Here is a 252,166-nt window from a genome sequence, read left to right on the forward strand (position 1 = left end):
GTTGGGCAAAGAGATAGGGGAAAAGAGCTATGTATGGGGTGGAGGTGAAAGAGACTAAGATTGGATGAGGAGCCTGGCGAGGGACACAGGGATGCAGCAAGGAGAATAGGATTGGGATGAAGAGCTAGGGGTAGGGAAGAGACAGGTCTGTGGCAAGGCAGAAAGGATGTGAAACAGGCAAGAGAGTCTGTGCCCACTAGAAGACACTCCCCTCCACAGCTGGGAATGGAACCCAGGATTCCTCAGTCTCACCATTCCTTTGCTGGCAGCAAATAGCTATGAAACCCATAGCACAGTATGTCTTATATCCCTTTGGTCCTGGTCCACATAGAGGATAACATCCTACTACTGCTAACAGTTACTTCATTACTTCAAGTGGTAGAGGTCTGTGTGATGGTTGAAAGGTTTCAGCCCTGCTTATGACCCATGCAGGATTTTTTTTTTAAGTTTCCTTTAAAAAAACCCAGAAAACTATGATAAAAGAGCATTAAGGTTGCAAAATCAAGTCCTCAAAAGTTAGTAAATACCAGAATTAAGTTTGCTTGTGTATCCTTAATTTGGCCCCCTTGTGCATATGCATTATTATACAATCTTTATGTGATCACATACTGTTTTTCCCATAGAACCCCTGCCTCATTTAGTGCACCAGAATTTTCCCACCTCTCGGATGAAGGCTCTAACCACTTGACTATAGAGTCATTCTCAATGCCTCTGGCCCAATTAATATTGAATTATTTATACAAAGTGGAATGGCTTCAACAACAGAACATAAGAGAAACCTCCATCAGAATTACCCCATGGTCTAGTCACCTCATCTGAGAGGTGGGAAAACCCTGTTTAACTCCTTTTGCCTTATGAGGCAGAAGGGAAAATTAAATTATGGTCTCCCACCTCCTAGTTAAGTATCCTAACCACTGGGCTAAAGGTAATCAGGAAGGCTGGCTCCTCTTTTGGCTGTCTTGTGTAGAGCCAGATATGCTCTGAGCATCCTACCAGATCAAGCCCTGCAGGTGACATAGGTGCTGCCCTGCCCATCTTCACCTGGTTTGAGTATCATGCTGGGTGTTAGGTGTGAGATAGACATCTGCACACCTGCCTGAGGCAGCAGCACTCATGCTTAGAGGAAGAAACTTAGGCACCTACTGGACCTTTTACAGCAAAAACATAGGGACCAAGTGTGGGTTTTGTGGATTGCAGTGGTGCCTAAAACTGGGACTTAGCCACCTAAGTCTGGGCTTTAGGTGCCTAAGTGCCTTTGTGGATCCAGGACTAAGTTCTTGGCCTCAGTGACATTCTGTGCTAATGAGTTCCACAATCTAATTACACATTATGTGAAAAGCAGAGCCGTCCCGTCCATAGGACAGACCAGGGCAACTGTCTTGGGTCCCGTGCTTTGGGGAGCCCTGCCCTTCAGGAGGATGCTGGGGGGGCAGGGTGGCCCGAGGGACTAATAGGGGGCCTGGCGCCGGCAGCAGGGATCAGGCCCGCGCCCCGCACTTACTGGCTCAGGCATTTATTTCTTTTTCTTGCCTGCAGCCCCCCGAGGCTCGGACTCAGTCTCTGTGGCAGCAGCAGCGAGCGACCCGGCCCCAGCCCGTTCCGCTGGCTCCCGCCGTCGCCAGCTACTGCAGAGTCTTAGCACCCCCCAACCACTAGTGGCAGGGCAGGCTGACCCTGCTCTTTTGCCTCAGATGGTCCCTTCTCTTTTCTGGCAGGACCCTCCACCAGCACAGGGGGCCCCCTCACCCCTAGCACAGGTGAGTGCCAGCCAGTAGTCTCCCTTGCCCAGCACTGGTGTCACCCCAGTACTCCACACCTCCCGCTCCCACTGCTGTTTCTCCCCTCTCCCAGCACTGGGTGGGGTCCTCCAATGCCATCTCCAGGCCAGGGACAGCCCTTATCACCCCCCTGCCTCAGGGTCCTCCTTGCCTTTCAGCTCTCCAGTCTTGGGGTTCCCCCTCCCTGCAGTACCAGGACCTGGGGTCCCACAACTCTGCTCTCTCTACCACCCACCAGGACTGGGGTCCTCCATCCATCTGCTTTTCCGTCTCCCCTTCCCCTCCCCCTCCCAGCCCCCTGAGAAAACAGATCTTAGAGCTCCTCCTCCATGCTGGAAGGTCCTGGGGTTCCCCAGCACCAGGGCAAATATGGGCCCTCCAAGAGCCACCCAGTTCCTGGGAAATGGGCTCTCGGTGTTGCAAATGTGTAATTACATTTAAAAATAATCCACGGAAGGTAGCAAGACCATATACACCTGGGAAGTGAGTTTGCTGCAAGGAAGTCCAGGAAGGTGGATTTCAGAAAGTAAGCGATGTGACACTGATTGTGAACTGTGATTTAAAAAAAAAAATTATATGAACTTAATTAAAATTATAAAAAATACAATATAATAATATTATAATTATACAGCCGGGCGCTATCAATATTTAACCTGTGGCCAGCAGTTGCCCTTGAAGTTCACTGTAACCAGATTTCACAGGACTTTTTAACTTTTCAGTGGTAGAGGATTATAGTTTCTATCCCTGGTAGTTCAGGAGATCCAGACCTTAAACAATCTCTGGTCCCTTGGACTATTTAGAAACATAGGTCATTTCCCAGAAAGACCAGAATATTTCGAGTAAGCATCCTTGGCTACGCTGCGCTGGGGTGAGCAAAGGACCATTTTGAGTTAGTTAGCTAGTTTATTTTTAAAGCAGCATTTCTACTTGGAAATTAAGTTGTTATAAAGGATAGGGTTTTAGCTACCATTGGCCAGGTCTGCACTAGAAATGTTTGCTGGTATAGCAATTTCAATTAGGAATGTGATTTTTTTTTTTCCTCAACATTTCTATGCTGGAAAAAGTCCTAGAGTAGACAGAGTTACACTGGCAAAAAAGTACTTTTGTTTGCTCAATGAACCAGTATAAGCTACACTGTCAAAAACACTTTTTTGTTATTGAAACTGTATCTGCATTAAGGGGGGTTTTGCCATATTACTACACCAGCAAAATATAGACTAGGCCTCACTTATCCTTTTTCAGTTTTTGGTAAACAGATTTGATAGATGGGTACCATGCTTATGTGGTTTGATAGCTATATGGTGAAGAAATCTGTACTAGGTTTCCCTGTGCTCTGAGATGAGCAAAGTGCTGAGCAGGACCATTTTGAATTAGTTTTAAACTTTATCATGTGGTTCTTCAATTTATCGCACACCATTTACCAACTCCTCCTGTTCCACTCTGCTTGATAATCCTAGGCTACTTCCAGCTTTCCAAATCTAGTCTAAGCAGCTTGTCATCTTGTTTTTTAAAAAGCAACCTTTCACAGAAATGTCTCCTTTCCTCAGCTGTGGAATTTCTCCACAAAAATTACCTAAGGCATAGGACAGGCACTATTCAGTGCAGTAGTAGTGACAGACTAGAAGTCTGATCTTCTAGGGCTTGGCAGAGATAGGAATGGTAACTTCATATAATAATTACACACACACAAGATTCACAGCTTCCCCCAACACATGCATCTAGGAAATTCCCAAGATACTAGACCTTAAATAATAACATTGTTATGCATATCTATTTTTGGACATTTTAAAGAAGTCTCTTATCCCTGTAGAGCCAAACTCAAGGTAATTTAGACATTAGTCTTAAAGGCAAACGTTACATAAAAGTACCCCAACACCATTTTTAAACTCTTTGAAACATTCATTCCTGTTACATCTGCGGCACACAGAGAATGCACAAGTGTGTGCTTTGATCGACAGGCTTTACTAGAAGAACATAGGTGTTACTCATGCTTAATGCAACTACCCTACATGTCCCCTTAACATTCGCCAGCCCCCATCCTGTACCACCTATTCCCTGCCAACCCCCGGGAAGAGAAGAGAACAGGTGCAGAGTTACGACTGTGTCAGGAGTGGTCACTGCACGTGCAGTAGGCAAAGCTGACAGCTGTGAGGGGCTGTGGGGTCAGGCGAGCTAGGTACAACGAGCGGCTGCCGGTGTGCAGAGGGCAGAGCTCAGGTTGCCAGTTGTGGTTGGACGTATTCCTGGAATTTCACCACATGACACAATCTTTAATTAAAGCTTCATCTTTCATTCCGGGAGACGCCAGGACAACCCCAGGCAGAGCCGGGGCTGCGTTGGCGTGTCCTGTCCAGGAGCCGGGCTGGCGGTGCCCAGTGCACCAGGCCCTGCTGTGCCCTGGGCTGCCGTGTGTGAGGTCATCCCCGCCCGCCGACGGGCCGCTCGGTGCCACGTTGAGCCGCGCGGGCGGAGCCGGAGCCAGCCCCCAGGCTGCTGCTCCCCCTTCCGCCGCCTCGTCAGGTCACGGCGGGGTATGGGGCCGGCTCCTCCCCCACGCAGGAAGGGCCGGGCTCCTGGCTTCCCCTCGGGCATGAATGGGCTCAGCACCGCCCGGTCCGCTGCGTCTTCCCTTCGGCCCTAGCCCGGCCTGGCCCTCCCCCAATGGGGATGCGCGTTACAGGCCGCCCGTCGCTGGAGACTGGTACCGCGCAGAGAACTGGCTGGCCGCCTCATCCCTCTTAGCCAATCACATGACAAGTTACAGCACCCTGCCCGGATAGCCAATCACAGCCTCAGCCGCTCAGCGCCCAAGGCTTCAGTTTAAAGCCCTGTAGAGGGACTGAGCGGCTTCTGATTGGCTTTAGGAGAAAGCTCTTTCCATTGGATCGGCTCTCGGGGCTGCTAGGGCGGCGGCAACGTCTTTTGATTGGATCTCTGATTATCTTCGGGTAGGTTCGGCTATTTCCGTAACGGCCTCGCGATTGGCTCCGATGTATTCCGGATGTTTCCGTTCCCGCTCGGTGATTGGCCCCACGCTGGTGAGGTTATTACCGTAACCACCGCTGGATTGGCCCCGATGTGCTTCGGGTGTTGCCGTGCGGGGGCCTCGGGCGGTTTGACTGGGTATTCACGGAGGCTGCTTAGGGCCGTTGCGCAGCGTAGGGCGGCGACGGGGATAGGCGGCTGCGCGGCTTTGGCGCACAGCACACACAGAGCGCAGCGGCGGCGGCAGCAGGAGCCCGGCACGGAGCGGCGGCGGCAGCAGCAGCAGCAGCGGGGACAAAGGGACTGATCGGCGCGGCCGCGGGGGCTCCCGGCAGGAGGCAGCAGCTGCCGGCGCCGGAAGCGGCGCGGGGGGGAGCGGCAGGAGGGTCCGGCGGGTCCCATGTGCCCTGGGCGCCCAGGGGAGCAGCCGCCGCCGCCAGGGCTCTGAAGCCGGCTGAGGAGGAGCCGGGGCCGGGAGCCGCCACCATGGCCTGTGCCGCCGCCTCCGCCCGCCGCCCGCATTGCAGCCGCTTCAGCGTTAGCCGCCGCCCGCTGCCCCTGCGGGCGCTATGAGGAGCCGCGCCGGAGCCGTCGCCTCATCCCCGCACTGAGGAGCCGGAGCGAGCGAGGACGCCCGACCGCTTCACTCCCCCACTCCGCCCGCTGAGGATCCCACCGCCCGCGCCGGATCCTCTTCCAAGTTCTCGGTGCTACGAGCAGACCCGGAGATCCTTGCGCCGGAGAAAATAGTCCCCATCGCTGCTGCCTCCCTAAGAGGAGAGGGGGGGAGAAGGAGAAAACCCCGGCGAGGAAAGAAGAGGAGCTCGGCTGTAGCTTGCGCCCCATGTGACTGGCTCTCAGGGTGGGGGCAGCAAGGCTTAGCAACCCCCACTGTTTCCCAGGCCGCAGCAGGAGCAGCATCGGGGGGGCTCGTGTGCTGGGTGGAGGCAGCTGTTGGACCCAGTGGTGCTGCTGGGAAGGATGTTTTTATAAACGAGGAGTGAAGAAGCCCTGAGAAGAGAGATCCAGAGGGGGAGAGGGTTTCCCCTGGGGGGGAGGGGGGCTGGAATTTAATGTTGCATTTTGTATCCCTCTCCACCTGAGAGAGAGGCACGCACACCAACCACCAGGAAGAGAAGAAGGCGAAAGGAAGAAAGGAGGAGAGGTGATCAGAGGGAGAGAGAGAGAGACCATGTCAGGGCGGCCCAGAACCACCTCCTTTGCAGAGAGCTGCAAACCAGTGCAGCAGCCTTCAGCATTTGGCAGCATGAAAGTTAGCAGTGAGTATTGATTTCGCACCCACACCCCGTGCAGATTAAACATCGGGTTTTTAAAAGAGAATTTGCACTGTTGTTTGTCAGTAAACGTAATTGTGTGAGGGATTCTGGGCTGGTCAGTGGAAGAAGATCTAGACTGTCTCTAGCACTGGATGAAACTGCTCCCTTTCCCTCCCCCTCATTAACCTTGAATAGGCACACACCATGGTTTCCATTTGGGCCTGTTCAACAAAAAATATTTGTTTGGTGTGCCTTTCTGCCCCTTATCTATAACAATATTGTTGTTAGTTTGACTAGCTATTTAAAGGGAATATTTCTGTTGCAATTTGGTTTTAAAGAGCTATGTGCTGCATTTCTGTCTATGGAGCAATGGAGGGAAGGAAATGAATTACGTGCACATGTGATCATTTCACATATTTGTACAGTTATATGCTTCTAAACATTTTCTGTTGTGTGATACATTGAAAAGTGGAATGTTTGCTATAAGTATGCACCCACAACTGGGGTGTGAACACTTTTTTTTGTGCAAGCTTAGCAGGAGGCTTAGAAAAGTCTATTTCCATAATATCTTGTGTTTCCGGCTCTGTTAAATGTGCTGTGAAAAAAAAATTCTTGAATATGATGTATGTGAACACATTGAACTGTTAGTGAAAAAGAACATCCTGTATTTCTATCTTTCAGAAATTGATTTTTTTTTTTTTTTAAGGATGAGGCCTATGGCCCCATTCTTAACAGTAGTATTACATGTATATTGTAAATTGGGTAAGTGGTTTACTATGTGCTCATCCTTGATCTCCCAGTTTATGGCATTGGGATTTTGAGGAGAATTAGAAATATATATTTAATCCTATTAATAAAAAAAATAGTGTTGGAGGAAAAAGACCCTATTGTGTGTTTCTAAAGATCAGTTACATATTTATAATCTGGAATTTGTTGATTCTTGGTTTAAATATATTCATATGCAAAGGTAACATGATCTTGCTCATCTATGTGAATAATTTTCATTCAAAGGCACTTCAGGTCCACTCTTGTAGAAATCTGGATGGCTTTATAAAAGGACCGTGAAGGTCTGATATATATCACTATTATTTAAACCGATCACTTTGAGACTTGCATTTTGATACTTACACCTGGCAAAGCTGTGTTTGTATCATATTGCTTATTTGTACATGTGGAGTTTTAGTTCACTCCAAAGCTTTAGGTAATTGTGAGCTTTCAAACATTTGTCAGAAATTGTAGCATTTTCTAGTCTAAGATGCCTTCCACTGTGGTTGGAGCTTTGAAGAAAATACTGGGTTTATGGTCTGAAGTCTACCCTCACATGTCTATGTGATCAGAGTACCTGCAGTACTTATGAACATTTTGAGTAGTTAGCCCATATTAGCAACATGAGACTGTACAGTTGATTAGATATAGCAATAACACATTTCACTCTCCATTTATATGGAGAATATTGGGTGACTCCATTTTATTCTCATTCATTCTCCTTATATGAGAGTAGCAGAGGAAGCAGGAGGTGTTAATCAATATTTCTGCATGTGACTATGTGTAAAATTGACCCAGATCTAGAGCTGTCATGATCAGAAACTAAAATGGTCTTACCTAAGCTTTTCCTCTTAATTTTTGAAGGTTTGATTTGGGGGTCTCTTCCTATTTGAGGTCAAAATCTAGGAAGATGCATGCTCATAAATTGGTGTAGGCTAGCAAATACGATTAAATACCAAATGTATAACACAATGGAGAAGCAGAGGCCTTAACATAAAGCGCCCACAATGGTGATACCCCTCTTTCCCTCTCCCTCCCCCCCCATTGTGATCATGTCCTCCATGTCCTGTTGGTGTCTTTAAAAGGATATATAATCAGAGCACCAGAAGCAGAGGCAAGGACTGTGTGGAGTAGGAGACAATGTCTGTTCTGGAGGACAGCAAGACTGCTGTATGCCGAAAAGGGTAACTTCTAATGGGCATCAGAATTTTGGTGGCCTCTTTGGGTATGATGAAGCAAGATTCAAATAATCAGAGTCCAGGTCTTGGAAAAGTAGGCTTTACTTTTTTAAGTGATGTTTCTAGCCATTTTGGTTGTGAAAAAAAATTCCTGTATATGACCAGGTGTATATTGATGCAGTGCTGTTTCTGAAGTCTGCAGGCAGCTCTGGTGCCTCTGCCATTAATCAGAGCTTCCTAAACTGTAGCAGAGTGAAAACTGGACCTATTTTGGGTCTGTTTCACTGCTTCTATTCATAATTCTGTGAGTAGTAATGAAACTGAATGCCCAAGTAAATCTTGCTGTGTTGCTGCTGTGGAAAGCCAGGAGGAGCAGCAGCAGTCGGGCACTGTAACTAGTCTGTAGGAAGAGAGGACTCCAAAAGTGGAGGCCGTGGGAGGGCAGAGTAGCAGGGACTCTACATACCATCACAGCATCCAGGAGGATCAGAGGTGGGAACATAGTGAATGCTCCTTTAGTTCAATAGCAGGGAGTATATGTGCTTTCCCCCTAAATTTATCAGATGCTCACTCACTACAGACTGATTTGAAAGGATGAGTCTTGAAGTTGGATCCAGGGACTGGCATAAGATTCCCAGCACCTCTGTTTTCCCAGCCCCAGTAAAGGAAACTTGTCATTTGTGCTTCATCCTGGACAAAACATGCTGCCCACTTCTCTGGGATAACCGTTGTAGGGATTGTGGTGTCCCAGTATTCTTTCACCAGAGGTAGAAATAGTAGATGTTGCCTTGTCAGGGTTAAGAGCATCTTCCAAGATCCACTAGATGTTTTTTTGTTTTGGTTTTGAGAGCACTTATGCTTCCCTCAATTGTATATTTTTAAATTTAGTTAAGGTCAAGTGCCTTCCTCTGTGTTTACAGTTCTGTAATATTGGGTTTGCAAACTTCTTCTGTGCAAAAAAATTTTTGTGTGTGTTCTTTAAAAAGACATACTGGTTGGGCCTGTACTAGTTCCTAGGAATGAATTGAGGGCAATATAAAAAAAATATTAGATGTATTTGTCATTTTGAAAGGTCTAGCTGTGATCTTAATCACATTTAAAAGATAAATGTTAGTTGGATTTGTAAGTTTATATTTAAACATTCAACTAATAACTTCTGGGTTGCTGTTTAAATTTGATGCTTGCCAGTAAAATCTGCTGAAATTGAGGTATGGAGCTTACCATGGCTTAGTGCTGCACCTAGTTGTTTTATACTTGGAAATGATGTACAACTGGAAACAAACGGGAGAAATTGTCCTGAAAATGAAGTGTGGTCTTGCAACACACAACAATAAAATGCACCTCTTCATAAAAATACAAGTCTTAAATGGGAAAACTCACAACTTGCAAACTTAAACAGTAAACTTTAATGACTGTGAAACTGACTGCTGTTGATTATGAAAGGCAGTGTTTTAAAGAACATGTAGGACTTGCTACACTTAAAAATACTTTTAATACTGCTGTCTTCAAACTGTTACTTTGTCTCTGCCCGCAGCCCTTCATAACAGGCTAATTCTCAAGGGGTGCAATAAACTTTTCACTGCATGTGTAAATGTCATATACATGTAATAGAATTACTTGTAATTTTTCATAAAAACAATTTTAGTGAGTGCTGTACAGCTACTCACCTTAGGTTAAATGCCCAAATCTAGCTATTTTCTTGCATAATGTGTGTAAGTTCATGGCCTCTTGAATTTTCATAATTTAGACTATGTAGGAATTAATTCTGTGATTTGCTGAAAGAATTTTGCCCCAACAGCAAACTTGCCTTTGTTCACGTTCATTGTTTCAACTACTTACTTAAACGTAGTGCGTTTTTTCATATGGAAGGATCCAAAAGTGCACAAGAAGCTCTAATATGTGTGACTGCATTTCAGCACTGGAGTAATATGTAGTCACGTACAAAGTGGAATATAGCAGGAGCTTGACAGTTGCACAGCCTATTAGTTTAGGATAGTAATGATATCAAAATAAATCTGTACAAAAGGTTTTTGGGTAGGAGGCAACAACTTGGTAAAAAGCTTAAGATAAATGACACCCCTTTTTTCCTCCTTACCCCCCCCCCCCCCAATAAAAAAAGCTATACTAGCTGAAAAGAAATGATCTTCTCTCTCCAGAGGCTGCTGAGAGTTGTGTGGGTTTTAGCAACCCTATCCCTTGACCAGATTTTTGGCTACTTCTGGGAGGGGGAGTTTCCTCTACACAAAAATTGGAAAAAATTACTTGACTCCATACTAGGGTGAAAAATGCCTTTGTATTGTCATGCCCCAAATCCACACTCCTGCAGTTTCAAAAAGGGAATATAACAGCTGTGTGGTGTATCTATATCCCCAATCAATTTCGTATTTATACTTAAAAAAAAAAAATGTTACTAGGGCTAGTTGAATAGAACAGAAATTTATCTTTTAGTTAATAAAAAAAAAGATTTATCAGTCTTCATGAATGCCAGTGAAAATTGCACATTCGTACCTTGAGTGCACGCAAACAGAAACTGGACAGTTTGGGGATCTCCAGGGTCTTTCGCAAAGCCAGTTTGCCACAAGAAATGCGTTACCTAGGGAGGTGGTGGAGTCTCCTTCCTTGGAGGTTTTTAAGGCCCGGCTTGACAAAGCCCTGGCTGGGATGATTTAGTTGGGAATTGGTCCTGCTTTGACCAGGGGGTTGGACTAGATGACCTCTTGAGGTCCCTTCCAACCCTGATATTCTATGATTCTAACTCCTGAACACAATTCAACCAATCCTTTTTACTTCATCTCCTGCCCCTGATACACCTTCTTTCCCTTTCCAGCTTCACTGGTTTGGTTGGTTGGGGTTGTTTTCTTCCTTGTGATATATATCATGGTGTATCTTTTCCTGAGGTGTCTTTTTTGTTGTTGTTGTTCTTTTCTCTGCCTTAGCTTCCTTGATGTATGTTCACACTTTTCCCCTGTCTCATTGCATCTTTTCCTCCCACCCACCCAAGCAATATACCCTCTTGATACTGTATTTTCCCATCATCCCATCAATCTTGTCCTCTTTCTCTTCCACCCACCATTAGATCACCTCACATACCAGTGTGTGAACCCACACATTGAACTTAGAAACTTTACCTGTCTACATTCTGCCTGGTTCTAGTTAGTGATTCTGTTTCCTTGCCTTTAATTAGGAGGTCACAGGATGTGCTACAATATCATTCCTGCACCCGTGGTGGTGGTTATGGGTTCTGCAGAACTGGAGATTTCTTTTTTCAAACTAACATCTGTAGTCCATATTGATGAAGAAAGCCTTTGAAAATGTAAACTGATACAGGACTTAGGAATGCAAAATATTAAACTGTTAACTGGTAAGCATTAGTCTTACTGCTAACCTACCCTAACCGTTAACCCCCAGCCCTGGGCTGGCTGGAGCAGTCCTGTCCCCTGTACCTTTAACCGGTGTAATTTTTACCTGTTAACGTGACAGGCATACAACCCCAGTTATAGGTGAGAGAATCATCCTTGCCACATCTTTTGGTTATTTCCCCAGCCTACCAGCATCACCTCAGTGTTGTCAGGATTAAATATCAATCTCTCATCCATATGCCAGTCACCCTCAGAAATGGTGCCATGTGTTCAGCAGCACTGTTTGGGTAGCGTATGATAGAGTTGTGTTGTCATCATGGTCCCACACACATTGAACAGGAGAGATTAAATGGATCCCTGCACAACTTCACATGTTAGGGCTTGTCTACACTGGCAATTTACAGTGTTGCAGCTTTCTCGCTCAGGGGTGTGAAAAAACAACACCCCCCTGAGTGCAGCAAGTTTCAGTGCTGGAAAGCACTAGTGTAGACAGTGCACCAGTGCTGGGAGCCGCGCCCCTCGTGGAGGTGGTATTTTAGAGCTCTGGGAGACCTCTCCCAGTGCTTTGTCACGACTACACAAGCCACGTTAAAGCGCTGCCATGGCTTTAGCGTTGCCAGTATAGACTAGCCCTTTGGTTTTTTCCCTACACCACCTTCTGAGAATACTTTAGTCAAGAAAGAACAGAGCCACTCTAGAATAGCACTTTTAATCAGTGATTATCAAAGAATTTTGACAGGTCTAACAATATTAGCATGGGCACTTAGGCTATGTCTACACTAGCACGTTTGTTGGTTGGGATGTGGAAAAAAGCCTGTTGGGGTGGTTTAATTATGCCAGCGACAGAGTTCTCTCCCGTTGGCATAGAGCAGCTACACAGGAGACTAACAGTGGCACAGATTGTGTGATGAAGTAGTCCCAACATCTGTAGTATCATAGTGCGCATCTTAAGCCTAAACTTGACTGAGGACCTAGCATGGCAGATCTTAAATCACCCAAGGCCAGTGGCCCAGCAGACTCAATCTGTATCAGTTTCGGAAAGAGTTTTTGCACTGGTAGCATGGAGTTTGCTTTACTGAAGGAACTCTACTATGGAATTCAGGAGCATTTGGGTATTTACAGTAAAAAGCTAACTCTGGGCCCTAATGTCACAGAAACAAGTACTTTGTTTCCAAGACAGGTGATTTGCTCACTCAGTTCTGTGTGTGAGTCTACACATTCTCACAGATATTTATAGGGCAGATTGTAATTATGAGCAAGTTGTAGCACTTCTGTTTTGCCAGCTATAGTAACCATAGTAATCCTATTGAATGTAACAAAGTTGTGTATTTCTTGCCAGTATTACTGTAAAGTGTGACTTGAACTTAAATACATAAATATTGTGGGCTAATTCTTCAATTAAATAATCATCAGGGAGAGGGGACAAGGGGAACAATGTTGCTATTTAACTTTTTGGATCAGGTAACTTCTGTTGACTTTGGTTTTGCATTTGGAAACAGATCTTAGGCTTAAGAGTTCAGAGAATTAAGTGGTGTATGTAAATAGATGCTCTGGTTGTCTCCAGTCATCTGGCCAAATTTGGAGAGAGCCTTCTGCCAGAAGCTCTGGACTAGCAGAAGTGCTATCTGGGCAAGAACAAGTGTTGGATTTTATGTCTGCTATCTGGATTAGGACAACAGAGGAAGTTAGGGTAGGCTGAGTGGTATTAGGCACATCACTATTAAGCTGTTGGCCCAAAATGAGGGGGAATGGTCTTAATAAATATCAACTAGGTAAGTAATGTCTTGAAAAGGGCATGGGCTCAGGGAGAAGTGCGCTGCTGAGCATGCATGAAGCTGAGCCTCTGCTTGGAGATGTCAGTTCTTTGATCCGATGTCTGGTGACTTAGGAGAGGAGAGTTTGAGTGTGGGCTTTGAAGTTATAACCAGAAAGGAAGCAACAGTTTAATTTTCCAGTCAAGATGGAGTAGGCTCTTTTAGAGCTGCAACTGCTACTACTACAGGATTTGTTTGTTCTGATTTTTAGTGGGAGTGTAATGCTTACAAGTTGTAGGCCTTGGCCCTATAGTTCAAAGGCAGTATCTTAGGCCAGAAAAGCAAGCAATAATTTAATTTTCCAACCAGGCCAAGTGTTGTGTGGTAAAATAAACAGTAATCTGATTATTTGCTGCTGCAAAGCATACTTTGATTTGTTTTTAGGAGGGAGATGACTTCTCGCCAATACTTAACTGCTGTTGCTAGAGCCAGTCCATTTAATTTCCTTGACTTACACACTATTATAAACACACTTATATACAGTCTATATATACATACACACGGACTCCATGGGTTTAACTAGAACAAAACATTAACAAATGTCTGAAACATATCAAACCATTCTGTGTGGTGCGGTTATTTTTTGAGTGAGTGTGAGTTGGTTTGAATCCATCAGCCCAAATCACTAGAGAGAGTTTGCTTGTGGACTAAGTAAACATGAATCACTTAGCACAGCTGTGAATGTTAGTCAAGGGAAAACTTAGCCATAAACACACTTTCTAAAATTTATGGACAAATATATAGCCATATCAGAGAATTTTTTTTTTTTTTTTTGTGGTAACTTGCTGAAAGCATAAGAAGCTTTCTGATAAGGGCATCCCTTGGAAAGTGAGCGTAAAACGTTTAGTATGGTTTCATTATGTGTACATTGCTGATCACCTGAAATTTGTGGATGCAGAAAGTCATTTTGTTCATAAGAAACTTCTATAAGTATATTGTTCTGTAAAGTGTAACACACACGAAGCAATGTTTGTTACCATATAGAACACCACATCTGCCATTGCCAAGTATAATTTCAGTTTTAGCGACTTCACAATGTCAAAAATCGCATTAATCTTGGATTAAACAGATAAACACTCATGGAGCGAGAGCGTTCGGAAGCAATTACGAAGTGTTGTAGGGAAGCGTCTTAAAAAGGCATATAGAAAGCTAGGTTTATTATTGTACTTGCTGATGGATTCACTGGGGTGTGTGTAGCTGAGCAAGAGTCTGTGTGTACATCAAGTCTGTGCAGTGTGGGGAAGCTTGTACTCTTTACTGAGGTAGTAGACTTGGAATCTAGGACAGCTGATGGTATCACAGTAGAATTAAAAACAGCTTTGGGAATTGTGAGGATCAAGACAGAAAAATGAAAACATTGTTCACTATATTGAATTCAACGTTTAGCTTGTGATTCTGGATCTCAAAAATTATCAAAAGCATGCATTTATTTTGAGATGCATTCAAATATTGCTACTTAAGTGACCAGGAAGTGGCAATTGGAATCTGTTTGAGGCATCTGCCATGTTTGCTGGGTTGGTTGTCAGACCACAGTGATAAAGGCAATGACCAAAAATTATCATTTTGCTGTTGCTCATCTAGACGATATTGCAGAAACCAACTAGGGTTGATGTAGCCCAAATAGAAAAATTCCTTAAGGAAATCAAGACAGGGAATTTTGTGGGCCCGTTATATTTCATAATGGACACAAACGCCAGTATGACTAAAGCTTACTTTCAAGGCAAGAATCTCCTTTGAGGCTCTGGGAAGGCTCAGAATTGCTATGCTGGAACTTATAGCAATAAAAGACAGTCCTAGCCGTTGCTCTTCAGGATGGCAGACTCTGCCAGAGCAACAGCAGGAAAGGTATGTGTGCAAATTTTAAATCTGTGATGATTAATACCCCCCACAAGTCGCCTTTCAAGATCCATAGTTCCCGCACATGCCTATCACAACATATAGTATGCCTCATCCAGTGCACAAAATGTCCCAGTAACAACTTTGTGGGTCAAGCAAAACACTTACTATGCTATGGAATGAACATGCACAGAAAAATAAGACACAAGCACTATATCACCTGTGGGCGAATATTTTTCACAAAGTGCGCCAGATCTCTCAGTTCTTGTCCTCAAAAGAAATCCTCATAACCAAAAGATGAGCCTGGGAGTTTAAGTTCATAGCTTTGTTAAACACTAAAAATCATGGACTTCATGATTCATAAAGATGCTGGATTAATGGCTTATTACAACAATCTACAACCCTACCCTCCTTTGCTCTGTGACTGCAGAGATGTTAACTACCCACATCATCTTGAATAGTCTCTTACAACATGTTAATTCCTTATGCTAAACAAGCTGTTCAACCTTGTCTTTAGCTATGACACTCTGAGTACCTTTCCCAGTTCTGAAGAACTCCGCAAGCTAGAAAGCATCTCTTTTTCACAGACAGAAGTTGGTCCAATAAAAAGTATTATCTCACACAATTGAAGTTATAAGCAGTTTAAAAAAAGATTTAGTGTATATGTGGGCTTAAAAAAATTGTAAATTTTATAACTGTCTGCAAGCACTTTGGAATGAAATAATAATTGTATATCTGCTGGAAGACAGAGTTTAAATCCTGTGGATTTTCCAAGATTTATTTGCATGACTTCATAGTGCAGTGGGTGCTGGTCTAACTTTTTAAAAATAAAATGCAAACCCTACATTAATTGAATGATACATTTACCAGTTCAAACGCCAAGAGTCAGGAAAGGAAAAAGCTAAAGTTAACAATATTAATTTCCCCATTTTAGCCATATGATATGAGGTATAATGACCAAACTTGTAAGTTAGACTCTTGTAAGTGGTTTTTTTTTTTTTTTTTTGGTACATCTTATGTGTATTGTTGTAGAATTATTTCAATCAAAGCTGTAGCTCTTTTCTTTCCTGACTTTTGGGTGTGGTAATTTGTATCCTTCATTGTGCATTAATATAGGCTTTTCCGAATTCATTTTCAAGCAAGCCCATGGAATCCTTCCCTGGAGGAGCTTAGAAGCTAGTTTTGCAGTTTGCAGAATTAAAACACTGGTGTATAACACCACTTTCCTGCCTGATTCTGGCCATGAAAATTATTGTGATGGAGCGTGATGTATTTTTTGTGGTGGAGGTGGTGGTGGTTTGTCTTCCTCAAAGTTCTTCTGTGGGTCTGTGCTTCCCAATTTGTTCTCACACCTAAGGATAACTGTCTGTCTAGCAGCAGCCACATTGGCATAAAAATGCTTTACACATGGAACCAGCTGCAAATAGACTCTGAGGCGGTCATGTGATTATACTCGGTTTTCTTCTGCAGTCCTTCCAAATGCTGTTGCTGACCCTGTTGAGAACAAAAGAAAAGCAGGTGGAGATAGAGCAAAAGGACAGGATGAAGAGAAAAGGGAGACTGAGGACAAAGGAGATGGAAGAGACAAAGATGGGGGGAGGAAACGACAAAAAGACAGATATAATGACAGTGGCCTTAATGCTAGCAACCCAGAATCTTTTTCTGAGAAATAGATCAAATTTTAAGTGAGCATCCGAAATGTGTATTTTAATAGTACACTAGACTATCACATAGAAATCTCGTGAAAGTCTTTGAGAGGGGGAGGGGAAGTGACTTTCAAAAACACCTGCTTGTGCTGTTAGTGTTCAGACACCATTTACTCTCAGTCTAATGTCCTGAGGCTGTGAATTAATGTGGGTGTATGTCACAGAGTTAATGTTGCTTAATTCTGCTGCAAGATTAAATGTTGGTGTGTGCAGTAAGGCTGGAATGGGGTTAACTCTAGAAATTATCCCTTTTTTGCCCTTGCAAATTTCCCAGTCTGAAGAACCCTCCCCACCTGGGGAGAGCGGGGGGATGGAATATGGTAAAAATCCCATTGCTTCACATTTCATTTAATATAAATTTTTACTTCACTATTCACTTTGTAAGCATATTTGTTCTCATGCATAACAAGGCACGTGTATTGTCCAAAATGGAAATCTTGCAGTTCTACAAGTAGTGTCCCTGTAGGTGCTCCACTTCAGGTGTGTATGTGCCTCTTTGAACCCTTGATCAGAGATTTTCAGTTAGCAGTGTCTGTTTGGTCCACGCATGCGCTCTATATGATCTCGTGCCACACTCTGAGTGCATATAGGGCTGCACGGGCAAACTGCCTTTCAGTTCCTTCTCTAGTGCCTCGGCCTGAGACTCAGCTCTAGTGTATCTGCCTTGTGCGTGTATCAGTGTGTTTTGTAGTTGTTGTTTAGTTAGTGTTAATTGTTGTGAGTGTAGAATTAGCTATGTAGGTGTGAGAGATTCCGTTTTTACTTTCCCTTTTCCCCCCTCTCTTTTTCTAGGGAGTTTATTTGGTCTGGTTAGGCATGCCTGGCTTGCCAGCTTTCAAACGCCACCTCTCTTGTCGGGAGGCTATCCCAATCAGCGACAGCCGCTCTAAGTGCATTCATTGTTTGGGACAGTCCTACGTCTCCCCATAGTGAAATTTTCGCCTGGCTCTAAAATCCTGCGCTTGGAAGACTCAGGAGGCCAAACTGAAGCTGCTGCTGATGGAGTGCTCCTTTCAACCTGCTTCCAAGTCATCTCATGAGACATGTCCCCTCCCTCCAGACAGATCCAGTGCCCCTTCGCCTAATGTCTTGCCTAAGAAGAACTCGGGGAAGGCTCCAAAGAAGAGGAGTGCACTTTCCCACCACAAGGACCGGCTCCCAAGAAGTCCTGATATCCTGCTAAGTCTGTGGTATCAGAGGCCTCGACCTCTCAACTCGGTACCATGGAGGCAAAAGACTGTTCATCCGGTACTGGTGGAGCAGGGAAATCCTAGAGTGCTTTGGAGAAATATGGTTCTGGCAGGGCCCCAGTATTGTCCATCTCCAGGTCGGCACTGTCTGTTTTAGACTTAATGGTGTCTTTCCACTCAGCTCCATCAGTACTTTAAAATTGAAGCACACACTTTCAGCCCTGTCACCTACATGCTCCAAACCAGTGGTACTACCCAAGTCGATCGCTGTGTCGGTACCGACTCACTTGGTACTGGAGGAATTCTGTTACTCCAGGGACTTGTCAGCATTAGATGAGCTGGAGTTCCCATTGCTTGTGGGTACTAAATACCCCTCAGTAATGAGACCCCGGTCTCTGGATTACCAGTGCTTATCGGTACCACCAGATTCTCTGCTTTTTTTCTACTGGAGGCCCCACTGGAGGACATTGAGGAGGATAAAGCAGACATTGTCAGTCTCCTCCTTATCAGTGCAGGGTTCCCCTCCGCTTCATTACAGGAACCCAAACTTGGGCAAGGCCCATTGCCCACATTGGGGAGGGTGGGATCAGTGCTGGGTACCATCCCCTCTACTGTCTATGGGTCTCCCCACTGGTCATAGTGAGATCCTTGGGTGGTGTATGAGCAGCAATTTGCCAGGTCTCCGGTCCATTTTACCAAGGAAGGGTCACACAGTCTCCTCCACCAAAACCTCAACATGAGGAGCCCCTTTGAGGAGCTGGAGCCTAAGGCAGACAGACCTCTGTTTCATCTAAGAGGCAGTCATGCCCCCACCACTGTCAATGGCTGACTATTTTAATCAATTTCGTATACTTCCTGAGGAGGTTAAAAACGCACATCACAAGCTCCTGGACATTTTGCAATCAATGACACCCACCCGGCTTGTGCTACCCATTAATGAAATGCTCCTGGATCCAGAAAAGACTGTCTGGCAAACTCTTGTCATCATCCCGCTAACTTGTAAATGGGTGGATAAGAAATATTGTGTTACCCCCAGGGACTCATAATTTCCCCTCTCCCCCCACCCCTGCACCTCATTCCTTGGTGGTGAATGCTGTAAATGAGTGGCGTAAACATCAATATTGCAGGTCTACTCCTTGTGACAAGGACTAGATAAGGCTAGATCTGTTTGGACAGAAGATCTAGTCATCTACAACCCTCCAATTTTGGATCACAGACTTTCAGGCAATCATGGCCAAGTATGTCTGCACGAATTACAAGTTTGCATCCTTTACTGAAAATCTTCCATGGGAGCATAGAGAACACTCCAGGCCATCATTAAAAGGAGGGTCAGTTATTAGCCAGAACCTCACTCTAAGTGTCCTCGGATGCTGCGGACATTGTCACTAGATCCATCTCCACAGCAGTTGTGGTGCAAAGGGTGTCGTCTCTACTTGTCAAGATTCCTGAAGTTGGTTTAGAGCAGGGGTCTCAAACTCAAATGACCATGAGGGCCTCATGAGGACTAGTACATTGGCCCGAAGGCCACATTACTGACACCCCCCCCACCCCCACTCCACCCCTTCCATGAGGTCCTGCCTCTTCCCACCCCTTCCCTGCCCCCATTCCAACCCCTTCCCCGAAATCCCCACCCCAACTCTGCCCCCTCCCTGCCCCCAGGGGGGGCCGGGAGGGGTGTAGGGTGTGGTGGGGGCTAAGGGTAGGGAGTTGAGGTGTGGAGTGCAGGAGGGATGAGGGGTACAGCAAGGGGTCAAGGTGCAGGGTGCAGCATGGGGCTCAGGGCAGTGGGTTGGGATGCAGGAGGGGTGCGGGGTGTGGCAGGGGGCTCAGGGCAGGGAGTTTGGCTGCAGGAGCAGTTCGGGGGGCAGGATCTGGCCCAGCACGTACCGGGGGCAGGGCAGGCTCCCTGCCTGTCTGCCCTGCCCCTGCAAGTGGCTGGAACATGGGGAAGGGGAGGCAGAGGGGCTGTGCGTTTCTGTTGCTTGAGGCACCACCTCCAGCAGCTCCCATTGGCGCGGTTCCCTGTTTCCGGCCAATTGGAGCTGCTGGGGGCGCTGCCTAAAGTAACAGCCACACACAGCCCCTCTGCCCCCCCCTTCCCCACGTTCCAGCCTCTTCCCGGAGCTTCGCAGGGCAGGCAGGGAGCCTGCCCTGCTCCGGGTGCATGTCTGGCCGCTTTGGTAAACACTGGGGGAGGGCAGGGGGGGGGATGCAAGGGGCTCGCGGTCCGCAGAAAATCACCCCGCGGGCCGCATGTTTGAGACCCCTGGTTTAGAGTACAGTTGAGGATGTCCTGTTTTGATAATCAGAAGCTCTTCTCAGGAACTAAGAATGAGTTCCTGCACATGCTGAAGGACTTCATGGTCATGTTGAGGTCTCTGGGTATATACAGCTCTACAAATGAGGAGATGAAGCAGGTCTCAAACTTTCCAGAAATTGTGCCTGGGTCATGGTTTTCACAGAACCACTGAATCTGATAGAAAAAGACAGAGATTCCAGAGGAAAAGAGCTCTCCACCCTCTTTCAACTAGCTCCCAGTCACCATCGGAACAGTAATTTTGACAGTTGGTCAAGGGCTTGACTCCTCCTCCCTTGCCTCTAGTTTGTACGCTGCAACCTTTTGCCCACCTCCCTTCTTTTGGAGATTCTTTCCCATTTCCAACAGGCCTGGTGATGTATTGCAACATACAAGTAAGCTATGGATATAACACCAGGCTATACTATCCACTTCACATCCCCCTCTTCCCCCTTTAGGGACCCCTTTCAAATACTACAGTGAATCAAGAAGTACACTCCCTCCTTTGTTTAAGAGCAACAGACTAGGTCCCATCTCCTTCCCCAGAGGGACAGGGTTTTATGTAAAGTATTTTCTCATGCTAAAGAAGGATAGATGGTGGAGAGGTGTCTTGGATCTAAGACAACTGAACAAATTTGTAAATTCCCAGAAGTTCCAGATGGTGACTCTGACAGCTATAGTCCCTTCTCTAGAGGCAGAAGACTGACTTTTGGTTCTCAACGTACAGGATGAGTATTTTCCGATAGTGATGCATCCTGCACACAGGAAACACTGCCCTTCATTGTGGGCCAAGATCACTTTCAATACCGAGTACTTCCTTCGCCCTCTCTTTGGCCCCAAGGGTGTCCTTCGAGATTTTAGAGCTAGTGGCTGCTTACCTTCGTCAAAAAGCAATTTTAGTGTTCCCATATCTTGATGACTGGTTACTCAAGGGCTGATCTTATGAAGCAGTTCTAATTTCCATCCAGTCAGCTTGCTCTCTTCCAGCTAAACATGAAGTCCGAGTTAGCCCCTGTACAGAGAATATAGTTCATAGGGGCATATCTGGATTTGTTAGCAATCAGGGCCTTCCTTCCCACAGACCGATTCTTAACTTTGTTGAATCGGTTGGGACAGTGGAAACCCCCATTCTACAGTAAGGAACCGTTTGCAGCTCCTGGGTCATATGGCAGCTTGTATCTTTGTGACATGCAAGATTATGCCTCCACTGCTTTCAGGGCTAGTTCAGGAGGACCTATTCCTCAACCAGAAGAGCGTGGATAAACATGTTATGGTTTCCCTCAAGGTGAAGAACTCCCTGAATTGGTGGAAAGATCAATGGAGTGTCTGCGTGGGCATCCCTTTCCTCCGCCCAGCTCCAACAGTAACTATGACAAAAGATGCATCACTGTTTGGGTGAGGAGCACACCTTAATACACTCACAACTCAGGGCAGATGGTCCATCTCAGGAAACTGGTCTCCATATCAACTTGTTGGAACTTAGGGCAGTCAGGAATGCCTGCCTTCAGTTTCTACTCCTCATCAAGGGCAAATTAATCAGAATCATGATGGACAATGTGGCTTGCATGTTCTATATCAACAAGTAGGGAGGAGCAAGATTCCCCCATGCTGTATGCCAGTGCCATGAAGTTATAGAACTGGCATATAGCTCAGCAGATTCAGATCTCCAGTGATTTACTTTTATGAGTTTAGAATGTCACAACCAATATGCTCATCAGGTGCTTCCCCCAGTACTACAAATGGGAGTTGCATGCTCAAATCCTTCATAGGATGTTCATAATTTTCAAGCACAAGGTCCTCTCTATGGCTGCACCCAAGGTTCTTATCTAAGGTGCTGTTGGATTTCCATCTTTACTGGTAGATGAATAGACTGTTGTTTTTCCCCTAGAGCACATAAATCTCAGTGGGAGACTTTCCTTCATACTTTAGATGTACAGTGGGTGTTGGGCTTTTATCTGGATAGGACTGAGCAATTTCAGAAATCACGTGGACTTCATCACTATTGCATATAGATCACTGGTGCCTGCAATTTCTTTGCAGAGACTGTCGAGATGGATCTGAGTGGATTGCTGCTTGCTGTGATGCAGCTGATGCCTTGCTTCCCCCAAAGGATTTTGTCACACTACACAAAATTGCAAGCAACTTCCACCGCGTTACTTAAAAACTTTCCAGTGTCTGAGAGATGCAGAGCTGCTACACAGGCTTCAGTGAATACATTTTCTAAACGCTGTGCCTTGGTCCGTGCTATCAGATCAGATGTGGCACTTCATTCTGCTCTACTGTATTCAGTCTTCACCTTGATTCCGAAGTTCCCTCCTCACTGTGAGGATACCGCTTGGGAGTCACCTTAAGTGGCGCACTCATAGGGACTATTTGAAGAAGAAAAGGTTACTCAGCTCATGTGGTAAATGTGGTTCTTCAAGGTATGCCCACTAATGGTACTCCACTACATGCCCTCCTTCCCCTCTGCTTCAGATTGTTCTTGTTGGGCATTTGGATAGAGAAGGAACTTTCAGGTGGTTCACCTGCGCAGCCCTGTATACCCTAGGAGCTTGCCACCAGATTTTGTAGAGCACATGTGCAGGCTGAACAGACACTGCTAACAGAAAATCTCTAATCAAGGACTCCGGAGGTGCATGAACACCTAAAGTGTTTCCCCATCGGGGGACACATCTCGAAGAGCCACAGTTAGTGCACGAGGTGAGTAGTAACCTTTTCCGCTGTAAGTAAAGCACAAGAAAGTTAAGTTCTCAGTCTGCCAAGGTTGTGGTGGTAAATCAAAAGAAACAAGCCAGTTTTTCTTTTTTTTTTTTCCTTTTTTAGTTTATCACTGACCTATTTTACATGACCACAACTTATTTGGAAGATTTTTGATACTTGAAACATTAGGTTCCAGTATCAATCTGTGACTGAAAAGCTAACAGTTCTTAAAAAACATAAAAGGGAAGTGATTTGAGGTTTTTGTTAGAAAACAATAAAAATCATGGAATTGTCTAGAAACTAGAGGTGAAGGGGAATGTGTGAAATCTTACATTAGATGCTGATGAGAGGGGCAGTGAATGGAGTTATGAACTGTTAGGGTTTGATTTGGTACAGTGTAGAAAGGTGGGTTGGTGGCCTTTGATGTGATATGAAGCAAAGGTGCCTAGTTCATGTAACTTTTTTCACTCTTCACAGTGTTGAATTCAGTAGGTGACGCTTCTCATTCTGTCTGTAGCAAACGTGAAACCTGCTGATACGGAAAACATGTGATGAACCTCTAGTGATTACTAACAGTCACTTCAGTCCAGTCAGTTGTTTCTCATCACTTCCTTCAACTTTATGATCATCATAGATTTGTCCAAATCATAAAGTTGAAGGAAGTGATGAGAAACAACTGACTGGACTGAAGTGATTGTTAGTAATCATTAGAGGTTCATCACATGTTTTTTGTATCAGCAGGTTTCACATTTGCTACAGATAGAATGAGAAGCATCACCTCTTCTAGAGTTTCCACAGACTATCTGGTTGGTTGTAAAAAAATGAGGGGGACATGGTCCGTCAGTTCTCAGATGCTATGAGAAATGGAGCAGGATGATGATTTTGTTAAGCAATGCTGACTTTAGCATTTGAGTGTTGTTACTAAGGGCTTGTCTACACTGGCAATTTATATCGACATCGCTACGTCTCACGGGTGTGAAAAATCCACACTTCTGAGAGAGAGAGCCATGCAAGTCTAGTCCCCCAGCGTAGAGAGTACTAGGTTGAGGGAAGAATTCTTCTCTTTAACTAGCTATGGTCTCTTTGGGAGGTGGATTACCTACACTTATCAGAGAACCCCTCCTGTTGGCATAGGTAGTGTCTACATTGAAGCGTTGCAGCTGTACCGCTGTAAGTATAGAGAGATCCCATGGGTATGTTTCCACTACGGACATTATAGTGGCGTAGATGCAACTACACCACTGTAGTGTAGATATTACAGTGATGAAAGAGGTTTTTTGATTGCTGTAGTAAATCTATCCCCTTGAGAAGTAGTAGCTAGTTTGATGGAAGAATTCATCTGTCAGCCTAGCAGTGTCTACACCAGAGCTTAAGTCGACTTAACTACCTCTTTCAGGGGGGTGAATTTTTCACATCTCTGAGCAATCTAAGTAGGTCAGCCTACATTTTAGGTGTAGACCAGGCCTGAGAGTCTGGAGTGTCTGTTTGTAGAATGCAGTGAAGTAGGCTGGTAGAATTGCAAATTCATTTTCACATCTGACTTCTGCTGCCTCATGTAATGTTAACAAAAATCTCTCCCTTTGTACCATGGGAAAGGAAACACTGAGGGGTGAGCATCCCAAGGTGCCCTTTGAACTTATGCCAGCAGAGAAGGAAGTAGTGTGGTGGAGTCCACACAACTGATTCTTTTAAAAGGACATCAGCCATGAAACTGCCAACAAATTGACTTGTCAGGACAGAATTGAAAGGGCTTGCTTAAAGGGAAACCATAAACTTAGGCATCTTCCTTTGTTCTTGAACTTATTTACCTAGAACTCTTTTAAGAGGGGAAAACCCAAGATTACTATATCTAAAATATTAGAGCAGGGGTTCTCAAACTTCATTGCACTGCAACCTCCTTCTGACAACAAATAATACTACGCGACCCCAAGAGGGGGAACCAAAGCCTGAGCCCACCCGAGCTCCGCTGTCCTGGGTAGGGGAGTCAAAGCCAGAGCCTGAGCTCCACTGCCCCGGGTGAGGGGAGGGAGAGGCAAAGCTGAAACCCAAGGACTTCAGACCCAAGCAGAGGGCTTGTAATCTGAGCCCCGCCGCACAGGGTCGAAGCCCTCAGACTTTGGCTTTGGCCCTGAACAGTGAGGCTTGGGTTTCAGCCGTGGGCCCCAGCAAGTCTACCTGGCGACCCCATTAAAATATGGTTATGACCCACTTTGGGGTCCCGACCCACAGTTTGAGAACCGCTGTATTAGAGCAATTATTTCTCTCTGTTTATTTTGTAGGTTTGCGAGCACTTTGTGTTTAGCTAGACCAACACAAACACAGGAAATTACTTGCATAGGAACTGGAGAGATGGAAGTAGGACAGTCAGTCTGATTGTAAAATCACAAAAATTGGGAGAAGGATTAGGGGTGGGTATAATCTGAGAAGAGAGATGGTGAATTTGAAAACCAGTAAGTTTTCAAAGATTTAGTGTTTATATCCCTTGATTATACTAGATTAGAGAACATCAATGTGCTTTTTGTTTTGAATTTAGAGCAAATTAAGGTATCACTTTAATTCCTTGCAAATAACCACTCGGGCTCTTGACCATTTTGTACTTTTGAATTTCTACCATCAGGACTTCTTTTTCTGGTTAAAAGAACGAGGAATACTTGCGGCACCCTAGAGACTAACAAATTTATTTGAGCATAAGCTTTCATGGGCTAAAACCTACTTCTTTGGATGCAAGCAGTGGAAAATACATAGGAAGATATATATACACAGAGGACATGAAAAAATGGGTGTTGCCATACTAACTATAATGAGAGTAACCAATTAAGGTGGGCTATTAGCTGGAGGAAAAAAAAACTTTTGTAGTGATAATCAGGATGGCCCATTTTGAACAGTTGACAAGAAGGTGCGAGTAACAATAGAGGGGAAAAAAATAGCATGGGGAAATAAATTTTACTTTGTGTAATGACCCATCCACTCCCAGTCTTTATTCAAGCCTAATTTAATGGTGTGCAGTTTGCATATTAATTTCAATTCTGCAGTTTCTCATTGGAGCTTGTTTTTGAAGTTTTTTGTTGGAGTATTGCGACTTTGAGGTCTGTAATTGAGTGACCAGGGAGATTGGAGTGTTCTCCGACGGATTTTTTGAATGTTATAATTCTTGACGTCTGAGTTTGTGTCCATTTATTCTTTTGCGTAGAGACTGTCCGGTTTAGCCAATGTACTTGGCAGAGGGGCATTGCTGGCACATGATGGCATATATCAGATTGGTAGATGTGCAGGTGAACGAACCTCTGATAGTGTGGCTGATGTGATTAGGTCCCATGATGGTGTCCTCTGAATAGATATGTGGACAGATTGGCAACTGGCTTTGTTGCAAGGATAGGTTCCTGGGTTAGTGTTTTTATTGTGTGGAGTTGCTGGTAAGTATTTGCTTCAGGTTGGGGGGCTGTCTGTAAGCAAGGACTGGCCTGTCTCCCAAGATCTGTGAGAGTGAGGGATCGTCCTTCAGGATAGGTTGTAGATCCTTGACGATGCGCTGGAGAGGTTTTAGTTGGGGGCTGAAGGTAACGGCTAGTGGTGTTCTGTTACTACAGGACAGGCCCAACAAAGAAAGGTGACTTCTGGGTACTCTTCTGGCTCTGTCAATCTGTTTCTTCACTTCCCCAGGTGGGTACTGTAGTTTTAAGAAAGCTTGATAGAGATCTTGTAGGTGTTTATCTCTGTCTGAGGAGTTGGAGCAAATGTGATTGTATCTTAGAGCTTGGCTGTAGACAATGGATCGTGTGGTGTGGTCTGGATGAAAGCTGGAGGCTGTAGGTAAGTATAGCGGTCAGTAGGTTTCCAGTATAGGATGATGTTTATGTGACCATTGCTTATTAGCATTGTAGTGTCCAGGAAGTGGATCTCTTATGTGGACTGGTCCAGGCTGAGGTTGATGGTGGGATGGAAATTGTTGAAATCATTGTGGAATTCCTCAAGGGCTTCTTTTCCATGGGTCCAGATGATGAAGATGTCATCAATGTAGCGCAAGTAGAGTAGGGGCGCTAGGGGACGAGAGCTGAGGAAATGTTGTTCTAAGTCATCCATAAAAACGTTGGCATACTGTGGGGCCATGCAGGTACCCATAACAGTGCCGCTGACTTGAAAGGTATACATTATCCCCAAATATGAAATAGTTGTGGGTGAGGACAAAGTCACAAAGTTCAGTCACCAGGTTTGCCGTGACATTATCGAGGATACTGTTCCTGATAGCTTGTAGTCCATTTTTGTGTGTCATGTTGGTGTAGAGGGCTTCTACATCCATAGTTCTGGTCAGAAGCTCTGAAAGATGTCTGTTAGGATTAAATTCTTCTCTTAGATGTGCATTGCTTCCAGTGAATAGTCTCCTTGTGGTGAAGTGGTCCTTTGCTGGAGTTCAGTGGGGGTGGAGTCAAAGAGCTGTAAAACTTTCCCTATTTTTGAACTAGTCAGTGAAGCCCTGGAGTTTATTTTAGGGCTTGTTTATACAGGGAGTTATTCCAGAATAGCTATTCCTGATTAACTCCATGTTTGGGTGATCTTATTCCAGAATAATAGTGCCTTATTCCATATGATCTTAACTGAATCAAACTAACTTGGAATAAGGCACTCATTCTAGAATAAGAGCATCCACTCATGGAGGAAATCAGGAATAGTTAATCCACTTTGAATTTACACCATACCTTATTCCAGATAATTTTCATGTATAGGCAAGCCTTTAGACAGAGACCTTCTCCAGTTATGATAGACTTAGTAAACCTGGTTTAAGCAAAGGCATGTTTCAGCTTTGAAAGGTTTGCTCCTACCCTGAAATAATCCCTTTAGCCTTGGCTTCTAACCCAGACAGAGATCTTCTCTGGCCTAGAAAATTTTTATCCACCTAGGGAAGCTTGGTTTAGGTAGAGATCTGCACCAGTGATGAAAGATTCTGTTTAATGTAGAAGCTTAGCCTGAATGAAAGTTTGTTATAACTCTGGTGATTTATACTTTAGGTGGGAGCCATATGAAGAAGTTGTTATGGGAATCGCTGTAATGTATGTTAGTTTCTTTGGGACCAAAAATAAAAAAATTGAGTGTTTTCTGCCTTTCACCTGCACAGAATCTGAGTCTGACTCACAGTTCACTTACGTCACATTATTATTATTCTTTTGTATTAGTAGTATTACACTTGGGAGCTCCAGACAGAGATCCTTTTGTGCTAGATGAACAGATAACAAAAACAGTCCCTGCCCCAAAGAGCTTGCTATCTTAAGTAGTTTAATCAAACTAGTTTGCTGCCCCTATATGAGCAGTATTTGGCTGTTGATATGGTACTTTCCCTCAGACCTGAATTCTCTGGAGCAGACTTAGTACTGCAACTCTGTCACCTTGCCCAGGGTCTAAAAAGGAAAAATAAAGTAGTAAATCTAGCTAAAGCTGTGCAGCTTTTGGCTTTCTCTTCAGTTTGTTTGCCGCATGCATGGAAGACTTTGGCTACTATCATTTATTCAGTTTCTATCTGATAAATGGGTAGATGTCTGAAGCTTTACTATGAAAGTACAGAGTTTGGTTTTGGTCCTTTGTGAAAACTAAGGGCTGAGCAGCACTAAGGGGTCAGCTTAGACTCTAAAATAGAACCTCCTATAGGTGCCAGAGAAGATTGGTTGTTTATATCTTTCTGCTTCTGTGGAGTACCTTTTCATCAGAAATGCTGTTTTGAAGGTGGGAGGCTGTATATCTGACCCAGACAACTGATATGTATCCTTCATATTCTGTTAACTTTTACGATATCCCAGAAGCCTCGTATAACTTATCTAAATCTTGTAACTTTGCAACATTTGTGCTATTGACACACACCATATTTCACCTCTTTTTAGCCAAATAAGAGTTCTTCGTGGGCAACAGAAGCATAATTCTACAGAAAATGAGTCCTGAGATTGGATTTGTCCTCAACTGAAATAGCTCGGTTTAGAGTTCTTGGTGCAGGAAACAGACATAAGTGTTAGTAGAACAGAGTCTTGCATTGCTCCAAATCTCTCTTGTTCCATTTAAGAATGAGCTACTGAGGTTTTTCAGATTTTGTAAAAAGAAGAACAGGAGGACTTGTGGCACCTTAGAGACTAACAAATTTATTAGAGCATAAGCTTTCGTGGACTACAGCCCACTTCTTCCGAAGAAGTGGGCTGTAGTCCACGAAAGCTTATGCTCTAATAAATTTGTTAGTCTCTAAGGTGCCACAAGTCCTCCTGTTCTTCTTTTTGCGGATACAGACTAACACGGCTGCTACTCTGAAACCTTTCAGATTTTGTGTTTCTGCAGCCTTTTTGCAGTAGTGACCTTCTTCACTACCCCACCGTTCAAGGGGGAAAATCCAGGCACCAAGTTTTTGTACCAGAAAAATATTTTTTTCAAAGCCCATAAAGCCTTAATATTTGAACATTTTTTGTTTTGAAATCGTGCTTAGTGTGTTCTACTGCTAGAGCTGATATGATGTACTGATATAAGCCCTGTTTTCATAGCTTGTTTGAATCTGGTAAGGATGGGTGGAGTCTTTGTGGTGGCTTCCTCTACTTAATTCAAAGACTGTAAAGGATTATATTGGGCAAATAATCTCTTCCCCCTCCCCCCGAAGTCTTCCCACAAATTCACCATGTATCTGGAGCTATCATAAAGACTGAGAATTTGAGCTACTGTTAGTATAACTTCTTCTAGGTTGTTCATTGGACTTCAGTTCTGTAGTTGCCTTGCTTTCCCCACACCTATCCAAGATATGGTATGAAAACCAGTGGTATTAAGTTCCACACAGACAAATGGATATGATGCTGGTTGGTAGATGATGATGAATTGCGGTGAGAGAAATTATGGGGCTCTGTCTGCCTTCTTGTCAAAATGGCTTGCTGTTCCAAGGTCTTAGATTCTCCACTTGCCGTAGTGACCCAAAGTGCCTTTTTTCATCTTCGGCTGATGAAGAGATTACAGCCATTTTTGTCTGATAGAGGAGGATTTTTACAAGTGACTCATAGGTTGTGCTGAGACTGTCTTTAATGTCTGCTCATTTTAGCTAGTATAGAACATGGCTGCCTACCTTTTAGGTGGAGTAGACTGGCAAATATATGCTCCCAGTTGGTTTTAGTTGTAATTGCATGGTGTTTGAAGCAAGAATAATTTGGAATGTGCCTATCCTGGAGCACACTTATACTAATTTTGGAGTATTTTCCCTGTGTTCTTTTTGTGATGGATAGATTTGGTTGGGAAACTTCTTTTGTGATTCATTGAGGTTAAATTTTTCTGTGCTGCTAGCAGCAGGACAGTTCTCAGAGTATCTTTGACCCCAGAGTATGTCAGCTTTGAGGGAGTGCTTTAGGATTTAAACTAGCTTTTTTCTGACTTGAGGCATTCAAATGGGTGGAATTTTTTGATGGATATGGAGAGCAAAAGGCAATATTTAGTTTTACCTATACATTCATATACTTTTAATTTCTATGTTCTAAAGTGTGAAGGAGATATGATACAATTTATATTAAATATGCTGTTTTCAGTACCCTACTTTGCAGCCCCATAGGCTTCATTGTAGACTAGCTTGATGTACTAGAAATTTAAGATTAACCAAAACATAATTAATGTTTGAATTGCATGAAACCACAACTCTGTTGATGGAGAGCTTGTAATGGATGGGATGGGTTGCTGAGAAAAGTTCAGTGGTTAATTTTTGTAATGCCACATTTTCACTTCCTGGCTCTTTGAGCTCTGGTCAAGTGAAAAATTCTCTGTTATACCTTATTCAAATTAAATTCAGATAATTGCTTTGTTGTGGGACTAACACGGCTGCTACTCTGAAACTTTATTTTAAAGCAAGAAAATTCAGTTAGGATTGTGACCTTGTATTTAAGCTTACTTTTCCACTTCAGATCTAGTTTGAAGAACACTATTGTGCACCATAACTGAATAGTGCTAGCGTGGCAAGGCATCTTTTGCCTTGCTGGGCACAGTGTTTCCCGCTCTGGTGCTGAGGAGGGGAGGAAAGGACTGGAGTAAATCAGACCCACTCTGGAGAGTTATTCCTCATTTGGATTTGTCTTCTTCCATAGTTACAAGACGTACTTTTCAGCTAAACAAAAAGTAACAAGGTCATAACAAAAAAAGAGAATAGCTTTTCCTGCTCTTTCTCTGCGGTATTGGCTCATTATGGTGGCCTCTGGGTGCCAGTCCTTCCCCAAACAGTCTGTTAGTTTGGTTGCTTGCCCTATAGGGAGGGGAGCAAGTCTTCCACTCAGGAGAAGCCTTTTTCCTTGCTGCCACTAGCCCTGCTGCAGCTTACCTTTCATCGCTGCTCCTCCTCTCACCTGAAAAGGGGGTTTTAGAGGTCACAGGCAACCCTTAATTGGGCTCAAGTGTCCCTAGTTGAACTGAGGTAACCTCTTTTCAGTTCATGGGAAAAGGGCCTTTACTATTTTCGGTCTGATTATGCCTGCTTTGTCACAGTAGGTGAATAAGGATGGCAGTAGCCTTAATATCCTTGTTTTACTGATGTTTGAATGTATTTTTATGTATTGTTCATTTTAAGACCTTTAATAAATTGCTTCCAAAATTCTTTACAATTGTATCAATCAAGGTTAAATTTTATTTTTCTGGTAGGAATAATTTTCTAGAACTTGACAACTTTGTTTATTAATCTTCAGCTCTGTATCAAACTCTGAAGTGGCTTTTAATTAACATGCAGTTTATTAACACATGCACTGTACCTGAACACAAAAAGTATGTCTATACTAAAACAATTTCCAAAATTAGACCAAAATATAATCTGGTTTATATGTTGCCTCAATAACTGGGTGCAGTTTAATGTCAGAATAATCTTTTTGTCAAATAATCAGTGTGGCAGATTGAAATACCCCAGAACCAACAGCACTTCCAAAGTAGCTCCTTTTAATTCATATGTTCTACAACGGGTTGATGCAGACTGTATACAAACTTTTTGAAAGAATGTGGGATAATTAGTTGGAAGCGGTAAACTTACATCTTCCAGTGGAAGTTTAGTTCACACTTCAGCTTCCACACAAAATATCCTTGACCAAAACCATTAGTCTCCTTCAAGAAGACAAGCCAGATAAACCAGCACATTAAATATAAGAACCAGAGTATTCCCCTCTCCCTTCAAACTCTCACGTTTTTTCTTTAAGAACTGTATGTCTGTTTCTGCTTTTGAATGTTAGAACTATTTTTGCTAAACATTAGTATGTGGAGGTCAAGGAGCTCTCCCTTTTCCTCTTTGTCCTATCATCTCCTTCATGTTTTCATATAAAACAGGATTTATCTTTACAAAAGAGAGAGGAAACTACATGTCTGGCCAAACACTCCACCTATTTCCACTGACCTGTCTTATGTCTTTGACCCACTAGCAGGGAAAAAATGTTTTCTTCAAAGTTTATTTTTATTTCATGCATCATGGAACAAAAGGTCAATTTTAGATCAGCTAAAATCAGGACTGACTGTTAAAGCTCTGAGTAGTGTTTGGTTTGAAGTTGGTTTCCAATGTTTCATTTAAATGAGGAGACTCAGCAGCATGGGTGCTTTAAACCAGAACAAAACCTTTTTCAGAGGAATTAAACCTAATTAATTTAAGCAGTAAAATGTGATCAGCACATACTTTGTGCCACATTTCCAGACATGTGCAAGAAAGACTGGATCAACTTTCATTCAGAGAAATGATTGTTCTTTCTATCCTCTTTATCCTTTTCTTCATTTTATTTTATTAAAATCTACTGCTGGATTTGTATGCCTGTGTCTGCCTATTTTGATTTTTCTCTAATTGCTAATTGTTTAAGCACTTGTTTTCTAGTTTTCAGCATTTTTTCATGATCCTGTAAGTCCATGTGTGGCAACATCTTGCAGCATTTCCCCTATGAATATTTTTTGATAATCTCTTGATTCCATATTATCGCCTTGTTGGTAGCATTTTCTGTAGCACTGCTTCTATGTTAAAGCATTTTATTACTGGATTGCCTTTTTGTCAGTGTAGTATCCAGTTAGTAAAGTGAAGTAATCTTTGTTGCTGGGGATTCTAGTTGTGTGTTTGTGCTGATCTGGGTAACCACATCAGTTGTTGCTGGGATGATAGAGGCAATTGTATATAGAGGTTTGTTAAACCAAAAGTAGTAGTACAGACAGCAGACACCTTAAAACCTTTGTTGGAGGAGGTATGTGTTTTTGGTGTCACAGTAATACCTATTTTTTTCTTTCCGCTTGGTGGGTCTGTAGTACTCCAGAATCCATGCTCTTCCTTGTCTCAAGAAATTTGTATGTGTGACAGATAGTTGAGTGGAGTATTCTGCACCTGGTTGGCATTTTACCATTCTTAATGGTGTATCAGGATACATCTGTCTGTCTGAATATTTGAATGTGTGACTCCTTAGTTGAATAGGCGACTTCATTAATTTTATATACATGGGTAACCAATTCAGTCACTTACTGGTGTGGCTTTCTCACAAATAAGAATAGCCCTTTATCTTGTTTTCAGTCACTTGGTTAACTTTAAAGTTGAGAGATAGTGCTCTTATAGGAGTCTTCACATCAAAATTTAGAGATAGTGCTCTAGTATGAGTCGTCTCATCATCCCATGTCTCCTTCTCAAAACTCAGGAAAGTATTATCTTTCTTCTTAGGAGCAGATGTTACTCTTCAAATGACTTGGGGAATAAAACAGGCTTGAATTTATAAGCTCTGGTCTCAGCACTTCATGTATTTAATTAAAGAAATCTAGTCCTTCTGGTTGTTGAGGAACCATCCAGATGTGAACTGGTGGTGTGCTAGTTTTACTGAGCCTGCAAACAGGCATCCTGAAACTAAGTTCTCAGAAGCATAAACTGCAACATGCATGTTGACTGGGTGACACTCTGCCTTTTAGTGATGCCATTGAATAACCCATACAGCTGTGATTGGTATGTAACCGTGTTTATAGCCCCAGATTAGATGAAACTGAAAAAAACCCCTCTCTCTTCAAAAGTCAGTTTTTCTTTGGGTGTCACTACTGGATGTAATTAAGGTTGCTTTAACTGTTCATTTCTTCACCATAATGTGTTTTTAGATTTTTTAAAATGTAATGTTAACTCTTACGTTATGTCTACACTGGCAATTGAACGACAAAACTTTTATCTTTCAGAGGTGTTTAAAAAACCAAACAAAACCCTGAAAGACAAAAGTTTTGCCAGCGACAAGTGCCAGTGTGAACCAACTTTGTTGGTAGGAGTGTTTTCCTGCCGACAAAGCAAACGCCTCATGTTGGGAGTGGAAGTTTTTTGTCGGCAGGAGAGCTGACAAACAGTGGCTACACTGTGCGACTTTTAGTGGCACAGCTGTAGCAAGACAGCCCTGTCGCTAAAAGCTGTGTAGTGTAGACACAGCCTTATTTTCCTGGGTTTGAAATGGTTTTTTACCCTGGAGTTACTGATTTGTACTCAACCTCAACTCTGGTTCAACATAGCTTTTATATGGCAATTGCATTGTAGAAAAATATTGTATAAGAACATTAATACTCATAAGATAGTACTAGTTAATATTTATACTCAATTAGAAATATGAACCTAAAACCTTTAACTTCAGGTGACTTTTTATTATTATTATTAATTTAATTTAAATTTTTTTTAAAAAGTCAGATTTGCCAGTATGCTGTGGCTGCGTTATCTTTTTTTTGAACAGTGCTAAGTAGCCAGAGCATATATTGTCCAGTTTCTTACAGCTCCTGGCCTCTACATTCCCCTGCATATAACCAAATACTAGTTTTCTCTCCGTCCTGCCTCCCATGTTTTTCTATCTACACACTCCAAATTATCTATTGTTGGCTGTTAATACTCAAACTTTTCTCCTTCAGTAGAGTCTGAAGAATTCTTCTACAAAGAATTCCATGAAGAACAATATGGCTGCCATCTTTTGCTCTCAATAAGAGTGAGGTTAAGGCTGAGCTTAAGCAAAGATGCCCTCTTTCAAAGTGGCTGCTGCTTCCCATTATCCCTAAAGGTAGTGAAGCCAAGCTGCTCTCAGCTGCTCCCTTTATTATCGGAAGCTACTATCTTACCTGAAGCAAGCATTATGGCTTCTCTTCCACTGGGGTCAGTGTTGGGGAGTTGATGGCATCTTGAAAGGGAAGAGGTCTTTGTGAACCTTTCTGAAGAAGAACACTATTTGTCAGCCCCTGTTGAAGAATAAACTTTGTTTTGAAAAATAATAGCAAAAAACCACCATTCTGAAAATTTCTTCAACTCTAGCCAATGCATGAGTTTTCAGAATGTTTTAACCTTATCAGATGTTTGGACAATCTTATTACCTTACGATTGTTTGGGACACTGGGTACTAAATTGGGACACTGGGTACTAAATTCTTAAAAGACCAGTTTTTTTAAAAATCACAGATGAATTAAGATCTACTTATAATTTCTCAGAAAATTAATTCTATGTTCAAAGTACAGTAATTTTTGGGAAGGTGTTATTTTTCATATACAACAAAGTGGTGAATCCCTACTTTAAGTACAAAACTCAAGCTTAACTAAGGAACAAAAAGTGGTGCTTTCATAATCACTTTAAATATCCATCTGTAGCATTTTCAGCTAGTGTACATAAAAGCGATGCATTCTAATTTATTTCTGGAATAAGGTTATTTTACCAGTGATGCAGTAGAATTTAATAAGTGGAGTATTAAAATACAAGCAACATTTTGTGTTGATTTCTTTATGAAAATATCTTGGGGCAACTCATTTTTTCCCCCTAGCTGCTGCTTGTTTGTGTGGTGGCAACTATAAAGACACTCTAATTCTGAATAGCTACAGAGCTTCAGTTTTCTTCACTAATAGGTAGGTTGGCATATGGTGATTCAAATATAATGACTGACAAACATCTGAGTGCAGGTCAAGATGTTATCTTGTTGCTTAGTTCCAGAAAAATTTTGCCTAGCTGTGCTTATTCATTTAGTTGACAGTTTCTATAAAACGTGTCATGGATGGTCTGTTGTGACAAGTGCCCTACAATGTAGTGACTTGTTATTGTATTGCAGTGGTTTAGATAATGATTTCGATAATGGCAGAGGGAGTACACTTATAAGTTTGTGACCGATACCAAGCTGGGAGGGGTTGCAAGTGCTTTGGAGGATAGGATTAAAATTCAAAATGAGCTGGACCAAACTGGAGAAATGTTCTGAAGTACATAGGGTGAAATTCAATAAGGACAAATGCAAAGTCCTCTGCTTAGGAAGGAACAATCAGTGCATACATACAAAATGGGAAATGACTGCCTAGGAGGGAGTACTACGGAAAGGAATCTGGGGGTCACAGTGGATCACAAGCTAAATATGAGTCAGCAGTGTAACGCTGTTGCAAAAAAAGCAAACCTCATTCTGGGCTGTATTAGCAGGAGTATTGTAAGCAAGACACGAGAAGTAATTCTTCCGCTCTACTCTGCGCTGATTAGGCCTCAGCTGGAGTATTGTGTCCAGTTCTGGGTGCCATATTTCAGGAAAGATGTGGACAAATTGGAGAAAGTCCAGGGAAGAGCAACAAAAATGATTAAAGGGCTAGAAAACATGATCTATCAGGGAAGATTGAAAAAATTGGGTTTGTTTAATCTGGAGAAGAGAAGATAGAGAGGGGACATACGTTTTCAAGTACATAAAAGGTTGTTACAAGGAGGAGGGAGAAAAATCGTTCTTCTTAACCTCTGAGGATAAGATGAGAAGCAATGGGTTTAAATTGCAGCAAGGGTGGTTTAGGTTGGACATTAGGAAAAACTTCCTAACTGTCAGAGTGGTTAAGCACTGGAATAAATTGCCTAGGGAGGTTGTGGAATCTCCATCATTGGAGATTTTTAAGAGCAGGTTGGACAAACACCTGTCAGGGATGGTCTAGATAATACTTAGTCCTGCCTTGAGTGCAGAGGACTGGACTAGATGAACTCTCGAGGTCCCTTCCTGTTCTATGATTCTATGCAAACTCTGTGAAGAGATTTTGTTTTGTCAAGTCTGGAACTGCTGTACAATGTATGTCAAGATTCAACAGTGTACGTGGAGAATTACCTTGTGCTTGCTACCAGTGGAGCCAAACTAAGTCGTTTCTCTGGTGAAACCACATTACTGTCTACCACTGAAGTAGCACTTATCTTGTGAGATTAAATGCAGAGTTTAATTATTTATAAAAATTGGAATCCATTTGTTTAAAGTGTTCCAGACTTTCTCTGAACTATGGAAATAACTTGAGTGTTTATCTTAAATCTTTTTTAAAAATAATTCTAATCATTTAATTTTTCTGGTTGAAGTCCATTTTTATTATATTGTACAGTAATTATCTATACCTGCAGCTCAGTCCAGCTAGATTAGAGGTAGGGAAATGCTGTCTGGACTTGGGAATGCTGTTTACTCTAAGCTAGCCATTCTCAAACCCCGGACCTCTTGTGGCAGGATACCTACTCCTCTTTTTCTCCGGATGGTAAATCACTTTTTTTTTTATTTAAAAAAAGACCAAGAATGTTCAGTGTCTTCCTAATATAATATTTCTCTATAAAGGGTGGTAACTGCCTCATGCTATCACAAATAGCTCTTCTACTCTTAATAGGAATACGTCTGGAGTGCCCTAAAATAGAGCATTTTTTTAATTTATTTGGATACTTGTTAAGCTTCTAGAACACTGAAAACTGGGAACATGTTTGGTGATGGTTGTGCAGCTGGGGTCCCAATCCATTACTGGAGCTTCTAAGCACTATGATAATGCAGATAATAAAATGTGCTCATATAGGTCTAGTTAAGATAATGTACCATTTTCTATTGTGGACCATGATTTGTGTGTGTACCTGTAAACTTTCATTCATTCTACTCCTATTTCTGTAGGGTATAAGGTACATTCTGAGAATTTTGGGACCCTTCTTAGGCAGCTTCTGAATCTTTCCAAAGTTGTTTGCATATTTAGCTGTGACTGAGGACCTTTCCCAGACCCGAAGAAGAGCTCTGTGTGGCTCAAAGGCTTGTCTCTTTCGCCAAAAGAAGTTGGTCCAATAAAAGATACTACTGTGATACTACGCCTCATATTTTTCATAGCGATATTGTTATGATATTATGGCATAACTATGATGTACTTTATGCAAGATAGGTCATGTGAGATATCATTGAAAAGGCTATGATTTACTGAATATGATTATCCTTTTTGTATGCATGTAGCATTTTGGTATCTGAAGTTAGGAATATTATCTATGCATCTATTACAAATGGGTTTACACCTTGGGAAAGCCCACTAGACAGAATGCAATTGATCTAGATGGCTGGCTGGGAAGGGCTATTAGGGAGAACAATAGGTTTTAGAAGATGTTAATCTCTCTCCGGGGAGCCTTCCTGAAGACATTACAAACAGCCTCTGACTCATGGCTGCTTTGGCCCTACAGAGGCATGTGACCAAGTCACCTGGTACCAGACTCCATCATGGAATACTAGCGTTTTTCTATTGAACAGTATGGGAACTAGAAGTTAGAGAAAAAGGGTTCCTGCCATATGCAAAAGCTATTTAAGACAGGTGAGTGACATCATCATGTTTCATTCTTCACTGACTCTCCACCCAAGAAGACTGCTGGAAACACCTGAGAAACAGACTGAACTGGGGGAGAAGGGCTGAATCCAGGCTAATGAGATTTCTAGCCCGTGAAAGGAATACCTGTCCTAGAGTTTCATGCTGCAAGCAAGTGCAGCTTGCCTTCAAGAATCTCTGCAAACTGCCTAAAACAACATTCAGGGTGAGAATTCGCTATTCATATCCAATTTCTTTAATATATTAAAGCTTTAGATTGTGTTTTTGTTTTATTTGCTAGGTAATCTGCTTTGATCTGTTTGCTATCCCTTATAGTCACTTAAAATCTATCTTTTGTAGTTAATAAACTTGTTTTGTCTAAAACCAGCATGTGGAAATCATAACTTGGGGCAGAAAGCTGTGTATATTCCCCTCCACATGGAGGGAGGAGGCAAATTTCATGAGCTTACGCTGTACAGATCTCTGTGCGGCACAAGACTGTATAATTTTGGGTTTACCCTCCAGATACTGTGCGTGCCTGTGAAGCTGGTTAGTGACCTAGCTGTATAGCCTTCCAATGCGGGGGCTGGTCAGAAAGCCTGACTGCATGTTATTAGAGCTGGGTGTGTCCCTACCTGTGTGCTGGTGAAAGTGAGAGACTGGGAGTATGTCTGCAGCTTGTCACAGCATTGCAGAGTTTGTGGGAGCCCAGGCTGGTGGGTGGGAGGCGCAGTGGTACCCCAGTTCCAGGTGGCATCCAGAGGGGGGGAACCCATCACAATTACCTCACCCACTTTGCTTCCCTAAGAATACAGTAGAAGTTTCCTCACTTACAATGTATGGCGCTGACGAGGATGATAGGTATGTAGCCTTTCTAGAAAGCAAATTCTGGATGCGGTGTGTGTTCTACAGCTAATAATAGTCTGTGAGGTGAAACCAATACCAGTCTGCTTTAAGTGTCTGAAAGCGATGTGACACATGTAATAGGCAGTTTTGCTCCCAATGTGTTTGCATTTTAGGCATACGGTTATCAAATGACTGAAGTAATTGTAACCACATTGGTTTGGGGAAGGGGAGGGAAAGGAGGTCATTGTTCTAATAGCAGGTCATGTACTACAATAGCCAGCTTCATCTATATTTTAGACAGCCACAGAATATAAGGCCAAGTTATTGCTGTTGCAAAACCTGAATCCTTTAACTGCTTTACTATATGTCCAGAAACTGAATGAAAGGAGGATGAGACTTTCAGTCAAATCCTAGTTGAAGTCCTCTACATGTCAGTATGTGTTGGTGTCTTTCTGACTGGTGTAAGAAAGCTATTGGTCATTTAGGACCATATTTTCTCAAAACTTTAAAGTTCTGAAGTAGTCTCCAGACCATTCAGGTCTCGTTAACTGTCTTGGAAGCTCAGCTAGGGTATTTGCTCTTGCTTGCTATAGCACTTACAGGAAAGCTGCATTTCCTTCAGTGTTAGTTTTTGATTTAATGTTCTGTTAAAAGGTGAATGTGGGTATGGAGAAGTAAAGGCAGCTTGAACATCTGATAACTTTTATGTCTGTAATAAAACCAAATCAGTAGACCCAAGTAATGTGGTGGTGTTTTTTTTGCTCAGTTGAGCAGCTCAGGGTGTATCCTAGGTGGGACATGAGGTCCTACCTAATACATAGCAAGAATACTTGCCAAGGGTACAGCTTATCCAACCTAAGCTTGACTTTTTTCCAGAGTAGATAATCTTTTGGGGAGAGCTTTACGTTGTACCTTACTGCCTTCACACAGCAGTTTATGGTCTTAATTCACACACTAGAGTAAACAGGACAGCTGTCTTACCTGTTGCTTAGAATAAGTGTATGATGTGGTTAGGGTTGATGAGGCAAGAGAGCCCACTTTCAGTGCCCAGGCCTGCCTTCTGCAAAATGAAAGCTAGTACAGAGTACAAGTTATTGGGAAGTGTCTTAATGTAATTTCCCTAAAACATTAGCACCTCTTTTCTCCTCTGCCTTCAAAACCTCACTACAGCATGGGAATTGGCTGTTTCATGGTAGTGAATTGACATTCATCTGTAGTCAAGTCTCTGCAACTGCCTTGAATCAGCCCCAGCCAGTGAGTGTCTGAGCTCATAACCTCTGTGCAGCTCTTGAGCAAGTGCCACTGCAGTGGCTCGTTTATAGTTCAGTCTTTTCTGTCGAATTGCACATCCTCCCACAGAACATCTACCAGGGAGAGTAGCAGTATAAGCAGACAGAAATAGAAACTGTATTGCTGCCAGGATGGATTGATTTTAATCAAAGCAATTTAAATCACTGATTTTAGTTATGATTTAAATCAGCAAGTGGGAAATCTTGATTTACATCATGGATTGTTATGTTGTATTATACATTTTTACTTTTCAGTTATTTTGGTGAACAAAAGTTGTTTCTCACTGGTTGGTAGCCATTTAAAACATGTTGATATCAAAAGTTGGCTTAGCACTTCAGTAAATTTTGATTCCAGATGCTTAGCCAGTGGCTTCCACCAGTTCAGTGGCTTGAGTGTCTTTAAAATTTGGAAGTGAACATGTCTGCTTAATGTTATTTTTGTATACAGCTTAAATTATTTTAATAGATTTACTGTAGTAAGTTAAGGCCTTAACATAGATGGCTAAACCTATTTTTTTTTAAATTAAACTTAATTAAAACAAAGCTGATTTTAAATAAAATTCTTTTTTTTAACTCCCTTTTAATTGATTTTTATTCCCCCTCATTGCTGCCTTGTCTAGCTTTAGAGCAGTATTTCAAATGCTGGTTAAATGTTTACCCATTTAAAACAGAACTCTTCAGTTCAAATTTATTTTAAATGCCAAGATTAGAAATTTTTTTTATCTTGTCATGTAACTGATCTAATTGATGAAGGATAACTGGATTGTTTAATTTGGGAATCTTTTGTTTAACAGATTGCCTTATTTAGAGTGTCTTCCTGTCTGCTAGTCTATTCATGTACTGCAAAGATATGAAATGACTAATGCCCCAACTCATGAGTGGGCTGTTTTTTGTTTTGCCTCTCAAGTAATCCTGCCAGCAGAGTCTGGTGGTGGTAGTAGTTAGGTGAGTGACTTAACCATTAAAACGGTGGCAGGCTGCCACAATAGGAAATGATGATCTCATACATTCTGCTGAGGGTTGGATGACTGTCAGTTGAGGACTGCTTTTGAATCGTCTTTGTGGGAGGTCGAGTAAGGATTCATCATGTACCTGGTTAATGTTAAGTTCCATTTACCTTCAGTTGTTACCTTCTTGCTACTAGATATAAAAAAACAAAGTGAATATTATTTATTAACCACATCTTGCATGTGGTATAAATAAGTACCAGTGTTTATAAATGATTTGCCTAGCACGTTTGGCCCCACCATCAAGCACTGTGCCCACTAATCTCTCTATCTCTCAGGATTTATTCTGACATCCCAAAATGCTGAGCAGCTTTCTGTCACCATTTTTATTAAAAAATCGTGAATAAAAAAAAACACCTGCCTTTAAAAAAATCTTTAAATCAAACTAAGTTCTCAAGCAGCATTTTTTTACCTTGCTTATGTGCAAATTTCGATCATTGATGGAAATATTTTTTCTTTGGTATGTACAGCAAAATCGACATTTACTGATAAAAATTGAATCCTTGCAAACCTGCTTATAGCCATAGATGTTCACTTGCACTTTACAGTAGTAAACATACATAAAAGACACACTTTTGAAGAGCTTATTGTTTAAATCTCCATAATAGACAAACAATACAATCCGTATAACTTGTGTATGGTGATGCCGATTTGGATCTAAGCAGAACTTTTGGAGCAGCATGCTTTTTTTAAAGAGGGATTTGAAATAGAAGGAAAGTGTTGTCAAGTGTGGATTAAAAAGCTTTTCCAGACTTAGTAGGAGGTGTAGGGAGACCAAGGGAGCAGCTAGAGCGGAAATGAAGTCCAATGTAGAGAGATGACTTCTATGTCATACATTGCTTTCAACTTGTCTGTTCAGCCAGAAGTTACGTTCTCTGACTTCAGTTTGCAGCTGTCTTTATTTCATAGGTTTTTGCTATGACATTCGTGATCATAATAGGAGTGTCTCACATTAATTGATTTTTGAAGTTATCCTCATAACACCTCTGTATGGTACAGAAGCATTATCCCCAGTAGAGTTGGATGTCTCAGTCCGCTTCCTTAGCCCCAAGGTCATTCTTCCTCACTATCTATAGGTGGGACAGAACAAAGAGTCAGACTACTTTATTATGCTGTTCTGTAGTAAATATGTTCGGAGGCCTTGTTTAGTGAAAAGCTCTTCCGAGCACTTAATTTAGTTCCTTCTGCTGAGAAAAAGGAACCCCAACAATATTTTGAGAGGAAGGGACAGTCCAATGGCTAGGGCCCTACTCTGGGACTTGGGAGAACCACTTTCAATTCTCTGTACCACCACAGACTTCCTGTGTGACCTTGACAAATCATATAGTTCTGGTCCACACGTGAAAGTTTTACAGGTATAATTATTTCGGTTAGGAGTGTGACTCTTCTTTGGTTTAAAAAAAAAAAAAGTTCTACTGTTTATAAGTGCTAGTGTAGGTGAAGTTACGCTGGTATAATGGTGACTGGTATAGCTCCTTCCATTCCTTATTGGGAATAGCTCTACTGATATGAAATACCTTTACATCGTTAGAATTGCCTTCATACAAGGAGGGTTTTTCTGCGTTAACTGTACATCTGCAAAATGTGGTTAAATAGCACTTCTCTACCTCAGAGGGGTGTTATGAGGATAAATATGTTAAAGGCTGTGAGGCATGGAGATGCTAATTTAATGGTGGAGGCATAAAAATACTTAAGATGTTTGGGGCTATTTTCCAGCTTAGTTCAGTTTCTTTAAATTTTGTGCACCAATCTGCACTCTTGTGGGAAACAAGTCTTTCTTTTTTTTCTAAAAGCAGATTTCTCCCCCTGGCTCCTGCTTGGCTTTGCTTAGCAGGAGAGAGTCTTTGCAGAAGCACTTTGGAAAGGGCTGGGGACTTGTGTAGTCTAGTGGTACATTCCCAACCTTTATATGTGGTTGGGCAGTGGCGGTGTTAAAGTGCTCCTTCTTCAGGAAAGGAATTTTGCATTAGGAATGGGAGGCAGCACCTAACACAGATTCCTTTTGCACCATGGTTTCTCCCAGATCTTACCATCCCAAAGGGATATGCCAGGGTTTGTCCTCATGCAGCCAGTGACTTAGCTGCCTCAGGCTTTGCTGTACAGTGCATTGGGGACATGCTGAAAGGGGTATTTGTACATGGCACTAGTCTGCTTTTCTTTCAAGATCTTCACTTAGATGGCAAAGCATTTGTGATTATCTTGGGGATGTCAGCAGAGCCATTTTTGAACCCACACTGACAGTCTGCTCTTTACCATAATGTTGTTGTTCCATAAATCCTGCAAACAAGGTCAGGTAAGGAGAGGAAAACTCCCTCTCAGTGGGGCCCCATGCAGACAACCTGCTTCTGCATTCCCACAGGGTCATTTACAGTCAGATTCCATGTTCTCTCTTTCCTCTGTCACTAACTAGCTGTAATCCAATCAGCAGAGTGAAGGAACTTCCTGTGGATTTCTGTGTGTTTTGGGCGTGGGGGAGGAAGGGCTGCGTTACTTCAAAGATTGCTTTAAAGCCAAATGGTCCTTCTATAGTTCTTCCTATTGAAGTGTCTAAACAGGAGTCACTCCTCTTTCTGTGTTGTCAACTCTTGTGAATTTGTAGTCACATGAGTTTTGCTGGCGCTGGACCCAGTCTCATGGTGATATGGGGTTTTGCAAATATCAGCCCTGCCTGGTGCGGGTAACCCCTCTGACTGCCTTCTCCACTGTCCTAAGTCTTGGGGAACAGCTGCTGCAGGAAGCAGTTGACACAGTTCTCACAGGCGGGGAAGATGGAGCAAAAAGAGCCCAGCACTTCAGTGCAGCTGTGCTCCCGCCTTCCCTCTCCTGAACTGTGAGCAATAGGACAACACCCTTCTCTCCCCTCCATCTCCCCATATAACAGCAGGCCAGGGAAGGTGGAGAGCTAGTGAAGTGCTTCTAGAGCTGCCCCTCCTAGCCTGGAAGGGTCCTGCTGCAGGCTCTACCCTCAGACCTGGGAGAGGGGGACAAACAGCCTCAGGAGCTGCAGAAGGAGCAGAAGTGTGGGGGTGGGTGGGAATTGATTGCTGGCCCAGAAATGGGCAGATGTGAGGGTGAGACTTCCTGAAGCAGGGGACAAAAATCATCTTATTGGAGCCATTGGGACTGCTACTTGACACACATGCTCTCAAGGGGTGAGCAGGGGGAATTGAAATATCAAGATGGATGAAAACCACAATATAATCTTGTTAAAACCATTTCAGTTTTTGGAGGGGGTGGGGAAGTATGGGGGTCTGACTCGTGATTTTTGAATCTTTGGGGTTGTCAGTACTGCTACTTAGAAGACTTATTCTTGTCCTTCATTTCTGCCATATTAACAGCCAACCTTTCTCAATAATTATGAAGATGATGATGTTCAGCGGCAGAAATTTAGATGCTTTGTGGAATTTCTAGTTTTGCCATGCAAAAATGTTGAGTAAAGGCCCTCAGAAGTCCATGAGATCTTAGCAATTTAAAACAAATCTATCTGTTTGAGTCTCTTTGAGGCAATGCCTTGTTCAAAATTAAACTTAAAATGTGTGTACGGAATTGCAAGCCTCTGCTATTTACTGCTTGGAGGGGGGATACCTCCTAAGTTGTCTTAAACCTGTGGTGAGGAACTTGCCAGTCTTTTTCAATATTCTGCCTTGTTCCCTGCCCCACCCAGTCTCTTGCCCTACATTGTCCTTTCATGGTCTCCCACCCACCTCCTACAATAACTTGCCCCCATATTTACCTTTGTTAGCCCCTTTCTTGCTAAAATGCTAAAGCTGGCTGTATGGGCTACACTTCCCTTTCCCCTTGAAATCATTCGATCTTCATCATATTCCTTGCTCCCTGTAATTTTGTATCACTCCTCAGTCATCTTCCTGCTCCTAATGTTACCCTGCCTCTCCCACAGTCTTCCTCCTGCATACCATATTACCAGATCTCTCTACAGTTGCCTGTCTGGTTCCCTAACCATATAGTTTGGGAGCTGCTATCTTCTCTCAAGGTTGGCTACCATTTTTGTTGTTTCTATCTCTATTTGGGCAAAGCCTGACTTCCATATGTAAAAGCTGTGGGATACGGGGAGCTATCTCTAGTTAGGTCATAGTGCTACTTCACCCCCATTTAAAGTAATAGAAGATTGGGCCATTTGAATAAGAGCAAAATTCACCAATTTAATATAAGAAAATAGGAGATTGCTAGAAACAAAACACCTAAGATTATGAGGCTTGTGATAAAATCACAGATTTGGCATATGTTGCCTTTTTTCTTCTATGCTAGTTAAATTCTGAATTTATAGGTCAAGATTTTCAAAAATAGGTTCCTAAATCCATATTTAGATTCCTAAATGAGAGGCCTGCTTTTTCCTCAAATGCTGATCACACATTTGAATTCAATAGGAGGTGTTGGACTGGCAGTTTTTGAAAAATCAGGCCACTGATTAACAGACAAGGTTGAAAATCTTGGACCTAAAGGTTACTTATATGTTTGCACACATGCCCAGCACAGAATGGCCTTAATTTTGATCAGGGCCTTAAGGTGCTACACTGATATAAATAATAATTATCCCATGTATCAACATCTCCTTTAAGCATTTGTTTAGTTTAGTGAGCTCTTACTGGCCTGGTTGGAGACCAAAGGCGTTCACATGTTCATATCCTGGATGACTGGCAGACATCCTTCCTTGAGTGGCAACTTCCTTCCTTGGATAGAAAACTGCAGCCAGCTTTTTCAGATGTAGATCTCTAGACAGTCCTTCTGAATTCCAGATGTGGCTTAATCTCTTGGAGTGGGGAGTCTAGATGGTAATTCATTTTGTTCTTATAACAGAGGCTCACCGTAAGAGGCACTGGAAACATTTATCAAAACACCTTTGCGCTATTCTACCTACACACCCTATCTTTAAAACAAAATACAAAACAAACAAACAAAAAACTGCCCTGGCAGGTAAAGGTTTGTAGTCATGACTCAAAAGCAGCAGGATTTTTAACTGGATTGTACTTCTGAGGCACTATTTTTAGATTGACTTCTGTTTCTTTTGTTTTAAAAAGCATCCTTTCCAAGCTGCAGGGGGCAAAATTCTTGTCTCACTTATCTGTGAAGCTCTCTTAGCATAATGGTAAATGTACATTGAATACCCTGGGAGTTTCAATGCCAGGGTTAGTGAGTGCTGAAGATACATTGACTGCCGTGGTATCTGAGCCCTGGTCTACACAACAAATTTATGTTGATTATAACTACAGCAAATCCATGCCCTTGAGCAACATAGTTACACTGACTGAACTTGTAGCGTACACAGCCATGTGGGGAGGTGAAGGACGTACGCTGATGGAAGAAGCTCTCCTGTTGGCATGGGTAGCATGTTCACTAAGCTGTGCTGCTGCAGTGCTGTAAGCGTAGACAAGCCCTGAATATCATTATCTGATAAGCTGCTGGTGGTTTTCCAATACTACTTTTGAGAAGGGCGCAGAATGAGTTAAACAAGCTCAAACTAGCCATGGCAGGTGGGAAATGTATTGAAGTTTACGTGGAAGAAGAGTTGCTGTGTCCCTTTGAACTTATAGGTTCATCTGATTAGGGTAGAAACTTCTTCCTGAACAGACAGGGAGTTTCCATTCAGTGATCTTATAGATCAGCAGCATGATTATCTTTATACTGTCTCTCTAAATGCTAGCTTGGATGCTGGTTTTGGATGATAGTGAATAGTGCTGCTTTTACAACTTAGCTGCAGGATTGCCTGTCTGTTTTCCTCACTTTCCACTTGATGGAGCTTTTCTGTAAGTCATAGTTCAGTTTGGGTCAGTAGTTTTCAACCTTGAGATCACAAAAGTTTTGTGACTCATCCTGATGTTATGAAAATCATGAAATTTTCTATATAATGTGACGAGGTCAGGCCAGACCGATACAGGAGAGTGATGAGGAAGGCAAGTATATTAGCTCCAGGATAAGCAGATCCCTTTTCCCTTGGTAACTGAGCATGGGTTGCTTCAGTTTAATTACGACACCTGGGGCCAATCTAGGGGCCTGCCAGAACTTAAGAGCCTCCCTTCCAGCCAGATAGGGGCACTTGATAGGAGCTGTGGGAGGAAGGCAAGCTACTGGAGAGCTGGGTGGTGCAGATGCTGGCAAGCATCTGGAGGGAAACCCCACCGGTACAGAGGCGGGCAAACAGCCCTTCCGGGCCCCAGAAATCTGAAGGAAGAGACCCCTCCAGATGGGAGAGACTGAACCGGGTGTCTGGTCTGTTGCCACCTCGCCCGGAGGGGCTAACAGAGACTAAGAGGCTCCCCTCGTCTTCTCCCCTCCCACTCCCCCACCTCCACCCACTCTGTCAAGGCGGCTGGGGGGGAACCCTGCTCAGGCGAGGTGTGGACACCAAGCCCAGGGGCGTGAGGAAATTGAGGGAGAGAGGAATATCCTGGCCTGCTGCTAAGCGGAAGCGCGGAACCCACTGAGGCGGAGAAGGAGCTCTGTCACAATAATCTAAGCTATTATTTTTTAAAAAATAAATAAAATTGGATTGTAGCCTTCTGGGTTGCAGAGACAACGTTCCAAATGTAAACATTCAGTAATAATATTTGACTGTATGGAACTGAGAAATATGCACTTAATTGATAAATAGATTATACGGTTCGAAGGGACCATTATGTTAATCTGGTCTGTCTTTCTGCATAGCACAAGCCACAGAATGTCCTGAATTAATTTGTTTGAACTAGAGCAGATCTTTTAGAAAAAAGTCTAGTCTTGATTTTAAACTGCCATGATGGAGAATCCACCACAACCCTTGGTAAATTGTTCCAGTAGTTAATTACCCTCACTTTTTCTAAAATGTTTTGCCTTATTTCTAGTGTGAATTTTTGTAGTTTCAACTTCCAGCCATTGGATCTTGTTAGCTCTTTGCTAGATTGAAGAGCCCATTATCAAAATTTTGTTCCTCATGTATTTATAAACTGTGAACAAATCACCCCTTAATTGTCTCTTTGGTAAAATAAATAGATTGAGCTTTTGAGTATCACTGTAAGACCTGTTTTTTCAATCTTTTAATCATTCTTGTGGCACTTCTCTGAATCCTCTCAAATTTATCTGCATCCTTCATGACTTTAAATCATTATGTAGAACTTAATTCTGGTAGTTTCACATTTTTAAAAATGTCAAATTTATAATGCTCTTTAGTGTTTTTTGGCACAGTAAACTCACAAAAATTGTTAAGGAATTTTGTTGTAACAGTGCAAAAGATTTTTGAGACATGGCTTCATGGGGAAAGGTGGCAATCGTCAGACCCAGGAGTCACAGCCCTCTTCCCTCCCCCCCTCCTCCCCCAAGTGATTGGTAGTCAGAGCTAATTCTGAATTAGGCAATGACAATTCTTGGGGTATTTTTGTTTTGCATTTCATGGCATCAGTTTAGATCTTCATTCCCAGAGGATGAATTAGAAATCTCTTCGGGATTAGCTTCTTAATTTAAAAAAATAAACAAACAAAAAAAGGCAGCAAGTTACTTTTCAGTCTGAGTGCTAATAAGATGCTAGTATTTCCTATAACATGGTGAGCTATGGAAGAATCATTTGAAAGAGACAGACTTCGGAAGCCAATAGAGGGATCCAAAATCTATGTAAGAATCAGTTCTTCTGCTTGCCATTATCTGAATAAACAACCTGTCTGTTCCAAATTGCCACATCTTTATATGTCTGTCTAAGTAAGAGGTGACAATTCTTATTTTTAGAGGCAAGTAATAAAATTGGTTTTTTGAGCCTGAAGAGTGGATGGAAAGTGGATGTTACTTTTCATAAAGATGTTAACACTGATTTCACAGCAGTTTCCTCCTTTTGATAATTACAGGGAGTTGCTTTTCATTTCTCTCTCCCCATCTTTCATGGGGAAAGGCTCATTTAGTGGTAGCTCTTTGCCAGTGGACCATGTGGGCTTTTTATTTCCTTTTTAGCAATGCTGGGGGTGCTCTTTGGCTGTGGCTACACTGGCGCTGTACAGCGCTGCAACTTGCTGCGCTCAGGGGTGTGAAAACGCCCCCCCCCCCCCGGGAGCGCAGCGAGTACAGCGCTGTAAAGCGCCAGTGTAATCAGCGCCTGCAGCGCTGCACGCTATTCCCCTCGGAGAGGTGGAGTACATACAGCGCTGCGAGAGAGCTCTCGCAGCGCTGGCGGTGCGATTACACTCGCGCCTCACAGTGCTGCCGCGGCAGCGCTGGGAAGTCCCGAGTGTAGCCAAGGCCGTAGGTAGGTTGCACTAGAGAGAAAACTCCTGTCTTGTATGCCTCTGTGAGGAGACAGGTGGCATGTGTCAACTATGGCTCAGCCTTCTCCGTCAGCTGACTCACCTGATAAGCAGTTTGTAGCCCAGTAGCAGCTACTTGGAGTGTGACAACCAGCTTTCCATGCCGAAGTCAGTTTTTGTTCTCGCCAAGGAGACTGCCTGAAAGGCTCTCAAGGAAGTTGAGGTAATGTGTCCTCGGACCCATTCAGAGATGAAGCCACTATCCTGTTAATTGATACTATAGTCAACTGTAGAGGATGACTCGTAACTTATTATGCCACCTAGCTAGCTCTTATCAGTAGATCTCAAAGTGCTTCTAGGCACTCCTATGAGATAGAGAAGTATTATCTAATTTCTACAGAAGGGGATCCAAGGCACAGACTTCATGCAGTAAATTGTGGGAATCCAACCAACCAGAGGCTTGTATGCCAAAATGCGTATGCCAAAAAATCATGAGCCAGGCACTCCCTCCTCCTCCCCTCCAAATCATGACGTTAGCTTAATATTTGAGAAGCCTTTTAAATTTTTTAAATTTGAGGGTATTTATTTGCCTCTTGGTATTTGAACCTTTTGGGTATATCTGGCCAGGTTTTCCATCTTTTTTTTCCCTTCGCTATCAAAGTTAGAAACTTCGGGGGCGGGGGATTTGTTTTGTTTTAAATGAAAGCCGAGCTTCTCATGTAATCCCATAGCTCCAGAATCTAGGAGTTTAAGACAAGCATCAGAGTAAGTCATAATACTGCATATTTGGCTGGTAGACTCAGCTTTACTAAAGTGCACAGTTCTTGTTTTTATTAGTCACATTAGATAAGTGACATTGAAAGACCATTATTTGTAGTGTGTTTTCCAATCCCTCTAACTCCCCTGTCAGCTGAAGTACAATGCTTAAACCATTTCTAATTTATTTTTTCAATTTTTCTTTTAGACCCTTGCTTATTGTACTATTGACCTCTGTTTGGAAACTTTATCTAGTCCTCAATTTCCCTCCCTTGCATATGAAACTTAGCTGGCTGAAGACTTGGTAGGGATTCCTGCTTAGTTTCAAAAGCTCTCCCTTTGTCCTCCACTACTTAAATTGAAGGACTGGGTTGGGAGGAGCATACTGCAGATAGTGCTGCTGATGCACCTTTAATGTCTTTCAATTCAGTTAGATACCGTTGACACCAATTTATTAAATAATTAATGAAGAAAGATATTGCTAATATATTTTAAACATTGAAAGGACATCTTGCTATTTAAGTTAAACCTATGCTGCTTCCCTTTGTTTTCCTCATTTTAACAATTCAAAAGAAATGAAATTAGGTAATTCACTGTGTTGGCCACCTCATACAGGGAACAAGTTGAGGAATTGAAATTTAAAGCGATTACTAAACAAGGTTAAAGAGTTTGATAAGTTAGTTTTGGTTTAAGTCACAGTTCTTCAAGGATTAATGTACTTGTTCTACCACAGGTTCTGGGACGTCCTCGGCCCGGACCTAGCCACCGTCTGGACCGAGTCCTTGCAGAGCAGGGTCCTCCCTCTCTCGTGCAGGCGAGCCGTGCTCGCCTTATTGCCGAAGAAGGGGGACCTCTGCGACTTACGGAATTGGCGTCCCGTCTCGCTCCTCAGCACGGACTACAAAATCGTAGCGAAGGCCATCTCGCTGCAGCTGTGGTCCGTGCTGGAGGACGTGATCCACCCAGACCAGACCTACACAGTCCCGGGTCGAACCATCTTTGATAACATGTATCTGGTCCGGGATCTCTTGGAGCTTGGGTGTAGGGATGGTCTGTCGTTCGCCCTCCTGTCCCTGGATCAGGAGAAGGCGTTCAACAGGGTGGACCACGGGTATCTTCTGGGCACTCTGCGAGCGTTAGGTTTCGGATCCCAGTTTGTGGGTTTTCTCCAGGTACCGTGTGCTTCCGCAGTGTGTCTGGTCAGGCTCAACTGGACCCTGACCGAGCCGGTCAGCTTCGGGCGGGGAGTACGGCGGGGTGCCCCCCTCAGGCCAGCTGTACGCTCTGGCGATCGAGCCCTTTCTCTGTCTCCTCTTCAGGAGGTTGACAGAGTTGGTGCTTCGGGAGCTGGAGCTGCGGCTGGTCCTGTCGGCGTACGCTGACGATGTGCTCCTCGAGGTCCAGGACCCGGGCGACTTGGTGTGGGTGGAGGCTTGCCAGACTGTGTACTCGGCGGCCTCCTCCGCCCAGGTCAGCTGGGTCAAGAGCTCTGGCCTGGTGGTCGGGGACGGGTGGCAGGCGAGCTCCCTCTCACCTGCGCTTCAGGCCATCCGGCGGAGCGCGGATCCGCTGGTCTATCTTGGCGTTTACCTCTCTGCCCACATCCGTCTCCGCCGGAGAACTGGCATGGTTTACAGGGCAGGGTGACAGAGTGGGTCCGGAAATGGACAGGACTACTCTGGTGCCTCTCCCTTCGAGGGAGGGCACTGGTACTCAATCAACTAGTCCTGTCTGTGCTCTGGTACCGGCTCAACACCCTGGTCCTGGCCCCGGGCTTCCTGGCCAACTTCCGGACGGCGATTCTGGAGTTCTTTTGGCTAGGACTTCACTGGGTCTCTGCAGGGGTCCTCCACCTGCCCCTGGAGGAGGGAGGGCAGGGCCTGAAGTGCCTACGCACTCAGGTCCATGTCTTCTGCCTCTAGGCCCTGCAGAGGCTCCTTTATGGTGCAGGTAGTCCAGTGAGGAGAGTACTGGCACACGCCTTCCTACGCTGCTTCTGAGGGCTCCAATACGACCGACAGCTCCTTTATCTCGATCCGAGAGGTCTTCCGCAAGACCTCTCTGGGCTGCCGGTCTTCTACCAGGACCTCCTCCGGACCTGGAAACTGTTGTCAGCGACCAGGTCCGTGGTGGCCACTGAGGGGGCAGATCTCCTCGCGGAACCCCTGCTAGGCAATCCCCAGCTCCGTGTGCAGGTGGCGGAGTCCCCCTCGGTGCGCCAGAGGTTGGTCCTGGCAGAAGTTACCAGAGTCGGAGACCTCCTGGATTATGACCGGGGAGACTGGCTGGATCCCCTGACGCTCGTTCCGCATATGGGGTTCTCTAGGCCTTGTACTCCCGGCGCGTACTTCAGGAGGTGAGGGCCGCTTTGCCGCCTGCTACTCGGGCCTACCTCGACCGGGTCCTGCACAAGGGCACCCCAGGCCCTCCGGACCTTTTCATCGGGCCCCTGCCCCGTGGACCCAACCGGCCCCCCTGCTCCTTCTCCATGAGCCAGCTGCACGACTTGCAGCCGGTCTGCTTTCAGACCGTGCCACGGAAACATCTATACACGCTCGTGCTCCACACCCTTCACTTCCTCACCCTCGTGTCCCACCCTGACACAAAGTGGCGAGACCACCTACCACCTCTAGAGGGTGAGGAGCCCCGGTGGGCCAGCCTATATTCCACCCTGGTCCCGAGGCCCGCTGGAGATATCAGCTGGTGGCTCCTTCATACGGCTGTGAGCACGGGCGTGTTTTTGGCACGGTTTACCCGTCCTAGACACCTGCCCCTTCTGCGGCGTGAGGGAGACTCTGGCGCATGTTTACTTGGAGTACGCCAGGCTGCAGCCCCTATACCGGCTCCTCACCAATATTATGTTGCGTTTCTGGCTGCACTTTTCCCCGCACCTCCTTCTCTATGCGCTCCTTATCCGTGGCCCCATAAAGTCGCGGGATCTCCTGGTCAACCTCCTCCTGGCCCTGGCTAAAATGGCCATCTGTAAAACCAGGGAGAGGAGGTTGGCTGATGGAAACTCCTGTGACTGTGGGGCCTGTTTCTGATCCTCTGTCCGTTCACGTATCCGGGCAGAGTTCCTCTGGGCGGCGTCCACTGGCTCCCTTGACACCTTTGAAGAGCAGTGGGCGCTGTCCGGGGTTCTCTGCTCGGTGTCCCCGTCAGGCTCCCTTCCTTTGACCGCACTCCTGTCTCTCCTATTTCATTAGTTGTCCCCCAAAATCATTTGGTTTCCAGGTCCTGTAGATCCTCCCCTTAGGCTGGGGAGGTGTCCTTCAGCAGCCCGCCCACTTCCCAGAACCCAATAGGTACCCTACTTCACATAAAACCCCCAAAGTTAATTTTGCTTTCTTTCAACAACTTTGAGAGAAAATGGGTGTAAAAGTCTCATTTGGGAATTGTGACTAAAATTGTCTGTTTTGGGCATCCCAGTTAACACCAACGCATCCAGTGACAGTCACTTATAGCTTTTTAAAAAAAATTTTTTTAAGTAACCAAACTTGATGTATAAAATACAGCAGTGAAATGCAAACCTCAGGAGGAAAAATATAAATTTCTACATTAACTTTTAAATGAGTGTAATTCTGAAATGTACAGTTAGTGAATTTGGAATAAAACTCTCAGTAACTGCATCACAGAAAAACATCTTTACCTGGGGAAATAATCCTATGCAAACTGATTTCCAGAATTGAGCTGGCTATTGGATGGTAGCATGGAACCCTGTCTGCAATTCAGAAGAGTTCTTGTTCCAATCACAGTCCAGATTATCTGGCTAGAAAGAGATTGGAGAAACTGTGAAGGCAGTGTACTCTTGCTATGTTGGGGATCTGGGTAAGAAGGAAACACCCCCATGGCTGCTTTCGAGTAAGTCCTTCAGGCTGACCCAATGTCTTCTACAGAAGGGGGAAATAAGAAATACTGAACCCCTGTCCTTTGAGTGATATAAAAATAAGCAGCATAGATAGGCTTAAATGTCTTTTAAATGGGGGAGAGGACAAATCAGGGGTCTTCTGTGCCCATGATAGCCTGTTCACTTACGTGTTACACCTAAAAATTACTCCAAAATTCAGAAAATATAAATTTGTTTAATATTATAATATAAAAAGTAGAGATTTTTACTACCCCCTCCCCCCCCAATTTCTGCAGTCAATAATATGGGTGTGGAGATCTGTCATAATCAGTGTTTCTGATAATTTAATTCTACTTTCCTCTGGCCAGGTTTAGTCCTCTGGTAACTTTCTCAAGGTCTGTCAAAACTGTAGTGAGATTTTAAAAATTCACTTTTACTCTCCATTACTTATTCAGTTTAGTTTCTCTCATCTTTATCAATAAAAATTGGTGAGGCCAGTTACACCTTCACATTTTCATGACTGCAGACGCTGCAGTGGAGGTGATGTTTAAAAGCAGTTGTTTCCAATGAAATTTAAAATAATAGAAACATTTGTTGAAGGGTATTGGCAGTGTCTCTCCATTTTCAGTGCTCTGAAGATGTAAATCACTATATGTAATATGTATTATTTTACACAAACCAATTGCTTATAACTTTGTAATTTTAATGTTTTCCTACTTTCATAGGGACTAGTCCTTGCTGAAGATTCATATTCTCTCTCTCTCTCTCTCTCTCTCACACACACACACACACACACACACACACACACACACACACACACACACACACACACACACACACACTTTTAGAGGTCAGCGTGGACTTTTCTAAAATGGGAAAAGTATGTATCTTACCACCCTTCTTAAATAAGGTATATTTCCTCTTCAAACTTAAGCCATCCTATCTCACTTCATTCTTCTATAGCAGTTGCTTGGTTTATAGGTCCTCCCAGCCAGCAGATGGAGACAGTACACCAAGTCCTGTGGCATACCTCCTTAAGCCTCTCAAATTGTTTCCATCTCTAGCAGGTGGATGGCCTGTTTCCCTAGCAGTGAAGCTACCTAGAAGGAGTAAAGGGAAGTAGGCCTAGAGGCCTAGAAAACTCCTTGCAACACCACTGTGTGCAGCTACATTGACGGTCCATGTGAGGCACTGACTTCTTTAAGGGTGCTTGTTCATACTTGTGCTGTGCTACCCTGTGTCTCAACGCCTGGCATGGCTGACCCTGGCAAGAGTGCCAGGTGCCAGTTTGGGGTCAGGAACTGCAAGTGTTGCCAGGCCCCAAATCAGCCTAGCATTGCTGGATTCTTTTGCCTCAACTGCAGTTGTGGCTCAAATACTGAGGAATTGGTTAGCAAAGAGGAGTTTCCCCTAACGAAGTGCATATCTGAAGGTAAGAGGACATTGTTTGAGAAGCCTAGGCCAGCTCAGCTCCAACTCTGGCACAGATCTGCCAGCCTGGGCACCTGCAGCTTGAACTTTTTTTTTTTTTTTTTTTTTTGGTGCGCACACACTCACCATCCCAAAGGCATCCCCTGTTCCCACACTGAGTGTTAAGGAGGAAAGAGCAGATGCAGGCACAGCCCTGTCTTTGAGGAATCTGACCCTCTACAGGGCCAGTCTAGTGGGGCACAGCTCTGTCCAGCTATGGAGGGTCAGATGTGGAATAGAGCAGCTGCGGCTCCCTTTTCCCTCCCACCCCCTCTTGCCTTAGAGGCCCTCTCTCAAACAGCGCCAGCCCAGTGCTTTAAGTATGCAAAATACCCTGCCTGTTTCTTTCCCCACACTCCCAGTGGCAGAAGCAGGAAAGCAACAAAGTATCCACTAAGAGAGCTGCTCTGTTTCAGAGCAATTTACTGCAGCAATGGGAGGAACTGTGCCAGGCTCAGCTTGGGCAGTTGGATGCTCCATCCTAGAGAAGCAGCTCAGGAGAGCAGGGCATGTTGCTATTCAAATAGTAGATGCTCCAGTGAGAACCCTCAGCATCTCCCTGCCCCTAGCAGTATTGGTCTGCTTGGGCCTAATTTTCTGACCCAACTCAACCTTTCTCTTCCCCCTCCCCCCCCGAATCAGTGCCATCACTGCCACCTCCTGTGGAACTCCCTCTGCCCGTGGGGTTGATGTGGCAGTGGCTGCATTTGCTGGTGGCTCCATGCCCTGCGCCTGCCGTCTGCTGCCCCTCTGCACATTGTGTGTTGTGGAGTGAGTAGTTCTGGGACTCATCAGCATGCTTACCTTAGAGTGCACTCAGAGCAGCGAGGTGGCAGCAGCTGGCAGGAGCATGGCATGCAGCCACCCTCATGTCTACCCCACGGGGTGGGGAGGCATGCCCGAGAGGGTTTGGTTGTTTTCCCACCCAATCTGGACTCAGCATTTGTACTTGGATCCGATTGGTTTGCAGGGCTCTACCTGTCAGGGTGGCTCAGATGGGGAGAAGGAGCCATTCAAGCAGTAGTGAGACTCCTACAGTTGGTAGCCCTAATCTCACCTTCCAACCCGTCATGAAGAGCATTTCAAGGGAAACCATCACAAACCTGATCGGACCAGAGAGCACAGTGAAATTCAGGATCAGGAGGACCTATGAGGGAGATGCAGTAAGCTCCATCTGTCCCTCCTCAAGTCCTCCCTCATCCACCAAGGAGGAGGAGAGGGAACAGAAGATATGTTGCCAGAATTTCAATTAACAGCAGGATACCAAGGGAGGAAAAATAAATGGGCCACTCATTACCACTACAAAAGTTTTTTCCTCCCTTGTTATCCTGTCGTTAATTGAATTGTCTCGTTAGATTGACCTCACACTTGGTAAGACAACTCCCATCTTTTCATGTATTTATACCTGCTTCTGTATTTTCCACTCCATGCATCTGATGAAGTGGGTTCTAGCCCATGAAAGCTTATGCCCAAATGAATTTGTTAGTCTCTAAGATGCCATAAGGACTCGTTTTATTTTTTATTTTTTTTTTAAGTAGAATCCTTGTGTGCTGACATTGGAGAAGTGTCTTTACTGTAGATCTCTAAGACAGCCAGAGGGGGCATCAGGCCATACCTAACCTAAATGCTAGAGATAATGTATTTATTTCCACAGATGTGACCTTTGGCAGAGAGGTGTTTGGCTGTTGGATGCTAATCTTTCCCATGCTCAAGCACAATAACTGCTTAACTAGGTCCTAAATGTCTGGACTGGCACAGAGTATCAAGTAGGGGCAATTTTTTTTTTTATTTTTTTTTAGATACTGCTGTATTAGTCAAGACTTCCAATGTTTAGCTTAGCATCTACTTGTCCTATTCTTTTCTACATCAGAGTTTATTGAAAGGTTCTGGTTGATGTTCTAATTATCACTAAAGTTGTATGGTCTAGCTTCTGTGGAACTGCTTTTATAATGTCAAGTGGGAGTCTGTGAGATCCCTGTGTCTTTTATATTAGGGGGTATGTTAAGATATAAGTCAGGTATCAAAAATATTGAAAGAAAACTGACAGGCTGAAACCAAGCATGACCAAAAGCAAAGGTTCTGAAAACTCTGAAGGTGAAAACTGGGTTATAATGAAGGTAGTCATGCAGCCTTCGTAGCCCACATCCAGTACTGCAGCATGAAGCATATTGGACCTAAATTATGCACAAGGCCATGTGTAATGCAGTGCAAATGGATGCATAATTTGCCTTTCTGTCGAATTTGTGCTGCCTAAAGCAACAAAAAAATATTTTTTTTTCTGGTTGTGAACTTCACTATAGTATCTGGATTATATTTACATAAATTCTAAAGTAAAAACAGTTCTCTGGATAATGAGGAACAGAGCTCTTTACCCCTTCCATCTTTCCGTAGCCCACCTCCCTGTCCTGTATTAAAGCCACTAAGGAGAAGAGACCTAGCTATGTGGTACATGTCCTGCTGTTCTCTTTACAAAATACATTCAAGCATTGGCTGCTGTGGCTGCAGTCCTCATGCCTCATGGTTGGATATAATGCCATTATAGAGTGGGCAAACATATGCGGGATGGGTGTTGCCTTGTTGCCATTGGGCTTGTTAACAGAATATGGTGCTGCGCTAGCATTGCTCACATTTCTGGAATGACTCTCAACTGAGTCACTGATTGAATACTAGCAATAAGTATAAATGGCAGTAGCAAATTGCATATCTGCTTGAACTGGCCTTTTTTTTTTTTTTTTTTAATCCTTTGAAATTGTCCATGTTATTACTCAAGTAAAAGTAATGGACAGCAGGACATGTACCTTTGCAAATTGAAATGTATTCATGCCATTCTTTATTTGGCACTACAACTGTGTTCTGGTGCTCTAGCAAAGTTTTCAGGCTGGAACTGATGTGATGGCTGCATGTTTCTGGGGCCCAACCTCCTTGCTGGCATTTGCTACAAATGACTCATTAGATAAGGGTGGTTCAATATACATGTGCTTAAAGGAAAAATGTGATTCAGCACGTAATTTCACCTTGTCAGATGAAAAATTGGCTTGGAATGTGGTGCAGTGCCAAATTGTTCTTTAAAATGGGATGTGTGTATTCCCACTTGTGGATTGTGTCCACTTGAGAGCCTTCTGGAAAGCAGTACTTGTTGGCGCTATATGAGCACCCTCTCCTGGTACCAGGTGTTCTGAGTTTAGGCTTTAAAAGAGCTAAGTGCCTCCAGCTACCATAGTTTCATCTGTATCCTGGCTAGAGGCAGGTGTAGGGACCACCTCTCCATGCCCAGAACAATTTCACACATGGCCTTTATCTAAAACTCTAACTCTTCTTGTTAAATAGAATTACTGACTAGTTGTAAATAACTTTGCCATTGTGTACTTTTGTTTAGTCTGGATCCAAGGTCCTTTGATGTTCTATGTCATGCCAAACAGGCCTCTAAGGTTCTGGACTGGAAAGGTGGATTTAAGTTTTGTGTGTGCTCTTCCATGTTTCTGAAGGCAGATATATGTTCCCAGGGTTTGTTCTATCTTATTAAAGCCCATTCCTGAGTCTCTGGCTAATGTTTAGGGCCCTTGCACTGAATCTGTGCGGGCAAGAAGGCTGTTACCTCACAGGAGGCTTTACAAACCCAGTTCCTGAGAAGGGACAAGCAGGTCTCCTTTGACTTCAAAGTCAGGCAAGTTAGTCAACACTGCAAAAGTCTATGCCAAGAGGATTCGGCTCCATTGCTGTAGTGCCTGTATTTTCAACAGGCAGAGAAGCCTCATCAGTTCCTGGATGTGATTTGTCAGGTAACAGTGAGAGGTCCAGACTAGTTTGAGGCTTATTATAGTGTGGTGGCAAATTGTTCTTAAGCTTGATCTTCATCCCTTCTCCAGTAGCTGATGGGCTAAATTTCATGGGGACATGAACCCCACAGGAGAAAGCAGGCTGTGTGCCTTTTTTTTTTTTTTTTAAAAGGACTCTGCAGCCTTCTTGGGGATTTCTTATTTGAGTACCTAGGTATTGCTCATCACTAAGGCTAAGATTTTGTAATGGTTATTTTTAGTAAAAAATCATGGACAGGTCATGGGCAATAAACAAAAAATCATGGAAACCACTACCTGTTTGTCAAGTATCAGGGGGTAGCCGTGTTAGTCTGTATCTACAAAAACAACAAGGAGTCTGGTGGCACCTTAAAGACTAAGATTTATTTGGGCATAAGCTTTCGTGAGTAAAAACCTCACTTCTTCGGATGCATAGAGTGAAAGTTACAGATGCAGGCATTATATACTGACACATGGAGAGCAGGGAGTTACTTCGCAAGTGGAGAACCAGTGTTGACAGGGCCAATTCAATCAGGGTGGATGTAGTCCACTCCCAAGTCACACCTGTTTGTGACTTTTGCTGCTGTGACTCCATGGTTTCCCCTGCTACCATGGTGGCTTGGAGCTGCGGGGGGGAGGGGGAGAGCCTTCACCCACAGTGACTGGGAGCTGCAGAGTGACCATATTTCCCAAAGACAAAACGGGATACTCCCAGCCGCTCGCCCGAGGCGTGTGTGTCCTCCCCACCCCACGAGTCTGTCGCGTATCACTGGAACCCTCCTGGGGCCCAACTGGCTGCCAGCTCCAGTCCCACAGCCTCTGGGGCTGAAGCAGAAAATGTCAGTGAGATCTCTAGAAGTCAGGGATTCTGTTACCTCCATGACATATATGTAGCCTTACTCATCACCCTTAGGGTGGTTAAATATATTGAGGAGCATAATCTGCAAATATGGAAGCCTTTGGAACAGGGAATTAGGGGTGTTCCGTAGTCTTGAGTTCTATTTATCCCTCTGTCAATGGGCAGAGTGGAAAAACACATAGGCAAACATTGGATGCTAATTTTTATGTAACATGTCAAATCAGGCTTGATGGTTTGTACCTATAGATTGACCTGGTGATGACAGTCTTGCTAAGTCTGACAGTGTGTGACTGGCAGCTGCCTGGCATAGGAGAGCTAGATTCATAGATTCCAAGGCCAGAGTGGACCATTGTGATCAACTAGTCTGACCTCTGGTATAACACAGGCCATAGAACTTCTGCAAATTTATTCCTAGAGAAGATCTTTTAGAAAAACATCTAATCTTGATTTTAAAAATGGTCAGTGATGGAGAATGTCTGTCCATAATATCTGCAGGTGTTAGTTATGTTGCTTAATGCACTATTGTAAAGTGCTAGGATATTACAGTGATGAGTGCAATATAAGGATCCATAAAGAAAAAAACACTGTCACACAAGTGGAATGGTTTTGAATGGTGGGCTGCCTGGCTAATCTCTGCCACTTCCATTTGGTTACAGATTTTATTTCTGTGAAGGATTTTTCAGTTCCACTCTGCAGGTAAAATTGCATTGCTCTGGATTGATCTGGTTACCTCTGTGGTGATAGTTCAGTGTGTCAAGAGAATGCAGATATAAAGTATTCGTCATTCTTCTTTTCCTCCTGTGAAACAGAAAGGAGGAAAATCTAACTCTTTCACCCAAAAATCTCTACGATGAGTTGCCTTACCTCTAATTTAATTCAGACTTTTAAAATATACATTAGCTACTGTGTCAGGTTGCCATTTAAAATAGTCTGTGTTTCTAAAAAATGTTAAATTAGCATACTGAAAATTATGAAACTAATAAATCTGCATTATAGGTGGTGTTTCTTGTTAGCTAGGACAGTATAAATGACTAGTTGCTTTCTTCTTTGTTGTCACTTTCAGTTTTTCATGCACTGGTACAGTACTCCAACTTTGGGATCTTCAGAGAAATGTTTGTGTGGTGGTGTGAGAATGAGTTTTCTTAAATTTTAAAGTTTCATGCAAGGTAGTCTTTCACTAATCCTGGTGGTGTACCTTTATTAGCTAGTTTTTAGAAGCAGAATGTGTTGTCCTGATTCCATTAGGCACGGTGGCATTGATATGATTAATATTATTTCATTATGATACCATTCTAGTACTGTATTTAAAGGTCTAGGTTTCCATTATTAAGTATGGTTTAGTGCCTAGATATTTTAGTGATGATGGTGCATTCTTAAATTCTTGGAAGTATTAAAAAAAAAAACCCTCTATAAACTCACTATTTATTGGATTCATCTTTGTTTACTGATTTAGAGGTTTGTGAGGACAACTGCTCCCTGTTGATCTTTTAAATCAGGAGTTACTTGGGGAAGGGCAGGAGAATAATTTTCCAGTATCAGCAAGTGAAATAAGATTAAAAATAGATGGGGCCAATCATTGGGAATCATTAAACTGAAAGACCTGTCCCCTCATTACAGCAACATCACTATTTCTTTATTCCTTGCTTCATTGGAAAGTTTGGTTTTGGGGGTGGGAGGGTGTAGCTGTGCAGACTCACCTCTGCGGCGCCTCCTGCTGGTTGTCCTCAGGAATTAGCTGTGCCAGCCTTGGAGCGACCTCTGCAGGCCGGTGATCCGCCTTGCCACTGGCCCTGTGTCCCACCCAGGACCCCAGTGCCCTTTTCTCTGGGTGCTGCCCCCTGGCAGTACCCCCACAGTTCTGGGTCTTCCCCTCCCAGGGGAACCCCCACCCACTATCCCCACTTCGCCTCAGTCTTGGCTACTGCCCAGTCTCCATCTAGCCCCCATTTACTGGGGCAGACTGTAGTATCAGCCACCCATCACAGGCAAAGGGGTTCGGACCTGCTGCCTCTGCCCCCTGCAACCCAGTACCTAATAGGTTCTTTTCCCAAAAAGGATTCTTGCTGCCTTCTACCCATGGCAGTTGCGCATATCCACCCAGAATGCCAAGATCTGGTGAAGAATTTATCACTGATACAGTAGACAAACCATGAACCTGAAGTGATCCTCCATAGCCAACCATACAGGAATTCCTTCGCAATGCCATAGAAAAAAGGATGTGTGTTGGCTCCATACTTGTGTTCCCTTTTCAGTGGGGAGATAATGCTTCTGCTGTGTATGCTTATGTTTGTATTATAATTGCATAGCAGCCTAGAATATTTGGAAATGTCTTCTGCAGTTGAACGGTGTTAATTTATTGGCCCTAATAAATTGGAAGAAATCTTGCTCAATTGGATATTGTAGCACTTATCAGAGCAAGCTGATTAGTAACGTTTTCAAAAGCATCTAAGGACATGTCTACTCAAGAAAATTATACATGTGTAAGTTAAGGTGTGAATTTAATACAGTTACACTAGTACAACTCCCCATGTTATCCCTGTGTAGTTACACCAATTTTACTGTAGTGGTATATCTGGTCTATATGAGAGATTTTTGAAAACACCTAAGTGCCTTAGGGCTTATGTCCCCTTATGTCATTCAAAAATGACTTTAGGAGCTCAGAGTTATGACTTTCAATGACATTGACTCCTAAATAATTTAGATAATTTTGAAAACTTTGCCCAATGACTTTACAATTGTGGGTCACTAATATTATTAAAAAGGAATCCAGGCATGATAATTGTAACAGTAATGAAAGGCTGGTGAATCCAGCTTCTAAAATGCTATCTCATCTGAAAGAATAGGTCCTTTTGCTAAGACCTGGTCAACACCTGAAACTTAGGTTGACCTAACTACATCGCTCAGGGCTGTGAAAAATTTGATGTTCTGTGCAATGTAGTTAGGTCAAATGTAGATGAAGCTAGGTCAATGGAAGAATTCTTCTGTAGACCTAGCAACTGCCTCTCGGAGAGGTGGATTTACTACAGCGATGGAAAACTCCCTTCCATCTACACTACAGTGATGTAGTTACAGCTGTAGTACTTGTAGTATAGATCTCTAGTAAATCTCATCGTTTCCATGGGCTTTGGCTGCTCTGCTGGATTACGGGCAGCCCAACCAGATTAGTCTATATTTCCTGCTGAATTGTCACCTTCCTTTTTTCCCTTCTGCTGCAAGCTGGACCCTAGTTCTGCATCCCTGATCCCCTGTTGCTTGGCTCTTTGGGAACATTACAAGGAGCATGTGCTGTAATCCTGTAACTGCTCCCTTGTCAGGAAAGTTGGAGAGCAACAAATCCCAGCAGGAGACAGAAAACAAAATGTCAGGCACTGGTTGGAGCAAAATGGTGAATTCCACAGCAAAAATCTAGACTCGTGTGGCATTTTTCCAAAATGCCAATGGAATATGGGTCCTGACTGAGATAAGTGGGGCAGCTCATGCCTCTTCAGAGCTATTACTTGAGGCACTTTGCAGGCTTGGGCAGATCTCATTGTGTTGTGCTCAGTTCACATTTTTAGGGTTATCAATGGCGAAATGCAACTATGAGAGCTATAAATGTTAACTTTTTTAACATATAAGATGAGGTTCTGGAGGTTAATTCTGCAGCAAGAGATTAATTCTGAGGTATGTTCCGCAAATTCAGAATAAACAGGCTTGTCTATAAGACTGTCTACTACTTTGTTAGTACACCTCTACCCCGATATAACGCGACCCGATATAACACAAATTTGAATCTAACACGGTAAAGCAGTCCTCTGGGGGGGGAGGGGGGGCTGCACACTCCGGCGGATCAAAGCAAGTTCGATATAATGCAGTTTCACCTATAACGCAGTAAGATTTTTTTGGCTCCCAAGGACAGCGTTCTATCGGGGTAGAGGTGTATAGTGCTTGTCACAGTAGAGCCCCATGGTTGGTCTTTAGGTGGTTGGTCCTTAGGCACCACCATAATAAGCATGATGATGAAAATCTTCTCAAAGTGGTAAAATAGAGATTGGTTTTAAGGTCATGGTATTGTATCTTAATCTATGCAAGTTTCAGTAGTTACTCTACGTAACTTGCTGCTACTTCAGAATCTTGAGTCTTCCATGGTAGAAGACCATTATTTGGTACGGAAAGGTGGTGAAAATATGTTAGTGCAGTGATGGTCTCGGGCCTCACAGGAGTATGTAGGAGGAGCACACTTACATTTAACAAACTTCAAGAACGATGACATTATAAATTTTTAACTGCTAAGAAACAAATAGAGCCAGGATGCATTCTGAAGTGAACAAAGGGCTACGTAATTGAGCAGTTTATAAGAAACCATTTAGTGCAGTAAATAAGCTTACAGATGACACCAAGTGCTTAGATAGCACAACGATAGGGGCCTTAGAAATTCCAAAGAGGTGTGTGTGCTCTTTAGCAGTATGTTAGTCATTTAAATGTATTGCATGGAATTTGTTGTCTGGCAGTCATCCTAATTAAAGTGAATGTGCTAGTTCTTGGAAGCCTGAGTGGATTTTACTGTATTTGCATTGCTAGAAGTCACCATTACAGAGATACATTGAGGGTTACCATTGCGTGGCATGAACATAATGTTATCTGGGTAAATGAATCACTGAGTAAATAGGGTCCATTGATAAATCAGGGTTCCATTTTCAATATTCCCCACAAATTGTATATGTGTATTCTCTACAAAGTTTGTAGTGTTGGATGCTGATAGTGCTACATAGACGGAGCTGGTGTTTGTATGTTTGTTGTACGTGTCTATATTTTCTGAAGTAGAACTGCAACTACATTCTCAGGTGAATGTTTGTTTAGTCAGTAAAATACTTTCTCTTTTTATGGTTACTTCTTGAAGTAATAGTTTTTTTTGTTTTTTGTTTTTTTTTAATCTTAGCTGCAGGTCAGCAAAGCTTTTTGCCTGGGAATTAGTTATGCTGGTCTATGTTTGCAGTGATACTACAGATATCTAGGATATGCATTAACTTCTGTTATGAGATGCCTTCTCCAAGAGAGTCCTCAAAATGTGCTGTTCGTGGTTGCAAAGAGGTTGGTGCAACTGCTAAGCAGAAGTTTCAGAAAAAGATAGGCATTTGCTTGTTGCTCAATAATACAGCCTGCTGAGGAAGTCAGTCTTTCCTGCTAAGTGACAGATGGATAAACTAGCTAGGCAAAACTTCTGCCCACACTTTCCATTCTATGGCATTCATTTTCTGAGAGATGGTTCAGAGTAAACTTTTTGATGCTGGGAAGGATGGAGAAAACTGACTGAACTGTATCGTGGGTGTTCTGTTGTGGTGTTTTTCTCTGGATCATTGCTTCTTAACGGTGTAAAATGAGGCAATCTGTATGGTAAAAAGGCAGACAATATTGTGAGGTTAAGCCTTATTGTGACTGGGGAGTGGATATTTAAATAATTTATTATGAGAGTGTTGCTATACCTACACACACAACTCCACCACCTCTCCCCGTCTTTCCCAAGCAATATTGCACTAACAATATAGTACTAAACTTGCAAAGAGTAAATTATATGACTGACGAGGCTAACTGAATTCCAGCACTGAATGGAATGACTAGAACAGAGATTATTATAGAATCCCTGGACCTACTTCTGGATGGTCTTTTGATGGATATTTTCAGCTGCTCAATTTATAGGACAGAAGAAAAGTGCCGCATGTTGATTTTAATGAGTATGGTAGATAAGAGGCAAGTATCTACTCACTCGCAGTTTTGCTCATTATTATGTGGCAACCCATGTACTTACTGTTACTTCCTATGGCATGTAGTGATTGAGAAAAGACAAACACCATAAAAATCAGTTGAGCTGCTTTCTTATTAAAGTCATAAAGAGTTTCTGACTCCTTGATCCACTTCCCCTTATACAGTGTGATACTATAGCTGATTTTAAGAATATAATTGTGGTGTTTATTTCTACATTAAATTTATTTTAGGCAGCCCCCAGGTTTTCAGTTTTCTATGCATTGTAGATTTATGTATTGAAAATGCATAACACTACTCTTTAGAAGTTGTCAAGTTGCTAGAGATGTTGAGGGCTTAGATCAGAGGTGGGCTCGTCCTGCCTGGCCCTGGAGCTCCCAGCTGGGGAAGCTAGTCCCCGGCCCCTCCCCCGCAGCCTCAGCTTGCCGTGCTGTCAGTGCTCTGGGTGGCAGGGCTGCAAGCTCCTGCCGGGCAGCGTGGCTGCGAGAGCCGCCGGGTGTAGTGTATTAAATTGCTCCCCCTAGGAATGTGCTACTTACGGAGCACCAGGACAGGCAGTTGTAAGTAGTACACTGTAAGTTGCACATTCCTACGGGGAGCAATTTAATACACTACACCTGGGTAGGGAAGGCTGTGCCTCCCCAAACTGCCTGGCCCCTGCCCCCTATCTGCCCCCTTCCAGCAGCTCCCATTGGCCTGCAGCAGCGAACAACGGCCACTGGGAGCCGCAATCGGCCGAACCTGCGGAAACAGCAGGTAAACAAACAGGCCCGGCCCGCCAGGGGCTTTCCCCGCACAAGCGGCGGAACAAGTTTGGGAACCACTGTACTATGAATACATGAAGAGTAGTGAAATTGGTTGGTTAGGAGCTGAACAGCTGAAGGAACATAGGGCAAATAGTTCTGGATTTCTTCCAGAGTCATTCAGTAGAGTTTATGGGAGAGCAGTCTGACAAACAACAAATAAATCTTTCATAGTTTCTCATCTGGAGAAACATTTGCAAAAAATATAAGTGTGATGTTGCACTCTATATGATTTTATGAAAATATGCTAATGTAACTGGAATATGCTTCATGCAAAAGGTCTCTTGTTCAGGTATAATTACAAATCTTATAATCTGAGTGTGATCATCCTATTTGTATAAATGTATCACTCTTATATCTGAAACTAGAAATATGAAATATAACTCTGGGGGCCTATTGTAATTATGCAAAGTGTGGGCCATTAATGGTGGTTTGGAATCTTGATGACTCCCATTAACCAGGACAATTGTTTGTAGAATGGCTCTGTTTTACATGCAAGTCTTCCTGTATACGTGTGTGCTGGCAAGTGGGTAATGAAGTCTTACAGTGACATGTGATCATGTCACCTGAACTGGAATCCATCTTTAACCTAGTGCTTTTCCATTGAGAAGGTTGTGGTGGGGGGAATCCAGAGGGACAAAGGATTCCCGCCTTATGCAAAAGATATATGAATGGGTGGAACAGAACAAAGGGAGAGCCATCATGAGGAATCCCCTAGCTACCATGTGGACAAGGGGGATCCAGTGGACATAGTCTACTTAGATTTCCAGAAAGCCTTTGACAAGGTCCCTCACCAAAAGGCTCTTATGTAAATTAAGCTGTCATGGGATAAAAGGGAAGGTCCTTTCATGGATTGAGAACTGGTTAATAGACAGGGAAGAAAGGGTAGGAATTAATGGTAAATTCTCAAACTGGATAAGGGTAACTAGTGGCGTTCCCCAAGGGTCAGTCCTCGGACCAATCCTATTCAACTTATTCATAAATGATCTGGAGAAAGGGGTAAACAGTGAGGTGGCAAAGTTTGCAGACGATACTAAACTGCTCAAGATAGTTAAGACCAAAGCAGACTGTGACGAACTTCAAAAAGATCTCACAAAACTAAGTGATTGGGCAACAAAATGGCAAATGAAATGTAATGTGAATAAATGTAAAGTAATGCATATTGGAAAAAATAACCCCAACTATACATACAATATGATGGGGGCTAATTTAGCTACAACAAATCAGGAAAAAGATCTTGGAGTCATCGTGGATAGTTCTCTGAAGATGTCCACACAGTGTGCAGAGGTGGTCAAAAAAGCAAACAGGATGTTAGGAATCATTAAAAAGGGGCTAGAGAATAAGACAGAGAATATATTATTGCCCTTATATAAATTGATGGTACACCCACATCTCGAATACTGCGTACAGATGTGGTCTCCTCATCTCAAAAAAGATATACTGGCACTAGAAAAGGTTGAGAAAAGGGCAACTAAAATGATTAGGGGTTTGGAATGGGTCCCATATGAGGAGAGATTAAAGAGGCTAGGACTCTTCAGCTTGGAAAAGAGGAGACTAAGGGGGGATATGATAGAGTGATGTGGAGGAAGTGGATAAGGAAAAGTTATTTACTTATTCCCATAATACAAGAACTAGGGGTCACTAAATGAAATTAATAGGCAGCAGGTTTAAAACAAATACAAGGAAGTTCTTCTTCACGCAGTGCACAGTCAACTTGTGGAACTCCTTACCTGAGGAGGTTGTGAAGGCTAGGACTATAACAGCGTTTAAAAGAGAACTGGATAAATTCATGGTGGTTAAGTCCATTAATGGCTATTAGCCAGGATGGGTAAGGAATGGTGTCCCTAGCCTCTGTTTGTCAGAGGATGGAGATGGATGGCACGAGAGAGATCACTTGATCATTGCCTATTAGGTCCACTCCTTCTGGGGCACCTGGCATTGGCCACTGTTGGTAGACAGGATACTGGGCTAGATGGGCGTTTGGTCTGACCCGGTACAGCCGTTCCTATGTCTTATGTCTTACCACCTGAGCTGGAACAAGAGCTGTATCGGGGAAAGGTTTGTGCCCAGACTAGGAAGGTGTCCAGTCTGAGAAAAGAAATTTATTGAAACATCTCTAAGGGTGAGATTTTACCTGTATTCAGTTGTATTACTGTATTAGGTTTAGATTTGCATGTTTTATTTTATTCTGCTGGGTAATTCACTTTGTTCTGTCTGTTACTACTTGGAACCACTTAAATCCTACTTTCTGTATTTAATAAAATCACTTTTTACTTATTAATTAACCCAGAGTATGTATTAATACCTGGGGGAGGGGGGAGCAAAGCTTTATAAAGGGTAAAACGGATTTATTTGGGATTAGACCCCATTGGGAGTTGGGCATCTGAGTGTTAAAGACAAGAACACTTCTGTCAGCTGCTTTCAGTTAAGTCTGCAGCTTTGGGGCAAGTAATTCAGACCCTGGGTCTGTGTTGGAGCAGACGGGCATGTCTGGCTCAGCAAGACAGGGTGCTGGGATCCCGAGTTGGCAGGGAAAGCAGGGGCAGAAGTAGTCTTGGCACATCAGTTGGCGGTTCCCAGAGGGGTTTCTGTGATCCAACCCGTCACAATAAGTTTCTTAGAAGCTTGTCTTTTGTTCCTAAAACTCAGAAATGTTTCACTGGGAGTAACTGTCGATATTTGGCTATCTCAATTTACATGGGTTGTGTAACCGAGCAGGCACTCAAATACATTAGCTTTTATGTATGTATGAAGTTGGGGTAATATTCAGCTTGAAAGGGTCTTGATGGAGAACTTTGGTAGAGATTAAATGGTAAAATAAGTCTCAAGTTGTCATCAGGACACACTGCAAAATGGATTTATGGATTAAAATAGCATTTAATAGAGCTATAGCTTGTTAGTATAGTGTGCTCTCTTTTTCCAGGAGGAGATACCTGAAGAAGATACCTGCAGTCAGAACCTTGAAAGCAGGGGACATTAATGTTAGTGACTGAAACGTAGGGAGCAAGGAGTAAAGATCAGAGCAGTTGGCAGTTAGGACTTCTAGATTCTATTTCCAGTTCTGTATTTGACTCTTGGAATAACCTCTGCATCAGTAGACTTTGTGTGATACTTCACAAATACTAAACCTTACAACATCACTGAAAAGTCCTTTGAGGGCTTAAGGTGAAAAGTGCAGAAGAAGTGAAAAGTAGTATAAACATAGAGCGGCACCAGTTTCCCATCCATGCACATGTTCTGGATATTAAAAAGTCTATTTGCTTAGCTGGAGTTCGATTTTATGATTGAGGGAGTTGTGCAGTCTCACATAGCTACAATAAAGATGGGCCATTCTGCCATTAGCACTTCAGTCTACTAGAAACCAGCCTCTTTCACATTGTTGTGGACTCTTTCCCTGGGCGTGAGAAGTGCTTTGAAGATTGCTTGGTATTTGGAGGTTTGGTCCTTTCTTTAGATTTTTTTTTTCAGAAGAAATAATTTAAGTATTTTAGTTCTTATAGGCATTTTGCATTCAAAGGCCTCAAGATGTATTGTGTGCTTCTAGGACAAATGCTTTCCAGGGACCAATGAGTAGAACACTGAGGCCATGTCTACATGTACAAGTGCTGCTGTAAGAGTGCTCATGTAGCCATGTTATGCAGTCAGGAGAGAGCTCTACTGCCGATATAGCTACTGCCACTCTTTGAGGTGGTTTTATTATGTCGGTGGGAGAATGTCTCTCGTCAACATAGCGCTGTGCTTACGAGCGCTTATGTTGGCAAAATTTGTCGGTCAGAGTTGTTTTTTTCCACACTCCTGACTGACAAAAGCTTTGCTGACCTAAGTGCCTAAGAGAAGTATAGAATAAAGTACTTAATTTCTCATTAAGTCTAAGTTTGGTATAATGCTTGTGGCTTTCACTACTACAAGTCACAACTCGCACATAGTGGTCGCCTTCTGAGAAGAATTAGTACTTTTAAAAGCCATTCCCTACTTAGTAGCTTCCCATCTATGCTGGGTTTAAAACCAATATTTGCCAGATATTTTAGGTAAAGGCTGATTAGCTGTCAAGTGCAAACAGTCAAATCTTGCTGCTTAGGCCCTAACTAAGACTAGGACACACATACCACTATTGTATGGTTCTGCATGTACTGTTCAACTAAATATGTATGTATTTAGCTATGGAAAGTATATGATGACTACAGTGGCTAATGCATTGTGGACTCTTGGTGCTATCAGAGTATAAATAAATAATGTGTGTATATATTGAGTTTGTAAATATGTATTATGGTCAGAGTCAAGGTTGTGAACTGTGTAAGGTGAATTTTTAAAGGTAGGCAACACTGATGAACTGGAAGTGTAGTGGAATGTTTATAATTACTTGTACTGGTCATGTCCATACTTACTAATCCTTAGTGCTTGTAACTGTAAAGTTCTTACTATGCATTTGTAGATTAACCAGTGGAGCTACTTTAACTAGGGATTTACAAAGTTTTTGTGGAGGAAATTCCTAGGTTTTTATAAAAAGAAATACAAGGAAAAAGGAGTCTAGGCTGCCTTGGATCTCCTTAAAATATAAGCTGGTAGAGGCACAATAGCTCTTAGCTGAGCTAGCTAACTACTTTAGTGCTTACATTTTTAAGCACTCAAGGATACAATTATGAGTTAGTTTTCTTGTAGTCCAAGGAGAATTTCAAGGAGCTGAATAAGTTCTAGTACCTATCAGCTCTGTGGGGGGTTAGCCAGGTAGCCAAGGACCTGTGGGTAATACTCTTTAAATCCAGCTTTTTTTGCCCAGGTACCTGGTGAAGGAGTGCCCCAGGAGAGTTTCTGCTGGCAGAGCGAGCTCCAGCTCTGAGAAGAGGCATTTGGACAGGTCTCCTGGCAGCTTTCTTTAAATCCTGCTCACTTTGCTTTCAACCTCTAAAATTTAAGTGCTTCAGAGTTTAACTGGCTTGTCTATAAACCAGTTCCCTTCTACTCCAAAATTTTAATAGCAAAGTTTGAAAAATTTACCAGATAACCTGAGGACTTCAGCCTACTAGCCAGGGGTGAAAAGTACTTGTGCCCCCCTTCCACCTGCTGCTTTTTCTTTTTCCTTTTCATATAATAGAGTATGGGACATCTCCTAGGGCTTGGGTACATGGGTTTTTTTTAAACCAGATTAAGTGCACTATGACACAATTCATTATAGCTCACTGACTCTGCATTTATTATGAATTCTGGAGTCCTCTTTCAAAGTGAACTAAATTTGATAAAAATTGAGTTAGTTTGGTGTATTGTTTGTATTCACACAGTACTGCTGTGCCCTACTTTAGCAGTCCTCCACTTGCTATCCCACACAGCTATGCAGGCAACCGTTTCTGACATGTTTGTTTACCTGTGTCACATTGACTGGATCCCTCCTCCCCCATTTAAAAACTGGCATGGTGCCAAAATTGGCCTATTTGCTCCTGGATTTGAGTATATCAGCATTGCTGCAATAGTACTCCAGAAGCCTTACAACATGCCTCCAGCAGCCTCTTGGAGCCATGCTGGAATCCTGGATCTCATTACCACTGGGGAAGAAGCATCGGTGCAGGAAGCTCTTGTGGCCAGCTAATGGAATAAAGCTTTTTGTGGACACTGCTAAGTAGAGGTCCATGAGGGCTCACAACTGGATAATAAAGCAAATAGCTGAGGAGAATGTACTGTACATTAAAACCAAGGATGCCAGGAAAAGGTACAGCAGTGGAAATGTGATTTGTGTGTTTTTTGAGGACCTACACAGGATTTTGATCAGTTACACCACTACTGAACCCTACAAGGTTGTGGACCCTGCTGCCCACTCTGCTGCCCTCCTCGATACCTCAAGGATGAGCACCAGGAGTCCTCAGACGATGAACAGTTATGAGCTGTCCCTGGAAAGCCAGGATCTCTTTGGGGCTCAGGACCCTGATGGCCAAGTAGGCAGTGAGCCTGATTCCCTGCCAGAAACCTAGGCCAGTATAGGATGCAACCGCAGCATGTAAATATCTATGTTTAAAACGTATTCTGCTATACTGCCATGCTAGCTTCAGTTCCTGGTGCCCGATGGCCACAGATATTTTTGTTGGATGTGTGCTAGAAGCCATCAAGTCTCCAATCCCCACCTCCTTGGGCCCACACTTTGTCTCCAGTACATGTTTTCAAAATGGCACCTGCTCCAGCTGGACAGTCAGCTTATGTCTTGTTCTAAAGCCCCAGCTATCAACTGTGTTCAAGCTCATACCACAGAAGGCACGTCCCCATCTACTACCTATCCTTTTCATTTCCTGCATCTGTCCTGCCCAATGAATGCCCTCTCCAAACCCCATTAATGGCAGCCGGCAGTATGCAGTCTGCACCCTGCACTCCCTCCCACGGCAGATTCGAATAATGAAAACGTGCAAAATTGACAACAGTTTGTGCCAGTGGTTACAGGAAAAGAAGTTTTGGTTAGTATTCTCACTTTACATGAGGTAGACATGGACATTGCATGTCCATCAAGGTATTAAGACCACAGCTCCTGGCTGAGGTATAATGCCCTGTAACACGCATTCTTCCAGGAAAAGTGTTTTAGCTTAGGGATAACAAAGGTCTTAATCGCTTTTTCGCAAGCTTACATAGAGAAGGCAAATGTGCTGATTGTCTGAAGAAGAACACTATTTTTCTTTGCACTTTCACCAATCTTCAGGGGAGATAACGAAGAATTGTTCAATGTGGTCTGGGATTATGTGGGATAGCTTTATGCTCATTTCCCTGGTATAGTTCATGATGCCCTTCCACTCCTGCTTGGTGAATCATTTCAGGGTATTTTGCTGGTCTGTCCTTTGCTTTATTGAATAAGGCTATTCTCTGCCTCCAGTCACCTGTATCAGTGTAACACTGAGAATCAGGACAGCCTAAAGGGGATTGAGGAGGGGATTACTATCTAGTTCACCTCTGAATGCCTCCCACTTACCTCTCTGAGACCATGCAAGCACTTATAAGGCACAGCAAAACTGCAAAGCCAAACCAGGAAGGTAATTCCCAGCATCCAAGGCACAATGGCAAACCAAACAGCATATACTTCACAGATAAAAAATTCCAATACAGTCGTCCTCATGTGTACACCACTTTCCAACTTTGAGATTCCCCCAAGACTGGGAAGAAAAGTCAGAAAGGTATATACAAAATGCCTTCATAGCCCCTCTGGAATATGAACAATAACCGCTTGAGTTTTTCCTTACTCTCACAGCCACGGCCCCGCCAGCAGCTGAACCCTCAAAGACAGGGCCTTTACCAACAGCTGAGTGGATGACCAATCTGAAGGGGGAAGGAATAGAGAATTTGGGATGAAATGTTGACAGACCTCATTGCAGAGTCCCCCAAAACAGCAGAAAGATCGAGGCTGTACTTGAGAATGGAGAGGGGAAAAGAAATGGAGCTGTCCAGAGAGATCGTTGGGATGGCCAAAGACAGCATCATAGTGGCTAAGGACAGCAGGCAATGCAGTGCTGTAAACTGGGGCCTAGCTGTATTCTGCAGCTTTGGGACAATACAGAACATCTGCTTCCTGTAGCCATGCTTTCAGAGGCCATTCCCTTTACAGACTCTCAGGCCAGTGAAACAGCCTAGCTCTCTTGAGTCATTGAATGCCCCTGATAACTTTGAGTCTAGCCCCTTCACACCAGACGGCCAAAGAACAAGAAGTAGTAGAAGCAAGACGTATACACCTCTACCCCGATAAAACGCTATCCTCGGGAGCCAAAAAATCTTACCGCGTTATAGGTGAAACCGCATTATATCGAACTTGCTTTGATCCACTGGAGTGCGCAGCCCTGTCCCCCCGCCCCCCAAGCACTGCTTTACCGCGTTAAATCCGAATTCGTGTTATATTGGGTCGGGTTATATCGGGGTAGAGGTGTACTTGTCTGTGACTTGAATTCCTCGTCCCCTTGTTATGGTCTATCCTGCACTGTATCAATTTGAATTTCTGTTTCATGATTGTTGTAATTAAAGGTTTATTTCTGGTTGCTATGTAATTGAATTTTTAACAGTTTTTGATTAAATCTTCATAAAGAGGAGTCAGTGCAGTTTATACAGAAAATCCATAAATTTTAAATAATTTGTAAGGATTTACAAAAACCTATGCACAAGTAGAACTTGCCACAATGTTCTACTTCCTCTACCCATAGGTGAAAAATGCCAATATCATTCTGGGGTGTACTAACAGGAGTGTCTTATGTAGGACCTGGGTAGTAACTGTCCAGCTCCACTTGGCACTGGAGAGGCCTCCGGTGGAGTACTGTGTCCAACTCTGGGTGCCACACTTAAGATGGGAACTAACTGGAGAGAGGCCAGAGAAAAGCAACAAAAGTGATAAATGGTTTAGAAAACCTGACCTATGAGGAAAGGTTAAAAAAACAGGGTATGTTTAGTCTTGAGAAAAGATGACTGAGGAGGGACCTGATTAACAACATTCAAATATATTAAGGACTTCTTATAAAGAGGATGGTGATCAGTTGTTCTCCAGGTGCACTGAAGATAGGACAAGAAATAAGGGGCTTAATATGCAGCAAGGGAGATTTAGTAACATTAAGGAAAACTTTGCAGCTGTAAGGGTAGTTAAGCTCTGGACCAGGCTTCCAAGGGAAGCTGAATTTTCTGAAAGATCCTAGCATCATGGACCCTTCTAGGGGATCCTGATTTAGGTTTAGAAACCTGCTGCAGCAATCAACCAGCTCTTTGAGCATGGTGGAGAAATACCCCCTTCTGTTTATAAATTCTGAGCCCTGCCTATAAGAGAACTAAAACACTTAAATTATTTCTTTTGAAAATCTAAAGAAAGGACCAAAACTCCAGATACCAAGTAATCTTCAAAGCATCTCTCACACCCAGGCAAAGAGTCCACAATAATGTGAAAGAGGCTGGTTTCTAGTACACTGAAGTGCTGGTGGCAGTATGGCCCATCTTTATCATAACTATACGAGACTGCACAACTCCCTCAATGATAAAATTGAACTCCGGCTAAGCAAATAGCCTTTTTAATATCCAGAACATGTGGGAGGAGGGGGAAATAGACACATATATCCCATTAGTTGCCCCAATACAATTTGGGAATCCCATGTGTGCACAGCCGTCAATATTTTGAGCATTACCAAACTTTATAACCCAGTGCAACAGTACCAGAACCATAGTAGCATCACACACCTATATGACATAAGAACTGCCATGCTGGGTCAGACCAAAGGTCCATCTAGCTCAGTATCTTGTCTTCCGACAGTGGCCAAAGCCAGATGCCCCAGATGGAATGAACAGAACAGGTAATCATCAAGTGATCTATCCCCTGTTGCCCATTCCTAGCTTCTTGGAAACAGAGGCTAGGAACACCATCCCTGCCCATCCTGATTAATAGCCATTGGTGGACCTATCCTCCATGAATTTATCTAATTCTTTTTTGAACCCTGTTATAGTCTCGGCCTTCATAGCATCCTCTGGCAAGGAGTTCCACAAGTTGACTGCATTGTGTGAAAAAATACTTCCTTTTTGTTTGTTTTTAAACCTGCTGCGTATTAATTTCATTTGGTGGCCACTAGCTCTTGTGTTATAAAGAGTAAATAACACTTTCTTGTTTACTTTCTCCACACCAGCCATGATTTTATAGATCTCTATCATATCCCCCCTTAGTCATCTTTTTTCCAAGCTGAAAAGTCCCAGTTTTATTATTCTATCCTCATATGGTAGTTGTTCCATTCTCCTAATCATTTTTGTTGCCCTTTTCTGAACCTTTTCCAATTCCAATATCTTTTTTGAGATGGGGCGACCACATCTGCACGCAGTATTCAAGATGTGGGCGTACCATGGATTTATATAGAAGCAATGTGATATTTTCGGTCTTCTTATCTATCCCTTCCTTAATGATTCCCAACATTTTGTTGGCTTTTTTTGACTGCCGCTGCACATTGAGTGGATGTTTTCAGAAAACTATCCACAATGACTCCAATATCTCTTTCTTGAGTGGTCACAGCTAATTTAGACCCCATCATTTTGTATGTATAGTTGTGATGGCCTCAAATGACTTGGCTTATTGCAGACTACTAAAATTCAGGGGTGGCCAGCCTCAGGCTGGCACTGGCAACCCCCTTCTTCACGAGCATGGGGCACCACACATTGGTATGCTGCCACCTCAAGTCCAGGGTTAGTTCAGCACATATCTCTCAGAAGGTTGCAGTTGCCAGCACAGTGGTCCATTGTTGGACCATTGGAGCATTGTTGGTCCATACTGCTTATAGCAATTCAAATGAGGCACTAGCGCAACTAGAAAGGAAGTATGGGTTGGAGATGGTGGAAACATGGGATTTTTAAGAAAAAATCTGAACCCACCTGGCGTCTGCTATGCATCCCACAATACCCAGTGGAAAAAAAATCTCTGAATGCAAACTGCTGAGCAGTGAAGCAAAGGACCATAGGATATCCCCAGAGAATGCCATGCATTTAGTATGTCTCAAGCCACCGCTGTGCAATTCGGATGCGAATTGAAAGAGCACAGCCATCCCAGGTGCACGCTATTAGTGCAGCTTGTATATTGCACGTTAAATAAGGCACATCAAAGCAATCTGATTGATACCCCCATGTAGACAAGTCCTTATTCTCCATCATCTGTTTCCTCTCTTCTCACTCCCTGCACCCTTTTATCTATTTTCTTTTTCCGAATGTATTCTAACTTCTAGTTCCTCCCCTACTTCTTGTAAGCTCCTTAGGGTAGGGGCCTGTCTTCCAAGTATCTCTAGTGAAGTGCCTACCACATTTGTGTTAGTGGGTTCTTTTTTTAAAAATAAACCCTGACATCCACCCATCCTTCATGAATTTGAAAAATGTACCATACATCTAATAGTTGCAAGGTTAAACTAAATCAGTAGTTCCACTTTCCAGGAGTGATGCCCAAGTGAGAAATCAAGGTGCTCCCCAACTCCCCTTCAGCTCTTGGGAAAAGGAGAAAACTGGAATTCATACCAGGGTGCTGTCCAATGTTCCCTCTAATTTTTTCCATCTATCTACAAAACGAATTTTGTTATGTGCACCAATATCGAGGTAATGTGTGGATGTATATCACCAGTAGAAACCAAAAACCTGGTTATAATATATATTTTTAAAAAGTTACCATAGGAATAATTATTCCAGCCAGGACAGGTTAGGCATTTTAGTAATCATCACTCAAAGAATTAAATTTAAGCATAAGAGATAAATAAAAATTATGAAATGCATAGACCAGTCAAAAAACTAAAATAACAAACTTTGAAACAATAAAATTACAGAGAATATATGTGCATTGCAGGAAGTACCAAGAAGTAACAACAGCAACAACACAAGTGTGTGTGTGTGTGTGTGTGTGTGTGTGTGTGTGTGTGTGTGTGTTTAGAGAGGTGTGTGTGTGCGTGTGCGTGCTGGCTGCTGGGGAAGTCTGAGACTGTGCGCTGTCTCGTTAAGGCACTCACTCACTGCTGGAAGGCTTGTTCAGACTGCATCTGATCTCCTGCTCCTGAGCCCTGTCCTCCTTTCCTGGTTCTGCGGAGATGGGGAACGTGGGCGGGGAGGGGGACACCCTGACATCAGTCATCCCCCTCCCCCCACCCCCCAAACTCTGCACAGCAAGTAGGAGTGTCTGGAAACCGTTTGCCAAGGCTCCAAGGCAGAGGGCAGGAGCAACGTGGCCGCAAAGCAGCGGCGGGAGGGGCACCTGAACGCACACTGTTGGATGTGCGCGGCTCTGCTAATGAAGTGCGTGCCACTTGATTAACTGCTGGGAGCTGTGTGACCATGCAGCTTAGAGGGAACACAAGTGCTGTCTGAAGACTTTGCTTGGTGGTTCCATCTCTTCTAGCCTTTGGCTAGTAGGTGAGCTAATCATTTTGAAACCTCATGTGTGTTCCTGCCCCCTTCTGACTGCTGAAAGGGAGAAATAACATTCATTCTCAAGACAGTGACATTGACCTGATTCTGTATGTTTGACTGCTGCTGGTCACAGGATTCTCAGTAGTAGCAGTGAAAAAGGAAAGCTAGATTCTGCAGAAATTGGTGGTATTTGCCTGGAAGAGATCGTTACTTCCACAGGTGAATGGACTTTTCAAACTCACATTTTAAAAAGGTCATGCTTACTGCTTGGGTCCTTGAGCTACTAGATTGTCCCTCCCTCTTAGCTCTCACTACCTTATAAAGAAGGGGAGTTAGGTATCCTGCAGATTTAGGAGCTTTTGTAAGGTAGCAAGAACTGAAGGGGATAACCAGGTAGCTCAGGGACCCTGGAGAATTAGCAGCTTTCCAGAACACAGGGAGCTAAGGGTAGGGATAGAGGCTTATTCACCACTTCAATGTCTTCTGGGACTTTAAAGAAACTGACTCATAACTGAGACCGTTACGTGTTTATGCATTTGATTTTAGAGCTGAACGTTTAAAGAGCGTAAAACAATGTGTAAACTTTTACACACAGCTTTGCTGACAGTAATCCAATAACTGTGAACACTGAGTAACTTTACTATTTAAAAAACATTTTTCTAATACATATGTTATGCATGAGTATGTACATTTGTAGATTTTAGAAATGGTGCAGTTTCTGAGGGAAGGGAATCAAAGAATCATAACACATCTTGTGGATTTGAAAAATGAATCACTTTAAACATTTATCCTAAACTTTTGAAACTCCATAAAATTATTTTTCTTAAACTAAAATGACTACAAAATGTATAGGGCTAGCTTGTTATTATTAAAAGTGTGGGGGTGAGAGGGAGCATTTTGTCAAATAAGGCTTTGTTTGCATTGGGAATTTATCTCGGTTATGCTCATTAGTAGCTAGCCACCAGTGTAAGTGAAGCAGTGCAAATGCCTAGTGTAGGTAGGTGAAGTTGTTATAAACTTTAGTTTGTATAGATGCAGCTTAATCTGGTTTCAAATGGAGTTAGGCAGCAATGGTGCAGTCTGTCTATGGTAGTGGGGTTACACTGGTGCAGCTAAACTGGTGTCTGGGTGCTGAGGGCTGAACTCCCCAGTATAGACAAGGTTTTAGGCTCTTAATGGATTGTTGATTGCAGTCTTAACTGAGGAGTTGTGACAAGCACTTCCAAAGTTGTTGTTGTTTGTAGCTAGATATATATGTTTGAAGGAAAGAGTTCTTGCTCTACTGGTTAAATTGGCAATTTGGTTGCGATAGTTACAGTAAAATATTGGGAAGTGGATTGATGTTTGTTTTAGCAATATAAATAACAAACTGTATTGCATGGAAGAAGTTAGATGTACCAGTGTACCAATTTCTATCTCACTAAATATGTGCCAAACAGTATATTACATTTTTCTTTGCATGGTTTCCTTTCCCTTCCCTGTCATGTTAAGATAGAGTAACTTTACTAAGTTTTGAACTATCTTCAGTGATAGTCTGTCTGATACTCTCACTCACGCACGTTTCTTAACTCAATGTTCTCTGCTTTTCCAGGAGATAAAGATGGCAGCAAAGTGACTACAGTGGTGGCAACTCCTGGACAGGGTCCGGATCGACCACAAGAAGTTAGCTATACAGACACCAAAGTGATTGGAAACGGATCTTTTGGTGTTGTGTATCAAGCCAAACTCTGTGATTCAGGAGAGCTTGTGGCCATTAAGAAAGTTCTTCAGGACAAAAGATTTAAGGTGAGATTTATATGAAACCTAGATTGTTCTTTAAAAATATTCTTGTATTTCTGCTCTTTCTGATTGCAGGTTCTTTGGTGACTTGCTTTTCATTTATCAGAGGGGTAGCCAGGTTAGTCTGGATCTGTAAAAAGCAACAGAGAGTCCTGTGGCACCTTTAAGACTAACAGATGTATCGGAGCATAAGCTTTCGTGGGTGAATGCCCACTTCATCAGACATGCATCCGACGAAGTGGGCATTCACCCACGAAAGCTTATGCTCCAGTACATCTGTTAGTCTTAAAGGTGCTACAGGACTCTCTGTTGCTTTTTGCTTTTCATTGGTATACATAGACATAATATTGTAACTTGAATTGCTATCATTATAATTTATTTTGGTTTGTGCGTAGGAAGAAGTTTGAAGTCCTAATTTGAAGGTGTTAGTGACATTTCTTGTATCAAAGTATTTGTGGTCCCAGGTTGGGTTCCAGTAGCAAACAATTAACCAGGGGAAATAGGGAAAAGTTCTTCATTAAAAGTATTTTTTGACATGAGGAAACTGTCCTGATCATTAGTAAATAAGCAAGTGGGAGAGGATGGGGATGGCAAAGGCCATTGAGCTTTGTTCTAGATAGCTATATTTACAAAGCTAGGCTGTGTGGAGGGCCCTTCTCAAGCAGTGAGAGAGGCCCTGCACCAAGTGAGGAGGCAGTAGACAGAATGAGCACAGGGGAGTTGGGACTCAGTGAGAGTTAGGCGTTAAGGGAAGTTAGATATCTAAATTTAATTACTTAGTCTATCTAAACCTCAGTATTAATAATAAGAAAACACACACAGTTAATCCATCTCTACTCAGTTTAAATGCACCCTAACTATGGAGGGAGAAGGCAAGCAGTGGATTAATCAGGATAGGTGCCACTCAGTGTTTTGTTCCAAGTATTGCAGCTGTTTTGGTCCCACGATATCAGAGGGATAAGGTGGGTGAGGTAATATCTTTTATTTAACCAAGAGACAAGCTTTCAAGCTACAGAGCTCTTTTCAGGTGGTCTTATATTGCACAGAGTACTTGCTTTGTGGTCAAGTGGTGTATATCTGCACTAATGCAAGCAGCTCGTGGCCCTCAGAGCCCAGGTACAGCATCTTGAGGCCAGTGTTGCTGGACATTAGGAGCATCTAGAGATGGTATGTAGGGACAGGATAACTGTGAATATTGTTGGCATGGTCCAGATACAAGACTTCCAAGACCAAATAAGCAAAAGGTGCAAGTTAAAGAGAAATGGTCAATTTGAAAATCAAATTTTCATCTTAAAGTTGGACACCTATTTGTAACAAGTAGTAACACCTCAGATTTATTTCCCCCAACCCAGTCTGTCTGTCTTGGTTTTTTTTCCAATTTGCTTAGTTTGTGCATTTGGCAGCACTTTGTGTATAGTCATTTTCATTGTTGGTGGTTGTACTTCTGGTTTCCTGTCATAGCATGATGACATCACTCTCATGGACTGCTTTGCCAGGGCTCACGTACATGCTCTTTCTCAGGCCTTGCAACGCGGTTGTTACCAGTAATGGCATCAGCAAACCTGAATGGCACTGAGTAGGCAGAGACAGGCAAGCACACAAAAAAGGGGGACAGAAGGATATATCTATATAAGGAATCTTGCACTCATTTAAAGCATTTTGTTTTAACTCTTCTGAGTGAGAAACCAGAAATGTAACTTCTTGCATTGTTCTTCTGTCTACCAGAGTGCCATTCCTGAGCCTTTTACACATCTGGTAATGTCTGACTTGGGAAGGCGTGCAGCGTATTGTGAAGGCAATGAAGAGAGAATTCTATGGATAGGGATTAGGTAAATGGTAGAGCTAGTATGTTTTGAGAGAGAGGTATTACAATCCTCTTTTTGTGTGTTTTCAAGGGAGGCCAGTTAACTAATACCACTGCTAATGTTATAATTGTAAAATGCAAGGTAGTACATCGGACCAAATTCTTTGCTGCGTTACAGCTTGTGCATTTCCATGGACTTTACTGGAGTTTCACTGGGCTTAAAAATCAGAATTTGGGCCAGAGTGCTAGTTTCTGTGGGTCAAACTCTTAAGATATTAGCAGTTGTAACAGTTAAGTGATCTCATCTTTTCTTTATAAATCAGCATGGGTAGTTGTGTGATGCACTTAAATATGGGCAGTTGTTACTTCTTCAATAACAGTGATGCAGTGCAGTAATGTTCCTCAGTTTATAGCTTCTAACTTTTCAACTTCCTTTAAGCAATTAAGAGAAAATAAATTGCAACTCTGAAATTAACATCTGTATTACATGGGTTTTCCCTATTCATTCAGGAAAGGCTCCTGATTTCAGCAGGATTGCTCACTTGAAGTGAGCACAGTATTATGATCCTCCTCTTTATTGGCTCCTAGCTAATTGGTTAGGCAAGATGTGTAGCAGCAGTATATATGTCCAGTTTGCAAAGACCTAATATTTCCTGGCTAGGTAGAAGTAGTGGTAGGTTTATACAAAGATTTTAAGAATAAGCAACAATCATTTAGATTGTAGGTTCCCTAGGATGGGACCCAAGTCTTTCCTTTATGTTGTACAGCACCAAGCACACTGTCAGCTGAACAAGGTATGCAATTTTGCTAGACTTATTGGATATACACACCAGTTCGATATATAAAGCTGAAGGCTAAATCACACTGGCCACCCAAGAAGTTAGGGCGTCAAGCACCACTGCTGCTCTTGAGGTGCCATGGCTTTTATTTTGGGGAAAGTGTGTGTGTACACATGCACATGTATATCCATGTCTGTAAGTTCCATATCTGATTCCAGAACTGAACTTGATCATCCTTCTGATCAAAGAATGTGGCTAAGGGGTATGGTTAGGTTCAGTGTCCTTTAAAACCTGTCAGCCTTGCTTCTGAGTCAGCTGGAAGGCATAAAAGCAGCATTGGGGTGTCTCCTTCCCTCTGCTAATTGAGCTGTTGCATCCCCAGCATTGCTGACTTAGGAAGAAGGGATCAAGCTGAAGTCCTTAGCCTTGTGTCTGCTAGATTTCCTTGTAAATCTGCCACCATTTCACTATTACTGATATGGCTCTGCGGGTGGTGGTAACTCAGGAAGTACTAGTGTAGACAGGACTCAGGTGGCTATGGGAGTTATCACAGTATGATATAGATTTGCTCTGAGCAGAACTGGAGAAGACAATTTTTAAAAGTAAGTGCTGTGCCTGTATTGGGGCTCCCAGTGGTGGAGGTGCACCGGTGATAATGCAGTATGTGGAAGATTTTTCTAAAATGTCTGTCGTAGACACAGTCTTCAGCTGTTTGCCTTCTGTGCGTAGCACGCCTAGCCTGTCAGGTTCAACCTTCAAAAATATCTTGGTAGATACCTGTAATTTGATAAATCCTTTATTGCTTCTGTCTTTCTCATACGACAATCTTCAGAAGTCTGAGATCTGGGGCGTGCCTGCTGAAGTTTGGGACTTCAGCCCCATGGGAGGCACCTGCCGGGGCTTGGGGCTTCAGCCCTGCATGGAGTGGGGTTTTGGGGCTTCAGCCCTGTGGGGCACGCCAGCCAGGCAAGGCAGCAGCAAACAGCTGGGAACTGCAGGGAGGGGCCGCTGCTTTAGCTCCGCTGGGAGCTAACACCTGGGAATGGCAAGGAGGGGCTGCTGAGAGTAAGGGGGGGGGGGGGAGGGGCATGACTCAAGCTGCTGGGGTGGGGGGAACCTTTAAATTGTATCGCTCCACTCTCTCAGCAAGCACCAGTAGCCTTTGGCAGAAGCCTCTAGCCTAGGATGACCAGATCACCACCACACTAAAATATTGGGACACATTGGCCACGCCCACAGTCCACCCCTGCTCCTCCCGGGCTCCGCCCCCACTCTGCCCCCGGTCCCGCTCCCTCCCCACTCGGCCCCCCGACCGCGCCCTTCCTCATCCGCTGGCTTGCTGCGTCCCTTCTCAGTCCCCCACCCACCGCTCGCCTCCCCACCTGCCACTCACCCCTACGGCGCTGACTTCCCCTCTCCCGGGTGAGTGCTTGCCCACCCCCCACCTCTTTCCGCCCTTGCCCTGCCCTCATTCCACCCCCTTCCCCCAAGTCTCTGCCCCTGCCCTGCCTCTTCTCCGCCTCCTCCTGTGAGCGTGCCGTGTACCCCTTCCCTCCTGGAAAGCGTGGTTTGGTGACGGGAAGCGCTGGAGCGGGGGAGGAGCAGGGACGTTGCGCGCTGGGGGAAGGGGAAAAAAGGAGGCGAGATGGGGGGAGTTTGGGTGCAATTTTTCCCCGTGGGTGCTCCGGAGCACCCACAGGGTCAGCGCCTCCCTCCCGCTTGCTTCCTTACTTGAATATCGGGACAAATGGCATCCCGCGGGACAAAGGGCTAAATATCAGGACCGTCCCGATTTTATTGGGACATCTGGTCATCCTACTCTAGCCCCACCATCCCACTACAGGGCAGAAGTCCTGAGTATTTCCCCCCCCCGCCACACACAGTCTGATAGGTGGAGAATGGGGGCGGGGGGAGGGGAATCTGTGGGCTGCACTTAAACTGTAAAAGAGCTGCATATGGCTCTCGAGCCACGGTTTGGCCACCCTGGCATAGTTTAACAAGTGTAATACCGAGGGCACTCCTACTAAATTGAACCTATCATCTTTTTTCTGGGTAATATGTGCTATTCTCCAAATCTGTGCCTGCTGAACTGAGAACTGCTGTATTTGATAGATTTGTGTGTATGTAAGAGAGAGAAAGATGGGATCTGTGGAATCTTTGAGGGCTGATTGTTGGACATTCCTCAACGCTTTCTTGGAAAAAGAATACTCTTCTGAAGGGCAGATTAGACAGTCTTGCCTTGGACAATTGCTTTAGCCACTCTTGGCTGAGTTGGAAGCTGCAGTGGAACAAAAAGTTGCAGAACATATACATATATGAACCCTCAAAAGTTTGCATATTGGTAGCAGATGTTGCCTGTGTGGAGGAAAGACCATGGTGGCTGGAACAACTTTTCAAAAGAGTGCATTCCTATTATTGCCAAAGAGCAGTAAACAGTTTCCAAACTCCATCACTGTCTCTAAAAATTAGTTTAATATGATGGCCTGTGCTCAGATCAGAAGCTTGACATGGCAGGTTTTAAACTGGACAGTGGACTAGTAAATGTACAAAATAGAACATTCTTGCTACTGGCTTGACAGAGAAAGAGCTAGATGTAACCCTCAGGAGTCTTATTCCAATTTGTGTGTCTTAAAACATCAATCCATGGAGGTAGTTTGTTGAGGCTTTGCTTCTCAACCACAGTTAGCTTGGAACTCTGTTGTGCTTAAATACCTGTGTTCTTAGGGCACATCTACACTGGCAAAGTTACAGTGCCGCTCAGAGCGCTGAAGGGAAACCGCTGTTGTGTGTTCACACTGTCAGCTGCCTGCGCAATAGTGTGTTCACACTTGCGGAACTTGCAGCGGTATTCGGAACAGTGCACTCTGGGCAGGTATCCTACAGAGTACGTCTTTCTCTTCTGCCGCTAAGACTTGTGGGAAGGCGGAGGGGGTCGCGGGGCATCTTGGGTCCTGTCCCAATGACCCGTGATGCATTGCGTCACATCCCAGAAATCCCTGTGCTTCCCTTCCCATTTGGCGCCATCTTTCAATGGTTTGTGTACTGTGCGCCCTGCCTCTTCGGGCTGCAGGAATGGATCCCGAACTGTTGACCAGTATGCTGCTCGCTCTGACCAACACATCACGAGTGGCAGTGGAGTTATTCCTTAAACTACAAAGGCAAGAGGAGTGCGACATTGATCTCTCCATGTGTAGTAAGCTACGACATGAGCTTGTTTGTGGCATTCACGGAGGTGCTGACCACATTGGAACTCCACTTTTGGGCTCGGGAAACAAGCACTGACTGGTGGGATCATATAGTCATCCCTGTCAGGGATGACGAGAAGTGGCTGCAGAACTTTCGGATGAGGAAAGCCACATTCAGGGGACTGTGTGATGAGCTCTCCCCAGCCCTGCAGCAAAAAGAACACGAGAATGAGAGCTGCCCTATCATTGGAGAAGCACGTGGCGATTGCACTGTGAAAGCTGGCTACTTCAGACTGCTATCGATCGGTCCCACCAGTTCGGAGTGGGAAAGTTGACCACTGGACTTGTGTTGATGAAAGTGTGCATGGCCATTTTTCGCATCCTGCTCCAAAAGACCGTGATTTTTGGCAACCTGCATGACATTGTGGCTGGCTTTGCATAAATGGGCTTCCCTAACTGTGGAAGGGTGATAGATGGCATGCACATTCCAATTCTGGCACCAGACCATCTAGCCACCAAGTACATTAATCGCAAGGGGTATTTCTCAATGGTTCTCCAGGCGCTTGTGGATCACCGTGGGCGTTTCATGAACATTAACGCAGGCTGGTCCGGAAAAGTGCATGACACATGCATCTTTCGGAACACTGGCCTGTTCAGGAAGCTGCAAACAGGGACTTTCTTCCTGGACCAGAAGATCACCGTAGGGGAAGTAGAAATGCCCATTGTGATCCTGAGAGACCCTGCCTACCCCTTAATGCCGTGGCTTATGAAGCCATACACAGGGCAACTTGACAGCAGCAAGGAGCGGTTCAACAACAGGCTGAGCAAGTGCAGAATGACTGCTGAGTGTGCATTTGGTTGTTTAAAAGCCCGCTGGCGCTGCCTCTTTGGGAAGCTGGACCTGGCCGATGACAATATTCCTATGCTTATAACCATGTGCTGTACGCTTCATAATATTTGTGAAGGGAAGGGTGAAAGCTTCACTCAGGACTGGACTGCAGAGGCTCAGTGTCTGGAGGCGGAGTTTGAACAGCCAGAGACCAGGGCTATCAGAGGGGCACAACCTGGGGCCATAAGGATGCCTTGAGGCAGCAATTTGAAACTGAAAGCCACTAATATTTGTTGCTATGCTCGGGAGTGCAGTGCTTGTAATGTTAGGAGGGATTGGTGCACATGATGCAATAAGTGGGTTTAACATAATTTGTTTGTTGCTTTGCAGTACTCTTTTTGTTTTCAGTTAATAGAATAAAGATTGCTTTCAAACCAACACAATTCTTTTATTAAAAGACAACCGGAGGAGAGAGTTAAACCAAAAAAAACCCATCAGCAGGGAGGGGGATGAGGAAGGGAAGGTCCTAGAAGTAGTCATCCCAGGATGGCAAAATATTTGTGTATGTCCAAGAATCATATCCAACCTTCTCCTTTGGAGTATGATGAAAGGGGTACTGTACTTCAGCAGGGCCAAACTGCAGAAGGATGGGCATTGAGTGCAGTGGGTAGCAGGAGTCCACAGGACTGTGCGGGGGGGGGAGGAAGAGGCGTGGAATGTCGCGGATATAGACTGCAGCCAGGAGGTTGATGAGTGTGTTGGCAGTGTCTGGGGGGCTCATGGGAAAGAGTTTTGTGGCAGCAGCTGCAGGGGAGGGTGGGTGCTGCTCCATGGCTTCATTCGGGCATGCCGCGTTCTCCTTTCGGTCCCTCTTCTCACTGTCCCGCCTCTTCTTCAATTCCTGTGTTTCGGCGGTGGAGTGCATCATAACTTCACGCAGAAAGTCCTCCTTAGTTCTTCTTGGCCGCTTTCTAATTCTGCGCAGCCGTTCAGCCGCCTATAACTGAGAGGGAGGCTGGGCTCCCAAGCTCATCTCTGTGAAGTTTAAATGCAGCATTTTACAGAAGCAGTATTGTTTGCAACACACACAACACTGATTCAGTGATTTAAAACACAGCCAGTATTCACACACCTGTCACTAACTCGCTGATCCCAGGCAAGCACACATGAGCCACAAGACCCCCAAAATGGTGAGTAGCCACAAGGGCAGGGTAAATCACTCTTCCCGGGCCCTACTGTACACTGGGCACGTGGCTTTTGGGGAGAGCCAGCACTGGGGGGCGGGGGTTGATAATCATTCCTGTCCCCACACTTTCCACAGGATGTGATCATCATGGAAGATATCTTGCTGTTGATGATGAGCAGGGAATCAAGGGAGGGTCTTCTCGAAGCCTGCAGCTTCTGCCCTGGTACCTATGCGGCTTGCCTGTGTGCAGCAATGGTCCCTGCCCCACCCCCGTGATGGCGCTGTGGCTTGGGAAAGTTACCCTTAATGGGGCAAGAAACACAGCAGCTCTGCCGAAGAACCTGTGGCAGCGGATTGCCCAGTATCTCCACGAGAGTTTCCTGGAGCTCTCTGAGGGAGTTTGCTGTGACGTCAGGGAGTCAATCAGCAGCCTGTTCCGCAGCGCAGACTAGCCTGTTTCTGCAACCCTCCTGCCCCTAACAACTCGCTTTAGCAATTCCCAAAATTAGTTCCGCTTACCAGGGGCCTCCTCTCCTGTTTGCATTTCGCCAAGATCTGACTGTTGTGACTGGCTAGCCTCCTCCGGGGTAGAAAAGAGCTCCTGACTGCATGCATCTCTGGCCTCTGAGTCATCCTCTGCCTCTGGGTCCCCCTCCCCCTCCACATCATCAGCCAAGATTTCCTCCTCCTGGCTTGGTCCACTCTTAAGTGGCACGTGAGCCATCGAAGTATCCACAGTGATCTTTGCAGTGGAGGTGGGGTCGCCGCTGAGTATTGCATCCAGCTCTTTGTAGAACCAGCAGCTCCTGGACACAGCACCAGAGCAGCAGTTTGCCTCCCGCACCTTGTGGTAGGCGTTCCGCAGCGCCTTCACTTTGACTCTGCACTGCAACGTGTCCCGGTCATGGCCCCTTTCTGTCATGCATCATGAAATCTGTCCGTAGGTATCGTAATTCCAATGGCTGGAGAGGAGCTGGGACTGGACATCCTCCTCTCCCCAAATTCTGAGGAGGTCCAGCAGCTTGGCATTGCTCCAAGTGAGGGATTGCCTGGTGCAGATGCAGGACTGGCTACCTGGAAAGATGCGCTCAGACCACTGCACACATCACCGAGCAAACAGGAAAGGGACTTTCAAATTTCTAAAAGATTTACGGGGTGGAGATGACGGTCACCTGAGGGTAGGGCAGTAGAATTCAAACCGATGACCAGAGAGGTGAGAACAGGCATTGTGGGACACCTCCCGGAGGCCAATCGCAGCGCTGTAATTGCCACGGTATCTATACTGGTACTGCAGTGCTGTAGCCCTGGCGCAGAAAGTTCTACGCCTCTTGGGGCGTGGTTTGTTTTTTGTTTTTTTTAAGCGCTGCACACTAAGTTGCTTGGCAGTGTGTACACCTCGGGACTTACAGCGCAGAAAGCTGCTTTACTGCACACAAACTTGCCAGTGTAGACAGGTCCTTATTCTCTTACTCCATGTGTCCGAAGGGCTGGATATATAATAGATGATGCAGGTCTGACTCTGTTACTAAAACACAAGGGCTGGGGAGGGGCTCTCTAGTTCAGTAGTTTGGCACGTGGGGAGAATGGAGCTTGTACTGAGGAGACTGGGATTTAAATTTTCTTTATGGCTGGTGAGGTTGGACCGGAAATTAATTAGTTTGGGAATGCAAAATTAATCAGCTGTAGTTAGCCTGGGGGATGAGAAGGAAGGGTTTGTAATCTGCAGGTTTGGTAGTGGCTCTACAGTGTGGAAATCTGTTCATTGATGGGGAAATATCTGGCATAGGAAGGTGTTTTCCCCTCACACCCACTTTTATTAAAGCAACTGAGCTCAGGCTCCATCTTCATGTGTGCTAGTGTCATTATTCATATGTATATACAGTTAATGAAACATTGAATACTAATGTACATTTCCAGATAGGAATCCTACATTAAGGTTGAGAGTACATATTGGGAACATAAAGATAAGAAACATTACAGGGATGTTGTAATTATTCCAAAATCAGGAAGTTCAGAGTTAAGCTTACATACACATCAAAAGAAAGCCAAACACGTTAAGACATAGAAATGCACAAGGTATCCAAACTGCGATAACTATACCCCGTAGTGACACCATGCAATAGCCAGATGATTATGGCTAAAACATTTTAGTGTGTTTGGTCCTAGATTAGATGAAGTTGATTTTTGAGAGAGAGAGAGAGAGAGAGAGAGACACACACACACACACACACACACACACAAACACACACACACACACTGGACTTTTTCATATTTTTCTTTTCATGATTTCACTACATTTGTTAGGTATGTGAGAGATTGTAGTTGGAGCTGGGATATTGGGAGTCTGCAAGGAAATCCCAAGCAGCAATTTACATTTTTTATTTTTGAAGTTTACAAATAAAGTGAGATGAGTTTTCAATTCTGGTCAGACTCGCCACTTTGAGAGAGTCTGATGGATGGCATGTGTTCTTCAGTAATGTGTTACCAGAGTTGTCAACACAGTTTAAATTTTAGTTTGAGTGGTTGTCTTGATCTCTCAGTATTTATTTTAAAAACAGGGTCGAAAATTGTTTTTCTGGATAGAAAGATCTGAAAACTCAGTGCCAGTAGTTCCTGTGTCTGCTGACATGAGGATAGAATTTCCCATTAGATAGACCCCTTTGAGTTTGCCTATGCAAGGATAGGTGGAGAAGAATTACTTCATCTGCCTGGGGGGGAAAAGTGAAGATCTCAATGGCAAATTTAGTATTTCACCCTGTTAAAGTGTTCAGACAAAGTAACATTTACCTCCCCATTCAGCCAGTTTGGCTACAGTGGTGAGCCCAAGGTTAAAAGTTCAGTGTTCTGAGTGCATTTGTGAGGTTAATGCTAAATAACAGATCACCATAACGCAGTGAAATATTGTGCTTAACCTACTTGCAGAAAAGTAGCACATGTAAACTGGCTTCTGAAGCCCAGCGATCCAGTGACCTATTGCCACCTGAGATCAGATTGGAGTCCTATGCTTTGTCCTTCATGCCTTGGTTCCGGCCCCCACAAAAAGCGGCATTGATTCAGCCATAGCTACTCCTGACCCTCTACAGTCATAGGGAGTGTTGCTACAATATGGGACCTGAGGAGTGGGATGTGTGTGGGTGGTGAGGCGAAATGGGCATCCCACTGGACTCTTTCTCCAGCCTTTTTTTAAGAGGAAAAAGTGACTTGTGTAAGTGAGAAGTAATCTACTGAGATGTATTCATATAAGGCAGGGGTGGGCGAGGGCCACATTGGGGTTGCAAAACTGTATGGAGGGCCGGGTAGGGAAGGCTGTGCCTCCCCAAATAGCCTGGCTCCCGCCCCCTCCAACCCCCTGACTGCCCCCCTCAGAACCCCCAACCCATCCAACTCCCCTACTCCTTGTCCTCTAACCGCCCCTTCCCGGGACCCCACCCCCTATCCAACCCCCCTGCTTCCAGTCCCCTGACTGCTCTGACCCCTATCCACCCCCTTGCCCCTTGACAGGCCCCCGGGACCCCACGCCTATCCAACACCCCCGACCCCATCCATACCCCTGCCCTCTGACAGGCACCCCCTGCCCCCCCGGGACGCCCATGCTTATCCAACCCCACTCCCCCCCTCCACCCGCCCCCCAGAACCTCCACCCCATCCAACTGTCCCCTGCTCCCTGGCCCCCTTACCCATGCTGCTCAGAGCAGCATGTCTGGCAGCCGCGCCACCCAGCCAGAGCCAGACACGCTGCCGCGCTGCTCGACAGAAGCACACAACCCCGCCTCCCAGAGCGCTGCCTGCGGGGGAGGTGGAACAGCGGGGGAGGGGCCGGGAACTAGCCTCCCAGGCCAGGCAGTACGGTCCCGCGGGCTGGATGTGGCCAGTGGGCCATAGTTTGCCCACCTCTGATATAAGGATATTTGTGAGCCCTGTTTGAATTAAAATGCTGCATTTTAGGTCACTTGGAAGGCCTCTGCCTCATGCAAGTCATTTTACAAGTCAGTTAGCGGCATTGCATACTGCTTTTAAAAAGTCCCACAGCATAAGGTTGCCCAGCTACAAAGGGTTTTTAACACTTTTCACATTTGGGCTATATTGTTTTTTAGCCACAGTTATGATATGTGTGAATGCATTATTATTTGGCTGGTTTAATCTCAACACAACCTATTGTTTTTAACAGGAATATAACTGGAATAGATTGCCAAATATTCAGGCATATTATACTGCTGGGAAGAGATTTTCCTATTCAATTTATGCCCCAAAGCAGGGCTTTTTATTTTTAAAATGCTTGGCTCCTAACTCAGACCATTACCACTTTTGTGGTCCTCTTTGAATTCACTCTTCATTACTTACCTTATTAAAATGTTTTACTAAAATAGCTCTTCAAAATTTTTTGTTTTTGTTGGTTTGTTGATTCGTTGGCGATAAATGTGAGACAGTGCATCCCACCCCAGTGTCAATGAACCCTAGTGTTCAGTAACATCTTGCTCATGTTCTTTCTGGCTGCTCCATTATGTTGCTGATCAGACAGGCTGTTAATTTCTGAACCAATTGTAGTTTTTTGTGTTTTTGTTTTTTAAAAGGTTGCAGTCACTCCAGTGCACCACATTCTTCACTGGCTTTCTTTTGAGTACTGGTTCATATTCAAGGTTTCAGTCCTCCCCTTCAAAGCCTTTAATGGGATTGGCTTGAGTTACTGGAGGGGACTGTCTGCCCTGTGTGATCATGACATCCAACAACTATCTTACACTGGAGCATGGAACTGTCAACTTCAAGAGTGAGATGTATGTGTGTGGGAAACAGAGCTTCCTTGGAAACTAGCCCACAAATCTGGAACAGGAGGAGCATAAATTTCTGTGGTTTTAGGGCGCAATGCAAAACCCACTTTGACTGAGCCTTCTCACAATAACCTCATTTAAAACAAAATATACAGAATAAACTGTCTGGTCCCTTCAGACTGGAGGTGTGTGCAGGGAGGGATATATCTCTATTATTTTGGTAATTGATCAGCACTTTGGATATGAGAGGCCACATAAAGAGGGAAATTGAAAAAAGATCTTTTCATTGTATCTCAGCCAGGCTGCAGGGTGACTTCCTGCTGGACCACCACACAATTAATTTCAAGATCTCTTGGCTTGTTTTGAAACTTCAATAATATGCAGTAACTCACTTGGACATGGGTTTTGCCTTGGGTAGAGGACATTCAAATTCAGCGTAGAAGTGTATACAGTTGGGGAATTCTTTGATGTGGGAAAGGCAAGCAAAGCGTTTAATGCCTTTTTTACTTCACAATTAAGTCTTCACTTAAAAAAAAGTTACCAGGTGTTTAACACAGTTTAACAACAAGGGAGAAGGATCTCGTGTTATGGAATGAACAAGTTAAATAATACTTAAATAAGTTAGAAGAATTCAAGTCATGAAGGCCTGATGGAACCAAAGTAAATCTCTGGACCATTAGCTATTATCTTTAAGAACTCATGGAGGACAGTTAGACTGGATATGGGCAAGCATAGTATTTATTTTCAAAAAGAGGAGAAAGGAATACCTGGAAAATTATAGTCTAGGTCAACCTAACTTTGATATCCAGAAATATACTGAAACTAATTATTAAACAATCAATTTATTCAAACCCAGAGGATAAAAAAGTAATAAGTAATAGCTAACATGGAATTGTCCAGAATAAATCAAGCCAAACCAACCTAATTTCCTTCTTTGACATAACTAGCCTAATTTACGGGGGAAGCAATACACTTTAGTCTTTAGTAAGGTTTTTCACACTGCCCCACGTGACATTCTCATAAGCAAACTATGGAGATCTGGTTTGGATGAAATTATTATAAGGTGGGTGCACAACTGACTGAAAGACCATACTTGGAGTAGTTAAGATTTGCTGTCAAACTGGGAGTACTGATCTAGTGGGTCTTGCAGGGGTCAGTCCTGGGTCCAGTACTAGTCAATATTTTCATTAATGACTTAGATAATGGAGTGGAGAGTGTGCTTAAAATTTGTGGATGACACCAATATGGGAGGGATTAAAAGCACTTTGGAGGACAGAATTAAAAATGATCTCGATAGGTTGGAGAATTGGTCTAAAATCAATAAGATGAAATTCAGTAAAGATAAGTGCAAAGTACTACACTTAAGAAAGAAAAATCAAATGTATAACTACAAAATGGGGAATAACTGGCTAGGCAGCAGTACTGCAGGAAAGGATCCAAAGGTTATATTGGATCACAAATTGAATGAGAGTCAGTAATGTGATGCTGCAGTGAAAAAGGCAAATATCATTCTGGGATGTATTAATAGTAGTGTTGTATGTAAGGCACATAAGGTAACCGTTCTGCACTATTCTGCGTTGGTAAGGTCTAAACTGGAGAAGGTTGTCCAGTTCTGGGTGCCATACTTTAAGAAAGATGTGAACAAATTAGAGAGTCCAGAGGAGAGCAACAAAGAGGCTTAGAAAACATGACCCGTGAGAGAGGTTGAAAGAATTGGGCATGTTTTTAGTCTAGAAAAGGCTGGGGGGGTGGGGGGGGAGGAAGGCCAGCGCCGTATTACTGCCTAGGCCGACAAATTTGCAGGGGCGGAAGCTCCCCTCCATGCCCCGCCCCCCTGCTCCAGCTCACCTCCGCCTCCTCTGCAAGCGTGCCGCCGTGTCCTGTTTCTCTCCCCTCCCAGCGCTTGCGCAGCGAAACAGCTGTTTCTTGGGGCAGGGAGGGAAGGGGGAGGAGGGGGAACGCCGTGCACTGGGGGAAGAGGCGGGGGCAGGGATTTGGGGAAGGGATCCAATAGGGGAAGGGAGGGGGCAGAGTTGGGGCGGGGACTTTGGGGAGGGGGTTGGAATGGGGGCGGGAAAAGGGCGGAGTCGGGGCGGGGCCAGGGTGGCAATTATTTCCCGGCCTAGGGGTGGCAAAATTATTAATCCGGCACTGGGGGAGGTATAAGTATTTAAATATGTCCTTTTTATAACCTTTCTGTGATCAATTGAGCTCCATGTCTGCTGAGGGTTAGACAAGAAGTAATTGGCTTAGTTTGTGGCAAGGGAGATTCAGGTTGGATTTTAGGAAAAATCTTTCAAATTGTAAGAATAGTTAAGAATCAGAACAGGTTACTTAGAGAGGTTGTAGAATCCCAGTTATTGGAGATTTTTAATGAACAGGTTAGACAAACATCTGTCAGGGATGGTCTAGGTATACTTAATCCTGTCTCAATGCAGGAGATGAACTAGGTTCCCGTCCAGCCCTATATTTCTAGGATTGCTTCCTTTTTTCTCCCATCTCATGTGGACATGAAGTTTTAGAGCCATATTCCATGCCCCTGAGAACTATGGTTTTCAAAGTATTAAAGGCTACATATAATTGTTACATGTTTTCTTGGTCACTAAAAGTTAAATCACCTGCCCAGCTCTGCTCTGAGAAGTAGCAACAAGACATGAGAAACTAATGCGAAGAAGCAACTTTTGGCAAGCATCTGTAGTGCAGAGACATACACACTGTCTAGGAGTACTTCTCCAGATATGGAGGTGCCAGCCTTGCCTCAGCACTCCCTGGCACCACATGCTTCCTCCTCCTATCAAACAGAGTTGTGAACTCCAGCACCAGCCTCTGGGCCATTTAGACCAGCTCCTTTGACTGCTCCTGCTTCCTTGGTGCAGCAGACATCAGACCAAGGCTGCCTCTTGGTGCCTAGAACTCTAGAGGTGTATGCTGCAGGCAGAGATTTACTCTGCCTCTTGGTACCAGGTTCTCTGCTTATCCAGGATGTAGACCAGGGGCCTCAAACACATGACCCGACCCATGGAGTTATTTGCTGCCACCAAGCCCCCCCTCTACCTCTCCCCCCGCCCCCCAGTGCGCCGCATCCCCGCTCCTCTGCCTACCTCCAGGTGCTTCCTGCCGCCTAACAGCTGTTTGGCGGTGGTTAGTGCTTTCCAGGAGGGAGGGGGAGCCGTGCGCTCAGGGGAGGAGGTGGAGAAGAGGCAGGGCAGGGAGGGAGCGGAGTTGGGGTGGGGAGTTTGGGGAAGGGGTTGGAATGAGGGTGAGGAAGAGGTGGGAAGAGGCGGGGCTGGGAGCAGCGGCGGGAGGGGGTTTGTACCTTTATATGAAAAGGTGTCAGTGATGCGGCCCTCTGGCCAATGTACTAGTCCTCATGTGGCCCTCTTGGTGATTTGAGTTTGAGATTCCTGATATAGACTTGCTGCTACTGATTGCATCAGAGGCTCCAGCGTGGTCTGTGTCAGCTGAGGCATTTCATTCCATTATGGCTGCAGAGTCTCAGCCTGTGATACCAACAGTGGGCAAGGTTTTGGCACAGACAGCCCTTGCCCAGCCAGTGCTGTCAGGGGTTAAGCCACATATGCTGTCCTCAGTACCAACTACCTCAAATCTGAGACCCCGCTAGCCAGCACTGAGTAGTACTGCACTGCCGTGACTGTCAGACTATTCCGGGTCTTCCTTGGAGTCGGAGATGGGGTCTACGTGCACCGTTTCTGAGATGAAGCCTTACATTCCTTCGCCCTCACTGGGAAGATTCCGGTCATGTTAACCATTTTATCCATACTCTTCTGTTCTCACTCAGTTTGCAGCCAGTCAGATTGTTGTAGCCCTAGTAGGGGTGTGAGTTTCATCCATTCATCTTTGTGTGGTGCTTTTAAGGGGCTCTGTAGAAGAGCATAGCTAATAACTTCCTGATTAATATACAGAAAATTATTTCTAAGATAATGTAATTGGTACAGATGGAGAGTGCACCTTTAAATCTGCATTGAATTTTCAAAGGGGAGAAAGCCCTCTGCTCTGACATTCTTATCTAATCTATAAAAAGAACAGGAGGACTTGTGGCACCTTAGAGACTAACAAATTTATTAGAGCATAAGCTTTCGTGGACTACAGCCCACTTCTTCGGATGCATATAGAATGGAACATATATTGAGGAGATATATATACACACATACAGAGAGCATAAACAGGTGGGAGTTGTCTTACCACCTCTGAGAGGCCAATTAATTAAGAGAAAAAAAACTTTTAAAGTGATAATCAAGCTAGCCGAGTACAGACAGACAGTTAGATAACAAGTGTGAGAGATTCAATGTTTGTAATGGCTCAACCATTCCCAGTCCTTATTCAAACCGGAGTTGATTGTGTCTAGTTTGCATATCAATTCTAGCTCAGCAGTTTCTCGTTGGAGTCTGTTTTTGAAGTTTTTCTGTTGTAATATAGCCACCCGCAGGTCTGTCACTGAATGACCAGACAGGTTAAAGTGTTCTCCCACTGTTTTTTGAGTATTTTGATTCCTGATGTCAGATTTGTGTCCATTAATTCTTTTGCGTAGAGACTGTCCAGTTTGGCCAATGTACATGGCAGAGGGGCATTGCTGGCACATGATGGCATATATCACATTGGTAGATGTGCAGGTGAACGAGCCCCTGATGGTATGGCTGATGTGATTAGGTCCTATGATGATGTCACTGGAATAGATATGTGGACAGAGTTGACATCGGGGTTTGTTACAAGGATAGGTTCCTGGGTTAGTGGTTTTGTTCAGTGATGTGTGGTTGGTGGTGAGTATTTGCTTTAGGTTGGGGGGTTGTCTGTAAGCGAGGACAGGTCTGTCTCCCAAGATCTGTGAGAGTAAAGGATCATCTTTCAGGATAGGTTGTAGATCTCTGATGATGCGCTGGAGAGGTTTTAGTTGGGGGCTGAAGGTGACAGCTAGTGGTGTTCTGTTATTTTCTTTGTTGGGCCTGTCTTGTAGGAGGTGACTTCTGGGTACTCGTCTGGCTCTGTCAATCTGTTTTTTCACTTCAGCAGGTGGGCATTGTAGTTTTAAGAATGCTTGATAGAGATCTTGTAGGTGCTTGTCTCTATCCGAGGGATTGGAGCAAATGCGGTTATATCTTAGAGCTTGGCTGTAGACAATGGATCGTGTGGTGTGTCCTGGATGGAAGCTGGAGGCATGTAGGTAAGTGTAGCGGTCAGTAGGTTTCCGGTATAGGGTGGTATTTATGTGACCATCGCTTATTAGCACAGTAGTGTCCAGGAAATGGACCGCTTGTGTGGATTGATCTAGGCTGAGGTTGATGGTGGGATGGAAATTATTGAAATCATGGTGAAATTCCTCAAGGGCTTCTTTTCCATGGGTCCAGATGATGAAGATGTCATCAATGTAGCGCAAGTAGAGTAGGGGCGTTAGGGGACGAGAGCTAAGGAAGCGTTGTTCTAAGTCAGCCATAAAAATGTTGGCATATTGTGGGGCCATGCGGGTACCCATAGCAGTGCCGCTATTATCTAATCTATGTGTATATTTACACCACAGTTGCTACAGTGGCACGGCCACAGTAGGGGTTAGGTCAACCTCACAGTGTAGGATAGGTTACAAAATTTTTCATGTAGCTAATTTTTAAGTGTAGACCAGACCTAAGTGTCTGTACCATGCTTATAGCGATGAAATCTGAAAAGCGTTACAAGAAAACCAGTGGTATTTTGCCATGTTGTCCTTTTCCTCTCATGGCCTATTGTAGTTAGGTAATATGTGATAGCAGTAATGAATCTTAAAGAAAATAACCTAAAAGAGAAAGCTATGATGCAGAAATGGATCTTGCATTTGGATTTGAAAGTTGAGATTAGTAATCATCCCGATAGCTTCAGAAGTGGGATTATATAATCATGAGCTGGATACTATAAAAACTCATTTCACAAGTTGGCCTGTTCCTGTGGGTAGTTTTATTTAAGGCACGTATTTGTCAAACCTGCAGAGACAGGAAGGCCTTGACTGCGGAATGAAAGTTGTCCTGCCCCTTGGACAGCTCCAAAAATTTCAACCACAACCTTGTGGTTGGTCTACCGGTCCATGAAAAGTTGAGATTGGCTGGATGCCCTAACACAGGGATTCTCAAACTGGGGGTCGCTCAAGAGGTCGCGAGATCATTACAAAGGGGGTCGCGAGCTGTCAACCTCCAGCCCAAACCCCACTTGCCTCCAGCATTTATAATGGTGTTAAATATATTTTAAAAAGTGTTTAATTTAATAGGGGGGTCGCAGTCTCAGGGGCTTGCGATGTGAAAGGGGTTGCCAGTAAAGTTTGAGGGCCACTGCTCTAACGTGTTCAGGAGATGGCTAATGTCGTTTTGCTGGAGTGTTGGGTGTATCTGTTGATCAAGGCCCAGCTGCAGAAATGTTTGTTGGGATAGTCATCAGTCTAGATTGGCAGAAACAAGTCACAAGACAATCCTTCCCCATGTTCTAGTGCACTTTGCTGTGGTGACAAAAATAAATATATGTAATCTTTTTAGTTGACTACAGAGCAGAAATACTTGCTATTTCACCTAGCTCGTCAAAGGTATATCTTTTTAGCATGCCTGTGTAGATTTTGAATTTGGTACAAACAACACTTCAGACATAAGGGAAATGAGCAAGCTAATTGTGAAGGAACTCCTTCAGGATATAGGTTTTTGTTGGCTTGTCTAGACAACTGTCTAATCAGCTTGCCTCCTTTGTTTGCAGAATGCCTTGTGTCCGGGCAGGTGTCCTGTCTGAATCAGTTATTTAGTGATCTGTTTACTAGTGCAGTTTCTAGATTGCAAACACTGGTTGTTTGCACCTGTTCAGGTAATAGATACATGACCTAAAAGGTCAGTTTGGGTTTTTTGACTAAATAAGCATCTTGTTCCATTTTAAATAATTGTGGGAATTGTCCTAATCATCTTATAAAACTGATTTGAAACTTGTGGCATGAATTGCTAGGGGAATCCATTTGAGTCATCAAAGGCAACTGAAAGAGGGACCTGTGGTAGTAAGTTTAGCTGCTTTACTACAGAAGTGACATAATTAAGAGCAAACATGTAAATTTGTTTGAAATGTACGTGAGAAAATCAGTCCAGTGACAAGGACCCAGCTTTCCCCTCCTTCTGTGCTATTGAATTGCAAGCCATATTCATATTTTAAAAATGCAAAATGTAAAAGCTTTTTGTATAAATTAAAATGTAAATGATAGTATTTGCTAATCGGATGTGGAAATTAAGATACAATAATTGTGATAGAGATTTGACTTTCCAGTGGGCCGAACTAGATTAGCACTGTTTTATTACTCAATTTGTTTTGTGCTCTCTGCATGTGTTTTTGAAGTCTGTGTTTTCATTTGTGAAATATGAACTTGGAAAATTGTAGTTTAGTGTAATTAATGGTGTTTTAAATGACTTTTCTCCTCTGGGCATGTGGATATAGCACTGTTAATGATGGGCATTTATATGCAAAGACGAGGGCAGAACCCTTAGTTTTGGAAGTAAAAAACAGGCATTCTTTTGTCTTTTAAAAATGCATTATAAAACTGAAAGCTCTGTGTATCTTTTTGGAAGTTTTACCAGTATACTAAGTTTTACCATGTTTATGGCTATGTTGCACCTTTTTTTCCTTACTGTTTTTTTCATTTCTAATTTTGCATAGCTAACTGTAATTTGCCTCATATAAATGAGATAGCTAAGGAACAATTATGTGCGGTAATACATTCAGCATATGAAAGCAACAGTTTTCATTATAAAAGTTCAATAATTTAATTAAAGTAGCAAAATTATATTAAAAAGGTCAGTGCCCCCAGATTCCCAAAATAGCATAAATGAGTTGGTTCAAATTCTGATTGAAAGTGTTAAAACTTCCTGAGATTCCTTGATGGCTCTTAGGAGCAGGAATTGGTTTCTGTAGTCAGTTTTTAGAGTTCCGTGTTCAAAATCAAAATCTCTATACCAGTATGTATTTGTTCAGGATTGTAGCCAAAAGAACTACTGAAAAAGGAATATTTTGTTGTAAATTCTTTATGAATAAACCTCCAAACTTAGTTTGTTTTTAACAGACTTTGTAAATGAATTTAAACTGATCTCCTAAATTTGATTTTTTTGCTCATAATGAACCCACAACTTCAGTTGAAAAAATTCATTTTAAAGAATGTTTTGTTTACTCAAAATTCTTTTACAAAAGTCTTATCTACACATTATTAACACGTTCGCCCACTTTGAGAAATGTTTCTGTTTGATGTCATGCATTTGGCAGATAGGTTGCACTTGCTCATACCTCAGGTAAAGTATTACATATGTACATATGTGCATGAGAGATGATCCATATGGCTAAAAATAGTATGTGATCTTTTTGGTAAACCATGCATACAAGAGAGCAGAATTGAGGTTGGACAGGTACCCTTAATTTTTGCACTTTGTAACATTTTGGTGCTTCACTTTGCAACCATAACATTCTTTTAACATAACTTTTTCTTTACTTTTTGTCTGCTTATAAGTTACCCTGGGCCCCAATACATGCCAACTCGGGGCATTGTCATTTTAGCACATTTCATCTGTAGACTTCCAATCTGGATTCAGCCCAGCTCAGTAGGATTTAGAAGTTGTTCCCATGTAAAGGAAAGCTGATGGTTCGGGTCTTGGTTCTCTCACAAGTCACAAACTCATGGTAGTCCACACTTTATAATAATTGACAGACTCTCGCAGAGAGACAGAATCATGAGCCATAGAAACTTAACTCCTGACCTTGCTGAGACCATACATGATTTCTTTGCATTAGACTTCAACACAGAGGATGTTGGGGAGATACCTGCTCTTTTCTGGTAAGAAAGATGAGGTACTATTGGAGACCAAGGTGTCTGAAGAATAGGTGTTGAAACAAATTGAAAGTCTAAAAAGCAAGAAGTCACAGGGTCAGATGGTATCTATCCAAGCATTCTGAAGGAGCTCAGGGATGAAGCAGCTGAACTGCTAGCAAAAATATGCAGTGTCATTAAAATAGCTGCTGTATCAGGTTTGGTGGAGGGTAGCAAATATCGGGATATGATCAAAGTATAGAAAATGACATTTTAAAAAAAGCCTATGTTTAAAGGAACATTAAGGTTGCACAGTCTAGCACTCAAAAGTTAGGGAAAGACGGATTTAAGTTGTCTGATTCTTAACGTTTATATTTTCAATTTAAGTTTTTTAAAAGCTTAAGAAATCACATTTAAAAAAAAAAATTGACACGTAGAACAACACTGACCTCCATATGGGCTATTAGCAGGGTTGAAATTCTTAGATCCACAACATAGACTTCTGCCACTTGAACTAACAACGTAAGTGGTGGTGATAATAGGCTGTTCCTAGAGGAAGATGACACAAATTTTGCCAGTGGGTTTCAGATATTTGCTAGACTTCAGAGGAATGTTGAGTCAGAATGGATTCAGTTCCGTGTTCTGCAGGGGAGTGTGCTTTAGTGTTCACAGCAGTATTGCCAACCCCAAGTGTTCAAAAAAGAGTAGTTGAGCCCCCCAAAATCATGATTTTTAAAAAATAATAATTTTGTGGTTCTTTGTATCTGCCGTCTAGTTTCTGAGCCTTTGGAGTGCTCTGGGGTTGTGTTTTTTCTTCTTCTCTGCAGCAGTGAATCCTAGAGACTTACTTTCTGTTTAAAATGAAAGCGGCGATTCTCTCCTAAGCACATGTATTCAGGAGATGAGGTTTTAAGAAAACCCACATATGTTGTGAAAATCATAAGGGTTGGGATCAGTGTTACAGACCTTTTGCCCCTGTTTGCCCCCTTCTGTCCAATTCTTCCCTTGTCTCCATGCATGTATTTTTCTCCTCCAGAGCTCCTGCCCCTAATCCCCCCGCCCCCTTTTTTCCTCCCTTCCCCTTATTCCTTCCCCTCTGCATTTGAGTCAGGCAGCTTCTTCCTTTTCAGCATTGCCTGGGCACCAGCAGTGGGATCATTGGAAGCACTTAAAGCATAGCCCTGCTTGCAGTTCCTATGCCTGGCACCACAGCAGCTGGGAACAGCAATTCCAGGGAAAGTCCTGCTCAACCCTTGCAGCCTTGGGATGCTCAGTTCTGTAAAGATTGCGCATATGTTGCCTGGTTGCAGATCAGAGCTGGGGGGTGGAGGAGGGAGCATGCCCAGTGCAGACAAAAGCTTCAGCTCATTTAGCTGCTGAACTCTTAACTGTCTCTACTGAGCTGGTGCTTGTCACTGTTGAAGCTGGGGTACTGGACTAGGTGGACCACTGGTCTGATCCAATTTGTCAATTCCTATGCTCATTCAGTCCCCTGGATTCCTTCGTTCTCCCACTTGTTCTCCCCAGTATGTCTCCTATATGCTTCTGTGACAGCCCCATTTCTCCTTGTGGCTCCATCCTTTCCTCTGCCACCCACAGTTATCTCTTCCTTATATTATGGCTGTCTCTTTACCCTCATGGCTGCCTGCCCCTAGGGATTGAACCAGGTCCCATAAAAATTGCTGTTCTAATAGCAACTTGGTGGACCCCCTCTCAGCAGTCTGCTCCAGCTATTCCCCCCACTGTCAATGGTTTACGTGACAACAGGAGGGAGCAGCTGGAGCCGGGTGCTAAGCGGGGGTCAGCCGTAGGGAGTGAGGGTGGGGCCACTGAGCTGGAAGAGCAGGAGAAACAACTGTCTACACTGCCACTTTCAGCGCTAAAATTTTAGTTCAGGAGTGTAAAAAACCACCCTCCCTGAGTGACAAACGTTTTAGCGTTGAAAAGCACCAGTGTAGACAGCCAGGAGCTGCACTCACAGAAAAAGCTACCACCCCTCATTCAGTGTGGGTTTTTTAAATCACCGGGAGAGCTCTTCCCCGGCGATAAAGCGTGTCTACGCTGCCTACGTCACAGCACTACCGCAGCTGCACTGTAATGTAGGCAGTGTAGACATACCCTTAGTCTCTCTTTCTCCAGCTGCTTCCTCTTGCAACACATTCCCAGGATATTGGCTGTGACATCAGCTGCCTCGGGCAGATTTAAAAAAAACTCAGGACTGTCCCAGCCATTCGAGGAAAGTTAGCAACTATGCCAGATAACTTGACCCAGTATCTGCAGAGGCCAAGGAATGAAATAGCATATAGGGTTTAGCTTCACAAGGAGGACTTGCATGGTAACCTGCCTATACTGTTCCCAACGCTGTTCGTATCTGTTTCTTGTGAACATAAGTTTTTTGTTTTTGTTTTTAATTTTTATTTTATTTTATTTTTTTTATTTAGCATCATTTAACAGACTAGTGTATTTTAAAAATATGATAGAATTGCACTTCTGGTAATCCAAAATGCTGGGATGGTGAATCAAATTCCTCTCTCCACTTCTTTCATCTTTAAAGGTGCTTGCTTTTTTTTTCTTTTTTTTAGTAAATGGAGCTGTCAGTGGGTAGAGTAATAGGAATGCTGTCTGGTTTTGTACTTTTTAGACTATTTGTAATCAGCTCCTTTTTTTTTTTTTTTTTTTTTTTTAAACTGTGGTGGAAAAACTCTTGTGGTTTATTCAATTAACCATATGTATTGAGTTGCTGGCCTTTGTCACAGTGTTTATGGGATTCTGCACTAACCGTTATTTTGAAGAGTTCCTGATCTTTTATGTTTCAATGCTGCAGCACTGTTTAGCATAGATGGAGTTTTTGAGGGGGTGGTGATTGTATGAAACTGGTCGGTGCTGACTAAGGAGAAAACTCAAAAGCAGCACATCTGATAACCCGTCTGTTACCAAAAGTGAACTGTAACTTTTCCAGTAGCTTACGCTGCGTTTGTACTTTAAGGGAGAAGCCTGTTATGTAAAAATCGCATGATGAAAAATCTCTAGCATCTAGCAAGTGGTCAGCTGATGAAGTACTTTTACTACAACTGGAAGAAGCGAGTGCTAGCTCTTAATATGAAAATATATACTTGGGGAAAGTTGAACTGCATTTATTATTTATAAAATGCATAAAGACCCAAGTTTGTAATGCCTATAAAGGCATATTTGCCTATGGTCTGAAGTTTTGTAAAGTACTTATTATTTTAGAAGACAGATCTGCTGAGATTTACTTGGTGTATCTCATTATTTATTTTGCTTACATCTGTAAGTACTGGCATTGCTGACTGCTTGCTTGCGGATTGAACTTTAACATATTACTGGCGTTTTTCTTTATACGTAAGGCAACTAAATAGATAGGCCAAGACTTTATAAAATGTTGATAGGTTCCATTCTGTGCAAGTCTGTATTTAAACTGCTGAATAAATGACCTGATTTTCAAAAGGGCAGAGCACCCAGTCTCTCCCTGTGAATTCAGTAGGAGTGCTCAGTCCTTCTGAAAATTAGGTCACAAATTCAGGAGTATAATTATAAGAACCCACCCTTGAAAGTTTTGGCTCTACTGGGTAAATAACTTCCTAATGACAGTTGATTCCAACCACTAGCCAAATTTCTTCTCCGGTCATCTGTGACTCCATCCATACTGCTTCCTTGCTATAACATTTTATTGTGTCCTAATACGCATAACAAGAACTTTGATGGTCTCTTTGCTTTCCTTTTGAACTTTTTAGAATTGTTGAAGTTTTCACTGAGATTGAAATTGGAGCCCCTAATTTCTAGTATAAAAGATCTTTCAAATATGTTCATATAAATACTTCAGCATGGTGCAGACATTCAAAGAATGAATAAACCAGGGTGGAGGGAGAGGAGAATTAACGTCCTCCCCTCTCCCCCAAGAAAAGTGTATGGTTTTGTTGCGTTTTTTTCCTTAGAAAAAAATCTGTGTTTTTTCACAACTCTGCTGGAATCAGCTTGTGTGTGGTAGCTACTGTATCATGCTTTTTATTAGTATACTGGGTGTCACTTTTTACATATAATTAATGTTTAATAAACTACAGTGATGAGCAACTCAGAAAATATCTTGTATCCAGAAGAGATTGGGTCTTATTTTATTAATGGATTATTACAACCTGCTCCTGTTGTGAGGAGAGGTTGCAATGGATGTTATGGATACTCTGTATAATGGTTGGATTTTTAGGCTTGCCTTTTTTTTTTCGGTCTGGAAGGCTAAGAATCCAATAAGTAGGACCACCTCATATGTTTTCCCTGAAGTGGAAAGTGAATATAATGCAAGAGTTCTGCAATGGCAGCGTCTCTGTGCTATGCCCTTGCCCAGAGGCCGCCATTCTTTCAGAAAGCAAAGGGTTTCTCTTTAGAAAATACTCTTCCTGTTAATAGTAATCTATGAAACAAAGAAATAACCATCTGAGCTCATTATAGTTGTTATACTGCACTTAAATCAGGACCCTGGGTTTCTGTTCCAGTTTTACTCCTCCAAATTAGGACCTAATTTCTATCTTGGATACACAGTAACTGTTGCTGTACTCTAGAAAAATCAGCAACTCTATGAATGCACATGCATATTGGTAGGGGATGATAGAAGCAGCAGAACTGAGGTTAGAAATGAGCTGTTCAGCTAGCCACCAAATGTGAAACTACTATTTGAAAATGATTTTGCGTTTCAGTTTTGTAGTCTAATGGCAGAACAATGCAGTAAATTGGAGTTTGTGTCCTAAATTTGGTCTCCCCGCTCCCCGAGTCATCAGGAGTTTAAAAGTGGTATTCTCAGCCTCCATAAAGAGGTCATGCTGCTCTGAAGCAAACCCTTTTACCATTCAAGAATAGGTTGTCGGTTTTGGTCTGGCTGGGGTTCAGACAGGCTAATCTTTTCATGTCAGGATTTGTAATAGGGGCTGTAACCTAACCCTAACCCAAAAGGATTGACATGCAGACTTACAGTATGAAACAAGGCACACATTCTCCTCTCATCCCTTCATTCGAAAGGATTTGTACAGGAATCACTGTGCAGTTGTGTGTTTTTTAGAAAGCTAGAATGTACATGGCTACAACATGCCGAACCGGACAGCTAGCACTATCCTTCTTGTGCTTAGGATTTTAAATCCATCCAGTGTTCAGGGAGTTAATATTGTCAGAACAGATGCATGTAATTTTAAAGACTGTTTTGCTGCACATTTAATTTCAGCCTTGTTCGGTTGCACATTTCATATCAGTCAAGCGTTAATAAAACAGTGGCTTGCTGGCTGGCAGTTCACCCGTAGCTCCACCTACGCTTGCTTGTATCATCTGAGGCTGTTGGTTGGGACTCGGATACTGCCAAGTGTGCTGTGCATGTTGGTCTCATGAGGCAGACTGCGGCTGTTGCATCATTCTGAACTGATGCTCACCTCTGTAATCTGAACGTGTGCCAGGGCTGGAGGTTGCTGTGCACACTGGTAATCTTTGGCTAAAATGTAGCTAACATACGTTGCTTTGTCTCTGACCTTTTTGGATGTTCTGCATTAGTAGTTTTTTAGGCCAACATCCAAAAACAATTGTCCCATGGCCTACCATATCCCATAATCTTTTTGTACCTTTAGGATTATGGGATATGGGTCATGGGAAGTTTTTGGGTACTGTGGGATTTGTGGATGAGGCGGGAAGCTTGTGCCTTCACATTGCTTTTGGTTACATAAAATAGAAAGTGCTGTTGCAACTATTATTTATGTTTAAAGGGAATATGACCAGCAAGCACATGTACAAAAACATCTGATTTTCTGTTTGAACTACTTGATGTTGAGGGGAACATCTGAGTGTTTGCTTTACTGTGTGCACAAATTGATATTTTTATTATTCTAAATGCAGTATTTTAAACTTACGGGATTTACCTTGTTTGAAGGATATGGGGGGGGGGGGTAGTGTCTCAGAAAACACCTTTATAGTTGTTGCTTTAAAATTATTATGCCACATCTCACCCAACAGTGGTGTGCATTTTTTTCCTAGGGAAATCTTGAACATTAACATTATACTAATTGATATAATTCATATGTCTCCAGCACCTTTGAGGATGGATCTCAGTGTTTTATGAACAGTAGTTAATCCTCAAACCCTCTCCTGTGCTATTTTTGCTGTTCATTGGCAGGTTTCAGGCAGAATCCTGACTTCCTGACCTGTGATGTAACCAAACTATACTGAAAGTAATTAATAATCACCAATTGGCCTGCACTAACTGGATGATGGCTGTTCCGGGTGTTGTTGTTTTTGGTTTTTTTAATAAAATATCATGGATGTGGATTACCTTTCATTTTGATAAATATCATTATTCTTTTCCCTAGTGTTGTCCTGTATTAACCCAGACAGTAGATGATGATATGAGCATTGATTGGCTTTCCACACTCTCTGTTCTGGGGGTTACTATTATTAGTCATGCTATTATTCCCTGGGACTTGCAAGCCCCATGCTAAAAAGTGAGACATTACAGACTTCGGTCATGTCTGCGTTGGAAGTTTGCACCAATTCCAGCAATCAGTGGCCTGCACCAGTTCAAATCCCAAGCGTAGACAAGGAAGGCCTTGATTCACCTGTAAAAAGCAACAGAGGGTCCTGTGCCACCTTTGAGACTAACAGAAGTATTGGAGCATAAGCTTTCGTGGTGGGTAAGAACCTCACTTCTTCAGATGCAAGACTTGCATCTGAAGAAGTGAGGTTCTTACCCACGAAAGCTTATGCTCCCAATACTTCTGTTAGTCTCAAAGGTGCCACAGGACCCTCTGTTGCTTTTTACAGATTCAGACTAACACGGCTACCCCTCTGATACTTGATTCACCTGGGAGTTTATCCCTGCCTGAAACTTCTTGTCTGCAGTTGAAATTTGCATTGGTGACTAGCCATTAAGTGCGGGACTTGGGGCAAATTCCCAATCTAAAGAAGACTTCAAGGGATGCTAGTTGAACACTAGGATCCAGTTCTACATTCCTTCCTCCCCCCAAATTCTATTTCAATGGCAGTTTTGGACAAACAGGAAGAAATGCAGGATTCTGCAAGATGATGGACAGGCACCTGCCTTTTGAAATGGAACTAGGTTCTTGATTCCTAGATTGATATCTTTTATTTATTTCTGTCTCTAGGAATCAGTTAACATACCCTGTTGTAGGGGGTAGGGACAGCATTCAAAGACCTAATGAACAGGAGTGTTTGGGACACATTTCAGGAGGACATTTGAAAGTATGGGTGGGTTTGGTTGCTGGCTATCTCTATATAATCTGTTAGGTTTAGTGAGAGAGATTGCAGAAGTTGGGCTCTGCTAGTGGGGTTCAGGGAGAACAAGCTGATCTTGATCAGTTCTGCTTGTTTCTTGGCAGCATGGTGTCCTCTGTTATGGCCTATGGAGCACTGCGGCTCAGTAGCTACTCTGACAGTGCTGCATCCAAACACTGTTAGATTCACTTTCCCTTTCCTGCAGCTTTGGTGTGCTTTGAGTTCTTACAGCAATCCAGATGCTCAGGTTATAATTCCTCTCTGCGAGCAGGTCTTGATGGCCATAAACCCCCATATAATAAGGTTTAACCATCTCAAACTTCCACTTGTTTGTTTTTCAGCATGTGGGTAGGGATCTCACCCTCTAGTAGGAAGATGGTTAGAAAGAGGTCTAAGAAATGCCCTGTCACAGCACATCCTATATGCGCCAAACTCCTGCAATTGGCATCCAAAGTGGTTGACCATTGCAAAGGTGATGTTGCCAGCATGTGTCTTCGTTGCCAGGTCCCAATACAACTTAGCATTGCACCTTTCTTCTTCAGATATAGAGGGAGGCTAGTTGGGAAGAGGGGCTCCTTACCTTATCAAGGCTGTCTTTTGAAAACATTTTGGAGAACCCAGAGATGGACTCATCTAGTGAACAGGTCCAGAAGTTCCATTCATCTATTTTCAGCCACTGCGGCAAAGGTAATTTCCACTATCTGGTATAGGAAGATGGAGAGGGAGGAGAGCAGATACAAGCGTAGCTTTGCCCCTACTTTACTTGACTTTAGCATCATTCAGGACCAAGACAGAACAGGCGCAATCTCCTATCCTGCTAGCATAACAGAGCAAAGCCTTCTAGCCCAGGCCCTCAAACTTCCAGAAGCACACCCGTGGGCTCAGCTACTGGTAGCACTCAAGGGACACAAAATAATCTGCTTCTTTGCTCCATGTGGTGGTGGTGTAGAAAGTTCAAAACAGCTGTTCTGAGAGTGATAGCCTCCCTTTAACAGCAGCAGCTTTAGTAGGCACTCCCTCACCAACTCCTGGGTAGCAACCCAGGTGGGGAAACAGAGAAGCTGCTCTACTTGGCATTCCTCCTGGGAGAGAGGAAGAACAGATCTGGCAGAGGGGCAGAAGAACTACTTGAATACCAGGAGGAACCACTTGATTAGCAACTCAGCCATGATCAGATGAACCAGTCCTCTGTTGATGATGTCCAAGGTGGGGACAGGGATGCAATTTGTTTAGCAATTTGTCTGATCAGGTCAAAATCCCCAGCTAAACAAAGGCAGGATTGCTCAAACAAGGGCACAAAGCCAACCTTGCTCCTCTTTCCCTCATTGTCCTGCTCTTCACGGCCCCCATTGCAAGAGGGGAATAAGGAGGCCAGAAGTCCAATGTTCCCTACCCTGCAAGATCTCATCATCACATCACATGGATCTCTTCACCACTAAGAACAAAATTCTGTAGTACAGAAGACTCCCCAGTAATTCTAGATTCAGTGGAGTTCTTACACTTTACCATTCAGGCATCCAAACCCATGCAGAAAGGGAATATCTCTGATGCTCCATCACTGCCCTCCTAACTCATGGGTGAGAAGACTGCATTAGTTCCTCTGACCATTTGAGGAGTTTACAGAGGAAATTGAACCTAATAGGGTCATAATAGTAGACCTTGGCTGAAGAAGATGATCTGTGGGAGGACGGAGATGATGATGAGGAAGATGCAGACATTTTTGTATGAGAGTACAGGGAGCAGGGTGCATTTAGACAATTGGACCTAACTGCAGTTCTCCCCAGATCAGTCACTGAAGCTCAAACAAGAGAGTCTTCTGGAACTGAAGCCTGGGCAGATCCCATAAAGCCTTCATCTTACACTTTGGAGTGAGGCACTTGTTACTTTTGCAGAACTGCAGCTTCTAGCAGAACCATTAGAACTCTCTGGTCTCTGACTGTACAAGAGACAGCTGTGTTCATGGAAAATCCAGGATAGATGTGACAATCTTGAAACTAACAAAAAGAACAGTGCTATTCTAAGGATGAACAGCCTTGTAGGAAGGTCAAGGCCTTCCTAAAAATGATAATCTTTGGGCCTGTCTCTGCAAGCGTCTGTTATCCACTTGTGCTTTGCCATCAGTGGTAAGATGGTTACAAAATTTTTGCTTAGAAGGTTCCTGAAGGACAAGAACGCTGAAATTATTGAAGTTTTTACTGTCCTTGGGTCAGCTTTCATTTGTCTGCAGTATAACCATATAAAAAGATACAAATTCATAGATTCCGAGGCCAAAAGGGACCATTACTTAAAGCCATGGCCTGAAACAAAGGAATTCTGTTGCTGAAATAGTGGGCAGTGGTTCATTCCTGCATTGCAGTCTGAATGAATTGGATAAGATTCAGTACGCCTTGTCTGTTCCGAAGAACCAGGCCTGTTCCCAGGTAAGATACATGAGGCAGAGTGGGTTTAGAGTTTCTAAGGGCTTGTCTACACGTGTAGCTATTCCTGAATAATTCTGTGTGTGGAGCACTCTTATTCCAGATTGAGTACTGTGTTCCATTTGTCTAACCCACTAAGCTAAACTTCTATAGACAAGTTTTGATGCTCATGGCAGAGGAAACCAGCCTCAATGAACTCCCCTGAGGTTTTATAACAGTCATTCTGAAGCACAAGGACCCAAACCCAAATGCCTTTATCTGGGAAAAACTGAAGGAACTCCCTGCATGTGTGGACCGAAATGACATGTTGATATGGATATACAGTTGAGATCTATACAAAACCTTTCAGCAACTTCTTCATTCACTTTACTTGCTCCAACTCAGGGAAGATGCAAGTTCAGAAGCACTAAACCATCTGAGAATATGGGTTAATGTCCCCATCACAGAAGTCAGAAATCAGGTGGAAATGAGGTAAAGCAGGTGTAACTCCATCTCCTATGTGTTGCTGCTATAAATAAAAGGAAAGCATGCAAGGCCTGTCTTCAGCAAGTAGGGATACCAGTGAGACTAGAAGCTTGGGCCACCAGCAGGAAAGGTTTGTCCCAGGTAGCACCTAGTAAAGAATAAAGGCAGCTAGGCTGTATGTCTAGGAGTGCGAGGGGGAAGAGGGGGGAGAGACCAGGCACACAGTGCCTCCCATTCGTGATCAGTTTCTTGATCAAGAAAAGGTTCATAATATGAATAACATTGTGAACTTCTGTTGTAAAGAAAAGCTGTTTTCCTGGTCTATAATCTGCAGTTCTAAATCAGTTGCAGTTTACTTGTGTTCTGATGAATTTTCACTGCTGGGTGGGGACCTGTGGGGGAGCCTAAAGCTTCTTCCGGCAGGCTAGAAAGAAGACATGAAGCAACCTTTATTTGGTATATTACAGGATTATTATAATCTGAGCATGTCCTGTCAACCTTTGTAACTCAAATGTGGGATGAGCAATCAGGTTAGTTTAAAGTAAAAAGCTATATAGGTAGTCTCTTTGGCATTCAGGGCTAGGAAGAGTGTTTTAGAAGGGATAGAATAATCATTACTGAAGGGGCACTTTTGGCACATCAGATTTTATAATTTTATCACCAAGAAAAACGTAGTTTAACTTTCTAGATTCACATGTAAACACCCCTCCTTCATTCTGGTTTTAGCTGAATAACACAAACTGCAAATAAGTTGCAAAGAGATCTGTTTGTAGCCCCTTAATACTCAGTGTTTCTCAAAGGAATGTGTGCTTCAGGAATTCTTTATTTCAGTATAAATGAAGCTTTATTTTGTTCTCCATTGTGGCAGTTGGGAATGAGGGTTGCACATTCACTAATGCTTAGTGAGATCATAATTCTGATTTAGACTAACTGCTCTGGTTTGTAGCTATGGTAAGCAAAGGGTTGTAGAAATTTGGAAATGTACAACCTGGAAAAAGCCATACCCTACCCCCAAAGAAAATATTTAAAAGCCTTTTTATACCAAGCCTTTTCCTTGCTTTTAAGAAAACTGGGATGGTAACATTTGGAGGGATTGTTGATAGAAGATATTCTAGGACAGGGGTTCTCAAACTTCATTGCACCGTGACCCACTTCTGACAATAAGAATTACTACGCGGGACCGAAGCCAGAGCATGGCTGAGCCCTGCCACCCTGGGCTGGAGGGCCAAACCTGAAGTCCAAGTCCTGCCATCCTGGGTTGGGGGGGGGGGCAAAGATGAACCCCGAGGGCTTCATCTGGGGTGGGGGGAGGGTTGTAACCTGAGCCCGCTGCCCAGGGCTGAAGCCCTGGCTAGTGGGGCTCTGTCTTCAGCTTCAGGCCTGGGCCCCAGCAAGTCTAATGCTCGCCCTGGCGACCTCATTAAAGTGGGGTCCCGACCCACTTTGGGGTCTTGACCCAGAGTTTGAGAACTACTGTGCTAGGAGAAGCTTGTCTTTGCGCATTGGATATATCACCAAGTCACTGGCTGGATTGTTGCTTCTGGAACACAAGAAAGAGGCATTATTGGGTATGAGCAGAGGTCTTGTGTTTTCATCCACCCTCTACTTTGGGTGTGTTCTGTCAGCCTTTCTTCACTGTGTCTCTGAAATGATTTTAGTTGCACTATATTTAGACAAACATTTTATCTGTTCTAATTGTATCTAAGGTAGCCATCACTAATTTATGTAATAAGGCTCTCACTAATAATATAAGTTGATTTCATATGCTCTATTCCATTCACACTTTCTCATCTTTATTTGGAGCTTTTCTGTTTGTTTCAAAAGCTATGATTTGAGTGAGCTCCAAGGCAAGAACAGTCATTGTAGTTGTGAACTATTTGGTAATATGCTGTGTTGTAAAGTGAGTGGCTATTGTGTATTTAGGCTGTGTTCGAGGAAATTTTATATGCTTGGAGTACTAATATGAGAAAAATGGGTCCTTAGAAGCTTACTGCATTTCATATTTTAGCATTAGACTATTTTAATCATAATTAACTTTAGTATGTGTTCCCTGTTACAATAACAGTTGTAATTTCACAGCTGTTTATGTATTTTTGATCTAATTTGTTCAGGTGAACTGATATTCAGAGATTGGCTAGGTTTTACTTTAAAGAAATAAAAATCCTTCATTTTATCCTATTAGATTCTAGTATGTGAAGTGTTAGTTTTACTGTGTATTTGGTTGAATTAACTCTCCTGTCACCACTCAATAATGAGCTGTTCATGGAGCTGCGACAGATGGTCAGGGAGAGTGCCTAAGGAGATGGAGTGGGAGGCGTCAGAGCAGCAGAGATCGCACTTGTCCTGGAATGGGATACTGACACACAATAGAACTTGTAACGGTGTTAGAATAACATCTGCTGATTTTCAGAATGTATTATTATATGCTATCAGATATACAGATCCTAAGATCATGAAGCAACAGTATGAGCTAGAGTATGCACACTTATTCAGGAGTTTATAAAGATACTGCTGAAATAATACGTGTGTAGTGCTTTACACATTCAAAGCACTGTACAAACATTGATTTATCTTCCAATACCTGTTGGAGGTGTGAAATTATTACTATCCCCGTCTTCAGGCTGTTGAAACAAAGGCAGAGACATTACTTGTCCCAGGTCATGAAAAAATTGCTGGTGGAGTTGGGTTTCGATCTCAGAACTTCCAGACTTCAAATCTTGTGTTCAGTACTCCAATGGAAATGTGAACACCTCCAGAAAGTATTAAGATTGCTATCATAATAGAGAGCTGAGTGACTGATGGTATATGGAGCCTTTCATATTTAGGATCAGTGGTTCAGATTTGACCTGTTTCTCTAATGACTAAAAGCTGATACTATATGATGAATGTCCAGTGGTTAGTGTGAAATGTTGAAGAACTCATTCTTCTTCCCAGTGAATAAATGTGCCTTACAGAAAACACCAGCATAGCTGGTAATATTTGTTCCTTTTTAGCAATCTTAATAGAGATCAGGGACAGAATGATTGAAGATTTGAACTCCCTTCTGTCGTGTCCATCCGTCTCCCCCCTTCCCTCCCCCCCGCCCCCCCCCCCCCCCCCCCAGCTGGCTTCTCCAGGTTAGAAATGAAGCACATTAGAGAGGTAATTTGAGGAAGCTTATGTGCCTGTCGTGCACAAAACCTGCATTGTTTCCATGGATTTGCCACAACCAGTGGGGCTTTTGATCAATCATTTCTCTGAGCCTCAGTTTTCTTATCTATAAACAAAGATTGCCAATTTCATAATGGTGTTGCAAAATGTCACTGATTGTAAAGTGCTATATAATACAAAGTATTATTTAAATTCAGTCAGTGACAGTGATAGGATTAAAATTCAAGGCCTCCTAGCTAGCATCTCTACTTAAGGCTAGATGGTAAAGGATTTTGAAGCAGAAGGCAGAAAGCGTCTTGAACTAAGGATCAGAACCATGCACACTTTAAGACCTCCATATGATCCATAGAGTTTCTGAAGTTTGCATAGTTATGACGGGGGGGGGGGGCAGGAGGGGGCTCTGATGCATGGCTTATGAAGTCCATATTATGACAGTGCTGCTTTATAAAGCAAACATTAGCTATGTGCACTTAAGTATATGGAAACATTCTCTCCCTCCCAAATCTTCCCGAATTTAGTCAGAGGTAACAGTGCTAACAAGACAAATTTAATATTTCTAAATCAAGCTGTTTTGGCCGGACATGTGACAAAGAAAAAAAAAAGTTAAGAAAATGACCCAGAAATGTAACTAGCCTGAATTTTTTAACCCTCCCCACCCTCTAGCTCTCAAATCTCTTTTCCCATTTGCCCCAAGTCTTGCAAAAAGATTTTTCCTCTGACTAAGATGCTGCATGCCAAATTTCAGATATCAGTTGAAATCTGGTAAAGTTAAGGTGTAGGGATACATTCAAAATTGGATGTGTTTAAAAAGCTAGCTTCAGATCTGATTTTATAGAGACTAGTCTCTATAAGCTTGAACATCTTTTGCTACTGATACACTGCACTGTCTCCTACAGTTTAGGTAGAGGTAAAAGAGAGATGTGGAAAAGAGAACATGAAAGAAGTGATTAGGGGATGGTGTTGGGCGGGGGTGGGGGACACTGTACCAATAACAATACATGAATTGGCATGGCTTTGTTAGTTACATCTCCTTTTGTGTTCTATCCCCATCCATACTTCAGTTCTTCATTTATTTTTGTTTTTAGAGTGTAAGCTCTCTGGAAAATGGATTGTTGCTTTGTTTGTACTATAGGCTCATCACTGTGGGGCCCCAGTCTATTTCCCTACACACCTATGTTTGTCACCATCTCACTTTATGTCTTAAGCTTTTTGAGGCAAGGACCATTGTCATCTGTCATGAGCTAATGCACATTTATCATGCTGTATAAATGTATTTTAAATTAATGGCTTTTTTGGATTGCTACAAAGTGGAGATGTTTAGTCACTAACAGTAATTGTCTTTATTCTGCCAAGCAAAACAGTGTGTCCTTCTGATAGTTCTGTATAAATCTTGTTAGACTTCAGTCAGTCGAAGTGAGATTGGAATGCATGGTTGTCTGTTTCCCAGCTCAGGGAACTGCCTTAGGCAACAGGAGTATTTAGTGTGGAAATGTGTTCACCTGTCTCTCTGTGCGCTGTGCAATAGCGGCTTAGAAACATTGTGAAGAAAAAGGGAGTGTACCTGCTTTTCTATAATATTGTCCAAACAAAAATCAGATCCATGAGCTCTAGACATTTCTGACAAAAGGGTTCCAAGAAAAGGTGGAATCACCTTTTAAAATGTTTGAATTGTTATTTTTGATTACTTAGTTGTGTCTACCCAACCTGCACCAAACCAACATGAAAAAATAAAATGTCAGTTAACGTCTGTTCTGTTTTTACCACTTTTACAGCATCTTCAAAATAGATTTAAAACCCTGCTGCAGCCTTAACGGCGAAATCACTACCATTCCACTCTGTGAACAGTTCAAGCCTGCTGACTATTCAGACTAGAATATGTAGCTTTCAAAGCTTAGAAAATACAAACTGAAAACTAACTCTGAGTTTGAGTACAACATTTATTGTATCTGCTTGTCAGCAATAAGCTCTGGTGCTCAGCACCTTGGGTTGGTTGTTTAATTACAGTGCTCTTTAGTTTAAGAAAATCTGCACCCTTGAATACTATAGTTAAAACAATTGGAGGAAGAGGAATAAGGAGCAACATGAGACAGACTAAACCACATTTCGTACTTATGGCAAAGGAGCTACTTACATTCCTATTTAAACTTCCAGACTTTTTCTTTTCAACACCTCATTCCTAATGCATCCCTGATTCAGTGGCTTTCATGTGCTCTTGGCCAATACACTTAAGGTGCACAGTACACCGTAACACCACTGTTTAAAAAAAAAAAAAAAAAAAAAAAATCCTAACCTTATGGTGCTTTTACTCTTTCAGAACCGAGAGCTCCAGATCATGAGAAAGTTGGATCACTGTAACATTGTCCGATTGCGATACTTCTTCTACTCTAGCGGAGAGAAGGTAAGTTAGCATTGAGAGGCTCACAGACAATAAGCTTCATTAAGGCTACTTAGTGGTATTATAATAACACTGTACGCTTTGAATTTTTAGGGGTATTAAAAACTGTGTGAAAATAGTGGAGTCCAGAATAAGAAAACAATGGTAAATGTGCATACCAGGAGCTCAGATGTTCCTGAGTTGAGGAGCATCAAATTTGTAAGGCAGAGCATGTTAGAGCTGATCTTAACTTCTGACTATCGAGGTGTAGGCCATGGGTACTGTGGCTCCTAGTATGCAGTGATCAGTCTTGATTCCAGCAGCCTTCTGTTTGGGTCAAGATGAAGAATTGCATAGCTGGGAGCTGCGGTTTCTATAGGTGTCACTTCTTTATTAAACATGTGAACAGCCACTTTTTAGAACTTCATGTGTTGCATTCGGTCACCTCCTGTGTTATACAGGGGTCAAGCAAGACTACTGAAATATCTTCAGTTCTGAAATCCATCAGTATCTCAAAACTGTCCCTCATATACCAAAAGCTGTAGTTAATGATGTAATAAATGGAAAATGTAGAAAAAGAACTTAAAAATAAACAAACCAAGAACTTTCTATTCAGTATTGATGACAGAAAGTGACACTGGAAGAGTTTGCAATAAGCAGGCCTTGGGATTTCCCCCCTCCCCTTTTATTTTTTTTGGGTCTCTCTACTCTTCCAAGATGGTAGGGGCAGGGACTTGAGGGGAGTCTAGTCTGGGTCTTTCCACCTCTTCCATGGTTTGGAGAAGCACTTCCCCCATGTGATGACCCCCAAAGGGCAAAATGGACCCATCAAGCCAGGTGATAGAGGTTGTGGTCAGGGGGAAGTTTGATCTGGCTCTCTTCTTCCTCCCCTTATCCCAGGCTGCTCTGGTAGTTCCCTAGCATTTTGAGTACAAATTTGTGCCACTGCTGTTTGAATGGCAGTTTAGGCTCTGTTTGTTACCGTGTTCAGTTACAATTTTGGCATGTTGTCAGAATTTTCCTTAGTAACGCAAGTAAGAGAAGGGGTGGTTTAACAGTTTATATCTTAGCCACGTTGAATAGAATTTCATGGCATAAGCAAAAGGCACATGTCTAGTCTGAGGGCTTCCTCCCTGCAAAATTTCAAAGGCCTGCTGGAAACAATGTTGGGGTTAAAATGTCTCAGAAGAAAATCCAGGGACTTTTCTAGCAGGAACCATTAGGCAGCATAAATACAGGGGTTCTACCAGATTTTACCACATAGCAGTGCAGTGTACAAACAACTAGATCACTGGCAATGTTAGTTTTAGTGGAAAGTGTTTTTCACTTGACTACAATGTTTGTAGATGGCAAGTGACTCAAAATGCTGAGATGAGCAGCGTTCTTTTAAAATGTGATACTTCCTCTGTAATTTTCAAGAAAAAGAAACATAAAATAGTATAGTAGTCCATGATCCCTCAGAGTTCAAGGATGGTTCTCTTCCATATAACGATAGTCAGTTATTGCTGGTAGCTCTGCAGGTGGCTAATGAGATCAATCCAGGATCCACAGATCTTGTCACGATCACGTTTCCCAGTGGAAGGGGTGGATCAAGATTGTTGAATGGGACTGCGGTGTGTTCTTTCCTTCTATCCCATTTCTCCATTTTGTGTTCCAGTTGGATCTTGAAATACTGGGATCCTTGCCACAAAGTCCTTTTCCATTTTGGTCATTGAGGACTTGGGTTTCCCATGAGTCTGTCAATATTGCACTTCTTTGTTGGCTTTGAGGGGGTCTTTGAAGCACTTTTTGCCCCCCCCACCCCCTTGGCCATGGCACAATTGTGAACATGACCTACTTCAGGATTCGATTTTCTGGCATTCGAACAACGTGACCAGCCCTATGGAGTTGGTGGTGGATGATCATAGCTTCAATGCTGGAGGTTTGGCTTGGGACAGAACACTGATGTTGGTGCCTCAGTCTTCCCGCTTGGTTCGGAAGATCTTGCAGAGGCACCATGGATGGTATCATTCAAGAACCTTAAGTTGTCTACTGTACCTGACCCAGGTTTCAGCCCCATATAAGAGAGCAGGGACAACAACGGCCTGGTACATGAGAAGCTTGGTTTGATTCTTGATGTCACGATTTTTGAAGCTGCATTGGTGCATTTGAAGGCACTGTTGAATTTCCTCATCAATGTCAGCTTTGTGTGACAGATAGCTGCCGAAGTAAAAAAAGTGCTTGATGTTCTCCAGGGTTTCTTGATTGATCTGAATTACGGGAGCAGGATCCTGGTGATTCGGAGCTTGTTGGTGGAGTACCTTAGTTTTCTTGGTGTTAAGTGTGAGACCAAATTGGTTATAGGCCTCAGAGAACGTGCTGGCTATTTTTTGAAGATCTTCTTCTGAGTGAGCGCACAGGGTGCAGCCATCTGCATATTGGAGTTCAGTGACTGATTTAGTGATAGTTAAGGCTATGTTTTAGTCATGGCTATTTTTAGTAAAAATCATGGACAGGTCCCGGGCAGTAAACAAAAATTCATGGCCCGTGACCTGTCCATAACTAGTACTATATACCCTTGACTAAATCTTGCAGGGGAGGAGGGGGTCAACCTGGGGGTGCAGCGGGTGCTGGGAGGGCAGGGCTGGCAGGCTCCTGCCTGGCTTTATGCCTCCCTGGAAGTAGCGACATCCCCTTTCCTCTGCTCCTAGGCGGAGGCGTGGTCAGGCAGCTCTGCACACTGCCTCCGCCCTGAGCGCTGGCTCCACAGCTCCCATTGGCCGGGAACTGCGGCCAATGGGAGTTGTGGGGGCGGTATCTGCAGGTGGAGGCCTAGGAACCGAGGGATGTCGCTGCTTCCAGGGAGTCCCTCTTCTCTCCCACCTCCAAGGTAAGCGCCGTCCAGAGCCCTCAACCTGTCCTGCACCCCAGCCCTGAGCCCACACCAAAACGTCTGCTGCTACTGGGGGAGAAGGGTGCGGTGGCGCGAGACTGCCCCAGCAGTGGCTGTTGCAGCTGGCTCAGGGGCTGCCTGAGCTGCATCAGCCGCGGCAGAAGTCATGGAGGTCCCGGAAATTCACGGAAGCCGTAATTTCCGTGACCTCTGTGACAAACTCACAGCCTTAATGATAGTTTTGGTCTTGGATTGGAGGCGATTGAGGTTGAAGAGCTTGCTGTCCATTCTGTATTGGGGGTCAGGTCCGGAGAGGAGCTTGTCACTGATGAGAAGAAGGATGATGGCAAGGAGGATGGAGAAAAGGGTTGGCGCTGACACAACCTTGCTTACCTCCTGTCTTGACTTGGAAGGGGTCTATTTCAGATCCATTGCCGACAACAGTCACAAACATGTTGTCATGGAGTCAGAAAGAATGGCAAATATTTTTGGCAGGCATCCAAATTTAAGGAGAATTCTTCAGAGCCTCATGATTGGTGGAGTGAAATGCTTTTGTGAGGTCATTGAAGGCCAGGTATGGAGGTCAATGTTGCACACAGCACTTTTCCTGAAGTTGATGGACAGTGAAAATCATGTCGGTAGTACATTAAGAATACTATTTTATATATTTGTATATGCAGCTAAGAATAGCTAATTTCATTGTTCTTTGTCTTTGCTTGAGACTTTAACTGTCCTGTTGAGAAATGGGACAAATTCCAGCCTGTCAACGTGGGAGGGTGAAGGGTTGCACAGGACAGCTTAAATAACGTAGTTTTTCCTGTTTGGTATAGGGCCGGTTGCAGCCATCTTTGCTGGTGCTATGCAAAATGGCACTTGGAAAGTTGGCATAAAGGATAATAAATATTTCCATATCTGGGTTACTGACCTTTATTTCAGACTTACACCAATTTTTGAAGTTGAAGGGCCACATTTCATAAGTGCTCAGCTCCTGGCACCTCATTGTTGTCAGTGGTTGCTGCTAGGTGCTGAGCTGTTATTAGAAAAACAACAACAAAAAATAGCACCAGATGTGAGTGCTGAATGCTTCTGAAAATATGGCCTTGAGGTGCCTAATCACTGGTGCTGATAGTTGTACAGGAATCTTCCTCCAGTGTAAGATATTAAAGTAGTTGGCTACCTTGCAGTTTGATGTATTGCCCTCTAGGAAGCAAATCTCAGAGGCCTAAAAATCTTCGGGTTTGTATTTAGTAGGATAACACAAAACCCACCTCTCATGTGATGTCCACGGTAATCTACCTAATGTTAGTGGCTAGGCCTTTAGAAATTCTTTGACTTGAATCTAACTTTTTTTAACAAATTAAACCTTGAAACCTGAAAATTTAACTCCCACAACTCCCTGTATCTCTGACTTGTGATTATAGGTGGGCAGAAAATGGCCTGCTGGAAACTTCAGTACTTTTAAACTAGTTTCCCTTTCAAATCAGAACAGAGAGTCAAAATATCAGAAAATTCTCAAGGAATGAAAAATAAAAAGTTTTGAATCAGAAATCTCAAAACAAAACTTTTTGACCAAAATGAAAATGGTTTTGAATGGATATTCATTTGAATATACTGCATTTGTCAAAATGAAAACTAATTTTGTTTCAAAATGTTGTTTTGAAACAACAAAATTTTGTTTTGATATTTCTTGATAGTGATTCACAGACCACTAGATGGTCACATGGTTCTGGCTTCTAATTTCCAGCTGCTAAATTGTATTCAGGGAAGCTAAAAATACATGAGTACTTTTCTAATATTACTTCATCCAGGCGAGCAGTTGCTGTAGTTGCAACAGGGATGTTAAGGAATCATGAAGGTGTGGGGGAGGTCTGTGCAATCACCAGTGAGTAGGTAGATTATCTACAACGCACAGTTGTTCTAAGATGTGCCCCCACTATGAAAATGTGTGGGAACTTCTCTAGCACAGCAAAATTCAAATTTGTTTTTCATTAATTTATTCTTGTAAATTTAAAAAAGTTGTTCAGTGCTGTTAGCCCATAATCATTACATGCATCAATGCTACACCTAAGTAGAATTCCTTCACTTTAAAAAATAAAACAAAACAAAAAAACAAAACAAGGCTTCCCAGTATTAAACCACAGCATTGACCTACCAAAGCGCTACAGGTTTGAAAATCTTATTATAATCTTATAAATAATGGTTGACAGTTCAGTTCTAGCATCAAACCCCTAGAGCAAGAGGCTTCCAAACTGAAAAGTAAAAGGTTGTTTGCCATCTCAGTTACCTTCATTGTAATGGCTTCTGAGACTCTATTGAGCCTCCAAACTGCACAGATGACAATTTTCTAAGATGGGCCATTGGGAAGCTTCTAGAGAACTGGGCCAAACCCCCCTCTCCCCATCACCATGAGTCACCGGTGAGTAGAAAGCTTGTCCTGACAATTGAGGTCCTAACCCATCAATATCTGCAGAATTTAAACTTAATTAAATTAAGTTTCTAACTTGTATGTTTACAGAAATGAGTTTCTTAATGTGATCTAATATAGTGTTCTCCTGAGTCTGCAGACAGGCATTTCTTGGGACACCACTGCCGCTCAGAACTTAGCGAATCAGAGTACAATTTTGGTCAGTTTTACTGCTTCCATTCAGAACTCTGTGGGCAGTAATGAGAATGAATGAAAATAATTACATGTTTGCTGTGTTGTAGCCATATTGGTCCTAGGATATGAGAGACACAAGATGGGTGAGGTAATCTTTTATTCTATTGGTGAAAGAGACAAGCTTTCAAGCTCCATAGAGCTCTTCTTCAGGTCTGGGAAGAGCTCTCTAGAACCTGATACAAAGAGAGATTCTCTAAGCAGGGTCCAGTGATCTAAGAATCCCAGGGAAAGGCAGGGGTGTAGCATCACCCCAATGAATTGAGGATAAAGTTGCTATGTTTGTGAGTAGTGTATTATCCATGTCCATTTTTCTGTCCCCAAATATGTGCTTAAATTTCTCTCTCAGTGTGGCCACATTGCTCACGTGTTTCACACACTCCATGGTCTCCCCCTTCACTTTATGGGATGTCAGTGTCTTTTCACAGTTTCACAAAATCTGTCTATAGTTGGTTTGAAAATCTTTTCCTCTGAAGTTGTGCCATCTGCCGCAACCTTTGTGTATCTCTTCACCTCAGTGGTACCAAATCATTACAAATCTCCACTGAAAACTTGTGATGGAGTGCTCCCTTCATCTCAGATTCAGGCCCAAAGATTCCCCTGGACCCCAGCTCCCCATCAGTTCCAACAGCTCAATTGCCTTCTAGGTCTTTGAAAGACAGATTGAGCAAAACAAGGAAAGCCTCATGCAAGAGGAGTGCTAGATCTCCTCAGAGAGACCATATTCCTATGACGGGAGACCCTGCGCCCCTTAATAAATTTCACAACTAGGACACTTCCAGCCTTCCTTCCCCCCCCACAACCCCCTGAATTTTCTAGACTAAATTTTCCTTTCTTTAATTTCTATTACTTATTCTACAAGTCTCTACAAGTAAGTGAGAAAGCGGGCAACAGTTGCCAGTGGAAGGGAGTATCAGGTACAAAGGGAGAGGGAAGGAGGGTATAGCAGCCACCAAGAGGAAGATGGGTTTTGGCAAGTGGACCATGAATAGAATTCCATTACTTTGGTCCTAGAAAGTCATTGATTTCAATGGCTGAGAAAGCCGAGAAAAAGGAGATCTGTGCTTTATTTTTGCAATAGGTATATCTCATGCTTCAACAAGAAGATGAAGGCTTTCAGTGGATTCATCAGTAGATGTTCTCTCCTGTCACTAGGAATTTGAGCTATTGGATGCATCCCATATAAACTTTCATCACCATTACTAGTTTGAGTTATGAGGAAAGATTTTTCTTTTTCTTTTTTTGGTATGTGTGTTCAGTAGTGGGCCAGGTGACTACTAAGAGGGACAGAACAGTCTACCATTATTTATTTCAAAGATATAAATTCCAAGGAGAGGGGAGTTATTTTTTTAGGATGGTGCAAAGCCAGTACCAAGCAGCAGTGCAAAGAAAGAGAGGCTGAATAGTAGGGAATGCTTCCCTACAGGGAAGATTGATTAATTGGAAAGTGCAGTATTCTCTTAATGAAAGCAAGTGTTTTCCATACCAACCTTTGGCAATCTTGTCTGTCTGTCATCTGTAGGGTTCTAAACAGTCTTCAGAGGGACAGACAGGATTCTAGGCATTGTGGGCAGGTCCAGACGATCTTGGTACACCATCCTGTTGGGCTTAGTGATCATATTGCTCTTTTGGCTTGTGTTGAGCAGGCCCTGCACAGGAAACCTGTGTGCCTGTCAGCCTGCTTCTGGACGATCAAAGCATAATAGGAAGGTGTGCTTTTCTAATTTACTGATTTTTCTGTTTTGCTATCATTCCACAAGGCTGAAGATTGCTGTCTTGCATTTAGCCTGTCACACAAATGTAAAATTGTGATTGACTGAAACATTGGCTATCTTTTTGACAGGACTTTGCTGAAAGAAGCTTTTTGAACTGTATTCCAAGTGAGAATAAAGCTGGGCAAGCTGAATGTTTTTGGTGATGTCTCTTTCAGAATGTTCTCATGTTTTAAAGCATTTTTCAGCGCAAGGCAATCCACTTGATCAGGGACGGCTCAGTTAGCGGCGTGAAACCAGGTATAATGGAGGTCGCAGTGCCAAATTTTATTATCTGCCTTCTCATTGTAGTATTTCATAACTGTTTTTACGAGGGTGTGTTAGAGCATTTAATAATCTGATCAATCCATGTATTTAATTTCCATGTTCAAAACAAGGAGACAAAACAGTGGAGAGATGTGTGCACAACCAGAAGCATAATTACCAAACAAAAACAATATTTGCTTTTAAGTTTATGTAACATTTAATCTATTTCAAATAGGTGTTTGGTATCTACAGTAATCAAAAAGCATCAAAATGGAAGCGTGGATAGTGCATGAACAGCAGGCAAAATGCTGACTGTTTTTCTCCAAGGTGTAATTGATTTTAGTCCTGTTGGCCTTGCCTATAAGGGCAGACAACCAAAAGTCCATCCCGCTCAGGAATAGAAATTTACTCCCATACAACACCCTCAGTCTCTAAGTGTTTGTTAGTAAATGTTAGGATAGTACGGTGAACTGCAGTAGCAGATTGGATTAAATGTATAGTCTCTTGCTATCTCGCTCACACTCCAGGTCAGCAGAGACTTGCATGTTTCACGGGCCAAGTGTTGAGTCTGGTGGGAGAGGATGGGGAAGGGCAGTGATGGGAATAATTACTGCTGAGACATCTGATTAAGAAAGAACGTTAACTGGCTCCAGGTGGGGACTTATCCAGGCAGCCTTGGTTGGAAGGATAGTGGTCATGACAGTGTTTGAAAGATGGGGGGGCGAGGGAGGGGGGAAAAGAAGGAACTTGCTGGATTCCAGCAGGTCCTGGAGAAAAGAACTATTCAGAGGGACCTCAACATGCATGTCAGTTATTCATAAACTTTTTTAAAAATCAGCAGCACTGGTGCATGGTGGCAGATTGTCAATCCTGGAGATTTGAGGTGTCTGTATCCACTGAACAGGTATAGCTTGAGCAGTAGCTGTGAGTTTCCCAAGCAATGTGTCTTAGACACTTGTAGGAAAGAAAAACTCTCTAGCTTTTCGCTATCTTATAGCTAGTCCCCTGAGCTATCCATTCTGTTAGGTTGGTCATTTTAATCCTCTAGTTTTTTATGTTTTTTCCTTCAGCCACTTTTCGGGGGTGAATGACTTTTGTGGAAGTGGAGGACAAATAACATTGGCTAGAGCCAGGCGCAGTTTAGATAGTTGGTGGAGCAAGCTGCCTTACATGGCTCAATGCACCTTAGTTGTCCTGTGTCTCCTGACCCTAGATTTCCCATCATTCTGAATTGTATGAATTTGTGTCATGTCTGCTAGGGTTTTGGTTAGGAAAATCAAAGTCCTTTTAGCTTCGCAGATAAGATTTATTGTCCCAAGGATTCTTTAATCACTCCCAAATAGTTGAGGGATTAAAGAATTTTACAAGTCTAAAGTAGACTCTTTGAGCAGGCAGGAATTCATGGACAGTCTTCATGAATGAGTTTTTTGTTCTTCTTTTCGTCACTATGTATTTTTGTAGAAAACAGATTGTATGAGGAAAATTACCGTATATGAAATCCTAGGCTGTCTCTATGAATGGAGAAAGGCAGCATTGCTATACCTGCCTGAATACACCACCCAGTAATCCAGACTCCTTCAAAGTTATGAGCTACAGAAACTTTTGACACAGTGACCAGTCCTTCATCAAACTTGGCTTAGATCATAAGCCAATTTAGAGGACTTGACTTAGCTCCCACTGGACATAAGCCTGTTACAAAATCATCTCAGATTTATCAGTAGGCAGTTCTACACCAGGTGTTGTCCAAGACTAAAATAAAGGGGGTTACAGGTCAAGTTGAGGAGGATTGGCAGAGCAAGGTGGCAGTGGAAGACTGTGATAGCTGGGAGTTCTGCAGTTCAGCAGTGAGCACTAGGAGAGCGGTGAGGAGGAATTTGTATAGTATCTGCAGTGCTACTAGTTTGGTGAATATTTCCCTGAGCATTAAAAGTCACCTAGTTGATTCAAAAATAATTTCAGAGATGGAAGAGAATTTGTACTAAGTACACTGTAGAACTAGGGGTGGTGTGTGCTTTTGCACACGCTTACCATATATTTTTGTTCTAGAACAGTGGTTTTCAAACTGCGGGTCGAGACCTGGCACTGGGTCGTGGTGGCTCTGGTCAGCACCGCCGACCAGACCAGTAAAAGTCCTGTCGGCAGTGCTACCCGGCTAAGGCAGGCTAGGCCCTACCTGTTCTAACATTGCGTTGCACCCCGGAAGCAGCCAGCTGCAGGTCCAGCTCCTAGGAGGGGTGTGGGTGGGTGGGTGGGGATGGAGCTCTGGGCGCTGCCCCAAGCACCGGCTCCGCACTCCCATTGGCCAGTGGGGGGGGGGCGGTGCTTGTGGGCGAGAGCCATGTTGAGCCACTTGCGCACCTCCACCTAAGAGCCAGACCTGCTGCTGGTCGCTTCCGGGGTGCAGCGTGGTCCACGGTGCCAGGATAGGCAGGAAGCCTGCCTTAGCACTCCCACCTCTGTGCGGCTGACCGGGAGCTGCCCAAGGTAAGCCTGCACCACAACCCTGCACCCCAGTCCCCTGCCTGAGCCCCCCCAAACCCAGAGCCCCTTCCAGTACCCCAAACCCCTCATCCCTGGCCCCACCCCAGAGCTTGCACCCCCAGCCCTGACCCCCTCCTGTACCCCAAACCCCTCATCCCCAGCCCCAACCCTCTGCCCCAGCCCTGCACCCCTCCCACACCCCAAACCCCCCATCCCCAGCTCCGTTGGGTCATGGGCATCAACAATTTTCTTCATCTGCGTCGCCAGAAAAAAAGTTTGAAAACCACTGTTCTAGAACTCAGTTCCATCTCTGCTTCGAGATACCTGTAAGCTGTGAATTGCAAGTAAAAGCATGCTCATGTGGCCACTGGATGTCACCATTCCTTCATACAGATAAAACCAGTTACAGTTTTTCAACTCTCAAACTCCTCTAGAAGATTATGGCTACTAGATGCTTTGAGTGGGGAAGCAACACTTCTGAAATTTTTGCTTTTTCTTAAAAGCAATGCAAAAGTTTTTATGCCTGGCAGCAGTATATATGGCCATGTTTCTTGGGCAGTACCTCACCTTGGTACAATGGAGGAAACCAGGGCTGCTTATAACATTATAGGATATGGTGTGGGAAATATAAAAGTGGAACAAAGCTGAAAAAAGGACATGTTATATTTTTTGCTTGTTTCTAGGGCAATGAACTTATGATTTTGAACTGTATGTTTTTAGGAAAGTCAGATTGGTCCAACTAGTAACACTTTTTTATTGTTGTACCTTAGAGACTAACCAATTTATTTGGGCATAAGCTTTCGTGGGCTAAAACCCATTTCATCAGATGCATGCAGGGGAAAATACAGTAGGCAGATTGTATATATACAGAGAACATGAAAAAATGGGGGTTGCCATACCAACTCTAACGAGACTAATCAATTAAGGTGGGCTATTATCAGCAGGAGAAAAAATACTTTTGTAGTGATAATCAGGATGGCCCATTTCAAACAGTTGACAAGAAGGTGTGAGTAACAGTAGGGGGAAAATTAGCATGGGGAAATAGTTTTTAGTTTGTGTAAGACCCATCCACTCCCAGTCTTTATTCAAGCCGAATTTAATGGTGTCCAGTTTGCAAATTAATTCCAGTTCTGCAGTTTCTCATTGGAGTCTGTTTTTGAAGTTTTTTGTTGTTGTTGTTGAATTGCAACTTTTAGGTCTGTAATTGAGTGTCCAGAGAGATTGAAGTGTTCTCAGACTGGTTTTTGAATGTTATAATTCTTGACGTCTGATTTGTGTCCATTTATTCTTTTGCGCAGAGACTGGCTGGTTTGGCCAATGTACATGGCAGAGGGGCATTGCTGGCACATGATGACATATATCACATTGGTAGATGTGCAGGTGAACGAGCCCCTGATGGTGTGTCTGATGTGGTTAGATCCTACGATGGTGTCCCTTGAATAGATATGTGGACAGAGTTGGCAATGGGCTTTGTTGCAAGGATAGGTTCCTGGGTTAGCGTTTTTGTTGCTGGTGAGTATTTGTTTCAGGTTGGGGAGGAGGGGGCTCTCTGTAAGTGAGGACTGGCCTGTCTCCCAAGATCTGTGAGAGTGAGGGATCGTCCTTCAGGATAGGTTCTACAACCTAGAGGATCTACAACCTATCCTGAAGGATGATCCTTCACTCTCACAGACCTTGGGAGACAGGCCAGTCCTCGCTTACAGACAGCCCCCCAACCTAAAGCAAATACTCACCAGCAACCACACACCACGCAACAAAAACCCAGCTACCACTCTGAAACTTTTATTGTTGGGTTTGAATTTCCTGGAGTTCAAATGTCACACTAGGATAACTGGGACTTTTTTCTAATACTGTGTTGCTACAGGGAGGTGATGCACTCTTAAGGAAAGCCTAATCCAGCTGAAATGTTAAACCGTGTCCCCGCCTGTGTCTGGCTGCTCAGATTAAGTTAAACATCCTTTGGGAATTTCTGAACAGAGCCTGACCTATACTATAGTGTTCCAACTCACCTCTATCAATAATGTGTTAGTGTATATAATACACCTTTGAAAAAAAATCACATATCTTTAATACAGTACAGAAAATGTACCACTTGAATACCCTAGTGGCTCCATTTTCCTGCACGGCCAAACTTCCTTGTTCCAAAGTGCTTTGTACTTTACAAACACTGGTAATAACTTCAGTAGGAAAAACAAATTATCTTCTTGGTTTTACATCTACTGCTAGAGTTGGTGTCATTAGCCTTTCATTTTCTTAACTGTTGTTTTAAGCTGTCCTCCTCCCCCAGCTGATGACCTGGTGGAAGGTATGTTCACTTCATGAATTGTCTGGAAAGGGGAATTACAAATGGCTATGTTTAGTGTTCTCCTCTCTCCAGTGTGCCATATCTGTCACCAGCATGCACACTATCACCCAAAAAAGAAAGGGAAGATGTCCAGTATAGTTTCTGAAGCTGTCTCCATCATGCTACTAGTGACTGGAAGAAATTCTTGCAGATAACTAGATAAATTATTGACAGAATTGAAAGAGCACTGGAGCTTTCCGGTCTGAACGATGATGTATTCCTCAGGGAGAACAGACCCTGTAGTTCATTTCCAGTTTGTGCTGAGTCTGAGTCACTTTGACAGGTGAACTCTAGCACTTCCATTATCTTGTTTTTATCTGTAGTAAACACATATAGGAAATGGTGGTACCATGGTGGTGTCCCTACAGCCTAATTAACCACATTACCCTGGTTGCTGTAGTATTTAATAGAAATTGCACCCCCCTCCCCCCCCAAAAAAACGGTGAGGCTGCCCCCCCATGTTGCTTGGTATTTTGGCAGGATGTGGGACAGGGAGGAGATGTTTGACCTTCATTCTGTACAAGAGTGATCCAGGAGGATTGAATCCCTACATCCCACAACTTGTTGGCTCATATTGGCAGTAGTGATGGCCAGCTCGGTGGTATTTCCAAGACTAGTGTTTTTTTTCTGTATGGTGAAGGACAGATAGGCTTGAATGGAGGGTTTAGCTTGTGACCTCCCAACATCTTTAGGGAATGTCAAAAGCTGCAGCATTTCATTTCCCTAGCTCTATATGCACACCTTTAAATAATGCAGCAGCTACACAGATGCCAGAGTGCTCACTCTTATAGGCCTATTTCATCTCTAATTTCGGAGATAAAGAAAATGAAAAAGTAAGCTGTTAAAATATTTTGGCTTTTGGATCTTTCTCTTTCCCACACTTCCATAATGGGGAGGCTTGTAGTGAGTGAGGTATATTAAAAAAATAATATATATTGTAATTGACTGACATGATGATTTTGTCTGCATTGACAGTTCTTGAGCATTGCAGGCTGGTTCAGCAACAAGGCCATAGTTATTTTGCTCTGAATGTTTTGAACCAGTCTGGGGCGGGATTATTTGCCAAGTGGCAGAAAGCAAGGTCTTTAATGCCTGAGGCAATTAGAGGTTCATAGCCCAGAGCCCAAATGCAAAAAAGCTAGATTTCCAAAGATGACATCTTAAAGAACTCAAAACAACAAAAAATAAAACCCTGGTGAGATCGATTATTAAAGAGAAAATGGTCAGAACACTAGTGACAAATACAGAAAGATATAAATGCTCACATAATTGCCTTAATTTAAGGGAGCTCTAGCTCTGGTATCTTGGTTTATTCAATCCTAACAGCTGTAAGGAAAAGTGCATTCACCCATGCTAACACCACCTCCTCCTCCTTATTCCCTCCACTTCTGTGATGCCAGCTGCTCTGGACCCTGCTGGATCTCTGACAAACCACTGCAAACATGTTGTTCTAACTGATCTGCTTTCTCTCGTCTATTTCCCCAGCCCCAAAATTCAGAAAATTCGTGGATTTCTTTGGCCCTATTTTTATGTTTGCAAAGAAGAGATAATGAAAAGTATTACAACAGTATCTTGAGTGATGTATGAGATTCACGTCATGGTATTTGCAAGAAGAGCTAACTCAGAATAGTTGACTCATCTTTAGCTGATGAAAAAATTATTAGCGTAGTGCACTTTTAAAATGCCACTTGGTTGTGGTAGGAGAGAATAGTAGGCTGTATAAGATTAAAAAGTGTCCTATACTTCAGAGCTGCTTTCACATCAGTAAATTAAGGGTCCAAAGCTCTGAATGTACAGATATGAAGTGTATGTTTGCCAGTTAGTCTAGATGTATATATGATACATGTGTATGTGTGTGAATGTTTATATAGGAGCAGAAGTATGTAAAATACAATGTATAGATTTTTGAATAAAGCTGATCACACTGCTTGGGGCGGGGGGAGGGGAATTCACAAAAATGGAGCGAATGTATGTATAGGCATGACACTACACCTGTGAGAATTGAGGTTTGACCAATAGGCTAGGGCATCCTTCCTTATTCTCAATGCCAACACTACAGGAAGAGATAAGAGCCCAAGGGATAGGTACAAGTCATTTTGGCAGCAAAAAAAGGCCGCAAAAACAGGTGGGAAAGTTTCTGGGACGATGAAGGAAGAAGAGGAGGTGGGAAAAGAGAGAACATACTATTACCATCAGAGAAAAGGAGAGAGAGCGAGCAACAGTAGAAGCAGGTCTGCAGGCATGGGTTTGTGAAAGGAATCTAAGTAGTAAATAAAATAAAAATGTGCAAATATTTACTCAAGGGTCTAAAACGGTCTCTGGATTCTGGTGATCTGAGCTTTGTACTCATGGAAATGGAACACTTGCTATGGAATTACAGTCCTATGTCTGGCAGAGCAGAAAATAAAAATCAGAATGAAAACAAAATAAATCACAAATGAAAATTGTCAACTAGACCTGTATCACAAAGTTGTTGGACTTTATCTTGTGGCAGTGAATTCCACAGGTTAATTATATACTGCATGAAAAGTGTTTATTAATTTTAAACTTTCTCGCTTTACATTTTTCATTTTATTCTCATTTATTCTTATATAGGGAGAGAGAATAAATGGGAGTGTCAGGTTTCCTTTTTCTATACTTTTCATTATTTTGTGTACCTCTCCAATATTTCCCTTTTAAGTTTTTTTGACACTGAGCTCTTGAGTCTTTAGAGTAAAAAAAATAATTGTAATCCACCCTGATGATGCTAGTGCACTTTGTGCTGTACCTTACTGCTAATATGATTTTTTTTTCTCCAAGGTACAAGTATCCTATATAACTGCACACACCCACTCATTAAAAATAAATCATATTACCTATTCAGAAGGCTATATCTATACTGAGACAATTAGAATTATTTACTTATGAAAATGAAATTTCTCCCTTGAGGTACAAGGCCTTCTTATCAAGTATGTACCGTATATACTCGATCATAAGCCAGTTCGTTTATAAGTCGACCCCCCCCCAAGATGGATAAATAAAAATGGAAAATTTTTATGACCCATTCATAAGCCGACCCTATAGTTCAGGAGTCGGCAAACTTTGGCTCCTGGGCCATCAGGATAAGCCACTGGCGGGCCGAGACAGTTTGTTTACCTCGAGAGTCCGCAGGCACGGAGGTAAACCTAAGTAAACAAAGCTGCTTACCCTGACAGGCTGGGCAGGAGAGCAGCGTGGTCAGAAGCAGAGACTCTGGCCCCGCCTCTTCCCTTCTGGCTCTGTTGGCTGTACTGCCTCTCCTTGCCCCCTCTGTTGGGAGAGGCGGGGAGGCTGTGTCCCACCTCTCCCTCTCTCTATACCCGTTCATAAGCCAACCCCCTTCTCTGGTGCTTCCCTTTTTTACTAAAAAATTCGGCTTATGAACGAGTATACATGGTATAAATTTGAATGTCACACTGAATTTTATATTTCTATAGAAAATGTATGTCCTGATTACAAAAAGTCCTGTTGTTGCTACCTGTGGTAGCAATAGTGAGAGTGCTAATGTAGGTAGGCTTTCTGAGGCTGACTGGTACTTACCTTCATATTGAATCATTCTGGACATAGCAGATCTAAAAGACACCATACTGTTTAAAAAAAAAATGGAACCTTTTCTATGCTGGCACTACCATCAGTGGAACTTAACCAGTGGTAGCAAAAGTATGACTTATTTCTGGGAGAGAAGACTAATGTAAACAAGGCCTTAGTGATTTGCAGGGTGGCTCCTCTTTAGGTTAAGCGGTACCAGTAAATGCTCTCAAAATGCCCCTTGAAGTACTTATGTTTGCCCTCAAGTAATGATACTGACCCACCTCTGAGTTTGTGAAATGCTAAAATCCAGAAATTCTCCACGTGTTTTGTGTGCACATGATGATGTGCGTATGTTATATGTTGTCAAAAATTCTCCATGTTTTCTGGAGGTCACTGCTGTTTTCTTGGGCAGAGTAGAGACAGTTTAAATAATTCAGTGAGCCATGAGAGAAGCACAACAGGTTGTGCACTGTAATTGGCTAATTAAGTCACAGCATTTAAGACTAGGACAATTGTGATTAAATGACTACTGCAAATGCATCTAGAGGTTTTCTTTCAAATTGGGAGGTATTAATTAAAAAGTGTAGCCAGAGGACCCACTAATGACAAGAGTCCCAGCTGAAGTCTGGGAGTACTGTGCTCCACTTCCATCCACATGAGGCCTCTCTAAGTGTCATGGAAATCTGTCATCTTTTTCTATAGATATCTCTCTAGTTTTGGGAACCAAACATAGAAAATCTTGACTGCTTTCCCTTCTGTCTGTTTTTATTTTTTTGAAAATTAACGATATTAGTTATTCTCAGTTTGTATAGTTGGAAATGTTTATACAATTCTGAGTTTCAGAATAGGGTGGGAAGGCTATATCAAAGTACTTGAGACTTCTAGGGCCTATTTTGCCTCTGAAAATGAGCAGCTGAATTATAGACTCATAGAAGATTAAGGTTGGAAGAGACCTCAGGAGGTCATCTAGTCCAACTCCCTGATCAAAGCGGGACCAACCCCAACTAAATCATCCCAGCCAGGGCTTTGTCAAGCCAGGCCTTAAAAACCTCTAAGGATGGAGATTCCACTACTTCCCTAGGTAACCCATTCCAGTGCTTCACCACCCTCCTAGTGAAATAGTTTTTCCTAATATCCAACCTAGACCTCCCCCACTGCAACTTGAGACCATTTCTCCTTGTTCTGTCATCTGCCACCACTGAGAACTGCCTAGCTCCATCCTCTTTGGAACCCCTCCTTCAGGTAGTTGAAGGCTGCTATCAAATCCCCCCCTCACTCGTCTCTTCTGCAGACTAAATAAGCCCAGTTCCCTCAGCCTCTCCTCGTAAATCATGTGCCCCAGTCCCCTAATCATGTTTGTTCACCTCTGCTGGACTCTCCTATTTGTCCACATCCTTTCTGTAGTGGAGACCCCAAAACTGGTTGCAATATTTCAGATGTGGCCTCACCAATGCCGAATAGAGGGGAATAATCACTTCCCTCGATCTGCTGGCCATGCTCCTACTAATGCAGCCCAATATGCCGGTAGCCATCTTGGCAACAAGGACACACTGTTGACTCATATCCAGCTTCTCGTCCACAGTAATCCCCAGGTCCTTTTCTGCAGAACTGCTGCTTAGCCAGTCGTTCCCCTGTAGCAGTGCATGGGATTCTTCCGTCTTAGGTGCAGGACTCTGCACTTGTCCTTGTTGAACCTCGTCAGATTTTTTTTTTTTTTTTTTTTTTTAGCCCAATTCTCCAATTTGTCTAGGTCACTTTGGACCCTATCGTTACCCTCCAGCATATCTACCTCTTCCCCCATCTTAGTGTAATCTGTGAACTTGCTGAGGGTGCAATCCATCCCACCATCTAGATCATTAATGAAGATGAACAAAACCGGCCCCAGGACTGACCCCTGGGGCACTCCGCTTGATACCAGCTGCCAACTAGACATCGAGCCGTTAATCACTACCCGTTGAGCCTGACGATCTAGACAGCTTTCTATCCACCTTATAGTCCATTAATCCAATCCATACTTTTTTAACTTGCTGGCAAGAATACTGTGGGAGACCGTATCAAAAGCTTTGCTAAAGTCAAGATATATCGTGTCCACTGCTTTCCCCATATCCACAGAGCCAGTTATCTTGTTATAGAAGGCGGTCAGGTTGGTTAGGCATGATTTGCCCTTGGTGAATCCATGTTGACTGTTCCTGGCTAATTTCTAGTTAAATTAAGCACTGTGTGAACGTGATGTCTCATTTCATGTAATTCCTCTTTTAACACAAATAATTTAAGATGGGCAAGAGTTAAAATCAAGACCCCTTATGTGAAGTCACAGATTTTCATCCCTCTCCCACCTCAGTGTGAAGTTTGAAATTAGGTTACAGATCTCTCTGAAACTGACAAGCTGAAAATGTTAAACATCATGCTTGAAGCTTTGTTCTTGCTCTGTTGTATTATGCTTAGGGTTTTTGTTGGAGAAAAGAAAAATCTCTTTAGTCCTTAAAATACTTATAGCAATGTTACTATTTCAACAGGATCAGATTAACCTTTCTCAGATGTGCTGGAATTAAAAAAAAAAAAAATTTATCAGTAAGAAATTAAGTAGGGTGTGTCAGGGAATTTGAAGTTAGCAATTCTTGTAAATAGTGTGAGATTGTGAGATGGAAGATATCATTCCCCCAAACATCTTTTATGGAGACTTGAATGGGCAGAGTGGTCTTTGGCCTCACTTGCTCTGGGAAAATGCCTCACGTTAGAAAGCCTGTTAACGAATCTGTTTTAATTAGCATGATATTGAATGTAACTTAGCAGTAATGGACAACTCATGTTTAACATTGCATTAGCTTAAAAAAGTCAGCATGTTTTCTAACATAATGCACTTTTGGAGCGTAGACATACCCTTTGTTAAAACCTTAGAACCTTGCAAGCTAACATATTTCTTAAGCTGACAGCTGCCTTGAATACTGTTCTTGCATTTCCCTGTTTTGAATCTTTTCCTAATTATTTCTTCTGTTCTCTCTTCCAGAAAGACGAGGTGTACCTCAACTTGGTGCTGGACTACGTTCCTGAAACAGTATACAGAGTTGCCAGACATTATAGTCGGGCCAAACAGACACTCCCTATGATCTATGTCAAGGTAGGTAATTATAAATTGAAATAGGAAGTTTGCTGTAACACAACATTTCTAATTGTGGTTAGTTTTCCCCAACCTGAACTTTAAATTCTCACACTAAACTGCAGGGTAGATTAAACAGTGAAGGGTTTATTTCAAGGCAGCAAAATCTATAAAAAGAAATGATTATAAGAGGAAATTGTTGGAGCCTAACTGTGTATATAAAAAATTTAAGGTAGCAAGTTTCAGCAACACTCTGTGCTGTTGTTTAGACTCCTACATTTTAAGAGAAATGATAACCCAGCAGTGATATTTTGTCCCAGAGACAAATCAATGTATCTGGGCTGTTGTTGAAGTAGTATGTTTACAATTTAACTGTATGCCCTCCAGAATTTGCCCAGTTATTTGGATCTTATGCTGTTAAACATTTTCAGGTGTTTGCAATTACAATAAGATCATATCCTGCTTGAAGGTTCTTAAGTTTAAATGCTCATGGCTTTCCTACATACACACTCTGGGGAAACTGATTTTACCTGAGCACTATCTGTAGATTTATTTATTTATTTATTTATTTATTTATTTAGAAGGATAACTTAGCAAGGTAGGGTAGTGTCAGAGTTTTATTACCAAATAAGTCAAAAAACTGTTAAGCCTCATTGGAGTTGTCCACAATGTGAATTCTGGTGGTGGAGGTATATACTAAAATTATACATATAAAGTAGAACATACTTTACTCCACTTAGGAATGAATAATCAGTTGCACACATACAAAATGGGAATTGAGTGCCTAAGAAGGAGTACAGCAGAGAGAGGGATCTGGGGTTCGTAGTGGATCACAAGCTAAATATGAGTCAGTGTGACACTGTTGCCAAAAAAGCAAACTTCATTATGGGATGTATTAGCAGGAGTGTTGTAAGCAAGACACGAGACATAATTCTTCCGCTCTACTCCATGCTGATTAGGCCTCAACTGGAGTATTGTGTCCAGTTCTGGGTGCCACATTTCAGGAAAGATGTGGACAAATTGGAGAAAGTTGAGAAGAGCAATAAAAATGGTTAAAGGTCTAGAAAACATGATCTGTGAGGGAAGATTGAAAAAACTGGGTTTAAGTGTGGAGAAGAGATGACTGAGAGGGGACATAACAGTTTCTAAGTACATAAAAGGTTGCTACAAGGAGGAGGCATAAAAATTGTTCTCCTTAACCTCTGAGGATAAGACAAGAAGTAAAGGTCTTAAATTGCAGCAAGGGTGGTTTAAGTTGAACATTAGGAAAAACTTCCTAATTGTCAGGGTAGTTAAGCACTGGAATAAATTGCCTAGGGAAAATGATGGAGATTCCACAATGGAGATTTTTAAGAGCAGGTTAGACAAACACCTGTCAGGGATGGTCTAGATAAATTTAGTCCTGTCATGACTGCAGGGGACTGGACTAGATGACCTCTTGAGGTCCCTTCCAGTCTTACGATTCTATGACACAGCTTCTAACAATGTAAAATGACGACAACAAAAAAATACAAATTGCATCCAGTTGTATTCTGAGATAGGGCATCATACTAAATTTTGTATATACCAGTTTTTGACTCCTCGGGTAATAAAGAACACTCTTAGACTTTTTGGAGAAAACTTACAAAATACTTTTATATTTATAAAGGGAAATTCAGACAACAAATTTTACTTGTTTGTAATTATTGCATTTTAAAGTTAACATCTCCTAATGGTGTATCTGGGGTGCTATAAAATAACAAAAACTAACTTGAACCTGGAGGCTGGACAGGATTCAGGCTGTTGACAGAAATGGGCAGGGGGGAGGGAAAGAAAAAATCCACAAAGAATAGTTAGTGATGAAATTGAGACAGATACGACCTTATTGCTATACCTACCAATTAAAAGACCTTGAACACAACTCTGAAGGCAGCCAAAGTTAGGCAGAAGGATCCTGCTTTGCAGCTGGACATGCTTGCTTTGGCCAGTAATCTGCCAGGTAGAGCTCTCAGGTAGGTGAACAGCTTCAGAGCAATTCCCCTGTTTGTAGCTATCCTGTGTTTGACTAGAGTTTTGGGTAGGGGGAGAGTGGATACTTCTGTTTAGCGTGGTTAGTTGTTCCCACTCCAAGTGAAGTCACTCCAAGCAGTAGTGACTGTGCTCACCTTTGTCCACCCAGAGCTTTAAAAGTAAAACTCTGGGTGGAGGGAGCTGGGGATGTCGGGACACAGCTCAATTGACTGGTGGAAAGACAGCATACAAGAATCACTGGAAGTGGGGTACAGCAGGGAATTGTTGTAGAGGTTTAAAAGTAAAACCAGAGAGGGATGGTCTTTAAAATTTCCCTCTAGATCAGGGGTGTCAAACTCAATTGCACAGGGGGCCAAAACTCAAAACTCGCGGGCCGAACAGTATAACCATTTATTTAACAGACTAAATATTTGTTTTTTAACCATTAATATGAACCAAAATACAGGATATCATTCCAAAATAAATACATTTCAACTTAAAATATTTTGCTCTTCATAAAAAAATATCCTGTCAATACAATACATTCAAAATCTGTACATGCTGGAATATTAAAAAATCTGAAAATATAAATAAAAAATTGAATTTAAAGCAAAAGTATAATCATAACAAATCATAACATTCCATTTTCTTGTCCTATTTAGTCAGAGCCTGATACTTGGAGTCTTTTCTTTCCAACAAGTTCGTTTATGTTTGGGGTTAGGTTCTGTGTTGTGAAGATTCTCAGGATCGATTGCAGGTGTTCATCAGTGAGGCGACTCCTGTGTGACGTTTTGTTAATTTTCATCACAGAGAACAGCTGCTCGCACAGATATGTGCTGCCAAACATGGACAGGATTCGAGCCGCATGTTGGCGGAGCTGCGGCATCGCTTCAGGAATGAAGCGAGTGAACTGTGCTGGCCCCGCAGTGTCGTACTTTGCCTTCAGTGTCCCGTTACATTGCAGTTCTATCAGCTCCATCTGCATTTCTACAGGTGCGGTTTCCACATCGACTGCAAATGGGTTGCGAAGCAGCTCGAAGTTACTTTTCTGTGCCTCAAAGTCACTGAAGCGCCGTGCGAACTCAGTGCGCAGCGCGCTGAGTTTTTCAGCAAAGGTGGCATTTGGGAAAACTGTGGCACTTTCTTGGTTCCGTATTACTTGGCAACAGGGAAAGTGAGACAAGTTGCATTGGTGCATTTGTGTCTCCCATAAGCGCAGCTTCACTTGAAATGCCTTCACTGCATCATGCATATCGGTTATTATGTGCTCCCGTCCCTGGAGTTGAAGGTTTAAAGCGCTAAGATGCGACGTTATGTCAGCCAGGAACGCCAACTCACATTTCCACTTTTCATCCCGCAGAACTGTGCAGTCTTTCCCCTTACTGTCCATGAACTGGCAGATTTCCTCTCGCAGCTCAAAGTGTCTTTTGAGAACTTTTCCTCGACTTAGCCACCGGACCTCCGTATGATATGGCATATCGCCAAACTCGCTATCTATTTCCCGCAGAAAAGACTGGAATTGGCGGTGATTTAAACCGTGGGCTCTGATAAAGTTGACGGTTTGTGTTACAGTGTTCATCACATGATCCATTTTTAGGACTTTAGCACTCAGCGATTCCTGGTGTATGATGCAGTGATACACTGTCAACTCACCGGCACAGTTCTCCTCCCGCATCTTTGAGCGCATCCTTCCCACCAGTCCATTTTTTTCACCACACATAGCAGGTGCGCCATCTGTTGTAAGTCCAACGAGTTTTTCCCACGGCAGTTTCATGTCGGTTACACTTTGAAATACATTTCCAAAGATGTCTTCTCCTTTCGTTGTCCCGTGCATCGATTTAATGTCCAGTATTTCCTCTGTTACGCACAAATTGGAATCCACACCACGGATAAATATCGCCAGCTGTGCAGTGTCAGTCGCGTCAGTAGTTTCATCCACGGCAAGGGAGTATGCAACAAAATCTTTTGCTCTTTCAGTCAACTGTGTTTTCAAATCAGTCGCCATCTCACAAACCCGATTAGCAACAGTGTTTCTGCTGAGGCTTACATTTGCAAACGCTCGCGTTTTATCTGGACAAAGGACGTCGCACACTTTCATCATACAATTCTTTACGAATTCCCCCTCGGTAAACGGCCGTCCTGATTTGGCGATCTCTTCGGCCACAATGAAACTTGCTTTCACAGCAGCTTCACTTTGTGATTTTGCTTCGGTGAAAAACGTCTGCTGGGATGTCAAATTCTTCTTCAACTCCTCTACCTTTTGTAGCTTCTGTCCTGCGCTCAGGTTTTTGAATTTGTTCTCATGTTTCGTCTCGTAGTGCCGTCTTAGGTTATACTCCTTCATTACAGCGATATTACTCCCGCAAAGGAGACACACTGGTTTACCTGCAATTTCAGTAAACATATACTCATTCTCCCACCGGCTTTGAAAGCCTCGGTTTTCAGAATCAATTTTTCTCTTGGCCATTGTTGGGGTCTAGCTTTGATTTGATATTAGCGTTGTATACATCAACAGACCGCGAACTTGAACCGCGGCTTGCCGTTGGCGGCAATTGCACTGCATCATGGGATTTGTAGTGTGTGTTATTGGGGCGTCATATCACAGGGCCATTAAAAACAGATATATAAAACGATTTCGCGGGCCGGATATAATTGTATGGCGGGCCGGATGTGGCCCGCGGGCCTTGAGTTTGACACATGTGCTCTAGATGTATTGGACCATACCTCAGGACTGCGATTGGGCCAGGCAGCTAGAGAGTAGAGGCAAAAGAGACCAATTTAGGGTGGTAATTGTATTTTACTTGAGGCTGGGTGTCCAACAAATTATCATAGTTAAATTGAAAAACTCAGTCTCCCTTTCTCTCCTCCCTACCTCCTAACCATTTGAGATATGTAGAGAGATCCCCACTACAGTTAAAAATGAACCTGCTGTCCCACGGAATAAGGAGAAATGGGTGCTCAACTACTTCTGGCTCTGATTAATTGTATGTTACCAGTAAGAGTAAAAACCGATCTAATATTTAGAGGCTTTGTAGAGGCTGTGCAATTCAAACTGAACCTTGACAATGCCTTTACCTGCACCATTCTGCTTTCCCCCACCCACCATAATGATGAGATTTTAGTCCACCTTCAAAATAGCACAGTTCCACTAACACAAACTTTAACCAACAAGAATATTTTGCTAACACTGTGTTAAGCTCTCCTGGTCTACTTTATTTTTCCATTGCTGCTGATCACCAGGATTGCATACATTTTTGCATGGAAAAACTTTGTCCCTTACAGCTGCATTTCTTGTTTGTGCCTTATTCAGGCAGAGTGGTCTCAGTCTAATGGATGTGATTCACTGCCATTGAATGAAACTGTAGAGAGTAAGAGGAGGTTGGTTAAAGAAGTGCACATTTTGGTTTGTAAACACCATGATACCTTGGTGATCAGCTCCAAGTAGTAAAATGAAGGACACATACAGGACTGTTTAACAGGGTTATGGTTAAATATTTCTGCAGACTTTGTGTGTGCAGTCCTCAGTATTTATAACATCCCCTCTAGGGTTTGTTTACACAATGCATGGAGGGCATTGAGGAACATTCTCTGCATGAAATGATGGGTTTTCCCATCCTTGGTTTTTGCAATGGCCCAGTGCTCTTTCTCACGAGTATGTTTTTAAGCAGAACCATTTTGGCACTTCCTCACACAGTACATCCTACAGTCACAATTGCAACAATGCATTCTGGAACTCCTGAAGCACCTATTCTCCTTCGAGTGGCTCCTGCATATGCCCACTCATGATGCACCAGCCATGGGTAGCTCAAATGATGGGACCTTGATAGTGGTGTCCATTTGAGTGCTCATGCACTCCTCTTGCCCTACTTTCCACACTGTATGGATGAGGCTGTAAAAGGGGTGCGGTGCGTTACCTCTCTGTTCCGTCCAACTCTGTGCAACTGGAATGAATCAGGAATGTACCGAGACCTCCTGTTTGGATCTTTCTCTTAGATAAAGCCCAATTAGTTACGAAATGCTAGTTTTAGATACAGTTACTGATTTTAGTTTAATTAGCTTTTTTTGTGTTCAATAGCGTAGCATTCAGAAGCTCTGGGTCAGTATTAAGACCTGTTGCCAGATCCAAAAATAAAAACAAATAAAGCTTTAAACAATGTGGATTCTGCGCTTCAGTCTTTCTAGCATTGGATGCTCATACACTGTGTCTTGCCTGCCTTAGTGAAGGACATTCACCCTCCAGGTGCTCCATCTGCAACATCTTTACGCTGAGAGTAGAGAAGAAGAGACAGAATGGACTACAAGTAATCGCCTTCAAGGAAGCAATTGCAGCTCTACCTGCCAGATTGGGTAATATGGTCGGTTCCAAGAAGTGATATACACCAGTCTTGGCACTGGATGCATCGAAGGACAAGTCGATTACGTAAACCTACATATCAGAAATCTATTGAGAGTCATCGTGAGATGGCCATCAGTCACAGCTTCTGTAAGGAGAGCCAATCCACAAACGAGAAGCTCCTCGGATCCTGCCACATTGGAGTCAAGTAGAGGACCATTGTAAAGACTCTGGAAATAACACACAGCTGTGACACCAGATCCAGCTGTCACACTGGTTGCCAGAGACTTTGATCCAGTAGGAAAATCGAAGGATCCAAAGATTCACGTATCAAGACAAAAAGAGGCAGCAAAAGATAGTATCAGATCCAAGTATCTGTTCCGATTCCCTTACCCAACCCTCTTTGACGGGACTGGCACAAATCCATCATTCTGCTCCAGTGCCGCCGCCTCAATCAAATTTAGAGAGAGAAGAACTACAGAAGAGAAGGAACTCCTCTCTAGATTTGACTGTCGTAGGGAACAGAAGGGTAAAAGAACAGCAAATGTCTTCTCCTCTTCCATCCCCCTATAACAGCATTGGGTTCCCCAGTAGGTTTCTTTCCTATACTGGATCCACTGCTATCGTCTCTTGGCTCCTGATTATGTCTAAGAGTGGCAGGTGCCATCTTTGTTCTGTCCACCATTAAAGAGAAAATGATTGGGCTCTCAACCTTTCTCAGAGAACCCCCGTGGTGGGATCATATTATGAATTGAACCCAAATATGGATTGGAGAATGCCCCCAAGGCACAGAGATGGTCTTATTGGTCAACTCCATCTTACTAACCAGATCTGCAGCACTAAGGGTATAGTGGATATCTTCAGTCACCAGTACCAGTGGAACCAGGCCCTACAGAACTAAAGATACAGGATCTATTGATATCACATAAGAAAGGAGACCAGTCTCCTGCTCTAATGCATGATTTTTTGTCTGATGTAGAGGAAGAGATCACCCTTCAGGAGTTTGAAGAATTATAATCTTGAAACTGACAATGGATATCTCCTGAAGAGAACCTAGATGTCTGCACTGCCACATCTCCATCGAAGGAGAACGCAGCCTTTCAGGTATTAGCTTAGTTTATATCATTTACCCAGGAGGGAATTTCTTTCATACTCTCCCGGTGTCAGATTCCTTAGTAGTGGAAGCAGCTGTTTAAAGATCTAAGAGTGGTTCAGTTTACTTTACTCCCTTGGATAAACACAAAATGATGATGGATGAACTCGGAAGAACAGTTCTCTTCTATGTAGACCTTAAGGGTTGTGAACTACCAAGTTGTTCTGGCACATCACCAATACTGTCTTTGGAAGAAAATGTCAGCCTTTACTAAAAGGCTATGCCAGATCAACAAAAGAAACTTGCTAATGCTTGTGCTACAGAGAGCCAGCAAGTAGTAGTAAAGCATGCATTGCAAGCATCTTTGATTCTTCAGAGTAGACAGCTAAAACTGTAGTATCTGCAATTCCTCTTTGATATGTCTCGCTCAAATTTTCTAGACTACCCCGAGAAACTAAAGCTGATGTAGAAGACTTTCCCTTTGAAAGAGAAGGTCTATTTGGTACCAAGACTAATGACTTTCTGGAGAAGATGAAGAAAACAAATTATGCAGCAAGGCCAGAGAAGACCAGGACTACCAGTATTTAGGTACCAAAGATAGCTTCCTTCATTGCCATCTTCCCTTTTTTTCTAGTACAGAGGAGATATTATTGCCAACAGCAATATCCTTCTCAACAGTCTTTCCAGCAGAGGAGAAGAAACTTCAAAACAAGGGCAAAAGGTAAGCAAACATCTTTGGCAGCTATGGTGTTGAACCTTAGCCCACAGGTTTGAGGCATTTCATAAGGACTGCAATCCAGTCTTGACCGATGCTTACTTTTCCCTCTTCAGAGAGCTACTTTATCAATATTTCTACTATCGGACTTCTATAACTATGGACAGGTGGATTTTAGAACTCATCCGCACTGGGTATTCGATTCAATTTAAATACTTTGCCTCTTCCAACTCACCCTCCCTGTTTCTGTTCAGGAACGCCTCTCATAAGAACTTGTTAAAAAACGAGGTTCTGGCTTTACTCAAAATGGGAGCTGTAGAAGAGGTACCAGGGAGATTCAAGGCACACAGGATTTTATGGAAAGTATTTCATAATCTCCAAGAAAGATGGAGGGCTTTGACTGATTCTAGACCTCAGGAAACTCAATATATCTCTCAGGAAGTTCCATTTCCATATGTTAACCCTAGCTCTATCATACCCTCCCTTTCTCCAAAAGACTGGTTTTCAGCCATTGATTTGAAAGATGCCTACTTTCACATTGCTGCAAGTCATGTATATCAGAAGTACCTTTGATTCACAGTGGAGAGAAGACTATTTTCAATACAAGGACCTTCCATTTGAACTTTCTCCTGTCTCGTGGCATTTATTAAATGTCTATTGGCAGTGGCAGCTCACCTAAGAAAAGAGGAATTTGTGTTCCTGTATCTCGATGATTGGTTAATAAGGCCCATCAAACGATCATTTAGTCATTGCCATCCTTTGCATGTGTACTCTCTTCAGAAGTCTGTTTCATGATAAACCAGAAAAACCCCACTGTTACAGCCTTCTCAGAGAATCCCTTTCATAAAGGAGTATGCAGAGGCCACTCAAAGGAAAAATGAAAGTTACTTGTGACCAAAATTCTTTGAGGTGGGACTCTACATATTCACACCCCCTACTCACCTTTCCCTCTTCCTTGGGAGTGTTAATTATAACCTGGACCAGAGGAGGTGGTGGGAAGGAACTAAGATGGCCAGAGTTCCAAAAGGCTCCACATTCCAGAAGGCATTGCTAGCTAGGTTCCACCATCTGAGCTGTACGTGGCTAGTGTGTCTCATGACTATGTAGCATGTGTCTTGAAGAACTTCAGTTACAAGTAACCAACGTTCATTTTCATAGTGCTTGGCGCCATTGCTGGGAGCAAGGACTTCGGGACAGTTTCAAAATATCTAGATTTTACTCATTCCTCTAGATTTGATCTAAAGGCCATCCCAAGCAATGCAAATTGCTAGGACAACCAACACTAGAAAGTTGCTTGGTGTGGGTGTTGTGTGTGGATGCACGAAGTTGTACCAGTGTAGCAAGCTCAAGGGTTCCATTCAAGAATTTGTCACGCTGCCTCTTCACCTAATATAGACGGGACTTGAGAAATCTGACATGGAAGTATTTCTATTTGCTGTGTGTTTTTTCTCTCTGTCAGCCGTCATTCCTTGTAGGGTTGCTTGTGAATGCTGGACTGCTGTCATGAATATTCTTTACGAATAAAACATTTTGTTTTTGAAAGGTCAAGGAATACTTGCATAACAAATTACCCTGACTTGAACAAAGAAGTGTTGAGGTTGTGTGGAAGGGAAGAAAAGTGAAGTCCAACTTTTAGGCCTTACTTGTCTTGCCAACATTGCTTTAAATTTTGTCTAGTTTTTTTTTTTTTTTTTTTATTGGTATGCTGTAGAATTCACTCTGGCTTACTATGTAAGGTTTTTAGTATGCTAATCTCTCTCCCACTCCTTCCCCTCCCCCCCCTTTGTTACAAGGAAGTTGTACATTATACCTTGTCTGTTTGTGTTCCAGTTGTACATGTATCAGCTGTTCCGGAGTTTAGCCTATATCCATTCCTTTGGAATCTGCCATCGGGATATAAAACCACAGAACCTCTTGCTGGACCCTGATACAGCTGTCCTAAAACTCTGTGACTTTGGAAGGTAAGTCTGTCTCTTTGGCCTGGTCTACAGTACACTTAACACTTATACTGGCATAGCTAAATTACTTAGGGATGTGATTTTTCATTACTGACAAAATTATGCCAGTATAAGCCCTGATGTAGACACACTTATGACAGTATAAAAGTGCCAGTATACCTTATGTCTCTTTGGGTACTACAGAAGGACTTTTATGCTAGTATAAACTGTGTCTACACTAGAAGGGCTTGCCAGTGTAGCTATGCCAGCAAAGCTTTTCTAGTGCAGACAAGCTCTTTGTATTCCAAAGCCTGATTAAAACTAATTTATCTGAAGAGAACCATGACCTAATTCGACACAGAGACTTTTTATATTACATTGAACAGTATCTTAATAGGGTTCCCTTCTAGTTGGAAACGGCTGAGTGCAGAGGCTTTTTATCTCAACCCTCCCCCTTTTCCTGCCATTTGTGTGTGTGTGTATAATTATCTCAGAGAGAGAAAGGGATTGGGTGAATGCAAGAGGATTCAGAAAGAAGGAGAATTAAAAAAATCAAAACAAGAAATTGTATAGGTATGTTTACAAAAAAAAAGTATACAGATGTTTAGAGAAAATATAGTGGTTAGGAAAGAACAGCTATCCGAGTTTAACTATTGGGTGATGGGTGTGATATAATAACCCCAATAGAAAAATATAATGCTAATCCAGTACTACTTGAATATGTATGTTCTGAATCCATGTTTATACCAATTAGTATAGTATTTCAAATACCAAAGGACTTAGTCAGCCGGAGATAATAGACTTTTAACTAAGGGTCTTAGATACTGGGATTTACAAGTCTTTTGTCAAAAGGCACATTCTTTTTCTGGTATCCATAGAGCAGGATTGTCATTAGATGCTTAAAGCTGTAAATCTCTTTACGTGGGCAAGATCACTGGTAGAAGTCAGAAATCCACTTCCTTTCTCTGAGTCCCTTACCCAAAACGCCCTTTAACTGTAGTAGACTTAAGTAACTTGGAGAGTGTGTGTGTATGAGATGTCCCCAGAGCAATTGTTGCTAAACTAGCTTGATTATTGTAAATTGGAACTTGAAGTGATGTTTGAAGCGCTATATAGATTCATGCACGGTGGTTCAAGAATCTTCTCCTGAGATTATAACAGAAGACTGTTAAAATAAGAATGATGGACTAAAACTTTTTTTACAGGCAAAATTAAACTAACACTATTTAGCTACCTAAGATGCTCCATGAAAAAAATAGGAGTTTCAGATCAAGTTAAATGAGAAAAAGACTAAATATTGGGAGGGAGGAGGTGTTGTTTGTGTCAGTGTAACTGAGCATTTGATTTGAATTGCTTCCACAGCATATGGACAGCATCAGATTACCAACTCTTTTTAAGCTGCATTGCTTTTTTGAATGATGATGATCCAACCCAAAATGTGTGTTCAAGTATAACTCACATGTTTGAGACACAAAAATCTCTTTTTAAAAGATTACAATACATGAAGCTAACACCAAAGGAGAAGGAATCAATGACCTTAAGGCAAAACAGGGAGAATGCTACTTTTAGAATTTGACAGATACTAAATGTCTTGTCTGCCACCCTCCAGAAAGCGCCCCACACCAATTAACCCATATTGCTATCATTTAAAAACAAAGTAATCAGGAGGAATCAATAGAAGCTCTTTGTTAGATTGGGGTTAAATTCTGAAACCTGGAGTGAATCTTCTCTCAAGAATATACATTGGGGTTTCATATGGTCCAGGAGACTGCAGAAGGAGAATTAAAGGTAGAGAAAACTAACGGATGAGTTGGGAAGGGAGAAGAAAATGTATGGAAGGAGATAACCCCCTAGATTTGCAACTAGGATGAGAGTGGTCAAATATCCAATAAAACACAAAATGTATAATGTTTGAGTATACATTGAAAACATGGCTTTGGAAATTTACATTTCTACTTATTTAATTTTGCAAAACCCTTTTATTTAGAATCTAAATAATTAGTATGAATTACATTGATGTGCCTTTAGAGCAACTGGAGCAGCAGTAGTAGTAACTCAGTGCCCTGCCATGTGGGGGAATCTTCATTTGGATCTGAGCTTGTCCTATTGTCCCTTGATTTTATATATGGTTGTGTTGTACAAAAAGATGCTGTGGGCATAACTCAGCTATGTTTGTTTTAATCATTTCAGCTGTGTGGCACAAACTGGTTACAAAAATATGATTATACTGAAGTGTAGATAGCACTAGCCTCTGTTTGCCAGAAGCTGGAAGTGGGCAACAGGGGATAGATCGCTTGATGATCACCTGTTCTGTTCATTCCCTCTGAGGCACTTGGCATTGGCCACTGTTGGAAAACAAAATACTGGACTGGATGGACCTTTGGTCTGACCCAGTACAGCCGTTCTCATGTTCTTATATCTTCTAAAAGCTACTGTGGTTCACACTTTGCTTCTGCTGTCCACCCCATATAATGTTTTCCATCTATATCAGCTAGAGCTGTGGGAGTACAGTAGGTAATAGATATGCTCATTGCCTGATGTTGCAAATGAAACTTCTTGAGTTCCTTCATTTTCTTCGGTGGGGGGATGTTACCTGAGGTGACTGCTGCTTTGACAGAGGCAATTCTGCGGTAGTTTAGGGCCCAGATGGACATTGTGCAATGCAGACAAAGCCTTAATGTTAAGTCAGGGCAGAGCCCATTGTCAGATGCCTGCAGCCTGCTCTTTCTCCTATTCGTCCCACTGCAAAAAATAAAAATAACCTACAGTGCCTTCCTAAGCAGTATAGAACCAAAGGAGTGCTGATGTGATCATAAAGAAAGGTGATATTTAGGTTTGAGTGAGTGAGTGGTAGGGGGTTTTGAACCTCAACAGTTGACTAAATTTGACTGAACCAGACTCTGTCAAGCCTTTATCCTCTGTAAATAAATCTTTGCACCCAGCAAAGTAGTATAGTGTTATACAGGAATATGAACCTATTTGTCTGCTAGATTGTGCTCAAGATGTCCTTTGGCATGGCCAATGTGTTATCATAAGATAACTGGCTGTTGGTTTGAGTTGGTCTGACAGTTTAAAAAAAAAAAAAAACTTTGTCACATGCATCTGTAATGGGTTAGACCCCCACGTCTGGGATGCTACCTGATGTACTGAGGTTTCACTGAGCCTCTCCTGCTCCACCAGCCTGGATTCCCTCTCCCTGCTTTGCTGAATTAGGCTCTCTGGCCTCTTGCAGCACACACACACAGGTAGGGCCACACCCTGCTGCAGACACAGACTGAAGGCAGATCTGTGTGAGAGGGCTCCCCCAGCATTCACATGCACACCCCTTTTGAGAGAGAAACCCAAAATAATACTGTCTTGCACTGTATAGAAAAATCTGCACAGCGCAAGCTCATAAAATTTCACCCTCTTCCTCAATGTGAAGAGAGGATAGGCACTACTTCTTGTCCCCCACCCCCAGTTAGAAATTATATAAACTGGGTTTAATAATAAACAAAAAAAATGTTATTAACTATAAAAGGCCGATTATAAGGGATAGCAAACAGAACAAAGCAGATTACTAAGCAAATAAAACAAAACATGCAAACTAAGCTTGATTCACTGAAGAAACAGGTTACAAAATGTAATTTCTCACCCTAAATGTTGAATTAGGCAGGATGCAGAGTTTCTGTAGCCCAGAGTTCCAGTTATTTCTTTTTACAGACTGGACCCACCCTTGTCTTTCCCTTCAGGTTAGTTCCTTTGTCCCTTCAGGTTCTTTCAGCAGTCCTTATTCTTGGGTAGGCAATGGAGGAGAGTCCCGTTTGCCTTCCTTTCCACCCTTAAATAAGATTTACATAAGACGAGATCTTTTGTTTCTCAAACTTGACCTCCCCCTCTCCTTTTAATGGAAAATTACAAGAAGTCCAAGATAATGTTTAGTATCCGGTGACAAGACCACCTGACCTAGTAGTGTCACAGCTATGTCCCAGGACGCCTCCCAGGAAGGAGAGAGATTAGTATCTTCACAGTCTTGTTGCTTCTTCCTAATGGCCCATCAAATCTGGTGGCCTGTTGTCCGGTGGGTGTCTTCCCAATTCACACCCAGTTGTAATTGTTACATAGTCCATATTCCTAACTTTAGATACAGAAATGACACAAGCATATAAATTGGATAATCACATTCAGTAAATCATAACCTTTCCAATGATATCGTACATGAGGCATCTTGCATAAAGCATATCTTAGTTTTGCCATATTCATATCATAACAATATTTCTATGAAGAATATGGGGTGTAACATCACAGCATCAATACAGAATAGTTTGGAAATGGGGGGCGGGAGAGAGAGAAATAAAACTACGTTTGCCTGTGCTGAAGTGTGGTAAAATCTTCTGACACTGAAGGAGATCTCTGTTTTGCTTCTCTCTAGTGCAAAGCAGCTGGTTCGTGGAGAGCCTAATGTCTCTTACATCTGCTCTCGGTACTACAGGGCACCAGAGTTGATCTTTGGAGCCACCGATTATACCTCCAGTATAGGTATGTATATCTTTTTGTGTATTGCACTCTGTACTGACTGCACTGTTTTTGATTGCTTTTATTGTGAACAAAATAGATATATAAATAAGTTTATAACTGTCCCAAAGTGCTCAAGTGTGACCCTTGAAAGGAGGATCTGGTTATAGGTGGTCAAAGATGGTTCTTGAAGTAAATGCATGTCCGTTCATGTTTCGGAAGTTATCACTACATGATTTTCTCGCTTCTAGACTTCAGTGTGGGTTGGGAAGTTATTCGTGATTGGCTAAAAGTCAAACTTCAAACAGTTGGGGTTTTTTTGGAGCTGTCCAAACAATTTCAGTGGAGCAGTTTTCTTGCTCAAGTGTTTGGTTGAATTTTATTAAGTATTTTTAATAATAAAGAAAATGGATTTGGGTGTTGGTGTCTTGGAAAAACTCTGGGCAAGGATCTGTGTAGTTTATAGGACATAAAAAAAATCTCAACAATTTAAATCAAATATGAAAAAGAATAATATAATCCATGTAATAACCCTATTTGTTTATTTTGATATTCAACTTATTTATGCTGTCCCCACACCTCAAGTTTTCAAAATGTCAAAGATTATTTTTTTTGTTTAGATAACTAATAACTGCATCATAGAAGCTGTCAAGAAAGCTGGCACTTTCGTTAGCCAGAGAGTGAAGACTTGGGGCTTCTGGTACCTGTGGAGGCATAGGAGGCAATAGATTTCTGCTAAAATGAACAGCAATGAAATAGCTAACAATGTTGGTAGTTTTGGTTTCTAAATCACAGAATACACGGGGACCTTATATGTGGGTTGGCATTAAAGGGGTCATAATTCAGATCTCAAGCGTCCTGATCTGAGGACTTCCTATGTCTATTCCAAGTGATTGAGTGTTTTCATATGGGCCTTGTCTGCACCAGGAGAAGGAGGTGCTTTTAAAAACATACTAGTGATCACATTTTAAAATATTTCTTAGTACCTAGTGTAGGCAAGAGATAACACCTTTAAAAATGTTAGGTGGTCATGGTCAAGCCTGGGAAGAGTCTAGGACTGACTGTAACCAGTTAGCATATTTTAAAGGAGTTAAGCACTGTCATACACCAAGTGCTTAGTGGTGTTTAAAAACTAATTAAACAGGTTAGCTAATGTAATTTTAAAAATTATCTTTTTTCCTAGTCTAGACACCCACAGGCAGCACCCCCGGCTTTTGCTTAGACCTGTGATGAATCCAGTAAAAATACAAGCACTTCGTTTCTAAAGACTGCACATACCCTCGCTACTTTTCTCCCAAATGAAGTGATCCATCTGTATGTGACATAACCACACATGAGATCACAGGGGATTCATGAACAAGCATTAGGTGCGGATGCGCTCTGGGGAAACTAATATTCTGTTTTCAGGCAAATGTTCTGCTGTAATGAAACAGATATTGTAGGCACCACTAAGAGAGCCTGTTATAGTTAACGCTGAAAAACACTTGTCATTTAAAGTCTTTCTACATGACAATGCTTTTCAGAACTCTCACCTTTTCTGAAGCTCTTGCTTGGTAATGTTTTCCATGCTTGATTTTTTCTTTGGAGGTGAATTTTTGTTTGAAAGTTTGAACCAAATCGATGGAAAATTTTTGGAGTTCTGGGCAGGTTAAACACTAAAAAATATTCGTTTGTAAGTTTGTAAGTGGTAGAGGTTGATAAATATGAAAACAATCTGCATGAAACTGACTGTTAGCATTTAACTTGAAAAATAATACACAGCAAATCCTTGCTTCCTTCCACCTCAAACCCTTCCCCCCCCCCCAAATTCTTACCTTCATGGAGAGGAAAAAGTTTAAAATTACAGGCATATCCTGAAAATTTAGTTTCTCCAATTTGGCTGCATTTTGCAAAATACTACACATTTGGGACCTGCCCTCTTTTTAATTTATTTATTTTTAAACCCAGTTCTAAGAGTCTTCACCACGAAGTAAACAGATACACAGCTGCCAAGCTCAAAAACTCTTGAAAGGCAAAACAGCAACAGCAAAAGTGGGAACTCACCCTCCCCTCTTCATTGGCTTCAGTGAGGAGTGAACTTCAAAGCCAAAGTGCAACTATTTACATACCAGCATAAAAGCACAGATCGTTTTTGTTAAAGGGAAGAGGAAAACATTAAATCATATCTTTCAAAAAAGTCATTGTGTCATTAATATTGCACACTTTAAATAACAGAAAAGTCAGGAAATGCTCCAGCACTTCCAAAAACAGCATGAATTTGACCACATTATACATATGTACATGTTTTCTTTTCCTGTTTTTCTAACTGATTGTGTAGCATAACCCTGTTTTTTTGCTAGGATAGACTGGATCCTGTAAGCATACAATCTGGGCAACAAAACCAAGTAAATACTGCTATCAGAATCTTAATTTTTGCACTTTGACTTTTAACTGGTCCTGCTTAATGTTATGTTAACCTATTTTATTGCATTTAATAATATATGACCAGAAGTATGTTTCAGGAGTAGAATGTTTTCTTCAAGGTTTTCCATGAGGCATCAGCTACTCTTGAATGACAGTGGTACTCCTGAGTGCAGCTACAGTAACACGATATAATGCAGCAACCATTGGAACTGCTCCTGTTCCGATGTGCTTCTCAGACCCCTTCTGTAGCTCTGCATGTGAATCTGTACATAAAGAGCAGACACAAATGTACAATGACACAATGGTGGCACAAGAGCAACAGTCCAGTCTCAATGCATCACACCCACATCAGCGGTTGGTTATGATATTCTTCATTGTAACTAACGTGTTCTAGTCTGCCTATTTTCGGTATCTAGGTTGTAGTCTACCAGTTAGCTATTTAGTGTCATCATGACTGACCTGGACATACGAGAATCTAAGTTTGGGTACAAGACAGGTCTTTTTTGACTGTAGAGATCAGGAGTAGAAATATAAACAATCTCTTAAAAAAACAAATAATTTCCTCAAAGTGCATGACATCAAGGAAGTTGATGGAATACAATCTAAAAATAACATGTTTTAAAAAAGCCGTACGGATGCATGAATCCTGTAAATGACCACATGATTACATTGTCATCACCTTCTTCATCACTGTATCCCTCAACCTCTGTTTGTCACCTCTTGTCCTTATCTTATGTTGTAAGTTCCTCTGCACTGACGCTCCATTTAAGTTTTGCAAAGCACCGCGCAAATTTATGATACTGTATAAATAATGTTGCGTGTCTTTCATGGAGGTCACGGATTTTGTGACTTTCTGTGACCTCCATGGCTTCTGCAGCGGCCGGCGTGGCTGGCTCCGGGTTGCTAGGGCAGCCGCGCTGTCCGCTCCTGGGGCAGACTGTGGCCACCACGTCCTCCTCTCAAGCAGCAGTAGTTTGGGTGTGGGAGGGGGGTTGGGGTACAGGGCGGCGCTTACCTCCGGGGCACTCCCTTGAAGTGGCCGGCATGTCCCTAGAGCTCCTAGGTGGGGAGGCCAGGGGCCCCTGCGCGCCGCCCCTGCCTGCAGGCACCGCCCCTTGCAGTTCCCATTGGCTGCAGTTCCCAGCCAGTGAGAGCTGCGGAGCTGGTGCTTGTGATGGGGGCAGCACATGGAGCCCCCCGGCTTTCCCTCCCCCTAGGACAGTGAGGCTCAAACTTTTTTTTACTGGCGACCCCTTTCACACTGCAAGCCTCTGAGTGCGACACCCCCCCCCCCCCCGGTAATAAATTAAACACACTTTTTTATATATTTAACACCATTATAAATGCTGGAGGCAAGTGGGGTTTGGGGTCGAGGTTGACAGCTCATGACCCCCCCATGTAATAACCTTGCAACCCCCAGTTTGAGAACCCCTTCCCTAGGAGCTTCCGGCCCCTGCCCTAGGAGCTGTCAGCCCTGCCCCCACCCCACCCCCCCCAGCACCAGTGGGGATCCTGGACCCTCCCTCCCCCTGCCCCCCCAACACCTGTGACACACCCCAGGCCGCCCTTCCAGAGCACCCCCAGCCCAAGTTTTAGTTAAGGACATATAGTACAAGTCATGGACAGGTCACAGGCCGAGAGTTTTTGTTTACTGCCCGTGACCTGTACGTGACTTTTACTAAAAATACCCATGACTAAAACGTAGCCTTATGTATACATAATTACTGTTTTGGTGCTGATTCTTATTACAGTTAGATGCCTCAGTAGATCATCCAACAGACCTGATTATATTATTTAAATAAAGAATCAGACAATTACTTATTCTAGTCTTTAAAATAATAATTGTTGCCAACATGGATAAAGGTACATAAGAAACAGGTTAGTAATGAAGCCGTGTGTTATGTGAATAAGTGTTCCTACACTAAAACTTTTAACAGAATTTTTAACGGTATAGCAGCCGAGTCAGCTGTAAACATGGCTTATTATTACAAGGACATGGCCAGTACTTAGTAACCGTGGAAACTAACAGGGTTTTGCCCTGACAAGTAGTTTAGCTGTCAGGTGGTTGTCTTCTTGTAACCATTTTGCAAAAGATTCCCTCTCGTCTCCCTCCCTGCCCCCCTTGCGGTGTAGACTCAATCCCTTAACTGTGTATGCCGTTTCGTGGCTGCACCTTCCTTACAGCTCTCTGTGTCAGAGGGCAACCCAGAGTATATTGCACCCCATGCTCCTAGTTGTGTTCTGTGTGCTTGTCCTCCGGGTACTCTGACCCTTGCAGAGGTACTATGGGAGAGCTGCCCTGATTTTCCAAGAACATACTGATACAGTCAGGAAGTGTGGTGGGGTGAATGTACAAACATGGTTGTTGTGAAAAAAGCTGCTGTGTGGGCACAACTGTGTGTATTGTAGCCAGGTCAGATGAATTTGTCATGTATTGGTTACAAAAACACAGTTGTATGTGTACTGTAGCCAGAACCTTTGAGTCTCTAGTACAGTTCCTCACTCACTGGGCTAGCAGGGGATTGGAAGCATTCCAGAGTGAACATTTATAGCCACTGGCAGGGGAAGATTGATCTGTGTGGTCATATCACAGATTTCTGTTGTGGCTATCCAAAACCAAGGGGTCACAGGGTAGTTTAGTACTCTCTAGGAAAAAGACTGAAGTTGTGAGGGAGAGTGATAGATTGATCTTTAAAGAAAGGCTCTGAAGAATATCTCCTATGGGTGTGATAGGCCAGACAGCTGGCAATGAGACTTTTGTGACCAGTCACTTTCAAGGTAAAGCATTGAGCCCCAGCTGCCACACTGAGATGTGGTTTCCTTCCGCACTTCATCAAGCAATAATTTTCAGTGCTGAAAATAAGTATGTGCTAACCTGTTACAATTGAAATGACTCGTAATATTAGATTAATCTATTTGTTAATTGAAAAGGACAGGGATACTGTGATAGATGAGTATAAACAGAGCTGTTGTGGTTCTGATGACTTCTCAGACTCTTCAGATTCTTCTTCAAGTGCTGGTCCCGATGTATATTCCACACGTGAGTGGGCATGTGTGCCATGTGCCTGTCTGGAAACAGTGTCCATTGGCCCACATGTGCGTAATAATTCTTTGTGTTCTTCTAGTGATTGCTCATGCCCATTCCAAGTAGGTGTGTGCGCGCTGCGTGCACAATCGTCAGAAGGTTTTTCCCTAGTGCTACCCATCGGGTTGGCTGTGGAGCTTCCTAGAGCAGTGCCTTCACGGCGGTGTATATATTTCCCTGCCGACCCACCGCCTCTTCAGCTCCTTCTTAACGCCAGTGATGGTCGTTGGAGCAGATCCTCTCTTGCGTTTGCAAGTGATTCCCTAGTGGACTCTTTTTTCTTCTCTATCTGTAAATAGTTTGTATAGTTGTGGTTAGTTAGTAGTACAGTTAGTTAAGTTTACGTTGGCAGTTCCCTTCCCCTCCTCCCCCCGCCCCCAGTCCCATCCCATCCCTGGGACCGGGGCATGCCTCGGTCTCAGGGCATCAAGCTCTGTGGGTCCTGCCTCAAGCCCATGCCCAAGGAAGACCCACATGACTCCTGTCTCAAGTGCCTTGGAGAAGGCCACCAGTCCGACAGGTGTAACATTTGCAGGGGCTTTAAGCCCAGAACAAAAAAAAAGGCGGGACTTTCAGCTGAAACTCCTTTTAATGGAGTCAGCCCTTTGCCCCCAGGTGGCATGGGACCAGACACTTCGGTGTGTAGCGCGCCGGCCTCGGTGTGGGAGGCCATGGCTCCGAGAAAGGACTCATCTAAGGAGACCCGGCACCTAGAACCAATTCCAGTGTGAGGCACCGCACAAAAAGAAGAGGGCGTCAGGGCGCGCTTTCCTACTAAGACAACGGAGCATGTGGGCACCAGCAGGATGCATCCCATGTCGGGACACCCAACTTTGGGCCCGCGTATGCCAGGACCATCGACTCCGGCCTCTCTGGGAAGTCTGTTGAGTCTGGTTCTGGTGGACTCCCCGGTGCAGGGGGAGTGGAGGAGAACCTGGATCTTCCCTCCACATCGGACACGTTGGAGGCAGCAAGGGACCTAATCGCCATGACAGCACAGTCTCCTGCCCTGCTGGCCTGGGCTCTGCCTCTGACAGTGGCACCGACGACGGCACTGACAATGGCACTGGCGTTTGTCCGTCATGGAGGCAAGCCTACTATGTTGCGGCACTGCTCGCCTTTGCCCCAGCACCGTCTAGGTTTGCACCACCCTGGTCATGCTCAGACTTCTCCTCGGAGTCAGAGGTTGACTCCTACATATCCTGGCAGAACTGGTACTTCTCCCAGCGTTGCCTGAGGCAGGATGAAGGGCAGCTGGTGCTTGTAATCGCCTGGCCTCCTCAGTGGCAGGGGCCTACTCAGTGGACCTTTTGGACACTGCGGGCCTACCACCAAGCCCAGGGGCCCGGTTCCAGGTCCCTGTCGGTGGTGTCAGAGGCTCGGATGCCTCCATCAGCTTCCTCTGTCACCCCGGAACCTTCCTGTGGTCGGGATACAGAAGCCCAGACCGACCAACACTCAAGACTGGGTACCGACCCGGGCACCGGCACCGTAGTGACCAAGGCACCAGACACTGCAGTCACCACCTGCACCGCTCAAGGGGCCACCACGTGGGTGGATTCCCATGAGCGAGAGGGTCAGGAAGACCTAGTGCCACCCAGGGTGTTGTCCTCTTCCTCCCCGGATGAGGTGGTGGCAGGGACCTGCACCCCATTGTCTGCTATAGACCCTAGGGCCCATCAGGACTTACTCAGGAGGGCGGCCTAGAACCTGAACTTTCAGGCAGAGAAGGTCTTTTAAGGACACGGATCCCATGGTGGATATTTTGGCCCCTGAAGGGCCCTCGAGGGTGGCTCTGCCCCTCATTAAAACTATACAGAATACCACCAAGGTGCTGTGGCACACACCCACCTCTATCCCGCCAAGGGGGTGGAGCATAAATACTTTGAGCCATCTAAGGGGTACAAACACACCTTTACCCACCCCCACCCTGGGACCTTGGTGGTAGAGGTGGTCAATTACATCCATCAAGATATGCCATAGAGTTTCTTTTCCTCACTCCTCGCAAACTCCCTTCCCAGCCCCCCTTCAAGGACCATTCTCATGAAGTGATTCTTAACTGGAAGCAGACTCCCTCCTCCAATAAGGGGCAATAGAACAAGTGTCAACTCAGTCTTGAGGGAGAGGGTTTATTCCCTTTATTTCTTAGTCCCCACAAAAGTCAGAGGGTCTAAGCCTTCTGCAACTGAACCGGTCTAAGCCTTCTGCAACTGAACCAGTCTAAGCCTTCTGCAACTGAACCAGCTGTATTCAAAAGTTGAAATTCATAGTTCACAGCTTTCAATGAAGGATATGTAGATATTCATTTGTCCCACAGAGAGTTCCTTTGGTTTCTAGTGGATCAAGAATATTTACAGCACACTGTCCTTCCCTTTAGACTAGCAGTAGCATCCAGAGTATTCACAAAGGTCTTCTCTGCGGTGGAAGCCCAAATGAGACATCAGGGTTACACAGTTTTCCCAGGTCTTGATGATTGGCTCCTAGGTAGGTCAGGTTGATGACTTTGTTCCTGCTCCATCTTCTAGCAGCACTGGGCACTTGCGTGAAGAAAGAAAAGTCTATTTTAATACCTACATGGACATGAAATTTATCCAGTGACACTGGACTCCATTTTGCAAGTGCTTTCCGCCCCATGGAAATATTTCAGTTAATGCGCAATCTGATAACACAGATTACTTGCCGACCAAGGATTACGGTCAGTGTGTGCCTCATGGACTTGTGACACTGTTCACCAGACTTCATCTACGATGCCTATAGGTCTGGCTTTTGTTGGTGTACTCACCGGGCAAGGATCACCTTAGCACCAGAGTGACTGATTACCCCTAGGGTCATCGCCTCTCATACCTGGTGGTTGAATCCAGAACGAGTGAGAGTAGGCTTCCCCTTCAACACTCCTGCCCCCAGTGCCACCATCATAACAGATTCATTCCTTCTGGGTTGGGGTGCTCAGCTGAACGCCCATGTGGTACAAAGTACCTGTGCCCCACAGAAGGCCAGACTGCACATCAGTCTGCTGGGACTAAGGGAAATGCGCCTGGCATGCAGGGCTTTTCTCCCCCTTATGCGTTCACTCCATATCCAAGTCATGTCAGACAACATCACCACAGTCTTTTACATAAATAGGACGGAGTAAGATCTCTTCCCTTCTGCCTAGAAGTGGTCAGGCTTTGGAACAGGTGCATCAGAAACCACATCACCATCCAAGCCACATACCTTCCAGGTGCTCAAAGCTCTTTAGCAAACAACCTGAGTAGACACTTCTCTGGTGATCGCAAGTGAGTGATGCACAGCTCTGTCCTGAGCGAGATACTCACTCAGTGGGGCATGCCTCAATGGGATCTCTTCGCATTCCAAATGAACAGGAAACTTCCCCTGTATTGTCCCAGAGGAGCTATGGGTCATGGCTCCCAGGGCGATGCTCTCCTGTTGGCATGGACTGATGAACTCAGATATGCTTTTCCTCCTGTTCTCCTGCTACCACAAGTATTGAAAGAGATCCATCACAACAGGGTCCCAAGCATTCTCTGAGCACCCAACTGGCCCAAACCATTTTGGTTCCTGGAGCTTCTGAGAATGTCAGTCTGTCCTCTTATCAGGATCTGCCCCTTGCCAGGAAGGGGAAAGAATCAGACTCCCCAGTCCAGACCCACTCCACCTCACTGCCTGATATTTGGATGGGCATCAGAACTAGAACATTCTTGCTCAGCACCTATCCAAACTATTCTTAAAGTAGGAAAGATTCAACTAGGACCTGCTAACTAGCTAAGTGGAGATGTTTCTCTACTTTGCTTGGCATAATCAGCCTTTTCCAAGCTCTTCAAATATCCCAGTCATTTTAGATTATCTCCTGATTTAAAAAAACAAAAACTCAAGTCTTTCCATTAGCTCAGAGTGATCAGTGCCTTCCTTCCTCCACTAGATGGATGTTCCATTTTCACTCACCCAACAACAGTGAAATTCATGCCAGGTTTAGTCAGGACTTTCCACCAGTGTTCAAAGCTACATCTTAATGGGACCTCAATCTTGTGCTTTCAACGCTCACCAGACAACCATCTGAACACTTGGCAATATGCTCCATGTCCCACCTGTCTATGGAAGTTGCATTTTTAGTTCTTATTACCTCAGTCAGAAGGGTGAGCGAGATGAAAGCCATCATGACAGACCCACTATATAATGTTTTTCACAAGAAAAGGTCTCCCTTTGCCTTATCCTAAAAATCCTCCCCAAGGTTATTTCTGAAATTCCATATCAATCAAACTGTCCAATTACCTGTTTTCTTCCCAAAATCCATGCCTCCGCTGAAGAGAGGAGAGAGACTTCATTCCCTCGATGGCAGTGGTGCCTGTGTTCTACATGCAAAGGACCAAACCTATCAAAAATCACCACAGCTATTTCTTGCCACAGCAGAAAGGTCATGAAGACAAGGGTATGTCTACAGTGCAATAAAACACCCATGGCTGTCCTGCGGCCGCTGACTCTGACTCAGATTGTGGGGCTGTAAAATTGCTGTATAGACTTTCAGGCTCAAGCTGGAGCCCAGGGTCTGGGACCTCCCCCCTCACGCAGTCCCAGAGCCCGGGCTCCAGTCTGAGCCCGAAGGTCTACAATGCAATTTTATAGACCCGCTAGCCAGAGTCAGCTGACACTGGCCTGATGTGGGTGTATTATTGCTGTTTAGACATATCCTAAGTGGATTTCTGGGTGCTTCATTGTGTGCTGCTAATTAGCGCATATCCCTATACCTGATGAGGTAAGGGCATTCTCCATGAGAGCACAAGCTGCCTCTGCAGCATCCCTGCAGGAAGAAAAGATACTGAATATATGTGGAGCAGCTACCTGGAGTTTCATTCACACATTCACAAAACACTGCATGCTAGTTCAGGCCTCTGAAGAGGCTGAGTGAGAGAGAGAGCACTAGATGACCGAGGAAAGGGGGTGAGGGGCGACCCTATTAGGATGAGGAAAGGGGAAAATACATAGTGGATGGAGGAAAAGAGGGGTAAGGTTATTATAGCCCATGAAGATGTCAGAGAAAGAAGCACTCCTATTCTTTATCCCAAATAGCACTAGATAAAAATGAGTAGGGCTGTAGCATCATTATAGGTGGGGGGGAATCGTGGCCTGCAAATGTTTGTTCATGTCTGTACAGTTACGGGGCCTGGCTGAAGCCTCTTTAGGTTTCAATAAGCATCCAAATTTTGGGATCTGAGCACTGAACCTTTTTAGAGGGGTTTCCCGTCATGATGTGTTTGCTGTATTGATAGCAGGGTTGCATAATTGTGAGAAAATATTACAATTGCTGTAATGTTACATACGAGGCAGGGAATTAAGGGTGTAAATAGTTTTTTGATCTGGTAGGAGAGCAGACTTTTTAAGAGCCTGAAAACTATGTTTGTTGCCATGACAGGATATTTATAGTTAAATAGGAACTAAAATTCCAAAGAGCATGCACATAGTCAGCTGCAGCCAGAAATTAGAAAACTTATTCAATTGTTAGCAATTACCCAAAAGTAGGAATTGAGCAATTAAGCAGTGTTTCTGTGAGTTCCTGGCTGAATCCCTTTAAGATCAATGATTGTGTGCTAATTTTTGTTTCCTCACCTGATTAAAATACAGAAATAGCTGTCTGAACCTCCATGGAATTTGTTGAGCACTAAGACAATTTCTGCTGCATCTGAAATCAAAACTCACAGGTCTAAAAGAGTGGTGGAGCATATCGAGAAGGGGTGGGAGAGAGAGCTCAGTGGTTTCAGCATTAGCCTGCTAAACCCAGGGTTGTGAGTTCAATCCTTGAAGGGGCCATTTAGGGATCTGGGGCAAAAATTTGTCTGGGGATTGGTCCTGCTTTGAGCAGGGGGGTGGACTAGATGACCTCCTGAGGTCCCTTCCAACCCTGATATTCTATGATTCTAAGACAGACAAGATGGTAGAACTATGCAATCAGCAAAACCCTGTGATTTAGCTAGTGTCCACAGCTCGTGGAAATCAGTTATCTACTTAAAGAATAAAGCTGAAGATATTGAAAATAGAACTCAGTATATAATTTCTCAGTCTCCCTGAAGAAGTGGGAATCCTGATCCAATTAGCTATTTTAAAAAAATGAATCTCTCATCTACTAGAGCTAATGTTATAAAGGAACTAACGAATAGATAGAATCCATTGGGTGCCAAATATGGTGGCAAAAGACAACCTTCATCCCAACCTGTAATTAGCCACCTACTTAATTTTGAAGATAGGCAGTCTTTATTTTAAAGTCTGTCATGAAAAAGATCTTTCTTACTCAAATGGGGAAAAGTTTTTTTTCTCCACAGATTTACAATGACAGAACTACTTTCAAAGGCAAGAAAATTACTCAGATCAAGGTATTAGAGAAGTTACTGTATATCCAGCAATCATGAAGAACATTAAAGGAACAAAAACCTTTATCTTAAATAAATATAATAAAAAATGAAGCTCTGAAATTTGCAAATATTCAAGAACAGAAAATCTTAACCTTAATCTTAAAAATAGGTCACAGGAATGCTTTGTGGGTTAAATTGTGCGTGTGGGTAATACTGTTTATCAAAAAATATATATATTTAATTAACTTTTCTCATTAGTTATAACATACTTGGCTAGCTACAATGATGGTCATCTAATAAGTGACATTTACTGTAATATTTCTATGACAGCCTAGTTTTTGATGGTTTAGACTAATAGGAGTCTATGCTTTCTGTGTAGTCTACAGCAGTGGTTCTCAACCTGCAGGCTGCATGTAGCCCAATCAGCACACAGCTGGGCCACAGCTGTATACTAAAGGCTGCCTGGCCCTGCGCAGCAGGGTCCCGTCTGCCCAGCGTGGTGGAATCTGGTATCCCAGCCGCTTGGCCCGGCCCACTGGTGTCCAGGGTCCCAGCTGCCTTGCTGCTCAGCTCGGTGGGGTGCAGAGTTGGGGGTGCCCTGCCCTGCCGGCAGGCCCTGCGTCTGGGGCTCTGCTCCTGTTCCCACTCTGTGGAGGGGTCTCTGGGTGGGGGCGTTGGGCATATGGGTCTGTAGGGTGGTTGGTGGGAGGCGCTATGGTTCTCAACCTGCGGCCCAGATAACACATTGTGGCCCACAATGATAAATAGGTTGAGAAGCTCTGGTCTACTGCAGGGGTTCTCAAACTAGGGGTTGGGACCCCTCAGGGGGGCACAAGGTTATTACATAGGGGGTCACGAGCTGTCAGCCACCAGCCCAAACCCCGCTTTGCCTCCAGCATTTATAATGGTGTTAAATGTATTAAAAAGTGTTTTTAATTTATAGAGGGGGTCGCACTCAGAGACTTGCTATGTGAAAGGAGTCACCAGTAAGAAAGTTTGAGAGTCACTGGCCTATGGACTATGTAGTAATTAAGAGGGCCTATAGAAAATACCATCTGATATTCTTATCTATAGGAAAAAATACCTGATGTCATATCTTCTCCTTAGAATCCTGTTAGTCGTTCCTTTTATGTGACTAAGATTGCTACCTCGTTTTCCTATTCTTTCTCAAGGGCATATTTTACCTTATTGATTAACCAGTTTCAGCAGTTTGACATCCACTTTTGGCCATGGTTAATTCCATTTACTATTGCAAATAGTAAACAAAATATATAGTGCCGTAGAACCTTGATTTTATAAACATCTATCTTATGAATGGCGGAGTATATGAACAAGTTTTCTGCCACTGCATGTGACTTCAGTCCTCCAGCCAACATTCAATCAGCTGTGCGTGTTTGAAAAGACAGATCTGGTAGCAAGGAAGAGATGCAGTTCTCTCAAAGAAAAATCAGGCACACCGTATGCATTTGTTTTCATTTGTTATGCATACTGTTATTGAATGATTAATAAATTATACACTGAACCTACTGTAATTCTGAGATTTTATAAACTTTTTTCTGAACTCTTATCTCCATTTAATTAATAAAATTGGGGTTCCACTATGTTTGAAAAACTCCCTCTTCTAGAAATATAAGGATATAGAAGGTGAGAGGGTTATCTGTTGGATAGATAAAGTTGTAAATCAGTTGGGAACAACTATTAGAGTATTATTTTATAGTTATTAAATGGTCCTAGTTAAATATAAATAGGTCCAGGGAGTAGTGCACAGAGCACTGCTACTAACTAATTTAGAGAGACACGGGTGAGGTCTGATTAGGAGGCCTGTAAAGGCAGCCAAGGGGTTGGCCAGCGAGCAGCACAGGAGCCAGCAAACAAAGCTGAAAACAAGGGAGTTTTGTAAGGAGAGTTTGGGAGCGAGAATGTGTGGGGTTGTGGTGGTGGTGGTTGTTCTTGACAGAAGTTTGAGAGGGAAGTTTGACAGGTACAGAGGCAGCAGTGGTAGTCACTCAAGGAATGGAAGAGAATGAAGATGATTTGATGTGGAAGCTGCAAGATGTATATTATCCTGGAGTATGTGCCTGAAAGATGCTTCATTTGTATGAAGTGCTGCCAGATAGATCGGATGGAAGAGAAGATCCAAGATTTGGAGATGCAGATTGAAACTGTTGGAATTTTGAACAGGTGATGGAGGAAGGAAAGAGGAGACTGAAGGGAAAACTCAAGACTTGTAGATGCAAGCTGGACTGGAGAACTGTGAGGGTAGAGTGCTGGATGAGGAAAGTGGCCAGTGGACGCATGTGACGACATGAGCCAGGTAGAGGAAAGTGAAGAAGTGAAGCTGAGGCTAGTGAAGAAGAAATACAGCGGAGGATCAAGTTTGCTCAGTTGGAAAATGAAGAGGCGCAGCAGGCAGTAATAGAAGATGGGACGGCAAGGAAGAAGGAGAAGACTGGCTATCCCTACAAGAAGTGGGGAAGAGTCAATGGAGAGAGCCCAAGTTCAGTTCCCCTGGATAATAGAGGGTGACAAGTGAGAACAAAAGACAAGAGGACTTGTAGCCAGAAGGAATAGAAGGAGATAGGCTGGAGAATTGCACCAACACCAGGAAGAGGCAGGTCTACACGATGGGGGACTCCCTAATAACAATGGACAGGCCTGTCACTAGAGCCGATCCAGAGAACGGAAGTGTGTGCTGTCTTCCAGGAGCTAAGATACAAGATGTGGACCTGAGGATGAAGAGGCTCCTAATGGGAATAGGAAAGAATCCACTGATTGTCCTTCACATGGGAACAAATGATACTACTAAATTCTCACTGGAACGTATTAAGGGAGACTATGCTAGGATGGGAAGAACCTTAAAGAAATGGAGTCTCAGATAATCTTCAGTAGGATTCTGTCTGTCCCTAGAGAGCGAAGGCAAGACAAGATTATGATGATCAGCAGATGGCTGAGGCACTGATGCTATAAGGAAGGTTTTGGGATGTTTGACCACTGGGAGGCCTTCATGGAGAGAGGAGTGTTCTCAGGGGATGGACTCCACCTGAATAGGGAGGGAAACAGACTTCTGGGTTGGAGGTTGGCTTTAAAGAGCTTTTAAACTAGGAATTCAGGGGCAGTCTGGAGATGCTTCTGTATAGGGCCCTACCAAATTCACGGTCCATTTTGGTCAGTTTCATGGTCATAGGATTTTAAAAATCATAAATTTTGTGATTTCAGCTATTTAAATCTGAAATGTCAAGGTGTTGTAATTTTAGGGGTCCTGACCCAAAAAGGAGTTGGGGGAGGGATCACAAGGTTATTGTAGGGGGGTTGCGGTACTCCTACCCTTACTTCTGTGCTGCTGCTAGCAGTGGCACTGCCTTCAGAGATGGGCAGCTGGAGAGCAGCGGCTGCAGGCCATGAATCCAGCTCTGAATGCAGAGCTGCCACCAGCAGCAGTGCAGAAGGAAGGATGGCATGGTATGGTATTGCCACCCTTACTTCTGCGCTGCTGCCCACAGAGGTGGGCCCTCAGTCAGCAGCCACCACTGTCCGGCTGCCCATCTCTGAAGGCAGCAGTGCAGAAGTAAAGGTAGCAATACCTTACCATGCCATCCTTCTGCACTGCTGCTGGTGGCAGCTCTGCATTCAGAGCTGGATTCATGGCCTGCAGCCGCCGCTCTCCAGCTACCCATCTCTGAAGTCAGCGCAGCAGTATGGGTGGCAATACCGCAACTCCCTAAAATAACCTTGTGACATTCTCCCCCCTCCCCCCCCCCCGCAACTCCCTTTTGGGTCAAGACTCCCAATTTGAGAAACATTGATCTCCCCCGTGAAATCTGCATAGTATAGGGTAAAAGCATACACGAGACCAGATTTCACGGTCCGTGACATGTTTTTCATGGCTGTGAATTGGGTAGGGCCCTACTCATGTAATCTCCATGCCTGATTCTGATATTGAGCCCCAGGAAAATCAAGTAAGACAGGATACAGCAATGGAGAAAGGTACAACAGAAGGTAGGAGATTGGACATCAAGAGGAAAGATCGTGTCAATACCAATGGCACTAACAGGTAGGCAATACTGATAGTAGAATGACTGCACCTAAACAGGCAAGGAATCTGGGCGAAGCCAAGCAGAAAAAACTAAGATATCTGTACACCAATGCAAGGAGCCTGGGTAACAAAATGGAGGAATGAGAATTGTTGGTGTCGGGAGTAAAACCAGATATTATAGGGATAACAGAAGCTGAATTCTTTAAGGTTTCTCATATCCCTGAATCAGTCTTTAGTGGTTGCAGCAATCAGAAATGGTAATAAATTGACCAGAGAATTATCAGATAAGAGGTACTTTCTTACAAGAGCATTTAAAACAACAACTAAATATCATGTGAACATTGTTTCCCAGTGATCTCATTTAAACACACATGAGGGATATGGAATATTAGTTCCCTTGTTGTTTTCAAGCCAGGCAGAAGTCTGAAGAGAATCTTGTTGTTTTTTTTCTTGCCATTAACACAAATGTAGGCTTTCTGAGTATCCTATTAGCATTGATTGATTATGAGTGACTTTTAGTGTAGCAAGGCAGATTTGCATTGAATTAATAATTGATTTGTAGAAATCTTTGTGAAAGAGCAAGCCTAGCTTCCCAAGAGAGCATCTGTCTTTACAAGTGGCTGCAAAACCTTAACAGTATTTCAGTATTTGATGTGGCGTTACATCATAAGTTCCCTTGCAGAGGCTTCAGTTGTGTAATAGTTACCGCACACTATTTAGTATGGGTTCTGTTTTGGATTAAATTTGAGAACAGACTGTTTTATATAACAATAAAACACTACCGCATGTACCAAGATTCTTCTTCAAGTTATCTCTACGGGTATTTCCCATCGGGATGTGCTTGTACCCATACACTGGAGATTTTTGTAAGCAGTGTCTATGCCTAATGCACCCTTGTGTTCTGGTGTGAGAGTATATAGGGACGGGAAGACCCTCTGCTGCTCCTTCTCAACCAACTGTAGCATGAGACTGCGTGTTGCAGTGTCGCCTAGCTAGCTATGCAGCGTGCTGACTTTTCTCTTTCTGACTTTGTTTCTATTTCTTTAATACAGTTATTTCAGTTTTATCATTTTTAATTTGACACAATTGTATGCTTTTGGGGGTGTCTCCGTCCCCCCCGTCCCATCCTTTCACCCCGTCAGGGCCTGTGTTCCTCTCAGCCCTCTACATCTGCCTGTCCTTTCTTACTGGGTTATGCCCAAGACCCCAGGCTTCAAATCCTGCCATGACTACCATGGGTCCTTTCCTCTCAGCAATGGGCATTCCAGCTGCCTTGCAAGGGCAAGGTTTGCTTCAGATGCAAATGTAGATTCAGAAAGCAGAGGGAGGACAGATTGAAACTGCTTCTTATGGAACACTGTCTGAGAGTCACAAGGTCCAAGTCCCTCTGCGCGCATGCACACACACATACACACACACACACATCAGCCTCAACTGCTTAACTCTGGGGAATGCACCAGCCCTGGCTCTGGTAATCAAAGACCCTGCAGCCCTTTAGAGTCTTCAAGATTATCTAAAATGAAGAGACCCCACTCTCCAAAAAGAGAGACTCTGAAAAGGATAAAGTCACCCTCTTGATCTGGGAATAAGGAGACCTCACATGTTGGTATGGGTACCACTGAGGCTTTTTCTTCCCCTGTCCTAGTCACCTTAAAAAAAAAAATATATCAAATCTCCAGCAGACTGTGTACTGAGAAGCTTCCCAGAAAGCAATCTCGAGCGGCATCAGTGTCGAGAGCAGAATCAGAGCCTTCTAAACACAAGGACTCCTCCAAGACCACGGTCCCAAAGTCATCATCCTCTGTACCATCTTCCTCAGGTCATGGTATAGAGTGCCAGGAAGACCTTGCAATCCCTCAGCATCTACACGCATATGACCAAAAAAAAAAAAAAAAAAAATACAGCATATCACAGACAGTGGTCTTGCCCAGTTTACTTTCAAACTACAAGATCAGCTGAACCACCCAGAAAAAAACCTAGTTTTTCTAAGAAAGGGCTGTCTTCTCTAGTGCCATCAGAATCAGCAACTTCTTCTGAACAGCTTTTGTGATCCACTGGTCAAGGGTCACAAGCAATCCTCGGATCATACTCTACACCAAGCCTGCCACCAGCCTGATGGGGATCATCTCTCCCATTTCCTGTCTGCCTGAGAGTTGATCACCTTGGACAGGTGGATCCTGGAGATGGCTTCAGCATGCTATTCCATCCAGTTCAGCTCCATCCATCCCTGTCCTAGGGATCCTTCTCACGAGGGTCTTTTAAGACAAGAGGTGGAATCTTTCCTATTCTTAGGAGCGATCTAACCCATTCCACTGGACTTCCTTGAGAAAGTCTTGAGAAAAGGTTCTTCTCTAGGTGCTTCCTGGTTCCCAAGAAAAGAGGAGAAAGACGACCAAATCTGGACCTCCGGACTTCGTCCTCTCACAGTGGTTCAGAATGTAACCTTACCGTGATAATTTCCTCTTTGGAACTGGGAAATTGGTTTGTCTTCCTTGACCTCCGGGACACATGCATCCATATAGCTATGCACTCTTCCCACAAATATTTCCCACAATTTGTCATGGGCAAGGACCACTGCTAGTACTGGATCCTGTCCTTTGACTTTTGACTGTGCAAAGGATCTTTACGAAGGTTCTCTCAGCTATCGCCAGCCCATCTTCATTAGATGGGAATAATAGTCTTTCCCTGCCTGGATGATGGACTTCTCAAGGGTTGCTCCTTTCTCAGGGTGCCGTCAGCAACCAACAAGGTCCTATCCCTCTTTCACTTCTCCAGCTTCCACCTCTACTTGGAATAGTCTATATTTAGACCTGTACAACAAATAGACTTCATCAGAGTCACTTTGGACTCCATTATAATCAAACCATACCTGCCCACGAATAGGTTTGCTATGATGTCCAGCCTCAGTACCATGCTACAAACCACAGCAAGGAGTTCTCCAACTCCTGGGTCATGTGGCAGCCAGTAAATGTGTAACATCCCTAGCAAGACTACACTCCTGATGTATTCCAGCTTGGCTCTGGTCTGTCTACGTCCCTCAACAAGTACAAACTGTCCTAATGGGTGTCAATACCTCAGAGGTTATTTCTCTCATTTGGGGTTCCCTGGATGTAGATCTTTTTGTGACGTTGTCCGATGCAGATGCTTCTGCTTGGGAGTGCATAGTCTCAGCTTGTTGGGAGATGCCCTCCTTACCCTTGGCCTCTGTTCTTGGTCTTGCTCTTTGCTTGTCCCCCAAAGCTGTTGCTCCTTAAGGTCTTGAATACTTGAAATGAGAGATTGATAGCCATCTTCATAGCACCGTCGTGGCCAAGACAGAGAGAGTTCCCAATTTTAGTTTGCCTGTCCCTGCAATCACCTCTTCACCTTCCTCTTACAGTGGACTGCCTCACCCAGGAATTGGGCACCATGACCCACCCCCACCTCTCATCGTTCCACATCAAGGCCTGGCCCCTAGATGGGTTTCTGATGTAGAACAAGACTGCCCTCCAGAGACCCAAACAGTACTGCTCAAGAGTAGAAAACCTGCCACCAGGAAAACTTACCTGCAGAAGTGGAAACGTTTGTAAGCCTGGCATACACAACAATCTATATCTCCTCTCGAATCTCTCCTCTTACACATTCTCAATTACCTGCTACAAACTACAGGTTTATCGTTTAGCTCAGTCAAGGTTCATCTTCGCTTCCATTACAACCTTTCACCCCTCGGTTCAGGGGTTTTAGTCTTTGCTCATCTGAGCATTGCAAGATTCATTAAGGGTCTGTTTAACCTTTTACCTCCTATTAAAGAACCTACTCCATCATGGGACCTTAACTTAGCTCTCAATGCCCTGAGAAAAGTCCTATTTGAACCTATGGGGAGCTGTTCTCATCTTCATTTGTCCTTTAAGACTTTGTACCTCATACAGAAGGATAGGAGAACTAGAAGCTCTTATGGCTGATCCACTAAACATAGTGTTCTATCACAAAACAGTGATATTGCATCCCCGCCCTTGCTTTCTACCTAAAGGTTCAGAATTTCACGTTAATCAGGACACTGATCTAACGGTGTCTTACTCCAAGCTCCATTACTCGAGAAACTCCACACACAGGGTGTAAGAAGCAATCTCATCTTTTACCTCAATATGACTAAGTCCTTCAGGGCTTCTCGCAGTCTGTTTCCTTCACAGAAAGAATGAAAGGGTACCCAGTATCCACCCAGAGATTGTTGAAATGGGTGACATCTTGACCTGTTTTGAAGCCTTGGAGGTGCCTCTTTCACCAAGGGTGATTGCCCATTCCAATAAGGCTTGGTGTATCTCTGTGGTCTTATTGAAGTACATATCCATCTCAGACATTTGTAAGGGCATTTTTCCCAGCATTTTACTATTGTCCATGCTTCTAGAGTTGACATGGCCTTTGGTGATGCTATTCTACAGTGCATACTGAATCTACCTCCTCAGCACCCTCCTCCATAATTGGGGTACCGCTTGTGAATCTTCTGATGTGAAGCACTCGTAGGGAGAAGGAGAGGTTACCTTGCACAGTAATTACCTTGCACGGTAATTGGAGTTCTTCTAGATGTTTTGTTCCTATGGGTTCTCCATTCCCCTTTGGGCCCTTCTTCCCTTCAGCTTCAGAGTCCTACTCTCTGGACTTTGTGGTTGAGAAGGACCTGGACAAACAGCAGCAAGCCTGCTCTATATACCCTTGTACCAGAGCACGAGGGTGTGTAGGACACAAGTGCAGACCCACAATTCTGACAAAAATCTCCAATCAAGAGTGCTTGGGCACATCCTGACTGCAGCACCCCTAAGGTTATTTGTAAGTAAATAAAAATTAAGGAAAACATCTGCTACAAGTTATCATAATTCTGTATATCTGGAATGTAGCTAAGATCTAGTTGCAGCACGTGGTATATGACTGAAGATAAATTGGTGAGTAGTCATTGACAATTGATGTTGAATTCATTAAGCCATCTTCTACCACATACCCGATAGTTCCATAGTCCAGCTAACTAGTTTGCAGGGCTCCACTCTGTAGATTGGGGAGGGGTCAAACCTTGAGTGCCTCTTTTTCTGGTCCCACTGCTTGGGAGATGGGATTAGGAGGAGAGAAGAAACTGTAAATTTATATAGCACAGCTGTCTTTCAGCTGAGCTGTAAGATGTTCCTGATCACTTGTCATTGGCCATTGAAGCCCACATGGCATTTTTTTCACAAAGGTTGGGAGGTTAATCCTGATGTTATGGCTGTGTTCCATCTATAACTTCATTACATCTACCTATGTCCCCCAAATGCTGCATATGAAATTTTTATTCACTTTGACTGAGACTGTTGAGACATTGCTGTGTGCTTCTAAACTGCTGTCACCTTCTACCTCAGAGGAAACTGCATTTCCGGCATGGGTGTATCATACCTATGCAGTATGGGTAAAATTTACAAAAGAGCCTGTCACTTAGCACTTTTGAAGATATTACTTGTGGAATAAAAAGCAGTATAAGATATTGGGATGCCAAATATATTTTTAAGCTTTACACTTTGTGTTTAATCTCCATTATATATACTGTCTTAGAAGCTTAAAATCAAATTTCTTCCCTTATAGATCTTTTCTTGAGTATGTTCTCTTCCTCAGTTTTTTCCATTAATTTCCCTACTGTTTTTCTACTTGAACTTAAAATTGCTGTGGCTTTTTGTATATGTTCTTCTTTGTGCAAGAGCTTCAATGTCAATACAGTTTTGGAAACTGGGTTTGAATAGTGAATTCCAGCTCTAGAAGGGACACAAGCAGAAAGCATATTGTCTTGCTGTCTAACAGTTATGATTACATTAAATACTTTAGAGGGAAACGTGGATATTTTAAGAGGGGATTTTTAGAATTTAGATTCCCCAACAGAATTCTTCAGAGAAATTTACAAACATTATCTGAAGTTTGAAAGTTCTCATAAATTTTATAATTCCAATATAACCATTTCAAAGTGGGTGAAATTTGGAGCTTAAATTTTGTGCCAATACAGTCCGAGTCTGCTGTCCTTGCACAATTCTCTTTGATTTAATGCTAGCACTATTTGCAGCTCTGATTCATCTTTTCGTATATGTAAATTATATATATAAAATGACACAACAGTGAGTCTGTGCTCCTAGATTAAAAAAACAACAAAAAGCATCACCTGTCCTTTGGTAGAAAATGTCTTTACACACTCGGTATGTATAACATGACTAAAGATCTGATATGAGTAATCACTAATAGGATATGAGTAATCACTAATCTTTCAGTTAATATATCCTGTCTGTGTGGGTGGGTGGGTGAGTGTTAATATGTACTGATTGATGGACTTCATTTTTAAACATCTTATATCTCTTGATTCTACTAGAGGTTCTCCATGTCTTCATTGTTTGTCTTTTAGTTATAAAGGCTGAGTGCTCTTGATTAATTGTATCTTGTACAGAACCAAACACAGAGTAATGTATTAAATGGGTTAAATTTGATGTGATATATAGTGATATATATGTATAAACAGGATATGAGTAATCACTAATCCTTCAGTTGATACACCCAAAGGGATCAGGAATATGTATATGTATGTATTCTGTCTGTGTGTGTGTCTGTGTTAATATGTACTGATTGGACTTTTTTGGTACATCTCATCTCTCTGATTCTACCAGAGGGTCTCCATGTCTTCATTGTTTGTCTTTTAGTTATAAAGGCTGAGTGCTCTTGATTAATTGTATCTTGTACAGAACCAAACACAGAGTAATGTATTAAATGGTTAAATTTGATATGATATATAATGATATATATAACATCTTTAACTGAAACACTTTTTCCCCCTTTTCTCTTCAGATGTGTGGTCAGCAGGCTGTGTATTGGCTGAACTGTTACTTGGACAACCAATCTTTCCAGGCGACAGTGGTGTGGATCAGTTGGTGGAAATAATCAAGGTATGGAATTCAAGTTACTCTTGGGTCGCCACCTCGTTCCTTGAACATAGATATATTGCACACAAAAACTAGGTTAAAAGAACATTATTAAGATTGCAAAGTAAATCACTTGAAAGTTAGAATTAAGGTTCTAGTTCCTAATGTGATCTCTCTCCTCTCCCCTCCACTGGCTTCCAGGCGCCTCATCCAATCTCTCTCCCCTCTTACCTCATCCTTGGCTCCTTATCCCAGTCTGTTCACTCTGCCTGGCCCAGCCCAGAGCAGCTGGGAGCAGCAATTACAGGGGAAGTGCTTCTGTCCCCCACCTCCAATTAGCCCTGCACTGGAGCATGCTCAGCCACTCTTGTGGGGATGTCAGTTGCACAGTCTGGCCATAGGTAGGAGCTGATAAGTGATGGAGCATGGTCATTCAGCCTGTAGGGCTGGTGCACTGGCAGTTTAGTCAGCACTTCGAGCTGTGAGGGGCTCTAGTGTGCTCAGAGAGAATTCAGTCTTCACAGATTTTAGCTGCTAAAATCAAAGTCTGTTCTGAGCATGTGCAAACTGCAGTTTTTCAGTGGCTTGTAACTTAGTGAGATTTAGGTGGATTTTCATGGTGACAGCAAAAATACTTCAGAGCATGGGGGTCTTAAGGCATTTAAGGAAAATAATCTCAATTTTTTAACATGAGCAAAACCTATTTTTCCCTAGCCTCATTCTTGAAAATGGTTGAACCATTTTTGCTGAAATTTTCCAAAAAAGATTGGCCTACAGCTGACCCCTGGCATGGAAAATTTCAGCCCAGAGCGTTAGTTTTGTCATGTTATAAGCAACTTAAAACAGGATCTTTGCCCGACGCTTCCCACTAATCTTAATAGGAGATGCTAGCAGCAGAGCCTATAACACAATTAGAAAAAAGTAAAAATCTAGATAGGAACAGATTTGCCTGCTGCCCTGTAGCACCTTAGCCTGTGAACATGTCATAACTCACAAGTTAAGCAAGTTTAAGCCTGGTCAGTACTTGCAGAGGAACCCCAAAGGAAAACTTGGGAGACTCTGACAAGAAGTGTTGGTGATTCCTTAAGTGGTAGGTTCCTTTTAAGTTGTACTGAAACAGTGTCCTAGTGTGGTGTGGTGCTTCTCACAATGCCATTCTTTTGTATGAGATGTAAAATTTACAGTTGCAAACATTTGTGACCATTAAAGATACAAAGCATTGCTTGCAAAAAGTTGTGGTATTTGCTCTGGAATCCCTGTTTGGCTAGGTCCCTAGATTTCCCCCTGTAGTTTCATAAATATGTGGTATTCACACTTTGCCCTAAACTGTTATGAACAGCTAGTATGGTCTGCTCCCTAATCCACTTTAATCATTTCATTGATGAATATTGTCTGTATATCAATATATAGTTTCTTCAGGAGTAAAGATATTATGTAAATATAAGATCATTTAATTGTACATCAGGGTGACATAGTCCAAAAAGTCACATCTCGCTCCCTTAGAAATCTGGTTATTTCAATAAAACAGATCTATCTAGAGTTAATGGGTGTGCTTTGCCTTTCCATTGACTTGGTTCTGAGCAAGTAGAAATATAGTATTTAGAAGAAAGATGTATTCTGGTTAACAGGCTGTCTGCCAGCCAGAGTTCATGGATTGGCATAATGCTTGTGTAGTTATTTTTCATTATTTGTACAGTATCAGCCAGTCAGTATAGGAAGTGTTCATCCATGACTCATAACTGTACAGAATCCATGTAGAGACAAGGTGGGTGAGGAAATAGCTTTTATTGGACCAGCTTCTGTTGGCGAAGAGACAAGCTTTTGAGCTACACAGAGCTCTTCTTCGGGATCCATGTATTCAGTTTGACTGAGATGATTCTGTTTAGCTCAATTTAGTATAAACACAAAGGAAGAAGAGAAACAATTTAGTAGCATTTTCACTGCATGTAGATCTTGTACAGATTTTAAACACCACCTTCATAAATTTTATCCTCCTTTTTAATTGACAGAGCCATAGCGGAATATAAAGAGTACAGGTGTTAACAGTTTTTTCTATCATAGTTGGAAGAATGTGCATTCTGGAAGCTTGGACTTTCAGTGAGCTGTATTTGAGATGGTTTTCCACTCAGCAGAAGTAGGTTCCTGGAGCATTGCTCTAACTGTGGACATGGAAATCCTGAATGATCGTATTGTCCCATTATTAGATGAAAATCAAAAAATGGTACATGCCCCCCTAGATATACATATTAACAATTATACATGTAAGATGTACTCCACTGTGTAGTAAACCCTGAGATCTTCACTTGAGAAGACACAGTGGTAAGAGAGTATCTAGAGAGCAATTATCAGAGGGGTATTCTGATTCTTGCCTGCATATTTATACCTGCCTCTGGAAATTTCCCTTACATGTGTCTGATGAAGTGGGTATTCCCCCACGAAAGCTTATACTCCAATACATCTGTTAGTCTTAAAGGTGCCACAGGACCCTCGGTTGCTTTTTCTAGAGAGCAATGACTATGATGAAGTGCTAGATGGCATGTTCTCTGACCAGCTAAGGGAACAAGTTCTGTGAAGCTTAGAAGAGGAGAGAATGGTCTGGGTTAATAGCAAAAGGGAGTGGAATTTCATAGGGATGTCTAAAGGAAATGTGACAGGAATTGTGAAGTTTAGTGGGCAAGTGCCATGGAACATTATTCTGGCCACATGCTGTTTGTTACCAAGAAAATGTAGATGCAGATTCTAGAAGCTCTCTTGGGGAAAATGAAATACAAATCACAATAGCGGAATGTCCTGCAGTATGAACATACAAAACTCTGCAACACAAAATTTGGTAGATTGACAATTCATAAGTACACTGTTGAAGTTGACAAGGGGATGGGGTGAGAGGATAGAGAGTGTAGCTTGTTGGGTAGAGTGCGTTTGAGACTTTTGGCATCTGAGAGGATTTGGAAAGTGGTTTGGGATTTTGGTACCCAAGAAGTTGTTAAGGCTTTTGGCGTAGGCCTTGGAGAGGGGAAGGGTATTGAATGCCCAGTGGAAAAACTTCAGCTACAGTAAACAAAGGGCTTATATCAGAAAGTTGTTGAAGATGATTGGATAGGGAATGAGAGTTGGAACCAAATAGGCATGATTCCATTCTCCTAAACTTCCACTAGAGTTTTCTGAGCCACTTCTTTCAAAGGCGGTCTCTTCTTTAAGCAACAGACATTTTAAGTTGTTCGGGAAATTCTGTATTACTTTATCTTGAAGTCTGGTTGTGGGTGAATTGGTGCATAGAAATCAAGATATCCTAAGTTCTTTTGCCACTATAGGAACTGTATCAATAAAGGCATATCAGACAAACACCCTGTAATCAAGGCATTAAGACAAGCTGAGTCTGAATCAGATGGCAGATTTTGAGTCCAGAAGACTGAGAAGTATTCATGATGAGCTGATAACACAGAAAGCGTTGTTGCTGAAAGGATAATATAGCATAACAAAGAGAACTGGAGAAGTTACAAATAAAACAGCGCTATTAGAAGCATTGTAGTTCAGGGCAAGAGATGGGATGGGGACGTAGATGTAGTTTCAGTTGGAGTGAGAAAGAAGTGATGGAATTAAGTGTAGAATTCACAATAGTAGCGGGGAAACAAATGAGGGAAATACCCACAGTTTCAGCCGGATATGAAGATTCCCTAACTACTCTCAGAAGGAGGCATCCATTTTTGTGCCTTTGAGGAAAATGTGTGAGCGGTACATGTTAAAAAGAAGTGTGTACTTCATCTCTCGTCACTATTGTAACTAATGCTCATACTAGAAAATCCACATTCACATTAAAAATATACCTACATTAGATTGAACTAAAATTGAAGGAATATGAACACTCATGCATCAGGTATAAACGAGCCGCTAAATGATGGATTGGGAAGAAGTTTCTCCTATGGGTTAGTTTTTTCCAGAATTGTCCATTATGGGATTTCTTTGTACCCTTTTCTGAAGCATTTGTTAATGGTCAACATCAGGAAAAGGTATTTGATTAGATGTACTACTAGTCTGATCCAGTATGGTAATTCCCTTGTAAAGAACAGAAGGGATTGTATAGTATGTATGCTAAAGAGAAAGCTGTCTTGATAAGATTCAAGATGAATATGATAGCATGGCTCAAGCACGTCCCTCAGCATAAAAATGGGGCTGATGAAGGTTATACAAATATACCTGTATCAATAGCAAACAACTTTGACAAGTAGATAGAAGAATAAGTGAGACCTCTTTCACCTTGAACAATTTGAGGGTTTCTCATAAGAATTTGACTAGCAGTTAGAAAACATAAAACACTCTGACAGGTTGCTGAGTTGGCAGATTAGTATGAGACCCGCAGGTGTTTGAAGGTATGAAGGTGAGGATAATGTAAAGTTTAAGGGGTAGCATGCAAATTATTCCTGAACCAGACCATCTTCAGACAATCACCTGAAGAAGCAAATGCATACTTTAAGGAGAGTTTGTGCTGGTTGCCCAACCCAGAAAAGCCAGGGATGGCGGGTTCTGAGACTAGTACCCATACCCCTGTTGTATGCATTTGAATGAGATAAGTATTACTGTTACCATAGGCAGACTTGGAAACTGAGGCACATAGTCACACTGAATCAGTGGCAGAACCAAGAGTAGATTCCAGTAATCCTGACTCCAGCTTCACTCCTCTAATCATAAGCCAATGCTCCCTCTGTATTTTCAGACATTCATAAACTTTGGAAAAAACTTTGTTTTTGAAATAAACTTCGCTCAGAAGGCACATGTAGTATGATGATCTCAGTGAAAAACATAAAATTTACAAACGCACCCACTTCAGTGCTGGATGCTGACATCCAGGAGTAGGCAACAACAGAGGGACAGCAGCAACCTCAGTCCCTGCCTAAAGAATTGTCGTTGCTAGGTGAGGACATGGCACTGGAACTGGTTGACTGTAAGGATTCCAGAGCCTTCTGTCCCAGGTCGTGGAGACCTGGAGATCAAAACAACAGTAATCCAGGAAAGGTCTCACAAGCTATTTGATTAAACTGAGCTCTACAAGCCCAGCCGGGATCGCTCTCCTGATCAACGAGTGTTTACTTGAACCAGCAAAGGCAGACTCTGGCCACTCTCTCCTCCACAACTAAATTTGTGGAAGAGAGTACTGAGTGCCTTCAAAAGAAGCCGCCCAGGTCCACAAAAGGCAACTTGAAGGGAAAAAAAACCAAGAAACTGGACCTCTTTAGGCACAGGGCATGTTCCTTTACCTCAGCGCAGCTCTGCATTACGAATTACTAGGCCCTGTTTGCAAAATATAACTGTTATCTGGGATGGGAGAGTCATCCCTTTAACGTCCAAAAAATTGTACAGGAAAACAGAAAAGAACTGAATGAGATCATAGGGCCATGGACACGTCCAACACAACTGCGAGGTCAATGGCCAATGCCCATGGCTGTCACCATGAGCAGGTCTTCATGGCTGCTTAACATCAGGCATCCAGAAAGAGGTACAAAGCACCATCACAGATCTGCTCTTTCGGTGGATGGAGTTCTTCAGCAGCAGAACAGATGGACTGCACCATTCACTGAAAGATTCGCAGGTCACGTTAAGATCCCTGGGGATCTATACACTTTACCAAAAGTTATGCAATTACCAGCCTCAGTAGGATGCTATCCTGTTCCCGGAGTAGGTAGCCTGAATACCTGCCAAGGAAAACCCCCCTCAATTCTAGGAGATATGCCTGTCCGTCGTCGTACTCAGTCATTCACCCTGCACCATCACAGAGGCAGCAGGTTTGATGGATGTATCAGGAGCCTCCTTCCCCCTTTTCACTGGGCTTGGTTTGCTATCAGACAAGTGGATGTTTGGACATCTTTCACTCATGGCTACTCTGTTCATGTCTACTCTTTATATTCCTGCACAAACCCCTTCCCTATCCCCTTCAGGGATCCTTCTGATGAGAGCCTGTCACAAAGAGAAGTGGCCTCATCGCTCTGTCTAGGAGCCATAGGAGAGCTCAGAAGTATAAGGGTCTTAAGAGGCTTTTATTCCTGATATTTCCTCATCCCAAAAAAGAAGGGGGGTCTTTGTCCTGTTCCCAGCCTGAGGAGACTGAACAAATGCAGATGCAGCCTTATATTCAGAATGGTAATGCTTGCCTCCATTATTCTATCTCTGCAGGTTCAACACTGGTTCATGGCTCTTGTCTTACAGGATCCATATTTCCACATAGCCGTCCTCCCAGCCCACTGGAAGTACTTCAGATTCGCAGTAGAGCCAAATCACTACCAATATCAGGGGCTGCTATTCAAACTCTCAACGGCACCAGAAGTAGAGATGAGCAAATAATTGATTTTTTTTTTTTTTAATTCTGTTGCCAAACCAAAAAATCCAAAGAACACTTTTTCATTTAGAAACAAAACTGAAGGTCTGTTTTTGCCAAAGCAAAACATTTTTAAAAACTGTGTTCATGTCAAAATGAAATGTTTTGAATATCAAATAGAAACATTTTCTAAACGAAATGTTGAATCAAATAACTTTAAATTTCAGAATGGTTGGTTTTGATTGTTTTGTGGGGTTTTTTGGTTTTTATTGAGCGGGCGGGTGGTTTTTGTGTGGTTATTTTGGTTGGTTTTTTGTTTTTGTTTTGTTTTTTTGCCAAAAGTATTCACTGAAAAAAAAATCACTCCACCCTAACCAAGAGTCTTCACAAAATGCCTAGCAGTGGTGAAGGCATGCCTTTGAAGACAGTGTGTCCACATCTACCCTTACATGGAAGATAGACTGATCAGGGCAGGTCCCAGCAGAAGGCAGCAGTGAGTCTAAAATATGCAGAATCTCTGTTTGCCTGTCTGGGCCTTGTTCAACTATGAAAATATCACCTTTTCTACCATCTTAGAAGATAGGAGCTATGATCGATTTCAGATCAGAGAGCACGAACCTGTCTGGGGACAAGTTCCTGTCACTGCAGTCACTACTACTCAAGATAAAATCAAACTTGTCTATAACAGTACAAACTTGGCTTGGAGTATTAGATGATACATTGATGTGCATGTACATGACACTGCTTGCTAGACTTTATCTATGGCCCCTAAAACTTTGGCCTAGATCAGTCTACTTTCCACTCTGTCACCAGATGGACAGGAAAGTCTTGGTGTCACCTCACATCCTTGCAGAACTGGAATGGTGGTTAGAGATTGTACAAGGAGGCATGAGATTCTCAGCCCTCTCTCTCACAAGGACTTTAATTGTGGATGCGTTAAGGACAGGAGGGGGAGAAATACTTGGATCACCTATAAGCACAAGGGGCCTGGTCCACAGAAGATGACCTGGGACTTCACATAAATGTCTTGGAACTCAGAGCAAAAAGAGTGAGTGGATTCCAAGCACTTACAGCTGACCCTCCCTACATGACATTTCATGGGTACCTCACCCTAAGTTCCCTCCCAAGGTAGTCTGAGTTCAGTTTGAGTTAACCAGTTAACCTGTCTGTCTTCTTCCTGAAGCCCCACACTGTATCAGGAGAGAAGTTACGTTTTATTGGACGTTTCCAGAGCCTTACTTTACATTGACAGTCTGCGGAATTTGATTCTATCTCCCCAGTTGTTTCTGGTTGTAGCCAGCAGTTCAATCTCCAGGCCATCTCATCACAAAGAATATCAAAGTGGATATGATGGCATATCTTGCTGTTACTAGTTGAATGGTGTACATCAAGGTGCACTCTAGCAGACCACAAGTGACATTATCTGCCTGCTTCAGAACCATGTCAATTTCCAAAATATGCCAGGCGGAGATGTGGAGGAACCCACTGACTTTTGTCAAGCATTGTGCATTGGACTTGGATGTCAGGGCAGATGCCAAGTTTGGGAGAGCAATACTTCAGTCTGTTGGATACAGCTAAAACCTTTCATCCCAACAGCCAGAGGAGGTACTGCTTGCCACTCCCCTACAGCGGGGTCCACACTGACATACACTGAAGAATGAACTTACTTTATAGTAACTAGTTCTTGGAGTTGTACTCAGTGTGGATCCCACTACCTACCTTCCATCCCTGCTTTTGGAGTCCTCAGCTACCATGGCAAGGGAACAGAATGAGGTTTGCAGCCGCTCTGCCCTTTATGTTCTTACATGGGAGTATACGGAGGCTCAGGGCATATATGCATTCCTGATGGGCACTGATTGAGGCACATGTACACCTGCTGTGGGATCCACACTAACTGCTGCATCTCAGAGTTCCATGGTTACTATAGGGCAAATAAGAGTTCTTTCTTCTTCCTGTGAGAATCATTCTGTGAAACATAAAAACAAGTTTGTGTTTTTAAAGGAGCAATTCATCGTCTGAAGGTAAGTCTGTTGCTGCAGTTCCCACATCACCATTAGACGATTTCTTAAAGAAAAGGAGATCCTCATCTTCTCCAGAAGAATATGACAGTGATAGTGACCTAATCCATTCACTCCTGAATACTGACAGGCCTTCATTTGTCAGTTTGTAACTAAACAGGAACCCACTTACAATAAAAGAGTATAAAGGGCGAAGTGGTTTTCCCATTCCAGAATTACTAAAAATCCATTCCAAATCGTGCAGTTCAGACTGAAAAAAGTATTTAGAGCTTCTCTAAAGTTATCTCCATGTACAGTGATACAAATCCAGCAAGTTTTCTTTTGTTCCCAACCTGGACAGTGACTCCTTGAGCTAACAGCAGGATTACACCTATTACAAAAAAAACTAACAGTAACTGTGCCCTCTCTTCCAATGCCTTTCAGGCTGGAATAGGAAGAATAATTTTTCTCTGGCATTCATGAAGGAAAATGTTAAAACATGAGACCTGTAAAGTGTCAGAAATCTAACCAGTGAGTAATTTTATAGTCTGTAACACTTTTACTGAGCTGAGTGTTAAAAATGGATTGCAAATATAATACATGGCTCACACTCAAATATCAAGGTACTATTTTGGGCTCAGTTTTTGAAAAAATAAATACATACATTCATTTATAGTAGCTAAATGGCAAAGAAAAGCTGCTTCTACCAAAGAAGAAATTGCAGGGAAGAATGTTTTTTTCTTCTGTATGGAGTGAAAGTATGCCATTGGGATGGGCTGTCTGTGCTACAGAACACCTGCTAGTATTGACATGGTTTAAAATTAATCCTCTCTCTCCATTCATAGAGGAAGTGTTCTGGCATTTCTTTTTTGCCATTGTGCAACCCTGTCCCTCAAAAAGCTCAGTTCTTTCTCTGCATAATGTAATTTCCCCACTTTCAGCAATTGCTGGCAGCATAACAAGATGAACAATTGTGTGCGTGTCAACCATGGAAATGGAGCATCTTACTAGGCTAGTGTATGGTTGTGCTTGTTTCTGTTAACAAAAGAAATTCATGTTTCTGGTTGGCTTTTTTTTTTCTTTTTTCATTTAATGTTATGCAACTGTCAGAGTTGTAGCTTTCTCTCCTCTGTCACCCTTTCAGATTATTTACTTCAAAGTTGATTGTATTGTAGGTTGAGATTCCTCCATCCTAAAATCTTTTAATAAGTACTTGGCACATCTCTAGCACCTTTCTTCTGCGGTTCAGTTTGTAAACAGCTAATTAATTACACCTTTCAACAAACCAGTATGAGAGTAGTAGTTTTTTCTTGTGAATATTTGTCTGTATAAATCCCCACCTTTAGGAGCGTGGGCACTCCTAGGGCAAATCTACACTACCACTTATGTGGATATAACTTACATCAGTCAGCAGTGTGAAAAAGCCACTCCACTGAGCAACACAAGTTACAGCAACCTACGCGCTGTCAACACTAGCACTATGTTTGCAGGAGACGCTCTTCCACCAAAATAGTTTCTGCCTCTCGTGGAGTTGGAGTAATTATGCCAACAAGAGAACCCTCTCTCCTGTTGGCATAAAGTGTCTTCACCAGATATGCTACAGCTGTGCCGATGTAGCACTTCTAGTGTAGACTAGCCCCTAGTGTTGAGTTCAGCTTTTGGGCTCTTGTTTATGCCCTGTCACACAACCTAACATTTTTAGCTTCTGCAAGTTTATGTAAGGAGCTGGTGCCCCAGTTCCCTTCAGCCACCAGTTCTCAGCACCTTTAGTCTCCTTTACTTCTGTGCAACTGATTTTTCCTTCTTAGCTTTGTTTTAGCTGTAGTATTATTTATTAGCAAAGAGGATTCAATTCCAGAAGAGGTTGGTGTGGGGCTAGAGGCTGAATACATCTATTTCAAGAGAAGTGCAACCTTCTCTCTTCATGCAGAGTACGCTGTTGCCACCAAGCACCATTGGTTTCTTTGTGCAAAGCCAATCATACTTACATTGTGGCTGCTTTCCGAGAGGTATCTTATCCACCTTCCTACAGTGGAATTGAGTAGGTCACTTTCATGCATTTTTTCCAACTGAAAGCATGGATCCAAAAATTCCAAGGATTGGACCTAATACCACTTGTAACTGAGTCCAAGGTATTCCTCAGGACTCTCAGATCAGAAGCCTGTCCCTTCTGACAGAGCCTGGGGGAGAGAGACCCCACACACTTCTGGAGGTAGGGTATCCATGAACAAAGGTTCCCCAAAGCCCGCTGAGGTATGTCCATGAGTCAGTCACTTTTTCTTCAGGAACCCTGAAATAATGGCCTGGGTGGGCTTCTGTGGATCAGTTGTCAAGAGGGAGGTCTCCTGTAAAGACACCGAAATCTGGTCTGTCCACCACTCCCTCTCTCTTGAGAACTATGAAAGCATCTACTTTGTCAGTGAGTATTTCCTCCTGTAATTCTTTTATGGGTGATCCTCCTGATTATTCAGATGGGAATGATTAGGATACCCCAAATGACAGTGGTGTCTTGCCCATTGTCTTCCACCCCGAGACACTCTCTTGTTTGCAAGCTACATCCAGCCCTATTTAATTCTCAGATTCACTCTCCAGTTCAGCTCCAGCTGTAGTTGCTTCCTTCTGTCAACTGTCATTTTCAAACAGATTAGGTAGTCACTTAGACACACTAGAAAGTTTTACACGTTGTCTTTTTGTGATTGCTACTGTAAACAGACATACTAATTTATGAATTTTGCATTCCAGTATACCTAGAACTCAAAATGTAAAAGAACAAAGTACAGTATTAGATATATTCAGCAGATCTTTGTCCAGTATTATTTTATTAGAGGACATGTCCTGAATATCTAGAACACCAACATAGTTACCATTTGGGGTAACTCTTCTGCTGATTTTGGGATTGAATTACATGATTTGATAGAAATAAAACGTTAAAACATTCACTCATCTATTTTCCTTTCTTTCTTTTCTTTTAATCTCTATCGCTGCTATGAGCTGAAAACACCTTGAATGTGTTAACAGCACCAAGTTGTTTTCATACTTGCATTAGATACACACGAGAGAGCAGAGTAAATACATTGAATGCCAAATAAATCACTCTACCAGTTACACAATTGTGTCGAAGCCTGTATAATTGAAGGGTCAGGCTTTTACCTCCTTTAAGTAAACCGATTCCCTCACACACACACTTCCTCTGTCTTAGCATTCAAGAACTATGGCCTATTTCTGAGAATACAGCTTCTTAGAAAGCAAGTAAGCCAAACTTCTCTGACCCTCTGTACCTTGCCACAATGGATTTGTTAGCAAACCACAGATGTTTCACAGAGAAGATGGAAAGATCTGGAAAATCAACATGATCACAGATCTTTTTGGATATTTAACTGCAGAAATCCTTCAGACAAGTCCTAATTCCTTGTGGTTTACATACACACTTTATATTATCCAGGCTTTTCATGTGAAAGAGTATCAGGAAGTATCTGTCTCTGCATTTGTATGCAAACTTACTGTCTTCAGTACTGCCAAGGCTATCTAGGATTTGAGGCAAAAGGTCCCTAGTATATAGCATGGAAGTTCTAGTATTCCAAATGAATATTAATATTTTCAGAGAAATATTGCTGCATTCCAATCAGACACCAATTTCATCTAGGATGTGTTAACCTGAATTTGAAAGAGAGTTTGGAATATAATCTAAAACTACAAATGGTTCTTTGGAAATGGAGGAGGAAGCTAAATCAAAGGTCTCTGAGTTGATCTATTCTATATAGGTTCTTCACCATAGTTTCTGAGAGCCTTCCAATAGTGCATTAAGTGACATGACTAACAGCTATCACATTTATCTTATCTCCAAAGGGGGTAAAGTATGTGCAGTGGCGTGTCTTGTTCTTGTCGGGGGGTTTTGTTTGTTTTGTTTTTAATGTACATGTTGCTATGCATGCATGCATTAGAGAAGGCAAGATCAAAGAACTGCACCTTGCACTTGAAGTGGAAGATGTTGAGGTTTGTGATGGTCTTTAGCTCCTGGGGGAGTTCATTCCACAGTCTTGTACAGGCCACTGAGATAAAGTTCTGTGTCCCACATAGCTAGAGTGTGGTGAAGGATAAGTAGAGCTGTATGTCACCTGCATGTTTCTGGCTCTTGAGTCCATGTCCTCTGATCAATTCACCTAGTGGTTGTATGTAGACATTGAAAAGGACTGGAGAGAAAATTGATCCTTTTAGGACTTCATAAACGAGGGGTCTACTGATGGAGTTGCATTTTCCCATAATTACTTGTTAGGTATGTCCCTCCATAAAGAACTCAGTCCATTTTAGCACATAACCCTGGATGCCTGCCACCTCTCTCAGGCAAAACAACAATATCTTGTAATTGACCATGTCTAATGATGCAGAGAGGTCAAGGAGGGTAAGAAAGGATGTCTGCTCTCTTTCCATTGACAGGAGGAGATCATTCATCAGTGCCACTAAAGCAGTTTCAGTTCCATGTGCTGGCCTGAATCCAGATTATACCAAGTTAATAAGTTTCCTTCAATAAGATGAGCTTGTGATTGGCCTTTGACTAGCTTCTCTGTGAGCTTGCTTAGCTATGGGAGGCTTGATACTGGGAGATAATTGGCTAGAACCAACGTGTCCAGGGTGTTTTTCTTTGGCATTGCTCAGACTACTGCATGTATCAAGGAGAAAGGGAAGAGTCCTTCCTTGAATGAGGTATTGATTATTTTGGTCTGGTCTGGTACCAGTTGCTCATGACTCTTTCACAGGCCAGGAAAGGCATAGATCCGATTCACAAGTCTTGTGTCAAGACTTTAAGTGTCTAAAACTTCCTTGAATGAAATTACTGAACTCTGGGGATGCAGGTGGACTGGTGGTTGGTGAGTAGACCGTGCTTATCATTCCCAAATACTTTACAGACTATTGCTCTTTTTTATATATATATTGAGATATACCTATCTCACAGAGCTGGAAGGGACCTCGAAAGGTCATCGAGTCCAGCCCCCTGCCTTCACTAGCAGGACCAAGTACTGATTTTTGCCCCCGATCCCTAAGTGGCCTCCTCAAGGATTGAACTCACAACCCTGGGTTTAGCAGGCCAATGCTCAAACCACTGAGCTATCCCTCCCCCCAAACTCAAACAATGTTTAGGCATCATTTCATCACGGAAATGCAGCAGCTGTCTTAAAAGCACTTAATAGCCCTGTTAGGACAGGAAGTAAAGGATTCTGTGTCCCAGTGTTTCCCAAAGTACAGTGGGTGACTTGGTGTGGGTGTGTGTGAGAGAGAGAGATGAAGAACTAACTAGAGAGTATGGATAGATCCCTTAGTTGATCTCCAGAGTGTCAGCTCTTATTTAAAAAAAGTCTAACTATTATGGTTGCAAAGAAAACCTTGAAAATATGACTCAGAATATAACCAATACAGCTATATCCACCTCAGTCTGCAGAGAGCTTGAAACAATAGCTCTGAGGTGGGAACTGCTCCATTCATTTCAATAGGTGCTATCTCAGGATGCTAGTGATACTTAAATGTCGACATTGTTAACCATTTCACTGTTCATAGCATGTAAGAAACGAGAAAGATCTGGGGGGGGTGACACGACATGGATGACATATAAATTCAGATGGGTAGGCTTCTAACAACACATGGCAGGGTTGCAAAGGTTTGGTGGAGGAATACAGTTGGTTTTCATTTCCCAAATGGGAGCTCAGCTTCTAAAGGTAACATGGCTCTATCTTACTGAAACTTCAGGGGAATTCCAGTAGGCACAATGAAAATGCAAATCTGTAATTCAGCCCATCTCTAACAGTTGAATCTATCTTTAAAACACCGAGGATGAGTAGACTACTTTTGGTTCCAAACTAAATAGCTAAGGGCTAGTACGCTTAACTTCAATCTCCCCTCCCTCAACACTTGACCAGGCAACCTACCTGCCTCTCATGTCTAAATTGTCCACACCATTGCTTCCAGTACTTACCAACAGGTGTTCTGTAGAGGTTTCCCAGTCAAATTGTTATAATTAATCATATTTTGAGATCTAGCAGAATTAAAACCTATTGTAGTGTTTATGCGGATCTTTAAGAGTTTGTGCTTAGTGTCGTTTATTCTGAGAAGCTTTGGTGTTTGGCGCCACTTCTTGGATTCAGCGGATTTGCAAAATTAATTTTTTTAACCTTTTTTTGAGAAAAGCCCATTACAGTGAAAAGTGCTTTTGTGAAAAAATAAATAGCTATCCTTTAAGCAAGTAGTTTTACACTGGGGAAACTTTTAAACGTATTAGACTTGGGGAATGAGGGGCTATCATTGTGTAATGCAACTAGAGCTAGCTAGGAAAGTAAATTTCACTTCCGTGAAAATTTTTGAGGTTTTTTTTTTGTAATTTTTGTTTGTTTTTTAAAGTAGGGAGCAGGGAGAGTTGTTGTCCTGATCAGGATATAATGTCAAAACCTTGACAGTTTTTGCAGAAGTGAAATTCTACTGTACGTTGGGAACCGTGGCTGCAAGGCAGCCTGCCAGGCGAGCTGTGGAGGAGCTTGGGAGCCAGGGCTCTTGGGCTTTCAGGCTCTCAACAACTAGGCAGGCTGCAGTGGAGCCTGGCTCCGATGCTCCTGGCAGGTGGGCTGCGGGGGAGACAAGCTGACAAGAAACTTGCCGGGTTTCATTCAAAAGATGAGTTGAAATCGATACGTTCCTGCAAAACGTTTCACTTTCAGTGAATTGGTGTTTTCTGATGGAAAGGCGTTCTGTCAGAAAATTTCCAGCCAGCTCTAAGTGTGGTCTTTCACTCATAAGTTGCTGGTTCAAATCAAGCCTTAGGCTGTTAGCAACCCCACCCTTAAAGATTTTTACCAGCTTCTGGTTGACGTCCATTGACAGGCGATGGTGTAATGCAAGCTTGCACTGCTGCACCCTGGATTGTGATTTTTATATGGTTAAATAGAGAATTTCACTTGCCAAAGCAGTCAGTCCCACATCTTACACAACTATTAAATTCACACTCAAAATTAGAAAATAAATCAAAACATGAGATTTAAAAAAAAAAAAAAAAAAACGTTCACTTTTCATAAATTTTGGCCACCGTCTTTAATTACTTGAGATGCATTTAACCCATGCCTTTTTCTTTCCCAAGCCTCTTTGCACTTTCTGCTTATTTAAAAAAATTCTATTGATGTAAAATAATACAAACCTTCATGAATACAACTGACAATATTCAGCAGGAGGTTTTTCATAACATCTAGACATGTTCCTGCTTATCCTTGAATTGAAATCCTAGTGATGAATTGGCAACATGACATGAATTTCCATGGCAAAAGATTTGTCACAAGTCTGTAACATGACTGTGAGGTTGTCTGTCAGAAGAGGTGCCTGAGTTTCAGGCTTCCTCTCCCACAGTGCTTTCTGTAATAGCAGAACCCAGAGGAACTGAATTTAAACAAAAAGCAGTGGACTTCCAAATTTGCTGAGGAGTTTTTTGTCCCTCTTAAAGGATTTGAATTTTTTTCTGAGATTAATGTTAATTGAACAAAAACTACTAATGTACTCATAGATATGTAAAACTCACCAAATCATCTCATAAATACAATCACATATTTCTCTATGGAAATGTATATACAGATAACATCACACTGATTGTGTTTTTGTTGTTGTTATATAAACACAGATCCTTTTATATTTGAATTCCTAGAATAAATGTCTAAACTACAGGTACGTGAATTGAATGCCTGTACGTTAGGTGTAGTTAAGTTAACACTCTGTCTGCATTTAGATATGAAAAAAATCAATCTCCATCTAATAAAATCTGTTCTGCCTCTCTCAGCAATGCTTGTCTGATCTTTTAAGTTCATTAGAGAGCTCTCACTCATGACTATTAAAATGCATTCGGGTGTGCTATTGTTCATTACCTTAATCAGGGTGTAAGACTGCAAGCTACAGCCTATTACATTAAAGATGTTCATCAAATAATTTTTTATAAAATTCCTAATCTGGAGGAATTCTGCTCTGTTCTCCTTTGAAGCATCACTGAATTTGAGAGAGATGCCTGAATTTTATGAAAGACCTTCATCAGTTAAGTAAATTTGCAGAATTTGAACTGTCCAGTCTGTTGTGCCCCAAGTCTCAATGCATTGCAAAAACTGCTTGGTACCAGTGACTAGTTATGTTTTGCCAGACACTTTATGCCTACTCTCTCTACCATACTGCACATTACAAAAAATGACATTCCTTATTGTAAGTTTGATCATTTTACAAAAAATGACATTCCTTATTGTAAGTTTGATCATATTGTCAAGCAAGTTTTATTAGGACCTTTATCACTTTGTAGATCGGAAGTATATGTAAACAATTTCTTTTTCCCCTTTCTAGGTCCTGGGAACGCCTACAAGGGAACAAATTAGAGAAATGAATCCAAACTACACTGAATTCAAATTCCCTCAGATTAAGGCACATCCATGGACTAAGGTGAGGCTGTCTGAGTTGGATAATGATGATGTGTGGGATAAATGTAACATTGCAGAGTTTAAGTCCAGACCTTGATTTCTGTGCTTGGTTGCTTTCAAACTAACCTGGGACCCTGTAGTTGAATCAGAACCCAATAACTGTTTATGTAGAGAAGGAGGAGGAATGTACCTAGGCTCTGCATTGAATTGTCCATGGCTCTGTTTTTTTGTGATTTGCCCATAGATATTTTCCAGGCTGGGTATGTATTTGTAACCCATTACAATGCACTTATATTCCATCATAGCTCAATTCTTGACCTGTGCAAAGAATCTCCTATAAATAAATACATTCTTTAGAGGTGGGTTATGCACTTTTATGATACAAATAAATCATCTCTGAATATAGGCGTGAGACCCACAGTGCAAATCAGTCCTGTTTCCCATCTCATAAACATAGTGAAGATCATTAGATTTGGAACCCCAGTAATATGCACTAGTTATTTTTTCTTGTATTACTTTTAAAAGATTTTTTTGTTTAGTTAAGTTTTTCAGAGGAAGGGAATACTGCTACAAAATTTCTCAACAGCAAGTTAGGAAACCCAGCAACACAAATATGATGGCTTTCAAATGCTGAGGAATGAAATGCATATATTCCCTCAGTCCTGCCAGTGACTAGTTCAAAATCATTTCGGACCAAACCTTTCACAGTCCTAGAGGCCTCGAGCAGATGATGTAACCTACTTCAGGTTCTTTGAGATTGTGGGCTATGCACATTACTGGAAGTCAAATCAATATTTTGGTGATTTCTTCTCAGATGTTCTAAATACATGCTTCCTCTTCCCAACAATCCCTGGGTTGCGTTTCCAGATCTTAGTTCTTTATTGCATGTTGGTTCCAAGACTGAGTGATTTATAATACTCAGAGGCTGTTAAATCAGCAAACCTGTTTATATTATGTGTTAATAGAAAAATTTCTGTGATAAGTAAAATTTATGAAACTCCATGAATATTAGCCTTACTTTCATTATTTCAAAATAAATCATGGAAAAAGCTACAAAAATTAGCCTAAGACATTAAAACAGTGAAGTTGTAGTGGAAAGTGGTTCCAGTGTTGCATCTGGATGACTTGGTGTTGAGGGTGGGTTTTAACTGAATGCAGTATGTAATGGAGCCATAGCCTGTCCTGGTGCCATCTGATCATGAGTTTGTTCTTTCCTTGCCATTTAAAGTCTCAAGTAGCAAAAAGACCAGTCTAGAATGACCTTTCTAACAATCCTCTTTCCCTACTCTTTTAAAAACTCTCTTCCTCCAACATTTTGCCGTTCAGCCATGAAAGTTTTCTGCTAAGTGCATGGAGGACAATATCCACAACTGGATGTTTCCCAGCTATTCTTGTGCCATCTCCGATGGGATGGGGGGGAAACAGTGCTGCCTGTCCTGCCCTTCAAATTTCCCACCCGATATTTATCTTCATTTTCTTTTAAACTAGAGTTGCAGAAACATTAATTTGTTAAACTGCAATTGTTCTTATTGAGCAGAGGGAAGGAAGGAATGAAAATTAAAAGCATTTGCTGAAATTTTGGTTAGAATGACATATGTGTGTGCACTGACAACCATTACAGGTTGTCAGCAGAGTTTGATCTCCAGAACCTTCACCATCAAATACAAACATCTGTTACTTGAGCTAATGGAGTAACTTGTTAGCTGGCAGCATTAATAAGTTCTGTTCTTGTCTGTGCGGGCTAGCCCTGGCAGGGACATGACATACACTTTACTTTACCCCATCTCCATACTAATGAAGGCGGCTAGGGAGTTATGATGTAGAGCTCCATTATCTGCATTTTGTTTCTGAGCCATACCTTGGCCACTCCAGACACACATGGATATGCTATTTAATCCCCCATAGCCATAGTATTGTTTCTGTTCACTAAGGGCTGGTAGGTCAAAAAGAGAGCAGCTGCTGCTACTTTTGGTATCTAGTAGATCATCTGCTTTCTCAAGTATTAGAGCAACTGCTTTCATACCTGAGAGTCCTGAGTTCAGGTCTCAGCAGGAATATATTCCTCATATTGGCATCCAGTTTTAAGCATAAAGCAGGATCCTGAGCTTAAGTTTTATTGCTCTGTACACCGAGTTAGAGCTCACATTACCTGACACCGTGTAGAATGGTCAATACCAATACAGTGATGATGTCCATGTACAGAACTATGGCTAATGACATATAATATGAAGGATTGTTCATGTGTTCATATTACAGTAGTGGTGTGTGATTCCAGTACAAACTCAGTTAGTTTGAGAACAAATCTGAGTGACACCAGATTTGGCACTTCTAGCCTTCTTATTGTTTAACAGCCTGAAACCTAGTAAGTGTATGTATGTCTAACTCTCCAACATTACTCTGTATAGCAGGGGTAGGCAACCTATGGCACACGAGCTGATTTTCAGTGTCACTCACACTGCCTGGGTCCTGGCCACTGGTCAGGGGGTCTCTGCATTTTAATTTAATTTTAAATGAAGTTTCTTAAACATTTTAAAAACCATATTTACTTTACATACAACAATAGTTTAGTTATATATTATAGACTTATAGAAAGAGATCTTCTAAAAATGTTAAAATGTATTACTGGCACGCGAAACCTTAAGTTAGAGTGAATAAATGAAGACTCGGCACACCACTTCTGAAAGGTTGCCGACCCCTGCTGTATAGGCTCAGATAGATGGATAAGTTCCCACTTGCTAGGAGATGGCGACAGAAGACAATTGAACCTTCTGCTGCAACGGGAGCAGATAAGCCTAAATTTGCTTCTCAAGAAGAGAAATGCTAAATTTGCCTCTCAAGAAGAGGAATGTTCTTCTCTAATATTTATACCACAATCTTAATACTTTTTTGTTCTTGCATATGTCCATTACACTAGGTATGTATGCATCTTGTGCACCAGTGCTGCAGAGTTTTCCCTAGCGGCACCCGCAGGGGCTGCCACACCTGCACCCTGCTTTTCCTTGTGCTGCAAGTTGAGGGCATAAATGGGTGGAGTCACCCCTCACCTCTTGTTGGTCCTGCTTTGAGTAGGGGGTTGGACTAGATGACCTCCTGAGGTCTCTTCCAACCCTAATCTTCTATGATTCTATGATCTTTCAGTTCCTTCTTACCTTCAGCAGTTGGAGCGTGCTGTCAGGTCATTCCTCTTGCAAATGTGCTGTCTTAGTTGGATGACATTATACTGTTGTTGTGGCTGTCAGTAGTCGGTGAACTCCAGGCTTCACCTGATACCAGCGGAGCCTACACCAAGATCCCTGGCTTCAAATCCTGCCCTGGATGTCACAAGCTGATGCCCATGAGAGACCCTCACTCTCACGGCTTGAAGTGCTTGGGTGAGGGTCACATTAGGGACAGGTGTTTGATTTGCTGGAGCTTCAAGACTGAGATCAGCTGCTTCCTTGGCACAGACAGCAGAGCCATCAACCGCATTGACAGCAAAACAAAGGCCCATTTCCGTGTCAGTCACCCAAGAGGCCTACACAGCTGTGAAGGATCTACCGAGCTTCTCAGTATGACCCTCGCTGGTCATTCAGCTCCATGGTACCTTGCTGGGGCCATTGCACATGGTGCATTTGTTGGCTTCCATGTAGTGGTCTGCTACAGCGCCAACTACACCAGGTCTTGTGCTGCTTCCCTTGGTCCCAGTGCCAGCTCCGAGACCAGCAGTAGCTACTTTGGCTCAGCACACAGTTCTGATAACCAGTAAGCCCCAGATGTTGCTGCCAGTATTGCAGGCCCATTGTCGATCGTGGTCCTGATCTCCGATTACTCTACCCAGTACTGCTTCACACTGGCCTTTGGAGTACTCATGCTTCTCCTCAAGAGTCTGGTGGGTTCCTACATCTCTGACTTCTGGGAATCTGGGGCATCCTCCAGGGATTGTTCCCATTCTTGGAGTTATCTTGAGTAGGTCAAAAGAATGGGAGTGCCAGGTCTAGGCACAAGTCAATGGCCCTAGTGGGTACCATGGGATATGTTTCCAGTGTCTAGATTGTTATCTCTGCTGCATCACAGAAGTCAGTCACTGAGAAGATAAGTTTCACTGCCTAGTACTGGCAGACCATCCAAAGTCTGTACTGGGCAAGCACTACACTACAGAAATATATCCCCAAAAGGGAGAAGTTTCTCCACCCAGGCCACTCAATGTTGGTACCAAGATCCCATGGGGCACTGAGGATCAGAACCACCCATTACTTGCTTCAGGCAGGTCTTCTACATTGGCAATTCAAGACCAGCCTCAGTAAGGTCCAAAAGAACCTGCCTCTTCTGAACACCTCGTCCGCCTCACCAGGCGAGACCCGGGTACTGGAGACATCTTCTCTAGTATCAGATGATGTTAAGTTCTACCAAGAATTCTCGAAAAGGATTGCTGTGTCCCTGGGAATATAAATAGAGCTTTCAGAGAAAAATCCCACAAACTAGATATTTTATACCTGGCTGTAGCAGGGGAAATTGCTCTCCTTATAATTGAGGCAGTTATGCAGCCTATACAAACTTTATGGCAAACCCCCTCATCCCTCAAACAGTTTTATCCACACCCCTCAGTAGGCTCCCTGATAGTGGCAGGAGTAAATGTGAGACACTGCCAAGCTAGAGCAAAAGCAACTCCTAAAGAAAAGGATACAAAGGAATTGGGAATTTTTAGTAGAAATGTGGGTTAGTCAACTGTGAGGTTACAGCTATGTATAGCAAACCATCAGACCCTTTTTGCCTATTATGATTATTCAAATTGGGATGCTACGTCCAAATTCCTCAGTTAGCTGCCCAAGGACACGAGGGGCAAGTTTAAGTCTTTCCTGATGGAAGGTCGACTGATCGCAAGGTCCACTCTGCAGGCCTCCCTGGATGCGGCAGATTCAGCTCAGCTGCCAGAGTCATGGCAACGGCAGTAACCATGTACCCGTCGTCAGGGATTCCTGTAGAAGTACAACCCGTCCATCTCGAGCACATTTTCTCTTCCCTGTGATGAGGACCTGCTCTATGCTTATCCTCCAGTGCCATTGGCTCCCAAAATAATTCTCTAGCTGAAGCAAGAGTGTGGCAAAATTATACTCATTGTGCCAGCCTGGGCAAGGTAGGCATGGTACTTGGACCTGTACAAGTTGTCCATCAAGGAGCCTTAATCCTCCCCTGCCCCCTGTCAACCTCCACCTTTAGTCAAGGACCTGATATCCCCGCATCATGAGCAGGTGTTGCACTGGAACTCTGTCACTACACCTCATGGCCTGGTTCTCCAGGTAGCTAAACCCAGAAGAGGCACACTGTTTGGAAATAAAGCATAATGTCTTACTTAATAGAAGAAGATCATCCACCAGAGCTACTTACCTCAGTAAGTGGAAGGGTTTCTCTTCCTGGGTGGCTAGTGACAATGTGTGTCCTACACAATCAATGATTCAAAAGATTTAGGACTGTTGCACCTAAAAGAGTCAGGTTTGGATGTCAGCTCCGTCAAAGTGCACCTTGCTGCAATATCAGCGTTTCGTGCCCAGGTAGGACTGTATTATGTAAGGGTATGTCTACACTGGCAGAGTTACGGTGCTGGCAGTTACAGTGCCTCTCAGAGAGCGCTGAAGGGAAGCCGCTTGTTGTGTGTTCCCACTGTCAGCTGCCTGCACAATAGCGTGTTCGCACTTCCGGCACTTGCAGCGGTATTCGGAGCAGTGCACTCTGGGCAGCTATCCCACAAAACATCTCTTCTTCTTCTGCCGCTAAGAGTTGTGGGAAGGCAGAGGGGGTCGTGGGGTATCCTGGGTCCTGTCCCAATGACCCGTAATGCATTGCTTCGCATTCCAGCAGTCCCTGTGCTTCCGTCTACATTTGGCGCCATCTTTCAACAGTTTGTGTACTGTGCGCTATGCCTCTTCAGTCTGCAGGAATGAATCACGCACTGGTGACTGGTATGCTGCTAGCTCTGCCTAACATGTCATGCGTGGCAATGGAGCTATTCCTTAAACTACAAAGGCAAGAGGAATGCGACATTGATCTCACCATGCGTAGTAGCTATGACACGAGATCACTTCTGTGAACGCCACAAGCACTGACCACAGTGGAACGCCGCATTTGGGCTCAGAAAACAAGCACTGACTGGTGGGATTGTATCGTCATGCACATTTGGGATGACGAGCAGTGGCTGGAGAACTTTCAGATGAGGAAAGCCACATTCATGGGACTGTGTGATGAGCTCCCCTCAGCCCTGCAGCACAAGGACATGAGAATGAGAGCTGCCCTGCTGCTGGAGAAGCGCATGGCTATTGCACTGTGGAAGCTGGCTACTCCAGACTGCTACCGATCCGTTGCTAACCAGTTCAGGGTGGGAAAGTCAACCGTTGGACTCATGTTGATGGAACTCTGCAGGGCCATTAATTGCATCCTGCTCCGAAAGACTGAGACTCTTGGCAACCTGCCTGACATTGTGGATGGCTTTGCACAAATGGGCTTCCCTAACTGCGGAGGGGCGATGGATGGCACACACATTCCAATTCTGGCACCAGACCATCTAGCCACCAAGTACATTAATCGGAAGAGGTATTTCTCAATGGTTCTCCAGGCACTTGTGGATCACCGTGAGCGTTTCACGGACATTAACCCAGGCTGGTCCGGAAAGGCGCATGACGCACACATCTTTCGGAACACTGGCCTGTTCAGAAAGCTGCAAACAGGGACTTTCTTCCCGGACAGAAGATCACAGTAGGGGAAGTTGAAATGCCCATTGTGACCTGAGAGACCCTGCCTATCCCTTAATGCCATGGCTTATGAGCCATACACGGGGCACCTTGACAGCAGCAAGGAGCGGTTCAACAATAGGTTGAGCAAGTACAGAATGACTGTTGAGTGTGCTTTTGGCCGTTTAAAGGCCCGCTAGCGCTGCCTATATGGGGAGGCTGGACCTGGCCGATGACAATATTCCTATGCTTATAGCCGCGTGCTGTACACCTCATAATATTTGTGAAGGGAAGGGTTAAAACTTCACTCAGGGCTAGACTGCTGAGGCTCAGCGCCTGGAGGCTGATTTTGAAGAGCCAGAAACAAGGGCTATTAAAGGGGCTCAGCATGGGGCCATAAGGATCAGGGATGCCTTGAGGCAGCAATTTGAAACTGAAAGCCACTAATATTTGTTGCTATGCTCGGGAGTGCAGTGCTTGTAATGCTAGGAGGTGATTGTGATTGGTAGAGATGATGCACTATGAAGGTTTAAGAAAATTGCCTGTTGCTTTGCAGGGCTCTGTTTGCTTTCAATTAATAGAATAAATATTGCTTTCACACCAACACAATTCTTTTATTAAAAGACAACAATGGGAGGAAAGAGACGAACAAAAAAACACATCAGCACTGAGAGGGATGGGAGAAGGGAGGGTCCCTGCAGTAGGTGGGGTCCTAGGATGGTTAAAGATTTGTGTATGTCCAGGTATCATATCCAACCTTCTCCTTTGGAGTGCAGCGGGTACTGTACTTCAGCAGGGCTAAACTGCAGAGGGACGAGTGTTGAGTGCAGTGGGTGTTGGGAGTCCGCAGTGCTGGACTGTGAGGAGGGAGTAGAATGCCATGGATATAGACTGGAGCCAGAAGGTTGATGAGAATGTGTTGGCGGTGTCTGGGGGGACGCATGGGAAAGAATTTTGCGACAGGAGCTGCAGGGAAGGGCAGGCGCAGATCTGCTCGGTTTGCAGTGCTAGTATCACCTGGAGCCTGTTCGCTTGGTGCTCCATAACGTTTAAGAGCCACTCTGTGGCTTCGTTCTGGTGTGCCGCATTCTCCTTTCAGCCCCTCTTCTCACTGTCCCACCACTCCTTCAATTCTTGTTTTTCGGCCTCAGAGTGCATCATGGCCTCATGCAGAAAGTCCTCCTTAGTTCTTCGTGGCTGCTTTCTAATTCTGCGCAGCCGTTCAGCCGGCAATAACAAAGAGGGAGGCTGGGCTCCGAAGATCATATCTGTGAAATGCAACATTTTTACAGGAGCAGTATTGTTTGCAACACACAGACCGCTGATTTAGTGATTTAAAACACAGCCACTATTCACATAACTGTCACTAACTGGCTGACCCCAGGCAAGGGGGTGGTTTTTTTACAGAGCTGCAATTGCGCAGTTTCTGCGCATGAAGTGGCTTGGCAGTGTGTACATCTTGGGAGTTACAACGCAGAAAGCTGCTTTTCTGCGCAGAAACTTGCCAGTGTAGACAAGCCTTACCTTCTGTCAGGTTCCTTAAAGGCCTAGGAAGATTGTTCCTATCTGAGACCCTACTCCACTATTAGTTCTTATGGGTTCCCCAGTGTGAACCATTAGCCTACTGCTCATTTTTACTCCTCTCAGCAAAGGTGGCCTTTCTGATAGCCATCACCTGTGTGAGGAGAGATGGGGAGCTACATGCCCCGGTGACAGATCCTCTATATGCCGTCTTCTATAAGAACAAGGTACAGCTTAGGCCACATCCTAAATTTCTTTCCAAAATAGTATCTGATTTCCACCTCAACTAATCCGTATATTTACTCTGAGTACTGGCTTTTTATCTGGATAGAGCCTAGCCCGTTGGGTCTCTTTGGAGGATGAATGAGCAGGCGTCACAACAATGCAATGACTTTCCAAGTGGATCACGAGCTGTATTGTTATGTGCTACAAGATCAAGGACATACCTCCTGAAAATCTCTTTGCAGTCAACCAGAGCACACTCAATCTCTACGGCATTTGTGGGGAACGTCTCCATCGTGGACATCTGCAGAGTAGAAACATGGGTCTTCAGTCTACACTTCTGCAAGATGTTCTGCAATTACTGCCACATCAAGGAAAGAAGTGAAGCAGGGAAAGCAGTTCTGCAATCCCTCTTCTGATGAGACTTCTAGCCCCACCTCCATGGGAAACTGCTTGTGAATCACCTAGTGTAATGGACAAACTGAATCACTCCAAGGGGGGGGGGGGGGAAAAAACAGTTGCTCATCTCTTGTAACTGTTGTTCTTTGAAATGTGTTGCATATGTCCATTATAAGATCCACCCTCCTTTCCCACTGAATCAGTCTATCATCTCAAAGCCTGATATGAAGGAACTGAAGGAGGGGTCGGTCAGCTCTGCCCCTTTTTATCCTTGGCTGGTAGCACAAGGGACATTGCACAGGCCTGGGTGACACAAGGAAAGACTCTGGCACCAGGGCAGAAAACACCTGCACACACCTAGCACAATGGACATGTGCAACACATCTCAAAGAACAACAGTTACGAGACGTGAGTAACCATTTTTTATGGTGTCAAGTATCAGGGGGTAGCCGTGTTAGTCTGTATCTACAAAAACAACAAGGAGTCTGGTGGCACCTTAAAGACTAACAGATTTATTTGGGCATAAGCTTTCGTGAGTAAAAGCCTCACTTCTTCGGATGCATCCGAAGATGTGAGGTTTTTACTCACGAAAGCTTATGCCCAAATAAATCTGTTAGTCTTTAAGGTGCCACCAGACTCCTTGTCATTTTTTATGGGGAGCCAGAGATTTTCAATTCCTTCCCCCTTTGCCTGTTTCATAATGCAGGAATTTTTAACAGAGGGACTTAGACATCCACTTTAACACCATTGGCTTATTTTCAGAAGAATGTGCAACAGTCTATATTCAAGAAAATGCCTCCTGCTGCTTATCTATCTAATTCTGCAAGGTCAGTTCAGTACTGTGTTTCAACCACAACCACTCTGGATTCCTTGAGCCTCCTCCCATATGTGACTGATCACGTTTGAACTTGTTTCTTTTGCACTCATTAAGCTTCATCTGTACAATTGTGTGACTCAGAAGCCAAAAAGGGTGAGATCAAATCTAAGCCTTTCCAAAACAGGGCTTCTCAAGCCTAAATTTTGGGGTTAGGTTTTCCATAAATTATGGGGGGCAAGGAGGGAGGGGGTATGAAAGCATGCCTATTCAATTGTCATTACTTATCATAGCCCCTTTACAAGTGGCCTTGACCCTGGTCTTACTCAAATACTGCATTCTGAGCTCTTGGGGACTCAATCCTTTGCCCCTTTGAAGAGGCCACAGCATTCTCAGTACCCTGCTGCTGTTTCTAGGATTCAATGCCTTTCTTCAGCCCACACTCTTCAGTTGTCTGAGAGGAACGGGATCTGTCTAACTGTAATTCTATGGCTACAATGTAATTTATGGCTTTTCTACATGGGAAAAACTAATGGCATTACTATACCAGTATAATTACACCTCTGTAGTTATGACATAAGCTAAACCAAAGAAAGACCACTGTTACTCCAAATAGGAATGTCCACACAGGAAGCTATACTGGTATAACTAGAGTGGTATAATTATAACAGTGTAGTAATGCTGGGAAATGTCTCCAGGTAGACAAACCCTTAGGCTGTTCAGGAAAAAAAAAAAAAAAAATCTTCCCTCCTACAAAAACTTTCTGTCTGAAGCTGGAGGACTTATCTTGTCTATTTTCAGAATGTCTCCAGTCATATTTCCCAATACAGCCCTCTATAACAAAATTAGTATGGATAGAATCATCTACTTTTACTTACATTGATTTAATTTGAAGAACTTATCTTTGGCTCTGTCTACTTTTACAGCAATTAAATGTCAAGTTACCAAAATGCACACTTAGCTGCCTATGAAGAACCAAAATAATTCTCACCTACAAAACTAACCTTGCATCAGACCACCCTCTACCCTTCAGCCCAAGCTTTTCCAATAGCGCGGGGGGCTTTACAATGTGCCCAGAAAATCAGCAAGTCTGGGCTTTGATGGACTAAGGAGGGTTTCATGTTCCTAGATTGTGAACATCCAGCAACAAATGACAGAAGAAACTACTTCATGTGCTTTTCCAAAGGCCAGTGATTAATTCTTTCTTTTTGTAACAGCTGCCTTGAATATCACAAAAAGAACTATGAAGACAACTTTGGAATGAGATGTAGTCCCCAGTGAAACAATGGCAGAAAGAAAAGTGACAGTCCTATAGAGTTCATGTATGTCCCTCCGGGCAATGATACATGCTATGTATTCTTTTTGCATAATTCAGTTTTTCTTTGAGTGCTTGCTCATATAGATTTCAATTAGGTATGTGCGCGCACAGTTTGCTGGAAGGTTTTTCCCCTAGCAGCACCTGTCGGGTCGGCTCTGGAGTCGCGCTTTCATGGCGCCGCGTATATGGCCCTTCCGACTCACCACCTCTCTAGTTCCTTCTTAACCGTCAATGGCGGTCGTCAGAGCGTTTCCTGTCTCATCTTCAACAAGTGATCCTCTAGCGTATTTTCTGTAAATAGTTAAAGATAGTTTTTAAAAATTGTTGTAGTTGGACTTCTGGACTTGCGGTCCCCCGCTTCCCCATCCCTCTCCTGGGCCCGGGGCATGCCTCAGACCCAGGGGTTTAAGCCGTGCGGGGTTTGCCAGAAGTCTATGCCAAAGGGTGACCCACACTTGGCTTGGGGGAGTCCCAGACAGGTGCAAGATCTGTAGGAGCTTTTGCCCCCACAGGAAGAAGGAGAGGGATCACAGACTAAAGTTGCTGCTAATGGAAAGCAGCTCTCCGCCCCCAATCTGAGTCAAGCCCCATGCACGCGGCACTGGGTTCCTCAACATTGGTGAGCAGCGCTCCGGCTTCAGTCCGGGAGGCGCCAAGGAAGGACTCTGGGGTCAGAGACCCTCGGCACCGGCATTCCCCGGCACAGAGCACAGCACGGGATCAATCTCGGCACCACTGACAGTCTCCTGTCCCGAAGAAGCAGCACAGAAAGACTGATAGAGGGAGTTCCCCTTCCCGTGCACGGGAACGTGAACCCAAGGGAGGGAGATCAGTGCAAGACCCCACCTCTCCTTCAACTCAACAGCCGGCCCCATCGACTCTGGGCCCCTGGGAGGGACTGTTGAGTCTGGTGCCACCAGAGGGGACTCAGGTGGAGGATTTGGACCTCCCTTCCATACCCGAGACTTATGAGGTGGCGCGGGGCCTGATAACATTGACACGTCCCCACTCCCCAGACCATGGTGTCACGGCACCGATCCTGAGTCCCCAAATGACTCAGAGGCCACTGGGGAAGTCCAGAGGCAAGCCAGCTATGACTTAGCAACGATCTACATCATCCACTATGGTCCCCGCGCGTGGACTCACTGGAGTCCGCATCAGACACTGACTTGTGTGTCACGGAGAAGCCGACACCGTAGCAGCCGGCACTCACAGTCAGCGGAGATGATCCAAACTTTTTCCCTGGTACCGTGGCCACCACAATGGTAGATATCAGCTCAGGTGCCATCCCAGTGGCCCTTCTGGACCCCGTGGGCTTACCACCAGTACCAGAGGTCCGCCTCGGTACGCAGGTCACATCTGAGAGAAAGACTGCGTCCAGAGCCAGGGATTTCTCCCAGGCATCAGCCACCACTACCACCACCAGCACCATGATTGGTACTGTGCCCGGCACTGAAAACACACCCAGCACCATGGCTACACTCAGTACCATGGACAGTGCTGCTACTGCGACCAGTACCTGGCCGGCACCAAAATAGACTCCAACTTGGGGGCGGAGCCGCAGCTTTTTGAGGAGTCAGATGGGCAGGAGGGCCCCTCCCATATTCCGGGATCCTCATCATCATCTCCAGATGAGACAGTGGTAGGAACATCCTTGGGGTCTCCCCTTCCTGCCAGCAGAGCCCACCTTGAACTTCTAAGATGGGTTGCTCAGAACCTCAGGGTACAGATGGAGGAGGTCACCGAGGTGTCAGAACCAATGGTAGACATTTTATCCCCAGCAGGACTCACCAGGGTGACCCTTCCCCTGATAAAGACCATTCAGGAGAACACAAAAACCTGTGGCAAATACCATCGTTTCTGGCTTCTGCAGCTAAGGGAGTCGAGAGAAAGCACTTTGTGCCCTCCAAGGGCTATGGATACTTGTTTACCCACCACCTGCCAGACTTGGTAGTGGTGACTGTTAACGCAAGGGAAAGGCAAGCGCAGCAAGGACCTACCCTCGAGCTTAGGACACAAAGAAGCTGGATCTCTTTGGGAGGAAGATATACTCCATCGGAGGGCTCCAGCTTCGGATGGCTAATCAGCAGGCGATCCTTAACCAACATAACGTCAAGTCATGGGACGCAATGTCCAAATTCTCAGACCTTGTCCCACCAGATGCCAAGCCGAAATTCTCGTCTCTCTTGGACAAGGGCAAAATGATCGCCAGGACATCGCTACAGGGGGCGTTAGACTTAGCGGACTCTGCAACATGAACAGTGTCTTCGGGCATCGCAATTCACCGTTGCTCATGACTGCAGGCCTCAGGCCTCCTTAGGGAGGTCCAACAGATAATTCAGGACCTACTGTTCGAGGGAGCCACATTATTTTTGGAGAAAACGGACTCCACAGTCTGAAAGACTCCCAATCCACTATAAGATCGCTGGCTCTGCACACACCTGCCACCTAGCGTAGACAATTTAGGCCTCAACCCACGACACAACTATACCAGGGACAGTTTAGGCAAGACCAGAACCGTAGGCATCCCAGAAACCAGAACCTTGTTGCCAACCCCAATCCCCGAATAACAGGGGGTCTTGGTCATCCAGGCAGCCACGAGGCCCTAGGCAGACATTTTGAGGATGCGCCCAAGGGCATTATACCAACCTCTCAACTGGATCCTTCTTTCCCATTTTCAGAACATCTATCCCATTTCTACCGAGCATGTCTCAAATCACCTCAAACCATTGGGTCCTCCGCATGGTAGAGATGGGATAGTCTCTCCAATTTTCCTCTCCGACCCCTCTTCCCCATCCCTCTTCAGGGACCCCTCTCACGAGCAACTTCTGATCCAGGAGGTACAAACCCTCCTATTGGTGGGGGCTGTGGAGGAAGTTCCGCCAGAGCTCAGGGAAAAAGGGTTTTATTCCCAGTATTTCCTAATATCGAAAGTAAAAGGGGGCCTCAGACCCATCTTGGACCTGTGCAATCTCAACAGGTTCATGAGGAAACTAAAGTTTTGAATGGTCTCTCTGGCCACACATCAGCAAAAAAAATGTGACAGATTAATTTCTGTTGGTGAGGATCTGCACGTCTTTGAATTAGTGTCTTGAAACTGTTGTGTGAGGATATTCTGACAAGATTTAGACCCCAGGGGGATGGGGACACTTCAGCATGTAAGAACCTTGGCCTTGAAAACAGCTATATTGTAAATGTTGGACCATTTTCAGATGCAGGTGACTTTTCGGGTTTCCTCTGTTTAATAATACCTAGGGTTGCAAGACTTACATCCCTTGCGGTCTCTGAACAGCATAAATGGTGATGGTGTTGAGTCTCTGACTGGATCCTTCTGCTATCCATTTTTAAGTTGTGAAATGGGAGCATTTCTTTGTACTATATACCTTCTAGATGCTACTTCCATATCTCCTTCTAACGGGTCAGTTGAAAATCTTATGATTCTGAGCCCAAGGAAATATTTCCAGAACAAGGCATTCTGATTCAGTTTAGCAGTTGTTTCCCATACATTTCCCAATCTCCAAATGTGAGCCTGCACAAAAGCCTCTTTAGTCATGTATCTATCTAGATGTCTAGCCTCTTCTCTAGATGATTGGCTCATCCATGGGAACCTGCAGTCAACTATGCTGGATCTTCTGGGAAATCATAGATGGATGGTGAATGGAGAGCAGAATGCCTTTAATGTTGCTTCATTTGTTGCAGTAGCTGAGAGTCTTCCTTGATCAATTTCAGGAGCAAAATTTCTCATGGCATGTGCCACCGTAAACTGAAATCAGAAGCAGAACTTCAAAACTTTTCTGTATCAAAGCTCTGGGATCTATGGTGGCCTTCATGTAGTACCCTGGTCTGGGTCTGAGGACATTAGGCGCTCCTTATCTAATGATTGTCATCAACATCCCAAGATTTTGGCTGCCAGCTGAGACTGCTGCCAAGAGTCAGAATGTTCTTTAGACAGTGAATGGTAGGACAAAAACAGATTAAAAGTAGATCTCCCTAGAATCACAAGAATGGATAGTATGCACATCTACCTTTGCAGAAAAAAACATATAGTTTTATCAGGAGATTAAATGTTAATGACAGAGTAGACAAAAATAATTTAGAAAGCACCGTTGTACTTGCAAAGACCTAAATCAGACAGACAGTGCAGCCACAACAGGGCTTGCAGTTGATTTGTGAGAAGGGGCAAGACTTGTCAGTTGGGCACTCAGTCATTAGTTACTTTGGAAAATTTTAGCTCAAGATCCCTGCAGAAGAGAGAGGAATAGTAGATCTAGAAGCAATACTAAATAAAACAAAGTTTAAAACTGTTTATCCTCTGAAACAGACAAAATGTAGAGGATTTCCCTGCACTGGGCCCATTTAGCCTCCATATTCCACTGCACGTGGGACTGGGACTGCCCCTTATTTAATCAAAAATTCAGAAATGTTCATGGGACCAAATGGGTTTGGCCGAGTCATCTGTGTTCTTGGACTGGATTGCACATGGTTGGAGATGGACAAAGTTGTAGACGAGCTAGCATTTTGGCATCAAGTATCAGTTCTTGGCCCTACACTATTTAACAGTTTTATCAATGACTTGGAAGAAAACATGAAATCATCATTGATAAAGTTTGCAGGAGTGGTAAACACGAAAGAGCACAGGCCACTGATACAGAGCAATCACTTGGTCAAGCTGGGTGCAAGCAAACAATAATAATTTTAATATGTCCAAATGAGAAGTTACTCACTAAAAAATGAGGAACAAAAAATGCAGGCCATATTTACAGGAAGAGGGACTCTATCCGGCGAAGCAGGGACTCTGAAAAAGATTGGAGCTCATGGAGGATAATCAGATGAACATAAGCTCCCAGTGCAGCACTATGATTTAAAGGGCTAAACAGGGGAATATTGAATAGGAATAGGGAGCTTGTATTACCTCTGTATTTGGCAGTGGTGCAACCACTGCTGGAATACTGTGTCCAATTTGGTGCTCACAGTTCAAAAAGGATGCTGATAAATTGGACAGAGTTCAAAGAAGAGCCATGAGAATGATTAAATGTCTTATAGTGAAGACTCAAAAAGCTCAAACTGTTTAGCATAACAAAGAGAAGTTTAAAGAGTGTTTGCCATAGAATCTATAAATACCAACATAGGGAATAAATATTTGATAATAAAGGACTCTCCCATCTTGCAGACAAAGGTATAACAAGATCCAATGGCTGAAGTTGAATCCAGACAAATTCAGACTAAAAATAAGACACACATTTTTAATAGAGTAAATAATCATTGGAAGCTATTACCAAAGTTTGTGGTGAATTCTCCATCACTGGTGACTTTTTAAAATTAAGATTGGATGTTTTTCTAAAAGGTACACTCTAGTTCAAACAGGAATTCAAGGAGGTCCTGTAGTCTGTGTTCTGTACAGAAGGTCAGACTAGATTATCATAATGGTATCTTCTGGTATCTGTGATTTCTGAAAGGGTGGGAAATTGTTGGGAGCAGGGTAGGGGTATTGGATAAGGATTAATAACAATAGGTAACAGCATAAATAGGAATTTGTTAAGAGAATTAACAAATGTTACAAAAATGGGAAAGGATTAGTCCTAGGAAAGAGCTAAACCATTTTAGGAAAGAATTAGTTTAATAAAACTATGTTGGAAATAAAAACCATTAAAAACGGGAGGGAGTGGAAAAGAAATGTATCTATTGCATGTACCATGTTGGATAAATGTTACAAACTCTTAATCATAAAGTAAATATAAAAAGATAAAAAGAACAGGAGTACTTGTGGCACCTTAGAGACTAACAAATTTATTAGAGCATAAGCTTTCGTGGGCTACAGCCCACTTCTTCGGATGGGCTGTAGCCCACGAAAGCTTATGCTCTAATAAATTTGTTAGTCTCTAAGGTGCCACAAGTACTCTTGTTCTTTTTGTGGATACAGACTAACACGGCTGCTACTCTGAAACCTATAAAAAGATAATTTATAATAAAGATAAATAAGTAAAATAGGCAAGGGGAATGAAGGAAGATATTTTTAAAACATTGCTCTCCATTTTTGGTCTTTGTGTCATCTACGTCGATTACAAGGTCTTTGGGACTGGGACCTGTTGTCTTGGGTATTTCTAATGCATTTAACACAATCTCTAGATAGTAATGGCCATGTGGGCCTCAGAATTGGAACTATTTTAAACTTGTTAGCGCTACATATACTACACATTCTTGATCTTTTCCTGTGATCTGATAGAGACAGTACCACCACCCCATTATGCCACCTTGCCTTCACTGAGGAGAGCACATAAACCCAGTAAATCTAGTTTTATTTAAAGACATCTCATCTATGTAAACTCAGTATAATATCACTAAGTACAGTATGGACATAGTTAGGGACTGTAGGTTTGCATCCATATGTCGGAGATTCTTGAAATTGTTTAACTGAACACTTCCTTCCTGCAGGTGCCAGTCCTCCCAAGCCACCCATCCCCCACCCCTATTGACATGAATGTAGTTATAAGTAAGGCTACGTTTTAGGCACGGGTATTTTTAGTACAAATCATGGACAGGTGACGGGCCATGAATTTTTGTTTACTATCCATGACATGTCCATGGCTTGTGCTATATACCCCTGACTAAATCTTGTGTATTCTAGGGGAGAGGGGGGAACCCCGGGTGCTTGGGCGGGAGGTGGCCTAGTGATGCTGTGGATGCTGGGGGGGAGAGGTGGTGGGGCTGGCAGGCTCCCCACTTGGTTTCGCACAGCTCCCCAGAAGCAGCCAGCATGTCCCTCGGCTCCTAGGCAGAGGTGTGGCTAGGGGACTCTGAGCTCTGCCCGAGTGCCTGTTCCACAGCTGCGTGGGCAGCACCTGCAGATGGAGGCAGCGCGCAGAGCTGCCTGGCTGTATGGACCCTCTTTTTGAACCATTCCCCGAGAAGTCTGAAAGATGGCTCACATGGTGAAGGGTGGAGCTGGCCTTTGCACTGATGAAGGTTTTGGTCACCGGCCCATTCCTGCTCTGAGAAACACATAAATGCCAGAGACAGTCTCAGCTTTTATTTTTTAAAAGCCTTGCTCTTTTCCCCATTGTAAACCAGTTGCTAGGGTTGAAAGCTTGTCTTCAGTATTTCCTGAGAATCACAGGTTATTTACAAAAACAAGGAGGAGTCCGATGGCACCTTAAAGACTAACAGATTTATTTGGGTATAAGCTTTCGTGGGTAAAAAAACAACTTCTTCAGATGCATGGTGTGAAAATTACAGATGCAGGCATTATGTAATGATACATGAAGAGAAGGGAGTCACCTCACAAGTGGAGAACCAGTGTTGACAGGGCCAATTCAATCAGGGTGGATATAGTCCACTCCCAATAATGGATGAGGAGGTGTCAATTCCAGGAGAGGCAAAGCTGCTTTTGTAATGAGCCAGCCACTCCCAGTCCCTATTCAAGCCCAAGTTAATGGTGTTAAATTGGCAAATGAATTTTAGTTCTGCTGTTTCTCTTTGAAGTCTGTTTCTGAAGTTTTTTTGTTCAAGTATAGCCACTTTTAAATCTGTTATAGAATGTCCAGGAAGATTGAAGTGTTCTCCTACTGGCTTTTGTATCTCACCATTCCTGATGTCCGATTTGTGTCCATTTATTCTTTTACGTAGGGACTGTCCAGTTTGGCCAATGTACATGGCAGAGGGGCATTGCTGGCACATGATGGCATATATAACATTAGTAGACGTGCAGGTGAATGAGCCTCTGATGGTGTAGCTGATGTGGTTCGGTCCTCTGATGGTGTTGGTAGAGTAGATATGGGGACAGAGTAGGCAACGAGGTTTGCTACAGGGATTGGTTCCTGGGTTAGTGTTTCTGTGGTGTGGTATGTAGTTGCTGATGAGTATTTGCTTCAGGTTGGGGGGTTGTCTGTAAGCGAGGACTGGCCTGCCTCCCAAGGTCTGAGAGAGTGAGGGATCGTTTTCCAGGATAGGTTGTAGATTGTTGATAATGTGCTGGAGAGGTTTTAGTTGGGGGCTGTATGTGATGGCCAGTGGTGTTCTGTTATTTTCCTTGTTGGGCCTGTCCTGTAGTAGGTGACTTCTGGGTACCCGTCTCGCTCAGTTTCCTCACTTCCCCAGGTGGGTATTATAGTTTTAAGCATGCTTGATAAAGATCTTGTAGGTGTTTGTCTCTGTCTGGGGGATTGGAGCAAATTCGGTTGTATCTTATGGTTTTTTATCCACGAAAGCTTATGCCCAAATAAATCTGTTAGTCTTTAAGGTGCCACCGGACTCCTTGTTGTTTTTGTAGATACAGACTAACACTGTTACCCCCTGATACTTGATAGGTTATTTACAATCCCTTAACAGCTGTCGAAAGCTAATCACTAGGGTGCATGTAAACCATAGTCACAGCTCTCTTGATTTCTGCATGGACCCTTGATCATTTTATTGGTGTGGGGACTCTGCTGTCCAGGTTGCTACTGATGCGTCACTGGAAGCGCCTTTCCAGCCAGCTGCCTACAGCAGAGCTAGCTTCTCTACTGAGCTACCAGTGTGATTTCTGGCCATGAGGGTAGCACAGTAGCCTGAGAGGTATGGTCTTTGTTCCTTTAGTCAAATCATTTAATCTGACGGCTGTACTTCCATCTCTATAAAATGGAGATAATTCTTTCTACCACACAGGACTGTTGTGAGGATGGCTGATGTTTATATGGGTTATAGGTAAGGCTATGATTTAGTCATGGGTATTTTTAGAACAAGGCATGGACAGGGCACGGGCAATGAACAAAAATTCACTGTCCGTGACCTGTCCATGACTTATATCAAAAATACCTGTGATTAAATCTGGGGGCACTGGGGGGGCACCCAGGGCCAGCAGCACCAGCTGCCAGGCTGGTGGGACCACTACCCAGACCAGCAGACCACGGCTACTCCAGTCGGCCGGGGATCACTGTCTCGGGCTGCTGGAGCAGCGGCTGGTGTGGCTGTCCTGGGGGCCATCTGAGCAGCTGCTTGAGCAGCCCCGGGGTCAGCCACACTGGCCCTTGCAAAAGTCACGGAATTCATGACTTCCGCGACCTCTGTGACAGACACAAAGCCCTAGTTATAGGTGGTAAAATTCACCAGAATGTGCACACTATCTTTTGGCATGTGGTGTTATTTATAGTCATCCTAGTCTTTCTGGTGTCTTGGGATAACTGTCCCTTGCAAGACTTTCACATGTGAAGTCAATTTTCTCACGTAAAACAGTAGTCTATTAAATTTGGGTGTGCTCTAAAGAGTATTTCCATTAACTGCCCCAGAATATTCAGGCCAGTGGTGTGATGACAATGGACAAGTCATTTTGGTAGTGGAAATGAAAAATGAAAAGAGTACAAGAGACTAACTTCTGTTTTTGAAGGGGATTGTCTTCCTTCACAGCAAAGTAGTAGGCGGCACAGGTTAAGGTCTATTCCCATACCTCTAAGATGTTCTCTGATTTTCACATAATTTATGAAGCAGTGTTTTTCCTTCCCTGTGAGCAAGCCCCTAAGAATATAAGTGCAGCCACACTGACTCAGACCAATGGTCCATCTACCTCAGTATCCTGTCTTCCAATAGTGGCCAGTTGCAGATGCTTCAGAGGGAATGAACAGAACAGGGCGATTTCTAGTGATCATCCCCTGTTTTCCAGTTCCAGCTTCTGGCAGTTGGAGGTTTAGGGACACCTGGAGCATGGGGTTGTATCCATGACCATCTCAGCTAATAGCCATTGATGGACCTATCCTCCATGAATGTATCTATTTATAAGTTTATAATTAGTTTATATGACTGTAGAAGATAGTTACCACTTAAGATGAACTGCATCCAGGAATCTTGTATTGCTGGGATTGAGCTCTTCTGATATTTCTCCAAGTTTATTGGCACAGTCTGATTTTCGTTTTGGAGCTGTGCAGGACAGTAATCTGGCCATCTGTGTAAACATTCAGGAGGGATTATAGACTAGGTTAGTGGATGCTGTCTTTAGGAATGCGTTCTTCATATAGTACAGTGGAGAACCAGAATGAAGTATTTGCCAAAGTACTGTATTATTATAAACCTATTTGCTTACTAGCTTTTTTCTCTCTATGTATGCACATTTAAATAGTATGCTAATGACTGATCCTGGAACTTGGGACCTTTTGTGTTTGCTGCAGGCCAGCCTTGTTCTTTTCCCCTCAGTCTGGGCTTGAGGTCAAATAGCACAGTCTCATCTGTGAGCTTTTCTCTCTCCTCTTGCTGGTACTAGCTATATCTCTCTATTGCTACCACCTTTCCTTCCTGCTGTTGCTATCCTCACTTTCTCCCAGGATTTATACAGATTCTGTTCTGCTTCTACAGCTTCCAAAATTCATGTTCAGACTATAGTTTTGGGGGGAGATTATCAAACAATCAAATAGATTATTCATTCTGTTCATTCTCATTTTAATTGATATAAAAATGTTTGTGGGACACAAATAATTTAGTTCTATGTTTTGTTGTATTCTTTTGTCATTAATCTTATAAATTGGCCTACAAGAAGGTGGTCAAGGAAAGTGTGGGCCCCTTACTGAATGAGGGAGGCAACCTAGTGACAGAGAATGTGGAAAAAGCTAATATACTCAATGCTTTTTTTGCCTCTGTCTTCATAAACAAGGTCAGCTCCCAGACTACTGCACTGGGCAGCACAATATGGGGAGGAGGTGACCAGCCCTTGGAGAAAGAAGTGGTTCAGGACTATTTAGAAAAACTGGATGAGCACAAGTCCGTGGGTCCAGATGCACTGCATCTGAGGGTGCTAAAGGAGTTGACGGATGTGATTGCAGAGCCATTTGCTATTATCTTTGAAAACTCATGGCGATCGGGTGAGGTCCCGGATGACTGGAAAAAGGCTAATGTAGTGCCCATCTTTAAAAAAGAGGAGGCGGAAGAGGATCCGGGGAACTACAGGCCAGTCGATCTCACCTCAGTCCCTGGAAAAATCATGGAGCAGGTCCTCAAGGAATCAATTCTGAAGCACTTAGAGGAGAGGAAAGTGATCAGGAAGTTAAAGAAGTAGGGCTGGATGAATGGGCTATAAGGTGGATAGAAAGCTGGCTAGATCATCGGGCTCAATGGGTAGTGATCAATGGCTCCATGTCTAGTTGGCAGCCGATATCAAGCGGAGTGCCCCAAGGGTCGATCCTGGGGCCGGTTTTGTTCAGTATCTTCATTAATGATCTGGAGGATGGCGTGGATTGCACCCTCAGCAAGTTTGCAGATGACACTAAACCATTGCCCCCTACACACAGAGTAGGATGGCCTGAACTTGCCAGTAAAACTTTAGTGTTTTTTTTACTTATTTCAAATACAGTTATTTTCACTGTTAGACTAAAAAATAACTATGGAAATATGGCACAGATTGTGAAAAATGGGAGAGAGGAACTTTTGAAGAATTATCGAAAAACTACATTATTTTGGAAGAAATAATCAGTCTCCATTACTCTCTTACATCTGTAAAGACAAGAGAGACCACAGGAAGTATAGCAGAGTTTGCCCTTTTAACTTAACGCAAACATACAATCATAGAATATCAGGGTTGGAAGGGACCTCAGGAGGTCATCTAGTCCAACCCCCTGCTCAAAGCAGGACCAATCCCCAGACAGATTTTTGCCCCAGATTCCTAAATGGCCCCCTCAAGGATTGAACTCACAACCCTGGGTTTAGCAGGCCAATGCTCAAACCACTGAGCTATCCCTCCCCTCTATATATTGCCTCTATATAAATCCATGGTATGCCCAGATCTTGAATATTGCATGAAGATGTGGTCGCCCCATCTCAAAAAAGATGTATTGGAATTGAGGAAAGGTACAGAAGAGGACAACAAAAATGATTAGGGGTATGGAACAGCTTACATATGAGGAGAGATTAATAAGACTGGGACTTTTCAGCCTGGAAAAGCGACAACTAAGGGGGAATATGATAGAGGTTTATAAAATCATGACTATTGTGGAGAAAGTATATAAGAAAGTGTTATTTACTCTTTCTCATAACACAAGAACTATGGTCACTAAATTAAATTAAGAGGCAGCAGCTTTAAAACAAACAAAAGGAAGTAGTTCTTCACACAACGCACAACCTGTGGAACTCTTTGCAAGAGGATGCAGTGAAGGCCAAGACTAGATGAGTCAAAAAAGAACTTGATGAGTCCATCAATGGCTATTAGCCAGAATGGGCAGGGATGCAAAACCATGCTCTAAAATGTCCCAAGACTCTGTTTTCCAGAAGCCGGGAATGGGCAACAGGGGATGGATCACTTGAGGATTGCCTGTTTTGTTCATTCCCTCTGAAATACCTGGCATTGGTCACTGTCAGAAGACAGGGTATTGGGCTATATGGACCATTGGTCTGACCCAGTATGGCCATTCTTCTGTTCTTATGCAATAGCAACATAGTTATTTTTAATAAGCCTCTGCTCTCTTGGATGTCACAGCATGCTAACAGTGGCCAGAATCTGCATGCAAAACACATGGTGGCTGATGGCATGAAATAATGTCTTGTAATACATATGAGGATAGACAAGCACGTTGGGGTAACATTGTCAAGCCTCGGATTCGGTGCTTAATTATACAGAGAAAAGAGAGTTCCATGTTGTGCATGAAAAAAGTCTGTTATAAGAATGTCAATGACTGAAAGTCAGACTAGCCATTTGGTTAAAACAATAGTTGCCAGTACCCCATGTGGTCTGGTTTGAGAGCTGAATGCTGATTGAGTAAAGCAAGATGTGTGTCTGTCCTCTTTCTTCTCACTCTCACTGTAGAAAGATTTTAAAATTCAGCCAGGTTATGAGCACTGTTAACCAACTGCAGCTAGTTTAAATTAAGAAGATTAAAGGTGAATATGCTGCTTGTGAACAAAGAATTCACATAAGTTCTTTCTTAATTCACCTTTTGAGGAATGGAACAGGGTGTCGTATTAGAGATATTTAACTTGGCAAATGGCTTTTGAAAGGTCTAAGATGATTGCCAGTCTCTGGAAAGTGATTAGTAAAATGCACACTGATCACAGTGTATATTAGGAAGGAGGGGCCATTTGGAAGAGGCAGCAGACTTGGTTTTCCTATTTAGCCATGAAGGTTTATTAGCATTTGAACATCGACAACAGACCTGAAAAAAGGAAGAACTAGCATTGTATTCCAGCTTTTTGATATAATAGAGAGTCATTGGGGAGTGGAAGGAAAAAGCTGTATGGCTATTCAGATGAATCTACGTGTCCATTCTACAGAAGAATTTTCACAGGGTTTGTAACTCAGCCATAAAAAATGTGATCGTGGTTGAAACTCTGGCAAGCGAGGTCTCAGCCTGAAAATGGTGGTTTTGGGAAATTTAGTTTTTGAGTTATGCAAGTGCAAATTCTGCTTGAGAAATGTTATATGTAAAGACTTTTTATTTTTGCATTTGTTTATCTCCAAAACACGTTCATTTTTGAAAATGAAATTTACTAGTGTGTCCCTACTGTGGACATCTCCCCTTGAAAAAAGGAGTTATTTCATTTTATAAAAATGAATTGCTGCGCAGGTGGGGTAGTATCTGATCACTTTAAAAGTTCCTGTCAGTGGGTTTTTTTTTTTTTGTTCTTTTTGTTTTTGTTTGTGGCCTTGCTGCGCATTTTGCCCAGCCATATTTAGTCTGCATACTAAATGTTAGTCTCCCTAACTATATTTACTTTGTGAACTTAGCTTTTTTTCCCCTTCACCCAGATGTATTGTAAATTGAAGTAGATTTTACTCTGACGGGCCGGATTTTAGTCCGTGCACTAAATTTTAGTCCGCAGACTAAAAAATAATCCGCGGATTATTTACTAAATCAATTCCCTCACTGAAAACTACATTAAGAATGTTTAACTGTCTCACCAGAACATAAAAGTGGGGGAGTTCACAGCTAACGGTGAGTCACGTCTGTCCTCTAGGCACTTAGGCACAATAGAGCACTGACACCATCCCAGCTTTCAGGATGCGCCCCATTGTGCTCAAGTGTTGGCATACATATTGTTGTGCACTTCACCTGTAACTGTGACTGTCCCTTGCTCTTAATGTTTAATGTTGTACCCTTTTGTGTAGTTCTTGGTGGGTGAATTAGTCAGAATTTCAGGTGGAACTGTGTTGAATTACTATAGCTAAAAGATGCAGGTTTTTGCTTTAAGTAATGGGTGTGAGGGTATAAGGGGGAAAATCCCACAATAAAGTGAGAAAATTAGTCCATACCCTCACTCCTGAGGAGACATGTCCAGTTCCTGAAGAATCCTAAAGAGATAACATCATCAAAACAAATCCATTGGTGGGGAAGTCAATCCAAAATGGAGAATAATCCGCGGCGGCCTGATACACTCATAGCTCACACAAATTTAAGACAGCCAAATTAGAAATACAAATTAAAACTTCTTATTTTCTCGTCAGCAGAAATCATAAATTGGTTTTTTAAAAAATTTTCACATTGTGTCTCTGGGACAGATTTACAGAGGAAAAATATGTATGTAGTCTGTGCATGCACACACTAAGACAAACTAATTCAGCCCCATTGTCTATGGACATTTATATCCAGGACAGAGAGGACTGCAAATTCTTTAATATGGCAGATCAGTTACCCTTTTCTTTCTAGTTAGAATTTTGATTTCAACTTTTTTTGTTATTTATTTTTTAGTAAACGCACTGGCATTGGAACATAAATTAACATAGAAATGTTTCTATACTATGCCTCACCATTGCACAATCAATTTTTTTGGCATACACTGTGGTCAAGTTGGACTTGCTGCTATGGAGACTGATGTTTAAAGTTTCTAATTGTATAAACATTTTCTATGTCCCCCACGCCATGGATTTCTTATAATATTGGATATATTTTTCCTTGCTGGACTATTCTCTTTTGGATTGACTCCCCCTGTTTGGATTATTTCACTGCATTATCATCTTTAGGACTCGTCAGGAACAGGACATTTCACCTCAGGAGTGCGGGTATGTACTTAAACATTTTTTCAAATTATTAGGGCTAGTCTTGAAAAGAGGAGAGAGAAAAGCTAGAAGTGGAAAAGTTGGGTTCAAACAGCCACACATCAGCTAGCAGCAGGTGAATATTTTCCCCGTGTCATACAAGAAGGTAATGATTAGATAGGCGTAGATCTGCACACGTTTCACTTTTTAATTACTCTTTATTTGCGGAGGGTGGGTATTTGTGTGGGGTTTTTGGTTTTTCAGTTTCTGACGTATAGATTATTGTAGTAATTGCTTACCTTGAGTGACTCATTCCCAGTCCAGACAGAGACTGAGCAGTTGTTTCTTAAATTCTATAAATGTTGACAGAAGTTCACTGACCTGAAAGATGAAGAATTTAAGGGAGGGGTGTCAGAGGGATTCCTTTGTTAAAGGGCAGATTTCAGTGGTTTTCTGTTTTTTATCTTCATTTAATAAAAGGAGACTGTCCTGTTCTTGTGTGGGCTGTAGCTTGGGAGACGTATGCCACTGCACCACCCTTGTATTGTGGTCAGTAATCCGAACTCTGGAGGCAATGGATTTTGACACAGAATGTAAATAACCTCCATCTACCTCTACCCCTCCCCTAAAAATATACACACAGCTACTTCAAGCGTGGAAGTCAGCAGAAGTTCTGTGACTGCAGGGGCTACAGCATTTGGGCTTTTGTGCCAAACTGAAGCTATTTCTTACATTACTGTAGTGCCCACGGTATCTTCCCAGCAACCTGAACCAATTCTGCTCTCTTAGTACCTTAACTCTTTGACTCCAGGAGTCAGGATTCCCTGACATGATGAGTTAGTACAGAATGCATTAGAACTAACTCAGGTGCTCCTGACCCAGCTGGGCACCAACGGGTTAAAAAAAAAAATCAGTCAATTGTTGTCAGTGACCTGATTAATTTTAATTAATATGAGCATAAATGTCTTCAGTTTACAATCTACTGAAGCAGAGCCTGTCCAGGTGCCTGGGGCTGCAGTCAGTTAGCATGTGATGGATAGGTCATTCCTTGGTGCTAGGTGGTTTGGGTTCACCTGCATTGGTGCAAAAGCATTTTGGATTAGCTCAATTGCATCAAAAATGCTGACATCAGAATTTAACACTCCCATCCCACCTCACTTCTCCCTGGCCTGTATTCTACGTGCAACAGAGTGAACGGAAACTGCTCGAGCAGGGTGTTAAGGACATGGACGTGACTGTCCAATTTTGCCTTGAATGTAATGAGATGGGGTAGGCAGATTTGGGGTGTCATTCTGGCTATGTAGGACCATTTTTTAAGGGGTCTGAACTACAACTTCAAGGAAGAACTGCTGTGAACTCTGTGCTTTATATCCTCAAGGTAAACTTCTGAGAGAGTCAAATAGCTTTCTCACTCACCACCTTTTAGTGTTCTCACAAACTCCAAATGTGCAGGAATTATCCCTGTTAATAGGAATCACTTAACACAAGAAGGTCAAGAAGAAGAAGCACCTGTAAACTTGAACTAGAGCTTTTCTGCACCAAGCCTGTTCAATTCCAAACTTGAACAGTGTCATCCATAGCAATAATCTGACCAACTTGCCTGCAAAAATCCACATTAGGGGGAAAAATCATTTGTTTACTGCCGAAATGAATGGTGGCGACCTTTCTAATTTTAACTTTCAGTCAATCCTGCTCATTTGCACCCCTCTCCCCATCATATGCATGGCTGATTTCACCCACTGTGTTTGTTGTCATAAGATCAATGAATTTTCCTTTAATTCTTAAAATTGTTTTTCTGAGCTCTCCCATGCAGCCTTTCACTAGCATTGCATCCTTCACCCACACAGCAAAACCCTTTGCACTTAACCTTTTCAACCCAGAAGCTGGATTCTCCCATCCCAACACATGAGGACCCATTATATTAGCACAAATAGCATTTAGTTTCAACTCACTAAGCACTGAGAGATTTAATTGCTCAGACTTGCTGCAGTAATAAAAAAGAAACAAGTCCAAACAATCTGTCTCTTGTTTTTCTGTAGGTCTTCCGACCCCGCACTCCACCAGAAGCAATCGCACTATGTAGCCGTCTGCTGGAGTACACCCCCACTGCCCGCCTGACTCCCCTGGAAGCATGTGCGCACTCTTTCTTCGATGAACTACGGGACCCAAATGTCAAACTACCCAATGGGCGAGAGAAACCTGCACTCTTCAACTTCACCACTCAAGGTAGCCTGTGAGCGTTGAGGAGCCTTCCGTTGGGAAGAAGCACTGTGCCAAAAGTTCTGTCATACAAATGCCATTCCCCCAGTAGTAAAATCAAGAGGTGGGGCAAGAACATGGACCAGTTGTATAGCCAGTGATCGTTCTCAAAAATGGACTGCATCAGCTTTGGGAGAGGGGAGGAAAGGGTTATGAAATCGTTATCTTCTTGCATTATTGATTCAAACTCAGTCCACGGGACTGGAAGTAATTACTGTCTGATTGCATAAAGTAAGTTTGCAGCTTCAGTCCAATTCCTAGTGTCCACAGTCCAAGTGACACCTTTGTTTGGAGTCTCACCACAAAGGTTGAGGACCCAGTGAACCACGGGAGACTGAATTGCCTTCTAAAGATGACCCTGATCATCATGTTTCAGAGTAGCAGCCGTGTTAGTCTGTATCCGCAAAAAGAACAAGAGTACTTGTGGCACCTTAGAGACTAACACATTTATTAGAGCATAAGCTTTCATGGACTACAGCATCCGAAGAAGTGGGCTGTAGTCCACGAAAGCTTATGCTCTAATAAATTTGTTAGTCTCTAAGGTGCCACAAGTACTCCTGTTCTTTTTGCCTGTTCATCATGTTTGAAGCAGGTTGTTGGGAAGCAATGTGGGAAAGCTTGCATTGCTGCTGCCCAGGTTGTCTGGTCTGGAGGGGGAAATATGAAGTCCTTAGTTCTCCAGGGCTGTAAATACTACATCTGTCATCCAGTAGTAAATAGAGTAAGAACTTTTGAGGAAGTAACTTTTTAAATTACACAGCATGACCCTGAAATGTTTCATGTTGAACTATCTGCAGCCACATCAGTACCAAATTAGCCATCCTTCCCCTCCTTTCCCCCCAAAAATATGTACATGCAAAGATTACATCCCTTACATCATTTATTCTCTCCATTCACATTTGATGAGTCTTCAGGGTTGGTTTGGTTAAGTATGGAGTGCAAGAAATGTGGTGTACAAGCTTGTTAATGTTGTAGTGTAGTCTTCTACATAAATAGCTGCAAGCTCTTAGCATTAGGGCGGGGAAGAATCCCTATGCACTGTTATCTGCTAGGAATCTGTTCCCATTCCAGTTCAGCTCATGTAGTTTAGGCATGGAGGCCTGCTCTGTAGTAAGTGCAAGATCCACCTTCTTATGCCTGAAACAGAGTCCTGTCCATGCTCCCAGCTTTGGAACATGGTGCCCAGTTGTAACCCAGGTAACTGAAGCAAGGTTTGTGTCCGTACAATGTAACTTTTAAACCGTGCTACACATTAGTTCAAGCCCTGCCAGGGAGGGTAAACACAAATGTAGTCTTTTGACTTAACACAGTGGTTCTCAAACTATTGTACTGGTGACCCCCTTTCACATAGCAAGCCTCTGAGCGTGACCCCCCTTATAAATTAAAAAAACTTGTTTTTATATTTAACACCATTATAAATTATGGATGCAAAGTGGGGTTTGGGGTGGAGGCTGATAGCTCGCGACCCCCCCATATAACCACCTCTCGACCCCCGAGGGGTCCCAACTCCCAGTTTGAGAACCCCAACTTAACATGATTCACACTACCCATGTGGGAAGTGCACTGCATTGGTTGTACCAAAACACTTCCCAGAGAGAGAGTGGACAGGCTAAACCGATTTGGAATGTAGTTTTAACAACACACACAGGGCTGATATACATTACAAGGGGAGATTGTTGTACTGTTTAGTCCTGCTAGAGCTGTAAAAAGCATTGTCCACACACAACATTGTGCAAGTGTTGCTAGTATTGCTGAAATTGCACAACCTCCCACATCACTTTGAGCAGGGGGCTGGACTAGATGACCTCCTGAGGTCTATTCCCGCCCTAATCTTCTATGATTCTATGATCACGTCCATCCACAATCATTTACACATTTTTGCCACCCTGAACTACCAGTGTTGTAACAGAGCCTACCAGCTCAGTCCCACTGAGGGATCTGATATTCCTGTTACTACTGTGCTGTGTTAGTCATTACTAGCGTGAAGTTTTGCAGTTGAACCAGCAGATCAGAAAATTATTTTCTGCCTCTGACACAGAGCTGCCATTTTGCCAGTGTCTTTTTTAGGCAGTAAAGAGCAGTCCGTGTATTGTTTTATTTTGGTTTTTTAATCAGAAAGTTTCATTTGAAACCTAATTGTGTCTCCACATAACTAGAAATCTTTGCACTATAACCTTCTGAGTACTCTTGCAGGTCCAGTTTACTTTCAGACAAAATAGCTTGGCTTGGAAGCGGGTGCAGTCTGAAATGTATGGGGGCTGAAACTCTGAAGGGCTTGTCTATGTTGAGAAGAAATTGTTGTAGGGACATAATTGCGTGAAAAGTTTGGTCCTCTGACTTGTCCTTGTGACTGTTTAGCAATGTTTGCGTATGTGGCAAACAGGTCTTAAAAATGTAGTTTTACCAATGCATTCTGGGATTCCTGAAGTAACTAACCCATTGATAATGGGAACAGAGGCTACTGGTCTATTTCTAAACACAAGACATTGCATTGGGATGGAGCTAGGAGGACAAGCTGAACTGGTACCTCTGTAATGTTTGACTTCCTTTTTCCTTGATGGGGATATACCTCTGTAAACTGCACTGATTCTGCTAGAACTGAACTAAAGTCATGGTCCAAGTTGTGGCAGCCAGTCTTTGTAAGATGTCTTGGACAATTGTGTGTGGACAGAAGATGCTGAAGTCTTTGCAATCTAAAGGCATTCCAGGCAAAGGCTTCCTACAGCCATATTTAGTTTATTTATTAACAGAGTGTAGAGAGGGCTTCAGAGTCCTGAGTTGGGGATTTGATTCAGTTAGGCACCCTAAAGTTAAGGTTCTTTTTCATATCTTGGGCTGGAAATCTTCTGAGAGAGAAGGGAGGCAGGCAGGCTGCAGATAACACAAATCTAGCCATTCCCTGCAGTATTTTGGCATGTCCAGTATTGGGCAGAACCAGGAGGTGTGTTGCAGCTACACACAAATGAGAGAACAAGTATTCAATCAAGTTTTTAACCAAAGCTTTAATTAAACTTCAACAAATTGCAGTTTGTTTTGGGTCAGTTATTTTCTCTGAATTGATCCATCCCTCTCTAGTTGAAATATTGTGATATTCACGGCATCCTGAATTTAGATTCCTAGGTACAATGGGGAGGGTGCGGGCCTCTTCTGCCTATTATCTCTACTCCCTAGTGTAGCTTCTAACATATTTGCACTTCTAGTAAATTTTTCTGCCTGAACCACAGGTGGGAAGATGCTTAGTGAGTGAAAGTGGCTATTCTGCCAGTGTGAGCTGAATTCTTTAATGACTGGATGCAGGAAGAATCACAGTGGAATGGAAGCTGTGTTGACTCATTATAGTTATACTAGGTCAGCCATACCTTTTAGACATTGGGAGTCTGGCTAGAGACACTTGGCCGCAATACATTTTAACTGGGTGTGCTATCTCTAAAACACTCCCGTCAAGGGGTACTGTGTCAAGCAAGATGAATGACATTTTTACTGCGCTCTTGGTAGGGTAAGTGTCCACATTTCCACTTCATTTCCCTGTTGGATTACATGCCAGTGGCTAACAGAGCTGTAGAAAGAGCGAGATACACAGTGGGTTCCCTATACCAACTGATTTAAGAAATTACTCTGGGGCGGGGAAGGAGGAAATAGTGGAGTAACTTCTTTGGGCCTGGAGTGGCTAGTAGCCGTGTGCTCATAGTTAGATGGTGTTGGTCTGGTTTCAGTTATTGCAGTGACTCATGTTTGTTTATGGCCAGTCAGTATTTCTGTGTATTTTGAGGAAGCACAGCCCAACACTACACTGGTGAGAGGTTAGTAAGTAGTCGAAATGGGCTTTCTCCAGCTTGGCTTCTCAGTCCATTACTTTTTCTTTTTACTTTATTTGTTGAAAAAAATAAAAAAATCAAATGGACACGTCAGCCCTTATAGGCCCTAAATTCAGTGTACATGTTACAGAAAAGATATAGGCTCCTTAATCTGCCTCGTAAATAAAACCCAGTAGCTAGTGACAGTCATGTACAAAACCACCCTATGTGTCTGTGAGATGATTGGACTTGGTTTCAGGACAGATGTTTCTCTCTTTACAGGGTTTATAATAACTACTGTCTGCATGCGCTTCTCTCCCAGGCGAGTTCTTGCAGTGCCAAGGGTTGTCTTTTTCCTCCTTCCTTGAGGTGACTGCCCCGTTGCTTTATCTGGATGTGGCTTCCTTTAGAGGCAATCTTTTCCACTCCTGAAACAGCCTTCAGGAGACTCTCCTTCCTCTTTGCTCCATTGCCAGCTTCGGTGTAGTACTAGACTGATCCCCTTCAGGGCAGCCAGCAGTATTATCACTTGATGACCTAATCGGCTCCACCCCATCACACTTAGCTCATAGTGTTACCACCAGTTGCCATTATAAGACGCCTGTTACTCCGATACATATTGCATCTATTTTAAATTTGGGGCCTCAGCAACTTGACTGTTCTGTTTTTCTTAAGTTATGTTTTTAGAAAGAACAGTAGTAACTTTTGTGTTCCATTTAACTGACCTGAAAATCAAACCCTTCGGCTTTTCACTGTGCCTTCAAAGGAAGTATCAGCCCTTCTAGGCTGCTTGGCAGCATTTAAAGAGACTTAACTATGTCACTGGTGTTGGGTTTGTAGGTCCCTGACTAGTGAAGTTTAATGCAGTGTAGTTGTAGCTGTGTCGATCCCAGAGTATTAGAGACACAAGGTGGGTGAGGTAATAGCTTTTATTGGATCATCTGTTGGCGAGAGAGACAAAGACACCGTCCCATCTCAGCAGTATAGTGGCATCTCTCGAATGCTAGTCTCTCTCTCCAACAGAAGTTGGTCTAATAAAAGCTATTACCTCACCCACCTTGTGTCTCTAATGGAGTTTGTGAGTCAAGGAACTGACTCCCCGGAGTTGTTGGAGAACCTGTAACAATCAATGCCCAAAGCAGCACACTGTTGTCATCAGCCTTCTCCTTTAAGCTGACTGTGAGTGGGTGTGTTCATGAAGGGAAAGGGTGATTCTCAGAATGAAGTTGTATTAACAGGCTGTTTCCAAGGACCAGGATTGGTCTGTGCTTTGCTAACTCCACGGTCATCTCCTTTCGCTGGGAAATTATCACTTCTTGTAGCTGTACAGAGACGCTTTGCTCTGGAAATTCCCATGCTGGATATCACTGTGGCTTCCTCTTGCTCATGGACATACATGGAAGTGTAATGTGACCTTGTTTATTAGGGCATGCATTTCATTGATGGTTACGTTTGCTGAGAAACCCAAGGAGTTAATCTGCATGCAGAGGTTCTGTGTGGACTATAAGCTAACTCTGTTTGTTCCACCTCCCCTCCAGAACTGTCAAGTAACCCATCTTTGGCTTCGATCCTCATCCCTGCTCATGCTCGGAATCAAGCAGCTGCTTCAACCCCTACAAATGCTACAGCAGCCTCAGGTGAGAACATGCGCCTGCCTGCCTGTCTCCCTTCTCTCTCAAACGACACTCCTTCCATTAAGAAGCTTGAGTAACAGACCCTGGGGTGGATGAGGAATAATTTAATTCCAACTCCATTTTAAACTCAGTCTTGTTGGATTAGCTGGCTGTGGGCACTTTGGCAATACTAACCTGAGTCCTAACCCAGCTCATTTTGATGACGCATCCTAGTGTCTGTGTCTTTCACTCAAATTTCTAGTGTGAAGAAGTGGAACAATGAGAATAAGCTCACCTTCTAAAGATCCTCCTGGTCAGTTAATTTCTGGACCCCACAGACATTCAGCGCTGATTTTGTTAAGCTCTAAACTTTAGCTAGTTTTAGAGAGGCCTAGGCAAAAAAGAAACGATCAGCTCAGTAAATGGAGCCTCATCTGAAAGGTTTATTTCCAAGCAAATTTTGACTGATTGTGGATAAACAAGATTTTCTCACTAATGCAAAATACATTAGCACTTCCAAAAAGGATTACCAAGGGATTCACTTTTAGTGTATTGATTTCTGCTGCACCTAAGCAGTTACAGCTTCTTATTGTGGATCCCCTTATACCAGCTTTGGGCACAAATAATGCTCTGGCTTTTTGCCCAACCAAGAGTGGTTCTCTTCTTTGTCTGTCTCTTGCTGTCAGAAACTTATAAAACCTCATTACTGGCCTGGAGACCTACCGTGGTGTGTTGGGATCCTATATGAACTTACAAGTTGAGCAGTGTTAGAGCTTGGCTAAGAGATCTCCAAGGAAAACTTGGGAGTGCAAGTATGATCTAGTGTTGATGATTCAAGAGAGGGCACTCTTTCTCCCTGAGCCAGTGCTGAGCCAATGTCTCAGTATGCTCTCAGGGGTTTTGTGTGGCTGAAGGTGTTGTCTTTCAGATGAGCTGTAGGATGTGCACAGGGAACAAAAAGTATGATTGCTTACAGGTGATGAGAAATTAACTAGTGTGAGTTCAAAAAAGCACTTTCCTTGCTTTGCTTAGCACAGCTTTCGAAGAGCTCACATGGGGGGAAAGCATTTCAGGTCAAGTCCTAAATGTGAACTGTACTAAAAAATGGCTAATTAGTGTCTGCATTTTAACCCTCCTCTTAGTAGCCACTGTATTGCTGAGATGGGCCGGTGTCTTTGATCCTCATGAGAATCTTTTGCAGCTACAGAGGAATTTTGATATATTGTTCAATATTTGATAACTTTCAATTACATCTTCATAGTCTCTTGCATACACAGCTATTTTGATGACCTTGGACTCAAACCTGTGTAGTTCTTACTCTTACAAAATTCTTGTGCCGGGGAAATTTAGCCTGAATTAAGATTTCAGGATTAGGTTGTGTTGGAAACTGTGCAAACCTGATTTGCTTTAGCTCTGGCAATAGAATTCACTGTCGAGACCAGGGGAGGTGTCAACAAAATTTTTGGTGGCCTCACAGTGTGATGACTAACTCTTGCTCGTGGCTGCTCTGACAATATTTCCTAAAATACTTAATTAAGTTCAGAAAAAACAAATATGTATATTTACATGTCCAAATCATTGCAATTGATTGATGTAGGTTTTTTTTTGCAGACTCAATAATAAAAATAATATACAGTTTGGTGCCCTCGCCTCCCCTGGTCCCCACTGCTTTCTCCCCATTGCCTCGGGCTTCCTTCCATTGTCTCAGACCCCAGGCTTCCCCCACTTCTTGCCTCTGGACCACAGCACCCAGTAAGGCCGGCCCTGCAAAAGCCCAGAGCCCCATAGCTGGAGCCGGGGGGTGGGGGTGGCTGAAATCCAAAGACCTGAAGTTAGGGTGGGGGAGGGTGAAGCCTGCTGCCAGAGCCTCTGGCTGAACCAGGAGAGGGGGGCTGAAGCCCACCCCTGAGTGCTGCGGGGAGGGGCCACTGCTTTGCCCCCTCCCCCATCTCTGCGCAAGAAGCTGTTGTGGACGCAGGAAAAACCCCTGGTGGTCACGGTGGCCGCATTTGAGAAACACTGGGTCCCTGAGCAGCAAAGTTCTTCTAATCATTAAACCAGTATCAGAGCAGCATGGGAATGGGTTTGCCATCTGACACAGGGCACCCACACTGACAATGACACTTTTCAGCAAAACGTTTGCCCTTGTAAATAAATTATTCAAAGCCACTCTTACAGCGGTGAGATGTTAGCTGATTGTAGATGTAGCATGAGATTTAAAAAAGTTACGCAAGTTAGTGGGTTATAATTGCATGGTAATACAGTGTGGCATTTTGTCTTATGCCTGGGCTACACTAGCAGGGGGGAAGGGCGGGAACTAAGGTTCGACTTACCTGGCTGTTCTCACGGCTGCGAGTCGACTGCCGCGGCTCCCCCGTCGACTCCGCTTACCCCTCCTGCCGAGGTGGAGTACGGGCGTCAATTCGCGGATCGATTTATCGCGTCCAGACGAGACGCGATAAATCGATCCCCGATACATCGAACACTACCCGCCGATCCGTGCCTTTATGCCAGTGAACGTGATCAGTTAGCTCAGGTAGTAGCCGCTCAGACTTCAGAATCCAGAGAGTCCAGGTTTAGTCCCCACAAACAACCCTCCTTAGGGCCTTGTTACATAATCACTGTCACTTCTGATGGTGCTGAAGTGTTATTGTTACATAGCGACATTAAATCTGTGTCTTTATAATGCAATAGCTGAAAATTCAGGATACTGTGTTGATCAAAACTGGGATGGGGGAGCCAATTTTCAGCATGACAGAACACTGTCTACATCTTCCTGAGTCCAGAGCAGAGTCATGGTTCGATAATAACCTCTAAAATATCCTCTGATTGGTAGTTTTCCCCAAGCCTAGCATGGTAATGCTGGTCAGGAGACTTTCTCTCCCCAAATTCTGTTGGCATGGAAACTGCACTCTCTTTGGAATGGTAGCACACCTTTATTTAACATTTGTTACAATAGTGCCTAGAAGAGCTAGTCACGCCCATTGTGTGCTAGGTCCTGTACGGACACATAAGATGACACAGGCGCTGTGCAAATTGCCCTGACATCTGTAGACTCATATACTGGGGGAGGAGTGTGCATAAAAAAAATTTAAGAACCGATGGGTTGAATTTCTGCTTTAAGTGAAAAACTCAACTCAGCTTTAACTTAAATAATTTTTTTTTAAATTAATGGAGATATCCTATCTCCTAGAACTGGAAGGGACCTTGAAAGGTCATCTAGTCCAGCCCCCTGCCTTCACTAGCAGGACCAAGTACTTGATTTTGCCCCAAATCCTAAGTGGCCCCCTCAAGGATTGAACTCATAATCCTGGGTTTAGCAGGCCAATGCTCAAACCACTGAGCTATCCCTCCCCCCTATGGAATCCCAACCAACATCTTGAATGCACACACTGTGTGAGAGACATTATATGTGTGGTCACAACCAGCATTTGATTTTCACAGTGACTTACACCCAGCTGAGTATCTGGATCAACACCAACTTACTGCAGATGAGGATCTGGTCTATAGTGTGTCTCTGAATGTGTTTGCTGCCATCAAACATGTGGTGGCAATAGCTATCTGCTGAAATGCATTTATCATGCAACTTTGACAGCTTTATCTGAACTTCACCTGCTAAACAGTCCCTCCCAGAACTTACTGTAACATCATAGCTTCAAACAGCTCCTGTGTAAAATGCTCCCAGAAAAAAAGCCTCCCAGCTGACTGTTACCTGATTTCCTCAAAAATGTCTTTGGCCTGTGGCTCAGGCTGGGCAATATTTAGTCCTGGATGAGTGAATGTCACTTGCTTCTAGCCCAGTGAAATATCAGCCCTTGAAGTGCTGGCTGTATGTGAAAGGGAATTATTGTGTGTAATTTTTAAGAGATTTCCAAATACATTGGTTATAAATTCCCTCTCCTTCAGATTCCTGTACGGGTGGGCTCATGGTACTGATGGGAGCTGGCTTTTCAGGAAGGTGGGTATGAAATTTTGCTCCAATACCATTTGTAAACTTACTCAAACACCCCTAAACTAGGATTTCTTTGACCCAGTTGCATGTTTGAATACAAGATGATTTTGGGGCAGGATGAAAGTTGTACTTGCGTCAAGTTTGGAATAATTGTATTGTTCACAAAGTGCTTTTCCACTAGTGCCTTATGCAGGTCATCCTAAAAGTGTCAATAAAGCCCTTATGCCACAACATCATGTATTTTTCTTCCTGGATCAACAAGCGGCCAGATAGCTGCTCTGCTAGTCAGCATTTCTACCTGAGGGGGGGTGCCATCCTGCATGGGACCCTGGCCAGCATAGCTTCAGGGATCATTTTCTGATGCATCATGCTGTGCTAATCCCTTTGATCTAAAATGAGACATGTTCCAGCATCCTCAACAGCAAGGTGGGACAGAGCGGAACTAGAGTTGCCTGCAAGCGCAGGGCAGTTGCACAAGACCTTGACAACACTCATAATAAAGTAATATTTAGCACATAGATGTGCAGTTTCACCTTGACAGCACTTGGAAAGCATTTATTTCTCATCCCCCATGAGAGAGAGGCAAGTATTATCCCAGTTTTTTAGACGAGGAAAATGAGGCTCAGGGAGGTGCACAGATTACACGGGGTGTCAGCAACTGAAATTGCTGGCTCCCAGCTTTGGGCTTAGACCACTAGATCACAGTTCTCTATAGAGAGCAGTAAAGTACAACATGAGCCTGGATTTCTAGGCTCAAAGAACCTCTCTCTGACGAATTTTGTCTCACCCCAACCTTCCCCTGGAGTCCTTAATTGTCCTTTTAAGGACCCTCAAACTATTGGCAGGCTACCTCAGTGTGTCCTTTCAGGTTAGCATTGCAATATATCAGGAATGAAAATCCCTGTGGCCTTTGACAAGTTCTTAAATTAAGTAGCATCTGAGGGTTGTAATACCCAGACTGCAGCTCCATCCTCTATAGCATCCTTTCTGGTAGGCTTCTGAGGGACACCATGTCCCTGACCAGAAAGCGGAGGCAATTCCAGAAGTAGGACTGGGAGAAGCACCAGCAACATGCTGCCTTAAGGAGCAGTAGATCACCACCATTCTTGACAAGGCTGTGGAGACAATAATTAGGCCTAAGCCCAATACATGGTATGTTTCCATCAGGTGCAGAGCTGTCAGGTTGATAATGAGGAGGCTTCTGGCTGAGAACAGTCTCACCCCAAGTACTGTTGAGCCTGCTGCAGTCACCTCCCCAGCCTGGGGAGATTTAGCGGGAACCAGCAAACACCACAGTCACAAGTGCTTATCACAGTGGCACAAACACTAATCTACCCCAACAAAAAGGCTTTTTCTCTCTTTTTTACTGGTTCTGTCAAGGGCACAGATTTCCTCATGTACTCTGCTTAAGTGCTGACTCCCCAACGAAGGAGGAAGAATCTGAGTGTGCAGGGCCCCTTTCTGTGCTGGGTGCTTTCAGTGCAACGTCTTAGTATGGAGGCACTGAAACTAGCATATAGCTGCGCTCGTCCTGCTCCCCAGCCTGCACTCTGGTGATGTGGCAGCACAGAACCTGCAGAAAAGCCAAGGTGGTGTCTTTCCTAGAGTTCATGGTGTACAGCACATGGGTGTTTGCAGGCATGTACCAGCTCCCGGAGCAGCGTGCACAGTCTGATCCCAAATTGGAAGGCCTTTGTATATATTGTTGTAGAAGAGCCACAAGTATCGGAACCTAGGCTGTCTCCTTGCTTACCCCTCCCTCTAATGTGTACACACAGCTGATCAGAGGCAAATGGTCTGCAGGAACTCAAGCTAGCAAACTGACCATGAGAGAAGCAGGTTTTATGTACATCACTTGGGGATAGACTTTTCCCCATTCCTCTCTGACCGTTTGATAATTACATCTTAACACTTTTAGCTGCGCTGTCTTCAGGGGCAGTAAATCAAGAGTCATAGCATATTCCAACAAGTGGTAAACAGAACACACAGTGATGCTGTCTGTTATATGTATTCTCATACCCAATGGGACTGGGACTTTTCAGCTTGGAAAAGAGATGACTAAGGGGGGACACGATAGAAAAAGCAGGGACATGATAGAGGTCTATAAAAGCATGACTGGTGTGGAGAAAGTAAATAAGGAAGTGTTATTTACTCCTCCTCACAACACAAGAACTAGGGTTCACCCAATGAAATTAAGAGGCAGCAGCTTTAAAACAAACAAAAGGAAGTAGTTCTTCACACAACACAGAGTCAGCCTGTGGAACTCTTTGTCAGAGGATGTTTTGAAGGTCAAGACTGTAAAAGGGTTCAAAAAAGAACTAGATAAATTCCTGGAGGATAGGTCCATCAAGGGCTGTTAGCCTGGATGAGCAAAGATGCAACCCCATGCTTTGAAGTGTCCCTCGCCTCTGTTTGCCAGAAGCTGGGAGTGGGCTACAGGGGATGGATCACTCCATTGCCTGTTCTGTTTATTCTCTCTGAAGTACCTGGCATTGCTTCTGGCACTGTCGGAAGACAGGATACTAGGCTAGATGGACCATTGGTCTGACCCAGTATGGCCCTTCTTATGTTCAGTGTGATGGTGAGTTAGATAGTTAGCGTGAACGGATAGCTATCAGAACAGCAGGGACTATATTTTAAATCCAAGGGCTGTCGATAATGCCAACAACATACTGGTAAAATATTGGATTGCTATCTTAAGTACATTGGGATGATTTTTACTGCATTTGAGGAACCATTCTGGGGTGGAGAGAAGCCAGGACTGGAAAATAGCCTGCTACCCGGAGTAGGATTTCTCTTCTCAGCTTGATAATCCCATTTTCTGATCCTGGTTATCACTTCTCAGATGTGGGTAGGTGGTCACTCTCTTTTTCCGTTTGTCTCCTTTTCTCCTAGGTGATGATGTACTGTTAACCTTCTCTCTCCTGGAGCGTATTGTCTCACTCTTCCATCATCCAGTGCTGTGCTTTTCTGGGCTCTCTTCCTTATTTATCAGTGTCCTTTTTCCAGTGCGGTGCCCCCTACTTTGGTCATTATTAAGAATGGCTAGATAAAAGAACTTCATCAGCAAACATGTATTCAGCTGCACAGTATATCCCTAGAGTTACTGTTGTATTTTTTATTGCAGCTGCGTTGCATGATAAGCTCTTTACTGGTGTGGAGATGGTGTCGCCCCCAGTTTTTCTCTACACAGCCTCCGATTTTGTACTTGTGCTAGCCACTGCTTTCCTTCAACTGAATTGTTATATTTACTTACATCAATCTCTGCCCCTTTTTAATGAGCCTATTTCTCTCAAGATCTCCAGTTTGTTCATCCAATCTAACCTCAGCTGTGTTGTGATAGCTTCTTGTGTGATACCATCTGCAACACTGATTAGTTTACAATTAATTGTATTTTTTTAGTTTGTTAGTGGGGAGGAGAGAATAAAAGGGAGAGTGCCCTGTGCTAATTCTCAATTATTACCTTTCTCCAGCTTAGTATTTGTAATGATCATAAATTTCTCTTTCTTCATGGTCTGTGTCAGCCAATTTTGTGTTATCCATACTCACTGGACAACAGCTTAGTTTTCTGTGTGGGACTATACCAGATACATTTTCCTTTTCCACCAGAGCTGTAATTGTGCATAAGATTTATCAGCTTTGTCTGTCCTCTACAAAAACGTGGTTAATTGGCCATCATGTTGTTCTTATATATAGGTTTCTGTGTTGACACCTCTAATATTTTACCCAGTTAACAGCATCCTGACTTTTGTTTTATCCTGTTTTAAATATTTGCTTTTTCCAGGCTTCTTACACGTCACCTATACTCCTCAAATGTTCACAAATGCACCAGCAAAACATTGAGATTCTCTCTGGAAGGACCTTTCGGTCACAGTCAAAGATCCAGCTTGCCAACAGATTTCTATTTTGTTATAAACTGAAATGATCTGTGCTGCTTCTTGTACAACAAATGAAAGAATGCCATTGAAAAGACCGAGTTTCCAAAGAAATAGGAAAAAGAGAGAATCCTTTGCTGCACTTCCTTAGAAAGCATCTTGACACATGCCCATCTTACACTATAGAGTCTCTTTCCAGTGAACACTGTTATCTGAGTTAGGGAAGAGAGAGAGCATGTTTCAGGTTATTCACCTCCAGGCACTGATCCTCCAACAGTGCATTGTATAAGCCTCATTACTGGCTTCAGCCTTGACATTAATCTGCTTTCAGCAGTTAGGAAGGTGGCAAGTCTATCTTGTGTTGAGCAACCACAAAATAAAGCAGGGTGGATAAAAATCAATTATTTAAAAAAATAAATAAATAAAATTGGATTTTTTAATTTAAATTAGATTTTTTTGATAAAATGCTTTTTCAGGAAAAAACCTATCTAAAGATAGTTTTAATTAAAATACATTATAGCTCAAAGATATCTCCTCATGGACTAGGGATTATAAATTCTAATTCTATAGTATGAGACAATACATTCATGTAATGTTTAAGAAAAGTTTGGTAAATGAGTTCCAATAGTTCATGGATTAGGGACCCAATCTTATGGGGTTCCAGGGGCTTCTGTATAGATTGTTTAGGTTAATCTTTCTATCTACCCAACGGGACTCAGTGCTGAACCTAGAAGATACATCGGAGATGCTTAGTTTTGAAGTTCTCAAACTGTGGATTTGTCTCTCCAGAGGTAACATGCGTGTTAACAGCAAAAAGGTTTTTAAATAAATTAATATAGAGAGGTGAGAAATAACAGACCTCAACTCTATTGTCTCTCTGCAAATTTGTGTACACAGAATCAATCCCTTACCTCTCTCTAAAAGTGCAAAGTTTCAAAAAGTTCAATTAATAGAAGATTGTTGGGGGCGGAATACATCTGGACAAGGAGAAGAAGTCTGGAGATAAATGTGAGAAGTGAGGGACATATGCTTGTTTTGTTAAAATATGATATGTTTGCTGTTGAAGAAAAAAATCCAGAATACTTAACGTTGTTGTTTTAGTTAAATAAAACAATTTAAATGTCTGGTGATGTTCTCCTCCTAATACAGCCTGGCAAGAAAATCCTCCAAATATTAATGATTAACCTGTTGAATTGGAGATAGTTCACCTCCCAGTGACTTCATAAATATCTGCTTCAATTACCTTTGGTAAATGAAATAACCAAACAATCATTCATTTTCTGATGTAGCTGTAAAACTAATCTGAAAAGTTTTTCAAAATAAATCACGGTTTAAAAATGTATAGTGTGTACCTTCTAAAAATGAAACCTATATCTATGAATTGGGAAGAATATATATTAAGGTTATAACAACCAACAAGAATGCACTTTTTTGTAGAAAATAATGATTAAATTGAGTCTTCCTGACTAGTGATTTAAATCAAATCCACCCTGAAATAAAGCAATAGACTTGAAAGACACGTATTGAGGGAACCAGTGTATGAATTACACATTAATACACAAGCTGGTTCTACCAGAGACTGTGGCTGGTTGCTTTCATTGTCTTGGCTCATTCACACATTTAACAGAGATGGCTTCACTACATGATGGACACAATATAAAGCCTAAGCACCAATGGGAAAGCTTGTGGTAGCCATACATACTTTGGGAATGCGAGTGTGCCTTGCCATGCCAGTACAGTTACTGAATTCTAACATGACTGTGAGCGTTGCAGCAGGTTTTCCCCCTGGGCTGCCTCTGGCATACAGCTATACACACTTGCAGTTTAAAGTGCGAGGTAGCGCTAGTACCCTGGTGACTTCAACCTTTGAAAAAGGCTTTTCTGCTGCTCCATTTGAGTCAGTAATATGCTGCTTGCAGATCATGCCCCATTGAATCACTCCTGCCTCACCCATGATTGCATTCAGGAGAACCCCTTAACCCCACAGCATGGCACAGTGATGCAGAGTACATCGGTTCTAAGTTGGTGGGGGCTGTAGGGCTGTGTGCACCATAAAGGTCAAATCCATTGATTGAGGTGCTGTTGCTTGGAAGTAACACTGCTTTTTGCTCTCCCCTTTCTGTCGTTGGCAGATGTTAATGCAGGAGAGCGAGGTCAGACCAATAACGCAGCTTCAGCATCAGCCTCCAACTCCACCTGAAGTGGTCCCACGCAAGCCAGCTGCACAGGAAAAATCACCAGTAATTTGAGTCTTGCTCAGCAACACTGGTCACATTTGGAAAGAAAATTAAAAAGAGGAAAAAAACAAAACAAAACAAAACCCTGTTCATTTTAGTGTTCAATTTTTTTATTATTATTGTTGTTCTTATTTAACCTTGTAAAATATCTATAAATACAAACCAGTTTCATTGTATTCTCACTCTGCGGGGTCTCCAGGGCAAGGGAATAGGTGGGGGGGAGAAGGGAAAGTGGAGCAATAGAACACATCAATGTCTCTTCCCTTGACAATCTCTTCATATGGAAAGTTTGCTGTTGTGTACTTCAGAACCAGGACTCTTGCCTCATGCCCCCTCCCACAACAGAAAGAAGGAAAAAAACCTCATTTTCTGCTGACTTTTTTTTTTTATAACCTCTTTTTTTTATTTTCTTTTTAAGTGAAGTTTCAGACTTTGGTGTAGTGCACAGCTTGAATTTGGTTGGGAGCTTAGCCGGGATCATTCAACAGAGCTAAGCGTTTCTTGTAAGTGAATCCATATCTAGGCTATCAGAAGAACTGCCTTTGGCATGATCTGGGAGGTGGGGAGGTGATAGGACAATAGGTAGCCCAGGGGGTGGGGGGGGTGCTTACTGTATGTCTAAACTTGGAACTGCTAGTGGAAGACTTATTTTAAAAATTAGCGCTAGCAATAGAGAAACCTGCAGCTTCAATATGGAAAAAAGTCTATCAAGTGGGATATATATATTTATAATATATACACACACGCATGTCAAACACGCCTGGTTAGCTTTATTGAAGCAGCTTGTTTGCCTAGTCTGAGCTCCTCCACCAAGTCTTGGACTTCTTTGTTTTTAAAAGAGCCATGTAGTGCAAGAGAATGGCCAGTCAGCTCTAATCTCCAGCAGAGAGAAGATGATGAATGGAATCCCACAGGAGGAGGGGGCAGGCGGAGTTATGGGGCCTTTTGGAAAGTGGCCACTGTGAAAGCATTTTTCGGTTTTTCGCTCTGAACGGGATGCCCTTTCCCGAGATGCACACAGGAAAAGGACATCAGAGTTTATAATGTGAACTGTAACAATCTACTGGTTTATTTGTAATATTTTTTTACTGCAGTTTGAGCTTGCAGATTGCCACGCTCTATAGATCTAATTTTAAATCCACAGCTAGAATCTGTATTTAATTTCATCATTTTAACCTCCTGCTTTTTTATCTTTATTTATTGATGCATGTGGAGTTGCCATTATGATGTTTTTACATTGGTAGAATAAAATACACATCAAAGTGATATCAACAGTAACTTGTACCTGCTGACTTGAGGGGAAGCTGACTACATAAGTGTGTGTATATAATATAAATAGATATGTGTATAACATAGATACAGTACTGCTTTTTGAGTTTTATTTTGTCTACAGCCATTAAATTGTCTGATTGAAGCATAGGATGAATGTTTGTTTCCAGTCTGAGTTTAAGGGTTTTTTTCTGTAGTGGTGAATGGTGTAAGAATCAAAGTCTCCATTTCTGAAGTTAAAGCAATATTCTTGGAAAGAGTCAGTTGAGCAGCAGGAAGTTGCAGCTGCAATGTAGAAATAGACTTTTGAGACCTGGTCTGTCTTATCCTTGAGGCTGATGTCCATGTGGGCCTTATACACATTCAGAGAAACCTTAGTCACCTTGGTGCTTATGGGCTATTACTTGACCTGTGGATCTTTAAGGCACAGTAAATTGTTTCTGACATTTACAGACTTTTATGTGTGGCCCAGGAGTAGCCAGCAGTAGCGGCTAAGTAAACTCAGTCACTGCAGGGTGGCAGGAGGTTTGTTTATGAATTCAGTACATTTCCTGTCCCTGTGCTTCATATTTGCCCCTGTTTGTGGGATTTTTTTGAAGGAATGTTTCTTAGCAGCCATAGAGGTCCCTCTGTCCTGTCTGATGAACAGTGGAAGTCTGGGAGGGGAGTTGTTTGCACAGATGAATGTATATACCTGGAAGAAGAATGGATAATTCACCTTAGTTATGTCCCTCATTATTTAGTGAAACTGGGGGCAACAGAAAAGATTTTTAAGCAGCTCTAGACCAATTACAGCTGAAGAGAAGGGAAATCACATTTTTCAATTGAACAAAAACACCCCCAGCTCCTGTAATAAATAACTGAGGCCTGAAAGGAGTGTTAATGCAAGAAATCAGCCAGTGAGTGCCATGAATGATGGACTAGAGCCTGGATGATCAAATGTCCGGAGAGATTTTAGAAGACTTGAAAAGCAGAGGACAGTAGCAGTGACTAGATCTGCTTTATAGACAAGACAGCTCGAAGGCTGGGCAAAGACATTTACTCTGTACTGGGGACAGTAAATTACCAAGTTGATAAAAATCGCTGCTTGTTTCAGGTGCCGTCCTAGGTGGTTTGTTTGTTTGTTTTCATTCAAGGTTGGTAGAGAAGGAGAGTTAAGAGCTTTTCCCTCATTCTTTTAGTTCTACTTCATGACGGTGCAAGTGTGTCTGTGTGTAAGCTGGTGTCTCTGATTTTCTTTTTCAAGGATCATGGCAGGATCACAAACGCTTTTATACATGTTAGATCCAGGCCTTTGAATAACTTTTTTTTTTTTTTTTTTTTTTTGTAAATAAGGGTATGGGGGGAGCTCCTCACCAAATTCAAGCTTGTACATTATTTTTTATTGTTTTTAAATTTTGAGTTTTATTGTTTTGTATGTAAATATGTGGACCCAGGAACTGTTATTAATGAGCAAAAAGTTACCGTTCAGGGCAGTGATTCTGTTTAATAATCAGACAAAATGTAGACGAGCTTTTTAAAGCCATATAGTTTTAACTCTGTACAGTAGGTACCGGCCTGTATTATTGTAACAATAACTCTAGCGATGTATAGTGTATCTATATAGTTTGGAGTGCCTTCGCTGCCATGATTTTTTTTTTAATTTTATTTCCCTTTTTTTTTTGTCCTTTTTAACAGCTGTGTCCCAGACAAAATGGCATCTTTGCTCCCCTGCTTTCTAACCCTTTGGAGTGCTTGTAAGGTTTCAGTGATACCATGGTCAGTAGTGGAACGAAAGGAAATTGTGTTTGTGACTCATTTCATTCGAGCCGTGGCTTTGCTCTGGATGTTCTAAAGTTGCCCACCACACCACCCCAATAGCAGTGACTGGTTTCATTTTACACTTGCCCTCTTGGTACCTAGTAGCTAGCAGCTAGATTAGACTTTGCTCGTCTCTCCCTATTCCGTGTGTCCAGAGGTCTTGTGGACAGCAGCTTCCAGAAGCCTTTGGTTTTTTTCGTCTCTCCCTTCACTGTATTAAAGAGAGAGCAAATTGGACTTTTACAAACAGAAAAGATAGTTTAAAATCCCCCTAGTGTTCTACACTGGTAGCCAGACAGCCGGCAGGACAGCTGTGGTGCTCTGGGGCCGTTCCTATAGAACACTATAGCATCTTTGTAATACGGGAATTTCCTGTTCCCTTTTCTGCTGTTCCCCAGCCCCTCCCCGTCAGTTTATTTTCTTAAGACGATAACTTTAATATTAGTCTCGATTTCTTGTGCCCAGCACGAAGGCCTTGTTTTTAAAACTAGTTCACTTGTGTTTTCTACCTTGTTAGTATTCCACATAAGATTGTCTTGAATGGGAAAACACTTAACTCTTTACCAAACCAAAGGTTGCTGTTTTTTTGTTTGTTTGTTTGTTTGCTTGTTTGTTTGGGGTTTTTTTTGGATCCATCTCGTGTCCATTCCAGTGAGGCAGAGGCTGCACTTTCTTTCTGGTGACACGAAGGTCAGTGATGTCAATTTGTTTTTGACAGTCCACTCGGAATTGTTACTAGCTTCTTTTTTTTTTTTTTTTTGCTTGTTTTTAATGAAGTATGGTCTTGATCTGTCATTTTGTCTACTCTGCAATTGCATACGTTTCTGAGATGGAATTAATTACATTCTCTGTGTCCCCTGGTGGACGTCAATCAAGACACTGGTATTTTAATTTCAAACTTAGCTACCTTTTTAAGGAAAAAAATTAATGATGGTCATTTACCTATAAATTAAAAAAAAAAAAAAAAAAAAGAGGCTGATCCAAGATCCCAGTTCACTTTTCTAGTTGTTTTAAACAAGTTTTATCTAAATAACGGCAGATGCCTGCAATTCGCAACTAGAGATCATTTTAAATGTTTCCAGACTTGTTATGCTTTAAAAACAATTGCCAGTAACCTTTTCTCTGTTAGAAATCTCAGCTACTGAAGGTAAAAAAAAAAAAAAAAAAAAAAAGACGATAGCTATAAAAGCACAGTAGAGTATTCGACCCAGGAGCTACTTTTCTGAGAATATAAAAAGGCATCTTTGGTGTTCCCATTATTTCCACAGGGGTTTTAGTCAGTTTTTGTTCATGGAATTTGTTTCATTTCGCAACACTGCAATAACAGCAAAACAACAAAAAAGTAAAACTAAAAACCAGTACCTAGGGGGTTAGCTTGAGAAAAGTAGCTTCCTTGTGTTGTTCTTCCTCAATTTTTTTAATATATATATTTATATATATATATATATAATTTGCTTGCCTGTAAAATTTGCGTTCATTAATGTGTTGCTGATGGATCACTTGGGCCTGTATACACACAAATTAGCGTGACCACTTCCATCTTAAAAACCGAAATCTAAAACAAATAAATATATATATTAAGGACTGTGGGTTGTATACAAACTATTGCATACACTTGTGCAAATCTGTCTTGATTTAAAGGAAAAGCAAAACCTGTATAACTATTACTACTTGAATGCCTCTGTGACTGAATTTTTTTTCATTTTAAATATAAACTTTTTTTGTGGAAAGTATGCTTAATGTTTTATTATTTCCCCCGCCCCTCCTACCCCCTTGTAAATACATTTTGTTCTGTGTGACTCGGTTCGGAAATAGTTAACTGGTACTGTAATTTGCATTAAATAAAAAGTAGGTTAGCCTGGAAATTAAATTTAAAAATGCAAAGTGTGTGGTCTTTATTTCAAAACCCTGCCTTTTCTCTCCTCCTCTTACTGCTCCACCCCATTCCTCACCCCCCACACCTCTTTCCACCCCCCAAAAATAGGTGGACATGACTCTGTGTAATAATTAAAACACAAGAAATAAGCATGTTTTCTTAAATGATCTGTGTTAGTCCATGATACTTTCCCAAGAGATGCCAGCTTCTGTCTACGATTCCATTGGTTTGATGGAGTGAGGAACCCTGCGGCAATACATCTAAAACCACAAAAAACATTACCCTCCACCTATAGGGGCAAGCTAAGAACCTGTGTAAATTGCTGGCTTTGAATACTGCACTCATCTTTTTTTTATTTGATCCCATTAGTAATGTTATTTGGTGGTGATCTGTAAAGTTTGTCAAGACCACATCCAGTGGGGCTGTTCCTCCAACAAATCAGCACGTTGCTATCTCTGAGTTGGGTTTTCCAGTACTGGATAATGTATGTATTAAACATGACTTGTCTATTAGCGCAACAACAAAAATCCTTTTTGGGCTGGCTGACCTGGCCACATCCGTTCTGTCGCTATCCTAAAGTCTAGATGCAAGGTCATGTGACTGCTGCTTCAATAAAAACAAATTTATATTGCAAAGAGGCTCCTCTTGGTTTATTCCTAGAAACAAACGTCACATTCAGAGCTGTCTGAACAGTAACTCTCGAATATGTACAAACCAAGTTTGTCCCACTCTTACATTTCTATAGCGCCTTTCCTCCCCGAGAATCCCAATCCATGTTACGAATCTACATGGGAATTGTTTAATTCACTGCTGGCATGCAGATATCTATGGGGTTGCTGCCTAACAGCGCCCAATAACATGACACACAGGGTTAGGAGAGGAGCTGTGGGAACATCCAACTGAAATTCTCAGCAGAATTTGGTTAAGTAGAACATCGTTCCCCTGGTTCTGGACTGTGGCCAGGACCCTGGAGCAAATGTATAGTGAATAGTGTTGGGTGATCTTTATTGACCACAAATGGGATTTATGGCTCCTACAGCACAACACCCCTTCAACACTATCCTGGGGCATTGACTCTGTAGAGTACTGTATATTACCTCTTGAAATACCAAGACCTGTTTAAGGCTTATGGGTTTGTTTTCCCCCCCAAAAATATGGAAAAGCAAGTGTGTGTATTTCCTGGTTATTTCTGGGTGGCAAAGGGGCTGATGAGATGTATGAAATTAGCATCTACCCTGTTCAGTTTTTTTCTGTTTAAATCAAGATCATTAAGCCTATGACCTAACTGAACCCAAACCCACAGTTCCCCTGCTGGAGGCCGGTGTGGTGTCATGGTCTCAGGTGGAGTTTGTAAATTCCATCTTGCTCAGATACTTCCTTTCACTCCACTGTGACCTGCAACCTAGTTTCCTCCATGAAACATTTAATTGCCTGGATAAAAAGGGGGATCTGGAAGACTTGCTGGACCTGCTGGGAAGGCCACTGACATTCAAACCCTGACATTTACTCCACAGCCTCATTAAGCTCCAGGACCCAATCATGCCGTTTTCAGTGTGCAGTCCCCACCGGCGCATGGGTTGCTTTGGGAATGACCCATACCGCTCACTCCTCGCCCACATGCCCTATATTGTCCTTTCACGGCTGAATCCCTTTCATCAAACACTTTGTGAGTGTGATCTTCTACACTGACCAGTTCAGCAGGCAGGTTCCAGCAGCTGCATTACGCCACCTGGCTTGTTAGTGATACACTAACCTGGGGAGGCCAAGGTTGGCCTGAGTGTCAGGAAAGGCAAGGTCAATACCTGGATCATGTAGGGCCAATGTGCTTTAAGAACTGTCCTAGGTGACGCCTGCCTGCATGGATCATGGCTAGCAGGAAGGCAAAATCCCTTTACCCTTTTTCTTCTCTTAGGCCTGGGAAGGAAGCTGGGGCACTGTGGGCGTGCTGCAGCTGGTGAGCGGGGAAAGCAGGGCCATAGGGAGTGCAGACAGCCGCTGCAGCTAGGCAGAAGACTGCAGGGCCAGAGAGCTGAGCTGCAAGTGACACAGCTGACTTGTCCCTGTTCTAAGCAGCAGGGAGCTGAGTTCAACTGCCTGGGAGCTAGTGGCAAAGCCTAAGAGGGCAGCATGAACCAGGTGCTGGAGCTGGAGGCTGATGACAAGGAGCTCCAGGCAGCAGGGGAAGATGAAGTATAAAGCCAGCAGGGAGATTAGCAGCTGGGAAGAGCTGGCAAGGAGCTCAGCAGGTGCAGAGGGCCTGGGCCAGAGGATGCTGCCATTACAGATTTGTGTGAGGGCATCTGGGGGCATGGCAGTGTGACCCTTGCTCCACAGGCCTGGGGAACAGAGCCAAGAAAGACAGCTAGCAATACGTGGGAGCTTGCCAGGGTCTAGGTGTTGCACATTGGGCCCTTCAAGCACCTAGCGGAAGGTAGCAGTGGCAATTGCTGTGAAGACAGCAACAGGTTGTAGGAGGGAGCAAGACTCCAGGCCACTCTATGATCTCTGGGAATTTACACCCTTACAAATAAAAGAAAATGTAGTAGGTCACAAAGTGCCCAAAGATCCCATCTAATCGTATTCTCTGGGTTCCAAAGACCCACTGAACCCTCCAGAGGAAAAGAATGACTCATCCACCTGGCCCAAGCAGGGCCAGCTCTAGGCACCAGCAAAACAAGCTGGTGCTTGGGGCGGCACATTTTTAGAGGCAGCATTCTGGCGCAGGCCATGCCGCCCCTAAAAATGTGTCCCGGCCGCCCTAACTCACCTCCGCTGCTGCCGCTCGCGCACCGCTGCTCGCCCTCCCTCCCAAGCTCTCAAACCCGGGAGGAAGGGGGAGATCCCGAGCGGCCGCAGCGCACGAAACAGCTGATTCGCGCACCGCGGCCGCTCGGGATCTCCCCCTCCCTCCCGGGTTTGAGAGCTTGGGAGGGAGAGAGAGACTCCGAGCGGCTGCGGCGCACGCGCTGCTTCTCCCTCTCCCTCCCTCCTAGGCTTGAGAGCCTGCGGGGAGGAGGCAGGGCTGGGGATTTGGGGAAGGGGCGGAGTTGAGGCGGGGCCGGGGGGGTGGAGTAAGGGGTGGCCAAAATTTTTTTTGCTTGGGGCGGCAAAAATCCTAGAGCCGGCCCTGGGCCCAAGTACAGCTAGTATCAAAACACCAGTTTTGATAGGTTGGTTGAGGGTTCAAATCCTCCCCATTTTTTACTTCATCACGGTCAATAATTTGCCCAAATTCCCCATTTTCTGCATGTGTGGGTGCAGATTTTTACAAACAAATGGGTCTTTGAGACTGTACCATTGAGCTACACCATCCACATTACATCCCTCCCTTCTCTTCCACCCACTTTTTCCCACCCGTCTCATAAGGGGTCATTCAGGCAGGACATAAACTCCCTTCTTTGATTAGGCTCAATAGACCCTGTCCCTGCTCAACATAAAGGAAAAGGAGTTCTACTTCAATTACTGCCTTGTACCGAAGAAAAATGGAGGCCGGAGACCTCTTTTCGATTTAAGGCTACTAAACAAAGTTCTAAAGTCTCAGAAGGTCAGGATGGTGGCTCTGGCAGCTATAAGCCCTTCAACTAAATTCTGGGGATTGGTTTTCAGCCCTCAACTCACAAGTTGCCTATTTCCATATAGCGATACACCCACCTCACAGAAAAACTGCATTTTGTTATAAGCAGAATTATTTTCAACATCGGGTAATTCCCTTCGGATTCTCCTCAGCTCTGAGAATGTTTTCAAAGGTTCTAGTGGCGGTGGCCACTTACCTTAATTGAGAGGTAATTTTAGTATTGCTAGCTAGCAAACAGGAGACCGCAAACAGGGGAGTTTGAGAGCAGGCGAAGGAGAGCCCTCTGCTGAACGAACAAGGTGCGAGTACTAACCTTGGGGTAAGTGAGTTTATTTGGCTATTTGTGTTTTTCTTTGTCTTTCAGGTTATTTCAGTTACAGTACAGGGTCAACTGTAATTGTGTGTTTGGGGACAGTTTGAGCCTTTGTTCCCTTGATCAGCCTCAAGATCACCCTCCCCTATGTGATTAATGAGGGGGTAGGGTTGACCTAGGAGGGAAGGCCTTAAAAGCCAGAGGCTAAGCGACCAAGGGGAGCTAGCGAACAGGGGTGTTTGAGAGAGGGAGTTGTTTTTGTGGGAAGGAGACAAAATAACATTGTTATGGTTAGGAAGGGCCACAACGCCAGTTCCAAACTGCTCCTGTCACCTCCACCTGCGCCTGTATCCAGACAGAGAACCTAACCATGGATGCCTCCACCCAGATCCTGGGGTGGATTTCCAGAGACTGTGGCCTGCATTTCCCACTCACAGAAAGCCAGGCTGGGGGGGGGCCATCCAGTGTGAGAGGTGCCTGCTGGTGGAATCTCTCAGGAAACAGGTGGGAGAGGTACAGGAGGAGGTGTCTAGGCTGAGGAGCATCCGTGCACATGAGGCATTCATTGACAGTATTCATATGGAGACTGCTAATGCTGAGGACACTATCCAGCTAGAGAGTATTGCTGTCATGCTACCGGGGAGGAGGAAAAGGCTCTGGTACAGGGAGGACACTGGCTACTGGTTACTTTTGGCAGCAGGCAGTGCTTCACCCCTATTCCCAACCCACCCACTATGGTGATGGAGAACCATTATGCTGCCCTGGCAACAAGTGATGAGGAATCACCCCCAAAGGTTGAAGAGGAGAAACCATGTACCCCCAAGGCTGGGAGGATTGCAGCCACCACTCCCAGGAGGAAATGCGGAGGCATCCCGGGAGGTATGCTACCTGCCAGGGGCCTGTATCTGAGCTGTTACAGAGGGATTGTCAAGGATCATCTGGCCCTCTGACTACTACCCCATGCTACTCATCCATGTGGGCACTAATGATACTGCGAGGTATGAGCCTCAGCAGATCAGAAGTGACTACAGGGCTCTGGGAGTACGGGTGAGGGAGTTGGGAGCGCAGGTGGTGGTCTCTTCAGTCCTTCCAGTCAAGGGTAGGGGCCTTGGCAGAGACAGATGCATCCTGGAGGTGAAGGCCTGGCTGCGAGGATGGTGTTGCAGGAGAGCTTCAGTTTCCTTGACCGTGGGATGCTGTTCTAGGAAGGACTGCTAAACAGAGATGGGGTCCACCCATCGAGGAAGGAGAAGAGCGTATTTGGCTACAGACTGACTAACCTAGTGAGGAGGGCTTTAAACTAGGTTCAATGGGGGCAGGTGACCAAAGCCCACAGGTAAGTTAAAAAATGGAGACCTGGGAGCAGGGTCGGAATCTGGGGGGGGGGGAGCATGGGCTGTTATAGCAGAAATAAGGGAGAGACAAGACAGAACTGTGTGTGGGGAGGGGGGAATCAAATCAGTATCTTAGATGTCTGTATACTAATGCGAGAAGTATGGGGAATACACAGGAAGAACTCAAAATGCTAGTAAATAAACACAACTATGACATAGTCGGCATCACAGAGACTTGGGATAATACACATGACTAGAATATTGGTATAGAAGGGTACAGCTTGCTCAGGAAGGACAGGCAGGGAAAAAAGGGAGGAGGTGTTGCCTTATATATTAAAAATGTATACACTTGGACTAAGGCTGAGATAGAAATAAGAGACAGACTTGTTGAAAGTCTCTGGGTAAGGATAAAAGGGATAAAAAAAACAAGGGTGATGTCATGGTAGGAGTCTACTACAAACCACCAAACTAGGAAGAAGAGGTGGATGAGGCTTTTTTTAAACTAACAAAAGTATCCAAAGCACAGGACTTGATGGCGATGGGGGACTTCAACTACCCAGACGTCTGTTGGGAAAATAACACAGCAGGGCACAGATTATCCAACAAGTTCTTGGAATGTATTGGAGACAATTTTTTATTTCAGAAGGTGGAGAAAGCTACTAGGGGGAGGCTGTTCTAGATTTGATTTTGACAAATAAGGAGGAACTGGTTGAGAATTTGAAAGTGGAAGGCAGCTTGGGCGAAAGTGATCATGAAATGGTAGAGTTCACGATTCTAAGAAATGGTAGGAGGGAGAACAGCACAATAAAGACAATGATTTCAAGAAGGCAGACGTTAGCAAACTCAGGGAGTTGGTAGACTTGCTTCCCATGGGATCTTACCTAAGGGGAAAAACAATTGAAGACAGTTGGCAGTTTTTCAAAGAGACATTATTAAGGGCAAAAGGGCAAACTATCCCACTTGATATGTCCTTCCAGCTTTACTATGAACCACTGATAACTACTCTCTAAGAACCGTTTTCCACCAGTTATGTACCCATCTTATAGTAGCTCCATCTAGGTTGTATCTCCCTAGTTTGTTTATGAGACGGTCATGCGAGACAGTATTAAAAGCATAGCTACAGTCAAGATATACCATATTTCCCACTTTCCCCTATCCAGAAGGCTTGTTATCCTGTCAAAGAAAGATATTAGGTTGATTTGACACAAGTTTTTCTTGACAAATCCATGCTGTTACTTATCTTATTATCTTTGCAAACTAATTGCTTGATTATTTGCTCCACTATCTTTCCAGGTACTAAAGTTAAGCTGACTGGTCTGTAATTCCTCAGGTTGTCCTTATTTGCCTTTTTATAGATTGGCACTATATTTGTCCTCTTCCAGGCCTCTGTAATCTCTCCTGTCTTTCATGAGTTTTGAAGATAATCATTAATGGTTCAAATATCTCTTCGTCAGCTCCTAGCCTCAGTGTGGGGTGCAAGAAGCGCGTGCACAGGCCAAATGGACACTGCTAAGGAAAATTGCCAATGGAAGGTGCGTGATGTGTGCACACACTTGAAGTGGAGTACCCAGAGGGACACATCCTTGAAGAACCACAGTTATTACGGACGGTGAGTAAGCTTTTCTTATCTACCTTATAGTAACTGGAGTTCTTCAAATTGAATACCCTGTGGGTATTCATGACCAGCCTTCCTTCCCCTCTGCTCAGATTCTCTCTTGATTTGCAGTAGAGTGATGGTCAGTCCTCAGTGCCCCTTACACCCTCAGCTGGGAGCATGAGGAGGAGAAGGGCACAGGAGTCTACCAATGGTCACTGCTACTGAAGAATTTCCGATTTTGGGTGCATGGCGCTCATGCACACCCACAGTGAATATCATAGGACCAAACATTTAGAAGAACTCCAGTTGATATAAGGTAAATAACCTTCCTTTCTTGTTTTGTGTAACAAAGATTTTTGGCTTAGAAGAAGGGATCTAAAATGACAGCGTTCAGACAGCAAAGGGCTTCTTGGTTAAGAAAGAAACATAAAAGGAAAAGGAAATAGCCATTTCTGGATTTGGCTGATCTGTGCAGAGATGAGAGTCATGTTTAGATGTAAATGCTGATCTGCCTCGGAGACATGGTGGGGAGAGTGGGATCGAATTGAGGTGACCTCAGTCATTCTTCTCAGGCTGCACTTAGTTGTATGACATCTGCTGTGTCCCTCACAAGCCCTCATCTATGGGTCCATCCTCTCCACTGCTACTGGAGTGAGTGTCTTTTGGGAGGACTGTGAAACAGCCTGGATTAAAATGTCAGCAATAAGTGGATGACACCCAGCTCTGTATCCTCTTCACATTAGACACAATCAGTGCCAGTTTCTAGCTTTCCCAGGGTCTGGCTGGGAGCAGCATCTGGAAGAGCAGCTGGCTGGAGGAAAGTCTGGGAAAGACTAAGGTGATGCTGGTGGAGATAGGAGAAAATAATTGGAGGAACTCATCACTTCTTAAACATCCTCCTGCACATCAGTTTGACAGTCTGCATCCTCAGTGTTCTTCCAGGATCCTCCCTGATTCTGTGTAACCATATAGGGACACCCTTTTCCAGGCATCACTGGCGAGGCCATGACATCTCCTGTCAGAATGGGATTTAGCCCCTGTGATCCAGGCAATCACCTCTAGGCCACAATACTGTAAATCTCTTGTAGGTAGGTATGAAATCACCCACCTTCAACAGCTACAGTCAAGTCCAGTCCCTGCTCACTGGAGGGAAGGGAGAAATGTATCCTTGAGTGCTCACTTTGTACGTTTGGGAGGCACTCCTCAGATACTACAGTAATGGGGTTATCTAAGTACCCAGCTAGCCTGATTGTAATAATTCCTCTTCTTCACATCCTCTTTCTATTTGTATTGTGGCTTTAAAGGATTGCTTGAAAGGCTCTTAAATGGCATCAAATGTCCTTGTTGGGATCAAAGCAGACTCATTTAATAACTTATAAAGGCAGAAGGGCACCACTGTGATCATCTAGTCTGAGCTCCAGTTTAACACAGGCCTTGGGACTCCCCTGAATTAGCTGCTGTTTGAAGGAGGGCAGAGCTTTTCAAAAAATATTCAGTCTTGGTTTAAATATTGTGATAGAGAATCGACGTCAACCTTTGGTAAGCTGTTCCAATGGTTAATCATTCTCATTGTTATTTACACCTTATTTCTAGTCTGATTTTATCTAGCTTCAGCTTCCAGCCATTGGATGGTGGTGTACCTTTCTTTGCTAGATTGTAGCTCCCCTTATCAAATTTTTGTTCCCAAGTACTTATAAACTGTGATCAAATCACCCCTTAACCTTCTCTTTGTTGAGCTAAATAGATTGAGCTCCTTGAGTCTATCACTATAAAGCAGGATTTCTAATCCTTTAATCATTGTCATGGCTCTTCCCTGAACCCTCTTCAATTTATCAACATCCTTTTTGAATTGTGGCCATCAGAGCTGGACACCATATTCCAGCAGTGGTCGAACCAATGCCAAATACAGAGGTAAAATAGCCTCTCTACTCCTACTTGTTGTTCCCCAGTTTATGCACCCAAGGACCATATTGGCTCTTTTGTTCAGTGTTGCACTAGGAGCTCATGTTCATCTGATAATCCACCATGAGCCCCATCTCTTTTTCAGTCACTTCTTTCCAAGATAGAGGTCCCCCAACCTGTAAGTATGGTCTGCATTCTTTTTTCCTAGATACGTATCTTTTCATGTAGCCATATTAAAACATGTATTGTTTGTTTGTGCCCAGCTTGCCACGTGATCCAGATCGCTCTGTATCAGTGACCTGTCCTATTCATTGTTCACCACTCTTGCCATATTTCTATCTTCTGCAACTTTTATCAGTGATGTTATGTTTTCTTTCAGATCACTGATAAAAATGTTAAATTGTGTAAGGCCAAGAACTGATCCTCTGGGACTCCACTAGAAACATATCCACTTGATGCTGATTATGTGTGTCATGTTGATTTTGTATCATTCTAGTTTCTTAATAAAAATGTCATGTTGCACCAAGTCAAGCATCTTACAGAAGTCTATTACCACAATCCCATTAACTTTATCAACCAAACTTGTAATCTGATTTGAAAAAATCAAGTTAGTTTGACAAGATCTATATTCCATAAAGTGGTAGCTCTCAGGCTGCTGCTGTGAAAGTCCGATCCTGTTTCTCTAAGAGAAGACAAATGGACAAATGGAAGCGACAGGAAAAATAGCAAAATAGAGGGAAATGTAGCTTCTGTGTCTGCTGCTTGGAATCCAGTTGCTGGGTGACCAGAGGCCCAGCAGATAATACATGACCTCACTAACCATTTCTAGACCCCTGCTTTACTCCTTTGTCTATGGGAAGTGTATGGCTGAGTTGCTCCCATTCTCTCTGGCCAGTTAGTGGGAAGCAGTGTTACTTACTGAGGCCAGGGCTGGTTTGGCATCATTTACCTTCCCAAACTGGTCATGGCAAATTGTTGCAAAGTTAGATTTGTCCTGGCTGGCTAAGCCAAACTTCTACTGGAAATGAAAGCAGGAGGAGGGATAAAGTGAGGACAGAAACTGATACCCCACAAGGGACAGCAGGAACCCTTAGTTCACATCTCAGCTCCAGTGAGAGAGATCTACCAGCACCTTGGACCTTTTGCAATAAGATGTTAGATGAGGAAATACCACAGCAATGACCCTAGCAGAACAGACAGAGGTCAAGCGCCATTGCTCCTACTACTTGCCCTCTCTGGAGCTTTTGATACTGCCCCAAAGATCAGATGACCTGGTTATATGACATGGCAGGAGTAGACAGTCCAGCACTACACTGGCTCCAATTGTTCTCCACCAATACTAGAGATTAGTCCTGAGTACCTGCTCCTTTTCCCCAGCAGCCCTTGATCCAGAATCCTATAAATATCTAGCCTATCCCCATCTTCTTCTGTAGCTACATGAGGCCTCTTGCAGAGAGAGGGGGACCCCACAGGCTCTGCTGCCAACAATTTGCTGAGGGCACCCAGCTGCATATCTCATTCTTTACAGACACAACGGATGTCCCAATGGCTGCCAACAATCATCTCCTCAGGGAAGAGCATCTGGTGCAAACAGTGATGCCGGTGGAGAGAGGGAAGCACTTTAGAGAGCTCAATGAGACACTGGCCTTCTATGAAAGGCAACTGTTCTTCATCACAAAGCCATTTTGTCCTGCTCAGTTCATCACTAACTCTGGTCTGCAAGGCAGCATTGCCTTCTTCCACCTTTAACTGGCTATCACATTTTGCCCCATCCTCTCAGCTGAGGCTCCACATTCTCATCGCCCCCTCTCTTGGATTAGAATGATTGGGATTGAAGGTGGCAGCCATTCAGAAGCTCCAGCTGCCTGACTCCACAGTGGCTCAAACTGGAAAGACATCATGCCATTCTCCACTGGCTCCTGTTCACATCAGGTGCCAACTCACAGCCTAAGTCAATCTTCTAGACCAGCTATGGATCAAAAAAACCTTACTAGGTCAGTGCCTCCCACCTCCATCTGTGGTCCCACGATCCAGCTGGGCTCCTCTGGGACAAAGCAGACTAAAAAAATCCCAGGGTGAAGCTTGCAAATGCCAAGAGATTAAAGAGGTCTTGATCAAGAGGTGCCTGACTGTTGAAGGAGCTGCCAGACAGCTGACTGAGCCAGACCCTGACCATCTTCAGAGCGGGCTGCAGGACCCACCTGTGCCAAAACTTTCTTGCCCTAACTGACAACAAGGAAATATTAACATGGACAAACAAAACCCACCCAATCCAAGAGCACTTCCTAGGAGACGTGCAGAGCAGAACCTACTATGAAGTCCTCTACAGACAACATTGTCCAGAGCTGTAGTCGATGTGTACGCAAACAGAATTAAGGCCTGGCATATGCCACAACCAGCGGTCCATGGAGTCTGTGTGGATTGTAAAAATACTACAGCACATTCCGATGAATTTTAAAGTGGAGGTTTTCCGTGAATTAAAAGAGCAATTAATCATGCACTGACTACAGAATCCCCTGTGTGTATTAGTTATTAAATTCAGTCCCTTTGATGCCATTTCCCTGTTTTCAGTTTGAGATTGTAGGAAAAGCATATTGGCTGACTGTTTCTGCTAGAACAGCCAGCAGTGAAATAGTTAACGTTGGCATTTAAGTCCTAATCGCTGGTAACAAGCCATTGAGATGAAGGGGACAGTTCACACCTCTCTGAGCTATTTTTCAGGCTTTCTGCAAACACAGGAAGCCAACACTGCATCAGTGCCACTTGATGCCTGTTTTCAAAGTTTTCTTCCTAAACAAAAAGAGTAGAAACAGAGACTGTTTTCTGAAAGCTCAGATTCTCGAACATACTTCTGCAGCAAGGGGTGAATACTGTGGCTGTGAAATAATGGATATACTGGCCTTTGACTATGGGCACTATAGAAATATAAATTAAATACAGAGACAGGCACCTAGAGATATTTCAGAGTTTGGGAACCTGAGATACAAAGATGCAACAATGTTTGTAAGGTGCTTTAATTGCTAAGGATGCTCATTATTGGTTCATTTAGAAAGACTGCTGGGGAATAATCCCTGCAGTGGCTTAAGGGGAAGTCTCTCTGTGATGCTATTGACAAGCTGTTTTTTGAATGGAAAGGTAACAGGGAAGTGATGTTGATCCAGCTGGGTATTCAGTGGGGCAGAAGGTTAAATACTCCCTCGATTTAAGGGCTGAACAAAGCTTTTGGTCAATACTTCAGGTTTCTTGATGCGTCTGTACTTACAGCACCTGCTCCGTGCCAATGTTGTCACCAACAGCAATAGTGTCCGCTCCGTCCACTGCAACTGCAATTAACTCAGTGCAATTAGCATGATGACTTTTCAACATCCATCACGGAGGCATGAGTTATGGTCCCTGCTCACGGCAAACCACCTCAGTTATTGAAGCTGCCAGAGAGCCTCCTCCATGAGGCTCCATTCTGGGTAACAGGCTCAGCATTCATATCAAAATGCACTGTTAGTGGATGAACTAAATCCTGGTAAAGGTTCAGCAGGTGGTCGCTGGGCTTTGCAATTCATCGGTTACCAAACAGCTTTGGGTCAGCTGCCAGACGGTGCTGTGATAGCATACAGTCGTTGGAGATGACCTGATGTGCAGGGGAGTAACTGGAATCACTGTTGCAGAGCTGGTAGTTAGTTGTGAGGGGTGCATGCTAAGGAGAACATTCTATAGGAACCAGCAGACATGGAGAGCTCTGCCCACAGCGGCCAGCAAGGTTTGCTTCTCTTGGGAAGGGACCAGGGGCGGCTCTAGTTTTTTTTGCCGCCCCAAGCACGGCAGGCAGGCTGCCTTTGGCCGCATGCCTGCGGGAGGTCCCCGGTCCCGCGGATTCGGCAGCATGCCTGCAGGAGGTCCACCGGTCCCGTGGCTTCGGCATACCTGCCGCCGAATCCGCGGGACCAGTGGACCTCCCGCAGGCATGCCACCGAAGGCAGCCTGACGGCCACCCTCGCAGGGACTGGCAGGTTGCCACCCAGGACTTGCCACCCCAGACATGTGCTTGGAGCACTGGTGCCTGGAGCTGCCGCTGGAAGGGACCCTGTCCTTTGTTAAAGGAGAGCTGTACAGGAATAAATGTGATTTTTGTCT

The 252,166-nt window shown here is 43.3% G+C and overlaps 1 protein-coding gene across 6 annotated transcripts; it reads left to right on the top strand.

Annotated features, from left to right (window-relative positions):
- The first annotated feature begins 5,305 nt into the window (after window positions 1-5,305).
- On the top strand, window positions 5,306-238,543 carry GSK3B (glycogen synthase kinase 3 beta). 6 transcript variants are annotated; one of them, XM_005292686.5, is made up of 13 exons: window positions 5,362-6,043; window positions 80,471-80,664; window positions 117,626-117,709; window positions 136,613-136,723; window positions 146,663-146,793; window positions 151,181-151,287; window positions 173,948-174,045; window positions 190,675-190,770; window positions 216,629-216,667; window positions 218,683-218,869; window positions 224,235-224,333; window positions 228,216-228,267; window positions 234,269-238,543. In XM_005292686.5, exons 1-13 carry the CDS (start codon window positions 5,956-5,958, stop codon window positions 234,273-234,275), a joined length of 1,293 nt encoding a protein of 430 aa, XP_005292743.1. In that variant the 5' UTR covers window positions 5,362-5,955; the 3' UTR covers window positions 234,276-238,543. The 6 variants fall into 6 exon arrangements, with proteins under 6 accessions (XP_005292742.1, XP_065443066.1, XP_005292744.1 ...); XM_005292685.5 differs by lacking the exon at window positions 228,216-228,267 and having other exon boundaries at window positions 5,306-6,043; XM_065586994.1 differs by lacking the exon at window positions 216,629-216,667 and having other exon boundaries at window positions 5,333-6,043.
- The last annotated feature ends 13,623 nt before the right edge of the window (window positions 238,544-252,166 follow it).

This window comes from Chrysemys picta, chromosome 1 (assembly GCF_011386835.1).
Source record: "Chrysemys picta bellii isolate R12L10 chromosome 1, ASM1138683v2, whole genome shotgun sequence".
Lineage (NCBI taxonomy): Eukaryota > Metazoa > Chordata > Testudines > Emydidae > Chrysemys > Chrysemys picta.

Coding starts and splice junctions, on each gene's coding strand:
- GSK3B (XM_005292685.5), top strand. CDS start 5,956: ATGTCAGGGCGGCCCAGAACCACCTCCTTTGCAGAGAGCTGCAAACCA. Junction 6,044..80,470: donor TGGCAGCATGAAAGTTAGCA/GTGAGTATTGAT, acceptor CTGCTTTTCCAG/GAGATAAAGATGGCAGCAAA. Junction 190,771..216,628: donor AGGCACATCCATGGACTAAG/GTGAGGCTGTCT, acceptor TATCATCTTTAG/GACTCGTCAGGAACAGGACA.